Here is a 288358-nt window from a genome sequence, read left to right as displayed (position 1 = left end):
TGTAAACTGTTTGCGCAGTACCTTTTTTAATGCACAAAAAGCTTACTGTGGCATTGTTTACTACTGTGGCACGTAAATACCATACATCGCTAACTGTGTCCTCAATGTCTTGTAGACAATATCGCCTAACAGCCTAACAGCGGTGTTCTGGATTAGTGGGAGTGGCTTGTGGAGCTGTGCAAATGTGTTGCATTGTGGGAGTTGTGGTTTTACATACAAATGAGCCCTAAAGTTACTTTCTGTAATAACTCGGTCAAAAAGGCACCAAATTCGAAAGTTTTAATAGATTTCGACTACATATATGACCCACTTTCAATGAAGATCAATGTTCCCACGGGTGAAATGCTCCTTTAAGGCGATACTCCAGTAGTTCCATTTCAAGTTTGGCCTTTTTAATGGATAGCCTTTTCTCCTCTATATGTAAGATACTCAATGTGTAAATTACTAAAGTATGACAGACACTGAATAAAGGCATTAGGAACATGCAAGGAAAAAAAAATCCAGATTACTGTATACAGCACATGCTGTAAAATAGATCTATGCATAATGCACAAGTGAAACAATGACTGCATTTGGGAAGCATTTAGCCTTCTTGCTAATGACAAGAGTTAATGATTGTTTTGTACAAACGTATGACTAAATAATCATACTAATATGGTATACCTACATTGTGCCAAGTTTCTTGAGTTGTTGTGGGAGGTAGCGAAGTCTGACGGAGTGCCCTCTAGGATACCATCGACGACAGGGCGACCTTTATTAAGTGATGGAGCCAACTCCTCAGATGGGGTGAGAGGAGGTGGAGCTGGACCCCAGCCAGTCAGACGGGCCTCAGCCTTCTTTCTATTAGCTATATAGGAAGAATACTGTAAAAGAAACTTAAGACATTGATCTTACAACCGTTAAAATAAAGTATTAACTTTTTGGAGAATGTTTTTGGGTTTCATTTTGACTTGGGAAAGAGTTATTTTGGCTCCAAAAGGATTACACCTTATAAAACAAGAGGGTAAATATTTCTAGTCAATAAACATTGCACTGTATTCTTAAGAAACTGATGTAGAGAAAAGTAAATGCTTGTCGAGTCATGCCACATGCTCAAAAAGACAATTGTTCAACTTTACAAATTAACAAAATTAAGGAAAGTATATTTAAAATGTAATAAAATAAATAATAATACTAAAAAAACTTACGCATTTACTCTGTCAGTTGTTTTTTTCCAAGCCAATTGTCTTTCCCTCGCATATAAGGCAGTATTTATTTTAAATTTTTTTCTCATTATAATGGGCTTGAACTCCTCATAAGCCAACATTAAAATCTCTAACTCTGCTTTGGAGAAGTACGCGGTACGTGACTTTTCACCCTTAGTTTCCATGGTGAGTCCTGAATTTGGCGTTCCATTGAAAATGCCTTTATATGTTCACCGTGCGCGCACATTAACTCAAGGTTATTAGCAGTAGGTTGATTAAACTAACTCGACACAGGTGTTTTGGAACCAACATAGCCTGAGTAAGTAGGTTTTGGGTTAATCAACCCATGTGTTCAGGGTTAATCAGATGGTAAGTTAACCCAGCTTTCTGGAATACACCCCAGGTCATACGGGGCTAGTAGTACATACAGCTGTATATACAGATACACAACCAGGTATTAGATCAGTACTCTGTATTGGCCAATACCAGGAGCCAAGGTATCGGAATCAGTATTGAGAAGTGAAAAAGGGTATAGGAACATCTTTAGTAGGTTTGGGGATATGTAAAGTGGGAGGAGTTGGATCTTGAGTTGGAGTTGGTGCACCACTGTATCAGTGTACTTGTATCAGAATCCCAGTCTATGTCCCCCTGTCTCTGGTTTTGTGGATACTTATTATGAAATGCTCTTGTTCCTCATTGTTTCTGTGTTCCTTTGCCCATCTTTTTAGTTTCTATAGTAACTGATTAGCTCCTCCCTCCTCGTTACCTCATTATCCTGTCAGTATATAACTCAGTCTCACACCACCATTCACTGCTGAGTATTGTTTAGCATTTATCACTACTATAGCTACCTTACGGAGCCTGATTTAAGTTTGATAGTCTTAGCTTAGTCTTTCCTTTCTGTGTTTCCTCATGTTGTGATCTTTGTTTGTGTACTAGGGCTGTGTATTGCCAAGAATCTGGCGATATGATACATATCATGATACAGGGGTTGCGATACATTACAATACTGTCAGCAAGGCGATATATTGGGATATTTCTTATTTTAGGAATAGGATATATTTTTAGGAAAGCTGTCATTAAGAACACAATTCAATTCAAGTTTATTTGTAAAGCGCTTTTTTACAATACAAATCATTGCAAAGTAACTTTTCAGAAAATTAAGTTTCTACAATATTTAGTAGTTCCTTATCAGTGGTGACTGTTAGTTTATGAACATATGGCAGAAATGTATGGAAAAATCAAGTAAAGACATAATCAAACAGACAATGAACACTGTTAACAGCAATTATATCATATGATGCAATCAAACTTATAGCAAAATTTGGTTGTTTTGTATGCTGTAAGAAAACACCACCATATGCAAACCTTAATAAGTAAATACAAATTATTTAATCAGAACACAGTGGGATCTGCATTTGCAATAATCAGTCCCTGTAACATTCAAGGTTATTGAACCAATTTTTGTGCAGTAACATTATGAGTAAAGGGTGGGGGTGCTGGGAATTAAAGTGCTTGCAGGATCATTTAGTTAAATGTATAATACCTATAAAATGTATTTTATAAAAAGACTATTAGAACCTGCTTTAAATGTTCACAGTTTCAGTTTACATTTGTGACATACAATGTTATATCATTTTGATCTGAACAAAAAATTACATCTGCTTTATATCAAAGAAAACAAAACAATTATAAAACAATACAAATTTCCACTTGGATTTCACAGGTTTTTCATTTTGTATTTAAAATGTACTGCGTGGAATCGCCGAAACCACAACAAGTGCACCACCCAAACTACACAAAATGCCCCCAAAATGAGAGACAGGTGCAGGCGCGATGCGCTGCAACCCTACCGCCCACCTCGACCTGCCCCGCGTGAGCCCCTCTTCAGCATCCTCACCACAATCCTGGGGTGGATGTTACCACAAAAGCCCAAATGACTGCACACTTAAGCGTTGTACACTGAACCAGGAACTGTGGAAGATTTTTATTAGTAAAATTGTAAGTAAACAAGTATATAATCAATGTGAATCTAGCCATTTTTGTTGCTAGTTATTACTCCATTATAATCTTATAGGTTATAGAAAGCTACGTGCTGGAATGTACAAAACTGAGGAGAAACATATGGTCAGACATACATACAGGGCCTTTGTTTAGAATAAATCAAGCAGGGGGCCTCTCCTCTCTAGGGAGGTATTAAAATTGTAATCATAAGGAAAAGTTTGACTATGTGGAACCGCCCCATTTAATGTATATAAGGAGATACCAAATAACATTTGGGAGATCTCCTTGCAAGGACTATCGGCTTTATTTTCTGTAAAATAAAGTATTTTCTTCTGAGAGAAAAATCCCTGACTGAGTGTGATTCTTCAGAGAACGGGCAGACGACACCACAGATTTGGCACCCCAGATGGGACTGGAAAAGAGCAGCAGAGTGGACAGCCGCTTTTGAGCTGACCGATGATCAACACAACCGGGTGGCCACCATAAAATAAGGTAAGCATTTTTGCTCATAAAATTCGTTTGTGTTGGTTGAGGTCAGTTCTGAGTGGTAAGGACATTTAAAATCTGCTCTTCCAAATTTAGAAAAATAATAGGATATCTAAATTTAAAAAAGGGGGTTTTACTCCAGAAGAAATAACTGCATGCACATATTTGGTTTATTAATAGGAAAGCCTTGGAAGGTAACCTTGATTTAAAACAAAGATGGTGTAGGCAGAAAGACATTGTATGCAATGGTCTATGTTTATTGGAGAGCTGGGCCTAGGAAGGACAGTAATAAACGGAGAAGCAGATTAGTTAAGGAATCGCGAGGAAAAGCCCCATGGATACCGCTTCGAGAAAGTATAAAGTGAAAAGTCTCAAAGGTCTGAATGGGTGGGCCCTTAAGGATGCTCTAGGAAGAGCGGTGTTTGTTGTGTGAATGTAACTGTGTCCGGACGAATGAATGTGTGAACGATGATGAATGTATGAACAAATAAATTCCGTATTGGGTGGGTAAGGGTTGTGCACCGTTCCTGGACCGTCACTTCGGTGTGACCTGGCAGAATTGGACTCAACCCAGATCCACTTGAGAGGGATGAATGTATGATGAGCCTTGATAATAAAAGGACAATTAATGACTGATTATCCCTTAGATAAAGGGAAAAAGTATGCAAGAATAAGCACTCTGGCTCAATAAAGAGTGTAGAAAGTGTGAATGAGTTTAAGAAAATAGTATCAATAAAGTTTGAATCAAGATCTATAATAGGTTTTTGCATTTGGATGTTTGTGTGAAAGGGGAGAAAATTCTCTGAGCCCAGTGCAGTGGGAGTGGGAGCAAGGGATGAAGTGTCTACATTAAAGTTGTATTACAGGGGTGGACAAAAAAGGAAAGAGAAGTAAAAAAAAATAAGGATTATGGTTAGAAATTGTTATCTAAAAAGTAATAATAAAATAGAGCAAATAAAATAGACAGTGAAATAATATAAAAAAAGGGAAAAGATACTAGAGGTAAATAAGTTGGAGAGAGGTAAGAGTAAGTTGTTCTATGGTAGTGAGGATGAGAATCAGGCAGAGGAGTTATTTGATAACGGAAAATGGGAACAGGGCAGAGAAAAAGGGACACTTAGACCACTGGCCGCACAGCTCCCAATTTTAATCAAGGGTGAGCAGGGACAGTATGTCCCCTGGGCTTCACAGGATCTTGAGGGGCTTGTCACTTGCCTTTCTGATATAAATGAGGGCGCGGGCAAATTTATTCATATGTTTGAGGAGGAAACAATGGGAAAGCTATTGTCCATTGGTGATGTTAAAGCTCTACTGGCTAAAATTATTGGAAGGACAAAGATGGATGAAATTCTCCTTACAACGACTCTGAACAGAGCAGTGAACTCTCATAATATGGATGGGATTGTTTTTGATGCATTCCGCCCAGCAGTATGGCAGGCATTGCGTGCGGAGTATCCGATCAGACTGAATCCTAAATCACTGAAGGGAGAAGAAATAGGGGACGCAGAGAATCCAACCACATATGTACAGAAACAGTTGAAAAGGTGGAAACAAGAAACTGAGGGGGATCCCGAGGGAGACCCATTAATGGCAACATTGTTTAGGCAAGCTGTGATTGATGCTATGCCGCCAGCAGTAAAAAGCAAGCTGGAGGATGTGGTCGGTTTAACTTCTAAAACACACAAAGAGTTTTGCGACCATGTGTCTCATGCAGTGGAACAACACAGAAAAACTGAACAAAAACTCAAAAGTCAAGAGAAAGAGTTACAACGTAAACTAACTCAATTACAGCTTGAAGAATTCACAAAGAAAAATAAGAAAAATATTCAAGCTTCAGTAACCAATGCAGCAGCCGAACAAATGACTATAATGCCTCCAGTAATGGCTCCACAACTAACTCTTCAGTCAAGCCCACTTACAGCAGTCCCTCCAAATGAACACTTGAACTCTGTGCCCATAATAAATGTTTATACTCAACAGCCAGGACAGATGGGATGAAGAAAAAACCCCATACAGCAAGGTCAAAGAGGCAGAGGCAGAGGCAGAAGCATGCCTCCAAGTCTGTGCTGGGGCTCTGGACAGCCCGGGCACAATAAAGCTGACTGTCCAACTCGTCAATGGCCACAGCAACCTCAGGGTGGAAGGGAGGTGAGCTGGCAACAGCCTAGTCGGGGTCCAGTGCAGGGTCCAGTAAACCCTTGGGGAGGTCCCAATCCAGGCTATTAGGGGTGCCCAGAGAATCCTAAAGGGGAGAGTCAGCTTCCAATTTTATCAACAAAAGCTGATCAAGAGCCTATTATGCAGATTAAAATAGAGGGAAAAGATACTCCGATGATGATTGATACGGGCGCAAATCTAACTTGCATTAATTTGAAATATGCTTAACATCTCCCCATGTCTGGAAAATTTGCAAAGACAATAGGATTCTCGGGAAAAATGCAATTGATTCCCATAACAGCTCCAGTGTGTCTACAAACAAAAGATCAAAGTATAACAATGCCCATTCTGGTATCAAATCAAACTCCTATTAATTTGTTAGGAAGAGATGCATTATGTCAATTAGGACTACAAATTTGGTGTTCTCCAGAAGGAATATATATTGATGCAATAGGAACAGAAACACAAATGATGGTTGCAGAGCCAAAAGCAAATGTTTATTGGATAGAACAGATAGAACAAGATGTGAGACAGACAGTCAATAAATGGGGAAAGTTTATTGAAGCACAGATACCTGAAGCACAGCTATCAAAGTCTGAATTTCATTGCACAATGATGTATGATCAAGAAAGGGATGAAAATATAGAACAGAAATGGCAAAAAGAAACAAAAGGACAGCGGATTGAGATAGTCTCCCAGTACATCATCATAGGTAAACAGGGAGCAGCTTTAAACATACCAGAAGGTCAATTTGTCAAAAAATGGTTCAATGTAAATAACTCTGTCCCGCATATTGCAGTATATGTAGGAAAAGGTTGGGAAGCAAAAGATTTAGGACCAATGATGAAAAGGGCAGAACAAAGCAAATGGGAATCAACAGAAAACCGATTAATTTTTCATTCAGCTGACAAAAATTAAATCAAAATTTTGTGTGCAACCAGTTTGCTGGGAATTCCACAGGAAGTAGTTATCAGCCAAAAGAAAGAGACACAGATGACTACAGCATCTGATTTAATAAACACAACTGAGACTGAATTTTTAAGGAAATGGAGTGTCAGGAACCAACTGAACTATGGTCTCAGCATGACACAGATATTGGATTAATAAAATCAGCAAATCCAGTAAGAGTTCAACTTAAACCAAATGCACGTCTACCTAGAAAAGCACAATATCCTTTACGGGCAGATGCTGAAGCAGGAATAAAAGACACAATTGAAGGCTTAGTGAAGGCAGGAGTATTGATAGAAACTACTAGTTAATGTAACACTCCAATTATGCCTGTAATCAAATCAGACAAAAACAGATGACGATTTGTTCATGATTTACGAACAATAAATGAAATAACGGAAGATATGCCAGCTGAGGTACCAAACCCGCACACTTTACTGACAAATGTCCCTCCTGATGCCAAATACTTTACTGTAATTGATCTTTGCTCTGCCTACTTCAGTGTACCGCTTGCAGAAGAGAGTAGATATCTATTTGCATTTTCATTTGCAAATAAACAATATACATATTCTAGAATTCCTCAGGGATATAAACATTCACCACATATATTCAACAAGATTCTTAAGGCTGATTTAGAAGACCTCGTAATAGACGGTACACTATTACAATACATGGATGATTTAATTATCTGTTCTACCTCACTAGAACAATGTCACAAAGATTAAATGAAGGTGTTGACAAAATTAGCACAAGGAGTACACAAGGTGTCTAAAAACAAATTGCAATATTGCTAGCCTCAAGTGGAATACTTGGGAAGATTAATTGCATTTGGCACACGAGCTATAGCTCCAGCTCAGTTAGAAGGTATAAGTAAAACACTGTTACCTCAGACAGTAGGACAAATTATGACTTTTTTAGGAATGACTGGCTTTAGTGCAGACTGGATAGAAGACTATGCAGTAAAGACAGGGCCTTTGAGAGAAATGATGAAACAAGCAGGATTATAACATTTAAGCAATCCATTAAAATGGAACACAGATGCCTTGCTAGCATTTGAAGCAATAAAAAAAGAATTACAACAGGCCCCTGCCCTGGGAATGGTAGAATATGATAAAATGTTTCATCTATATGTGGCATATAGAGTTGATGGTTATGCATCAGCTGTATTGATGCAAGAGACCTGCAGTGGAAGGAAAAAACAGCCTATAGCATACTACAGCACAAAGTTAGACAATGTAGCCCAGGGATACCCACCATGTTACCAACAGGGTTTAGCTGCAGTGTATTATGCTTATGAAAAAGCATCCACAATAACTATGGGGTACCCAGTGACTATATATACCCATCACAAAGTTGTGGAATTAATAGGACAAGGGAAATTTGTTCTGACACAAGCTCGAATTCTAGCCTACTCCTCATTACTCACATATCCAGATGTTACCATTAAAAGATGCCAGACAGTTAATCCAGCTGAATTAATTCCTTTGGCTTTTGAAGGAGAACCTCATGAGTGTGTGAATGAGTCCTTGGCATTTACTAGATTACGACCAGATCTTGAATCAACACCTATTTCTGAAGCAGAAGTTACTTACTTCGTAGATGGTTCTAGCTTTAGGGATCACGAAGGAAATCATACAGGATATTCAGTAGTGAAGAAAAACAAAAAAGAATATGAATCTGTAATATCACAACATTGTGTACAGCCTTGCTCTGCTCAATTAGCAGAATTAAAAGCTCTCACAACTGCATGTCAGTTAACAAAAGGACAAACTGCTAACATTTTTACAGATTCAGCATATGCTCATGGTGTATGTCATCTATTCGGAGCAGTGTGGAAACAAAGAGGTTTCAAAAAGAGTGATGGGACTCACATCCAACATAGTGAACAAATAGGGCAATTGATTTCTGCTATGATGCTACCAAAACGACTAGCAATAATCAAATGTCAAGCACACAAGAAGGGAAATGACTATGTCATTAAAGGTAACAATGCAGCAGATTTAGAAGCTAAAAAAGCTTCAGGATGTCAGGTAGCAGTATTAGCACCTGTTGTGCTTATCGAACCTCATCATCAATTGGATCACATTATTCGAATTCAACAACAAGCAGGCCCCTATGAACAATCAATGTGGCATCAAAGGGGAGCTAAAAAAGACTCACAGGACATCTGGCATACACATGAAGGACACATTGTTGCACCTACTTCACTGTTGAATATTCTTATTACAGATGCACATGGTTTTGACCATTGTGCATGGGGAGAAGTGGTAAGAAAAATTAAACAGCAAGGATATTGGTATCCTTATTTATATGCAATGGTGGATGAATTTTTGTCCACATGTGAAGTATGTGCTAAATACAATGTAAGAAAAGGCATAGTGACACCAATAGGTCATATTCCAACACCTGAAGGCCCCTTTAAACATCTTGTATGCGATTATGTGGATATGATAAAGCGTGTACAAGGCAAAAGATACATGCTGGTTATCATAGACAGGTTTAGCAGATGGGTGGAGGCAGTACCATCCGCAGATCTAGGAGCAGGAACGGTAATAAAATTTCTAACAAGAGAAGTAATTCCTAGATTTGGGATTCCATCAGAAATAAGTTCAGATAATGGGTCGGCATTCATACAAAAAACTGTGAAACAAGTATTGCAACAATTAAGAATAAAACAGAGACTAGGATGCGTTTATAGACCTCAATCACAAGGGTCAGTGGAGAGGGTTAATGGAGTTATCAAGGCCAAAATAAACAAAATATGTGAAAGTACTAAACTTAATTGGATTGATGCATTACCACTCGCACTAATGAGTTATCGCATGCAAACTAACAGGAACACGCATTTAACACCGCATGAAATGCTTACAGTTCGACCCATGCCTGTGCCATATTGTAGAGGTCCCTATAAAGGACCGCCTCTAGAACAATTACAAATGGAACTTCGTTCTTATATGAAGAAATTAACTGCCATACATAAAGCTATCTATTTACAGGAAAAAAGAAAAGAGCCCAGAGAGGAATCGGAGACTGCCTGTCCAGTTGTTCCAGGGGACCAAGTTTATCTGAGGGTATTCCGGAGAAAATGGAATGAGCCCAGGAGAGAAGGACCCTACACAGTGGTGAGAGCTACTCCAACAGCAGTCCAAGTGGAAGGAAGCACAACCTGGTATCATTTAAACCACTGTACTAGAGTTCCCACAGGAAAGGCAGAAAGAAAGGAAAACAGTCAACCAGACAATGCAGGAGAGAGCAATGTGGAAAAATCAGTGACACATGATGAAGTGCAAAATGACGAGAACTCACCAAAAGATACACAAGGAGCTTCTTTCCTCCTGTCAGACAAACTGGAGAGGACAGAGAATAAGTCTGACAACATGTCTGAAGACCATCCTATGCCTAATGCATCTCATAATGCAGACTCAAACTCAACCAATAGAAAGCAACCTGACTTCCCTTCAATTGACTTTTCAACCTTTGAACAAAAGTGACAATGTTATCAACTCAACAGAACCAATGATAATCAAAAATCGTAGAGACATTGATTATGATGTTCAAGGTGATGAAGACATTGGTCAAAGTGATGCATTATGGGATACAGCCCAAAATAATGAATGGTATAAATGGGCAGCCTTTACAGCTAAAGAAACAGGAAAAGAAAATGGCTTGCTGTGCTCCAAATCTCCGTTAAACAAAGTAATAGCCATACCAAATCCATATGATTACCGAAACTGTGCCCAATTTGGGAGAAACTTTTGTCATTTAACAGATTTTACCAGGCAATATTGTATTGCTGAATGCCTAGGATTTTTAGGAAATCCTAAATTAACAGATTATTTCTTCAGACCACTCTGGGGATCCTGGTGTCAGTATTCAGATATCGGTCAAAATATAAAAATTGAAAAACAAAAAGTAGAGATTCCAAAATGGTATAGCATAGATTATAAACAAGAATATGAGTGTTTCCATAAACCAAAAGGAACCCAAGATGTGGGTAAATTCAAAGGAAGATGTGCTATTATTTGGTATATAGATAAGAAAAATTCTTGGAAATCAGGAGTTCCTGCTAGAGCTCCAGAACTTTTAGCATTCGGAACAACAAAAGGAAGTAAGATAGCACCTGAAAAATGTGAAAATCAAACTATAGCCTTACCGCCAATAGAGATTTATGAAGACCAATCATTAGTAATAGCAGATTTCTTTTCGATCTGCGGAAGTGAAATATTATTGCCTTCTTTACCAGTTGGATGGAAAGGTATATGTGTAAGAGTACGATTACTTCAAGAAGTTAGCATGGCACAATGGGGAACAGAACAGAGCACGAACAAGGAAGACAATAGAACTAAAAGAGGATATGAGGCAGATCCCAATGTATATTTAGACTCAATTGGACAGCCAAGAGGAATTCCTAATAAATTTAAGGCAAGAAATGAAATAAAAGGAGGTTTTGAGTCAATCCTGGTGTGGATCACACCAAACAAAAATACAGAGTGGATTAATCATATTTATTATAATCAACAAAGATTCATTAATTATACTGATGAGGCGTTAACCTTATTAGGCGACCAAGTGCATGCAACAAGTAGAATGACATGGCAAAACAGACAGGCTCTTAACCCTTTAGGCGCCAGAGGTTTTTTCCTAAAACGTTCTATTTTGACATCTTAATTTCAGAAGGCTATATCTTAAAATTTATAAAAGATAGAGACTTTCTGTCAATTATACAAATATTAAGGATGACACAATGTTTATGTAGGGATTTTATTTTCCCATCTAATTTGCATATTATGACGTCATATGGGGGTGGCCATCTTGAATTATAGAATTTTCATGAAAAGTCACATGTTTAAATAATAAAATGCAGTACTTCTTTCCCCCCAAAAATGTCCCTCTCCTTCTGTGTGCTATATTGCACAATACTGAATGCTCAGGTAAATAGTAAGTAGTAAACAAACGGTGTAAATCATTACTAATAAATGGTAGAAACAAACCGAATGCATGTAGCAGTTGGGATTTTCAATTTACTACATGCAGCAGGCACTCTGATTCCATGTATGGGGCACATATATATTATTCATATGACACACAAACACAAGTAGACAAGACCTGTTTAGTTCAAAAGCTATGCCCCGTGTCACATCACCTCTGCTCCTGCAATGAGCAGCGCGGCCAGATCTGCCTCGCGCACGCGCCGAGTGTGCACAGCTCGGACTACTGTCAGTGTCATCGTGACTCCCCACCTTGCCTCCTAACTGTCCTATGAATACTTCGACCTCGTCTAACATACCCAGTGGCATTAGACAAAGTCTCCACTACAATACTGTCGCCGCGATTTGCGGAGAGGCGCGGTCAGAAGACAAATATATGTCTAGCGCGGTAAAAATCTCCCGCCTCGTCCCCGCAACAATAACACGCCTGCTAATTTCGCGATGAACACTCTGACCCCAGCAAACATTGTTCACACCTCTGACATTTGGCAAAGGACCATTTACATTAGGCAAAGGATTCACCGTTTGTGCTCGGTGAAGGGCTATACTTTCACTTTGAGTGTCACCGGCATCTTCTGAATGCAGCTATTCCCCTTCAGAATCAGTGTCCGTGAATAGAAGTCCCAACACCTCATTGCGGCTTTATTGAAGCTTTATTGATGCCATTAGATAATAATAATAATGATAATAATAATAATCTATTGCCAATACTCGCTGACGTTGACAATATTGGTCAGATAAAATGGCTCAGTCTCACACTAGCTCCGCTTTTTTTTCGCACTGATTCAATGCGCTCTAGCTCGAAGATTTTGTATAGGAGCATTACGTTTTTTTGAGTCAGAGATGAAGTATTACATGTCTGCTATCTGGTGCAGGGGAGGTTGCATGAAATTTGACACCCTATTTGACAAAATCGGCCGTTTTATTCAGTGCCGCATCTTGTCGAGTAAACTCGACCGTGGCGCCAAGAGGGTTAATTGGCTCTTGGCAGACAAGGGAGGAGTTTGTGTTATGTTTGGAGATCAATGTTGTACATTTATCCCAAATAACACCGCCCCTGGAGGAGCTTTCAGTGAAGTTATGACAAAAATTAAAAAATTAAGAAATGAAGTTACAGCAAATGCCGGAAGAGACCAACACATTTGGGATTGGATTGATGTGAAATTTGGAGCATGGGGAGCGTGGTTTATTAAACTAGGAATGTTTCTAGGAGTTGCGATATTAATAGGAGGATTATTATTTTGCTGTGTATTACCTTTATTAAGATCATTAATCGTCAATGCTACTGTTAAGCAAATGGAAGTGATAAAAGTCCCGAATAATCAACAAAGGATCACTGAAAGGAGTCTGGAGGAATATTATGAAGGATGGCTAAACAAACTGAGCTTAAATGGGCAAACTTTTGACGATAGTTCTATTGACTCTAACGAGAATGATGAAGATGTCTAAAGGTGAACCAAACCCTGGATATAAGTGCCAGTTTAACTTCGGCCCAGGGAGGCTCTCTACGATACATAAGGTATCTGAGCTGAAGATCAACTTTTATAATCTTGTGATATTCAATTATTGATGTAATGTATGTATTTTATGCCTTTTATACATAACTGTGATAACCACAGGCAAATGTTGAACCATTTGCACGCTCACGCTTATAACATTGTGTACTATTACAGAAGGAAATAGGGAGACTGGATCTTTTACTCCCTCCTCGTCAAAAAAGGAGAGAGATGTTTGGTCCAGTAATCCCTCAGAGTGGAATTTCATAATCTAGTCACTGGTGATAATACAATGTGACTTATTTAGTCACTAGGTAGTGTAACTAATATGACTGGATTATGGAGTAGCACTCTGGATAAGAAAAATGTGAGACTTATTAAGTCTCAAAGGGGAGAATATGTGGGAGATTTTTATTAGTAAAATTGTAAGTAAACAAGTATATAATCAATGTGAATCTAGCCATTTTTGTTGCTAGTTATTACTCCATTATAATCTTATAGGTAATAGAAAGCTACGTGCTGGAATGTGCAAAACTGAGGAGAAACATATGGTCAGACATACATACAGGGCCTTTGTTTAGAATAAATCAAGCAGGGGGCCTCTCCTCTCTAGGGAGGTATTAAAATTGTAATCATAAGGAAAAGTTTGACTATGTGGAACCGCCCCATTTAATGTATATAAGGAGATACCAAATAACATTCGGGAGATCTCCTTGCAAGGACTCTCGGCTTTATTTTCTGTAAAATAAAGTATTTTCTTCTGAGAGAAAAATCCCTGACTGAGTGTGATTCTTCAGAGAACGGGCAGACGACACCACAGAACAGGGACAAGTTTTTCATCCTCCATTACTAGCAGGCGGGAAGGAAGTTGACCAGAAGTTGAATTTGGCCGCGTGCCACCATCTTGTAGTAGAACTTCACTTGCGTTAGCATCCCATTGACTCCCATTCATTTTGGTGTCACTTTGACAACCATATGTCCATTTTTTATTTCTAAAGATACACGACAATGTATAAAGGGCTCCATTACCTTCTATGTTACATTATGGCCCCGTAGAAACAGTTTTTGCAAAAATAGGCTAACGATTGCGTCATAACCACTCGACTCTCAGTCGCACAGTAGAGAAATTACCGTACAGACAGGAGGAGAAGCTCGCAGGCAATCGGGGAGACATCAAGAGAGAAGCCCATAGATATAGAGTCCATAAAAGCAACGGGACAAAATATTTCAGAATACTTACTCCTGCTCACTCACGCCAAAGAACTCCCCGCTCAAGCTCGCCGTCTCTGCAAGATTAACGATGGCAGTTTGCACGCACAGCTACTAGAAGATTTACATCTGTCAGACAGGTTGCTGATGTCATCAAGCTTAGTTTGAGTCTGCGCGTCAGAAACGGAAGTGCTAAAAATCGCTAAAAATGGGCTTCACTTGTCTCAATTGAGTTCCAATGGGGTCGCTGTGTCCATTTCTTTTACTGTCTATGATTACTAGCAGTGAAATGCAAACAATAGCGGTGTGCTCTAATGCTTGTATTTCCTGTTAATCTCATTGTCATTCAGAGATGAAGACTGCCATCTAGCGGATGGGTTGTAAACTTAAAACGAAACAACTGGCATAAATCTTGTATGATTTATTGATTTTTATAGATTTTTTTTATATTGATATTCCGTTTTTGAGAATCGATACAGTATTGCCAAACAAAATATTGCAATGCTCACATGTGTCAATATTTCCTAACACCCCTACTGTGTACTTTGGATTACCTCTCTCATCTTGCCTTCTTTGGATACTGTTTGCCCCTGCCTGGACCTTTGTCTTGTACCCGGATTATCCCTCTAGTCTCGCCCTGTTGGATTACGTTTGCCATTGACTGACCCTCGCTTGTTTACTGGATTGCTCTTGTCCTGTCCTCTACATACCTGTTTGCCTTTGTCTGACCCATGCCTGTTTCTGACCACGTCTTCTAATAAAGCTTGCAAATGGATCCACTTGTCACACGTCTTGTTCAGCCCGTAACAAATTGCATGGTAACTCCTTAGGAGCTGTCCACTTAATATAAAGTGTAACATTCTGGACACCAACCACAATTTATATGTAAAGCCTAACTTACTGGCTGCTGCTGTGTAACATCAGAGTAATTACATGATAAATCTAATATAAAATGCAATACTTTCTTTACCAAAAATGGGTCTTAGTCCTGTCACACATTTGTACTTACTCATACCATTCAGTGGTTTGTTACATATGTGTAGTTACACAAACATTAGAGCAATAGATACTATGGACCAATGTGTACTTACACTGTGGTTACGTACTATGTACACATAGTATGTACACTGTTAGCATTTGATGTATTTTTTACAAAACATTTTACAACAACGCTATTCATGTTTTTATTGTAAATGCAAATGCATGATGGGAAATTTGATGGAAAGTTCCTGTAATATTATTGTAACTACACTGTAGAAGCATTATTTTATAGCATTGTGGGAAAGCATTAAAATTGGTACTTTCCCAGCTAACAGAATTTTGTTATAAGAACATTATCCACATATTGAGTGTTCTGGGAACATAAAAGATGTCCAGTTTTCTTGACATTAGAGGAACGTTTTTAAAAGGTATGATGTTCCTCAGATGTTCAACTTAATTTTGATTTAAAATTCAACATTCTTGGAACATTGATTTGTAACCAAAAACATAAAAATGTCCAGTTTACTTAATGTTAGTAGAATGTTATTTAAAGGTTATTATAATGTTTCTGAAACATTAATTCAATAATTCAAACTCCTGCTGTGAACAAGCACTGAAAGAAAGAGAAATAAGAACACAAACTACAACTTTCTTCAGCCACAGCCTTAGATGAACTGAGGATACAAGACTTTACTATAAATGGATCTCTTTCTCTCCAAAAAAAAAGCTATACAATTTTTAGAAGGAGGGATCAACTGTATTTATTCGTATTACACTCAGCTACATCAATAAAGATTTCTCTCAAACATGTTTGCCATTTGAGTTAACAAACATAACATATCCAAAACCATAACTTGTCAATACAGTTCTATTCTTCAAAGATTACCATTGACACCATACATGAATAACCCATATTAAATGGTAGACCTTCTCAACTCAAATCAATACAAACAATGACCAAAAACAAAAATGAAACAAAACAACACTAGTAGAAATCAAACATTAACCCAAGGTAAAATAAACCACAGAAACCCTTATCATTTGAAAGAACACTGGTTCTTGTGATAAAGTCCAGACACATAACATATGAAGTGTCCCATAGGCACGGGCACATCAGTCTCTTCTTCAATGGTAGCACCTCCACATTATTCCCATAGCATGAGTTGTTGAATAAGGAAAAGGAAGCCCATAAACAAAATCCTTCTACAAAAGAAAATACAAACATTCAGGAAATTCCAACTCTTAAGTTTTGTGAATGACAACCTCAAATAATATACAGAGAAGCATGAAAGTCAAAACTATTCAGAAAAACTATTTAGTAGTTGCAATCAAGCATTACTTACAATTGAGCAGCAAACAGTGATGTCTCGTTCATGAATGAATCGTTCTTTTTGAACGAATCTTTTAGGTGAACGAATCGTTCTCATTCACGTAATCCACTGACTCATATTTCTCGTTCACTGAAGTTCCTCCTTTGACAGCAGCGCGACGCTATAAGCAGCGCATGCGCAGCTCAGTGAAAGAATTACTCAACCTCGAGCCAATAGCCTTCGAGTATGAGATGTGACAGAGTGGGTGATTTGTTGAATGTAGTGAACGAATACGCCCTTCAATGAACGAGTTTCATATGAGTCTGAACTAGATATAGAGATCTTATCGTTCGTGAACGAAATGACTGAACTGGTACCCATGTAGTTTGTGCACGAGTTGAATGATTTAGTACATCTAGTTCATGAATGAAATGACTGAACTGATACACATGTCATTCGTGAACAAGCTGAATGAACGGATACATGTCGTTCGTGAATGAAATGAGCTTATCTTGTTCGTGAACTAAATGAATGAGAGTAAACCGGGTTAGTCTGCCATTTAGCATGTCAATCTCGGAAAATGCAAAGCGCAGTTATAGGTACTGTGCACATACGCTTGTTTCGATATTTAGCAACTCCACGTTTAATCCCCGATTTATGTATGTGAATATATAATATACAAACTGTCTGACCAAACAATTAAAATGCTAATTAGGAAAGAAAACCTTGTGCTTTGTTCATCTAAATGACTTAATTAGACTTTATATATTGAATGCGATTATACACACATTTTATTAAAGTCAGATCAGTTTTTATAATAAGTGAATACGTTCGTTGACTAAAGACATAACACATAATACACCCTTTTTTTGCCACCTGCTGGCATATTTTGTGTAATACGAAGAAATGATCACTGAACGAATCAGTGAACGATTCTGAACGAATCATTTTGGTGAACGAAATGAAAATGAACGAATCTCTAGAAAGAATCATAATTTCCACCACTACAAGCCACACCATGCTGTCCTCTATCTCACTCTACTACTTCATCAGCTTTTATAACACCCAGGGAGCACACTATGACCCCCTGGTGGTGAGGAAGAAAAATACACCCATTTAAACCTTGTACAGTTCATGACACTGTTACAGTTAGTTTTCTTCCTCACCACCAGGGGGTCATAGTGTGTACATTTTCAAGATCTGATTTAACAACTCCACAAACAGTATTACCAGCTTCAGTTATTAGTAACCAGACTTTATTTATGTTAGACGTCTACATAAGGTCATATTGAGATTTAACAGAGGTTTAGATGTCGATGTCTAATTGAAAATGTTTTTATTTTTATTTATTTATTTTTTGTTTGTTTTTAGATCACCATCATTGGGATCAGCATTTGCTTCAGTTGAGCTCTTGACCATTTAATTTTGTTAAGTTGCTCCTTTTGCAGAAATTGTAGTTGTTTTCAGAAAACATTTCTGCATCAAAGTAGAATTAAAGTACGTGTCTGCTTTTACAACAGCCAAATTACTGCATTGAAGTAGCTCAAATAGCTCAACTAATGTATAAAAAAGAGCTGCTGTTGTGCTGCAAATACTAAACTTATATAAGTGTACACATCTTTTTTTTTAACAAGTTTTGAGTCTTTTATAAACTCAAAGACATAAACATTTAGCATATGAAACACATTAGTGGTGACATGCTTCATGCCAGCATACAAAACACATTCATGGCTCCCAGTATGCCTTGCAGCATTTTATTTTATAGTTTTATTGTCACCATTGTTAAGGATTGTATGACAATAATAGAAAATGCAGTATTTTATTGTTATAATGCTACTATAATCACATTAGCACTGTTGCGTTAACACAGTAATTTATTTTATTAAAAAAACAATGCTTAACTTGTATATTATTTAGTGTAAATACATGCCAATTAGTTGCCAGGAATGTCCTGTAAAATTAATTAAAATTAAATTAAATTAAGTTTTTAACAGTACATGTATGGACACTACCTGTAAGTGACCGTTATTGCATACACTTGACTGTATGTACAAACTAATTAACATACAGGGACGACTGTTAAGTACAGCCATGTTTCTTATTTCTTACCATGTACATACACTTCAGGTAAGTACCTTTTGTTACCACTCATTTGCCTATAGGTACATGATCTTTAACATGTAGCAGGGAAGCACACATACTTTAAAACAAAATGCTACTGCAATTCATTAACTATATGTCCATTCATTATATGATATTGAATGCTTATGTTTTAGATAGATACAGTTTATTTTATTTTTACAAATGAAATGGAAAATTTAGATATATCTCCCCAGTTTATTTTATTTTACAAATGAAGCGGATGAACAATTTCAAAGTCTAAACTAATGCTTCTCAATCTTTCTGAATTCAAGGCCCCTTGTCCAGAACAATATTTGAAGCCCCCTATTAAAATTTCTACATAAAATATTTTACAACATGACATAACTACAAAGATGTTATGAAAAAGCCAAATGCTAGCAAATGTCCTTGTTTTTACTTGTTTTAGCTTTTGCTTGTTTTGTTTTGAAAATAATATGAAATCATTCTAAGATCCCCTTGGATGTTCTGGCTCCAGCCCCAGAGCCTGCTCCAATGTGGGTTGCAGCCCCCAAATCCAGCCCAGGGAGGGCCACAGTTCCCGAGTTAGGCCTACGGAGGGCCTCTAAAGATGATATTCTCCCCAATACATTTTTTTGGGAAGGGGGTAGTAGGGGTCCGTCCGTGGAGGCTGGGCCGAGTGCCAAGGCCAGACCCCCTGAGTTCCCAGTTCCACCGTGGCCTCCTGAATTGTGTGCTCTGCCACAGCCTCCTAGTCTGCCTGCCCCACCATGGCCTCCTAGTCTGCCTGCCCTGCCATGGCTCCTTGGGCTCCCTGCTCCGCCATGGCCCCCTGAGCTCCCTGATCCACCCTGGAGGCATCCCGTGTGTCCTCCCACCATATTCCAGGACGCCCACCCCCCAACCCAGTGGATATGTTACACCATGGGACACACCTTTTTGGAGGGGGGAGTTATATCAGACTTTTAAAGTTTATCTGTGCCTCCAGCATGCTCTTTGCAAGACACATCGTGACATCATTAATGTCTTTTCATAAAGCAAATAATTTAAGGAGCTTTTTATTTAAGGCTAATGTATGTGCAAGCCCCTCTAAGTCTTTATCATTTGAAAATGCACTCTGTGTCAATAAACCAGGATAATGAAATATTTGTTTCACATCCTAGAACAGGTAAAGATATATTTATGAAAAATGTCATCACTTGCAATTAATGTAATGTAGTTTATGATATACATTGTCCATGGGGAATGTTGTCTGTTGGTGAAACATCAAGAGAATAAATAACTCATTTATGTGAAACGTTGTGCCATAAGACATGGAGATATAAGTATCTCAGTAGCAAAACATTTTAAAGAATACTCACATTCTAATCGCTATTCTATTATTTAATTTAATTTAATTTTATTTTTCTGGCTTGTTTGGAAGCCAGTCCCCTAATTGGCAAAGTAGCACACCTGTTGCTGAGTGTATAAGCAATGTTGTTTCTGCTGTTCTTGATGTCTGATGAAGACCTCCGTGAAGTTGGCACCCCATAAAAAGAAATAATCACCAAAACTATGCCATTTGTTTGTGCTACGTTTGTGCTGATTTGTGCCGCAGAAATGAACGTTTGTGCTGGTTTGGTGTTTGAGATATTAAACATTCTTTTTTTGACCGTGTGACGTCACTCTCCTCCACCCCATGTCGCCCAAATCGCTCCAAACCAGTGCCATTGTTTGTGCCATTAAAACAAACACTGTATCTATTTTCCTTCCGTAGATACATCCAAAATATTTTCGGAGGCTGTGACGTCCCCCTCCACCCCAGTTTGTCTAAATCGCACAAAACAGGTGTTACGTGTCAGCACTGATTGTTCTTGTGGGCGTTTCCGCTAATTGTCATCAGCAACAGCTGTCACTCATTACTCATCCCTATATATTGGCCTGTCTTGTTTTTGTGAGAGCGTTGTTTCATGTACCTCGTCTGATGTTTGCTTTCTTGTGTGTTTCTGCGTTTGGATGTCCGTGTCTACCCGGAACCCCGTCCACTCTTCGCATATCACCATCAGCATCATCACTTACCTTCGGCTCGCTTCCCCGCAGTTCCTGTGTCACCCTCTCCTGCTGCCAACTCATCTCCGCCATTCGGATCCTTCACTCACCTGCATCTTCCTGGACTTTGTATTCCGATCAAGTATCATCCGTGTTTCATCTATATGTACTGTGTCATTCATTTTATTAAATATTCATTACTCGCACTTGCTTCCTGCCACTCCTTTCACCCAGTCGTTACAGAACGCTCTCACCCAACATGGAAGCAGCGAGCACCACTTCACTTTCTGACTACATCCACCACAGCGTCAACCGCATGGATCTGCAGCAGGCGAGCATTGATAACACCGGACACGCGATCCAAGCGCTGGTGACACAGGTGTCCGAGCTCAACCAGCAGATCCATCAGCTCACCTCTCCCACTGCGCCACCCGCACCGCCTGCACCACCCGCCACCCGGGAGATCTCCCATCACCACTTCCTGCCAGAGCCGCGACATCCGGCGCCAGAGAGTTACTCCGGTGAGCCCTAACTTTTGCAAGACTTTCCTTAACAAATGTTCCATGCACTTTGCATTGCAGCCCCGCACCTTCGTGACGGAAGAGTCCAAGGTTGTGTTTGCTCTCACTCTACTCTCTGGCAGGGCCGCCTAATGGGGGACGGCGGTGTGGGAGAATCGTCATCCGTGTTGCACCTCATTCCACATCCTCTCAGAGGAGATGAAGAGGGTATTCGATCGGGCCACGGCCGGCAGGGTGGCCGCTCACCAACTATCGGACTTCCGTCAAGGGAAATCGGCGGTGGCGGATTACTCCATCCAGTTCCGCACCCTGGCGGCCGCGTGTCAGTGGAACGAGGAGGCGCAGTGGGATCGATTCCTGCATGGGCTGGCCGACCGTGTTCATGAGGAGATCTACCTCCTCGAGTTGCCCCCAACACTCAACGGTACTCAACGGCCCAGATTAATTGCCTTGGTAAACAAACCAGCCCATCACGCCTTCACGTGTCTCCGGAACGGGGTCACTCGAGTCGAGAAAACATGGTCGTTCCCGTCTACGATCACGAACCCATGCAGGTGGGTAGAGCTCGACTATCCCGGAAGGAGAGAGAGAGGCGGAGGTCCCAGGGACTGTGTTTGTATTGCGGTGGCTCGGGTCATTCCCTCCATTCATACCCGGTAAAAGAGTCAGCCCCAGTAGTAAGTTTGAGGCTACTATCGGGTGGGATCTCCGCCGGGAAGTCCTCAATCACATCTGCTACTCTCCTTCCGGTGAGACTGCGGTGGGAGAACCATACTCACAACTGTCACGCCCTTCTGGACTCTGGAGCCGAAGGTAATTTCATTGACCCTGTCCTTGCACATCACCTGAACTTTCCTGTCCTTCCCGTGTCTCGTCCTATCCATGTCACCGCACTCAATGGCCAGGAACTGCCACACGTATCTCACAACACTGAACCTATAACTCTGCTCACCTCTGGAAACCACACCGAAACCATATCCTTTTACCTCATGGACTCCCTTGTTGCTACCATTGTTTTAGGTCACCCCTGGTTGGTCAAACACAATCCATGAGTGGATTGGGGTTCCAACACAGTCACTTTGTGGAGTGAAAGTTGTCATGAGTCTTGTCTGGTTTCTGCGTGTCCTGTTGTGCCTGTTTCTGTCTTTCAGGAGGAGACCATGGTGTTATTAAACGTGCCCGCAGAGTACTTGGACCTGAAGGAGGTGCTCAGTAAGTCCCGTGCTGCTTCTCTTCCTCTGCATCGTCCCTATGACTGTGCTATAGACTTAGTTCCAGGTAAGTCTCCGCCTAAGGGCAAGCTTTACTCTCTTTCTATTCTGGAGAGGGAGGCCATGGAGAAATACATTTCTGATTCCTTGGCATCAAGGTTCATTCGCTCTTCCTCTTCTCCAGCGGGGGCGGAATTCTTTTTTGTGGGTAAAAAGATGGTTCTCTGCGACCTTGTATTGACTACCGAGAGCTGAACAACATCACGATAAAGATTACCTATCCTTTGCCGTTGATGTCTTCAGCTTTCGAGTGGTTACAGCAAGTATCCATATTCACAAAACTGGATTTACGTAATGCCTATCATTTGGTCCGCATCAGGAAGGGGTATGAGTGGAAAACCGCCTTTAACACCCCTAGAGGGCACTTTGAATAGTTGGTGATGCCGTTCGGGTTTTCCAAGCACTCGTTAATGACGTGTTGAGAGACATGGTAGATCAGTTTATATATGTTTACCTGGATGACATACAGATTTTTTCTTCATCTCTCCAGGGAATACGTATGGATCCTGACAAAGTTAAGGCTGTGATAGATTGAACAAGTCCAGATTACCATAAGGCCCTACAGCGGTTTCTGGGGTTCGCCAATTTTTATCGATGTTTCATTCGTAATTTCAGCCAACTAGTCTCACCTCTGACCGCCTTGACCTCCCCCAGTACTCCGTTCAGGTGGTCTAATGCAGCCGAAACTGCATTTACCAACCTCAAGAGTCGCTTCGTTTCAGCTCCAATCCTAGTAGCCCCTGATCCCACACAGCAGTTCATGGTGGAGGTCGACGCATCAGAGGTGGGAGTATGTGCAGTTCTTTCCCAACGTGCTGCCTTTTTCTCACATCGTTTATCTCCTGCTGAATGCAATTATGACATTGGTAACAGAGAATTGTTGGCTGTCAAATTAGCTTTAGAGGAGTGGCGTCACTGGTTGGAAGGGTCAGGGGTACCTTTCATTGTTTGGACCGATCATAAGAATTTAGAGTACATTAGAACTGCCAAAAGACTAAATTCCAGGAAGGCTCGGTGGGCACTTTTTTTCGGCCAGTTTGATTTTTCTATGTCGTACCTCCCGGGTTCCAAAAATGTTAAAACCAATTCTTTGTCACGTCTTTTTGATCCTTCCGAACACCCGGTGACTCCAGAGTGTATTTTACCTGAGAAAATAGTCATCTCAGCACTCGTATGGGAGGTCAAATCGAAGGTCAAGACGGCCTTAGAAGGGGTAACACCTCTGCCCGGAAGAGTTATGGTCCGAGGTTATTCAGTAGGGTCACTGCTCTTATGTTGCTTGTCATCCAGGGATAAGCTGAACCAAGGGTTTAGTTAAGCAACGATTCTGGTGGCCACTTATGGCTCGTGAAGTCCACGATTTTGTTTTGGCTTGCTCAGTTTGCACCAGTGGTAAGTCATCTAACCGACCTCCAGATCGGCTTCTTCAACTGCTGTCTGTCCCTTCGAGACCCTGGTCACATATCGCTCTAGATTTTGTTACCGCCCTCCCGCCCTCTAATGGCATGACGGTCGTTTTGACCGTAGTGGACCAGTTCTCGAAGGCGGCACATTTCATTCCCTTGGGGTACTGTCACGTTTGGTAAAACGTGATCTCAGGGTTTTTCACTATGTGGGTGAAATCTGTGTGTTACGCGTCAGCACTGATTGTTCTTGTGGCCGTCTCCGCTAATTGTCATCAGCAACAGCTTTCACTCATTACTCATCCCTATATATTGGCCTGTCTAGCGTCTTGTGTTTGTGAGAGTGTTGTTTCATGTACCTCGTCTCATATATATATATATATATATATATATATATATATAAACACACTTTTTTATGTGAATAAAACCTTTAATTTTAGATGTTATTTTCTCTTCAGTTTGGTTTCTGGTTGTCAGTTTTATCCAGTGGCTTGTGTTCAGTGTGGTTGTAGTTCTCTCACGGCTCTTACTGTGGTTTCAGTAACAGCCCTTTTTACAAGAATATGAAAATATGTAAATGAGTTAAGGTAGTTCTGCTACAGGTCTGTGCCTATCACATTAGTATGCTCATTCCTAAAATAACCTACTTTTTTGTGTTTAGTTTTTTTCCCTAGTTGTGGATCTATAATCTTTAGTGAACATTTAAATGGCACTGAAGTTTGTGTTAAACTCACATTATTTCTATAATCCCAAGGGCTGGATGCATGGAACATATTGCAAGTATACTATTCTTCTAAGCTGCTATTGTCATAATAATAATAATATATGTTTTAAGGCAAAATTTTCTTGTCAAAAATCAGCATAACTAATCTTTTAACTTTAAGATCATCTCCAAATTAAATTCCCAAAGGCAAGATGGTTATTGTATTTACTGAGTTGTTTTAATTTTAATAATCCTTTTAAGAATATTCAGTGGAAATTGATTTGGACTTAAATAATAAACAGTATCAATAACAAAGTTAATTTATGTTTTAATAAAAATAAAAAAAGTTCTTAAAACATATAAAATGAATAATTCTGATCTTTTTACATTACTGTTAATGTATATATATCTATATTTGACTTGGTAAATCAGACTACAATTAAATTGCAGAAAAAGTGATGTAATAATAAAAAAATGCCAAGGACAGGATTCATATTTTAATTTTATATTACATTGAAAAATGCTTGTGAAACTATTTTCAGTTAGAGATTGCTAGTACATTTCTAAGTGATTGGATTAAATTAATAAATTTAATTGAATTAAATATGATATTTTGAAGTAGAAAACAACTAAATAGCATTTTCACAATTCTACAATTCTTGGTAGATGCTACATGTGGTAAAAAACTTTTCACTTCACTCTTCTGAATACTTTTTACCATTATGTTTAAGTAAATATGTTTCATGCCTCTTAATGTAAGTACAGTCAGAGCTCAGATAGGAGAGCTGAGATCAAACTATAAGATAAACCAGCAATCAGAAACCAGCAGTAAAAGGAAGAAACAGCAAAACACACAAACAGAATGAACGAAAAAATCAACCAAGACAGGAAACATTCTTATCAGCACAGCACAGTAGAAATCTCTTGAATATATCTAGGTAAGACATACTTTTTTTCTCACTTTGATATTAAATATGAACTGACATGAAATACAGGCTAGGATGCTTTGAAGTTGTTGTTTGTTTAGCTGAAATTGTGATATTTGTATATTCTGAAATTGTATCAGCATTTATGCAGCACAGATAATATGTTTCCACCTTATTTATTCACTTACATATTTGCAGCTGAATATCGGAAGGGGATCAAAAATAGACTAGAATATGGAAAACTATCCATTTAAATGGAAGCTGGAAGCTGACCAGCTTGAGATAAGGGTCAGATGGTCCATCTTCACCATCATTAGTGTGTGTGCAGGTCTACCAGCTCTTGTTTGGTCTGTCAGAGATCTAATTCATCACAGAAAGAATGGACACCGGATTTCAGTCTTCATCATCCTCCTCCTCCTCACTGACTTTGCTGAGCTTCTCTTGAGTCCCTACATACTGTTAAAATATCTTCTAGATGAGACCTCTTGTGATGCAGATTGGACAATTTGGGCTTTTATGTCTTTATGGTGGTCATCAAGACACTGTGGTATTCTTTTAAACCAGATGGTGGCGGTAGAGGGAATTCTCTCAGTGAAATATCCAGTGTATACTGCTTCTGTTTTCTCTTCACCATGTTTTAGAATTTTCTACATACTTGTGTTTCTCTGGATCATTATTGGTCATATGTTTTTAAATTTTGATTATTATTTCTTTCTTTCTTTATGTGTGCTGATTGCGTCAGTGGTCATATGGATAATATCTTGTGGAGCTTCATGTTTTGCTGATCGTCATTTTCACACATCCAGGAAACCAGATCATCATATGGCGGTTGTTTTCATATTCAGTCTGCTGGTGTTTTATCTGTCAATAATTATATTCAGATTATTATACATTCCTTCTCTTTGGCATATTCCCTTCTACCTGAGGACTGTGAGATTGATGTCAGATCCCCTCCTGTGTGTGCTGGTCTGCAGGCAGAACCTCAGAATTCAAACATCACAAAACCCTGAAGGGACCAGTTTAGTCTGAGGAGGTCTGAAAAGATTGTGATATAAATACATTTTGACTCTAAAGCTCAGTTTATTAAAATAGTTATTTCCATTTAGGTGTCTTTAAACTGCTATGTACTTTCATAAAAAAAATAAAAAATAAAAAAAAAATCAGGGTCAAAGTTCAAATCTGCGTCTGTGCTTTGGCTGGAGCTGAGCCAGAGACAGACATTTTTTTATAGTATTTCACATTATAACTGAGAGGTTAAAAATGCATTTTGGGTTCATTTGAATGCAGCAGTATATCAATAATAATAATAATAATAATAAATATAGCTGCAAGCAGCAAAAAGGGGGTTCGAGGACATTAAGGCATTTGAGGAGGTCTTGCCAGTTGTGGATGTATAGATGACAGTTAATCACATCCAAAATGAAGAATAGGCTCACATACAGACACACACACTGAAATTAAGTGATTAAACTAGTAATATTAATACTCTATAAGCATATTCACACACATAAACACACATACACAGACATACATGCACACATATTTTGTTGCAGATATAAATAATTTAATTAAGTGATAGGTGACATAAAACTTATGTCAAGTCTTCTGTTTTTTAAGAGTGTCATTTTTAGGTTTTACTGTAATAATAATCAACATTGTAAATCTGATATGTCTGTATGAATAAAATGGTAAACTTTCAAGCACTGAGATTTAAAATGTTATAGCAAAGATGTTATAATGTTTAATCATGAATCCATAAGTAAATCTATGAACAATACTGTTTTAGAGTTTAAAAAGCCAATTAGTGGTCTTACACTGCCATTTAGTGGTTATAAATTTCAATTTCTCAAACAACACTGTGTTTTTAAACTATATAACTATTATAGTGTTATTTTTTGCCCAATCTCTCTTAAATTGTGCATGCTTGTTTAGAAGGAAATTATGCATAATTTTATACAGTTTTGAGAAGTTGTAGGCTTTCTTTTAGAATTTCAACTGTACTCAATTCGTACAGCTGAGTCTTTACTCATTTTCAAGAAACAGCTAAAGACTCATCTTTTTCGCCTGCACTTAACCAACTAGCACTAGCACTTTTCCTTTTCTTGTCTTTTAATTTAAAAAAAAAAAAAAAAAAAAACACCTATGCGTTCTATACTAGACTAACTGAGACTTGTCATGGCGCTTGTATACTGTTGTTGTTCTCTTGTTGACCTGACTGCTTCTATTATTCTCATTTGTAAGTCGCTTTGGATAAAAGCGTCTGCTAAATGATTAAATGTAAATGTAAATGTAAATTTAAAATCCTTTGGGTACACTATATAAAGGACACATCTTAAAATGGCCAGTTTATAGTTATCCAAATACAAATGTTCAACTTTTTTTTTTTTTTCATAATTCTTGACCAAGAGAGTCAAGAGATTAGTACTTCACTGATTTTACTGATTTTGTGTTTAAAAAAGACGACTAGTTCACTAGTTCAAGAAGTTTTTTTAATTTATTTATTTTTATTGTATTTATTAACTCAACATTTAATGAACAGTTTGATTGATAGCATTGGTCCCAGAGGCAAATTTGTTCAGAATGATAAGATATGATAAGACAATATGAAAATCTAGTGTTTTTGTGAATATATGAGCATTTTGAGGCTATTTACCCTTATTTACCTCTATTCTTTTAAAGACTGTGTTTCTGAAGCCTTTTTAACCGTTAAAGCGCCACCTATTGTCCAATCACAATAAAACTGTGCATGCTTGTTAAGAGTCATCTGTCACATGATTTCACAAAGTTTCATAAAGATTTAATTTACGTTTTATAGGCTTTTGGGTATATGTGGCCAAACACATTTTAAAAATGACCCCGTTATAAATAACCAAAGGACAAAATTCAACGTTTTTTGTGATACTTTTACAACGTTTTTGTAATATCACTGCAGTGGTTTGATTGAGATTAAACAAAAAATCTAGGACGAGTTCGCAAAAGAAGGTTTTTAACATATTTGTGAATATTTAATGAACAATTTGATTGACAGCATTATTCCCAGAGGCAAAGTTGTTCAGAATATCATATGATATGAAGATCTAGTGTTTGTGTGAATATATGAACATGTTCTAGAATTTCATGCCATTTTATATAGAAATCTTGTGTTTTTGAGGCCTTTTTAATTGTTATAAAGCCACCTATAATCCGATCACCATGAAACTTTACGTGCTTCTTAAGAGTCATCTGTGATATTATTTCAACAAGTTTTGTAAAGTTTTGAGTTTTTGTTTAGGTTCCATCCATTCATATTCTTTCTTTCTTTATTTATTTATTTTTCACTGCAAATCAGTGTACTGTACAGAAAACTTGGAAAGCAAGCTTTTTGCAGGTTTTTTAACAGGAATAAATCCATTCTCATGCAAATTTCTCACAGATCATAAAATGTATTCTGTCTTCTTTATTAATCAGATTAGCGCCATATGTTTAATCGCTGTATTATATCGGTCATCCGCGGCTGTCTTTGAGCTTCATTGCGTTTAAATAAATGAACACAGCTGCAAATTAGTGTGATTAAACTCTATCTGTCACGTGACGTGCCATAGACGTGCCTTCATCCGTTTTATATTAATTTCAGGTTCAACGATGTAAGTTGTATTTGTAGTAAAATCATGGTAATGACGACACTTGCAATTGTAATAAATGAAATGTGAAGTTAAAACACAGTAAACGTGACATTAGTAACTGTAGTTTTACTATGGTATATTAATAATCAATACAACAATACAATAATCACCAAACCAGCTATGTTTGTATCACTGTAATGTTAGTGTTTTTATGTGCTTTTATATGTGCCGTTTATATCTAAATATTATGCTCACAGATCATTATTAACATTCTGTATATAATTCAATTTTATTTTCTCTCCCCTTTTTTATTATTTTTATTTTTAGCTGAAAAGACGTAAAGGAAGCAGTCAGCCCAGTGGTGTTTCTGGAGAGGTATTCCTTCAGAAATGGAGAAGACAGAAAGCTGCGGAGGCAGACATTTGCAGCAGTAAGTCTGTGATAGTTTGTCCCTTTTATCAAACATTCCTGCTGTTATCATTTGTACAGCATTTGTTGTTTCTTAAACTGTTGCACTGTCCAAATACCCACACTTGTCATCTTTGCACTTGACCACTTGAGTGAGCATGGTGACCAAAAGTGTGTGTCGAACTTTTCATTACATGATGACTGTGTTTCCCAATCCTGGTCCTGGAGAACCCCAACACTGCACGGTTTTGGTGTCTCTCTTATCTGACAAACACACTTTTGAGATCTTGGAGTCTTCTCTGATGAGCTGAATCAGGTGTGTTTGATCAGGGAGACATCTCAAATGTGCAGTGTTGGGGTTCTCCAGGACCAGGATTGGGAGCCACTGCCTTATGGGACACACTTATGTGTTTACAGAGATTTCTAATATCTAAAAATTAATATTTCACATACTGTACATTGGACAGCTTTCCGTATCTGGACAGGGTCAAAGTCTTAAAAATGAACCCTAAACACAGTCGCACATCACAGTCTTAATAATTCAGTTTAACACTTGTATGATATTGTCTCATCTGACACTATCAAAAGAATTCATATGACTATAGCTTGCTATTAATTACTTGCTTTTAATAATGGATGCATTTAACATTTAATTATTAAGCATCTTTACAGAGGCTGCTTTTATGGTCTAAACAAAACCCAGTGTAATGTACAACTTGCACGTAATTAATAATATTTCTTTCCTTTCTATCTTACAGGATTGTTTGCAGAGTCCTCTGGTATGTGTGTGTTGAAGCAATGCTGTGTTATGTGTTACAGCACTTTATGATGATCTCTCACGGGACTGGTCATGTCAGCCGTGATTATTCTTTCTAAGGTTTATATATATATATATATATATATATATATATATATATACATATATATATATATATATATATATTTTATACTATTACAATTACAGCATGTTAGCAAAGCCAGGCCTGACTAAAGAAGTCAGGAACTTTGGAGAAAGATTCTAGAGGAAAAAGACACATTTACTGCAAGATTAGATCAATTCTAGAGTCTCTGAGAACAACACATGCTAATGGATTCTCATGAGCAAGTCCTTTGCCTCTGTAACTTTTTCTTAATTCTTGCATATTTAAATTGTTTATTGCAGTATTTTAATTTGTACAGATGGTCTCATCAGCCAAATGAGGGGTTTTGACCAAGTGATGCTCTTGAAAGGAGTGAAAGAAGAGGATGTGGTAAATTGTCTTCAGAGAAAAAGCTTCTCAAAAGGTCTTAAAACAGCTTGAAGAATGGTAAGTGTACAATACTACAAGGGTCATAGTTGCTCACCCTGCTACAATCACACAGAACATAAGCTGAGCTCTCTGTCCATTAAACAACTTCATCTGGATTGATTGTATTGTTTGTTTTACTTTGACCAGGTCTGGGAACTGTCTGAAAATGGGATGTTAGGACTGAGAGATCCTCTGGCTGAGAAAAGGCTACACCACCTCAGTGCTGGATATCAGCCACAAACTGTTTCCAGACACAAGAGAAGAAGATCACGATGGAGAGATGAAACCAGTTTAGATGTGATGATAAGGAATCATTATTTTCTGAAACAGTATCAAATGTCTTATATGTATCACATGATCTGTGTCACAGTTGACTGGATGGGATTGTGTGACTTTTAAGGATATTTCATCACTCATCTGTGTGAACTGATTAATATATGAGGTTAATGTATTTTTTTATGATAAATAATTATTTTCCTTGAATCTTATTTGTCCAGATGCTACTTTATCAACTTTATAATCTATGCTTCAATAAAATTAAAATGGTGAATATTGTGTTCTGAAGATTCTTGGTAAATACATCATTTTACTAGGTAGGCTCATATGTGTTTGTTTTAGACTTGGAAAAACTAAATATTATTAATTATTGGCATTATTTTTTACGTAAGACAGAAACATTTTTGATCACATTAATAACATCTGGGACATCAGTACACCAGAAAGTTATTTTTTTATATTCTTTTAGTAACAAATATGTTAAATTTCGTAAATCAGTGCCAATTCCATGGTTTAATGACTCAGTGCGCTCTCTTAGGCAGGCTTGCCGGCAAGCCGAGCGCAGATGGAAAAAAGACAAATTGCATGTTTCATACGAAATTATGCGAAACTCTCTTTCCTCATTTCAGAGGGCAGCTAAAGCTGCTAAGAGTAAATATTTCTCCGATTTAATTATGCTTAATAGAAATAACCCGCGTGTGCTGTTTTCCACTATTGACTCTGTTAAATCCACCTGTTAATCTTTTTCCTGAGCCTTCTGTCTCGCTCTGTGAAAGTTTCGCAAACTTTTTCACTAATAAGTTATTGGCCAGAGGTGGGTAGAGTACCCAAAAACTGTACTCAAGTAAAAGTAAAAGTACTTCTAGGAATATTTACTCAAGTAAAAGTAAAAGTACTAGTCTTGAATAGTTACTTGAGTAAGAGTAAAAGAGTATCGGATAAAAAATCTACTCAAGTAGTTAGTTACTAGTTACTTTGGGTCATATATACTGAGCCTATTTTTATTTAGATATATAGATAAAATGTATGTAATGTATGTGTGCATGTATAAACGTATATATTTCATCAGCCTTTACTCCAATTTATGTAATTTATTATAAAACCCTGTCTGTTTATTTTGACCTTGACCCTGGCCCTCTCACCCCTTATAACTCAAAGTGTGTTAGGAATTTGGGCTTCTTATTTGATTCAAATTTAAAATTTGATAAACAGATTTCTGCTGTAGTCAAGTCATGTTTTTACCAACTTCGCCTTCTCAGTAAAGTAAAATCCATTCTTTCAAGAAATAACTTAGAAATGGCCATTCATGCCTTCATTACCTGTAGGCTTGATTACTGCAACTCATTGTACTATGGCAGTACTCAGGCATCTATCTCCCGCCTACAGCTAGTTCAGAACGCAGCCGCTAGATTGCTTGCAGGGAAGCGTAAGTTTGACCATATAACACCTGTTTTAATGTCCCTTCACTGGCTACCAGTCAAGTACAGGATTGAGTTTAAAATTTTATTATTTGTTTACAAAGCTTTGAATAACCTGGCACCGCAATATTTAACTGAACTTTTGGTTCCTTATACACCATCTAGAAACCTGAGATCCAGTGACCATGGCCTCCTAACAGTCCCTAAAGTAAAACTAAAAAAACGTGGCGATCGATCTTTTGCTGCCGCAGACCCGAAGCTATGGAATAGCCTTCCGATGTTTATTAGGCATGCCCCGTCTATCTACATTTTTAAAACTCAGCTAAAGACTCATTTATTCTCCATTGCTTTTAACACTATATAGCTATTTTCAGCTATATTATTACTGCTCGCTTGTTCTTTTTTTGTATTATATATGCATGCTGTATCTGTTTTATTTGTTCTACTGTGTTTCTTTGATTGCTTGTGAAGCACTTTGGTCAACCTTGGTTGTGTTTTAAATGTGCTATATAAATAAATGATTGATTGATTGATTGAAATATGCAATTTTTTTGTGAAATAAAGGGAGTTACGAGATTAATTATTTTGCATTGGAAGATGGTGCCATGGGCTTTATTGTTACAAACACTTGAGGGATAACTGAGAATGTAGCAGGAATGATCAACGTGGATCTTGTACTGCATCAAAACCAAGAGCATCCACATTACTGATGTCCAGCACCTGAGGAGCCAGATACGGGGGTGAGGAGGACATTTTTACACTGATTTTTGCTAATTAGTTTATATATATATATATATATATATATATATATATATATATATATATATATAAATATTCTTAGCACTGCATGAATTTGTCCTTGTGTAATAGTGAAGTATCACATTGTCCTTGATTACTGCTTTACAGTGGGGAATAGATAAAGGCAAGTTGTTGCAGGTTCATCCATTATATTTATTGCCATTTACTACAAAAATCAAAGAAATAATATATTATTTTCATTATTAAATCATTTCTTTATAATTTTTCCATGTTTCATCAGATGGCCTAACAATGTCCTGTCAAAAGGTATAATAGCAATGATGTAAAAATAGAAAACAGAGGACTGTGAAAACTGTCAGATATAAATGTGACTCAGCTCAGTTTGTTGTCCATGATGAGGAGAATACATATATGTAGGTTTTACTGCCCTTCTACCCCCAGGGGCCCAGTAGCACCCCCCGAAAGAGCCCAAAACTGTACATTTCAAATGGTTGTAAATCAGAGTCCAATTAACATATCAAAACGAAAATCAGCAGGATTATTACTTATGCTATGCTGATAAAATAATGTTGAACTCAGTTTTCAGAAATAAATGGAAAGCTGGCATGAAGGCATTTTAAATATTGCTCACTGTAAAATACCACATTTCAGCCTGCCTCTCAAATATATCAGAGGTGTGCACACTGAACATATTTATATATCCAGTTTTCCTTTAAATAAATAATTTATTTTGTTTGGTTAATAAAAAGTTTTAAACTAAATTACCCACAAGCCTCCGTCGTTCTATCTATGGAAAGGCAAGACTAGGGGCTGTTTTTTGTAGTTCATTGAAGTTAAGCTTAGGGTTAGGGTTAGGATCTTGCTAAAGATGTAATTTTTCTCAAGATTGCGACACTTCATTGTTGACTTAATATATTACTAATGTGATGATAGCAGCAAAACATACTTTTTAACATGATGTGCTGTTTAATATGGGTTAAAAGATAGTCCAACCACAGACTGTCCTGAAAATTCACAGCCAATGAAATCAAAGCTGAGCAGCGGCGTCACACTTCCTTATCCATTTATGACAGATGTCTTTCGTTTTCCGGCTGAATGGATAGATTCGGTTAACAATAGATTAAGCTTGCTACTTATTAGATTCTGTTTTATTAACGTCTACACCTTCCTCCGTTGTTCAGCTTGACAAAAATTGTGCAATATTGATGTGCACATACCCAGCAGTCGCAGTTGTATCCAACAGATAGATTCCTCTCATTAAATATAAGACACATTTTTAAGATTTTTTTTTTTTTTTGACCAAAGACAAATATATTTACTAATCGAATTATGTGCTTCTAAAATTTACATTGTATATTACATTGTGTTTTAAAGTTAAAATTGTTCACATTTGTGTTTCTGTGATTTACCATTCTCTACCATTTGAACTCTAGGAATAAAAACTAAAAAGAAAAAATGAATGAATGAATGAATGAATGAACAAATAAATACATAAAGCATAATGAACATGCATAGTTTTGTAAGGATCTTCCAGTATTTATTGATGTCAAACTCATTTAAAGACAGCGTGCCCAAATTACGGCACTGCATCCTCTGTCACCAAGCTCGTTTTTGCCACCATAAAGAATAAAAAGGCAGTTATGTTGTAAACGTTAACTGTTTTCAGCATGCAAATGAAAATGCTTTTATTAAAAAACAAAACCGTAAATACAGTATGTCTTTCAGAGAACACTGGAAAAAGATCAATTTTCTTAAAAATTAAATTGACCAAAATGTTATACAACACAATGTAAATGTTTCAAACTCACAAAATAACACCATGAAGACATTCATGTCAAGTGTGCAATATCATCTATAAAACTCTATTAGCACAGCATCAAATAAACACTGTTTGTCTGAACAATGGAAGACAGAGAAAGTGTTCAGGAAAACAAACACCTGCTACCTTTGACAATAACATAATGAATTCACTTCATGACTGGAACTAGGGGATGACTGTGTATGAATATCTCCTTTACTAAAACTCCTGATGAGAACTGATGCTTTTTTAATGATAAAAGCATTAGGAAGACACCAAGTAAAGTTTACTGTATGAAGCTTGAAAAAGAGAACACAATGCTTTATCAATACGAAAACTACAGTGTTATCTGCAAACAATCCTGTAAGACGGAAAGGAAGGAAATATTATTAAATTACATTCAACTTATACATTACACTGGGTTTTGTTTAGACCATAAAAGCAGCCTCTGTAAAGATGCTGTATAATTAAATGTTAAATACATCCATTATTAAAAGCAAGTAATTAATAGCAAGCTATAGTCATATGAATTCTTTTGATAGTGTCAGAGACAATATCATACAAGTGTTAAACTGAATTATTAAGACTGTGATGTGCGACTGTGTTTAGGGTTCATTTTTAAGACTTTGACCCAGTCCAGATACCCACACTTGCAGTCTTGGCCACTTGAGAGTGTGTGTATGTGACAGTGTGTGCACAAGACTGTCCCCGGTCTTAATAATGCCAAAGCACAGCGTCCTTAACACACACTAAACCTCTCCAATACTGCTCTGGAGCACTATACAACGCTTAGTGTATCCCATCATGCATCATGTTTTGGAATAAATCGTCAGACTTTTTGCCGAGATCTCACAAGAGGTCAGGGAAAGCTGTCCGATGTACAGTATGTGAAATATTGATAATTAGATATTAAAAATCTCTGTAAACACATACAGTAAGTGTGTCCCATAAGGCAGTGGCTCCCTATCCTGGTCCTGGAGAACCCCAACACTGCACATTTGAGATGTCTCCCTGATCAAACACACCTGATTCAGCTCATCAGTGTAGACTCCAAGATCTCAAAAGTGTGTTTGTCAGATAAGAGAGACACCAAAACCGTGCAGTGTTGGGGCTCTCCAGGACCAGGACTGGGAAACACAGTCATCATGTAATGAAAAGTTCGACACACACTTTTGGTTACCATGCTCACTCAAGTGGTCAAGTGCAACGATGGCAAGTGTGGGTATTTGGACAGTGCAACAGTTTAAGAAACAACAAATGCTGTACAAATGATAACAGCAGGAATGTTTGATAAAAGGGACAAACTATCACAGACTTACTGCTGCAAATGTCTGCCTCCACAGCTTTCTGTCTTCTCCATTTCTGAAGGAATACCTCTCCAGAAACACCACTGGGCTGACTGCTTCCTTTATGTCTTTTCAGCTAAAAATAAAAATAATAAAAAAGGGGAGAGAAAATAAAATTGAATTATATACAGAATGTTAATAATGATCTGTGAGCAAAATATTTAGATATAAACTTATATGAATGAACTGCAGGATGGAAAAATACATTTTTTTTATTATTTATGTATTTTTTTTTTATTTACATTAAAAGGTATTAAAAGCATGGTACAGAACATATGATTACTGTGACATCTGTCATATAAAAGCACATAAAAACACTAACATTACAGTGATACAAACATAGCTGGTTTAGTGATTATTGTATTGTTGTGTTGATTATACCATAGTAAAACTACAGTTACTGTGGTAAAAACATGGTAAATGTCCCGTTTACTGTGTTTTATTCATTTAATCTATTACTATTGTAAGTGTCGTCATTACCATGATTTTACTACAAATACAACTTACATCATTGAACCTGAAATTAATATAAAACGTATCGAAGGTCTATGGCACGTCACGTGACCGATAGAGTTTAATCACCCCAGTTTGCAGCTGTGTTCATTTATTTAAACAATGAAACTCAAAGACAGCCGCGGATGACTGATATAATACAGCGATTAAACATATGGCGCTAATCTGATTAATAAAGAAGACAGAATACATTTTATAAAAGGCATTAAAAGAGCGTATTTACGATTACTCACCCAACCCGTGCCACTTTTACACTGGTGGCAAGTATTGTGATGTGTGCTGAATGAGACTTCTTGGATGTGATTTCATAGCGATAAACATCTCATGTCCTCGCGTCGCAATCCTGACGCCAAAAGTTTCCCACTGAAAGCAATGAAGGTCGTAGTGCATCGATATTGCGACGCCTAAAGGCACATTTGGCGTCATAAAAGTGATGCTAGGGGCGCCTGACCATGCTTCGGTTTTTGACGCCTTTGGAGTGAGAATGGGTTGATATGTTACACCATGAGACACGCCTTTTTGGAGGGGGGAGTTACTTCAGACTTTCAAAGTTAATCTGTGCCTCCAGCACGCTCTTTTAAAGACACATCACTGTGTCATCACTTGCAATTAATGTAATGTAGTTTATGATATACATTGTCCATGTGGAATGTTGTCTGTTGGTGAAACATCAAGAGAATAAATAACTCATTTATGTGAAATGTTGTGTCATAAGACATGGAGATATGAGTAACCCAGTAGCAAAACATTTTAAAGAATACTCACATTCTATTCGCTATTCTATTATTTTATTTTATTTTATTTTTCTGTCTTGTTTGGAAGCCAGTCCCCTAATTGGCAAAGTAGCACATGCTGAGTGTATAAGCAATGTTTGTTTCTGCTGTTCTTTATGTCTGATGAAGGCCTGGATAATTATGGAGACCCGCACATGACATGCAGGAAAAAATAGCAAGCTAAATCATGTGCACGATTTAGTAATTCATTTCCTCAATGTACTAAAACGTGCACACGATTACTATTGCGTTCCCTCGATTTACTATTTCGTTCACTCACTCTTGAAGAAATACAAGTTTATTGGTTTAAATACATGCGGATATTATCCTACGGAGCCCTGTACATGAATGCAAGAAAAAATAAATTAATCGTGCACACAATTTACTAATTCGTTCCCTCGATTTGCTAAATCGTGCGCATGATTTAGCAAATCGAGGGAGCACAATGGTAAATCGAGGGAATACAATAGTAATCGTGTGCACGTTTTAGTACATTGAGGGAACGAATTACTAAATCGTGCTCACAATTTATTTATTTTTCCTTGCATTTCATGTGCAGGGCTCTGTAGGATAATAGCCACATGTATTTAAACCAATAAACTTGGATTTCTTCTAGAGTGAATATTGCAGCTAACCCTTGACTAAAAACAATATGACTAATCCTTCTTGAGCAGGTCCTGTGCAGCACTGAACGACTTCCATAACCAGAAAGAGGCACACTGATGGGAGTCTCTCACTCAGGAAGTTTTGATCACCAAGCTACATGCAATTAGTTTTCTTGGTATAAATCAATGTATTTAAGTGGATTCAGTGATGTTAATATATATATATATATATATATATATATATATATATATATATATATATATATATATATATATATATATATATATATATATATATATATATATATATATATATACACTTTTTATTTTATGTGAATAAAACCTGTTATTTTAGATGTAATTTTTTCTTCAGTGCAATGGTTTCTGGTTGTCAGTTTGATCTGGTGGTTTGTGTTCAGTGTGGTTGTATATAGTTGAATATAGTTCTCTCACGGCTCTGACAGTGGTTTCAGTAACAGCCCTTTTTACAAGAATATGAAAATATGTAAATAAGTTAAGTTAGATCTGCTACAGGTCTGTGCCTATCACATTAGTATGATCATTTATTCTACTTTTTGTGTTTTGTTTGTTTCCCTAGTTGTGGATCTATAATCTTAAGTGAAATTTTTTTAGTTTAGTTTAGTTTATTTGAGCTGTTCAGAATCATGGTTGTTACAGAAGTCATAAACTTACACAGTAATGGAAGTTCAAAAGGAGTAGGCTGAAGCAAGGAAGCTCATATGCGCCTACCCCTATGTACAATACTCTCAGTACCCATGGATTTCACATTTGTATTCCCAATTGTAACTCAATAAATAACACTGCATTTAACAATATATATTACATTGATAAGGTTACCATAAAATGTGCAAAATTCAAGTATATCATTTTCATACCCAGGCACACATCACCACGAGCGTGCACCTGTTTATGAGTTACATTTCCAACCATACTATCAGTAATATGGACGTTACAAATTGCAGCATTTGAAATGGTTAGAGCTTGTAGCTACATTCCACATCCAATGTATATTGTCACAAGCGTATAGGGATAACTGTACAAACTGTGTTTGAGTTACAGGATACATCTATTGAACAAGCAGCATGACTACATCTGCATTAATAAGTATCTTCCATAAGGCATTATGTCATGAAGGATAACATTAATACAGAATCCTGTATACTACTAGAAAATTGACACCCACTGTTAGCAAAAAACAATCATAACTGGCACAACTGACATGACCAGTCTCCACATTATTCACTTCTTTCAATTATTATTATTATTATTATTATTATTATAGTAATTTTTGGTTAACCATATTTTCATTATAATTTTTATCAATTCTATAATTCAAGTATTAGATTCAATAGTATCACATTACTAACACTATTGTGTAGAACCATTTTTTCTTATACATATTTTGTCTTGTTATTACCTTGTTATCATTATCATCTCCATAGCAACTGGGTGTACATTTACAGCATTCAGTTTTTGATTATGATGATGATGATGTGTACCCTGTCTTGTGTTGTGCCTTAAAAAGCCAGGGCATGGGCTCGTTGGAAGTGGATCTCGGCCCCATCCAGCAGGCCCGCCCAGCTACCCTAAATAATTGTCTTAGCGGGCGATGTTTATAACCTTTGCTGTGTGATGCATTTAAAAAGACGATGTTTCATGAGCCAGTCTGGAGGAGGGAGCCCTTCACCCGACGGGTCCATGTCTCGTCTTCCCTAATTCTCTTTTGTCTATCGTGTGTCGTGATAGTAATGAAAATGGTAATAAACAGCATTATTTTAACTCAATTTCCTCATTTTAATTATGACAGATCGTGTGGAGACATGGGTGACAGTAGTTGTATCAGCACGATATGATATATTATTCTCATTTTAATAGATAGTGACAGAAATCCTGCTTAGTGATTACATTTGACATATTGCCTTAAGATACTTATCTTAAATTGTTTTTTGAATTGATGAACATTTACAGCACTTTTTAATTCATCCTTTAAATCATTCCATAAGTTCACACCTCTTCGAGTGACACATTGGCTCCTGAGGGTAGTACGAACACACTGCACCTTAAAATTAAGCGTTCCCCGCGAATTATATCCACCTTCTCTGTTGGTGAATAATTGTTGGATGTTGCTAGGAAGTTGGTTAGCTCTAGCTTTAAATACAATTAAAAGCACTTTTAGTTTTATTAAATCTTCAAGTTTTAGAAGGTTAGATTTTATAAACAGTGTGTTGGTATGGTCCCTGAAATCAACGTTGTGCACTATCCTAATAGCTTTTTTTTGTAGTTTAAATACAGTCTCTAGATGGTTACTGTAGGTATTTCCCCAAATCTCTGTGCAGTAACTGAGGTAAGGTAGTATAAGCGAATAGTACAAGATAAGGAGAGCTTGTTGGTCCAATAGATATCTACACTTGCCCATAATTGCAATATTTTTTGCTAATTTAGTACGTATGCTGTTTATTTGTGGTCTCCAGCTAATATTGTGTCTAAGAATCACTCCTAAGAATTTATACTCTTTTACTCTTTCTATTTCAACTTTGTTAATTTTGATTTGAAACTGTACATCCTCCTTACGTTTACCAAATAACATCACTTTTGTTTTGATTATATTTAATGATAATTTGTTTTGATTGAACCATTTTTTAAGTTTTTCTAACTCTACTGTGATCTCATTCACAATTAGCTGAAGATTTTTGCCTGAGTATAAGATTGTGGTGTCGTCGGCAAATAATATTAATTTAAGTTTAGGCGATACATAGCACAGATCATTAATGTACAACAGGAACAATATTGGTCCCAGTACCGAACCCTGGGGGACTCCACAAGTAATGCTCCTACATCTTGACCTTTGCTCACTTACCTGTACAAATTGCTGTCTATCAGTTAAGTAAGACTTCACCCAGTTATATGCAAGACCTCTTATCCCATTTTGTTGTAGTTTCTGTAAAAGTATTTCATGGTCTATAGTATCGAACACTTTTTGGAGATCAATGAATATACCCACCGAGTACACTTTGCTGTCAATTTTGTCACTTATATATTCTATTAGATCAATTAATACATGAGCAGTTGACCTATTTTTTCTAAAACCGTATTGACTATCGTGAAGTAAACTATGGCTGCTAATAAAGCCATTCAGGCGTGCAACAAAAAGTTTTTCCAATATTTTTGATAATTGAGAAAGTATAGAAATAGGTCGATAGTTTGTGAACTGATGACTATCCCCGTTTTTGTAAATTGGAATGACCTTTGCGATTTTCATGAGCTGAGGAACTTCTCCATTTAGAAAAGATGTGTTGCAGATATAGGTTAGAGGTGTTGCTATATTACATATTACTTTCTTAATTATGGCCATATCAAGGTCATTCCAATCTGTAGACTTTTTATTTTTACAATCATTGACTATCTTGATGATTTCATTCTCATTTGTTGCAGTCAAAAACATTGAGTGTGCAATTTTATTTGTGCAGCCAGCATAATTATAATCTGAGGTGGCAATCTTTGATGCAAGTTCTGGGCCGATGTTAACAAAAAAAATCATTAAATGCGTTAACAAGTTTATCCATATTTATTACTTTTTGGTCATTTTTAATCATGTAATCAGGAAACATGGCATATTTATAATCTTTATTAATTACATTATTCAATACTCCCCAAAGACCTTTCATATTATTTTTATCAGATTTCTGTAGTACAGTTTCTTACAAGTTTTTATAATACTTATTAATTTATTTTTGTACTTTTTATATTTTATTTCCGACTCTTTCGTCCTTTTCCGTATTTTTTTACACGCATTTAACAATCCCTTTGTCATCCATGGACTTGTTTTATTCCTCTGCGTATATGTATATGTTTTTACAGGGCAGTGTTGATCATATAAGTTATTAAATGTATTAACAAAATTATAATATGCTTTGTTTACATCATTTTCTCCAAGAACATCATCCCAATTTTGTTTGGACAGGCTTTGGTTAAGAGTATTTATTGACTGTTCAGATCTTAGTCTGATTTTCTTTGTTATTGTTTTACTTATCTTTTTTGTTTTTCTTTTTTCATAGGATATAAAAATTGGTAAGTGATCGCTGATATCATTAACCAGCAATCCACTTGATATATTGGTGTTCTGAATATTTGTGAATATGTTATCGTTTAAGGTAGCGCAGTGTGCAGTAATCCTTGTGGGACGCGTAATTGTTGGATATAAAGAAAGACTGTACATAGTATCTATGAATTTTCCAGTGGGTCTATGCAATTTTGCTTTTAATAAATCTATGTTGAAATCCCCACATATAATTAGATCTTTATGATTCCTATTTATAAATAACCTTTCCATGTGATCAATAAACACTTCCATGTCTGCACCCGGAGCTTTGTAAATACAGGATATAAGCATTTTTTTCATTTTATCAGAAATTATCTCAACCGTGACACATTCAAACACATGATCTATTTCCATAGTCATACAATCAACCTTCTGAGCTTTCAATTCTTTTTGCAAATAAAGTGCAACCCCCCCCACCAGATTTATGGTGTCTATTCTGATTGTACATTTGATAGTCATCAAGTTTAAAATTCCCATATTTGCTTTCATTTATCCATGTCTCTGATAGTGCAACAACATTGAATTTGACATCTAGCTTGTTCAAATATTCTTTAAGATATTCAAAGTTTGCGTATAAGCTGCGGCAGTTTAGATGCATTATTGACATACGATCTGCCTTATTTAATGTTTTAATTTGTTCGTCGCGATAATATTTACAGTTATGAGAGATAGAATTATAAAAATGTATATCAGGATCCACATTATTTAGCATATTCATTGGTTTGTGCTCACCATTTGAAAATATTTCTAACTCTGAGTCCTGAATATCACTTGCATCTTCATTGTCAGATGAGGACGAGTCGTTAATTAGAATGTCTGTCATGGTGAATGAAAGTTTGGTTATCTGTTACCTTATCTGTACTGGTCCAGTTCAGAGCATTCCTTAATCAGCAGAACTTTAGCTTGTTCAGGAGATCCATTCAATTTGATGAACACCCTGCAATTGGATGTCCATGTTGCCTGGATCTTGTTTTCTTTGCGAAATTGCCGTGCTTGTCTGGCGATGTCAGAGTTTTTCTTTGTCAAATGTTTGTTGATGTACACATTTGTCCCTTTCAGGTTTCTTCCTTGCTTGAGTAGTGCGATTTTTTGTTTTCTATATGCGAATCTCAGTATTATGCTTGGTTTGACTTGTTTGTCCCTGCGAGGCCGCGGGTGGCAGGCCTCAATATCCTTACTGTCCAAGACAATCCCTTTGCTGTTCATGAACCGTACCACTTGTTGCTCCACTGACTCCAAGTCTTGGTCAGTTGGTTTACCTCCACCTGACGCTACTGCTCTGGCATAGGAGCGCGGCTTGACATCCAGACCTGATATGATGAGGTCATTAATTCGGGTGTATTGCTCCAAATCCGCCAGTCGGTTTTCCAGGGTAATTATTTTTTGGTTTTTTTCTTCGTTTTGTTTTTTTAATTCTTTCACTTCAAGCATCAGTTCCATTATGGTCGTTTGTTGTATTGAAATTTTTTGCATCTCAGCTGTCAAGGTGTTCAGAGGGATTTTTATGTTTTCCAATTCCTCCTCCATTATTGCGCTATTAGTTTTCCTCGGCATATCTCCGCATCGGGGGTACTGTACCCGGGACGACAGCGTTGTTGTTGTTATTACAGCCACCTATGTAGAAGGTACCGTAGTAGCGCGAAGATCAATAGATAGCAGCAGAGTAGTATGAGTTGTGCGAGTTGGTTGAGTGCCAGTGATGAGTTGGAAAGTTGTAAGTGTCCGTGTTATATCCACATTAAAAATCCCCAGGAAATGAAAATAATAATGTCCAAGCAAACGTAGAAGAGAGGCATGGTAGACGCTACGCAAACAAACAAACAAAACAAAACAAAAAGTGCTAGCGAGACGCGCGCAGCGTGTTCAGGGCTACTTGATAATTACAGACAGGTGTCAACATTTAAATGGCACTGAAGCTTGTTTTAAAGTCACATTATTTCTGTAATACCAAGGGCTGGATTCATGAAACATATTGCAAGTATTCTTCTAATCTGCTATTGTCATAGAAATAATAATAATAATAATAATAATAATAATAATATATTTTAAGGTAATTTGAATTCCTAAAAATAATCTTGTCAAAAATCAACATAACTAATCTTTTAACTTTAAGATCATCTCCAACTTATCTTAAATTCCCAAAGGCAAGATGGTTATTGTATTTATTGAGTTGTTTTAATTTTAATAATCCTTAACTAATGTTAGTTTATCTTTTAATAAAAAAATTTAAAAGTTCCTAAAACATATAAAACGAATATTTCGGATATGGTAGCACTTAATTTTACAGTCCTGTTCCCCATGTACATACTATGTACTTATTATATTAATTACAATAACTATGTAATAACTAGTTACTAACCCTGAACCTACCCCTAAACCTAACCTTTCTTATATAAATACACTGTAAGTACACTATAAGTACATCTAAGTACACGTACTGTAAAATAAAGTGCAACCGATATTTTTAAATTCCTTTTCATGTTAAATATTTGTATTTGACTTGATAAGTCGGACTACAATTAACTTACAGAAAAAGAGATATAATAATTAAAAATGCCAAGGACAGGATTCATATTTTAATCTTATATTACATTGAAAAATGCTGGTGAAACAATTTTCAGTTAGAGATTGCTAGTAAATTTCTAAGTGATTGAATTAAATGAATAAATTAAATTGAATTAAATGTGATATTTTGAAGCAGAAAACTACTAAATAGAATTTTCCTATAAAACACCAAACTATTCTTTGTAGGTGCTACATGTGGTAAAAACTTATTTTCACTTCACTTTTCTGAATACTTTTTATCATTATGTTTATTTATTATTATTCTTTTTTATTATTATTATTCATGCCTCTGAATGTAAGTACAGTCAGAGCTCAGATAGGAGAGCTGAGATCAAACTATCAGATAAACCAGCAAACACAAACGAGCAGTAAAAGGAAGAAACAGCAAGACACACAAACAGAATGAAAGAAGAAATCAACCAAGACGGGAAACGTTCGTATGTAATCAGCACAGCACTGTCGAAATCTCCTTAATATATCTAGGTAAGACATACTTTTTTTTTTTTCTCACTTTGATATTAAATATGAACTGACATGAAATACAGGCTACGATGCTTTGAAGTTGTTGTTTGTTTAGCTGAAAATGTGATATGTATATTCCTATATTCTGAAATTTGATCAGCATTCATGCAGCACAGATAATATGTTTCCACCTTATTTATTCACTTACATATTTGCAGCTGAATATCGGAAGGGGATCAAAAATAGACTAGAATATGGAAAACTATCCATTTAAATGGAAGCTGGAAGCTGACCAGCTTGAGATAAGGGTCAGATGGTCCATCTTCACCATCATTAGTGTGTGTGCAGGTCTACCAGCTCTTGTTTGGTCTGTCAGAGATCTAATTCATCACAGAAAGAATGGACACCGGATTTCATTCTTCATCATCCTCCTCCTCCTCACTGACTTTGCTGAGCTTCTCTTGAGTCCCTACATACTGTTAAAATATCTTCTAGATGAGACCTCTTGTGATGCAGATTGGACAATTTGGGCTTTTATGTCTTTATGGTGGTCATCAAGACACTGTGGTATTCTTTTAAACCAGATGGTGGCGGTAGAGGGAATTCTCTCAGTGAAATATCCAGTGTATACTGCTTCTGTTTTCTCTTCACCATGTTTTAGAATTTTCTACATACTTGTGTTTCTCTGGATCATTATTGGTCATATGTTTTTAAATTTTGATTATTATTTCTTTCTTTCTTTATGTGTGCTGATTGCGTCAGTGGTCATATGGATAATATCTTGTGGAGCTTCATGTTTTGCTGATCGTCATTTTCACACATCCAGGAAACCAGATCGTCATATGGCAGTTGTTTACATATTCAGTCTGCTGATGTTTTATATGTCAATATTGTTATTCAGATTATTATACATTCCTTCTCTTTGGCATATTCCCTTCTACCTGAGGACTGTGAGATTGATTTCAGATCCTCTTCTGTGTGTGCTGGTCTGCAGGCAGAACCTCAGAATTCAAACATCACAAAACCCTGAAGGGACCAGTTTAGTCTGAGGTCTGATAAGATTGTGATATAAAGATATTTTGACCCTAAAGCTTAGTTTTTTTTACAATATGTGTTCCCATTTAGGTGTCTTTAAACTACTATGTACTGTACTTACATAAAAAAAAAAACAGTTTCAGGGTCAAAGTTCAAATCTGCGTCTGTGCTTTGGCTGGCGCTGAGCCAGAGACAGACGTGATTTTACAGTGTTTCACATTATAACCGCGAGAGGTTAAAAATGCATTTTGGGTTAATTTGAACACAGCAGTATAGCAATAATAATAATAATAATAATAAATATTAATAAATAAAAAAAAGGGGGTTCGAGCACATTAAGGCATTTGAGGAGGTCTTGCCAGTTGTGGATGTATGGATGACAGTTAAACACATCCAAAATGAAGAATAGGCATATTCACACACATAAACACACATACACAGACATACATGAACACGCATGTTTTTGCAGATATAAATAATTGAATTAAATGATAGGTGACATAAAACTTATGTCAAGTCTTCTGTTTTTTAAGAGTGTATATGTCATTTTCAGGTTTCACTGTAATAATAATCAACATTGTAAATCTGATATGTCTGTATGAATAAAATGGTAAACTTTCACTCATTGTGATTTAAAATTTTATAACAGTGATTTTATAATGTTTAATCATGAATCCATAAGTAAATCTATGAACAATAACTGTTTTAGAGTTTAAAAAGCCAATTAGTTGTCTATTGCTGTTCTCTCTTAAATTTTGCATGCTAGTTTAGAAGGAAATTATGCATAATTTTATACAGTTTTGAGAAGTTGTAGGCTTTATTTTAGAATTTAAAATCCTTTAGGTACACTATATAAAGGACATATCTTAAAATGGCCCGTTTATAGTTGTCCAAATGCAAATGTTCAACTTTTTTTTCATAATTCTTGATCAAGAGAGTCAAGAGATTAGTACTTCACTGATTTGACTGATTTTTTTTTTATTAACTCAAATATTTAATGAACCGTTTGATTGATAGCTTTGGTCCCAAAGGCAAAGTTGTTCAGAATGATAAGATCTAACAAACAATATGAAAATCTAGTGTTTTTGTAAATATATGAGCATTTTTTTTTTTTTTTCAATTTGAGGCTTTTTTAAATTTTATTTGAGGCTATTTACCCTTATTTACCTCTATTTTTTTAAAGACTGTGTTTCTGAAGCCTTTTTAACCGTTAAAGCGCCACCTATGGTCCAATCACAATAAAACTGTGCCTGCTTGTTAAGAGTCATCTGTCACATGATTTCACAAAGTTTCATAAAGATTTAATTTACGTTTTATAGGCTTTTGGGTATATGTGGCCAAACACATTTTAAAAATGACCCCGTTATAAATAACCAAAGGACAAAATTCAACGTTTTTTGTGATACTTTTACAACGTTTTTGTAATATCACTGCAGTGGTTTGATTGAGATTAAACAAAAAAACTAGGACGAGTTCGCAAAAGAAGGTTTTTAACATATTTGTGAATATTTAATGAACAATTTGATTGACAGCATTGTTCCCAGAGGCAAAGTTGTTCAGAATATCATATGATATGAAGATCTAGTGTTTGTGTGAATATATGAACATGTTCTAGAATTTCATGCCATTTTATATAGAAATCTTGTGTTTTTGAGGCCTTTTTAATTGTTATAAAGCCACCTATAATCCGATCACCATGAAACTTTACGTGCTTCTTAAGAGTCATCTGTGACTCAATGTTTTCAACAAGTTTTGTAAAGTTTTGAGTTTTTGTTTAGGTTCCATCCATTCATATTCTTTCTTTCTTTCTTTATTTTTCCCTGCAAATCAGTGTACTGTACAGAAAACTTGGATTGCAAGCTTTTTGCAGGCTACAGTTTTTTAACAGGAATTAAAATCCATTCTCATGCATGTTTCTCACAGATCTTATGTTATTTACCATATCAGTTTTAGCGTGTGCTTGTTTGTGAAATGTATTTGTAGATCAGACATAGTTCTCAGTGAAAATCTTTTTGATAAGTTGTGTAATGTGTGATCCTCTGTCATTGATTCGTCATGTAGTGTGCTCACAGCAGCAACAAGATTTTACCCCAGAGAGCTGTGCAGTGTGAGAAGAGCAGCGATCTGACGACTTTGAATTACTAAAACCACAGTCAGAGATCAGATACAGTATGAGAGATGAGATCAAACAACCAGATAAGCCAACAAAGATAAGCCAGCTGTAGAAAACAAGAAACAGCAATAAACACTGATAGAACGAGAGAAGAAATCAACCAAGCCTGGAAATGTTCTTATGTAATCAGCAGAGTGGTAGAAATATCCTGATTATATCTAGGTAAGACATGGCTCTCGTTGTTGTTGTTTTTATCACTTAAACTCAAATATGAACTGACATTTAAAAAAGAAAAGAATGAATAAGTATGTTCAGCCTGATGATACTGACTTGCTGTATGTTTAGATGACATTGGGAGATTTGTCTTCATGTTGCTGACTATTATTCAGCACGGACAGAAAATTTTCACTTATTCACTTACACATTTTAAGGTGAATAACGGAACAAGATCAAAGAGAGACTAGAATATGGAAAATCTTCCATTTAGATGGAAGCTGGAAGCTGACCTGGTGGAGGTAAAATATGTGTCACATGACTAAACTTACGTTTTCACAGTCCACACTACAACGCAAAAACTGCGTTTTCAAATTTATCCACTTTGGAGAGCGTTTTCAATAAGCCCAGTTTTCTTTGCTAAAAATGCAGTCTCACTTGGAACCAGATTCTGTCCCGTGTTCATACCTCCTATATTTGTGAACGTCATAGTCTTATCCAGTTGAAATTTATTCATCGAGTTTACTGCACAAAAGTGAGGTTGGCAAAAATCAATCGATCGATCCTTTCTGTGACCATTGCCATCAGGCCCCGGCAGATTTAATACATATGTTTTGGGCAAGTCCATCGTTAAATTATTTTTGGCTATCGATCTTTAATTGTTTTCCTTTAGTGACGAAGAAAAAGATTGAACCTTGCCCATTGGTAGCACTTTTTGGACTTTCTTCAAATGTCACTGATTTGCCTGGAAATACTGCAAAGTCGTTTGCATTTTTAACATTATTAGCTAGGCGGCGCATTCTCCTGCTGTGGAAACAAAAATTCCCTCCATCTTTCGATGACTGGTTGAGAGATGTCATGGGTTTCATTCATTTGGAAAAATATATATAGGTATATTTTAAAGGGCAACACTAGTATGTTTTCTGAAAAATGGAATTTTCTTTATTATTTATTTTTCTGAATGTTACTGTAATTCTAGAATGTGTCAAGTTAAGCATTAAGATTTTATCATTTTTGTGACATAATGCTTGACATTCTTTATATTACAGTATGTATTGTGTTTTTATGTTTTGTTATGTTCTATTTGGTTTAACTACATTTTAATTTATTTTATTTTATTATTTACATTTTTATCATAATGTATTATTATTATTATTATTATTATTATTTACTTTTTTCAAGATGTTTTGTCTCAGTGTGCACGGAACGCCAAAACGGAGAGAAAAAGATGCGTTTTCAAATGAAAATGTATTAGTGTGGACATGGCCAAAGTGTAAGATTACGGTGGTAAAGATAGCCGCATGAGACCTGTCAGTAAACATTCCAACAATGGTCTCTGGACCACTTTTCTGAAAATTAGATACTCTATTGGACAAGCCGTGTTTGCACCGTGGCTAAAAACACTGAAATAAATCGTACTCGGTTACTAACGTAACCTCGGTTCTCTCTAGAAGAGGGAACGAGTACTGCGTCTTAGCTAAGACGCTACGGGAAAAGTCTCTTTTCATGAAATACTGAAGCAAAAAATTATCCTTAATTTTGAATTATTGTAAAGCACATTTGCAGCAGCACACAGCCATAGGCGAGATGGCTCGCTCGCTCATTGGCTGCTCTGTGGCAACTGCACAGCCTATCGAGCGCAGGCTGATGCAACATCAGACCAATAAGGGCGATTCGCGCCCTTCATGCCACTTCCCGCCGAAACGGGTGTGGCCCAACCCTATAAAAGGAGCTCGAAAAGGCTGAGTCACCTGATTTATTTCATCGCCGAAGCGAACCAGAGTGAATCGTACGCACAGCAGAGAACGCAGTACTCGTTTCCCTCTTCTAGAGAGAACCGAGGTTACGTTAGTAACCGAGTGCGTTCTCTTACGAGAGTTCTCTTGTACTGCGTCTTAGCTAAGACGCTACGGGAACCCCATGTAAAGCGCCGTGCGCGCAGGGATCACACACCAATAAACCTGGAAGCAACGCCCAGGATTTACAGTGCACAGTCACCCGAGGGAGTCCAGGACAGGAGGGGGGGGGGCCCTCCGTCCCATATCTAGCAGCATCCGTAGATGCGGCAATATGACATCACACAGTCGAGGCAAGGCCTGACCAATGTGGCAATGCGGGTCTTACGCAATACTGCCCATATAACAGTTGGCAGCGCCTAACGCTCACGATCTCAGAGTTCCAATCAGGGCCCTGATTCGACTATACCGACAGCAGCCTTGCTTGCAAGGCGGGAACCTCCAGGTTATAGAACCTGATAAATGTAGACGGCGAGGCCCAACCTGCCACCATACATATATCCTGCAAGGAGATCCCCATAGACCACGCCCACGATGGGGCGACGCCCCTTGTGGAGTGTGCTCTGACGCCCAGTGGGCACTGAAGGCCCCTGGAAGCGTAAGCTAACGCTATGGCGTCAACTATCCATCTGGATAGAGTCTGTCTCGAAACAGCCATTCCTTTGGAACGTCCACTGAACAAGATAAACAGCTGCTCAGTCTGTCTAAAGACAGCGGAGTGAGACACATAAGCTCTTAAAGCCCTAACAGGGCAAAGAAGACTCAAGTCTCCATCCTCTCCTGACACCGACAGGGCAGACAGGGCAATAACCTGAGTCCGAAACGGCGTGTTGAGGGATTTCGGCACATAACCGTGCCTAGGTTTGAGTATGACCCTTGAGTCATTAGGCCCGAACTCCAAGCACGACTGGCTCACCGAGAGCGCGTGCAGGTCACCCACACGCTTCACTGAAGCGAGAGCCAACAAGAACACTGTCTTGAACGACAGATGCTGGGGCTAATCGTTTGAATAGGCTCGAAAGGGGAACCCTTCATGGCCTCCAAAACCGTCGCGAGGTCCCAAACAGGGACTGACGGAGGTCTGGGAGGATTCAGCCTCCTAGCTCCTCTAAGAAAGTGGATGACAAAATCGTTCCTTCCCATTGACTGACCGAGCGCTGTCTCAGAAAACGCTGCGATAGCCATCACATAAACTTTGAGCGTGGATGGGGCTCTGCCCTTATCCAACAGCTCCTGTAGGAAGGAGAGAACCTCCGTCACCTCACAACTAAGGGGTGAACATCCCCGAGCTGTGCACCAGCTGGAGAACACTGACCACTTCGAGGCATACAGCCGTCGTGCCAACGGAGCTCTAGCCTGAGTGATGGAATTTAGCACTCCCACTGAGAGATCAGCGGGTAACCGTTGAGCGCCCACACATGGAGGGACCACAACTCCGGTTGAGGGTGCCAAATCGAGCCCCCGGCCTGCTAGAGGAGATCCCTCCTCCACGGCACTGACCACGGGGCAGTGTCTGCTAACTGCATCAAATCTGGGAACCATGGTTGGTTCTTCCAAAATGGTGCTACAAGCAGTATTGAACATCCCGTTTCTCTCACCCGTTCTATCACCTGCAGAAGGAGGGAGACGGGGGGAAAAGCATAAAGCGGGCAGCACGGCCATCTCCGTGACAGCGCGCTTTCGTTCTTGGAAAAGCGAGCGTTTCGTGGGACGCGAAGAGGTCCACCTCCGCCCTGCCAAATCTCTCCCACGACAGCAGGACTGTTTGCGGGTGTAGAGACCATTTGCCCGTGGGAAAGTTGTTTCTGGACAGCCTGTCTGGACCCAGATTCTGTAGCCCAGGCACATGAACTGCCCTCAGCGAGCGCAAGTTGCGCTGAGCCCGAACCAGGAGGCGTTCCGCCAACCTGTACAGGTTTCGGGACCCGAGACCGCCCTGGCGATTTATGTAGGACACCACAGACATGTTGTCCGAACGGACTAAGACGTGGTGGCCTTTGATTCGGGGACAAAAGCGCGTCAGCGCGTTCTCTACTGCCAGCATTTCCAGGCAGTTGATATGTTGGAGCTTTTCCCGTTCTGACCACAGGCCAAAGGACGGTCTGCCCTCGAGCAGCGCTCCCCATCCCGAAGTGGAGGCGTCTGTTGACACCATCTTCACTTTCGAGGAAGTCCCCAGGCTTACACCTGATTGGTACCAGTCGTTCGCTGTCCAGGGTTTCAGGGCTGTAACACAGCTCTGATTGACCCTGAGACGCAGCCGACCGGATATCCACGCTCCGCACGGTACTTGCGCTCTCAGCCAGAACTGCAGGAGGCGCATTCGGAGCAGGCCCCACTGAAGAACTGGAGATGCTGAGGCCATGAGACCCAGCATCTTCTGAAATTCTCTGAGCGAGAAGGTCGCGCCGCAGCGGAGAGAGCTCGCTGCGCGCTGAATGCCCAACGCGCGCTGTGGCGACAGCCGCGCCGTCATGGAACGTGAGTCCAGAGCTATACCCAAAAACAGTATCGTCTGACTGGGGTTCAGCAAACTCTTCATCCAGTTGACACTGAGACCGAGTTTCTCGAGTAAAATGGCCCCGTGTTCCACGAGCTCTGATCGTGATTGAGCCCGAATCAGCCAGTCGTCCAAACAGTTCAGCACTCGCATGCCTCTGAGTCTGAGAGGAGCTAGCGCTGCGTCCATGCACTTCGTAAACGTACGAGGAGCCACGGATGAGCCGAACGGCAGGACTGTATACTGGTATGTCTGGCCCTCGAAGGCGAATCTCAAGTATCGCATGTGACGTGACGCTATCTGTATTTGAAAATACGCGTCCTTCAGATCTATTGACATGAACCAGTCTCCTTTGCGAATATGCGCGAGGAGTCTCCTGGTTGTAAGCATTTTGAAACTGCGTTTTGCCAATGCTTTGTTCAGCTGTCTTAGATCCAGTATGGGCCTGAGACCCCCATATTTCTTGGGCACTAGAAAGTATTTGCTGTACAGCCCCCCTTCGCTTTGAGCTTGAGATACAGGCTCCACAGCCCCTCTGCTCAACAGTTTTGATATTTCGGCTCGAAGTAGGTGCGCTACTTCTGTTTTGACCGTAGTTTCGATGCGCGCTAAAAAGCACGGAGGGCGTCGAAAAAAACTGTAGCGAGTAGCCTCCCTTTATAATGTCTAGCACCCGATCCGGAAACCCCTGGAAGCGCTGACCATGCGTCTGCATGAACGGCTAGGGGTTGGATGCGAAGCGCGCTCTTTTGCTGGGCAACGGCAGCGCTTTGATGTGCTCTAACATGGGCGTTAAGCTTGTGACATTTGAGGCTGGGAGCGCGCTGATCACATCGGGCAGATCGCTCGTCCTCGACCCCCCCACGGTGCTTAACTGAGTGAGGGAGGGCTGAGGTTTGGGTTTCTGGGTTTCGTTTTTACAGAAACCACATGACGCGTGTGATATAGTGTTTGTGGGCACTGAGGAGTGGGCACGTTTACTATGCAGTGCGCGCGATCGACTTGAGTCGCTTTTATGGGCGCGAGCCCTGTGTGAAGGGCTGTGCTTATATGTGGAGATGGGCACTGAGCATTGGGCATCGTCACTACATTTATAGCACCATCGGCCGTGGCTGGGACACCAGAAATTACACCTTTTTTCTGGAAATATCTGGGTAGCCGTGATAACGGTTTTTGTGTGCAGGCAAGCGGGCAACCGTACAGGCTTGCGCATTGCAAAAGATGCTGAAACAGTCACAATCCCTGGAACTGAAACAGCGGCGCTTGGGTGAGAGTTCGGCCACGGCGACTCGTATAACCGGCGCTTTCCTAGGATGGCTTCGGGGCTTCCGGCCTCACCGTAATCCTCTGCCGTGGTCCCCGCGGCGCGGGGCGACGGCCGGTAGAGCGAGAACGGGGTCTCGAGCTGCGTTGCTGAAGCTGTTGTGATAACGGCTTTTGTGTGCAGGCAAGCGGGCAACTGTGCAGGCTTGCGCATTACAGAAAACGCTGAGACAGTCACAATTCCTGGAACTGAAACAGCGGCGCGCTTGGGTGAGAGCTCGGCCACAGCAGAGCTCATACACCGGCGCTTCGATGAAGCAGCAGGAGGCGGGGGGTGTGACTGAGAGCTTTGCGAGGCCGGTCTAGCACGACTCGCTGCAGTACCGGAGCGCTTGCCATGTCTGAGAGCGTCAGCCCTAGATGCCTCTCAGCCACCATAGCGGAAGCCATAACTCGTCCCATGGCTTGTGCAGTGGATTTAGTAGCGAAGCACTTCTAAAATCCGCGAGACAGATAGCCTCACGTCCCATCTCGTCCAGTTTACAGAGGAGATCACCCTGGAATATCTGCAGCCATCGTGTGTAGTGCAGACGCAGCCTGCTCAGCAGCAGAAAAGATTCGCGTGAGCAGAGATGACGTCATGCAGCAGGCATTAGATGGCAACACCTCTTTCGTCCGCCGTCCAGCAAAGGACGGGCAAAGGTGCGTCGCTATCGCCTGTTCCACCGGCGGAAGTGACTGGTAGTTCCTGTTTTTAGCATCATCCAGTGCGGAGAATGCTAGTGAGACAGACGAACGAGTTCGCGCTGAATATGGAGCGTTCCAAGCCTTTGCCACCTCTTCGTGAAGCTCAGGAAGAAATGAGGCGGGCTTTGAGAAGTACGCTCATCCGAAAGGAAACTACCATCCAGCCGGGAACGAGAGGGGTAGCGCTGGTGCAAACCACTCGAGGCCGAGACTCGTCGCGGCCAGCATGAGCACTCGCCTCGGCTCCTTCTCGATGTCAGCTCGTTTGCTGGGCTTCTGAGCAGAAGGCGCGAGATCCCCGGAGCTCGCCCAGCCCTCACTGCCCGAAGCTAGCAGAGAGCACGTGTCCTCTTCCCCCGACGCGGCCCTGAGATCGACTTCCTCGGACGACGCGGCGGCAGACAGCAGGTGCTGCCCATCGGGAAGTGATGCAGGGGAGGCCGGTGAAGCAGGACGAACCGGCGAGCTCGGTTGAGCTGAAGACGGTTCCAGAATCTGCTGGAAGCGGCGCTTTTTACAGCGCCTCAGCGCAGCGGAAAATGCAGGCTCAGAGAAAAGGCCAAGCGAGTCCTCAGAGTCACCATTGGCAACAACTCGCAGTGAGGGCATCCGCCGTCAGCGAGCGCGAGTGCGAGCGCTGCATGAACTTCACCCAGGCAGGAGACACAGATGACGTACCGGTCTCCCTCGCCGAGTGGGGCTCTGACGAGCCGCAGTAAGGCATCTTAAAAAAGACGCAAGCTCTTTTACGAGTGCGTGTTGCAGGGCGAACACACACACACGCATAAAGAGCAGTTGGATATAACAGAATTGAAAGGATATGTGCCTCCCAACGCGCAGCAGGAACGGCAGTGGAAGGCGGCGTTGGCCAGCGGCTTCAGGAATAGCTTGTCCCGCTGAGATGCTATCTGACGGCGCTTGCTTCTTCGTGATACAACGATGCGTGAGCTTCGCTGAAGAGATGAAAAATCAGGTGAGTCAGCCTTTTCGAGCTCCTTTTATAGGGTTGGGCCACACCCGTTTCGGCGGGAAGTGGCATGAAGGGCGCAAAGCGCCCTTATTGGTCTGATGTTGCATCAGCCTGCGCTCGATAGGCTGTGCAGTTGCCGCAGAGCAGCCAATGAGCGAGCGAGCCGTCTCGCCTATGGCTGTGTGCTGCTGCAAATGTGCTTTACAATAATTGAAAATTAAGGATAATTTTTTGCTTCAGTATTTCGTGAAAAGAGACTTTTCCCGTAGCCTCTTACCTAAGACGCAGTACGAGAGAACTCTCGTAAGAGAACACAGTATTTCAACACTGTGAAATAAAACACCAAATTCGGACAATAAAGGCTGATTAATATTTAAAATAGATGTCATTTTAGTTAAACAATTAAAAATGTTTTCAACCACGTTTGAGATGGAATTAGATATGATGATCAAAACTAACTATGAGCACTAATCAATTCTAGATCATGTAAAAATACCATGATTAAAATAAGAAACTTAGTTAAATTATAAACAAGAACCACCAGACAACAGATGTAAAGGGAGTCTTTTTATTTAAACATTAAAGTAATATGGCTTGGTCGTGAAATAGATGTAGTGTTTTTAAAATGTTTCACCAGCTTATCGGCTTTCTCTTTCGCAGAGGACCAAAATGACAGGAGTGTGCGCTCACGCAGGTGGAGATAAGGATTTAAAGGTCCCGTTTTTCGTGATCCCATGTTTTAAACTTCAGTTAGTGTAACACGGTGCACACGCTTTGTTCAATTAACGTTCTAACTGCTAATCAGAAAATATAGGAGCGGCTCTCTAGAGATGGGTAATCACTGGAAACTCACAACCAAGTATTATGGTAAGTATAGTACTTTTAATCAATTTTTCCAAAAGTATGGAGAAGGCCTTTTTAAAGAAAATAGTATAGAAAATAAACAATGTAAATTAACAAAATAAACACCAAATTTCAATATAAAATTTAAATTAAACTGGGTTTTGAGTACTCAAATCTTTGTTGGTATACACTCAGTTACTCACACAGTGAATTTACTCTTACTTTCAGGTATGCAACCCACATTCACTGTACAAAAGAAAGAAATACATATTCCTTCAATAATCCTCTTTTGGAAGTAGATCACTGTTCAGTTCAAGTCTGTTCAAAACGTTCTGATATCAGATAAAGTTCAGATTCTCAATCACTTATCTCAACTCCAACGATGTAGCAGTAGTTCACTGTCCACAGTGTATTCAGAAATCCTTTCCTCTTGGACAGAAAAGCAAAAGTTTCAGTTCTTGTAAATCTTCTCAACTTTTGTCCTCTGCTTCCTTCAGATTCAAGCTGGGTGGCTCGCCATCAAAGGATCATCCAAAACAATCCACAGAAAAAAACCTGACCTATTAAAATAAGCCAGTGATTCAATAAAACAATCATTTTATATGGTTTTCAACCCCAAAAGCCAAATACTTTCAAATAAGTATTTCTTACATTACGATAAACTTTCTGTTTACCAGAATTTAACAGTAACATTTGCATACATTGACTAACATTTATCTTTCTCTCCCATACAGGCTCTATTGGATATTTCAGCCACGTGAACTGCAGCTCACGTGTAATTAATCTTGACAATTTAACAAATACAGTCCAAAACAGGGGCGGACTGGGACCAAAAAGTGGCCCTGGACTTTCTGGCCCACAGCAGCCCACCACATCAAAACGCAAACGCCCCTGTTTTGATGTAATTTATTTATTTGATATTTAAGTATACTGTTTGGGGATTTTAACCAATAGGGCAACTGATCCTCCATTGAAAAAAAAAAAAAAAAAAAAAAGATAACCTGCGTGCTGCAGCTGTTCATTTAGCGACTCCTAGTGAGCGATACATGTTCATCACGAGACAAACATTCTCCTAAAACTCACACTTTGCATTCAGTTAACAGATGCATGAATATGCGGTAATATAAGTTCATGATCCGATTCGTGAACAGATTATTCTCTTGAGTAAATCTTTTAAAATAATCATTTATTTTGTTTAACGAAAACATTGTGGAAACCAGTGGTTCACAAACTGGATAGATCTGAGGTGCAGGGCTCGCAAAATCGCTAGCCCGACGTCCAGGGGCTATTGTGTTTTGCAGTCGGGCTCCAAAATGTATCACTGCTCTTCCCGACGGGCTATCGTGAATAGTGATTTAAAATTCGCGTTGTTCACTCGCTTGGAGGGGTGAAATGTATCGTAGTTGATCGTTTTCACTTGTTTCTAAATCTTGCTGATTCAACTTTTTTAAACAATTTGCGCGCGTTCGAAGCTTGCGCGCACTCGTTCAAAGCACGCGCTGTGAGCAGCATTTCAGACAATGCGCGTACAAAGAATTAATTCATCTTTTGGGTATCGTAACTTCTGAATGAACAAATACACACACAATTTTTTCAAAATAATTGTCTCTTCAAGTATTTTCGTAAACACAGTCGGTTATGTTTTAAGTGAACGTATACAGTGGCCTGCTGCTCAGAGAAATTCGCTGTACCAGATGAATCTGTCTCTCTCTAAATTAGACGAAAACGCGCTTGTTGGCTGCGCGATCGACTCACTCATCCATTTGCGTAGAAAAGAGATGTAATATTATGATTTCCGTAAATTAAAAAAAAAAAAAAATTATATATATATATATATTTGTGTACCGGGTGGGCCGGCCCACATTGGCTAGCGGCCCACCGGGAAAAGTCCCGGTGCTCCAGATGGCCAGTCCGCCCCTGGTCCAAAATACACAAAATACATACATACATACATCAATTTCAATAAAGATTTAACAATTAAACTGTTGTCATTTTCTTGTTTTTATAATGAACAACATTGAAACAAAATAACTTACCATATCCAGTATTTCTGTATAAAACTCAAAAATAAAATCCCTCCGAACAAAAATAATGACTGGATGTCAGCACTCTTAGTCTCCCCTCTTGAATAACAATACGGATTGAATATTTTTTTTTTTTACTTTTTTAAAGTATTATTTCCTTAATTAGGAGCTCTAACTCAAAGTTTTTTTGTTTTTTGTTTTTTTTTAACATTAACAAAAAAGGCATTCGTAGTTTCAGATTTACACACAAAGATATTACATCACAATATACATATTCTCATCAGCAGGCAAGTAAAAATGGAAGCCAAGGTGAAAATAAAAAAATAAAATAAAATAATAATAATACAAAAAAAAAAATGAACAAATAAATATATAAAGTAGGGGATTTTGAAAAATGTACATTTGTGTATATAAAATTTCAACAAAAACAACACATTATTAATTACATAAGATACCTTTTTATCCTTTATTAATAGCCCAAATTTAATAAATTCCCAACGACAGTATCAACCTTACAGGTATCCTTTGTTGCATCCATCTCAATGCATCATTCCAAAATTTGTTTACCAAACCTTACCTTACATATTTGACATAAATTTGAATCCCCAACATTAAATCCCATTCTTAAAAATTATTTTGTTGGATATTTATGATTCAGAATTTTAAAGTGCACCTCTTTACATTTAGGATTAACAGGAAATGAAAGAAAATTGGTCCTAATTTCACACACTTCTTTCTTCTCATAATGACGAAAAATTCCTTAATACCGGTCCTGGGAAACATTGATGTACTAAGCAGTCTCTTAAGAATTTGTTTGAACATTTTCTGTCAACAAAGCTTACATTTTCTATAATAAGTTCTTGTAGTTTAGGTATTATCCTTGAATATTTCAGATGGTCACTTACTAATTTAAGCATCTGTAATGGAATATTCTTGATCATTTTTTCATACGTTTTAGAGGAGCAACTAAAATTGTATTTACCACAAAAAGCAACATGGCTCAGTATGTTTCCCACATTGTCCACTACATGTGTTAGTGACCATATGCCCTTCTGCCACCACTCATCAATAAACAAAGCTTTTCTGTTCACAGTTATACATCTGTTGTTCCAGATTGACATATTATGAGGCCTAAAGGTATGCTTGAAAATCAATTTCCAGTATAATAATACTTGTTGATGGAAAGCAGAAAGTGTTACACAGAGTTTGGAAAGTTCAAAGTCACATTGCAGCAGAAAACTTAAGCCACCACATTTATTGAATACGATAGTAGGAATCTCAAACCAGAAAGATGACTTATCATTAATGAAAGACTGCAACCATCTAAGTTTAATGACCCCATTCATAATATCAAAGTCAATCGTTTTAAGACCTCCTTCTTCATAATCTTTAATCATATCACTTTTACGTATATAATGACTTTTCATTTTCCATATAAAATCAAGGTTTAATTTGTTAACTGCCTTTATCCTTTTTGCAGAAACTGATAAAGAGAAACATGGATAGATGAATCTAGAAAGATTCTCTACTTTTGTTAATAAAATTCTTCCAAAAATTGTTATGTCTCTCTGCAGCCAAGTTTTCATTATTAATTTACAATTATCCAAAGATTTATCAAAATGTAAATGTTCTATTATCCATCCTCTTAGATAACCAGATACCTAAATATTTGACTTCATTTTTCACTGGGATATTGTATAATGTTACAATAAAATTATTACCTTCAAAATCAATGCCAGATCAGTATTAAGTAGTGTTATGGGGCGTAAATTATCTAATATCCTTTTATCTTTTCCTGGCTTTGGTATCAAAATTATAAGCCCTTGTTTCATAGTTGGCAATAATTCAATATTATTTATACACTCTTGTAAGGCTTCAAATAAAAGATATTTTAGGTCATCCCAAAAAAAATTATAAAAATCTGTGGTTAACCTCTCAGGACCTGGTGATTTACCAGGTTTACTCTGTTTAATCGCCGCATCAAGCTCTTGTATGGTTATGTCTGAATCGCATAGTTCTTTAAATACACTATCAATAGATGGTATATTATTTTTTATCATCTGAAAAAAAGAATTAGAATTAACAGAGGAAAAAGAAGAGGAATACAAATTGGAGTAAAATTTAAACACCTCTTTTACTATTAAGTTATGATTTAATTGTTCTACTTGGTCCACAATTAAACTACGGATCAAATTTTTCTCTTGTTTTCTTTTCTCCAAATTAATGAAGTATGAGCAATTTTTTTCCCCCTCTTCCAGCCACTTAGCTCTGGATCTCACATATGCCCCTTTTGCCTTTTTAATGTTAGGTTAACAACAGCATTTATTAATATCTTGTATTAACTGGAATTCTTTTTTACGTTTCTTTTTCATCAGATTTTTGCTAAAGGTCGTTAAATATTCTCATAATGTATGTTTTAAATATTCCCATTTAATACCACTTGGCATCTTTTTTACTTTAAATTCAGCAATTATTTTTTTAGTATATGTACAAAAATCACAACCCTGTATCACACGAAATACGTTCTGAGGAAACTATTTTGCAAATCGCAATTACGTTACATGCCAACATATAAGCAGTGCTATAATGTTGGTCCTTAACCTAATATAGCCAATTTATTGCAGTGCTATTACGGTTGTCCTGGACATAATACATCCAAAGCAGGTTTCTTTTCACACGTAGCAGCTAATGCTGTTCTCGCTTATCGCTTATTCATAGTTTATCACTATGAAATCACGTTCAAGAAGTCTCATTCAGCACACATCGCGATACTTGCCATCAGTTTACATGTGCCACAGGTTCGGTGAGTAACTTAGATGTAAATTCGCTCTTTTAATGCCTGTTATAAAATGTATTCTGTCTTCTTTATTAATCAGATTAGCACCGTATTGTTTACTTGCTGTATCAGTCATCCGAGGCTGTCTTTGAGTTTCATTGCGTTTAACTAAATGAACACAGCTGCTAACTAGTGTGATTAAACCCTGTCGGTCACGTGACGTGCCATAGACTTTCAATATATTAATTTCAGGTTCAAAGATGTAAATTTGTAGTAAAATCATGGTAACCACGACACGTACAACAGTAACAAATTAAATTTGAAGTTAAAACCCAGGAACGGGCCATTTACCATGTTTTTACCACAGTAACTGTAGTTTTACTATGGTATATTAACAATCAATACAACAATACAATAATCATCAAACTAACTATGGTTGTACAACTGTAATGGTCGTTTTTTGATGTGCTTTTATATGACAGATATCACAGTAATCACATTTACTGTACCATGCTTTTGATACATTTTTATGTAAATCCAAAAAAGGTAAATAAATCTTTAAAAAATAAATTATCTGTTTATAATTCTATTTTATGCTACCCCCCCCCCCTTCTTATTTTTATTATTATTTTATTTTTTTAGCTGAAAAGATGTAAAGGAAGCAGTCAGCCCAGTGGTGTTTCTGGAGAGGTATTCCTTCAGAAATGGAGAAGACAGAAAGCTGCGGAGGCAGACATTTGCAGCAGTAAGTCTGTGATAGTGTTACCGTTTTATCAAACTGCTGTTATAAATTGCACAGCATTTGTTGTTTCTTAACCTTTTGCACTGTCCAAATACCCACACTTGCCATCTTTGCACCTGACCACTTGATTATTTATTTGACATATTTCCTGTGTTTAGCCCAAGTGTTCGAGTGAGCATGATGACCAAAAGTGTGTGTCGAACTTTTCATGACCTGATGACTGTGTGTCGCAGTGTCTCCAAATGCGCCATCTTGTCCTGAGAAACCGGATCATCCAGCTCGCTGTTGAAATAGTCCTTCAAAGCCGCATCATTGTACCCCATACCCTCGGCCAGGGACCAGAACACCTGTGCCAGGGCTACTACCTCATTGCCTCCTTGGCAGAGGGCGGTCAACCGGAGATACCTTGCTCTCCGCTCCGCCATCCTGGCTAGCCAGGTGTTCTGGTCCCTGGCCGAGGGTATGGGGTACAATGATGCGGCTTTGAAGGACTATTTCAACAGCGAGCTGGATGATCCGGTTTCTCAGGAGGAGATGGCGCATTTGAAGACACTGTAACACTGTGTTTCCCAATCCTGGTCCTGGAGAGCCTTCACTGATGAGCTGATGAGTTGAATCAGGTGTGTTTGATCAAACATATCAAATGTGCAGTGTTGGGGTTCTCCAGGACCAGGATTGGGAGCCACTGCCTTATGGGACACAATTATGTGTTTACAGAGATTTTTAGTTTTTTTTATTATTATTATTCAACTTTGCATTTTAAAATAAATTCTAAATCTCTTTTCATTAGTCCCTATTACAGAAGACAATTAAATTTTTGGTGCTTCTAATTAAGTGAATAAAATATTATTATTATTATTATTATTATTATTATTATTATTAATATTTCACATACATTGGAAAGGTTATATTATAGCTTATATTATTATTATAGGTTATATTATATAATATAGCTTGTTATTAATGACTTGGTTTTATTAATGGATGCATTTAAAATTTAATTATATAGCATCTTTATTTATAGGCTGTATAATTACATACACACAGTAATGTATAAGTTGCATGTAATGTAATAATATTTCTTTTATTTCTCACACACCTTCCTAAAAACTAAAAGAGCTATTACTGAGTCTCAGCGAATCTTGCCATGATCAGCTCTTCCCAGGTACATTTGTTTAGAGTATTTTTGAATCAACATTTACTCATCAAATGCTCTGGTCTGAATCTTACTTTAAATTAACTTAATTATATGTTTAATGAGCAATATTAATTACACACAGAGTAAGTAGAGATTATCTTGTTTTTCAGAAGATAAGGAAGACCAAGGAAATGATTTGCCCAGGATGAGGAATGAAGATGGCCATCTTGAGCTCAAACAAAGACAGAAGTCCTCTGGTATGTGTGTGTTGAAGCAATGCTGTTATGTGTTACAGCACTTTATGATGATCTTTCACAGGACTGGTCATGTCAGCCGTGATTATTCTTTCTAATATTTTTTATTTTATTTTTTTTGATACAGCTATTACAATTATAGCATGTTGGCAAAGTGTGACAGGAACATTTTTTAATTTTAAGTAAAAAAAAAAACACACCACCTGTTTGTCTTAAATAAAAGAAAACAAGTTTTATAAAAGTGGTTTACATTATTTAATTGTTTCATAAATGTTTTGTTATAAATTGTGGATTGATAGTTGATTGGTCTGAAGCAAGGCCTTACACCGCACAGACTAAAACACATTTGTGAGAGAAGTCAGGAACTTTGGAGAAAGATTCTAGAGGAAGAAGACACATTTACTGCATCAATAGATGAATTCTAGAGGCAAACATTTCTGTCACATGCTAAGGGGTGTTTCATGAGCAAGTCCTTTGCCTCTGTAACTTTTTCTTAATTCTTGCATAATTAAATTGTTTATTGCAGTATTTTAATTTGTACAGATGGTCTCATCAGCCAAATGAGGGGTTTTGACCAAGTGATGCTCTTGAAAGGAGTGAAAGAAGAGGATGTGGTAAATTGTCTTCAGAGAAAAAGCTTCTCAAAAGGTCTTAAAACAGCTTGAAGAATGGTAAGTGTACAGTACTACAAGGGTCATAGTTGCTCACCCTGCTACAATCACACAGAACATAAGCTGAGCTCTCTGTCCATTAAACAACTTCATCTGGATTGATTGTATTGTTTGTTTTACTTTGACCAGGTCTGGGAACTGTCTGAAAATGGGATGTTAGGACTGAGAGATCCTCTGGCTGAGAAAAGGCTACACTGGATATCAACCACAAACTGTTTCCAGACACGAGAGAAGAAGATCACGATGGAGAGATGAAACCAGTTTAGATGTGATGATAAGGAATCATTATTTTCTGAAACAGTATCACGTCCTATATGTATCACATGATCTGTGTCACAGTTGACTGGATGGAATCTTTTTAGTTTTAAGGACATTTCATCACTCCTCTGTGTGAACTGATTAATTTATGATATTAATGAATTTTTGATCCATTATTATTTTCCTTGAATTGTGTTTGTCTTGATGCTACTTTATCAACTTCATAGTCTATGCTTCAATAAAATTAATATGGTGAATATTGTGTGTTGAAAATTCTTGGTAAATTCATAATTTTACTAGGTAGGCTCATATGTGTTTATTCTACACTTGAAAAACTACAAATTATTAATTACAGGATTATTTTTTACTTAAGACATAAACATTTTTTTCATCAGATTAATGAAATCTGGAACAAAAATACACCAGAAAGTTATTATTTTATATATTTATCACAAATATTGTTTTTTTTTTAAATATATTTATATATAAAGGGAGTTACTAGATGAATTATTTTGAAAAGCCATTTGCTTTATTGTTACAAACACTTGAGGGATAACTGAGAATGTAGCAGGAATGATCAACGTGGATCTTGTACTGTATTCAAACCAAGAGCATCCACATTACTGATGTCCAGCACCTGAGGAGCCAGATACGGGGGTGAGGAGGACATTTTTACACTGATTTTTGCTAATTAGTTTATATATATAGTATTCTTATATATATATATATATATATATAGTATTCTTAGTACTCCATGAATTCTTCCTTGTGTAATAGTGAAGTATCACAATGTGTATGCATTGTCCTTGATTACTGCTTAACAGTGGGGAATAGATAATGGCAAGTTGTTGCAGGTTCATCCATTCTATTTATTACTGTTAACTTCAAAAATAAAAGAAATAATCTATTATTTTTATTATTAAATCATTTCTTTATAATTTGTCCATGTTTCATCAGATGGCCTCACCATGTCCTGTCAAAAGCTTTACTAGCCATGATGTTAAGATTAGAAAAGTGTGGACTGTGAAAACTGTCAGATATAAATGTGACTCAGCTCAGTTTGTTGTCCATGATGAGGAGAATACATATATGTTGGTTTTACTGCCCTTCTACCCCCAGGGGCCCAGTAGCACCCCCCGGAAGAGCCAAAAACTGTACATTTCAAATGGCTGTAAATCAGAGTCCAATAAACATATCAAAACGAAAATCAGCAGGATTATTACTTATGCTATGCTGATAAAATAATGTCGGGCACAGTTTTCAGAAATGAATGGAAATGTGTCATAAAGGCATTTTAAATATTGCTCACTCTAAAATACCAAATTTCACTCTGTCTTTCAATTATATCATAGAGGTTTACACAATGAAAATATTTAGAAATCCAGTTTTCCATTAAATATCTTATTTATTTCATTTCGTCAATAAACCGATTTAAACTACATTACCCACAAGCCTCCATCGTTCTATCTATGGAAAGGGAAAACTAGGCGCTGTTTTTTGTAGTTCTTTGAAGTTAAGCTTAGGATCTCACTAAAGAGGTATTTTTTCTCAACATAGCAACCCTTACTTGTTGACTTAATCTATTACTAATGTGATAATAGCAGCAAAACATACTTTTGTAACACGATGCGCTGTTTAATATGGGTTAAAAGATAGTCCAACCACAGACTGTCCTGCGGTGACAAGGGAAATTGACAGCCAATGATATCAAAGCTGAGCAGCGGCGCCACGCTTCCTTATCCATTTATGACCGTTATCTTTCGGTTGAAGGGATAGATTGGTTAACAATCAATAACATTTGCTATCTATTAGATTGTGTTTTATTAACGTCCACACCTTCCTCCAACAATAATGCAAATGCTCTAATTATTGTTGTTCAGCTTGACAAAAATTGGGCAATATTGATGAGCACATGGCCAGCATTCGCAGTTCTATCTAACCAATTACTCTCATTAAATATAAGATTTTTTTTTCAAAGACAAGTGCATTTTCTAATCAAATGATGAGCTTCTAACATTTACATTGTATGTTATGTTGTGTTTTAAAGTTATAAAAATTATTAACTTTTGTGTTTCTGTGATTTGCCATTCTCTACCATTTGAACTCTAGCAATAAAAGCAGAAAGAAAAAACTAATTCAAAGACAAAGTGCCCATATAACTGCACTGCATCCTCTGTCAATAAGTTTGTTTTTGCCACTATGAAGAATAAAAATACTTTGCAAATACTTTTATTAAAAAAAAAAAACAGATAGTCTTTCAGAGAACACTGGAGAATTTAATTGACCAAAAAGTGATACAACACGGTTTCAAACTCAGAAAATAAAATCCATGAAGACATGCATGTCAAGTGTGCAACATCATCTATAAAACTCCATCAGCACAGCATCAAATAAACACTGATTGTCCGAACAATGGAAGAAAGAAAACGTGTTCAGGAAAACAAACACCTGCTACATAAAAATGCAGAAACAAAACCGACAATAACATCATTCACTTTATGACTGGAACTAGGGGATGGCTGTGCATGAATACATCCTTTACGAAAACTCCTGATGAGAACTGATGCTTTTTTTTATGATAAAAGCACCAGAAGCAAAGTTTACTGTATGAAGCTTTAAAAAGGGAACACAATGCTTTATCAATATGAAAATACTATTTTCAACTATTGTTTTGATCACTGGTTCTGCATACAGTATATGGGTTGCTGGAAGGTCACAGTGTAATCATTATAAGCTTGGAATTAAAACAAAGTTGCATTTTCTGCAAAAATCGAACCACTGCAAAGTCCATTCTACAAAAACCATTTCTGTGTGTGGTGGGGAGATAAAGAGTTAAAGAGGTGAGTCCTTGTGCATGATGGAGAAGAACAGCATTATCTGCAAACAGTTACTGAAAGACAGAAAGAAATATTATTTAATTACATGCAACTTTTTTTTAGACCATCAAAGCAGCCTCTGTAAAGATGCTGTATAATTAAATGTTAAATGCATCTATTATTAAAAGTTAGTCAATAATAGCAAGCTATATTCATATGAATTATTTTAAAAAATAGTACATGCTTAAAGGACGGTTATCAGTAGTGTAATTGATCTGGTCACAGAAACCTTTCCAATGTATGTAAAATATTAATAATAATAATAATAAAGATATTGAGAATAATTTGGTATTAAAACAAAGTGTTGCACGTTTTCTTGGTGCACAGAAAAGTATATTTATTTTCTACATCATTTGCAACTGCTTTTTTTCACTTAATTAGAAGCACCAAAAATTAAATTGTCCTCTGTAATAGGGACTAATGAAAAGAGATTTAGAATTTATTTTCAAATGCAAAGTTGAATAAAAAAATTAAAAAAAACGAAAACTCTGTAAACACTTAAGTTGTTGTTTATTGATCCAACAATCAGCTATCTCATATACATATGAGTGCTGTTCTTCCTGTGGTCAAAATCACTATTACATATCAATTTTTACAAAGTGTGTCCCACAGGGATGACTGCTTCCTTTACATCTTTTCAGCTAAAAAAATTAAATAATAATAAAAATAAGAAGGGGGGGGGGGGTAGCATAAAATAGAATTATAAACAGATAATTTATTTTTAAAGATTTTTTTTACTTTTTTTGGATTTACATAAAAATGTATCAAAAGCATGGTACAGTAAATGTGATTACTGTGATATCTGTCATATAAAAGCACATCAAAAAACGACCATTACAGTTGTACAACCATAGTTAGTTTGATGATTATTGTATTGTTGTATTGATTATTAATATACCATAGTAAAACTACAGTTACTGTGGTAAAAACATGGTAAATGGCCCGTTCCTGGGTTTTAACTTCAAATGTAATTTGTTACTGTTGTACGTGTCGTGGTTACCATGATTTTACTACAAATGTACATCTTTGAACCTGAAATGAATATATTGAAAGTCTATGGCACGTCACGTGACCGACAGAGTTTAATCACACTAGTTAGCAGCTGTGTTCATTTAGTTAAACGCAATGAAACTCAAAGACAGCCTCGGATGACTGATACAGCGAGTAAACAATACGGCGCTAATCTGATTAATAAAGAAGACAGAATACATTTTATAACAGGCATTAAAAGAGCGAATTTACATCTAAGTTACTCACCGAACCTGTGGCACATGTAAACTGATGGCAAGTATCGCGATGTGTGCTGAATGAGACTTCTTGAACGTGATTTCATAGTGATAAACTATGAATAAGCGATAAGCGAGAATGGGTTGTAAGAAAACGGTTAAGAAAACGCGCCTTGGAGCGTTGTTAAACTCACCGTTTAATGCCGTTTTTCCTGAAGTTGAGCGTTGCTTTGGTCAAACTCACCGCTGAATGCTGTGAATGAATCCCGTTTCTACGAGCTGTGTGTTAACAAAAGCAGTGCTGTCTACATTGGATGCGGCGTCGGGCACGCTACACAACAAACTGATCGCGCGCGCTCTGTTTCTGATGCACTTCAAGCACTCGATGGGCGGGGGAAGATTGAAAAAAATATGTAAAAAAAATAAAAAAATAAAAAATTCACTCGTTCACTGGCACCCCTATGGATGAGTGGCGCCCTTAGCATTTGCCTATAAAAACAGTCGGCATCTAGTCATAGCTGAGGGCGTGGCGAGGGCGGAGTCGGCGTGGGGGAAAACACAGCGAACATCGTGTGTATTTGAATGACAAAAATGCACATATTGAGTGCTCATTCCCAGAGACACGTAGAACAATTGTAGTCTCTTTTAACTTTAATATTCATATACACAAGTCCATATCGATATTTGATTCATTTTACAGCCCTAATATAGATGTATTCATTCAAAAATAGCCAAATTCCGTGATGTTCTGCTTTATACAGCAAGTTCTATTTTTGACTGGATTCCGCGATTCAATCGTTTAGCAAACACAGACGGGGTGAAATTATGAATGAAAGTGTAAAAGTTCTGACACAAAACTAAGTTGTTACGTGTCCACACGCTTTTTTAAGTGGGTTTATGTTCGACACTAGGCTAACGTTACAGTTTTGCTTCAGGTAGAATGATAAGGCTAATTATATATGCATGCCACTTTCTGAAACAACCTTACACAGTTTTGATAGCATTAATAATGAACACGATGTTATTATAGCCTACCTGTGATGAATGCCGACTGCACACATACACATGCTTAGTCTTGGGATTCCACAACTTCCCTTGATCATCCTCACAACTTATTGCTTGTAGCCATTTTGTCATCCTTTCCGGTTCTGTATGTTATTAGGAAGGATGTAGAACTTCAGTTCATAATTTGTTAGTTTATTGGAGGTACAGAAAACGACACAGCAACTCATCGGCGTGATTGTCCCGTGTATTTCAATTGGCGCCAACGCAATGTTTTCCCCCACGGGCTAAATTCACATCACGTGACGGGGCGTTCCCGGGGGCGTTCCCAGACAACCGTCTGTATCTATACCGCCTATGCCGCGGGCCAAGTACACCCGGCTGCAGCCTGCAGATCGAGGCGGGGCTGCACTTGGGGCGGGGTTGCACGTGCAGCCTCGCCCCATACCTACTCTGATTGGTTCAATCGTCTTTCATAGACTTACATGATAGGAAATGTGTGCGTAGTTAGTGTAGGATGGAGAATGCTGTTTAAAAAGGCTAAAAACACTGTACAGTTTTACAAAGCCTTTACTATAATGCAGTTTTTTATTATTAACTTGACTCACTATGTCTGATTTATTGAATCAAGAGATGTTAGCTGCTGCAAGTTTACTCTTCTTGACCAGATTAATTCACAAATGAATAATTTGGACATTCTAAAAGCACGCTTAACGTGAAAGTACGTGGCTTTATTCATTAAAACATGGCTTTATGCATTAAAACAGTGTTTTAAAAAGACCAAACTCAGTAAACAAATTATTAATAAAGCATTCTATTCACAGACAAGCAGATATGAGCACAGAATACGAACACAAAGCGTTTAATTTCCACCCATAACCTGCTTGTCTGTAAATAAAATGTGTTATTAAAAATGTATACTGAGTTTGGTCATTTTAAAACACGTTTTAATGCATTACGCCACGGTACGCGTTTTCCTTTCAGTCTAATGGTTTTCTATGGGAGGAAAATGCTTAACACGTTATTAAACACATTGCATTCTTATTCTGGACTCATCTGCCTGTCAGTGAATAGAATGCTTTATTATTAACTTGTTTACTGAGTTTGGTCTTTTAAAAACCCTGGTTTAATGCATTAAGCACCATTAAACGTAGAATGTCCCGAATCATTCCAGCTGATTGAAAAGAATCGGCTCAAAGGTCACAAAATGGATATCGGAAAAGATACCAATTTAATATAAATAGATGATACTTTATACAGTTTATCTCAATATTTAACAGTGGCTGTGAGACTGCACTAAAATAAGAGCATAATTATCATGAAATTGTGTTCGTTACTATAGCAACAGTTTACATGTAGCCTATGTCCTTTCAGAATCATCACTGGCCGATAGAAAAAAAAAAGTTTATCGATTTCTTAACTTTCAAATAACGAGGAGCAGCATATTTTCCTGAAATAAAGGGGAGAAAAAGTCTATGTTTTGCAATGTAGTAAAGAAAATGTAAAGTTTCATAGAAATTGAATTGGCAGACACAGACTATTGCAGTCATGTATCAACTGCATGACGGATAATTATATGTAACAATAATTGTCTTGTCATGCTATATAAATTAAAACAGTAATGATACACCCCTTTTATTTTCCTTTCTCATACTCTGATGATATGAAATAATCATATTTTCTAAAATAATTTAATTCATAATTCATTCTTCTATCTGAAGACCTGGTCGTCTTACTGTGGATAATCAACCCAATTAATTTACTATATTCGTATGTTAGCAAAACAATCATTTCAGGGACATGGCAAGTTACAGGCTAATGTTTTTTTTTCTGCTTTTGTGTATTATGAAGGCTTTATAAAACTGTACAGTGTTTTTAGCTTTTTAAACAGCATTCTCCATCCTACACCAACTATGCACACATTTCCTATCATGTAAGTCTATGAAAGACGATTGAACCAATCAGAGTAGGTGTGGGGCGGGGCTGCACGTGCAACCCCGCCCCAGGTGCAGCCCCGCCTCGATCTGCAGGCTGCAGCCGGGTGCTTCTCCCGCGGGCCGGCCCTGACTATGATCACATATTACACTGACAGACAGAGAACATTCATTTTAAGAAAAGTAAAAAATGAAACATGGAACATTTATTATTGTATAATTTATATGTAAATTTTAAATTTACATCTTTGAAATTACTAAACTGGTCTCTTCAGGGTTTTGTGATGTTTGAATTCTGAGATTCTGTCTGCAGATCAGCACACACAGGAGAGGATCTGAAATCAATCTCACACTCACCAAGAATGAAGGAATAAGCCAAATAAGAAGAAGCTGTGGTACAAATATAGTAGAGGATAAAAAGATTTTGAGTAAGATCAAGGGCAAACAAAACACCAGCAGAGTGAATATGAAAACAATCAAAATATGATAATCTGGTTTCCTGGATGTGTGAGAGTGACGATCAGCAGAACATGAAGCTCCACAAGATATTATCCATGCGATCACTGATGCAATGAACATAAGTAGACCAATAAAGATACGAGGCAGAGGATCTAACATAATATTACCAATAATGATACAGAGAAACACAAGCATGTAGAAAACTGTAAAACATGGTGAAGAGAAAACAGAAGCAGTATTCAGTTGATATTTCACTGAGAGAATTCCCTCTAGTGCCACCATCTGGTTTAAAAGAATACCACAGTCTCTTGATGACAACAACAAAGCCCAGAAAACCTGAAATGTTTGATCTGAATTAAAATCAATGTCATTTAAGAACCATTTTAACAGTATGTATGGACTCAAGAGAAGTTCAACAAAGTCAGTGAGGAGGAGGAGGATGATGAAGACTGAAATCCGGTGTCCATTCTTTCTGTGATGAATTAGATCTCTGACAGACCAAGCAAGAGCTGGTAGACCTGCACACACACTAATGATGGTGAAGATGGACAATCTGACCCTTATCTCCAGCAGGTCAGTTTCCAGTATCCAGTCAAAGATGTGGTCAAATTTCAGAAACAAATCTGGAAAAAGTATCCTATTCCACATAGTCTCTCTTTGATTTATTTATTTTTAATCCAATATTGAGGTGAAAATATGTAATTGTCTAAAAAATAAAAAAATAAAAAAAAAATTATTTTGTTCAACTCAGAATTAAAGGGTTGGTTCACACAAAAATGTAAATCCTGTAATTAATTACTCACTCTCATGTCGTTTCAAACCCGTAAGACCTTCGGTTAAACTTCTGAAAACAAATTAAGATATTTTTGATGGAATCTGAGAGCTGTCTGACTCTCCATAGACAGCAATGCAACTGAAATGTTCTCAGATCTCCTTGCCACTTTTCTGGACTTGGGAACATTTCAGTTGCATTTCTGTCTATCCCGAAGATGAACGAAGGTCTTACAGGTTTAAAACGACATGCGTGAGTAATTAATAATAGAATTTTCATTTTTGGGTGAACTAACCCTTTAATAGGCTGAAAACATTCATGCATTCTAGCCTGTTTTACATGTCAGTTTCATATTTAATAACAAAGTGAAAAAGCAACAACTGTGTCTTACCTAAATATTTTCTGAAGATTTCTACAGCGCTGTGGTCATGCCATAAGAACGTTTCCCGTCTTGGATGATTTCTTTTCTCGTTCCGTCTGTGTGTCTTGATCTCTCTTTATTTTTTTTCTACTGCTGGTTTCTGGTTGCTGGTTTATCTGGTGGTTTGATCTCTGGCTCTCATATCTGAGCTCTGACTGGTTTCAGTAAGAATCATAAATTATCTTTACTTTAACCATAATGTTTAAAAGTTTATTGCATGTTGCACCTCAATGAATGCACTCGTACTAATTCTCACAGTTTTATTGCAAGTAAAATGGAATTACTGATTTCTGAAACATCAAGCATGTTATACATTAAAGGGTTAGTTCACCCAAAAATTGAAACTTACCCACATGTTGTTCCAAACCCCTAAGACGTTTGTTCATCTTCGGAACACAATTTAACATATTTATGATGAAATCCGAGGACTTTCTGACCCTCCATAGACTGCAACGCAACACATTCTTCAGTTTCTTCAAAAAATTATTTAATAAAGTGATTTTTATTTTCTTTATGCACAAACAGTATTCTCATAGCTTCATAAAATTAAGGATGAACCGCTGATGGCACATGGACTATTTTAATGACGTCCTTACCTCCTTATAGGTCTTGAATGTTTCTTTTGTGTTGCCATCTATGGTAGGGTCAAAAAGCTCTGAAATTTCATCAGTGATATCTAAATTTGTGTCCTGAAGATGAATGAAGGTCTTACAGGGTTGGAACAACATGACCGTGAGCTATTAGTGACAGCATTTTCATTTTTTGGGTGAACTATTCCTTTAAGGTACTAGATTGGATGCTCTTATGCCAAGAAATGTTCAAGAATTTCAGTCCTTGTTTTAGTAAAGTTGGTTTTATTTGCTCCTTGGTTTTCTCCTGTCTCTCAGTGTCTGTTTTTGGTTAAATAAAAGATATGTCAAACAACTAGATCCATGTCTCAACCCTCTACTTGTGTACAACCATTGTGTGACAGAAGAATGGACCACAATAATGCATCTAGCAGCAGTAAAAAGGGAAATTTCTCACTTGAGGAACATACATGTGAGAGATTGGATTTTGCTCATAATGTACTCTTTCCTGATGAGGCCCTTTGCACATTCTGTCATAATGGCCTCAATGTGCAGATGGTTCTCTTATCATGTGAAACCCTTTATAGCAGGTGAGGAGGATTCAGTGGGGGGTTTATTATTATTTTATTTCTTTGAGTTGCGCATTTTGTTCAATCCTGTTTAAAAACATGTTCAAATGGAGTTAATCACCAATTAATTGATCAGTGTTTTGATATGATGTTCAAATTAGTTACATTAATGTGTTTTCTTTCCTTAGAACTGAATTTAAAGTCGTTTTAACCTGCACAAGTGTAGTTTTAACCAAGATAATGCAGTGTGACGTTGTCTGCGTGAAAGTTGGCCTGTGAAAGTTAGCTTGTAAAGCACAACTGCTGTTTTATCTTCTTTGTGCTAATGTTTAGCAGGAGCAGGCAAGGTTGTACCACAAATAATTAACTGCATGTTTTCTACTGGTGCAGGTAAAAATATAAATGCAGTATAAACTAAATGCTGGACATGTTGAATTCATTAAGTAAAGTCTTTTATATAGGACATATTCTACATATATATTGATGTCTTATTTGAAGTGATCTTTAGTTACTATAATTTTGTTTATATTATTTCTTAGTCTTGTGAAATATGAAATTCTCTGTATTGTGAACTCTTGCTTCAGTCCACGGGAGGTCTGAGAAGAGCGAGCAGGAGCAGGCAAGGTTGTACCATGAATAATTAACTGCATGTTTTCTACTGATGCAGAGCACTCAACATAAAAGACAACTCAACCAGCAGACTGACCCCAGTGTTTATTGAACACCACACATCACAAAGCAGAAGGGTAGTCGAGCCGTGAGAGCTGAGCTGGATAGAGCCCCTCTTACATTTAGTAGAATAAAGCTGCAAACAAAATGCAGCGCTGCCTAGATAATAATGCGCACAGAGATCATTAGCATTATTCTGGAGATAAAACAGTAAAAAACTACAAATATATGAGCATCTCCCACAAATGAACACATTACAGTCTACATACTATGTTTTACAAAAACAATACAAAAATCTCCTTGTATCTGTAAACTTATTTGTAATTTTAATATTTGCTTTTGTGCTCTACACTTTTTTGTTACAACCCGAATTCCGGAAAAGTTGGGACGTTTTTTAAATTTTAATAAAATGAAAACTAAAATACTTTCAAATCACATGAGCCAATATTTTATTCACAATAGAATATAGATAACATAGCAAATGTTTAAACTGAGAAAGTTTACAATTTTTTGCACAAAATGAGCTCATTTCAATTTTGATTTCTGCTACAGGTCTCAAAATAGTTGGGACGGGGCATGTTTACCATGGTGTAGCGTCTCCTTTTCTTTTCAAAACAGTTTGAAGACGTCTGGGCATTGAGGCTATGAGTTGCTGGAGTTTTGCTGTTGGAATTTGGTCCCATTCTTGCCTTATATAGATTTCCAGCTGCTGAAGAGTTCGTGGTCGTCTTTGACGTATTTTTCGTTTAATGATGCTCCAAATGTTCTCTATAGGTGAAAGATCTGGACTGCAGGCAGGCCAGGTTAGCACCCGGACTCTTCTACGACGAAGCCATGCTGTTGTTATAGCTGCAGTATGTGGTTTTGCATTGTCCTGCTGAAATAAACAAGGCCTTCCCTGAAATAGACGTTGTTTGGAGGGAAGCATATGTTGCTCTAAAACCTTTATATACCTTTCAGCATTCACAGAGCCTTCCAAAACATGCAAGCTGCCCATACCGTATGCACTTATGCACCCCCATACCATCAGAGATGCTGGCTTTTGAACTGAACACTGATAACATGCTGGAAGGTCTCCCTCCTCTTTAGCCCGGAGGACACGGCGTCCGTGATTTCCAACAAGAATGTCAAATTTGGACTCGTCTGACCATAAAACACTATTCAACTTTGAAATAGTCCATTTTAAATGAGCCTTGGCCCACAGCACACGATGGCGCTTCTGGACCATGTTCACATATGGCTTCCTTTTTGCATGATAGAGCTTTAGTTGGCATCTACTGATGGCATGGCGGATTGTGTTTACCGACAGTGGTTTCTGAAAGTATTCCTGGGCCCATTTAGTAATGTCATTGACACAATCATGCCGATAAGTGATGCAGTGTCGTCTGAGAGCCCGAAGACCACAGGCATCCAATAGGTTTCCGGCCTTGTCCCTTACGCACAGAGATTTCTCCAGTTTCTCTGAATCTTTTGATGATGTTATGCACTGTAGATGATGAGATTTGCAAAGCCTTTGCAATTTGACGTTGAGGAACATTGTTTTTAAAGTTTTCCACAATTTTTTTACGCAGTCTTTCACAGATTGGAGAGCCTCTGCCCATCTTTACTTCTGAGAGACTCTGCTTCTCTAAGACCAAGCTTTTATAGCTAATCATGTTACAGACCTGATATCAATTAACTTAATTAATCACTAGATGTTCTCCCAGCTGAATCTTTTCAAAACTGCTTGCTTTTTTAGCCATTTGTTGCCTCCGTGCCAACTTTTTTGAGACCTGTAGCAGGCATTAAATTTTAAATGAGCTAATTAAGTGGATAAAAGTGTAAAATTTCTCAGTTTAAACATTTGCTACGTTATCTATGTTCTATTGTGAATAAAATATTGGCTCATGTGATTTGAAATTCCTTTAGTTTTCATTTTATTAAAATTTAAAAAACATCCCAACTTTTCCGGAATTCGGGTTGTATGTAAATTTCACAATATATGGAGACACATGAAATATATATATAATTCCATATACAATTCCACACCAGTTAATTCATAGTTTTGATGCCTTCAGTGTGAATCTATAATTTCATAGTCATGGAAATAAAGAAAACTCTTTGAATGAGAAGGTGTGTCCAAACTTTTGGTCTGTACTGTATATATATGAAATGCTATACATAATAAAAATATATATATTTCACCTTTGCATTAGTGGATCTTCACGTCTTTGAAGTATAATAATTTGCACTCCAAGAAATCACATTCACACATATATCAGATGTTCAGATCAAATCTGCAAAACTTCAAGTATATTATCTGAATTCCAATATATTTTGAAGGATCTAAGATTGCCTTAAAAGCAAACTACGTTTTGCATAGAGAGCAACATTACATTTGTGTTGTGTTTTACTTTCTTTCTTTTATTGTCAGTTTATTAATTCATTATTATTTATAATTTAACTATTTTATTATTCCATTTAATCATAAAATCGTCAACTATAATAATTATAACCATATATATATATATATATATATATATATATTCATTCCATTGATTTATTCATCAATTAGTCAATATGTATATATTTCCTACTATTTGTGGTTTAGTCTTAAGATTGTGTGTTTCAAGAGATTTTTGTGTACATAAGTAAAATAATGTCTCCATTTTAAGGTTTTCAGATGTGAATAACGGCTTCAATGGTGTAGGCAGTAATATTTTGGGCATGGAAAACTAGCTCGTAACGCGATTGATTGGGTTAGAGTCCGGCTTTTGCAGAGCTCGTTCTTCACACTTTTCCCATCACGTCACATTAGAATTTATTTTCAATACAAATGAACAAAATGTTCTTAAAGTGGAAGTAAAGTGCCCAACGAGCATTTAATAATGATACAACTATTTATAACTGGCAACTTAGTATTATTGTAAAGAGCTTTGGGTGTACATAGAAAAGTGTTACATAAATAAGTTTAATAACAGGATAAGATGTGGGAATAGAAAAAATATAGATTGAGAAGTATACTGCATGTGTATGTTTACTGTAGACCAAAAAATTGTTTTATATTGCTCCCTAATGGTTATTGAAAGATTACAAGCTTACATATTAATAGACTGAGCATCAGAGTAAAAATATCATGATATCACAACCAGCCCATCTTACCAAACCTCCTCAGATTATAACAAGTCCCTTCACGGTTTTGTGATGTTTGAAATCTGAGATTCTGTCTGCAGACCAGCACACACAGGAGAGGATCGGAAATCAATCTCATACTCGTCAGGAAATAAGGAATAAACCAAAGAGGAGAAAGCTTTGAAGGTCGAGCAAAGAATAAAAAGAAACGTAGTGCCATAAAGGGCAGATAAAGCACCAGGAGTGTGTATATGAAAACAATCATAATATGATGATCTGGTTTCATGAATGTGTGAGAGTGACGATTAGCAGAACATGAAGGTTCATAGGATATTATCCATGTGATCACTGATGCAATCAACACACATACAGCAATATAGAAATAATAACCAGGATGTAAAAATATTTGACCAATAATGATACAGAGAAACACAATTATGTAGAAAATAATAAAACATGGTGAAGAGAAAACAGAAGCCGCATACAGAGGATATTTCACTGAGAGAATTCCCTCTAGAGCCACCAGCTGGTTTAAGAGGAGGCCACAGACTCTTGACGCCCACCATAAAGACCACAAAACCCAAATTGTCCAATCCTTATAGGAGGGGATCTCATCAAAGAGATGTTTAATCAGTATGTAGGGACTCAAGAAAATCTCAACAATGTTAGTGAGGAGGAGGAGAATGATGAAGACTGAAATCCGGTGTCCATTCTTTCTGTGATGAATCAGATCGCTGACAGACCAAACAAGAGCTGGTAGACCTGCACACACACTAATGATGGTGAAGAGGGACAATCTGACCTTTATCTCCAGTCGGTCAGCTTCCAGCTTCCATTTAAATGGATAGTTTTCCATATTCTAGTCTCTCTTTGATTTATTTCCGTTATTCAGCTGAAAATATGTAAGTGAATGAGATAAAAAAAAAGTACTGTATGCTAAGCGACTTTCACAATATACAAAACTTGCATTTTCAACTAAACATAAAACAGTTCAGAATCATCAGGCTGAAAACATTCATGCATTCTAGTCTGCATTACATGTTAGTTCATATTTAAGTTTAAACCAGAAAACAACAACGGTGTCTTACCTGAATATTTTTAGGAGATTTTTGTGCTGTGCTCATGACATAAAATCATTTCCAGTCTTAGTTGATTTCATCTCTTACTCTGTCTGTTTCTTGTTATTTTTTTTTTACATGTTGTCTACTGCTGGTTGCTTGTTTATCTGATAGTTTGATTTCCTCTCTTATATCTGAGATCTGACTGGTTTCAATAAGAAGCATTAATATTATTTACTTAAACCATAATATTTAAAATAATTAAGAAAAGTAAATTAAGTAAAACTAAAATATTACTATCCAAAAAAGTGTTTTACTGTATCCAGAAATGTAGTGCAGGTATGTGCAAATTGTAGTTATTTCATTTTTTTTTTTTATTTTGATGGAAACAAGATTATCGAGGCTGCCTAGAAACAGGATATTCTGCTTTCATTTGGTAGTAAGATGTATATGGTCTTAATCAGACATTTGCTCAGACTCTATGAATAGATAAGAGTTTCAGAGAATTAGTAGAACTGTTGGAGAAAACCACTATAACCCCAAAGCAAGTGATGGTTTTAAGTTTAATTTCTTGGAACAGACAAGCAAATGACGCTGTGGAGGTGCTTCATAAACAAGCTCAATGATTAGTAAACTTAATTTTGTGCCAGGGTACTACAGTATAACCACAGGCTAAGTAGTACCAGTCAGTAGTACCAGTCCTTAAACCAGATAATTCAGTGTGTATTTCTGGAGATCACAAGCTTGCTGTAAATCAGGCATGCAAGGTGGAAAAGCATCATATTCCCAAACTTGAGAAGCTGTTGCAGGAGGTAAAATATTATGCATACCAGTGTAGCAAGTTCGTTGGAGGAAAGGAAGAGGACAAAGGGGTCGGCTGGACTGCTGACGTATTTATTTAACAAATATAAATGAAACTTCACAAACACCAAATGGTGACTTCTATTCTGACAGGTTGGCACAACATTTTCGGTTTACTCTTTCCGGTTTCGGTTTCCGGTTCGGGTCAGCAGTCCATCTCTCTCTCGCTTGCTTCCGTCTCTCCTGGCGTTTTATACTCTCTCCACGCCAATTACTGGAACAAGAAACAGGTGATGATAATTTCTGCCCAAACCACTCACTTACCGCTCGTCTCCTGATTCTCTCTCCCACTGCAGACTTCGCTAAACCACGCCCTCCCTGCCACATACCCCCACCGCCCGACTCAGGCCGGGGAGCTATCCGGCCTGCAGCCCCCCTCCCCCATTTCTGGAGAGGAAGTCGGCTTCCGATATCTGAACACCCGGCCTGTGGACCACCTTGAACTTAAAAGGCTGAAGAGCTAGATACCAACGAGTGGTCCGCTCGAGAGCTTCCGGCTAATGTACAGCGCCGGCTGTTCCTCCCCCTATATCTCCTGGGACAGGACTGCCCCCAGGCCCCTGTCCGACGCGTCTGTCTGCAACAGAAAAGTGAAAGAAAAATCAGGAGAGTGTAACAACGGCCCGCCACACAGAGCAGCCTTGACCTGGGTAAAGGCCTGCTGACACGGCTCCGTCCACTAGACCGTATCTGGCACCTCCTTTTTAGTGAGGTCAGTCAAAGGGCTGGTGAGGTCCAAATAATTAGGAATAAACCGTCTATAATATCCCGCTAGCCCCAAGAACTGCCTTACCTCCTTTTTGGTCTTGGGACGTGGGCAGGTCGCAATAGCGGCTGTCTTATCAATTTGGGGACGCACCTGTCCATGGCCCAAGTGGAAGCCCAGATACCTTACTTCCACACGCCCAATCGCACACTTCTTTGGGTTGGCCGTGAGCCCCGCTCCCCACAGCGACCTCAGGACAGCCCTCAGATGCTGCATATGCCGCTGCCAATCATAACTAAATATAATGATATCATCCAGGTAGGCAGCCGCATATGCAGCATGGGGCCGCAGAATCTTATCCATGAGGCGCTGAAAGGTAGCAGGTGCCCCGAACAAGCCAAACGGAAGGGTAACAAATTGGTGTAATCCAAACGGCGTTGTGAAAGCTGTCTTTTCTCTGGATAATGGAGACAAGGGGATCTGCAAATAGCCCTTTGTTAAGTCCAATGTCGAATAAAAATGTGCCGTTCCTAGCCGATCAAGCAACTCGTCAACCCGCGGCATTGGATACGCGTCGAATTTCGACAGAGCATTCACCTTGCGATAATCCACACAGAACCGGACTGAGCCGTCCGTTTTCGGAACTAAAACTATCGGGCTCGCCCAGGTACTGTTGGATTCTTCTATTACCCCCATGTCAAGCATAGCGCCTAATTCAGCCTGAACTACTTTTTTCTTGTGCTCAGGTAAGCGATATGGCCATTTGCGAACTACCACGCCCGGCTTGGTCTCGATATGGTGCTGAATCAGGTTAGTACGGCCCGGTAGGGGCGAGAAAACATCGGCAAACTCTGCCTGTAATTTCGTTAAATCAGTGAGTTGGGACGGCGAGAAGTGATCTCCACCTGGAGCCAAGGCGAGGGATTGTGGTTTGATATTCGCCTCTGCTCCGTGATCATCCCCCCCCAATCACCGTTGCCAACATCACTGATTCTGCCTCATTCTATTTTCTAAGGAGGTTGAGGCTGTAGATCTGACGGGTCCCGTTCCTATCGCTCCGTATTACCTCATAATCGAGATCTCCAACTTGTTGTGCGACCTCAAACGGTCCCTGCCACTTAGCCATTAATTTAGAGCTCGACGTTGGGAGTAATACAAGTACTTTCTCTCCTGGTGCAAATTTGCGTAACCTAGTTCCCGTTATACAGCTGGCTCTGGCGGTCCTGGGCTTGTAACAAATTCTCCATTGATAGCCGCCCCAATGTGTGGAGTTTTGTTCTCAAGTCCAGCACATACTGAATTTCGTTTTTGCCCTGAGACAGTCCCTCCTCCCAAGTTTCTCTCAGTACGTCAAGCACCCCCCGGGGCTGGCGTCCATAGCTCGAAGGGGGAAAACCCCGTGGAGGCTTGCGGGACCTCTCGCACAGCGAATAACAAGGGCTCTAGCCACCTATCCCAATTTTTGGTGTCTTCCTGAACGAACTTACGGATCATGTATTTAAGAGTGTGATTAAATCGTTCGACCAGGCCGTCGGTTTGTGGGTGACAGACGCTAGTTCGAATCGATTTAATGCCCAACAATCCGTACAGTTTGTGTAGCGTACGTGACATAAACACCGTGCCCTGATCGGTGAGGATTTCTTTTGGAACCCCCACCCGGGAGATAAGACGAAACAGGGCATCCGCAACACTTTTAGCGGAAATGTTGCGGAGGGCCACCGCTTCAGGAAATTGTGTTGCATAATCAACTATGACCAATGCAAAGCGATGTCCTCATGCCGATCGCTCTAATGGCCCGATGAGGTCCATACCAATTCTCTCAAAGGGGACCTGCATTAAGGGGAGAGGGCGCAAAGGTGCTTTAGGGGCGGCCGGTGGGTTCACCAACTGACATTCCGGACAAGACGCGCACCACCTGCGCACGTTGTCATGAATGCCCGGCCAAAAGAAACGGGTCATGAGGCGATTTAGTGTTGCTGCCTGTGCCAAATGGCCCGCCATAGGGTAAGAATGAGCCGCATGGAAAAGCATTTCTCCTGCTGGTGTTGCTCGCGGTGCAGGACCGCGAGGGAAGTGATGATGTCCGCAAGCGGCGTGGAGGACGGGCTTTGCATGGTGGCGGCGGCGGTCCTGCTTCCTTCCCGGGTTTCGGCACCAGTGTAGCAAGTTCGTTGGAGGAAAGGAAGAGGACAAAGGGGTCGGCTGGACTGCTGACGTATTTATTTAACAAATATAAATGAAACTTCACAAACACCAAATGGTGACATCTATTCTGACAAAACCGGTTTCGGTTTCCGGTTCGGGTCAGCAGTCCGTCTCTCTCTCGCTTGCTTTCGTCTCTCCTGCCGTTTTATACTCTCTCCACGCCAATTACTGGAACAAGAAACAGGTGATGATAATTTCTGCCCAAACCACTCACTTACCGCTTGTCTCCTGATTCTCTCTCCCGCTGCAGACTTCGCTAAACCACCGCCCCCCCCCCCCCTCCCTGCCACAACCAGCAAGTGATTTTTATTAGGAGTCTAAAAAAGATTTAACACTGAACACACCCAGTATTATTCACAGGTGGCTTCAAGTCGTGCCATTCAGCAGATCAGTGAGGGGATGCTACAGTGCATCACTTGTGTGGCAATATACGTATCCGTAGGTATGAAGGAAGGTGAGGTAAGGCTTAAAAGGTTTTGGTCCAGCAAGTGGATTTCACAGGTCTTTGTCCACTATTGAACAGAGTGGAAGCTCAGCTTCCTGACATGTATGTGACTGTGTTTGTTTAACTACTACTTTAGGTTCCTAACAATCTTGTCAACCTTGCTGGCCCCCATACATAACCAACTGAAAAAGCATTGGAATAGTGAACAAAACAGATATTTAAGACTTCCAATAACTAATTTAGTATCCTTCATTGTTTGTTCATTGTTATAAGGAAAAAGACATTTTCAAGTATTAATATTACACTGAACACAATTATAAACACAACACTTTTGGATTTGTCTGGTCAGTATCTGGGACCCGTTTCACTTAGGAGGTTCAACCAACTCTGAGTTTAAACTTGAACTCTGAGTTGACTTACCATGAGAAGGGGAAACTATGCGTTTTCGGGTTACAGAACAGCTGAAATGAGTTGGTTTAATGAACTCTAAATTGACTGACTCTGAGTTTAGCACGTGCTCCACAACTATAAAAAGCCATTATCAATGTAGCGTGATATTACGATTCACCATGGCAACAGCTCCGGACAAAAAGCCGTCTGCATACTTCAGACTTGATATTTGATATAAATGTAATTCTTATTAGTGTTATAATATCACAGGTGAAAACTGGCAGAACGTTAGATAATAGTTAATCATTTTATGGTATCTCATGGGCAAAAAAAAATATATATAAAATAATAATATTAATAATAATATTTTAAGTGCATTTTTCTTATTTTACAAATGATTTGCCAATAGAGTAAGAAAAATATGGCAGTGGCTATTTACACTAAGTGGAATTAACATACTTTCTTAGCGATATATGCTATTTACAATAGGCTAAGGCCAAGTAGCTCTAGATGCTATTTACAGAAAAAAAATGTACAGTGAAAATTGTGATATATTCTATTTACCATGTAAAAGTAGCAGTTCTTTGCAACAGGCTAAGTGTAAATAATAATTAGATGCTAGTTATACTTTATACTTGCAGATACATTTGCACCTCAGTATTTTTATACATTAACAGGATGCAATAATAAAAGATTGTAAATGATTATATTTATTACAATTATAAATAGTTGTATCATTATTAAACACTCATTAGGCACTTTACTTCCACTTTTAGAACATTTTGTTCATTTTTTACTAAAAATAAATTCTAATGTGACATGTGATGGGAAAAGTGAGAAGAATGAGGTCGGCGAAAGCCGGACTCTAACTCAATCAATCGCATTACAAGCTAGTTTTCCGTGCCCAAAACATTACTGAATACACCATTGAAGCCGTTATTCACGTGTGTCGTATTTAACCTTATGTGTCGATGGAGGGCGGAGCTACAGTATATTTGCAATTAGTAAAGGACACTCAGAATAATCTGGTTTTCCATTTGCATTAAAGGAGCATTTCACCCGTGGGAACATTGATCTTCATTGAAAGTGGGTCATATATGTAGTCGAAATCAATTAAAACTTTCGAATTTGGTGCCTTTTTGACCGAGTTATTACAGAAAGTAACTTTAGGGCTCATTTGTATGGAAAACCACAACTCCCAGAATGCAACACATTTGCACAGCTCCACAAGCCACTCCCACTAATCCAGAACACCGCTGTTAGGCTGTTAGGCGATATTGTCTACAAGACATTGAGGACACAGTTAGCGATGTATGGTATTTACGTGCAACAGTAGTAAACAATGCCACAGTAAGCTTTTTGTGCATTAAAAAAGGTACTGCGCAAACAGTTTACAGTGGACGTTACGTAACTTATTAACCGGGAATCATTTCATGATAATAATGCTTAAAGAAATTGTGTACATTTCACGAAATGAATAATAAATAAAATTGAAACACTTACTTTACAGTTAGACGTCCATTTGTCCCTGCAGGCTTCGGCTGGCGTTTCCAGTTTACCTTCGGAATTCTGAAATATGTCTCCAGGACGCCTCTGTCCATATGCGGGGCGAAACTAGGATGGTTCACAACGCAAACATCCGTGTCCTTGTCTGCCTCAGACATTTCTTTGAGGAGAAATTGGCATCTTTCAGCCGCCGCCTCCTGTTCCTCCATCAGCCTCAGCTGCTCTGCGCTATATTGTGGCTCGTATAGATAGCCACGAACATCTGTTTCGAGCAACAGACTTTGAAAATCCTCTTCTTCCATATCATGAGTTGTTCCTCCAGCCATTCTCGTAAATCTGACTCCATAAGCGCTTGTTAGCTTAGCTACATAGCTTCCAAACAAGATGGCGGATTTTCATTTTCGTTTCTGTAAGTTTAGTCCCACCTACTGATCTGTAATAGGCCTGTAGGGTGAGTGGGTCCCACCCCCTGGAATAATAATAAGCTAGTGTCTGTAGTCTCTACACTTTTCAATGAATTTTGACTTCCTGCTTATTATGACGCAAAATGACGATTTTTACGTCATAATAAGCAGGAAGTAAAACACTTAAATCCTTATTTCTCCCATCTCAGGGAAAAACAAAGGAAAAATCCATGATCATTATAATATATGACTGGGTTTCTAACAATACAAAGCTAAATGCAAATGGGTGAAGTGATCCTTTAAGATTATTTTTATTACCACACTGGCATATAATTTTACTGAAGTAAAATGCACTTAACTTAGACCCCCAAGGGTATATATATATTTGTATTTGGGAGGTGGGGGGCACTTAGTAAGAAGAGCATTTTTCCAGCATCCATCAAATGAAGTGTTTAAAAAAGGGGAGGAGACTGAAAGAAACTCTGGATTTATCGAAGAAAACCTGCTCCTGACCAGGTTAGGTTCATAGAGTAAGTTACTACAGTAACTGACTCGGAGAATAAGTTACCTCTCTTTCAGAAACGGGCTTGACTTACCCTGATTTCTCAGGTTTGACAAACCTCCCATTCTGAAACAGAAAATCAGAGTTTCCCTCATTTCAGGGTTAACATACTCAGAGTTTTCACTTAACCTCCTTTGTGAAACGGCCCCTGGTGTGACCATCATTTTCCTCATGCAGGGCAACACATCTCCTTTGAATAGAGTTAATCAGGTCGTTGATTGTGGCCTGTAGAATGTTGGTACACTCCTCTTTAGTGGCTGTGCAAAGTTGCTGGATATTGTCAGGAACTGGAACATGCTGTCACATTGTCACGACCAAGGCCTCTGTGGCTCTCTCCAAAGGGCACCGGAAGGCACCTTCACCTGAGTACTGATGCTGTTCTGGACAACATTTACCCATATGCCCCATACCTTGGACTAATCACCACCAGGTGTTCCTCATTCCACTCCTTATATAAGCTGAGGCCAAACTCTCATTCAATGCAAAGTCTTGTTTAGCATTTCTGAGTATTTATTCTGGACTGCTGACCTGTGTATTATTTTGGACTGCTCTTACTCTATCGATTCTCTGCCGCCTGCCCTAATGACCCTTTGCTTTGTCTCTGACATGCCTGCTGCCTGCCCTGATTCAAGCCTGGTAACCGACCTTGATTGTGTTTGTCTCTGATAACCTTGATGCTATTGTCTGACCTCTGCCTGGTAATTCTATGTTTCTAAATAAACATTGCACATGGATCCGAATGCCCCTGACTCCTCATTACACATATACAAACCCAATTCCAAAAAAGTTGGGACACTGTACAAATTGTGAATAAAAACAGAATGCAATGATGTGTAAGTTTCACATTCAAAGATGTGGAAGTTCTTCAGAATACAACATAGATGACATATCAACTGTTTAAACTGAGAAGAATTTATAATTTTAAGGGGAAAATAAGTTGATTTTTAATTTCATGGCATCCACACGTTTGGACAAGGCCATGCTTACCATTGTGTGGCATTCCTTCTTTTTATAACAGTCTGCAAACGTCTGGGGACTGAGGAGACAAGCTGCTCAAGTTTAGGAATAGGAATGTTGTCCCATTCAATACAGGCTTCTAGTTACTCAACTGCCTTAGGTCTTCTTTGTCGCATCTTCCTCTTTATGATGCTCCAAAGGTTTTCTATGGGTCAAAGATCTGGACTGCAGGCTGGCCAATTCAGTACCTGGATCCTTCTTCTATGCAGCCATGATGTTGTATTTGATGCAGTGTGTGGTCCGGCATTGTCTTGTCGGAAAATGCATGGTCTTGCCTGAAAGAGACAACTTCTTCATGGGAGCATGTGTTGTCCAAGAACTTGGATATACTTTTCAGCATTGGTGGTGCCTTTCCAGATGTGTAAGCTGCACATGCCACACACACTCATGCAACCCCATACAATCAGAGATGCAGGCTTCTGAACTGAGCGCTGATAACAACTTGCGTCCCAGTTTTCCAAAAAGAACTTCAAATTTTGATTCGTCTGACCACAGAACAGTTTTCCACTTTGCCACAGTCCATTTTAAATGAGCCTTGGCCCAGAGAAAACACCTGCGCTTCTAGATCATGTTTAGATATGGCTTCTTTTTTGACCTATAGAGTTTTAGCCGGCAATGGCGAATGGCATGGTAGATTATGTTCACCGACAATGTTTTCTGGAAGTATTCCTGAGCCCATGTTGTGATTTCCGTTAATGTAACATTCCTGTATGTGATGCAGTGCCATCTAAGGGCTCGAATATCACAGGCATCCACTATGGTTTTCCAGGCTTGACCCTTACGCACAAACATTGTTCCAGATTCTCTGAATCTTTGGATGATATTATGCAGTTTAGATGATGATAACTTCAAACTCTTTGCAATTTTTCTCTGAGAAACTCCTTTCTGATATTGCTCCACTTTTTTTCAATTGGTGATCCTCTGCCCATCTTGACTTCCGACACTGCCACTCTGACAGGCTCTTTTTATACAAAACTATGTTGACAATTGACCTAATACGTTGCAAATTGGTCCTCCAGCTATTCCTTATGTACAGTTAACTTTTCCAGCCTCTTATTGCTACCTGTTCCAACTTTTTGGAATGTGTAGCACTTATGAAATCCAAAATGAGCCAATATTTTGCATGACATTTCAAAATGTGTCACTTTCAACATTTAATATGTTATCTATATTCTAATGTGAATTAAAGTTTTTGAGATTTGTAAATTATTCAATTCCTTTTTTACCCACAATTTGTACAGTGTCCCAACTTTTTTGAAATTTGGTTTGTAAGCTGTTCCAGAGCATCCCAAACATGATAAATGGGTGACGTCAGGTGAGTATGCTGGCCATGCAATAACTGGGATGGTTTAAGCTTCCTGGAATTGTGTACAGATCCTTGCAACATGTGGCCATGCATCCTGCAACATGAGGTGATGGTCGTGGATGAATGGCACAACAATGGAGCTCAGGATCTCATCACATTATCTCTATACATTCAAAATTCCATCAATAAAATGCACCTGTGTACGTTGTCCATTATATACGCCTGCCCATACCATAACCCCACCACCACCATGGGCCACTTGATCCAAAACATTGACATCAGCAAACCGTTCACACACATGACTCCATACATGCTGTCTACCATCTGCCCTGTACAGTGAAAACCGTGATTCATCCATGAAGAGAACACCTCTCCAAAGTGCCAGACGCCATCGAATGTGAGCATTTGCCCACTGAAGTCTGTTAAAATGACAAGCTGCATTCAGGTCGAGACCCCGATGAGGACAACGAGCATGCAAATGAGCTTCCCTAAGATGTTTCTGACAGTTTTAGCAGAAATTAATTGGTCTTGTAAACCGATTGTTGCAGCAGCTCTCCAGGTGGGCTGGTATCAGACGATTTTGGAGGTGAAGATGGTGGATGTGGAGGTCCTGGGCTTGTGTGGTTACAAGTGGTCTGTTGTTGTGAAGCCGGTCGGATATACTGCCAAATTCTCTGAAATGCCTTTGTAGATTACTTATGGTAGAGGAATTGACATTCAATTCATGGGCAACAGCTCTGGTGGACATTCCTGCAGTCAGAATGCCAGTTTCACCTTCCCTCAAAACTTGCAACATCTGTGGCATTGTGCTGTGTGATAAAACTGCACATTTTAGAGTGGCCTTTTATTGTAGCTAGCCTAAGCCACACATGTGCAATAATCATGCTGTATAATCAGCATCTTGATATGCCACACCTGTGAGGTGGATGGATTATCTCCGCAAAGTGCTCACCAACACAGATTTAGACAGATTTGTGAACAATATTTGAGAGAAATAGACCTTTTGTGTACATAGAAAAAGTCTTAGATCTTTGAGTTCAGCTCATGAAAAATGGGGGGAAAAATAAAGTGTTGCATTTATAATTTGTTCAGTGTATATTCCTGTTTAATCTTCTGTACACTGTATCTTAACTGTACACTCCTGATGAAATGTCCTGCCCAACTCAACCCTTAGCCATCTCCAAAAAATGGCTAAAAACACATTTCATCATCTGCACTTGACCCTTTAACTCTAGCACTCTTTATTCTATTTCTAGTTTATCTGCTTTATTTTCTTTTTATTTAATATAAAAATAGTCCCTCTAACATGTGCACTCTCTATTCTGTTTGTTTTCGTTTTATTAAAAAAATGACAATCTAACACTAACTAGCTATAGCGCACTGTATTGATAGTGATTCTAACTTGCTTCTGTGTTATCTATGTATCTATATATATTACTTGCTACACTGTTAATTAGTTTGTAATTTTAACTGTTCAATTTCCAAATTTCTTTCATTTAATTTACAATTTTTCCCTAGTTTTTCCTACGTGGAACCACACATTGGACTATTAAAGGGGCAAGGCGCTCACAACCCATCTCTTGAACAGATTTTGGCTTGCTGTTTATTTACTGTATATTACATGCTTGGAAAACAAACATAGCAAAAGAGAACAGTATACACATCTCTTTACGGTTTGGGAGCTGTTTTATAAAACATGAAGGATAGCAAAGAAATCCCCAATCAATTTCATTGCCAGAAATCTCACCCCAGCAGAATGTAATTATTCACAGCTCAACAACAAGGGACTTGCTATTATTTTCGGAATTCATCTGCCTATTTTCTAGGTACAGAGTTTAAAGACAAAAATGGCAAAAGGCACCCCAACTTCTGCTCCTTTCCATTCTTCATCCAAGGCTTGGCTTATTTAGCCATACATATATTCAAAACTACGATGAAAAAAAAACAGGATATGGAAGTGTTGCATCCAAGGTCCTGTAGAGCTGTTGGGATGTAAACTGAATTCCACTCTTGCATCCATACTTGTAACAATATATATGGACCCAATGTGATTTTCTTTTTCATTGCCAAATTGACTCTCTTGTAAAAGGTCATACTTGGAGATGGCAAAACTATGTGTAGGCATGTGAGTCAAATTCTCTTCTAGGCGGTGGAAAGCTCAGAGTCAAGAGACAACTTGTGTAGAGATGTTTCACTGGACACGCCAGTGAGTAATATAACAGATACCTATAGGCGGATCTTTTGTGACGTCATTGTTTATTTTTGTCGCGTTGCATCATGGGAATTGTGTGGCAGGAAACACCGCTAGATACCTGTAATTTGATTGTTTTGCACGTTTGGGGGATGATTTATAGAAGAGGATGGTTCACTCTTGCTGTGTGGTCGATTGTACGGCTCGTTGGGGGCCTGATAAAAAGTTTTTTCGAATTCCCTCCGAAAAGGATAGCGAAAAACGAAATAAATGGTTGATTGCAATTAGGCGATTGAACCTGGACGCTCCTAAGAAAGCCTGGATTCCTGCAGCTTCTGATCGAGTTTGTGAGGCACATTTTGTTCATGGTAAGTCTTAGTGACTATGTATTTATAGAAGATTGAATAAAAAATAATAAAACTGAGTCAAATCAACCGAGTCATATGTTTTTGCGTTCTGATTCAGGTGTCCCAAACCGCGATCCACATAACCCAGACTATGTTCCTCACATCAAAATGGGCTATTCTGGATCGCAAAACTTAAAATCAAAAGAAAAGGCTATTCAGCGATATGAACGGAGGATCAAGAGACAACGCCTTCCATCCGCAATGCCTTCCACTTCTACTTCCACTACGTTTCCGGACCTTGGTGGTCATGATGATGTTAGCATGGACTGTGAAGTGACCGTCAGTGTTGACCCCGATCCCACTTCTGCTGACAGCGAAATGACCACAGAAACAAGCGCCAGTTGCTCTGACCAGGCAGCGAAAATACAGCAGCTCGAGGCAGAGACCAAGAGACTGGCAGAAGATCTTCTGGCACAGCAACGAGCAGCTGTGTACTACAATGAGAAGAGCACGAAACTCCAAGAAGCTCTAATTAAAGAAGAATTCACTGTAAACAATCTGAGCAAAAAACAACTCAAGTATTACACAGGTATGTGCTTTTAAGTTCAACATGACTGAACACTGCAATATATGATGTAAAAATAATATCATTTTTATTTAAAGTTTATTTGCCCTTGATTTGAGCAGATAAAATCAATGCAAATGAATGAAATTGAGATTTATAATGCAATGATATATATTATTAAAATTGTACATGTTTTCATCACTTTTTGCAGCACATGCACTTGGACTGGTTAATAAATATGTCTATCAGCATCCAATCTACACCCGATGTAGGTGACAATCCAAGTTACTACCACTTTTTGTTGAAGGCCTCAGAAGTCTGAAACTATTTGATTGGATAGTTAAAGTGGTGTCTGCTCGTCAACTGCCCTACTTCTGTGAGAAATTAAGCATCACAGACAAGGTCCTTCTTCTTTTAATGAAGCTGAGGCTGGGACTGCAGACCAAGGACCTGGCATACAGGTGAAATTCATTGCCTGTAACTGTGGTGTTTGATTGTCATCACAAAAATAAACCATTTAGAAGTTATCTACTTTTTGTAACATTGCAAAAATAATTAATCATGATTTCTATTCATTAATGTTTTCTTATCTTTCTTCAGGTTCAAGATAAGTACTGACCAAGTAACAAAAATGGTGAAAATCGGAAGCTCTGTAATGGCTGATGCCCTGAAGTTCCTGATAGTGTGGCCAGAAAAAGGGGCGATAATAAGAAACCTGCCTAGAGCTTTTAAGAAAACTAGAAGATACAAAAAGACTTGTGTCATAATTGACTGCAGTGAGATTTTCATACAGCGGACATCTAATTTACTAGCTCGAAATGTTACATACTCCACATACAAAAATCACAACACGTTGAAGCTGTTGGTGGAATTTACTCCAACAGGAGTAGTTTGCTTTCTGTCCAAGTGCTGGGGTGGCCGGGTATCAGACAAGTAGCTGACAATCAACAGTGGATTCCTGGAACAGCTGGAGCATGGGGACCAGGTAAATTGCTTCTTTGTATAACATGTAAATCTATCCCCCTCCAAACCCTCCCTCTCAAATAAATAAAATAGTTGAAGCATATTTTTATTTTTTTTATGATTGTGTTGAAGGTTATGGCATATCGAGGATTCCTCATTCGAGAAAAACTTCTCTGCAGAGGAGCAAGGCTTGTCATCCCTGCATTCACAAAGGGCAAAAATCAGCTTAGCCACAAGGAAGCCATCGACTCAAGGAAAACTGCAAATGTCAAAATTCACGTAAGTTGAAACTGTTACTCTACATTCGTTACAAACATTTGACTTGAGGGGGATAAAGAAAGAATAACTAAAATGTATTTAAGATGTCTTCTATTAACTTTTGTAATATTCAGTCTAGATTCATAAACCTATTATCTGAAGAATACAAAATAGGCTTCAAACTTACACAAACATACGCTTGCTATTATAACCAGCAATTATTTTAATACAATTTTAAGGCAGAAATCCATTAATAATTTAAGAACATTCAGTCTTGCTTCGGAAAATAGACATTCTTAAATAAAATAAAAAGTGCATTGCTTTTGCCAAAGTGCTCTGTTGAAAATAGCCAACACAAATAAAATGCAAAGTACTTCAAATGTACACATCAGCTGATTAAAATATATATTCTACTATATTCCTTTCTTTTAACAGGTAGAACGGGCCATTGGTCGGATGAAAAAAATCTGGATTCTGAACACAACATGGGAACTCGGACTGGTCAAGAGTGCAGACAACATAGTAACAATAATTGCTGCACTTGTTAATCTGCTACCTCCACTAGTGAAATAAAGGTTTTCCTCCAGTATCCTTGCATATCACTGTTTTGTTAACATTACTTCGCAGACTCTTGTGTTACAAAGAACATGGGTAGAAAGTAGGAATAGAAGAAGCTATGTAATCTGCAAGCAGCTGACATCCAAAAATGGGGGTTAAATGGAATTCTCTGAATAGAAATGCCAGCTTTTGTGAAAATGACAAAATACTTGGTGGTAGTACTCGTGGTCGTGTTTGAGTTCTAGGGCCCCTGTATGGACATATCAATGATTCCCCACTTGCTGACCTCTGTGCTGTCATGACAAACTCTGTCAGGAGTGGTGGCTAGAATTGGTTCTTCTGGGCTGATGTACAAGCCACATTCATGTACTATGACATGTCTTCTCTGTGCTAGTCCTTTTTGGTTTGGCTTTTTTACTGCTCATTTTCTTGCAAATATTTCCAAAATTTGAAGCAGTGAGTCTTGAGTACTTCAGAGGAAACCATTTGGGACAATCAGCCTGTTGTTTTGTTTCATTCTGAAGTTTATTTGCCTGATCATATGTCACAGAGAGTGAATCTATGTAAACTTTATGCTGAGCTGAGATCTCTTGTGGAGTCTCTCCCCACCTTTGGAGCCTAGTGCCACTAAATGGGAAAGGTGGTGGACCAGGAGACTCCTTGGCAAGTAGATGGTTGAGCAGTGGTTCCTGATGTGGTGTTACAGACACCTGGTAGGGTTTCACCAGCATTCTCCACGTGTGCTGGAATGTCCATATCTGTAAAACAGAATAATGAATATTTATGAAAAGAGGAAAGGCAGGACGTGCTAGGCACAACGTATACCAAAAATAAAATCTTAAGTCACATCTGGATTTAACAGATACCAATGTGCTTCGACATGAGTCTTCATGAGGGCAGTATGACACAGGTGTGATCAGTCACAATCAGCTATGCATGCAATATAGTTTACAATGCAATGCAGCTGGAACATGGAAGACTGTCTCCCATATGTATTATGCTATTCTGTAGCAGTGCAACCCTATTTTGTATATAGCCAATATCTTATTCCATGTTCTTGCTGCATTCTTATCCTCCTGAATATATCGTATGTATATATTTATATATATACATTTTTCCACACCACAATCATTCAAACTCATATCACCAGCAAACTTACACTCATTTACATCCTTCTCTTCGCTCCCTGAGGCAGAAGTCTCAAAACTCATCCTTCCGAATCATCCTACTACTTGCCCGCTTGATCCTATTCCATCTCATCTCCTTCAAGCCATTTCTCCTGCAGTTGTACCTGCACTCACTCACATCATCAACACTTCCCTCCACACTGGTGTTTTTCCCTCATCATTTAGACAGGCACGTATGACTCCACTACTTAAGACACCCAACCTCAACCTATCTCTTTTAGAGAACTACAGACCAGTTTCCCTTCTTCCTTTCATTGCAAAAACACTTGAACGAGCTGTGTTCAAACACGTCTCTAGATATCTCACACACAACAATCTCCTTGACAGCAACCAATCTGGCTTCAGAAGTGGACATTCAACTGAGACGGCCTTGCTCTCAGTTGTTGAAGCTCTAAGACTGGCAAGAGCAGAATCCAAATCTTCAGTACTTATCCTGCTTGATCTGTCCGCTGCTTTTGACACGGTTAACCACCAGATCCTCCTATCAACCCTACTGGCAAATGGCATCTCAGGAACCACACTTCAATGGTTTGAGTCTTACCTATCAGATAGGTCCTTCAAAGTATCTTGGAGATGTGAGGTGTCCAAGTCTCAACATCTAACTACTGGGGTGCCTCAGGGCTCAGTTCTTGGACCACTTCTCTTCTCTGTCTACATGGCATCATTAGGTTCTGTCATTCAGAAACATGGCTTTTCATACCACTGCTATGCTGATGACACTCAACTCTACCTCCCATTCCATCCTGATGATCCGACGGTAGCTATTCGCATCTCAGCTTGTCTAACAGACATTTCTTCCTGGATGATGGACCATCACCTTCAACTCAACCTTGCCAAGACAGAACTGCTTGTGATTCCAGCAAACCCATCGTTCCATCACAATTTTACCATCAAGTTAGGCACATCAACCATAACTCCTTCAAAAACAGCTAGAAGCCTTGGAGTTATGATTGATGATCAGCTGACTTTCTCAGACCACATTGCTAAAACTGTCCGATCCTGCAGATTTGCTTTATTCAACATCAAGAAGATCAAACCCTTTCTTTTGGAACATGCTGCACAACTCACTGTTCAAGCTCTTGTTCTGTCCAGGCTGGACTATTGCAATGCCCTTTTGGCAGGTCTTCCAGCCAATTCTATCAAACCTTTACAATTAATACAGAACGCGGCAGCAAGATTAATTTTTAATGAGCCAAAAAGAATACACGTCACACCTCTGTTTATCAATTTGCACTGGCTTCCAATAGCTGCTCGCATAAAATTCAAGGCATTGATGTTTGCCTACAAAACTACCACTGGCTCTGCACCCATTTACCTAAATGTGTTACTTCAGACTTATGTGCCCTCTAGAAGCTTGCGTTCTGCAAGTGAACGTCGCTTGATTGTGCCATCCCAAAGAAGCACAAAGTCACTTTTACAGACTTTTAAATTAAATGTTCCCTCCTGGTGGAATGACCTCCCCAACTCAATCCGAGCAGCTGAGTCCTTAGCCATCTTCAAGAATTGTCTTAAAACACATCTCTTCCATCTTTATTTGACCCTCTAACTTTAACACTCACTATTCTAATTCTATTCTTAAAAAAAATCTTACTATCCTTATAATCTTTTTGTATTTTATTTTCTTTTCATTTATTATGCAATTGTATGTGTGTGTGTGTGTGTGTGTGTATGTGTAAAGACCTCTAACTAGCTTGCTCTATTCTTTTTTTATTCTATCTGTTTTCTTTTTATTTATTATATTATTTAAAATCCCATGCTACGTGTACTATGTTAACCTAATTGAGACTTGCTATAGCACTTATATATCTTTGCTTTTTTTGTTGTTTTTGATTGCTTCCACTGTCTTCATCTGTAAGTCGCTTTGGATAAAAGCGTTTGCTAAATGAATACATGTAAATGTAAATGTATATATATAAATATTAGTGCTGTTTTGCATTGTTAATTCTACTGCATGCATTGCTGTCATTTGACTGATCACAAAATGACCTGTATTTAAATGCCATGTTTTACACATGCGTGTCATACTGCCCTGCTGAAGATGCAAGTCAAAATGCATATGCCTCTATTAAATCCAGATATGCCTCAGATTCTCATTTTTCTCATTATTGAAACTAATTGGTAAATGTCAAGCGCCAATTTTTACCTTCATCTTCAGTGTCATTTGTCTCGCTGTTTGCCGTATCAGTCTCTTCTGGGTCCAATCTTGGCAAGGACTTAAATAAGCAAGCAGTTGGCCAAATTTCTTTCAACTCGCTGATAAAACCCCTATATGTCTTGTTTTAAACAACTCGAGTTCCCCCTGCTTTGCCTCACAGTGCTTTGGTCCACTGCCTGCTCCCCTTTTACCTCACCACCACCGACACACACACACACACAGTCCGGTGCGAGAAAACAACGTGTTTCAGTTGCTGTGGAACTCCATAAGTCTAGCTTACTTTATTCACATTAAACATCGGATGACGTAATTATTTTAATATACGTTGTAGATGATGCTGAGTCATTAATACGTCGTGTCCAAAAAATATTATTGTGTACCAATTTACTTTGGTCACCGATGTAGTCTGCGCTGTTAGCGATTAAGTCGTTTTATACAGGCGTTTACCTAGCTTGTTTAATAACGTCTTACACACACCCATAGTGTACGCATATACAAGTCTTGTACGTTAGATTAGATTTTCCCACGTTCACTATGATTTGGTCGGTTTCAGTGGCGGCTCGTCCGGTGAGGCAGGTCAGGCACAGTTTCCCCCAAATTTTGAGGTGAAAATGAGGAAGATTTAATGTTAATAAAATTCACTATTCATTTCAGTTCATGTCTCAGAATGTATATATTTTTGTTTGTAATTTCACAGTTGTAATACCATTACATGAAAACTCCGCTTTTCTATCGCGAATGTGCCGAATATGCTGATGTAATTACAACCGCCAAGTGAAAGAGAAGGGGAGGGGGAGGCCAGGGGAACGAATCAGCATCGAGTGTCACTTTCAGCGCTGAGAAGTGCTGAGAAAAGCAACATCATAGAGGAAGCTAGCCTCCCTTCTGGAATATCAACCGACCATCATAGAGACATAAATTAGATGCTATTAGTTTGATCCTGTTTCTATATAGTATATGGTTTGAACGTCTCCCGGAGCGGCTGGGCTGATAATTTACAAAGTATTTATAATGAGTAGCGATATTGAATATATTTTCTTAAAAAGCCATTTTAAAGTGGTTAAGCAAATAATAATAATAATAACAATTGGCAGGAATCCCCAGACCAATACAGTTAGTTTGCCTCCTCTATTAAAAAATTCACGAGCCGCCACTGGTCGGTTTATTTCATTTAATATAGTTAATCTAATATAACATCATACTAAGAGTGCAGTTGTTCTCCAGATATTAGCATAACAAATGTGATTTAGATTTTTATAAAAATTGAATAAACAAGAAGTTAATATTAAGTGCATTTTAGGCACCATATTGCCTGTTTTAGCACTATTTCACCAACGAAAGAAGTTGAAAACTAAGCTACAGCAGTAACAGCACTAATTTTGAGAAACACACTGAGGAGGTGTTTCCTAACTGAGTGAATCCACATTTTGAACAAATCAGTCATTGACGTACACGTTTTTCCCCGTCTTTCATGTCTATACCGATCCAAAGACTATAGAAGCCCAAGAGGCGAAACTCAATAGAACGCTCCATAGCAACAGTTGCACCCATGACATGATGGCACGGCCGCCATTATGGACTGAAAACTGAAGGAAAACGCCAAGAATTAATGGGAGTCAATGGCACTGAAAAACTTAACATTACAAAAACTTAACATAACTTATTTTTTTTCTGGCCGTCATATCTAAATATGAAAACTATTTAAAATACATTAATGAGGATGACCGACGTTTAATGACTTTAAATGACAGAAAATATACGTCTATGTGTTGGTTATGCATGGCCTAATTACAGACATGGGGACTTGTGACTTGGTGACTTGGACTCGAGTCGACTCGAGTCGCTATTTTTAGGACTTGTGACTTGACTTGACAAAAAATAAAATACTTGAGACTTGACTCGGACTTGGAAGTTAAAGACTCGGGACTTGACTTGACTTGAGACAGGATGACTTGAATGACTTGAGTGTTAATCACATCATGTTTTCAGTTTGAATATAAAATATATAAATTATTTTTAAAAACAAATTTGATTACTCAGCTGGAGCGCAGGCTGAGAATCGCGTTGTCATGACTGGATCAGGACACTATCATCAGTCATGCCCTCTCTACCTTACGCACACCACGTCCACTTAGATCAGATATCACATCACATCAACATCTCAGCTTGAGGGGTACCGAGGGTCATCGCTTTTGTCGTCAATAATTCGCGCCTAAAAACGCGTGGAAATCGCGGCGCGCCACTTTCTCCTTGTTTCCAAAGCGCTCGGGCAGTTGCGCCCCTGAGGCGTCTGCCGTTGCTAAGCAACCATGACGCGCTCTCTCCATGAAGAGCAAAGGATAAATGGATTTGCAGCACTAAAAATCGCTTGCAGTAGCTCTGCTACTAAATTTATTTAAAAATGGCAATCCATATACAGCTATGATCAACTGTTCCTTCGTCTTGGCTGAGCTTTCAACGTTGTTACGGGAAAGGATGAAGCTGCTTGATTGGTTCTTGTCACATGACCAGCGGTGCCCTTGCGGCTCTCTGAAAAGTTGAGATGTTTTTAACTCGATGCGATGCGGACGCGATTGGAAAAAAACGAGCGTGTCGCACCGCGTGTGCATCGCGACCGCGTTGCTTCCATTATGAGCGCGCATGCCGGTGGCGCATAAATGGTGGGATAGGCCACATCGTGCTCGGCTTGCAGACAAGACTCTCGAATCTTATATTTTGCAAGTGCAATACCTTGTAACGGAGGTAATGACTTACGGATATACTCTGAGAGAGAGCTGTGTGTGTGTGTGTGTGTGTGTGTGTGTGTGAGAGAGAGAGAGAGAGAGAGAGAAACACACTCGTGCTTTACCTGATGAAGGAAACCCAAACTGAGTCTGACTCCAATCACAACCCCAACATTCAGAAACTAATTGAGAAAAATCTGAAGTATAATTAAGATGAAAAATGAAAAAATGAATTTGAGCTCCAAACCAAACTCCAGTGTTATTCGGCCCTAAACAGAACCACAAAACTGGCAAATTACTTATCACTAAAGCCATTAAAAGAAAGACAAATCCTTTCAAAATATCGACTCAGTGATCATGATTTGGAAATAGAGATTGGTAGACATAAAAGATCCTGGCTACCGAGAGAAGAGAGTGCAAACACTGTGAGCTGAATCAAACAGAGGATGAGAAACACTTCCTTCTTGTCTGTCCCAAATACAGCACTACAAGAGAAACATTCTTCCCACAGTTTGAAGCTTTGAATCGTTCATTCTTGTCTCTAAATGACTCTGAGAAACTACTCTATATACTTGGAGAGAATGAGACGGCAGTCACAATAGCTGCTAAATATTTATACACCATACACACCATACGAAAGGGATAATTTATTGTATTCAACTGTTTTATTTTATATTCTTAATTGTATATAATTACTATTATTAATATTAGAAATATTATCTGCTGCTGCTATTTTGATTGAATTGTATTTTATTGTAATCATATTTTATATTTTATTCTGTATCTAAATGCTTTGGCAATACTGTAACTCAAATGTCATGCCAATAAAGCAACTTAAACTTGAACTTGAGAGAGAGAGAGAGAGAGAGAGAGAGAGGAGAAATGTAAGAGAGTTTAATGTTGTATGTAAACTGTCTTTGAGGGGAAGTCGTGGCCTAATGGTTAGAGAGTCAGACTTGCAATCGAAGGGTTGTGAGTTCGAGTCTTGGGCCGGCAGGAATTGTGGCTGGGGGGAGTGCATGTACAGTGCTCTCTCCCTCAATACCACGACTTAGGTGCCCTTGAGCAAGGCATCGAAACCCCCAACTGCTCCCCGGGCGACGCAGCATAAATGGCTGCCCACTGCTCCGGGTGTGTGCTCACAGTGTGTGTGTGTGTTCACTGCTCTGTGTGTGTGCACTTTGGATGGGTTAAATGCAGAGCACAAATTCTGAGTATGGGTCACCATACTTGGCTGAATGTCATGTCAGTCGTGTTACAGAGAGAGAGGTGTTCAGAGAGGAGTCTGTTGGATGTTTAGCTGTTATTTGTTTTATGGACTCAATGTAGAAAATGTAAAACATTTCAAACACTGTTGGCAGAAGTGAAAAATAAATAATTTTATGAAGTTACAATTTTGTTTGATTCCATGTTTACTGAACATGAGTATTTACAATGCAAATCCAAATTATTTTAATTTACTGACAGTTACTTATATCTTGTCTTTTAACTTTATTAAGATCAGATTCTGCAGGTAAAATTACAATAATAGGGTGACTTGACTTGGACTTGACTTGACTTACTACAGGACTTGACTTGACTTGACTTGCCCAAGAAAAAAATACTTGGGACTTACTTGAGACTTGAAGGTTAAGACTTGAGACTTACTTGAGACTTGCACATGTGTGACTTGGTCCCATCTCTGCCTAATTACCCTTAGGGAAATAGTATTTTGGGACAAAATATTACTATAGAAGTATTATAAGACTACTATAGAAATACTATAGCGGCTCTAGGATATTAGAGAGGTATTACAGAACATAACATACTTCTGTGATGTTCTGTAATACCTCTATAATATTTTAAAGATGCTATAGTATTTCTATAGTAGTCTTATCGTACCTCTGTAGTATGTGCGAAATTACTATAGGCCTAGTATTCCTAAAAGATTACTATAATATTTTGATTCGTATATAATATAAGATTCCTATAGCACTTTTTTGTAAGGGTTTGTCCCCCACCGAATCGGCTTCATTAGCCTTCCACTTACGGTTTGCAAAGATACAATTATAAAATTATTGCAAACCTTCAATCTATCAATATTTATGTTCTATTATGCATTTTCCTTGTTATATGAATGACAGAAATTCATGAATATATATATATATAGGTGTCATGATCATTAGATGGAGTGCCCATGAGCTTCAGTAGAGGGCACTCCACTCAGGACCATTCCACCCATCAACCACCAGATGTCACTTGGACACTAGCTTCTCTCATACTGTTGCACCACACCCGAACTACATTATCCATGAGTCACTGCATCACAATCACCCTGCCACACCTGCACCTCATTCATCAGCCAATTTCCTTGCCACACCTGCACCTCATTTACACACACACACATAAAAGCAGCACACTCACTCTCACTCACTGCGAAGTCTTGTTTAGCCAGTCTGACATTTCTGAGCGTTTTTCTGTGTTTGTTATTCCTGTGTTTTGACCTTTGGACTGTGTATTCCGACTCTGATTCTCCGCTGCCTGTCCCGATCTCTGCTTGTTTCTGGTTACAATTCTGGTTATCCCTGACACACCTGACGCCGTACCTGATCTCTGCCTGTATTACCATTCTGTTGAATAAATGCAGCATATGGATCCGAACACCTCTGACTCCTTGTTACTGAAGGCTTCGCCATACCGGTAACCCCTTGTCACTGAGGTATCGGTTCCTGTTTCAATGTCAGCATATCACCAATCCAGCCTAACCACAGATCCAGTTGACCTGCTGTTAGATCTTAAGCAAGGAGATCGATCTATTGAGGACTATGTTCAACAGTTCTGTGAATTGGTTTATCGAGTTCCTCTAGACGATGAAGTCTTGTTTAAGGATTTATTCCGTTTTGGACTCAATGAACCAGTAAAATCATGGTTACCTAGAGGGGAGTTTAATTGCAGCTTAAGCGACATAATGGACTTTGCACTCTTGTTATGTGGTTCTCCTTTCACTGTGGGAGAGGCAGAGGACTTTAAAGCCCCAAAACCGCTGCACAAGATGGCCGCCAGCCCAGCACCGCTGCACAAGATGGCAGCCTCAGTTGAATTTCCAGAGTCAAGTCAGGTCCCCGTCGACTTTCCAGAGTCAGGTCAAGTCTCCACTGACCGTCCAGAACAGGGTCAGGTCACCATTAACACCCAAGAGTCAAGTGAAACAACAGTTAAACTTTATGAGTCAAGTCAGGTCCCTGTTGATTTCCCAGAGTCAGGGTTAGTCACCGTCGACCTTCCAGAGTCAGGGTTAGTTCCTGTTGGCCTTCCAGAGTCGAGTCAGTTGACCGTTGAATTTTCAGAGTCGAGTCCGGTTCCATTTGACCCTCCAGAGTCGAGTCAGATTCCAGTGAACTCTCCAGAGTCGAGTCAGGTTCCAGTGAACTCTCCAGAGTCAGGGCTAGTCACCGTTGACCTTCCTGAATCAGGGCTAGTCACCGTTGACCTTCCTGAATCAGGGCTAATCACCGTTGACCTTCCTGAATCAGGGCTAGTCACCGTTGACCTTCCTGATTCAGGGCTAGTCACCGTTGACCTTCCGGAATCAGGGCTAATCACCGTTGACCTTCTGGAATCAGGGCTAGTCACCATGGACTTTCCGGAATCAGGGCTAGTCACCATGGAGTTTCCGGAGCCAGGGCTAGTTACCATGGGCTTTCCAGAGCCAAGGCTAGTCACTGGTGATCTTCAAGGACCGAGTCGAGTCACTGGTGATCTTCAAGGACCGAGTCGAGTCACTGGTGATCTTCAAGGACCGAGTCGAGTCACAGTTGTTGAATAAACGCTGCATATAAATCCGAACGCCTCCAACTCCTTGTTACAATAGGCAGACACCCAGTAATAAGATTTATTCAAATTTTGATTTCGACTTTAGTGAACATCACCATCACCATATATATGATTTGGAAAAATAAATAAATACAATTATAAATGAGCATTTCTAAAGACAGTTCACCTTTAACAAGAATATCACAAAAATATTAACAACTTGTTTTTCAACATCTTCAGTGAAAGTGCACACAGTGAACGTTTCAATGGCAAGAACAAAAACAATCTGTGAATGTCCTATTACAGACGGAAAGGTACAAAAAAAAGATGTGCGATCTAGCAAGTGCACACATGAACTATAAACAGTACTAAAATGGAAGTGGTGCCATAAGATCTCAGTAATTATTCAGACACCACCATCTATTGTGTGTGCATTTGTGTATGAGAAGTTTGTTTGTATTTTTTTCTTTTTGTGAGAGAAGAGGCATTGACATAGAATGGAAGCATTAGTCAAAAAGGTGTATAATCTAGCAAATGCACACATGAACAAAAAAGAACTCCAACCATCTTTCGGAAACTAGTGTACGTACTACTAGCCAGCTACTTGCTAGCCAGCTACTCGCCAGTTCAAGTTTTATATAGATTTCTAAAAACGAACAGCAAAACCTCTACACTCAAATTGGTGCTAACGATTTCAGCAGCTTTCAGTCCATATTGGCGGCCGCACCTCCTCAGCACCATCTACAGACTGTTACCCATAACACAACAAGAGTTTCGCCTCTTGGGCTTCTATACACAGGTTTCTTGTATACAAATAATACCGGATGCGCGCGCATCTGTTATGCCGAGTTCAGTAAAAGAACATTATAATTAACATAGATTTCGCATTGTTTGTAATTTTTTGTTGTCTCAATAATAAATTGCAATTTCAGAGTTGGATCTGTTTGTTTGTGTTTCATATTAATATAACATTATGTAAAACGTCCAACTGTTTACGAATCAAAATCCGGACATACTGTGGCACGTTGAACATCTGACACCCAGCACTGGCTCGGTTAGTACAATTGACAATGCAACAACTCCTTGGCATTTTGACTAGCGACAACACCACCACCTAAACCATTTACTCTGGTACGAAGAGCGCGGGTCTTTTGCCTCTTGGTTGCGTGCGCAAGCAGTGATGACGTCGCCGAGAAATCCATGTATACTCTTTGACCGATCTCACTATATAGTTGCGTGAGGGTGTATGCCTTCATTTTGCTAGGCATGGCAAATGTTTTTAAATATGCATGTTTTAATTATAACTGTGAAGCAACAACATTGCTATTAAATGTGCTATATAAATAAATAATGATGAGATTTTCGCCCCTGCTGGGGTGAAAGTTGATATCATCTGCAGGTGCTGTCAGGGAGTTGTTTCCAAAAACTTGATTCCATCTGAAACATTGAAAAGCAGAATAGGCTGTTTATTTCTGGATTCATATAATATTAGACGCAATTTTAAAACAATTATTATTATTGTTTTTTTTTTACCTAATTCATATTGACAAGAATGTCCATATCTAGTTAATCTTATCAGAATAACAAAATATTACATTCTGTAGTGGTGCTTTGATACCTGCAAGCCTCACTAGTACATGCAGCATTTGTAAGTCCTATCCTGACAGCTGCTTCTACTTTAAACATTAAAGCTGCTACATTACTGCATGTTTCTCCAAGACTGGATTTGAAAGAAGGCAAGGAAAGGCAAGGCAAGTTTATTTATATAGCACATTTCGTACACAATGGTAATTCAAAGTGCTTTACATAAAAGAAAGTAAAATAATAATGAAGAAAAATAATAACAAGAATAAAACAAGCAATTTTAAAACTTTTAAAATTATTAAAAAATGTACTTATTTAAAATGAATTTAAAACAGCTAGAAAATTATTTTACATAAAATAAAATAAAAAAACAGTGAAAATATAGTGCAATCAGTTCGGACATTGCACAGTGCTCATTCAATAAATGCACAGCTAAACAGATGAGTTTTGAGTCTAGATTTAAATGTGACTAGTGTTTTAGCACATCTGATCTCTTCTGGAAGCTGATTCCAACTGCGGGCGGCATAGTAACTAAAGGAGGACTCCCCTTGTTTTGTGTGAACGCTTGGTGTTTCTAACTGACTCGATCCTAATGATCTGAGTGGTCTGTTAGGCTTACTGTATATTCAGTGAGCATATCTGAAATATATTTCGGTCCTAGGTCATTTAGTGACTTATATACGAGTAAAAGTACCTTAACCACATCAACTCTGGGGACCCACCGGTGGGTCCAATATTGCATATGCCTAATTCTCAAAAAATCAAAATAACAGCTCAAGTGGTTAAAATCAATCCTATATGTAACTGGAAGCCAGTGTAAGGACCTGAGGACTGGTGTGATATGCTCAGATTTTCTGGTTCTAGTCAGAATCCTGGCAGCAGCGTTCTGGATGAGCTGCAGCTGTCTAATGGTCTTTTTGGGAAGGCCGGTGAGGAGCCCATTACAATAGTCCACCCTGCTGGTGATAAAGGCTTGAATAAGTTTCTACCAAGTCTTGGCTGGAAACAAAATATCTAATTCTTGCAATGTTTTTTTAAATGATAGTATGCTGATTTAGTTACTGCTTTGACATGACTACTGAAACTAAGGTCTGTCTCCAGAATCACACCAAGATTCCTGACTTGATTTTTAGTTGTTTGACCCCTTGAGTCAAGGTATGCATTCACCTTGAACACTTCATCTTTGTTTCCAAATGCAATGACAATGACAGTTTTTTCCTTGTTTAACTGAAGAAAGTTCTGGCACATCCAACTATTAATTTCATCAATGCATTGGCAGAGGGAGTCAATTGGGCTGTAGTCATTTGGAGATAACGCTAGGTAAATCTGGGTATCATCAGCATAGCTGTGATAGGCAATTTGGTTCTTTCTCATTATTTTACTTAGTGGAAGCATATACAGGCTAAACAAGAGTGGTGCAAGAATTGACCCTTGTGGGACTCCACATGTCATGGACGTCCACTTAGACTTATGCTCTCCTATACTCACATAATAGCCTCTACCTTCTAAGTATGACCTGAACCATTTGTGTACCATCCCAGAAAGCCCGACCCAGTTTTAGAGTCTCTCTAGTAGTATGTTATGATCGACAGCGTCAAACGCAGCACTGAGATCTAGCAATACCAGTACCGATATTTTGCCAGAGTCACAATTTAAGCGAATATCATTTATTATCTTAATGAGTGCTGTCTCTGTGCTGTGATGCGTTCAAAAACCAGATTGAAAATTGTCCAGGTATCCATTTGAGTTTAAGTATTTTTTCAGCTGATTAAAACGATCTTTTCTATAATTTTGCCTATAAAAGGAAGATTAGATATTGGTCTAAAATTGATCAAATTGGTGTTATCAAGATTGCTACTTTTCAGGAGGGGCTTAACAACTGCGGTTTTTAAGGAGTTTGGAAATGTCCCAGAAAGAAGTGAGGCGTTCACCACTTCTAAAAGATTTGCTTCTAAGCAGTTAAGCACATTTTTGAAAAAAGATGTGGGAAGTGTGTCAAGATAGCAGGTTGACGATTTTAGGTGCTGCACTATGTCTTCCAGAATTTTGCTATCAATTGCTTCAAAAATAGACATAATATCTTTTTGATACTGTGGCCTAATCTGTCTGACCTCTACATTACCTGTGAGGATGTGCTAATCGCCTTCCTGATATTGATGATCTTCTCATAAAAGAAGGATGCAAACTCATTGCATTTGCTGTCTGAGAGCATTTCACTGGGAATCTGACTTGGGGGGTTTTTCAGTCTATCAACAGTGGCAAAAAGATTATGAGTGTTATTTAAGTTACTGTTTATAAGGTTTGAGAAGAAATTCTGTCTAGCTGTGGCTAGTTTAACATTAAAAGCATGAAGGCTGTCTTTATAGATGCTATAGTGAATTTCAAGTTTTGTCTTCCGCCACATCCGCTCTGCTTTTCTGCATTGTCTTTTCATAGTCTGAACTGCTGTTGATCTTCTCCAAACTGATTTCTGTCTGTTTGTTTTCTTACTGATTATTATTGTAGCAATATCATCAATAACATTCTTAACTTTTGAGTTGAATGAATCAAGGAGAGTATCAACAGAGTCTGCAGAAATTCTTGGTGTTAAAGATATAGCCTCCATAAATAGTACACTTGTGTTCTCGTTAATGCATCTCCTTCTGACAGAGACCGATCTAGATTCAGTTGTAGCAGACATCAAAATATCAAAAAAAATACAGAAGTGATCAGATAGTGCTATGTCCTTAATACCAATGGATGAAATGTTTAGACCCCTAGTGATGATTAAGTCTAGAGTGTGTCCACCTTCGTGTGTGGGTCCATGCACATGCTAAGTCAAGTCAAAAGTATTTAAAACTGTTATCATTTCTTTTGTAGTTTTGTTTTCTGCATTATCTATGTGAATATTAAAATCCCCTGCAATAGCAAAACAGTCAAACTCTGAGGAAATCATTGATAACATTTCTGTGACCTCTTCAACAAAGGCTGAAGAGTATTTTGGAGGCCTGTAAATAATAATAAACAGAATGCGTGGAGCACCTTTCAGCACAATCCCTAGATATTCAAAAGACAAGTACTGACCAAATGACACTTCCTTGCATTGATAACATCTTTAAATAGAGCAGCTACACCCCCACCTCTCCTAACAGTCCTGCAGACACTCATGTAAGTGAAGTTAGGAGGGGCTGGTTCATTAAGGACTGTTGCATTGCAGCTGTTGCATTGCATGCAAGCCATGTTTCGTTTAGAAACATAAAATCCAGATTGTTTGTGGTTATAAAGTCATTGATTAGAAATTATTTATTTTTTAGTGAGCGAAAGTTTAAAGATGCTAACTTGATGGCTGTGCTTTGTGTCTTTACATAAATTTTAGTTTGATGCATAATAGGCCGCAGATTAGATGACTTGGCCCTTCGGCTTGAGATGGCCTTAGACTTTCTATCATGTGATAAAACTGAAATAGAGAAACTACAAGCACACTGGGTTCCCGCTTGTTCAGTAGGCATTTGTGAATGTTGCTATTATTAAGTTGTCAATGAAAATCACTCCTTTTATATTACAAGATCTATGTAGCCATGTGCTCAGCCCAAGCAACCATGAAAACATATTTGTTCCACGTGCTGGGAGTGGTTCACTGATGAACGACTGAACTTTGAGTCTTCGAAGTGTTTCAAACAGTTCACTGAAGTCCTTCTTAAGGAGTTCTGACTGCTCTTTCCGAATATCATTCTTCCCCACATGGATGATGATTCGATTTGCAGTCTTGTGCTTCTTCAGAATGTTCTGAAGTTCCTTGTTCACATCAGAGACTGTTGCTTGAGGAAGGCAGCATGTTGTTGTAGTCCTGCTACGGATGTTTCTCATAACAGAGTCCCCCCACTATCAGAGTCCTTGGCTCGGCTGCGCTCTGAGCTGAAAGCCGCTGTCTGCTCGTCCTTGAGCGCCTGTTAGTAGCGATGTAAGCTGCTGACTGAACAGATCCATGTTTAAATACATTTGGGGATTCCTCACCCACATTCATCAATGCTTCAAATCTGTTCTCAAGATGTATAGGGGGTGGTTGAATGCCAGTATTTACAAGCCTTGTCATAGTCGAATCTGGGGTAGAGGAAGCTACGGCAGCAATACTAGAAACTCGTGACAATCTGATATTTCGTGTTCCTTTGGGTCTCGCTCCCTGTTTGTGCCATCGATTAGTGTGGCGATCAGTTTCGGCTTGTTCCTCTACACTTGGTATAAACTGTTGAGATTCATAAGATTCATGGGACTCACCGGCTGTATGCTGAGAAGGTCCATGACGACGATCTGCTAAGTGTTCCGTCTGTTTTGGAAGTCCAGCAAGTAACTTTGTTTCAAGAATCACAATCCTTTGTAGAAGTTTGGAGCAGTTCATGCAACAAGTAGATCCAACAGGAGGCATTTTCTCTCTCTTCTGTTTGAATGTAGACAGTTGTTTTCCCGTCTCTGGAATGTAAGCTGCTGGCAGTGGGAGGCAAAGTTTTCTTTTTGTAGTATTATTCCAGTCCCAAAGAGTTTTTAGTTTTAGCGTTTGTGCCAAAAAATCTGTTTTTTGAGCACTCTGCTGATCTGCTGATGTAGAAATCTTAGAAAAATCTGAGAAAAGTACAGAAATAAGAAGCAAAGCGCAGAGCAGTAAGCTAGAACGTCCGAACGGTAGCAAAGCCGGAAGGAGAAATGTGTAAGCGGTGATATACAAATTTTCACCATTAGTACAGACGCCATTGAAAGTCTCACACTGAACACAATTGAATTGGTACAACAGTCACTACATTTTCAATAAATAAATAAATAAGTAAATAAGAACACTGATCAATGAAGACTTACCCAGCTTTGCAGTCGCAGTGAGCAGTGATTATTTCGCCGGTCTCTTTGGCGATCACCCACGGGAGATGCGAATCACGCTGTGACTCTGCTTGGCCAGGTCTAACCTCTGCTTTTAGCACGATCACTGCTTTCTGTTTGGCAGAAAAGATCGGCCCAACTTTTCGAGAAACAAAATAATCATAGGCCTCCAGACTTTTGAAAGCCTTTAATCTTTCATGAGTGAAGGGTCCATGGGGTTTCTATTAAATAAGAATAAATGTCTCCCCAGCAAATTGGTGGCCAAGACACGGGCGAGTCGGGCCAACGTTTTTTGTCATCCCAGATCTCATATGGGCTTTGAATAACTTCGATTTTGTCACCAATACAAATTTTGAGCTTCTCTCCAAACCTCCTCCGGTCTTCAGATGTTGAAGTGCTTATATATTGTCGATTTCGCCCGCTAACTCTCTTGAAAGTGCTCGTCGCGTCTTTACAGCCCGCCATACTGTTTGTTTTGTTGCCACACAACCACTCGCGCATGCGTACAAAGATGTCAACAGTGATCCTCCTATAGGGGAGAGGTTTTGGTCTCTCAGTCTCGACCAGGGAAGAAGACTGCTGAAAGGGACACCCTAACTACAGCCCTAGGTGGGGTAGGTCCAAAATGACTGTTAAAAAGCCCAGACACTTGGAAGATTTTGTGGGTCACACTTTATTTTAAGGTTTAATTCCTGCTATTAACAAACTATTAAGTATAGCTTTTGGACCAAACTAATAATTTCTGATTATTAACAGTTAACCTGTTAGCCAGCACCCCCCGTTATGGGACTCACAGCTGAAAACGCTCTACCAAACTTATAATTGTAACAGTTTCCTACTTCAGTGTGTTACAAACATAATTTTGGTGTCTTTGGGCTTTACTTTTTATGAACCAGATTTGATAATGCTCAAAAATATTAAAAGTTATAGACTCTGAAGTGCCTTGATTTTTTTTTTTTTTTTACCACACTTAAATATTTTTTTATTTGATATGAAAATACATGAAATTATACCTGGAGCAATCAAGAAAAGTAATGGGTTGAAAGTCACATGTCTCATGAGTTTCTACTTCAAATCTGAATAAGATATATTGAAAAATGAGACTCCTGTAAATATTTTTATGAGACTATGTCTACACCCCCCATATATATATATATATATATATATATATATATATATATATATATATATAAATAAAATTACCAATAGTATTGAAGGCTTCTACAAACTATTTAGTCAGTAAACATACCACTGCATAGTTATTTTTTCCATTATAAAACACGAGACAGAAACTTAGACATCATATACGTGATTTATTTGAGCACTAGAAAAATAAAATAAGAATATTTGAGTAAGAAAGAGTAAGAAAAAGATTTAACTTTGTTTGCCAGTTACAGAAAATCCTGGGATTGCTAGAAATGCAGCATTTACTATGAATTACGATGCAAATAAGTGCTGATGGCCACTTATACAGATGGTAATAACACAAATGTGCCAAAGTGAATAATCCACTCTCTCTATTCATATAGATGCGTTCGCTTTGATAGCCGTGATCATGCAGTAATAGCGCTCTGATTTGGGCTGATTTGCACTTAAACAGATGGTAATCATGCAGATACATTCACATTCAATATAAAACACACTCTCACACATATAAAAACTGTTGAAAAATAAAAGAAACAAAAAAAAGGTGATCGCTATAAGTTCCGCCTCCATCAACTGACAGGTGCGTCAAAGCGTGTCACAGCCCTCATGAGGGAGCCCTCATTTTTCATTCATTCTTTTTTCCGGTGGATCGTCTCATTCTGTTTGTGACACTGTACGCTGCAAAACCATGCCGCTTTTTTACTACCAAGATGCAGTTTCCGACCGTGAGTTATTCCATAACGGACGCAAACAGTTCTGTCGCTGAAGAACTGAAACGTAAACAAAGGAATTATGATCCATATTACAACCTTATTGCTTCGTTGGACTAAACGTGCTCCATGAGATATCGTTCAGTGGACCCTTACCTTTCTAACTAAACCGGGATTTACAGCTGTGGATGTGTTTATGACTCGTTATTACGATGGATCTGGTATGTACAGCGTTTCCATTGCTCATGTTTTATGTGTACTGCTTACACAAATGTAGCAAATACAGTCTTCATAAGCTTTCGATTGAAAAACAGCGATCTTTCGTCGATGCTTGAGGCTTAGATCTTTATAATGATACATATTTTGTCAAGATTAATTCGTCCCGTTTCATTTAAATTATTTGTAAACACTGACACGTGCAAGTTTAGGGGCTTTCAGGATGAGGGCGTCGGGGTGCAGGCTAAGAGGTTTTAATAAGGTAGCTGTTAAGTTTAGGTATTGGGTAGGATTAAGGGAGTAGAAAATGGTTATGCAGAATATGTGCTTTATACGTACTGTACTAATAAACAGACTAAGCAACTAGTCAATAGTGAGAATTGTTAGGGGAAATAATACAAATAAATAAAAAGACACAACAAGATAATGTTTCCAGCACACAGCACATAAAGTGTTGCATTATTATACAATTTTCTTATTCGCCAGTGATAATTATAGGGTGGAACTTCATACTCATTGTATTCAGACTGTTTATATTTACATTTTACATTTAATAATTTAGCAGACACTTTTATCCAAAGCGACTTACAAATTAGAACAATATAAGCAATCAGATCAACAAGAGAACAACAACAGTATAAAAGTGCCATGACAAATCTCAGTTAGTCTAGTACAGAATGCATAGCATTGTTTTATTATTTTTTTTAAGAAAGACAAGAAAAGTGCTAGTATTAGTTGGTTAAGTGCTGGCGAAAAAGATGAGTCTTTAGATTGGGAGGTCATTCCACCAGCTCGGCCAGGTCCAGGAAAGATCTGTGAGAGTGATTTTGAACTTCTTTGGGATGGCACCACAAGGCGTCGTTCACTTGCAGAGCACAAATTTCTGGAGGGCATATAAGATTGAACTAGTGAGTTTAGGTAGGTTGGTGCCATGCAGTGGTCGTATTGTAGGTAAGAATTAGAACCTTGAATTTGTTGCGAGTGGCTACTGGTAGCCTGTGTAACCTGATGAGGAGAGGAGTAACGTGAGCTTTTTTTGTCTCATTGAAGACAACCCTCGCTACTGCATTCTGGATCAGAAGCAGAGGTTTGATAGTACATTCAGGAAGGCCCGCCAGTAGAGCATTACAATAGTCCAGTCTGGAGAGAACAAGAGCTTGGACAAGAAGCTGGGTGGGTTGCTCTGATAGGAAGGGTCTATTCTTCCTAATGTTGTATAAGGTAAATCTGCAGGACCGGGTCATTATTGCAATAACCGGGTCATTGTAGCAATACATAGAGTAGTTTACATACTGTACTTAATGTCTGTTTTGCCTGTCTCTGTCAAGGAATCTAAACCTGAGCTGTCTGTATTTCTAGATGCTTTTGTAGAATCTGAATTTGAACACTATTCAAATTCCTGATTCAGTCATTGAGTCTGTTTTTGAGCTATCCATCTGTCCAGTTTCTGTTAATAGGTCTGAGAATGAAATGTCTGTCTATCCAGCTTCAGTCACTGAAATGTCTACCAACCCAGCTTCAGTTAATACAACTAGTTTTGCGCTGTCAGTCTATCCCATCTCAACCCAATAATCTGTTTGTGAACTACCTGCCGGACCAGTTTTTCTTCAATGAGTCTGATTGTGAATGGTCTGTCTGTCTAGTAACAGTCAGTGGACCGGATTATGATTTTTTTTTTTTATCCTGCTTCAATCACTGAACTGTCTGCCAATCCAGTGTCAGTCAATGCATCCAATTGTGAACTGTCAGTTGGTTTAAATTCTTCAGTTAAATCTTTTTTCCGAAACGTCTGTCCATTCTCAAATGATGATCCTGAGGGTGAATCCAGTTTCAGTCAAAGACCATGATTCTGAACTGTCGTCCTGCCCATTCCAGGCAATACATCAGATTTTGAACTGTCTTTTAGTCCAGTTTCAGTCAATGAGCTTGATTATGAATTGTCCACCTGCTCAGTTGTCAACAGGGAAACTGTTAATGAAGTTCTTATTTATGATTTCTCTGTTTTTATTTAAAATTTTTGTCTCAGTTATTCCTAGGCTTCTATCCAGGATCGGGGTGGGTAATTGGGAGAACCAGGAGAATTCCCGTTTGGCAGCTTCACTTTTGGATTGGTCAAGGTTTTTTTTTTTTTTTTTTTCTTTACATTTGTCACGTTCTCTTAAATAACACTACACACGTTCCGCATTCTGACACTGCAGCGTGCAGCCTCTGCATGGGTTGTACCATGTGATGGAGTTCATCCGTCCCCTCCCATAGAGTTGGTTGGGTCCATAGCCCGTCTTTTCCAAAACATTTTCTCAGGTAGTCTGGTGACAATGCTGGTGCCTACCGATAGCTGGGCCGGCCCTACTGTAACAGTACGCCTCAGGGAGGATGGATGGGAGGAAGAGCAGCAGATAAGCCAGTCCCCGGCTGAACATGAGGAGGCCATGATGACTACAGGGACAGGTAGAGATGATACCAGAGTAAACAATATGAATTAAACTTATTTAACCCTCAGGTTGTTTTCAAAACCCTATAACACCTTTTGTGTTCCCGGTCAAAAATGACCGGTCTACAAAAATTGCTTATAAGTCACTTGTTATGCTATATAATTACCCAATATTGCATTCTATCTTTTTGCCAACTTGTTTTCTTTCAATTAGGACTGGGTTTTATATTTATATTTGCATCTGATTAATTATAAGCCTCATAGCATTAGCAACGCTGCAACGTAATTATTTGGCTAATACCATTGTAGCGTTGTCAACCTATTCACAATCAAAATATACAATTTAATTAAAATATTAGCCTTTTTGTTTCACCCAATACATGGCGATTCATAGACTTTGCAAATATTATGCAATTTTATATTGATAACAAAACTCAAGCTTGATCTGTGTATGCAGTAAAATGACCTCTTAATTATTTTTTGCAGCCTTTGAACAGCAGAGCCAATCCCCCACTGAAAATGAGGAGGCCATGATGACTACAGGGACAGGTAGAGAGGATACCAGAGTAAACAATATGAATTAAAGTTATTTAACCCTCAGGCCTCACACATGCGCGAGACAAACTTGTCCATAGTTGCCTGGTGCATGCGCAAAAGTTTTCAGTTCGACAGCATCCAGATGCGGATGCGAGTATAGATGATGAAGCCTATTATTTTGATTATTTTGCTCGTCCTCAAGCACAGGATCTAGACACATTTCTCAATTACCATCCCCAGCAGCCCACAAAACACCACCTAGTAGCTAAAGTTTTTCACAGCAAGCATAGCATCAACCGCAAGTGGTTGACATATAGTGAAAAAACACAATCACTATATTGTTCTGTGTGTTTGGCATTTGCACCTGCTGTAAGTGATAGTCCTTTCATAAAGGGAGGTATGAAAACATGGAAACATGTTCATCAGCGGATAGAAGAGCAGGGACCATCTAAAGGGTTCTCTGCATACCTGTCTGAACAGTCTCCACAAATTCATATCTGGTGTTATGCACATGTTTTAAATCTGGTACTGGAAGACTCAACAGGCAGTGTCATAGAGAGTGCATCTCTCTTCTCACTACTAAATGATGTGACAGTTTTCCTCAGGGCGTCTTCTAAACGTATGCAGACTTGGGAAGAGACAAGTGAGGATGAACGTCACAGGAGACAGAGCCCAATAGGGGAAACCAGGTGGTGGGCTAAGGATCAGGCTCTCACTAAGGTCTTCGGGTCTTTGGTTATCCCCAGGATGCATTGTTTGTTGACCTGCTGTTGACCCTAGCCTCTGTTGAGGAAGATGGAAGTATGAAGTGAACAGTGAGGGTCAAAGCAAAGGGATTAATTGAAAATCATCTGAAATATGAAATTATCCTCATTGCTTAAACTTTCCTTCGCATTTTCCAACATACCCCCCCCCCCCCCCCCCCCCCCTCCAAGTACCTACAGATGCACAGAAAAACTATTTTGTCAGCTCATTGTCTGGTTGAGGGGACAAATGATAACCTCAAAAAATATGTCAGGGACTTTGAGGGAGTGAAAGTGGCAGCTGATAAGTTTGTGAGATGGTCCAATGAAAAGTTGGAAGAGATGGACAACTATGAACTACTTGTGCAGACGGCACTTTCAGAGAAGCGTGTCCGAAAAAAAAAGAATGCAAGGAGAGCGATAAATGGGCTCCCTAACTCAGCACTCCAGGAAATCAGCAAATGTCTGCTTAGGTTTGATGACAGAGCTACTGTTAGTGTATTACAATCTGAGCTTTCTAGTCTGTCATACCAGTGGGACAGACTGAAAAAGTCCTCTCTTGAAGGTTATACTGTCAGGACATGTAATGATGTGACACAGGAAGCTCAGGAGAATAGTGGCAGACTGCCATATATGGAAGAACCAGAGATGGAACTTGAAATCAGGACCTGTTCCTCCTGCAAAAACTGAGCCATTTGTACTTTTTCACACTTTTATACTTTAATACTCTATTTAAATCATATATTATATTATTTAACATGCATATTTGATTATTTCTGTATTTTCACTGTTTAATCAGTTTTCTGTGGATCGATGAACTAGCATGTGCTAATTGTGTTGCACTTGACATCCATTTAACAGAAAAGACAGGAGCGAAAACACACTATAAAAGACTTGTGTTATGTTTTATCAGGTATGTTGTTTTGTCACTTGTTTAATTTTGTATGAAAAATTTATACCATTTTCTCTGCCCTTTCTGCGCTATCTGTGCATGGGAGAGAAAAGACAGTGGCGAAAACACACTGTTAAAGACTTGTGTTATGTTTATCAGTAAATGCTGCTCTTCTGTTCTGCCCTGGTGGGCTCCTGCTCAGTCTGCTCCACCGTGGAGGTCTTCTGCCCTGCACTGGTGGGATCCTGCTCCATTGTGATGGTCTCCTGTCCTGCTCTGGTGGTTTTCTGCTCCACCGCGGGGATCCGCGGACCCATATGCCCAGCAGTGGTGGTCTTCTGCTTGGCTCTGGTGGTCTTCTGCTCCGCTGCGGTGGTCTTCTTTTCACTCTCCTGGTGTTAGCTGCGATTCGGAGCCAGTTTATCGTCATAGTTTTGTCTTATTCATAGTTCCTAGTTTAGTTTAGTCTTTCCCTGCCTGTTTTCCCATGTGTAGATATCTGCCTTTGTGTTTAGATTGCCCTGTTGTCTTGCTGTTTGCCCCTGCCTGGACTATTATCGTTTGCCTGGATTATCTCTCTCTGTCTAGCCCTCTTGATGTTGTTTGCTGGTTGGAGACCTTCGCCTGCCCTTGGATTATTATTGTGTTTTCCCTGTACCATAACTGTTTGCCATTGTTTGACTCTGCCTGAATTTTGACCCTTGTTTATAAATAAAAGCTTGTTGACTCTGTTACACCATGATTATGAATTTAAGATTCATGTAAATATAATTTACACAGTGAACAATACAATTTAAAATGAATCTGGATTAAATCTGGATTATTATTATTATTATTAATAATAATGATGATAATAAAATGTGGTATTTCATATGCAGATTTTAAATATTAATCATGCTTTTTATTAGATTGGTAAGCATACACTTGCATAAAATAAAGTCTGTAATGTCTAACATTTTATTTTATTTTATTTGGGTTTTTGTTTTACTGCAGATGAAGTTTGTTAAAAAAAGAACCACACAGTGTTTTAATAACAAGACTACAGGATGTGAAAAAGTGTATTAAGCATTGCTCTCTGTTCTGCTGACAGTGCATTGATTTTTATTTCATTTTATTTAGTTTTTTACAGCTTAATCATAATTCTGTATGCTTATAATAGGACATTTACATAGTCTGAGCTTTATAGTCAAGCTATCATGACCTCCTCAGACTAAACTAGTCTCTTCAGGGTTTTGTGATGTTTTAATTCTGAGATTCTGCCTGCAGACCAGCACACACAGGAGAGGATCTGACATCAATCTCACACTCACCAAGAAGATAGGATTAAGCCAAACAGGAAGAGACTCGCTTAATACTGGTTTGATTATGAAAATGAAATTGAGTAAAATAAAAGGCAGATATGTTATAAACATATTAAATATGAAAACAACCATGATTTGATGATCTGGTTTCATGGATGTGTGAGAGTGACGATCAGCAGAACATGAAGCTCCACAAGATATTATCCATGTGATCGCTGACACAATCAACACAATAACAATATGAAATAAATAATATGCATGGAAAAAATATGGCATATAATGGTACCGAGAAACAAAATTATATGGCAAATTTTGAAAAGAGGTGAAGAGAAAACAGAAGCTGTATACAGTGGATATTTCACTGAGAGAATTCCCTCTAGCGCCACCAGCTGGTTTAAGAGGAGACCACAGAGTCTTGACGCCCACCATAAAGACCAAAAAACCCAACATGTCCAATCCATATACCAGGAGAACTCATCTAGGAGATGTTTTAACAGTATGTAGGGACTCATGAGAAGCTCAAAAAAGTCAGTGAGGAGGATGATGAAGAATTAAATCTTATGTCCATTCCTTCTGTGATGAATTAGATCTCTGACAGACCAAGCAAGAGCTGGTAGACCTTCACACACACACTAATGAAGATGAAGATGGACAATCTGACCCTTTTCTCCAGCCAGCCAACTTCCAGCTCCCAGTGAAATGTATTTTCCATATCCTATTATTTATTTGATCACTTTGTGATATCCTGTTGAAAATATGTAAGTGAATAAATAACATACAAATTTGTATCTGTGCTAAATAAATGCTGAGCAACTTTCAGAAGGTACAAAGCTCATAAAGTCAAAGCTAAACAAACAACGACTCAGAATCATCAGGCTAAAAAAAACATTAATTAATTCTAGTTTGTATTACATGCCAGTTCATATTTAATATCAAAGTGATAGAAAATAAATAAATAAATAAACAGCACCTGTGACTTACCTAGATATATTCAAGAGATTTCTACAGCAGTTTTTATGAAAAGAGCTTTTCCAATCTTGGTTGATTGCTTCTCTTGTTCACTCTTCCTTTTTTTCTACCTCTGGTTTATGGTTGTTGGTTTATCTGGTTGTTTGAAAGCACCAAACAGACAATAAATATTAAATACTGCTCATCCAGTCATAAAATATCCATCTGAACAGTTCAAGTGAACTGAATACTTAATCAATAAACACTTTTTTTTTGTTGTTGCAAATGAATGCAACTCATAATCGTTTTTTTTTTTCTATTATTCACATAGAGAACACAAAATTGCCCAAACAAATAATACATCCAACCTGAAAAAGACATGAAAAGCACCAAACTACTCACCCGGTCACAGATTGTCACAAAATGATACACATAAAAATAAATCAAGCAAATATACAAAATGAAAGAAACAGAGCAGACGCCATTAGCATGTGGTTTGCACAACCACTCGTGGGTTGCTCTGCTGCTGTACATCGCTTTACCCTTCTTGACAGAATAATATAGAATAAAATTATCTTAAACATTTCTACACAAATACAACTGACTTGATAAATATAAAACAATGACTCCTAATTTTACCTACCATTTTTTTCAGCAGCTCAAATGAACCGAGGAGATGGTCGATGTCACACATTATACACTCTCCGCATCTGTAGGTGTCTCCCCTTATTCCAAGATGCATTATACACAATAAAAATAAACATAATATTACTTTATAACTAGAACATACATTGTATAAGCAAAATAAGCATTTTGATACCATTCACACTTTTTTCACTTTTACATTAAGCTCTGACTGAAGTTTCAGTAAGAGGCATGGATAAGTTTGACTTAAACCATAATGTTTAAAAGTATTAACAACACTAAATAAACTAATTTACTGTATGAAAATGTTTTACTGTACCCATTAATGTAGTGTAGATTTGTGCAAATTGTTGTTTTATTGTAAGTAAAAGGGCTTACAGATGAAACGTCAATCGTGTTACTTGTTAAAGGAAAACTGTCATTCTTTCCATCTCCACAAGGACTTTTACCATGGCAGATCAACATTATTTTTGCACGGACAACTACAGTTGTATAATGCTACTTAGTATAATAAATGATAATACATTTGTTATTTGCTTTGTTTTAGTTTATAAGGTGTAACATTAAAATGTATTAAAGTGCACATAAACACACACAAAACTCAAGTACATACGGAGGGAAGGATCCTAGCAGACCAATCACAGCGATTGCAGTTCGCTTAGAACTGACACGCTGTTACAACCCGAATTCCGGAAAAGTTGGGACGTTTTTTAAATTTTAATAAAATGAAAACTAAAAGACTTTCAAATCGCATGAGCCAATATTTTATTCACAATAGAACATAGATAACATAGCAAATGTTTAAACTGAGAAAGTTTACAATTTTATGCACAAAATGAGCTCATTTCAATTTTGATTTCTGCTACAGGTCTCAAAATAGTTGGGACGGGGCATGTTTACCATGGTGTAGCATCTCCTTTTCTTTTCAAAACAGTTTGAAGACGTCTGGGCATTGAGGCTATGAGTTGCTGGAGTTTTGCTGTTGGAATTTGGTCCCATTCTTGCCTTATATAGATTTCCAGCTGCTGAAGAGTTCGTGGTCGTCTTTGACGTATTTTTCGTTTAATGATGCGCCAAATGTTCTCTATAGGTGAAAGATCTGGACTGCAGGCAGGCCAGGTTAGCACCCAGACTCTTCTACGACGAAGCCATGCTGTTGTTATAGCTGCAGTATGTGGTTTTGCATTGTCCTGCTGAAATAAACAAGGCCTTCCCTGAAATAGACGTTGTTTGGAGGGAAGCATATGTTGCTCTAAAACCTTTATATACCTTTCAGCATTCACAGAGCCTTCCAAAACATGCAAGCTGCCCATACCGTATGCACTTATGCACCCCCATACCATCAGCGATGCTGGCTTTTGAACTGAACGCTGATAACATGTTGGAAGGTCTCCCTCCTCTTTAGCCCGGAGGACACGGCGTCCGTGATTTCCAACAAGAATGTCAAATTTGGACTCGTCTGACCATAAAACACTATTCCACTTTGAAATAGTCCATTTTAAATGAGCCTTGGCCCACAGGACACGACGGCGCTTCTGGACCATGTTCACATATGGCTTCCTTTTTGCATGATAGAGCTTTAGTTGGCATCTGCTGATGGCACGGCGGATTGTGTTTACCGACAGTGGTTTCTGAAAGTATTCCTGGGCCCATTTAGTAATGTCATTGACACAATCATGCCAATGAGTGATGCAGTGTCGTCTGAGAGCCCGAAGACCACGGGCATCCAATAAAGGTCTCCGGCCTTGTCCCTTACGCACAGAGATTTCTCCAGTTTCTCTGAATCTTTTGATGATGTTATGCACTGTAGATGATGAGATTTGCAAAGCCTTTGCAATTTGACGTTGAGGAACATTGTTTTTAAAGTTTTCCACAATTTTTTAACGCAGTCTTTCACAGATTGGAGAGCCTCTGCCCATTTTTACTTCTGAGAGACTCTGCTTCTCTAAGACAAAGATTTTATAGCTAATCATGTTACAGACCTGATATCAATTAACTTAATTAATCACTAGATGTTCTCCCAGCTGAATCTTTGCAAAACTGCTTGCTTTTTTAGCCATTTGTTGCCCCCGTGGCAACTTTTTTGAGACCTGTAGCAGGCATTAAATTTTAAATGAGCTAATTAAGTGGATAAAAGTGTAAAATTTCTCAGTTTAAACATTTGCTACGTTATCTATGTTCTATTGTGAATAAAATATTGGCTCATGTGATTTGAAATTCCTTTAGTTTTCATTTAATTAAAATTTAAAAAACGTCCCAACTTTTCCGGAATTCGGGTTGTAGATCTTTGGAGAGATGCACGTCAGGCTACGTCATAGGCTACGGTTTAGGATGTGCGTCTATGCATAGACTACGGCGTAGGTTTGACGCAGAAGTATAAATCAGCCTTTACTAGCTAATTAAACTTTTGCTAGCTATTGAATGTAGTAGAACACTACACAAACAGACATGCAATGACCAGGACATTAATGATCTAAACATTTCCACAGAGTTCTACATACCCAGAAACCATAGTATTTATAGCTTTTGAACTCTGAATATTGATTAAGAATATTAGGAGTTAAGGAGGAAATCCACTGAGAAAGTCATGTCTATTGAAAGGACAAACATAAAACACAACAGAACTATAGAAAGGCCTTCACTTGCATAGAAAACAAACATGCAACTAGTCATTTACCCGATGCAGTCCCATACACAAGTGGCTAAAGCTGATTGATATTGTCTCAGTTTCGAGTGAGATTTGTGTACAGTATAAGTGAAAATTGTGAATGTAAATCTTTAGGAGAAAAAGTAAACATTTTAGTTAGGAAATGTAGAGCAGTAAAACTAAAAGTTGTCTGAAATATAAAAACTCAAGTAAAGTAAAGATACTGTCGGAAACATGTGTGTGGTCCTCCTGAACGGAAATCTCTTAAACCACCAAGCATGGGGTGGGACTCTGGATTTTAGCCAAAATTGGAGGGGACACATGTGAAGCAGGCCCAGCGGAGTTACAGAGGTGTCAGTGGCCATAAGGCAAAGCAGCCTCTGAAAAACCCTCAGGGTCGTGTCGTCCCCTGTTTGAGGGAAGCCTTTAATCACTGAATTGTCAGGGATCGATCCGGCAAGATCCATGCCCCCATTAGCATGAAGTCTAGAACCGTTCCCAGAAAGAATGACAACAACTGGCTCTTCCGTGGGATGATGGTCAGAAACCAATCCTCGGGGCAAATATGCGCAATGAACTTTTGGACCACCATCATCTTGAAGGACCTGCACATAAGCGAGCTGTTCGGATGTCTGAGATCTAGAATGGATCTGAGCCCACCGTCTCTCTTTGGGATGAAGAAATAGCAGCTGAAAAAAGCCTGACTCACTGTTCACAGGTGCCACTATTTCCACAGTGCCTTTTTGCAAGCACTGCTTTCACCTCCTGCCAGAGAACAATAGCTTTGTTTTCTGGGATAGAAGTTTGAAAAATGCCTCTGATTCCCGGAATGGCTGCCCAGACCATATGATGGGAGGCGAAGAGGTTTTATTTTCTGAAACGAGAGCTCACCTTGAGAAAGCGGGGAGACTATGCTTGTATAAGTGAATGAGAGAGGATGAGGAATTTTAGTCTTTAAAGTATGTGGGTCCGCTATCACAGCGGCAAAATTTTCAGGTACGTGCTGGACCAGCAGCGGTGCCAGGGTATTTAGGGAGGAAGTGACGCATTGCCTGCAATGTCTTCTGAGCCTCCAAAAACTACTCAGTAAACCCGTGTACAGCGGAGCCTAACAGTCCTTTCTGTGAGACTGGCAAGTCAAGGAAATCCATTTTCTTGGCATCCTAGATCTCTCTCAGCATTAGTCAGAGGTGGTGCTCCTGCTCCACCAGGCTGGCCATGGTCTTGCATTGTGTGCACCTGTTGGTGATGGTCCTGCAGGGCTTAGACGCACTGCATTGCCCTTTAAGCCGAGGGCAGATGGTGGGCACATATGTGCAGTATCGTTTCCTCCAGGGGAGAAAGTTTGGTGTACCCCTTTTTGTCAGCGCCATCAATGGTGGTGAGAGCTGCTGCAGTAGAGGGCTCGCCACATCTTGGTGAGCTCATCATGGACAGCTGGCAAGAACTGGGCTGGGTGCTGGTGGGAGGATTGCTGGCATTCATCCAGTAAGAAATAAGCGGGCTCGTCCGGAGCCGACCATTCAAAGCACAGATCCTCCACAGCCGTTGCGAGGACACGGATTACACTACACGGAGAAACCTTGGCACCTGAGGGGGAGGGGCTGCTTCGGCTCCTCGCTGGAATCACCCCATTCCTCTATTTCTGATGCCACCAAGAACACAGAGAGATTGGTGGTGACATCGTCGATGATGATGTCCTCATCGGATGCGTCGGATGTGACCAATCCACTCGCAACTGAAGAGGGTTGCTGGTCCTCATTTACAAAGCACACTGGCGTAAGAAGATGCGGGGAGGGACGGGGCATGCAAGCGCAGAGCCAACGTGACTTATATAGCAGTCGGCCCCATCCCTTTTGGTGGACTGAAGGACCATTGGTTTGTGCAGCTACACAAACATAAACAAATCAGTCGACAGCAGACTGGAAGCAGAATGGAGTTTTCCCCATACATAACTAAAGTGAATGTTCAACAGGAAACTAGTGATGTGGTGTTCAGCATGAGGTTTCGAAGCTTGTATCCAAAAAAAAAAAAACATATCACAGTTAAGCACTGTACCAGAGGTTGATTCATTTTGCCATAAATACGTGATCTGTGACATCCCAAAGACTTGTTTTCGCACACAACCACATGACTGCTATGTATTCTGATTCAAATAACGCAAACCCATTGCACAGGTTTCAAGTGTCATTTACTTCTTTGATAAGAATAAACCATAATAGGAATATATATTTACATATGTAGTTTTGCACATTTAATTTGTATTAATGCATACTTCACAAGAACTTCAACTGACCATTCACAATAATATTCATTAATTTATTATTTTTATTATTTTATCCACAGACTAATTTATTCATACTTTGAGTAAGGAAAATTACATTTTTATTTTATTATCATTATTTATTATTATTATTTATTTTTTCTTTATAAGGTTTTTGTAGTACAATTGTTTTTTTTTTTATAATATTTGTATTTATTTTTATGAAACTGTCTAAAAATTGCTGGGATGCAAAGGCACCCTTTTGACCACAAGATGTCAATATCTGTGCAACGTGTTGAGAAGCTTAGAGTAATTAACCATTTTATAATGCAGTTGGTGCTTCACAAAGCTTCATTTCAACATCAGAAAAAAACACATTCACCACATGCTCCTCTCCCTCGCTCAGCAAATGCCCACACATGTGCACACACACACGCATACACACACACAGACACAGACACAGAGAGAGATAGAGAGCGAGAGAGAGAGAGCGTGTGAGAGAGAATTATAATTCTGAAAAAATACTTTATTACAATTTTTCACATAAAACACTATTTCATCAAGTCAACATTTACAATTTTACATTTACCTTTGTACCACAAGAAAAGCAAAACAAAAACAAATTCCTTTTTTACATTAGTAAAAAAAATAAAAATAAATAAATAACAGAGCACAAAGCTTCATCAACCATGAGTATATGAAAATCAATGAGTATTTTGGATTTTACTGTAGTTATACCGACCTACAGGCAGAAACTAAAATCAGCTAAACCTGTATTAAGGACTGTAAAAATGGACTAATGAAGCAGAGCAGGATTTACAATCTTGTTTTGACCTCACTGACTCGAGTGTTTTTGAAGCTGCTGCCACCGATCTGGATGAACTCACAGTGACTGTAACATCTTATATCAGTTTCTGTGAGGATATGTGTATTCCTACCAGGACTCATCTAACTTACAACAATGACAAACCGTGGTTCACTGCAAAACTCAGACAGCTCCGTCTGGCCAAAGAAGATGCTTACAGGAAGGGGGACAATGTCTTGCATAAACAGGCTAAATACACATTGGAAAAGGAGATCAGAGTGGCAAAGAGGAATTATTCTGGAAAAATAAGGACTCAGATCACTTTCAACGACTCAGCATCAGTATGGAAAAGTCTGAAAGAGATAACCAACTACAAGACACCCCCCCCCCCCCCAGCACTGTCGAGAATCAACGACTTGCAGACGATCTGAACGAGTTTTACTGCAGGTTTGAAAGAAGAACACCCGTCGCCTGCCCTGAACGCCTCCCCACACAACCATTCACACCATTCCAACTCCTGCAATCCATCCTGTACACCTCTCCAAACAACCGTTCACACCATTAACAACTCCTGCAACCCACCCCGAACACCTCTCCAAACAAGCGCTCTCACCATTCACACCTCCTGCATCCCCCCTCTCCCCCACACCTGCAATACAGATCAGTGAGGATGAAGTGTGCCAGGTCTTCCGGAAGCAGAAAAGGAAAAAAAGCACCTGTCCCAGATTGTGTTACACCAGCCTGTCTGAAATCCTGTGCTGACCAGCTGGCCCCCATCTTCACACAGATCTTCAACAGATCGCTGGAGCTGTGCGAAGTCCCTTCATGCTTCAAACGCTCCACCATAATCCCCATCCCAAAGAAACCCAAAATTACAGGACTAAATGACTACAGGCCTGTGGCTTTAACATCCGTAGTCATGAAGTCATTTGAAAAACTGGTGCTGGCCCACCTGAAGGACATCGCTGGACCCTTGCTAGATCCTCTTCAGTTTGCCTACAGAGCAAACAGGTCTGTGGACGATGCGGTAAACATCGGACTGAATTATGTTCTGCAACACCTAGACAGACCGGGGACCTATGTGAGGATCCTGTTTGTGGACTTCAGCTCGGCCTTTAACACGATCATCCCAAACCTCCTCCTGCCCAAACTAACTCAGCTCTCCGTGCCCACCTCCATCTGTCAGTGGATCAACAGCTTCCTGACAGACAGGCAGAAGCTAGTGAGGCTGAGAAAATACACATCCAGCACCCGTACCATCAGCACTGGAGCTCCTCAGGGCTGTGTTCTCTCCCCACTGCTCTTCTCCATGTACACTAATGATTGCACATCTAAAGACTCCTCTGTCAAGCTCCTGAAGTTTGCAGATGACACCACACACTCATCGGCCTCATTCAGGACGGTGACGAGTCTCCTTACAGACAGGAGGTTAAAGAGCTGGCTGTCTGGTGCACTCGCAACAACCTGGAGTTTAACACACTCAAAAGAGTGGAGATGATCAACGGGCTTCAGGAGAAACCCCCCTGCACTCCCCCCACTCACCATCATGAACAGCACTGTGACTGCAGTGGAGTCATTCAGGTTCCCTGGCACCACTATCTCTCAGGACCCGAAGTGGGACATTCACATGGACTCCATTGTGAAAAAGGCCCAGCAGAGGTTGTACTTCCTTCGCCAGCTGAGGAAGTTTAACCTGCCACAGGAGCTGCTAAAACAGTTCTACTCCACCATCATTGAATCCATCCTCTGCACTTCATTAACTGTCTGGTTCAGCTCAGCTTCTAAATTGGACCTCAGAAGACTACAGAGGGTAGCCCGGACTGCTGAGCGAATCATCGGTTCTGTCACTGTCACTCTGTTGTACTGCGGAGCTTCTATCACGAAAACAAATTCCTTGCATGTGTAAACATACCTGGCAATAAAGCTCATTCTGATTCTGATTCATTCTGATTCTGATTCTTAAAACAGAGTATTAGTATCTTGATCTACTGTACACTCAGTTCTATCTTGTTTTTTTTCTACTCATATAGATTGCTAATTTTGCATGACCTATAATAAAGTTTAAACACTGCAAAATAAACCTCTTTATTCTAAAATATTTAAAACCAGCAATAAATTTGTCTATAGAAAAAGATTCATTAAAACTATGAAATAAATTATGTAACAAACTAATCAACCTTCTAAAGCAATCCACATAACCATGAAAAACAGTTTATCTTTTTAACAAAAAGCGCATTCTGCAGTAACATCAGAATTTAAAACAGAATAAAAACATTAACTGCTATTGCACCATGTAAAAAAGTCCACTGTATGTCACCAACTCTTTACTTAAAGGTGGTTTATACAATGATCTCCATTTTGGTTTATCATCGTCACTGAGTTTTAAAACATCACACCATGGTTTTTCAACCCTTTTATCAAGCGATAAAGATCATGAGAGAGAGAGAGAGAGAGAGAGAGAGAAAGAGAGAGAGAGAGAGAGGCTAATATAGCACACTGAATCCCAAGACAGCTACTGTGTCAGTCATTCAGGTAAGACTTCTTAAATCCAAAACAAATCTAATTGAATTGCTTGCATTCAACTGACCAATATATATTTATTGTTTTACACAATGACCAGAATATTGTTCTTATTAACAGTTAGCAACGAGTGCACTTTAGCATGTTTTAAAAAAAATGTGCACTTATTCAGGAAATAATATACTGACGTGTGTACTGAATGTAACTTTTTCACTCAATTAACTGCATGTTAAGTTTAAATGCAATATTTTGTATTTATTTATATTTTTAATACTATTTTTTATTTAATTAAAAATAAATAAATACATTTAAATAAATTTAAATATACTTAGGTAAATAGGTAAATTTAAATATACTTTAATGCCACTTATATAAAAGCTTATAATGTAATGCATTTAAATATATTTGAAATTGGTAATTTGTGATGAAGTTAGTGTTTAGTATATTTTATGTGTTTTAACTATAAATGTAAAATTGAATAACACACTACAGTTAAAATTATAATCAATTACTTTACATGCACTTTACTATGTTAATAGCACATCAAAATTAGTTTACTTTTTATAGAAAGACAACATTTTATTAAACAATGTTATATAATTCCATAAAGCTTAAGATGACATTACAAAATGCACATTTTCAAAAGTATATTGAAGTGTGTTAAAGAAACAGAGTCATAGAGACAAAATTGACAGAGTAAATTGTCACTAAATGCACTTAAGTGGCATTTTACATCATATTGTTATCTGAAAGCACCGTTTTTAAAATATATCCTCTCAAGGCATGAAATACATGAACGTGCAGATTTAATAGAGTTAAAGACACTTCTTTTTCACAAGGAGATGCACAAAAGATTTTTTTTTTTTGGATGACTGAATAGACCCAAATGTTGTGGAAAGATATTAAATAATTTTTCTGTAATACATTATTAAAGTGTTATAATCTTCTGAGCCCCTTTCTAGTACAGTATGTGTAGTATTAACAAAGACGTGTCTATAATGTAGTGTTATGAGTGTGAGTGTTTTAATATAAACCAACAAACATTTTAAGGTGAATCCTACCTCCTAAATCATTCATCAAGTAAGTGTTTTCTGGGGCCCAGATATTCAACAGCAACATGACTGTTACATCAGAGTCTCTAGTCTCTAGAAGCTACTGCTAGTGGATTCATTGAACAGCTCATGAAAAACACCATTTTCATTTATAACCATGAAAAGAGTCTACAAAGTTTTCCTTCAGTTCCATCTAGCACTGCATACTGTAGAAAGCAATGGTGTTTGCTTAATGTGATGGATCACAGTATAGTTTATTATGATTTAAATAGACATATTGTATGGACATGTTTTAAATAAACTCACTCTCAATTATTTGTCTATCAGGATTTCAAAGAGACCACAGAGAAGAAGAAGAAGAAAAAAAAACACCTACAGTGACATTTAAGCTGCTGGAATCTACTAACTGCTGTATTCCAAAGAACTGTTTAGACAAAATGGATTTTTATCCATATCATTATTCTTCAGATTCAGACATCAGACTGTGTATCTTCATCATCATTAGTTTTTGCATGGGTCTGCCAGCTCTGGTTTGGGCTTCAAGTCTTCTTCACCTTCATAGAAAGATCAGAGGCCGAATCTCAGCCTTCATCCTCCTCCTCCTCCTTAGTGACCTGATTCAACTGCTTCTCAGTCCATATATAGTGACACAACTACTGACAAAAATATACTGGATCTCTGAGCTTTTCCAGTTTTGGTCAGGCTTACATTGGTGTGGTTTTCAGCTGCATCAGCTGGTGGCTCTAGAGAGGGTTTTTACACTGAACTATCCAGCTTCTTCTGAGCATTTTTGTTTACTGCACTGGTACATCATAATATTCATTCTTGTGATTGTCTTTTCCATACCGAGTGCATTCTTTTTTCTCAAGCTACCATTGGCAAGTACACCCATTTTGTTATACAGTCTTGGCACAAGTTTGGTGCCTTTGTGTTTATTGGCTGTAACAAATACAATCATCTGTAAAGCCTCTTTCACTCCAGTCAGCAACCGGATGTCAAACACATATTCACTGTCCAGTGTTGCCTTTGTTACCTTTATTATGCTGTACTTACCTTTCATGTTGGTCATCTGTGCAAGTTTATTCACTGTGGGTCAAGTACACCCATCTTGGTTTGTGATGTCTCTCTGTTTGATGAGTTTGAGAGTGATGCCAGATCCTCTCCTGTGTGTTTTGGTCTGCAGAGGAAATATCAGAGATGTTTAAACACCACAAACACACACAGAACCCAACGCTGATGAGACATCAGTCTGAACTTGAGTTTCATCAGTCCTTGGGTCTGAACTTGCTCTTTCAATCAATGTACTTTATTTTTGAGCTAATGATCTGTACTGTATAATGATGAGTGAAAATGATATATGATTTAAAAATGATTGATTAAGACTATTATTATCAGGGTTATTCCCCCAGATATTGATTTCTGAAATGTTCTTGAAGAAACTGAGGCTATGTTTAGTAACAGAGTATTTTACTGTGAGTAAAGGCATCCTGATAAAAATGTTTCTTGCTTGTTGGGTTACTAGACTACTTTCCAAGAAACAAACATAATCCAATTAATATTTAGGGGCTCAGAACTTAAAGTGTGTAGGTACAGTACCTATTGTATATGTTATGTAACCCTGTGAAACAATGTTTTATTTTATTTATCCATTGTTTATCTGGTATGATGTGTATTATATAGTAGAATATTCATTTATTAAATGTTTATAAAAAGTTGTTTTTCTTCTTTTTTTTAACGCCAACAAATCATAAGGATATCAAGTAAAGATCATGTTCCATTATAATATTTTGAAAATTTTCTACCATAAATATATCAAAATTTAAAGTAAAATGCATTGCTAAGAACTTAATTTGGACAACTTTAAAGGTGATTTTCTCAGTATTTATATATATATATATATATATATATATATATATATATATATATATATATATTTTTTTTTTTTTTTTTTTTTTTTTTTTTTTTTTGCAGCCTCAGATTCAAGATTTTCAAATCATATCACAACCAAATATTGCCCTATCCAAACATATAATACATCAATGGAAAACGTATTTATTCAGATCATGTATAAATCTTCATGTATAAAAGTTTTAAAACATTTACCCTTATGACTGGTTCTGTGGTCCAGGGTCACATATAATAGCATACATATGCCGAGCCTGGTAATCACAGGAGAGTACCCAGACATGTTATTGTACAGTTAAATGCCAACAACTAATCACTATCGTAAGGCTAAGATTAGATATCTAGAGATCTCGTAAGCAATATCAAATTAGTAATTTTGATAAAACAGTGGATAACTTACCTTCATAGTCATGAACACATATTTAAATACAAAATATTTTTTAAAGCCTTTATTATTTCTCAACACTACACCTCTGCAGTAAAATTCACTTTAAAGATTAACTTTTGATTCATGTAGATGACATGAAAAAGTCAGCCAAAAATGTCTCTCCTGGCTTGAAACAAAGACTTTAAAGATGAAAATGACACAAAATTTCCGTTATAACCAGTAGATTGAAGCAGAAGATAACTCATTTGCTCAGCTGCCATTTCAACTCACTGGTTTTCTTTCTTTTCTTTTTTTTCTCTTGCTTTTGGATTTATTATAAAATGACTATAATAACATATTTTAGTACTTTTACTGTACTGAAGTATAAAGTACAGAACGTGCAGGAAGTCACAAAGTCTAATGTTATTTAAAATAAATAAATAATTAAGCCCAGACACCAACAGCCTAAATGGGTTAATTATTTAAATACTTGACTAGTTAACTACATATTAAGAGTTGAATACCTCAAAACATTGCAACAGTGGTATTAGTTTTTGGACAGTGATTTTGCAAACTGAAAATTTGTTTTCCCTTTTTTTGTCATATTTTTTGCTCTATTTTTGTAAATGTCTTTGTAAACATTTTTTATCCTTGTTGATCCTGGAACAACATTCCAATCAACCAATCAGAATTGAGATAACTTTTCAGAAAACATCTATTTTAGGCTAACAAAATAAGTGTTCTAAAACCTGATGATTACATTTATTGAAATGAGTCTACCCCCAAGATTACTGTTATAAACATGATTCACGTCCAAAAGGTAATGGGGGAGGTGTTGCTTCAATTTATAACAATGTTTTCAGTATTTCTCAGAAGGCGGGCTTCAAGTATAATTAGTTTGAAGTAATGGTGCTTCATATAACATTATCCAGGGAAACAAGTGTTAATGATAAATCCCTTGTGATGTTTGTACTGGCTACTTTATACAGGCCACCAGGGCACCATACCGAATTTATTAAATAATATGCTGATTTTATATCCGAGTTAGTGCTGGCTGCAGATAAGGTTTATTGTTGGTGATTTTAATATCCATGTTGATAATGAAAAATATGCATTGGGATCAGCATTCATAGACATTCTGAACTCTATTGGGGTTAGACAACATGTCTCAGGATCTACTCATTGTGGAAATCATATAATCATTAATACTGTCAAATGGAATTGATGTTGATGGAGTTGAAATTATGGAGCCAAGCGATGATATCTCAGATAAGTATTTAGTTTCATGCAAACATCATATAGCTAAAACTGTAAATTCTACTTCTTGTCAAAAGTATGGCAGAACCATCATTTCTACCACAAAAGACTGCTTTGTAAGTTATCTTCCTGATGTATCCCAATTCCTTAGCATATCCAAAACCTCAGAAGAACTTGATAAAGCAACATAAACTATGGACTCCCTCTTTACAAGCATTTTAGATACAGTTGGTCCTTTACGCTTAAGGAAGATTAAGGAAAACAGACACCGTGGTATAATGAGTACACTCGCACCCTAAAGAGAGCAGCCCTGGAAATGGATACCTTTAGGGTATCCAGAAGAGATGGTGGATCAGCGGAAAAGAGCTAGAAAAGACCTCGGATACAGCAGAGACCAGGAAAACTAGAAAAGCCCAAGATACAGGTCCCCTTTAAAGACCTTGTCTCAGACGACCACCGGGACTAAACCACATGAACCAGTTGAGTCCTCTGCACAGTGAGAGTTTACTGCAGCCTGGATTTGAACTGCTGGCTTAATCTGGCCAGAGGAGAACTATTCCTCAAAAAAAAAAAAAAAAAAAAAACCTGTGAGGCCTTAGGAATTACAAAATATTTATATATATAGCGCAGAGGCGCAAAGGCGCTGAATCGCTCGGGAGAGGCAAGCTCAAATTTTACAAACCTCAGGCGAGAGGAGCATCACCTGAGGCAGCATATACAAGAAGACTTCTCTAACTGCTACCTCCACTTCCCGCTGGATGCGACAGCACCACTAAGCAGCCAGGAGACCCCTCAGGGTGACAAACCATCAACTATAAAATGTAGATACAACTATACAATAAGGGAATGTATAAAAGACATAATACAATTAAAAATAAAGTTAAATAAAGCAGCGCAAGGCACATGGCAGATAGAGTGCAAATCAATGAAGTAAACAACTGTGCAGATAAAAGATTTTTAGTGCAAAAAAGATTATTTAGTCTGATTACAGTGACAAAGGGCTCAAGAGCAGTTATTTTATTTAACTGACTGATGCGGTAGTGGAATGACGTCAGTTCCATGCTGAATGAGGTAGTGAGGAGACCAATGCTGCACAAAGTGACTGGTGCATGTCATTGTATATTAGTGGGGTGGGGGGGGGGGGGGGGTGGAAGGACCTGGGGATGTGGGATCTGGTGGGGGGGTTCATAGTTCAGTGGTGCCTGAGGCAGAAGAGGGGAGGGGGGGCAAGTTCGGGAGGGAGTGCAGCTTCCTGACAGCCTGGTGGATGAAGCTGTCCTTCAGTCTGCTGGTCCTGGCCTGGAGACTCCTCAGTCTCCTCCCTGATGGCAGCAGGCTGAAGAAGCTGTGTGACGGGTGGGTGGGATCACCTGCAATGCAGAGGGCAATGCGAGTGAGACGGGTTCCGTAAATGTGCTGGAGGGAGGGGAGAGAGACACCAATGATCTTCTAAGCTGCTCTGACTATGCGTTGCAGAGTCTTTCGGCAGGACGCGTTGCAGGCGCCATACCACACAGTGATGCAGCTGGACAGGATGCTCTCGATGGTGCCTCTGTAGTAGGTGTACATGATGGGGGGTGGGGCTCTGGCTCTCCTCAGTTTGTGGAGGAAGTAGAGACGTTGTTGTGTTTTCTTGGCCAGTGCTGCAGTGTTTTCAGTCCAGGAGAGGTCCTCTGTGGTGTGCACACCCAGGAACTTGGTGCTGCTCACTCTCTCCACAGTCACACCATTGATGGTCAGAGGAACGTGCTGAGTGTGCACTCTCCTGAAATCAACAACAACTTCCTTCATCTTCTCCATGTTCAGAGAAAGATTGTTGTCCCTGCACCACCTGGGCAGGTGGCTCACCTCGCTCCTATAATTTGTCTCATCTTTGTTGCTAATGAGACCCACCACAGTAGTGTCAACTGCAAACTTAATGAAGAGGTTGGAGTGGTGTGACAGTGTGCAGTCATGGGTCAGTAGAGTGAAGAGGAGGGGTCTCAGCACACATCCTTGGGGGGCTCCAGTGTTCAGTGTGATGGTGCTGGATGTGTTGCTGCCGACCCGTACTGCCTGAGGTCTTCCAGTCAGAAAGTCCAACAGCCAGTTGCACAGTGAAGTGTTGATCTCCAGCTGGACCAGTTTGTAAATGAGCTGTTGAGGGATGATTGTGTTGAATGCTGAACTGAAGTCTATGAACAGCATTCTGATATATGAGTCCTTTATTTCCAGATGTGTGAGTGCTGAGTTGACGGCGGTGGAGATGGCCGTTCATAGCACTTCATGAAGATGGGAGTAAGTGCAACAGGATGGTAGTCATTGAAGCAGGATGGGGATAGCTTCTTCGGAACTGGAATGATGGTGCTAGTTTTGAAACATGTGGGAACAACAGCCTGACTCAGTGAGATGTTGAAAATGTCTGTGAAGACATCAGAGAGTTCTGCTGCACAGTCTCTCAGTACACGCCCCGGGATGTTGTCAGGACCCGGAGCTTTGCGTGCACTGATCCTGCTGAAGGATCTCCTCACGCTGTCTGGGGTCAGCGTCATCCCCTGGTCGCTGGGAGAAGGTTGAGCCTTCTGTCCAGTGGTGCTGTTTTGTTGCTGAAAGCGAGCGAAAAAGGTGTACAGCTCATTCAGCAGAGAGATGTCACAGGTCCATGGTGGGGGCTTGTAGTCTGTAATGGTCTGTATCCCCTGCCACAGGTTCCTAGTGTCTCTGCTGTTGCTGAATTGATGGGCTATCCTCCTGGAGTGCTGTCTCTTAGCCTTAGCTGTCTCTTATGCCGCGGGACAGGTTGGCCCTGGCTGTTCTCAGGCCCACCTCATCTCCAGCTCTGAAGGCAGCGTTCTGCATCTTCAGGAGTCTGTAGACCTCCCCTGTCATCCACGGCTTCTGATTGGCCCGGACAGTGATGGTCTTTGTGACTGTTACATCATCAATACACATACTTAGCCTCAATGAGAAGAAACACCACCTAGTCTTTGTTGAACTTTACTTATATTCTTTTACTTTAGTTTCTTTTCTTTTCTGTTTGAGTGTTTCGTGTTCTGAGTTAAGTTTTGTAATGCTGTGTCTCTGAGTCTGACCTCGAGTACCCGTCTGAAACTTCAACCAGTCCACAACTCCGCATCGTCAGCAAACGCTCAACCACGGGCTTCCCAAGACGTCACTTCAGATCCCACATCCCAAGGTCCTTCCACCCCCCCCTCCCACTAATATACGATGACATGCATCACTCACTTTGTGCAGCATTGGTCTTCTCAATACCTCATTCACATGCCATTCTGGTCTCACTTTAGATTGAGGACCAATTCTCAGTATTAACTACTTATGAATTTCAACTTTTTCCTCAAACAACTCCTAATTACAAGTACATCCGAAAATGCTTCTCCGCTTCATTCACTTTAGGTGAATGTAGCCTTGGCCAGGAGGGGTTGATATCATCAGGCGGTACTCATCGTTCATTGGGTGTTTCGACCCTTATCCGCAACAGCCTACCGATGGTGGGTCGGCAGTGGTGGCCAAGTCACTGCCCATCTTCCACTCCTGGCTTCCAGCTCAACTCCTCTCTCCTGCTTCATAACCAGCAAGAGGCTCTTTCTGCTGCCTCCCCCATCCTGCGAGCTGCTGCATTCCTCTCCTCCCCTGTTATTCCAATGGCTGTGAGCATTCTCCACTCTGACTGAGCAGGGAATACTCCACAGCCGACCTCGACCAGGAACAGCCAAGCCTGCCATCCTTTCCCCCTACCGTCGTGCAGCAGGTCTTGTTATTTTGCGCTCTTTCTTTCAAAGGCCTGTTCACACCCCTCTTCCCATGGGACTGTAAATTCTATGATGATTATCTTTTTTTCCATCTTCAGACCACAGTACCACATCCTGTCTCACATTGTCTGGACAAATTGGGGGAATTGCAGTCCTCAAGTTGACATTTATATCCCATGATTGGGCCTTTTGTAGGAGGCTTATTTATTATTTATAGTTACTAATGTAAAAAAAAATAATAATGATCTGCTTTATTCCATGACCGGTGATGTACAGTTTGTGATCGTAAAATGCATCATACTATTTGCTCTACATTCTGGGTAAAACTGCACCAATTCTATAGACCGGCTGTAAACATGCAAATGGACCATAACGGGGGACAAATAAAAACTTCAAAATTTCACCCATTCAAAAATTAGTGCCTGGTATTGGCCATTCCACCCAAAAGGTGGGTTTGGATATATAGAAACTATCAAAAGTCCTTAACTCAGACTAATTGTGGCTCAAAATCCTTCTTTTGAGACGGACACTCTCCAAGAATCCTTTATACTATCCTCTTGAGTTATATTTCTCAGTGTTTTTTTTTTAATGTTCGCATGACTGTATTAATTTGCTGTTGTCTATCCTATCTTCAGAAGACTCCTAAAGAACTCAAGAACCTCCGTGTCTACCTCCCCAGGACTCAATTTCAGCAACAAAGCCAATGCAAGTTTCTGTTTACAACTGTTTAGTTTTGAGCCCCTTTTAACCTCTTAGCCAGCACCCCGACGCCCTCGTCCTGAACGCCCCTCAACTTGCACGTGTCAATGTTTATGAAGAGATTAAATGAAAAGGGACAAATTTAATCTTGACAAACTATGTATCATTATAAAGATCTAAGCCTCAAGCATCGACGACAGATCGCTGTTTTTCAATGGAAAGCTTATAAAGACTGTATTTACTACATTTGTGTAAGCAGTACACATAAAAACATGAACATTAGAATTGCAGTACATACCAGATCCATCGTCGTCATGTATCTGCATGATTACCATCTGTTTGAATGCAAATCAGCCCAAATCAGTTCGCTATTACTGTATGATCACGGCTATCAAAGTGAACGCGTCTATATGAATAGAGAGAATGGATTATTTACTTCATGGCACATTTGTGTTATTACCATCTGTATAAGTGGCCATCACCACATCAGCACTTATTGGCATCGTAATTCACTTTAAATGCTGCATAGCAATCTCAGGATTTTCTGTAGTTGGCAAACAAAGTTAAATCGTTTTTTTTTTATTATTCTTATTTTTCTTACTAAAATTATTCTTATTGTATTTTGTCTAGTGCTCAAATAAATCACTTATATGATGTCTAAGTTTCTGTCTAGTGTTTTATAATTGAAAACAGCTATGCAGTGGTTTGTTTACTGACTAAATAGTTTGTAGAAGCCTTCAATACTATTGGGAAATATATTTTTGTATATTTGGGGGGTGGGGGAGTAGACATAGTCTCATAAAAAATATTTGCAGGGGTCTCATTTTTCATGATATCTTATTCAGATTTGAAATAGAAACTCATGATACATGTGGCCTTCAACCCAATACTTTTCTAGTTTGCTCCAGGGCTCATTTCATGTATTTTTATATCAAAAAAAAAAAATATTTAAGTGTGGTAAGAAAAATTCAAGGCACTTCAGTGTCTATAACTTGTAATATTTTTGAGCATTATCAAATCTGTTTGATAAAAAGTAAAGCCCAATGGGTCTTCTTTCCAAAGACACCAAAATTATGTTTGTAACACACTGAAGTAGGAAACTGTTACAATTAGGTAGAGCACTTTCAGCTGTGAGTCCCATAATGGGGGGTTCTGACTAACAGGTTAAGGTGATTTTGGTTTCTTTGATGATTCTCAATAGTCTCAGTTTAATTGATGTGAAATACTGCCATTCTTTTGCTCTTCTCTCTCTTACTTTCCTTCATTCTGAGTTTTGCTTAATGTAGTTGTATGTTAGCTATAGTTTAATGTATTAAATCCCTTATATTTACAATTTATTGTCTCTGTGTGCTGCTCAAAATTCAGCCTCACTAAATGTTGATCCTTGCTACTTGCTAAACTACTGCTAGTACTGCATAAAATAGGAAGGCTATTCTTCCTTGGCCAGGAAAATAATCTTTCCTAGAATTGACTGCTGGGTGGACAGACAGATCAAATAATTATAATTTTAATTCTGTTACAGTTAATTTTAAGATCAAATCTAAATATTAATTATCAATTATAACAAGTTATTATAACAATAATTAATCATACATACAGTATTTCCCCTTTGAGCTAATTTGCTACACACATTATACACACTATAAAGATCTGTCTTAAACCACCATTGTATCACTGTCTTGCGTTAGCAACTTTAAAGAATATGTTCCTGTTCCTAGTTTCATGTTCCCAGTTGTAGTCTGAGTCTAGCCATGTTGTATTGCCTGATTGCCTATTTCTTGAATTCTGTTTGCTACTTACCTGGATGATTGCATGTTTTTGTATTACCCGTTTGCCTCGCCCTCTGCATTATATTTGCTGTCGTTTGACCCAAGCCTGTATATGGATTGCTATTTCATATTGCCTTGTCTATATCTGTTTGCTTGTGTCTGACTCAAGCCTGCTTTGACCGCGTTTTAAAATATAAATTGACTGAATGACTGAATTAATGAATGAAAGTAAAAACAAAACAAAACATAATAATAATAATAATAATAATAATAATAATAATAATAATAATAATTCATTTGTAAATTGATCTTCATTTGTTTTTAAATGATTAATATTGATATTGGTGCTGTTCTTATTAGTTAATATTCATTCATTCATTTAGATCACTTCTTCCTGGTTTTCAGTTATCCTCATCAACTGTCTGCCCTTCGTTAATAATAATAATAATTCCTTACATTTATATAGCGCTTTTCTACGAACTTAAAGCGCTTTACATTGTCAGGGGGTATCTACTCTATCTTAGTTGGGTTATCTGCCCTAGTTAATTTTGAGCCTGTTCTGTTGTCCCATGTCCTTGATTAATGTTATTTTGAATGGTCAAAGTGTTTTTATGTTTATTAAAAACACCTTTATTCCTACTTCTCCTTCGTGCTCTTTTCTAAAACCATGACTGAGTGACAAAAACAAGGACTGATAACAGAATGACAATGACAAACTGTGTGCACTGTGGCAGAGATACGTGGAGGAATTTCTCGCTCTTTCCAATGAGGTGAGCTGGCACAACTTTTTTTGCTTGGTGCTTGTTTCCAGCTGGGGCTTGACATGGATATAATTTGCTGTGATCTTCCCAAGTGTGTATTTTCCCTAATCGAGTGGATTAATCTCAACCTCTATTCACACTTCTGACTTTGAGATGGAAGAAGTCAAAAATTAAGTTTCCTCATCCAGCCCATTCTGATAAATATATATGCCTCCCCAGCTCACTTCATGCCAGGAATCCCCACATACCTCGCCAGCGGCTCCAACCACCTGCCCAAACCGAGGCATCCCCATATTCTCCTGTGCTCCACAATAGTCCTCAGCCCAGAAATGCAGACTGTTAATGTGGCAACCCCAAAGGGCCTTAATGTGGTAACCCCGAAGGACGTTAATGTGGCAACAACAAAAGACGTTAATGTGGCAGGCCCACCAGCTGCCACGGGTTCAGCATTATTGGACATGGCTCTTCCCACAGAGTTCACATCTCTAATCCTCACCCCAGCATCCACTCTGGAGAGCTCTCCTACGTATCCTGAGTTTCCTTCATCTCCGCTGGTCCCATCCAGTTCTCCATCGTCTCCTTCGACTCCGCTGGTCCCGTCCCGCCATATTTTATTCTCTAGAGCACCCTGTCCCCCCGCCTTCCGGATATCGTCACGCGTTAGTTTCTGCTAGTTCCTGTCTGTCCTCATTAGGTTAATTTCATGTTCTCATAAATTTGCATTAATTTAGATCACGTATTCCTGGTTTTTAGTTTTCCTCATCACCTGTTTGCCCCTCGTTATCTGACCTATTTGTGTTTGAGCCTGTTCCGTTCTCTCCTGTCCTTGATTAATGTTATTTTGAATGGTCAAAGATTGTTTGTTCATTTAAAAACACATTTACTCTTACTCCTTCATCCACTTTTGAAAACCGTGATCACCTGACAGTCTGCCAAGAAAAAATTTATTCCCTTTCGCATTAGTGGATATTTTTTTAGACTAAACACAACAGCATCTCTCTTTAGTGAAACTATCATAATCAAGTCTGCAGGATAGCACATTATCTGCTTCACACTCAGCTTACTATTACAAATGTAAAACGCTGTTGTCTTTTGCATGTTAGGCTTGCAATTATATTAAGGGTATACTGTAGAAACTGTTTGTTCCCTTTCAAGGGATCTTCAAACTGTGTCCTCTAGGGGGCGCTATGTGGAATACCTCATCGTGACCCAAGTCTGAAGCATACATTGAAAAAACACCAATGGCGACAGCCTTTGACGTCACTATTGGCACGACTAGAAATAAGAACCAGGAGAACAAGTCATTCTCTTCTTCATCTTCATAGACTGTTTTGTTTGACCCGTGCATCTGAGAAATGACCACAGAGCGATCTTTCTCTGTTTATCATGGCATCCACTAGCAAAACATTTAGACAGTGTGTACATCCGCTCCACTCTCATCTGTCTCTCTTTTTGAGGAAAGAGGGACAGCCATCTGCTTCCCGTAGTTCAAGACCCACCGCTGCTGAGACATGGAGGAGAATGAGCTCTTGGGGATCGCAGGTGGATCTCGCTTAGGAGTTTAGAGAGGAACTTTCCCTTTTGTGCTCTTCAGTGGCAGATGAGAGTGAACTTTAGGAGGAAGATGTGCTGTCATTAACACTAATACTGAAGTTAATGCTCTGCTGGGTTCTGGCCAGGAAGAGCAGGAGATGTTTGAGGGTGGCAAAGAGGCTGAGCCTTCTCAATCCTCCTGCCCTGTGTATGTGGAACTGTTAGAGGTTATGGATCATGCCACTACAAAGTTGGACTTGCCATGACATTGTTCCAGCAAAGTGACGCCACGAGGTCACCTCGACGTGCGTTATTTGTCTGACTGTAGCCCTCCAGCCCAGGTGAGCCTTCCATTCTTGCCTGATTTACATGCAAAAGTCGAAAAAGAATGGGAGAGGCCGTTTTCTTCTCGCATCCATCGGTTTTAGCATACATGTTATGTCAACATCGAGGTGATGCAAACTTTTCGGTACCTCCATTGAGACGGTAGTCAAGAAGTTCAGGGAGGCGAGGGTGCGCTCAGCTGCATTCAAATACTTCATTCCATGAAGGTCCAGGTCCAAGCCTGAACAACTTAGGGGTCCTGGCCCGTTTCCATCTGAGGATGAAAGACGGTCACAGAAGGCTAGTGTCAAGAATCGTGCTCCTCCCCCGCCTACGGGCAGGGGTATGAGGAATCGTGGGTCACGATGAGGTAAGCAGGACCTGGGGGATGTGATCCAGATGAGGCAGCATACTCGTCCGAATCGGAGCAATACCTAGGTATCTACTCATTCCCTTTGGTGGTTTTTAACTTCTGCTTTTATCCTCCCCTTCCTAATTCTGTAACCACCAGCTCTCCACCTGATCGAGGTTAGGTGGAAACTTCTTGTATAACTTGAGCGGGGCTCCAGTGCAGGAGGGTGGGTGAGTATATATCCATTTCTGTATATACTTATGTGTATTAAATTGCTGCCACCGGGAAGTGGTAGTTACGGAAGTCTTCTTGTATATACTGCCTTAAGTGACGCTTCCCTCGCCAGAGGTATGCAAAATTTAAGTTTGCCTCTCCCGTGTGTTTCAGTGCCTATGCGATGCTTAGGAACCTTTAGGTGCACACGCTAAGCTATGTGTACTTTCTACAATCCACCTAAGTGGTAAGTGTGCACGCAAGAGTCTGCACACTTTTTGAAATTCTGTATGTTAAGAGTTACGTGCTCAACTACGTTCCCTTCTTGAGAGGGTTAGACCTTGGTTCTTTAGGCTCCATTCAGCCAGTGTGTATTTGTTTATACACTTCAAACATTACTTCCCTCAACGTGAGGAGCTATCTGGGTGATTCTCATGATATTTTAGCAGTGCTCCTCTTTTCCAAGAAGGGTCGCCTATGAGTGAGCTACTCTGAATTCAAAGTTCTCTTCTCATATGAGACTGAGTTCTCTGTTTTTCCCCAGAGTGCTCCAGCATTATTTCCTCAGATCGAGTTGATGACTCTCAAGCATATTGTTTTGAGATGCACCATTGTAACTATGAGCTGCTTGATCAGAGTGCCACGAGAGCCCCTTCTTAGAACAGTATTTAAAAATCCATGTCATGGTAAGTCTGCACATGATGTCTTTGCACACTTCTGAAATACAGACTGTGGTAAGTTTGCACGCTGGTGCTTTGTGTTCTTTCTAAAATCCTATATGGTGAGGGCTTCGCGCGCTTGCTTCGTGCCCTTTCTTGAGTTGGTGAAGGCACATTCATCTTGGGCACCATTCCACTTATGTTTTCTCGGATACCTATCTAAGCAGGGTGTTGCTACTGGGGATCTGTTGAGACAGCTCTTTCAGCAAGCTTATGCAAGAGCAAGCGGAAGCCCCTGTGTGACAGGCAAGACCTAGTATAAATACTGCGTTCTTAACGGTATCCCTTTAAATGAATCCTTCCTGATTCCAATCCTTCAGCTGTTCCCCAGGCCAAGTCCCTAACAAATAAGTAGGTATGTAGCTTTGGCCTTTGGCCTTAAGTGATAATGTCATGGACAGCCGTCTAAACATCCCAGGGGCAACTCCAATGGAAATGGTAGAGTTGGCACTTAGTGTTTGCCATGATTCTGGCCTGCAATCCCCTCAGCATGGCAGCCTGGGTATACTGTTCCCCATAGCGCCCCTTAGAGGACGCAGTTCTCTTCAAGTTCTTTTGCAAGGGAATGTCTCAAGTTACGAATGTAGCCATGGTTCCCTGAGCAGGGAACGAGACACTGCATCCTCTTGCTCCCTGCCATGCTTCGGATGCAAGCTTCAGACAAAGAAGTGAATGACATGTTCTCCTGGTGCTTATTTAAAGTCACGCCGGTAGTGACGTCAAAGGCTGTCGCCGGCCAACTCGTTGGTGTTTGTTCAATGTATGCTTCACACACGGGTCACGACGATGTGTTCTCCATAGCGCCCCCCTAGAGGACTTAGTGTCTCATTCCCTACTCAGGGAACCATGCTTACATGTACAACCTGAGACGTTTTATTTAAGGACTAATATTTGCCACCTGGAATCAATCGATTTTGAAAAAAAAATTATAAATACATAAAATACCTTTACTCAGATAATCAGCAAAATACGGTAACATACAGAGAATATCAATGTAAAAAAGTGATAAAGATAAAATATAAAACATTTGTTTTGTTGAATTTTTTTATGTAAATTTTAGATTTTTATATCACTGTAAAAAATTGTGCCGTTAAATAACAGTAATTTACTGGCAGCAGGGGTGCCAGTAAAGTACTGTTAATTTACAGCTTTCAACCATTCATTTACCACTCTTATTTTTTACAGTATTTTACCGTAAATTCTACCATGGAAATTAACTCTACTCCTACTGCTTCAAACAGTTCGAGTTTAAAAGCTAGCATTCCTACGATGTTAGTACTATGAACTTATTTCATTTGAGTCAACTGAGAAGAAATATTTCTTAATATTAAAATGAAAAAACACTTAATGTGTAGTAGTAAACTAAATGCATGACTTTTACTCAAATCACTGCAGCTCATTGTCAGCTGTAGCACAGATGTATGTGCTGAAGTACTTAAACACAGAGATCACCACTGCATCAGCAACTCCACATATACTGTCTTTATATAAAGCAGCAGAAGATCAGAATTTGTGGCTCATCATTGACTGAAGCACAGGCTCTACTCTCCAGCACAATGGTGAACCACAAAACTACATTAACAGATCTCTCTTGTGCAAACACACAATAATACAGTCGAGTTCAGTATTTACTCTCATTATCGGTGTATGACTTTGCATACATTTTTTTCTATGGATGTTCACAAATATTTGAATTAAATTAACTTTTTTTTCATTTGGTAAATCTGACATTTACATTTTACAGTTTATTACTGTTTTTCCTTTACTTAACTGCAACAAACTGTAGAAAAACATTTTTTTTTGCTGGCAACCATTAATTTACGGCAACAAACTGTGGAAAAACAGTTATTTACTGGCAGCAGGGGTGCCAGTAAATAACTGTTTTTCTACATTTTGTTTCCAGTAAATTAATTACAGTTTATTACTGTTAAATTATGTTTCATGCTGTTTTTTCTTCATCTTTCATTTTTAACCCTTTAAAACCCACAACAAAATCCTCAGTTTTAATTGAACACTTATAATGTGTGCACACTACAGAGTGTTTGAGTAACACTGAATCAGTGAAGTTAATGAGATAATTCTGTGATTAATTGATGATTGAGCATTAGTGATGAACACCTGCCATTAACAAACAGAATCACTGAAGGAAAGAGAAACACAAGAACTACAACTGACTTCAGCCACAGCCTTAGATTAAATCAATTGAAATAAAATAATCCATCAAATCTCTCAAGATCTGATTAAACAACTCCTAAAACAGCTTCACCAGATCCACATTACTAACCAGACTGACTTTATTTCTGTCAGATGTCTACAGAAGATTTTAAGTGAGTGTTAGATAGGTTTAGGTGTTTTTTTCACTACCATGATGGAGATTAGTGTTTACTATTATTTGGGCTCTTGAACGTGACTTTTCAACAACTAAGTTTTTTTTTTTTTTACATGCTGTAGCAATGCATCTTTGGAACTTGTTATAGCAAAAAAAAAAGGTAGACAGAAGAAAAAAATCTGGTATTGTTGTTTATAGATCGACAAGAACAAACACTCTATTATTTCTAATCCAATCCCTTGTCCCATCTCTTATTGATGGTACAGCAAAATAAGAAACCTTTCTGAGCCTTAAGTTATGAAAGACTGTTTGGAAAATTTCACTCATAAAAAAAAAAAACCTTGCTGAAATTTAGACAGAAACATCAAGAATCAGCGTATGAATCACGACAATGGTGACAATCGACAAAATAAATAAGTTCTGAACATCACACAACATGCTACTAAAACTTAAGACAAAAGCAAAATTATAAGCACATAAGAATTCAAGAAAATAATTGAACAATTCAGGGGCATAATTTATTCATGCTGCAATACATGCTGGGAGTCATGGATGAGTTTTATCCTGTGCTGGTACCCAGCATGCATTGCATCATGAACCTTTAGATTGTCACCATTGTTGAGATTCATATCCTGATTGTTGATGTCTCTCTTTGAGTGTTGCGGACACTGCTGTCCAAAATATTTAAAACTCAAACTGTCATTAAATCCATATGTTCTGGTTATCACATTACTGTTCTATCTTATAAAATTGAAGAAACAAACAAATTGTGTAATTCACTCACGTATTTCAACACCAAATTAATATTTGATTACTATAGCAACACCTTAAGTCAGTCAGTCTAGTAGATCATGCCTGACAGAAACAGCCATAATCACTTGACCGTTAAAATTAATATTGCTGTAACAGATGTATCATAAAGATAGAAATATAGCAATGAAACAAAATTTAAAGTACAAAAGTCAAGGATCAGGAGCACAACTAAAGCAAACACTGATCTCCACAATGGTGACGTCAAACGAAACAGTAACATTATCATCTAAATCTCTGTAATTCTCAATAAGATATTTTGATCTCTGATCTGACAGAAATAAAGTAAGTCTGGTTAGTAATGAGTGAAGTTGGTAAAGCTGTTTGTTGATTGTTTAAATCTTCAGTTGATTTAATCTAAGGCTGTGGCTGAAGTCAGTTGTAGTTCATGTGTTTGTCTTGTTTCTTTTTTCTTCAGTGATTCTACTTGTTAAAAGAAGCTGTTGATCAGTGTCTGAATTCACTCATTAGTTTTCATTCTCTCCATCAGGTGGACTATATTAGTAAACTCATGTAGGAATAGTGAATGAGGGTGTAGGGTGTGATTTGAAACACAGCCTCTGAGTGTCGACTTTGAATGTTGTTAATTTACGATATATAGCAGCAGGCTACCTTCTCGAAAATGATGAATATTACCCAGAATGCACTGTTTTAATGAAAAACAGTATGTTACTGTCAACATTTGGCCGTTTTTTTTACAGTGATGTTTAACAATGAATTACATAATGCAATTAGACTGGCTATTATAATATCAAATAAAAGAGCCTTATAAAAGACAAAAGAGTCAGCTCCATTCATTATCAAGTCTACATCAAGTTCACTTCATATTTGGGCTCGATTCTATACAGTAACAAGTTTAATATATATCTAAAATTAAATAAACACAAATTTATTGTTAAAATATCACTATAATACAATCAGACTGTCTTATCAGACCTCCTCAGACTAAACTGATCCCTTCACGTTTTTGTGATGTTTGAATTCTGATATTCTGCCTGCAGACCAGCACACACAGGAGAGGATCTAAAATCAATCTCACACTCTTCAGGAAGACAGGAAAAACAAAATGTATAAAAAAACAAAAATGAAATATACATAGAAAGGTGCAATAAAATAAAGGGCAGAAAAAACATCAGCAGAGTTAATATATAAATTACTACAATGTGACGATCTGTTTCTCTGAGAGTTTGACGATCAGCAGAACATGAAGCACTACAATATATTATCCATATGATCACTGTCACAATCAACACACATGCAGAAATAAATACATAATAAAATGGATGTGAAAACATATGACCAAGACTAATACAGAGAAGCACAAGTATATAGAAAATTATAAAACTAGGTAAAGAGAAAATAGCAGCCGTATGCAGTGGACATTTCACTGAGAGAATTCCCTCTAGCACCACCATCTGGTTTAAGAGGAGACCACAGTGTCTTGACGACCACCATCAATTCCAAAAAACCCAACACGTCCAATCCATACAGGAGGGAATATCATTTAAAATATTTAAATGTAGGGGCTTAAGAAAATCTCAGCAAAGTCAGTGAGGAGGAGGAGGATGATGAAGGCTAAAATCCGGTGTCCATTCTTTCTGTGATGAATCAGATCACTGACAGACCAAGCAAGAGCTGGTAGACCTGCACACGCACTAATGATGGTGAAGATGGACCATCTGACCTTTTCCTTCAGCCATTCATCATCCAGTTCCCAATGAAAATTTTCCATATTCTAGTCTCTCTTTAAAGTAATTATGATTTCCATCTGAAAATATTTAATTAAATAACGTGGAAATTAGTATTTATCCAGAATAAGTACTGAGCAACTTTCAGAAGATACAAAGCTCATAATTTTACATAAACATACAACAAACAAATGACTCATGCATTACATGTATTCTTTGTCAGTTCATATTTCATGACTTCAAGTGAAAACATCAATTGTGTATGTCTTACCTAAATATATTGAGGAGATTTCTACAGCTTTGTGCTCATGACATGAGAGCGTTGCACCTTTAAGGGCAGTTGAGTCCCCACACAGACACTGACATCAGAGCTATAATTGAAAAACAAGCAAACAGATAAATGACTGAATATGTATGTTTGAGTAAACAAAAACACAAAAATATCCATATTTTATTTAGTAGATTGTAATGTAATATATATATATACAGTACAGACCAAAAGTTTGGACACACCTTCTCATTCAAAGAGTTTTCTTTATTTTCATGACTATGAAAATTGTAGAGTCACACTGAAGGCATCAAGGGCTATTTGACCAAGAAGGAGAGTGATGGGGTGCTGCGCCAGATGACCTGGCCTCCACAGTCACCGGACCTGAACCCAATCGAGATGGTTTAGGGGTGAGCTGGACCCCAGACAGAAGGCAAAAGGGCCAACAAGTGCTAAGCATCTCTCGGGGAACTCCTTCAAGACTGTTGGAAGACCATTTCATGTGACTACCTCTTGAAGCTCATCAAGAGAAGGCCAAGAGTGTGCAAAGCAGTAATCAAAGCAAAAGGTGGCTACTTTGAAGAACCTAGAATATGACATATTTTCAGTTGTTTCACACTTTTTTGTTATGTATATAATTCCATATATAATTCCACATGTGTTAATTCATAGTTTCAGCCTTCAGTGTGAATCTACAATTTTCATAGTCATGAAAATAAAGAAAACTCTTTGAATGAGAAGGTGTGTCCAAACTTTTGATCTGTACTATATATTAGTGTTGGGCGATATGGTCATTTTTCAAATCGTCATATCATCAGCCTGTGAGATCGACGATACTCGATATTATTGCGCATGTGTGGAGCAAGAGAGAGACTATGTGTTCTTGTCATAGCATAACTATTTAGTGTTTTAAACCACGCAGGTGCGCGAGAGAGAACTTATGGAATCACCAATAATCAAAAAAATATACTTTCAAACATACTGATAAACTAACGTTAAATATAAAAAATGTATTTAAAACAGCTAGTTCATATATAATCGAATAATAACATTTTCTGCAGTTAGTCAACAGTGAAAATCAATCAAAGTCCAACAGTTTAACACTAATATTGGACATAATCGAAAACGTTCAATATAAAATTATTCAAAACAGGTAAGTTCATATATTTGGAGTAAAGATGAAAAGATTGCTCATGACGCGTCTGAATCACCGACACAGAAACAATAATGTATTTTAACACACCTGTGGCATTAAACTCAGTTAGTTAGGGCTCTTTAAAATATTGCACATATATAAACCTTTCAGATTACTTGTTAAAGGTCAATGAAATACCTTATATCTGCAGATGATGTACAGTACGTATGTTTGTGGATGGAGACTTTGTAACAGCCAAAACTATGTATTTTGCATGCATCACATTATAGGGCAGAGTGCATGAAAATAATAACAAGGCGGCAGAGCTAATTTAACGTCCATGGTTCTCTCGTAGTCCTTCTACGTCATCACCACATGGTGAGTGTTATAAGTTAAGTGATCAGTCTTTTAAGAGAAGGACTATGAGAGAACCACTATGAATGATAACTTCACTCTGTCGCCTTATTATTTTGTCTTTACTTTATTTGTAACGCCAAGAAAGAGTTAATCTCTCTTGTATGAGAAGAATGTGTTGCCGTGTAGCAGCCATTAAATGTGTGGGACACCAACTCCACATTTTCCATCTCTTTCATTTCATGGATTTAACGAGTTATCCGAGTTAAAGCGTTACAACTTCACCAAATACAGGCTATAATCCTCTATTGCGCGCTCGCGCATGCAGTGTATGTGTGTGTGTGTGTGTCTGAAATGCGGTGCTGAAGTGAAATAGCTGGGCAGTTTGTTAGCCGAATTATAATAGGCCGCCTAATAAAAATAAAAATAATAATAGTTATTATAATTATAATCTAATACATTAATAGGAGATTAAGGCTAAATATCATCTTGATTATCGACAGAGGAATCTGCTTATGTCGAAATCTCTGACTATATCACGATCACGATTCTATCGGCACAACCCTATTATATATATATATATAAACTAAACTCTTAAAACTGAAGCTTGGTCAATCGCTTTACACATCACAGTTTTTCTATTCTTAAGTAGCCCATGTTTTGTAAATCCGGATCTAGGTTTTATTCTATCAGTATTAGCAACACAGTATTGTTCACACTGTTATTGCATGGGTTTAACAACAAAAACAAAACAAGTTAAGGTAAGGTAAGTTATTTCAGAAAAGAGCATACTCATGTTATAGGCACAGACCAGTAGCAGAATTAACTTTACCCAGCATTTACGTAATTTCAGATTCATCAGATTCTTGATCGCAGTCAGAGCTGTGAGATGAGAACTACAAACACACTGAGCACAAACCTCCAGATAAAACTGACAAGCAGTGGAAAACTTACAACCGGAAACCAGCGGAAGAGCGACTTGTGTGCACGCTCAAACAAGATGTCCAAAACTGAAGAAACATTACCTCCAAAAATCTCAGCTTGTAACTATTTTATTATATATTTTTTTATTATTTGGTGAAATGGTGTTTAAACCATATGGTGAGAAAAAAAAGAGAAAAGAAAAGAATACTTTAGAATGAATCTCAAGACAGCTTTCATTGTAATTCAGGTAAGAGCTCAAGAATCCAATTAAATTCTAGTTTGATTGTTTGCTTTCAAATAACTAACAGAGATGTTTCATATAATCAATAGCCTACACTGCATAAAATGTAGGCCTACTGTTTTAATCTGAAGGAAATTCTGTATTGAGTTTATTTATTTATTTATTATTATTATTATTATTATTATTATTATTATTATTATTATTTTCCTACAGTGTAATATTGTTCTCTTTAGTGACTATTTGGTAAGTATTTATTTGATATTTAATCACAACCACAATTAATATTATTGAATTGCTTATCAGTTTTGACTAATAGTTGTCACTGTTATCAAATTATTATAGTGTGGTCAGTGTGAGGAGAGAATGATACAAAATATTTGGCGTTATTATGCAAAAGTGTTGCACAGTTGCAGCCTCAGAATCATTTTGGCTCCATGTTAGCAATTTCATTGATTTGTTATTTGAGAACGATTTGGTCTATTAAAAAGCTTTCGATTACTTTTTGCCAGCATGGTCTCAATGTGATCTGAGCCAATTTTGGTGTAAATCAGTCCAGTGGTAAAGGATGAATCCCGGGAATTGCTCCTGTAGGGGCGCAATTTCTCTCAGACAAGTTTGAAAAAGTATGTTTTCAAATACATTCTAAATGGCGGACTACAAGTTTGACTTGGCAATGTTTTGGCATGATCCAATTGATCTACGAAGACCAGATTTATTTATATAGTCAAAATAAATCAAAAGCAATTAGCATTTTTTTTAATGTCATTATACATCTTGATCAGAAGGTGGCAATGTCCTTTGGAGTACATTCAGAGTATGGTTCCAATTTTGTAAGGATGCACTAATGTGTAAAATCCAGCATTTGACCTCAAAATTCTAAATCCCAACACCAAAAATGGTCAGGATGGGAAATCATTTGATTTGGCTTGCTGCACTGAATCAGAGGAGAATTTTAAATGGTGCTGTGCCAGAATACTGCATGTTGCCTCAGGTGATGCTTATGAAAACAAAACAAGTTTGGTCAGAATATACAAAAACATTGCAGAGATATAGCCTAGCATTTCATTTTGCATGCTCTTCACTGAATTTATTACATGTTATTTGAGAATGGTCGCGTATAGAAAGGGATGATGTGCTTCCAGTTCTCACAGAATAAACCCTGACATGGTGATCAGCCTGAAGGGGTTTATTCTGTGAGAACGACCGGCTGGATGTACATTATCCCATTTATTACATGGCTACTTGCCACATAAGTAAATAATTAGACACAAAATATTGATTTGAGTTGAAATATTTGAACGCAAAGCTTTCGTGAAGACAGCAGTTGCGAACAAGCAGCAGATTCAAACTAAACAGGAATTTTAGGGTTAAGGTGCAGACAAACCACATATTACACAACATTTTACCACAAAATAATTAAGGCAATACAATAATTAAGATCAAAATGTTTTAAAACCTTACCACTTTGTTAGTTCTCTTATAATCCATTACATCGTACAAAACAATCAAAGCAAAATGGCAGAGTCCACGATATCAGGATGACATAATTAAATAACTCTATGCTGGATTTTAAGGCAAAGTTTTGAAAAAAAAAAAAAAAGCCACACAGTTGTCTTCCAGAGCTGTCTAGTACTGCATACAGAAAACAATGATGTTAGCATAATGTCACTAGTGTTTGTGTGGGTCTGCCAGGTCTGGTTTGGGCTTTTTTCGTCTTCTGCAGCTTCATGGAAAAATCAGAGGCCAAGTCTCCTCCTTCATCATCCTCATCTTCCTCAGTGACATGATTCAACTACTTCTCAATCTATATAGTGACACAAGTACTGACAAAATTATACTGAACCCTTCAGCTTTTCCAGTTTTGGTCAGGCTTACATTGGTGTGGTTTCATCTGCATCAGCTGGTGGCTGTAGAGGGGGTTTTGATACTGAAATATTTCCCGCTCGTATTTTTTCACTCCCATTACATCATAATTTCAATTCTTGTGCTTATCTTTTCCATTGTGAGTGCAATAACTGCACTCAATCCTATCTTTCCTCCTTCCTTGTTCGGTATTGCCACTGTTTTGGCATCTCTGATCTTATTGGCTGTAACATTTTTAATCTCATGTAAAGCCTCTTCCACTTCTGTCAGCAAAAACACGTTCAGTGTTCACTGTTGCTTTATTACCTTTGTAATGCTGTACTTGCCATTCATGTTGATCATGTATGTGGATTTCTTCATGGGTGGAGTCCATATGTCTTGGTTTGTGATGTCTGTATGTTTGATGAGTTTGAGAGTAATTTCAGATCCTCTTCTGTGTGGATTGGTCTGCAGAGGGAATCTCAGAGATGTTCAGACACCACAAACACATGCAGAACCCAGCACTGATGAGACGTCAGTCTGAACTTGAAGGATGCCATGAGTTTCATCAGTCCTGGGGGTCGTTTTTGCCTTTTTCATCTTCCTGTATTCAATCAATACAGCACCACAACGGATGCAGTACAGAACAAAATCTAAGCAAGTCTTGTTTATTATTCTGTAACTTTTAAATTTGGAAACATCTTAAATGGTAACTTCATTAGAATGGTACGAAACTTTGTGACTTTTATGACGCTTGCTATATGAACACAAACACACACACACACACACACACACACACACACACATACACACACACACACACACACACACACAAATCCATCTAGATTGAAACGTGTTAAGTGATCATAAAAATAAATAACATAAAAATTCACACTTGTGGTCCTTATAGTCAAAATGAGTGAAATATGAAATGAATGTAATTTTTTTTTTATTTTTTCATCTGTTTACATGTACAATCTGAAAATCAGCCACAATACAGAAAAAAGCACAACAATGAAGGGGTGACTCTCTGAACCATTGAGAGTGCAAAACGATTAACATATCACAATGTGAACATATATTATTAACATTACTTTGGAGATAAACAGTACATCTTCTGGGCTTCACTAGCGCAGATACACATTATAATTCAAGACACAAAAAAGATTCAAAGCTGGTCAAGTGACCATGTTTACTCCATTAACCGATCCAGCAAAGTAGACCCAGACAAACCCAGCAAGCAAGCACAGCCCTGTACTGTATAGTCATACTTCTTGTCTCTGATGTTGAGTGTATTATGTGTCTCTATTAATCCAGCAAGTTTGAAATACAGCACACATTGCATGAATATTGGTTTGTATTGTGTCATGTCTCTTGCCGTTTTGGGGGGATTTTATGGTGCATATTTGTGAATGTCATACATGATCAGATCAACATGTTTGCATATGAAGAGCAGCAAGTCTTGCATATCTGAAAATATGCACAAGGGTATAGTGATGTTTATAGGCCAAAACAAAATCAGGATACATGTAGGAAATGAGAAACATAGTGCAAGATGCATAATGCATGTGTGTGTTCTGCAGACAGTATATAAATGGTATAACTGTCTAAATGCTATCATAAGAGCATGTGATTATATTAAACATTTACAGTATATCTTGAATGTAGTAAAAATATCATTATATCACAACCAGCCCATCTTATCAGACCTACTCAGACTAAACTAGTCTCTTCAGGGTTTTGTGATGTTTGAATTCTGAGATTCTGTCTGCAGACCAGCACACACAGGAGAGGATCTGACATCAATCTCACACTCACCAAGAAGATAGGAATAAAACAGTACCAAGCAGTAAGGAGCTTTGGTAAAGTTGGAGTAAAGTAAAGGTAGAAATTAAATGCAATAAAGGGCAGATAAAACAACAGCAGAGATAAAATGAAAATGACTAAAATATGATGATCTGGTTTCCTGGATGTGTGAGAGTGACGATCAGCAGAACATGAAGCTCCACAAGATATTATCCATGTGATCAATGATGCAATCAAGACAAGAGGAACAATAAGTATATAGATAAAATGCAAAAAAATATGGCCAATAATGAGACAGAGAAACTCTAGTATGCAGAAAATTCTAAAATAGGCTGAAGAGAAAACAGAAGCTGTATACACTGGATATTTCACTGAGAGAATTCCCTCTAGCGCCACCAGCTGGTTTAAGAGAAAACCACAGACTCTTGATGACAACCATAAAGCCCAAAAAATCCTACATACCCAATCTTCATACCAGGAAAACTCACCTAAGAAAAGGTTTAACAGTATGTAGGGACTCAAGAAAAGCTCAATAAAGTCAGTGAGGAGGAGGAGGATGATGAAGACTGAAATCCGGTGTCCCTTCTTCCTGTGATGAATCAGATCACTGACAGACCAAGCAAGAGCTGGTAGACCTGCACACGCACTGATGATGGTGAAGATGGACCATCTGACCTTCATCTCCGGCAGGTCAGCTTCCAGCTTCCATCTAAATAGATGATTTTCCATATTGTAGTCTCTCTTTGATATTTTCCCGTTATTCAGCTGAAAATGTATAAGTGAATAAGTAAGTGAAAACTTTCTGTTTGTGCTGAATAAATGTTCGGCAACTTGAAGTTAAATCTCATAACGTCACCTAAATGGACAGCAAATCAGTATCATCAGGCTGGAAGAACTTATACATTCTGTTCTTTTTACATGTCAATTCATATTTAATGTGTTTAAGAGAAAAAAAATAAAATTAAAAAACAACAACAACAACAACAACAAGAGCCATGTCTTACCTAGATATATTCAGGAGATTTCTACAGTGCTGTGCTGATTTCAAAAGAACATTTCCAGGCTTGGTTGATTTCTTCTCTCGTTCTATCAGTGTTTATAGCTCTTTCTTGTTTTCTACAGCTGGCTTATCTTTGTTGGGTTATCTGGTTGTTTGATCTCATCTCTCATACTGTATCTGATCTCTGACTGTGGTTTTAGTAATTCAAAGTCATCGAATCGCTGCTTTTCTCACACTGCACAGCTCTCTGGGGTAAAATCTTGTTGCTGCTGTGAGCACACTACATGACAAACACTACACTGCCTCTAGTGTTTATTTATTTTGGAAACTGCAGTGTTATGTACTTATTGGTAATGTAGTTCGCGTCTCGCTAAAAAGTGCCCCCAGGTACGTTTATGCCAGTTGAAGCCAGGTAGCAAACTTATTGTGATTTACTCGGAGATGGAAAACTATTGTTATCCTGTAGCCCAGGAGTTGGCAACCTACAGTATGGCACATTTGCCAACAGTAGCATGCAGAGGGATAATCACTGAAATGCGAGCAATAGGGAAAACTGCATACTGATGTTTATTTTGAGGTCATATTCACACAGCCTGTTAGGAGCTGTACTATTAAAGTGTGTGAATTAACTTGCTCTAGTCTACAGATGTGTGTGCGAACACTGTACACACTAGGCACTTCAGATCAAAGCCTCAGTGGTCTAACAGTGCTCATCAATGTCAAACTGACTGAGATGGCCAATCAAATCCAATAGGCAGGGGTTAACTGTTCATAGAAGTACAGCGTGAAGCATTAAGTAGGTAAGATGAAGCTGCAAATCATTTAATATTAGTCCAAATTAAACTATACATTTTACAATAGAAATGTTAAATGACCAACAGCTATATCAAGTGATGCAAACTACTCATTTTTTTCTCAAATATGGCTATTTTGAGAGAGAGAGAGAGAGAGAGAGAGAGATGTAAATTGTCTTCGTCTGTGTATCTCTCTACAAACTATGAATTTGAGTTTAGTTACTTAAAACACAGCAATTTTACCCCCTTGTTGTTGAGAAATACAATGTAGCAATTCAGTAACGAGTAGTGAAAGTCACGTGGCAGCGCTGACAACAAGTTTTTGAGCTTCTGAATGTTACTTTTTGCAAAGTGCGATCTCAGATCTCTGTGTGCGAGTCGTGTGTGTACACATCAATTAAAGCAGTGCAATAATATAGAACGGTGATTAAACTGAACATTTTAATGCATTGGATTTGTCACACACACACAAATACAGTGGTGTTCAGTACGGTCACACTGTATATCTGTTTGTAACAATATAAACTTCGTATTCATCCAGGAAGAAGGAGGCGGGAACCGGCGGACAATCAAATGAAACTTTAATAATCAAACTAAAGACAAAACAGCGCATTAGCCCCTCACGGACGACTGACGCGCACAAATAAAAATCAAAACACAAAATAAAGTCCAGGCCTGGTCCTCTCTTGTCCGTCACTGTCGTCGCTCCGGTTTCATATCCCTCCATCTCCTCCGTGGGACTCGAGACCGGTGAGTGTCGCAGGTGTCACTCATTTCCCAATCACTCCACCGGCCTCGCTCCGGTTCCCACGTCCCTCGGCCCCGCCTCACTCGTCACATACCCCCATCACCCCTCGCAGGCCGGGGGGTACTCCCGAGACTGCGCTCTACCCCCCCCCCCCCCCTCCTTCTGGGGGGGACCGCTCACGGGGACCTGCGGGAACCTCGGGGTAGGACAGACGAAGCGAGAGAAAAGGAGATGGAAGGAGGAGCGACGAGACGAGAGAAAGGAGAGAAAAAAAAAAAAAAAAGACGCATTGCTGCCCGGCCCTCCACCAGCTGGGTGATCTCCTCTGCGGTGCCTGGCGGTGGCAGTGGACGGCTCTCGGCGGACGGCACGACACTCCTCCGCCACCCGGTGGACGGCCACGGCTCCTCCGGTTTTGGGCAGCCGGCAGGAGTCCCCCGTTCCCTGCTCCTCCCCGTTCCGGCGGATGGCAGCAGGCTCCGGCTCCCTGGTGAACGGTGCCGACTCCTCCTCTCCCTCACGGACGGCAGCCGCCCCTCCACATCACGGGCGGCCGGCAGCGAGCTCGCCCATCCCCGGCAACTCACTCCAGCCCCCCGCCTCGAGCGTCCATGGCGGCACACTTTCTCGCCAGCTCGATGGCACCGTGGATTCACCACAGCGGCGAGGGATCTTCAGCAGTGCGTCCCTCCTCAGTTTTGGCACCACTGTAACAATATAAACTTCGTATTATTCAGGAAGAAGGAGGCAGGAACCGGCGGACAATCAAATGAAACTTTAATAATCAAACTAAAGACAAAACAGCGCATCAGCCCCTCACGGACGACTGACGCGCACAAATAAAAATCAAAACACAAAATAAAGTCCAGGCCTGGTCCTCTCTCTTCTGTCACTGTCGTCGCTCCGGTTTTATATCCCTCCATCTCCTCCGTGGGACTCGAGACCGGTGAGTGTCGCAGGTGTCGGTCATTTCCCAATCACTCCACCGGCCTCGCACCGGTTCCCACGTCTCTCGGCCCCGCCCCACTCATCGCACTGTTATTCAAGGAACTTTGAGAAGTTTAAAAACTATTTAGGAAAAAAAGTTCTCAGAAATTATTTGCATGAAAATCAAATAGGCCTGTTGTTTTTTTTATTTTATCATTTAAAAATGTGTATGTACTATATATGTAAATGCAGAATGCATTGGGGAGGGGGGAGGGGGGGTCATACAGTGGTTAACCAGGAAAATTAAAAATGGCATGCCATGCCAAAAAGGTTGCCAACCCCTGCTGTAGTCCTTAATATATAAAACAACCTAATAAATGCATTAAGCAACTTGACATTGGAGATTTAGGACAAGTTGGAGCTTATCTTAATGTTAAGTGGTTATGAGGACTTTTTAAAACATTATTTTTAGGAATTCCAATTATCTTAAGTAAAAAAAAAAGATAAAAAAACTTCTTAACATTTTGTTGTTGTTGTTGTTGTTTCAATACAAAATAATTTAAATCTTAAAGTAGAAAGTAAGATAATAAATAAAGCATTTTATACATAGCAGTGTTTCATGAATCCGGCCCCTGCCGGTGTGAGTTTAACACAAGCTTCAGTGCTACTCATAGAAGAGATTGTTTATTTGTTCTTAAAAAAAAAAACCCACTATACTAGGATTAAATATACTGCTGTTGTTTTAAACAATGCATCATTATATGGTGAAGTTAGCAGATAATTGATTGAATAAGTAAATTTCTGTTAATGACACAGGAGCTGGTAAAGAAAAAGCATTTGAGTGTAAAGTATGATAAAAGAATAAACATAATCTGGGAGGCCATATAAATCACAAAGAACTAAAATGTCCATTGAAGATTATACAGTCGTGGCCAAAAGTTTTGAGAATAACATAAATATTATTTTTCAAAAAGTTTGCTGCTAAACTGCTTTTAGATCTTTGTTTCAGTTGTTTCTGTGATGTACTGAAATATAATTACAAGCACTTCATACGTTTCAAAGGTTTTTATCGACAATTACATGACATTTATGCAAAGAGTCAGTATTTGCAGTGTTGGCCCTTCTTTTTCAGGACCTCTGCAATTCGACTGGGCATGCTCTCAATCAACTTCTGGGCCAAATCCTGACTGATAGCAACCCATTCTTTCATAATCACTTCTTGGAGTTTGTCAGAATTAGTGGGTTTTTGTTTGTCTACCCGCCTCTTGAGGATTGACCACAAGTTCTCAATGGGATTAAGATCTGGGGAGTTTCCAGGCCATGGACCCAAAATTTCAACATTCTGGTCCCCGAGCCACTTAGTTATCACTTTTGCCTTATGGCACGGTGCTCCATCGTGCTGAAAAATGCATTGTTCTTCACCAAACTGTTGTTGGATTGTTGGAAGAAGTTGCTGTTAGAGGGTGTTTTGGTACCATTCTTTATTCATGGCTGTGTTTTTGGGCAGAATTGTGAGTGAGCCCACTCCCTTGGATGAGAAGCAACCCCACACATGAATGGTGTCAGGATGCTTTACTGTTGGCATGACACAGGACTGATGGTAGCGCTCACCTTTTCTTCTCCGGACAAGCCTTTTTCCAGATGCCCCAAACAATCGGAAAGGGGCTTCATTGGAGAATATGACTTTGCCCCAGTCCTCAGCAGTCCATTCACTATACTTTCTGCAGAAGATCAATCTGTCCCTGATGTTTTTTGGAGAGAAGTGGCTTCTTTGCTGCCCTTCTTGACACCAGGCCATCTTCCAAAAGTCTTCGCCTAACTGTGCGTGCAGATGCGCTCACACCTGCCTGCTGCCATTCCTGAGCAAGCTCTGCACTGGTGGCACTCCGATCCCACAGCTGAATCCTCTTTAGGAGACCATCCTGTTTTTTTGGGATTAAGTTAATTTTCATGGCAAAGAAGGACTATGCAATTCATCTGATCACTCTTCATAACATTCTGGAGTATATGCAAATTGCTATTATAAAAACTTAAGCAGCAACTTTTCCAATTTCCAATATTTATGTAATTCTCATAACTTTTGGCCACGACTGTACATCAACAACTTGGGAAAAAAACAAAACAAGGCAAAGTTATTTTAGAAAAGAGCTTACTAATAAGTAATATAATGTAGACCTGTAGCAGAATTAACTTTAACCCATTTACATATTTCCTGTTTCCTGTAAAAATGCCTGTTTACTGAAACCACAGTCAGAGCTGTGAGATAAGAACTGCAACCACACTGAGCACAAACCACTGGATAAAACTGACAACCAGAAAAAAATAACAACATCTAAACAGGTTTTATTCATGTCGAAAAATAATATTTAACATCACTGAATCCAGCTAAATACCTTGATGTAAACACACACACAATATATATATATATATATATATATATATATATATATATATATATATATATATATATATATATAGTCAAGTATATATTATCATTATTCATTAATTAATTCATTTTATGTGTTAAATCAGACAAAAATAGAATAATCAGTTTGCACACTGGTATATTTTTCTATGCACTTTTTTAGTCTAGTGTAAATTATGTTGATAGTTTCTGCCTATAGTGTATATACACTTATTACATAATCCATATGTATAATATTTTCATAGTACACCTATCTGTATATCATGCTGCTTGTATTTAAAAATCAATTAATTATGGCCATAGTACTGCCTTATCTGTATATTTATTGTTTATTTATTGACACTTTATATCATGTACTTACTGCTTATTGCACTTCTAGTTAGATTCTAACTGCATTTCGTTGCCTTGTACCTTACATGTGCACTGACAATAAAGTTAAATCTAATCTAATCTAACCTAATCTAATCTAATAACATATTTTAAGGTAACAATTGCAAGTTATCAGAGTGGAGGAGCAATCCATTCTCACTCCTAAGCAAGGTGTCAAAAACTGAAGCCTTTTTATTACAGTTTTTCCAACACATGGCAGTTTGTATAAATTTCATTTTTGTGGTTAACTCATATGTTTTCATAAAATTTTACACCTTACTGATGGTTATGTTTAGGAGTGAATTTCAAGCATGCTTTTTTCAAAAAAATCTACAGTACATGGTTATAAGATTCACATAGTACAAACTTTTAGAAAATCAGCACCTCTTAAAATATGAATGTTTTCTGGTGAGATCATTTTTTTCTTCCCTAGATCACTCAAACAAATGATCTCTTTTCCCCTTAAAACTATGAGTAAGATCTCTAACCCTCTGTGCTCTTTGACAGGAGGTTACGAGTAGCACTTGGCAGTTAAGATTGGGTATAGAAGCTCATTTGTTGTCCTCCCCAATTGTCATATTGTCATTTTGCACACACAAGGAACACAGGAACGAGACAGAAACGGCATAACAGAGCACATGGTGAGCAAACATACACACGAAACCTGGCCCAGAGTCTGACATTACTGGGCGCTCTGGAGTCCTCTAGGAGCAAGGTTACCAGATGAGAGGACTCCAGAGCGCGCCATGGTGGATCTGTCAGCTCCGGACACAAGGCAGAGTAGGGAACAGGAGGACATAACTGAGTAGGGAATACAGGACAATATGGTGGTACAAGCAGTTCAGGGGGTCAAGACAGAATAACCTCAGAGACCACTAGCCTCTACAGCTGGAGCCCTACTACCCTACTAAAAAAAATATTACTTGGGGATGCTTACGGGTTTCGAGGCCCTCTGTGGGCCATGACATGAGACCCAGAGCCCTCCCCGGGCTTACTTGAGGCTTGAAAGCCCTTCCTGGGCTGAACTGGGGATCTGGAGCCCTCTGTGGAGTGAACTTTGGGGCCTTGGCTGACACTGGAGCGAACTCTGGGGCCGAGGCCAACATCTTTCTTCTCAGCCCTAGTTTCTTCTTCTGTATTGGGGGAAAAGTTGTGGCCTGGGCCACATTGGAGCAAACTCTGGGGCCTGGGTCGTCACTGGAGTGAGCTTTGGGGCTGAAGTCGACACCCTTCTCCTCTTTTTCTAGTCTCCTCTTCTGGATCGGGGGGAAAAGGCATGTGGAGCCATCACTGGAGCGAGTTCTGGGGCTGGAGCCAACACTTGAGTGAGTTCTGGGGCTGGAGCTGACACCCTTCTTCTCTTCCCTAGTCTGCTCTTCTGGATCAGGGGGAAAGGCATGTGGAGCCATCACTGGAACAAGTTCTGGGGCTGGAGCCGACACCCTTCTTCTCTTCTTAGTCTGCTCTTCTGGATCGGGGGAAAGGCTTGTAGTCAGCGGGTGAGAGTTCTGAACGTCTGGCGAACTTGCCTCGTCATGGCCGGCAAGTTTAACATCTAGACAGCCAGCGACCTAAACCACAGCATGGCCTGCACACTTCAATGTGGCAGGTTAACTTGACTTCTGAGCATCCAGGGGGCTTGTTTTCGGTGCAGCCAGTGGGCTGGAGTGAGACGCAGCTGGCGGGCATGTAAACGGTGCAGCCAGCATGCTTCACAGAAGGGCGATTTTCTTACTGCTGAGACAAACAAAAAGGAAAACAAAAGACTGTTCAAAAATGAAAACCAAACACAGGAAAAAGGGCAACACTTACTGTCTTGGTCAGCCATTCTGTCACGTTCTACACATGAGAAACACAGGAACTAAGAAGAAAGGAGACACAGTAAACAAATCAAATTGTTTTATTTACAATGGCACACAAGGGATCACAGGCAGACTCGACACATCAGGATGACGTTTAATGGCTGACAAAGAACTAGACACAGAACTCACTATAAATACACGGGACTTGATGAGGGGAAGACGAGGGACACCTGGAACTATTTGATAGTATGAAGAGTTGCTTCAATAGGGTAACTCTATATAATATCTATGACATAATTTGGCTGTTGGATGGACTATTGCAGACTTAGCTGAGGCTAGTTCCCTCTGCTCTTAAATGCTTTGTGCTGTCCTGTAGCTGTGGCTCAGGCTGGTCTAACACTAGAGTTCCCTTATTGGAAATGGTTGAGCATGGAAGCTTTGGGGCCCTGTTTCTAATTCAAGTTTAATTCAATTCAAGTTTATTTGTATAGCGCTTCTTACAACACAAATCGTTACAAAGCAACTTTACAGAAAATTATGTTTCTACAATATTTAGTAGTAGCTAGTAGTTTGTGCACGTTTGACAGGATTTTAGAAAAAATTAAAAAAATAATAATAATACAAGACGTAGTCAGCTAGACGATGAACTATCAATATTATTAATTAATAGTTATTATATGATGCAGTCACACATGTAGCAATAATTGTTAGTTCTGTTTGTTGATTCAAGGTTAGGATAATCTGGGGTCCTCTGAGGGTCAGCATCATATCTTCTCAGGTGTTCTGGATCCAGACTGGAGCTTGTGTAAATCCTAGTTACCACGGGATGTAAATCCCGTGGCAAAACATAGAAACAAAATAGAGACATCATTAGCATAGCTGCTGATCCAACAAAGTAAAATAAGTTTAACCCAAGCTAAAGAATAAAAATGCACATTTGATCAGATGCAACTACACTCACAATTTAAGAGATACATTATTCGTATGCTTGGCGAAAGAGATGTGTTTTTAATCTAGATTTAAACAGAGAGATTGTGTCTGAACCCCGAACATTATCAGGAAGGCTATTCCAGAGTTTGGGAGCCAAATGTGAGAAAGCTCTACCTCCTTTAGTGGACTTTGCTATCCTAGGAACTACCAAAAGTCCAGCGTTTTGTGACCTTAGGGTGCGTGATGGGTTGTAGCGTGGTAGAAGACTAGTTAGGTACGCAGGAGCTAAACCATTTAGGGCCCTATAGGTAAGCAATGATAATTTGTAACTGATACTAGTGCCTTTAACCGTGGGACTTCTAGGGAGCAAGACTGTCATGTCACAGTATGTGTCCTGGGCTAGTTCCTATCAAGGCAGGCACTGGTCAGTTTGGTGCACTTGTTATTATCATCCTGATTCTGCATTAAAGTTCCTTATTAAAGAGGATGTCTCAGGTTATGTATGTACACAAATATGCTCCATATGATATTATATGACTTGCATCAGCCAATAAGATGTGATTTAATATGATCATTAGACATCAGCTTGCAGGATGTGTCCCCTTAGCATCGTAAATTGATGCAGCATTTCATGCCTTACTTACAGAACCAGAGTTACACATGCAATCTAAGACGTTTTGACAGTGTAAAAGTTGAGTAGACTACACTGCCCACATGATTGCACTGTAAACTGTTAAAGTGGAGGGTGGGGAGAATAAGAGAGTGAAAGAAAGAAAGACTGTAACACAAGACAGCTACTGTGTCAGTGTTATTCAGGTAAGACTTCATGAATACATTACACATTGCATTATTATTGCATTTCTTTTCACAGAGTAAAGAATATTGTTCTGTTTAGTAATGAATCTAACACTTTAAGTCACAGTTAATATCTTAGTCTTTCTTTTTGCTTATTTTATACATTTTTTTAACTATTGAAACTATGGAAAGATGTAAACACAGTAACACTTGTATAATGCTCCAAAAATGTTTCCCTATATATAAGTGCCAATAAAGTGTGCAAACTCAATGTAATGTTTTTGGACATTTCAAATACATTTGAAATGCAATTAAATTAAGGTTTACTATGTTTTACATTTTTAATTAATGTAATTATTTGAGTAGAATTTTAAAATGTTGAATTGTTTTTTTCTTTTTCATTGTTTCATTAAAATATGGTTAAAGTGTACCGATGCTTATACTAACAATATTTAATAAATAATAATAATAATAATAATAAATAATAATAAAACTTGTGATTATAAATGTAATACATTTAAAGCATATTAACTTTAAATGTACACACTAAAACACACTAAATATTATAATCAAGTACTGTATATGCTTTATTGTGTAAGTAAACACACATAAAACATGTCAAAATATTAAAATATAACACAAAGTGCATTTTAAAAAAGTGTACTTAAGTCTATTAAGAAACATCTGCAAGTGACGCTTTTAAAAATATATATATATTCTTTTAAGATTCGAAGTACACTACACTTGCACATTCCTTTCAATTAAGGGTAATTATTATATTTATATATATATATATATATATATATATATATATAAATATATATCAGTCTGAACTTGAGTATATATATATATATATATATATATATATATATATATATATATATATATATATATATACATATATACATATGTATATTGGACTGATGTAACATTGTTAATTCATATAAGATAATAAAATTTAATATAATATAATAATACAGTACAGTCATTACTTAAAAAAAAATACAGACACCCCACATGCAGGTCTTCAGCAATTAGATTCACTGGACAGTTTATTAAACACCAGTTTAATTTATGGCTGTGTAGAGAAGAGAGTCTCTGGAGAGTCAGAGAGTTCACAGATAAAGTGTTGACGTTATTTGTCTTTCAGCAACTCAAACTGACCAAAGAGGACAAAAACAACTACAGTAATTGTGACATATTTCTACAAAGATCTGTATACAGATGAAATGGATTTTCATCAACATGATCTTTCTTCAGATTCAGTCACCAGACTGTGTATCTTCCTCATCTTTAGTGTTTGTGTGGGTCTACCAGCTCTAGTTTGGGCTTTTCGTCATATGCACCACCACAGAGGTCGAATCTCAGTCTTAATCGCCATCCTCCTCTTCGGTGACCTGATAGAACTGATCCCGAATCTATATGCACTGCTGGAATTACTCCTAAAATTATACTGGAGCACTTACATTAAAAACTTTTGGCCAGGTTAACATTTGTGTGGTTTTCAGCTGCATCAGTTGGTGGCTATAGAGAGGGTTTTGACACTGAAATATCCACAGTTTTCTGCTCATATTTTCTCACTCCCCTGTTTTGTCATAATCTTCATTCTTGTGCTTGCTTTTTCAATAGCGAATTTTTATATTTTGTTCATGGATACATTTGGAAATACATACATTTCTTTATTAAGTCTTGGCACCTGTTTGGCTCCTCTGAGCTTATTAGCTGTAACTTTCACAATCACCTGTAAAGACTCTTCCACCCCAGACAGCAAAAACACTGGTTCAGTGTTCACTGGTGCCATGTTTACCTTTTTAATGCTGTACTTTCCATTCATATTGTTCATCTGTGTGAACTCCACTATGGGTGGCGTCCATATGTCTTGGTATGTGATGTCTCTCTGTTTGATGAGTTTGAGAGTGATTTCAGATTCTTTCCTGTGTGTTTTGGTCTGCAGAGGAAATCTCAGAGATGTTCAGACAGAGTTTCTTCAGTCTTCAGATCTGAAATTTGCTCTTTCAATCACTGTACTTTATTTTAGAGCAACATTCAGAACAGCATTTTTTTTCTTTTGTGTTCCTATCACAATGGATCCAGTTTCAAATAAAATATAAATTTTTCATGTTCATCATATATGAAAGATTTATTCAGCAATTGCAAAATATTGTATAAGGATGTTCACACAGATCATTAACATCTGTTTGAAGATAAAACAAATACCAATATATGAGCACCTCACACAAATAACACATTTCAGTCCTTGTGTTTTTTGCATGTTGACTATGCACTGAAATTATCATACTCACACATATACTGTAGAGACCTGGAAAACTCTGGAGTCAGAAACCATTTGTTTTATTTTTATGGACCAATATTTGCCACCTGTAAATGATCAGTGTAAAAATGAGACCAGCAGACAAAACAGCATTATGTTAATATATATATATATATATATATAAATTTTTTTGTTTGTTTTTTGAAAATGCTCTCCTATCTCTAAACCTTACTTACATGAATATGAGATTTATTGTAATATGATAATAAAATACACTGGCAACCTTAGAAGTACAGTCTTCTTCTCTTGTTCTGTCTGCGTGTCTTTCTTTCTTTCTTACTTTCTTTCTTTCTTTTTTTCACTGCTGGTTTCTGGAAATGACTGTTTAGACAACGTCCTGAGTTTCTGTGGCTGTCCGAAGCACGTGAATATGAGCCACATGATTGGTCGTCTGTTGCTAAGTCTCTACCAGTAATATTCTAACACCGCTCAGTTTCACACAGTACAATACAGGAATGAGAAAACATGAGCAGAACACAGTGGATGTTTCACTGTCAAAACCCCCTCTAGCTCCAGCTGATGCATTTCAAAACCACAAAAACTTAATACTGACCAAAACTGGTATTGCATGTAATGGTACCAATGTATATATCCTGTGAGTAGTTATGTAACTGTATGTAGATTTACAAAAGGAAAAATCTAAATACGCACATCCAAAAAAGTCTTGACCAGGTGCAAGATCAAAGGATGTATAAAAGAATAGAAAAAGGATCTGGTGTTCAAGATGTTACGATCAGTGTAGCTGTTTTTGTTGAGCATGTTCCTGTTAATGGCACAAGAGCTGGTTAAAATCCACAACACATTTGAGTGTTAGATATTAAAAACAAGAAGCAAAAACATATATATATATATTTATTAAAATGATAAAATAAAGCAAATAAAGGTTCATTGAAAATTGTACATCAACTTAGGGTTAAGTTAATATAGATGTGTATTTAGGTGTAGACCTATAGCAGAACTATCTTAACTCATTTACATATTTTCCACTTCTTGTAAAAAGGGTTTTTACTGAAACCACAGTCAGAGCTGTGAGATGAGAACTAAAACCACACTGAACACAAACCACTGGATAAAATTGACAACCAGAAACCACTGCACTGAAGAAAAAATAACATCTAGGTTTTATTCACGCCAAAAATATTATTTAACATCACTGAATACACCTAAATACATTGATAAATACCTAGAAAACATTATTATTTTTTAATGTAAATCAGGTAGAAATAGGTAACTGAAGCATGAGCCTTGCATCACTTTTCTAATATGGCAATTCATAACTGTTTCATGTATTTGTGAATTTGGGCTGAATTTGTTTTCATATCATACTTCTTGGAGATAAATTAGTGGTACCCAACGTTAATTAATTATTTTAATTATTAAGACTGGTTGCATCACAGCTGCCAGGATGATCTTACTGACTGTCATGTTTTTTGTGTCTTTCTCTTATGTCTTTTTCTTTTTTAACCTTCATGTATATGGTCATACGATTCACATTGTACAAGTATTCATGCTTTCTGGTGAGATTATATAAATTATAAATGCAGTCCATTTTACCATTTACCATTATTTTTCTAATGTAATTTTCTCATTAATTATCCTGTCGATTATCCTGGCAGCTTTGATACAGCCAGCCTTAATAAGGGAAAATACATGTTTTTGCTATGTTTGGTACCACTAATCTATCTCAAAGTAGACATAATTGTGGTTCTACAGCACAACCACTTTTCAAGTATTCTTAGAATATTATGCAAGAATGGCTGAACTAAAGAACATTACCAAATCACATGTAAATAAGCTTCCATACAGTACATTTCCAGCATAGATTACTTCCAGCTATCCCCTCTCTTTTTTTCCCCTTAAAGCAATGAATTTACAAATTGAAACAAATAGTAATTTTTGTTTACACCATTTGCACAAGCACATTTTGCCACATGTGTGCTAAAGAGTAAATGGGTCTATGTTTGTCTACCGATTGGAAAACAGCTAAATGCATGTAGCTTGGTGATCAAAACTGTGGGTTTAAATATTCCAGAGTTTTAAATACCTGTGACGTTTTGGCCATTACTTTGCCAATTAGGGGGCTGGCTTCAAAAAAATAAATACATAAATAATAATAATAATAATAATTTTTCAAATATTTGTTAAAATGTTGTGCTAATGGGTTACTCATGTATCAATGTCTTATGGCACTATGATTCACATAAATTAGTTCTTAATTCTCTTGATATTTCACCAAAAAGACAACATTTCACAAGGGCAGCGTATAGCATAAAAATTACATGAATGTCAAGTTTTTGTCACATTTTTTATATAAATATATCTTTACCTGTTCTGGGATGTGAAAAATATTTCAATCTCCTGGTTTATTGACATCGAATCCAATTTCAATATTGGCAGTTACCCGCAGAAATTACAAATGATAAAGACTTACAACCCATTCTTACAGTGGCCCAGTAGTGCACAACACAACGACATTAAAAAAGCAAACATAAGCTCACAACACAACGACATTAAGCCACAACACAAATACATTAAGCCACAACATAAAAACATTAAGCCACAACACAACTAAATTCTCACAACACAACGGAAGTGCTCCCGACCACTAGGGGGCAGTGTTGAAAGTTAAACACCGATGTTTCATCGAGACGTATGTGTAACTTAATATGTGTAATCGATTTTTAAATGAAAAATGTGTTTTTATTAAATGTTTTGATATCCTGATAATCTTAATGTATCGATTCATGAATTGAGCAAAAAATAAATTGATAATATTTTCAATTTGGACCGTTTAGCTCTGCTCTTGTACACAATGTTTTTCCTCAGGGGGCTTATTTAAATCCGGTGCTGTGCGGGGAAATCATTTCTCTTTCCGTAGAGCTTTCAAATTGACAAGAGGAGAAGATTTTTCATCTTACAAGAACTTCCCCTGATGACTGTAAATGAATTTCATCGTGCGGAGAAAGGGTGAGTATTGTTCTATCGTCTTCTAGCAAATCTAGCTAATAAGGCTGGATAACGCTGCTGCACTGACTTGATCAGCTCAAAAATAGCAGGGCTAAGGTAGAGTTTAGCTTTAAACTCCGTCCACCTCATCTTTTTATAACTCATAAGAGATAGTAGAAATAACAGCAGGACTCCCGGTAATCCACATTGATTTGCATCGGTGGTTCTGATAGGTGTTTGCTGTGATAGGAACTTCTTCACTTGATATAAAGCATTTTAAATACTGTTGCCATTTTTAGATTGCCATGTATCGTAATAAATCCTAAAGGACCGTTCACACCAAACTATAAAGAAAATGATACCACACCACAGCTATAATGATAAAGACATAGAGAAACAATATCATTGGAATCACTTTAAGAACTATTTTTTTTTTCCAGCTGATGAACGATTAAAAACATTGACAGCCAATCAGAATCCTCCTATAACGAGCTCGAGAATCTAAAGCAGCGGACGAACGTGTGCGCGCTTAGAATAAACAGATTATATCGTTCGCTGCTGTGGACTCTATCGTTATCTTAATGGTTATCATTCCTTGTGTGAACGGGGCTTTAGTCTGACCGTTATTGTTATATTTTCAAATTGTATTATCTGTAACCTGAAGCTTGAATTAATTGTTCACATTTATATAGCAGTTTCCAGGGATCCCCAACACAAGCATGATAAAGCTATTCAGTAAAACGCAAACAATATCAGAAATGGTTAAGAGAGATAGGGACATCCTTTGAAATATTACTGATCTCTTTACAGTCTATTGGCATGTTTGTAAAATTATATAAAATATTAATTATTTGTCATAATTTATTTAAAATATAGAGTAATTTACAATGTAATAATTTAAAATGCAACTGAAAGTAATTCAAAATGTATCTGAAATCAATTAAATATGTAAACCAATGTTATTATCTTCACAGATTGTTTTAACAGACTCCCATCCATACTGTTGCAGCACTGTAGCAGACAGCACACTATTCAGAAGTGAGAATCAGTGCAGTTCCTCCTGTACAGAGCTGCACTGAAGGGAGCAGAGCTGGCACAAACCTACAACAATGGGAAGTAAGAGAATTATCTAATTCTTTAATCTATGACATAATTAATAAACTTTGATTAATAATATTAACGCGCCCCATTGGTATGGCCAGAGAGTCAAGCCAGGTCCTGTCAGTGGGATGGTGGTCCTGTTTGCAAGAGAGGAAACTCGCTGAGTGGTTAAGGTAGGAGGAAAGTGTCTAATATTGATATTGATCATCTTTTCATATCTTGCTTCTATTCATAATGTTTAACATGCCTATTTTATTAGCCCTAACAGAAAAAAGACAAAAACACAATCATAATGATTATGGCTCTGTTCATTATGCATGCAACTTGTAATGATGGTGGAAAATTTTTATTTTTCTTTATGGTCAATTTACACTATACCTTTGTTTTTCATCTCAGGAGAATTTTTACAGTGATGTCACCAGTGATCTGCCTGACCTAGCAGTCCTCCAAGTGGCAGAAGTGTTATAAAAATACAGTAACACACCATTACACTGTCATAGTTATTAGTATTTGTATTTTACATAACTATTAAAACTGTATCAAAGTTTAAAAAATTTAAGTGTGGATATTTACATGTTTACACTACAATGGTGAGCAAGAAAACATATTAAAGTTACATAATATTTAATTTACATTTTATATTGTAGTCTGTACAAATAAAACCAAATGAATCCATCCCAAGTTTTTTGTGTAAGGCCAGATCTCTCTGTGGAAGATCGACTGAAAGGTGGACCATGAAGAGGAGGAACTCATCGAAGGGCTGCAGAGACTGACACTGTCAAAATAAATGTTAAATAATTATGATACATGCATGTAACGTGTGCATCAAAAAGTGAAAATAAATATAACATTTTCTTTCTCTGTCACAAACAATACAATATCAATATTTACCATTGCATTGCTTGTTATTCCAACTTCTCTCCTCGCTGTAGCTGTCCTTGCTCTGGTCACACGAACCATGTGGAATGCAGGTTCAATAACTCTGTACAAACAATGTAAAAAGTTTGTTTGCCTACACTGAACCTGAAGGGTACTTAAAAATGTATAATGTATTGACATACAAGTGGAAAAACGGTAGGTCTGTAAAAAGATTTTAGCTGGGGTTTTAGCTTATTCTCCCTCGTGTCATTCTAAACTGTTCTGAATTTATTCTGTGGGGTCTATCTAGATAGCTGACTGACGGTAACATTTACAACATTTCTGTATGCCAATGAACAAAGCAAGCCATATGGGTTTACAGCGACATAATGTTGAGTATATGATGACAGCTTTATTTTTTTATTTTTGGGTTAATCATCTACTAACAGGTATTGCCTTGATCCACGGAAGAGGTTTTTAAACAAACAGGCAACCACAGCGACAAAAAAATAAATAAAGACAATTAAAAAATTCACAATAGGCCTACATTGTGCTCGTTAATATAGTAATAAAGGTTTAGATCTTACCTAGTGTAGATTCGCATGCTGTTGTCATTCTTGAAGAGGGGCCTGCAGACTGAAGTATCAGAAGTGACGTTGAAATCCTTACATCTAACATTACTAATTTGAATCCACTTATTTCGAGTTTCTACATCCAGTGGAGAAGTGTGAAAAACCTTTGAGGAGCCTCACAAAACGGGTCACAGCAATAGCTGTGTAAACCACTCTCACAGATGTTTATGGAACTCTTCATTAAATAATTATATTGCTGTTGTATACTTAATTTGTTGTATTATAGCAAAATGTATAAATATTATTTAATATTCATCGTTTATGGATAAAAGTTTTCAGCTGGTAATGCACTCACACTACGGCAGAATAAAGACAGGAACCTTTTATTCACCCTGAGATTGCACAGGACATATGTAGTCTATTGCCCGTTTCTGCAGACCAACTGTCCCCTAGTGGTCGGGAACATTTACGTTGTGTTGTGGCTTAATGTATTTGTGTTGTGAGAAATTCGTTGTGTTGTGGCTTAATGTATTTGTGTTGTGGCTTAATGTCGTTGTGTTGTGGCTTAATGTATTTGTGTTGTGAGAAATTCGTTGTGTTGTGGCTTAATGTATTTGTGTTGTGATAAATTCGTTGTGTTGTGGCTTAATGTATTTGTGTTGTGAGAAATTCGTTGTGTTGTGGCTTAATGTCGTTGTGTTGTGGCTTAATGTATTTGTGTTGTGGCTTAATGTCGTTGTGTTGTGGCTTAATGTCGTTGTGTTGTGAGCTTATGTTTGCTTTTTTAATGTCGTTGTGTTGTGCACTACTGGGCCACCGTACATTCTCACTCCAAAGGCGTCAAAAACCGAAGCATGGTCAAGCACCTCTAGCGTCACTTTTATGATGCCAAATGTGCCTCTCGGCGTCGGAATAGGGACTTTAAGCAACAGCCTCTGGTGGAACGGCAACGCCATTCTGGCATTGTATTGCCCATGCGCAAATTTAACTGCTACTTTGTGACGTTCTACTTTAACGGTCTACTACGGGAGAACAGCTGATTTGCCGGAGTCGCTACAACGTGAGAGATTAGGTAAATAAATGTTATGTTTTATGACATATGACACTGTAATTTGCATAAGTTTATGATTGTACCACTAGTGTTTTATATAATATGTGTTAAAATGTTTTAAACTTAAGCTAATTTTAACGTTTTTTTTCCGTTTGTATAAAGATATGTCTGTTGTTAGCAACAACACCTCAGGCAGCATTGAGATCAGAGATGATGTGAAGCGGACAATGTAAGTATTGCATTTATCCTTCTCAAAATCCATGTTAAATGTATTACTATGCTATTAAAAAAATTTTAATTGGGTAAAGTAGATTAACAGATTAGAAATATATTAATGGATTAGTTATTTTTAGAGCAACATGATATGCTTCTCTGTAGAGAAATCCTGCTCACAGAACCATACAGGTATAAAAAGGGCAGTGTTGACAAGGGCAAGGCCTGGTCAAGTATAGCAGACACACTGAATTGTTCTCAAGAACCCAAATTCAGAGTTATGCAGAGGTCAGTGAGGGAGAGATTCAACTTGATTCAGACTAAATACAAGGCCAGAAACAATAAAGACTAGAAGAGCAGTGGAACATCTGCAGAAATAACAGAACTTGATGAACTAATTGAAGAAATAACAGAGAAAGAAAGAGCTGAGGAAAACAAAGGGAGTGATGAGAGTATGAGGAAGTTAGAGACGGACAGGGCCAAAGCAGAAGAGGCAAGGAAGAAGGCCATGGAGAGGGTTAACCAGACCAACAGGAGGCTTTGTGAAGAGGGAGAGGACTGGACAAACAACAAACGTAGGAGAAGGAGTGGGAATGACACCATTGAGTTTTTGAGGGAGAGAAGCCAGACTGAGAGGGTTCTAAGAGAAAGGGAATTGGAATTGAAAAAAATACAGATTGAAGAGCAAGCAAAAGCAGCACAACAAACACAAAAGCAGATGAGTGACATGACGCAACTAATGCAACAACAGCAACAGCAAATGCAGGCAATGCAGACTATGCTACTTCAGCCACAGCAAGGGCAAGCATTACTTAGCCTCATTGAAAATATGTCAAATAAATGATTATTCTTTTGCAATTTAAAAACATTTATTTGTGATTTCATTCATAAAACATTTCAATGTATAAATCCTTCTATTAATAATAAAATATAAAATCTGTTAACATAAAATAGCATATTTTTAATAACATGTTGTTAGTAGCATATACTTTATTACTTTACTTTATGTATATTGTGTATTTGTGTAAACTATGTATACTATATTTTTGTTAACAATCAAATAAAAAATGTGTTATTATAAAATGTCTCATTCTTTTTAAATACAATTCTGGTTTTATATTGTGTGTTTGTATACTATGTTATATTCATTTATCTTTATTTTTAAATGTATTTATATATATATATATAGGCCTACATAGCACAGTGTAGTTTTGCATGTATGTTACCTCATGAAAAATAGTCACGAATGTGTGGAGGATCCAAGTTAAAAAACTGCGATGTCTGTTTACCATACAGACAAGTTAGTGCATTTCTTAACAAAGCAGGTACAACATACAATTTTCCAACACTACTCAAACCAATTTTTAAATTCTTTTTGAAGTCCATGAACTTGAAGTAGTTTGCTATGTCCCCAAACAACCACTCCACAGACACTCTGACTTCTCTCATTCGTTTGTTGTATTCCATCATTTGAGGGGTGAGATGAACATGTCGAAATGGGGCTTGCAGATGCACACGCAGTGGGTATGTAAAATGGATAACGTGCTTGTAAGCACTTCGTCTTGGCGCAGTAATATCTTCACTCGTGAAAAATCCTCTCACCGGCCCCCGCTCCCTCTAGTGAAGATATTACTGCGCCGAAGATGAAGTGCTTAAATTTAAGTGCTTACAAGCACTTGCCATGGTATTCCGCCACACAATATAGTTATCCATTTTACAGGCTTAGAAAAGCGCAACATTTTGTTTTGTGTTACCGTCCTACCGGTCAAGTTACACTACGCGAGTAACTGTATTTAAATAGGGAAAACGTGGAGGTGTTTGGTAGCTTCCCTGCTTGGCCCATATTGAATGAATAGGCTCAGCTAAGTGGTTTCAAAGTGTCACCGCGCCAAAGCGATTGAGTGCACGCACTGAGATGAGAGAGGTATGTATCAACTCGTCTTAGGTAAGGGGAAAACATAGTTTAATATGAAAACACGGTGGAGTATCCTTTTAAGGAGCATACACAGTGACTCGACTTCTCCCACAACACATCTCTGATCACAAACGACCTCATTGGGAATCCCGAGAACATCTACCAGAATTGGTAGGTCACATTTTCTGACGAAATTCATATAAGCATTCGTCTTCCTCCATGTACTAATCAAGGTTAAAAGGCAAGTATTGCTTACATGGTAAATCTAGGTTTTTAGACTTATTTACATCATACAATATTAAAAACTCCTCTTCTGACAAAAGATTGTCATTTAATGCCAAAAGCAATAATTTTCTTGCTTTTTTTAAATGACATTTTTTTGTATCTCAATAAATGAATTAATGCCGCGTTGCGCTGTCCTGTTTACCGTTGCTTAGTGATTTTTACGTTCTTGGTTATGGCGGTGTGACAGCAAACTTCTGGTCGCTGTAGCCGTTCCATTCGCAGCTGTTGCTTAAATTCCCTAATATTGACGCACTACGACCTTCATTGCTTTCAGTGAGAAACATTTGGCATCAGTGTTTCGACGCGAGGGCATGAGATGACATAGGTGAGATGTTTATCGCTATGGAATCACGTTCAAGAAGTCTCATTCAGCACACATCGCGATACTTGCTATCAGTTCCACAGTTTGGGTGAGTAGTCGTAAATACGCTCTTTTAATGCCTTTTATAAAATGTACTCTGTCTTCTTTATTAATCAGATTAGCGCCATATGTTTAATCGTTGTATTATATCGGTCATCCGTGGCTGTCTTTGAGTTTCATTGTGTTTAACTAAATGACAACAGCTGCTAACTTGGGTGATTAAACTCTATCTGTCACGTGACGTGCCATAGACCTGGGATCCGTTTTATATTAATTTCAGGTTCAATGATGTAAGTTGTATTTGTTGTAAAATCATGGTAATCACGACACTTACAATAGTAATAAATGAAATGTGAAGTTAAAACACAGTAAACGAGACATTTACCATGTTTTTACCACTGTAACTGTAGTTTTACTATGGTATATTAATAATCAATACAACAATACAATAATCATCAAACCATCTATGTTTGTATCACTGTAATGTTAGTGTTTTTATGTGCTTTTATATGACAGATATTACAAGAATCATATACAGTACCATGCTTTTAATACCTTTTCATGTAAATCCAAAAACAAAAATATATATATATATATTTTTCCATCTTGCAGTTCATTCATATCAGTTTATATCTAAATATTTTGCTCACAGATCATTATTAAATACTTCTAGGATACAGACGTTGGCAGCAATCAGGAGGTGATCCAGAAGACTCGTGGGATTCTGTTTGAAGGTGCATCATTGAAAACAGTCCAGCAGAAGTTGGAGTTTTAAAGGATAAAGTTCTTCAGGACCTATAGCAGTTTACAGTCTGCAAAATGTTTCTGGGACTGATATATGGACTGAACTTGAGCAACCCTCCTGAACTCAGGTACACATTTGGAGTACTGAAGAAGTTATTTCTGGAGCCAGTTCCTGTTCCTGGAATAAGGTTTGATTGGTTACCCATGAATGGCAATAAGAAAATGAGTAGTTTGATATTTCTGCTATTTTGTGTAATTTTTGTAATTCTGTAATGTGGTTTAAACTGTATTTACTGTAACTGTAATTATTTATTGCTTGTTTAACAAATGCACTTTGATCATTTGTGACATCTTGTCTTTTGACTCATTACAAGACAAATCACACAAAAAATGCTTTGTTGAAGTGAGTAACTTTAAATTGAAAATATTTAGTTAAAGTAACTAGAACTAATTGTGTGGATAAAACTCATAATTCAAATGAGTAATTTGAAACAAACCTCCTTATGTTGATAGAGTGAAACAAAATTGGCTGGATTGTAATAAACCATAACATTTTCAGTTAACTTAACCGGTTTAAGTTGAAGCAAAGTTAATAAATTGATTTGGTTGGACATTACTATTTCACATAGATTCTACCTCATTCAGTTGTGTTGTCACAACACAAGGAGTTTGCATAGATTCAAAAAATTCCATTAATGTTATCAAAACACAATTTGGTTGTGTGGAACCACTGTCCATATTTGACTTAAGTAAGTTTAAAGAGTAATTTTTTTGAGTGTAAGACAAATTAATTAATTATTTTCATTTACGTATTAAACTGTTTATTTGTGCTATATAAATAAACTTGTATAAACTGTTGGTAAGCCTACAAGAAAAGTTATTTAGGAAATCAATTATCTTAATTATTGCATTTAAGACTGCTATACTACATAGAGCTCTAATAAAAAAGTAATATAGCCAGACTGGAGATAGTATCCAAGAAGCTGTTGATCAAATGAGCACATGACCGAATGACGTCACTTTAGGGCACACGGCATGTATCCATGGCAACGCTCAGCCACTAATGACAGCTAAAGGTCATCAGGTGATTTCCTCAGACACAGCCTTGAGTTTTCGCTTTTGTTTGGTCAAAAAAGGTATTTATTATTTTATATTATTAGACATTATAGCTACCGTAACTACTGTTTATCTCCTAATGCTTACATTTGATGAAGTTTTCCTTTTTAAACCTTTGCTAAAGTTGTCCCGCGCGGCTGCTTACGTTAGGCTATGTGAACACTTTCGAAGCTAACGTTAGCTTGTAAAGCTGAAATGATTAAACGTATATAATATTGGCAGATATTAAACTTAAATATTTACTTTCCATATGGTAAAAATACACACTGAGACGCCTATATGCGGCAAAAAGGCATATGTCCGCTAAATTTCGGATGGTCTAAATCCAAACTGTCAACAGTCTTTACAAATCTTTTGTCAATCGATAAACAATAACGTAGTCCTAGACATATAAAGTCATAACACTACTGAATGTGTTCATTTTGTTGTTTTAGGTTAGAAGACAATGGGAAGAAATGCCATCGACTAACCACAGCTGACAACCAGAGACACGCGGACACACCATCCACCAAAATACACACAAACACAAACACACACACACACACAAACACACACGAAAATAGCCCTGCAACTTTACGATTGTTCAATTAAAATAAACGTAAACGTATTTTGCTTCATACAGCGTGTCTGTTGTCTTTGATTAGCTTAAAAGTACAATAAAATGACATTTAGAGGATTTATAAAAAAAGTGTCCTAAACGTCCTGAATGGCCGCTGCACGTCCTGTGAACATTCCCTTGAATGTCCAGGGGACGTTCGCAGAGGCCATTTAGGGGGCGTCCTGGGGACCTTTTTTTGTCAGCTGGTCAGTCACTTAAAAACGACACAGCCAAGCATTTACAATAAGGCTGCAGTTAAAACAGTTCTGGGTCAACATGAAGTGTGTGTATATATACATATATATGTATATATATATATATATATATATATATATATATATATATATATATATTTATATATATATATATATATATATATATATATATATATATATCCATTTGGTTGAAAATTGAAATTGCATGTATATATCATTCCATTTAAATCATCACATGATGTAGGAAAATGAAAATTTAGTATGTAAAGCATAAGGCATGTATGTTTACTTTAAAGTCTAATAGCGATCATATCATTAAAGCATATCCTTGAATTTCAACTTTTTTATTACTTTTTAACTTCGTCAAACTATCACAACTAGTCCATCTTAGCAGACCTCCTCAGACTAAACTAGTCACTTCAGGGTTTTGTGATGTTTGAATCTGATATTCTGCCTGAAGACCAGAACACACAGGAAAGGATCTGAAATCAATCTCACACTCATCAAGAAGATAGGAATATGCCAAAGAGGAAGAGGCTTAGGTAAAAATGGAGTAAAGTAAAGGGAGAAATAAAATACAATAAAGGGTAGATTAAACACAAGCAGTTAACCATTTAACTGCCCCACCAAGAAAAAGGCATTTGAAAAAAAATGTTTGCATTTCTTGTCTGCTTATGTTGCTAGTTACGACACTCAATGTATTTTTTTTTCAACACATCCCATAATTTGAACAAGCTGTGTTCAAACAAGTCTCTACATTTCTCACACACAACAATCTCCTTGACAGCATCCAATCTGGCTTCAGAAGTGGACATTCAACTGAAACGGCCTTGCTGCTTGATCTGTCCGCTGCTTTTGACACGGTTAAACACCAGATCCTCCTATCAACCCTACTGACGAATGGCATCTCAGGAACCACACTTCAATGGTTTGAGTCTTACCTATCAGATAGGTCCTTCAAAGTATCTTGGAGAGGTGAGGTGTCCAAGTCTCAACATCTATCTACTGGGGTGCCTCAGGGCTCAGTTCTTGGACCACTTCTCTTCTCTGTCTACATGGCATCATTAGGTTCTGTCATTCAGAAACATGGCTTTTCATACCACTGCTATGCTGATGACACTCAACTCTACCTCCCATTCCATCCTGATGATACGACGGTAGCTATTCGCATCTCAGCTTGTCTAACAGACATTTCTTCCTGGATGATGGACCATCACCTTCAACTCAACCTTGCCAAGACAGAACTGCTTGTGATTCCAGCAAACCCATCGTTCCATCACAATTTCACCATCAAGTTAGGCACATCAACCATAACTCCTTCAAAAACAGCTAGAAGCCTTGGAGTTATGATTGATGATCAGCTGACTTTCTCAGACCACATTGCTAAAACTGTCCGATCCTGCAGATTTGCTTTATTCAACATCAAGAAGAGCAAACCCTTTCTTTCGGAACATGCTGCACGACTCCTTGTTCAAGCTCTTGTTCTGTCCAGGCTGGACTATTGCAATGCCCTCTTGGCAGGTCTTCCAGCCAATTCTATCAAACCTTTACAATTAATTCAGAACACGGCAGCAAGATTGATTTTTAATGAGCCAGAAAGAAAACACGTCACACCTCTGTTTATCAATTTGCACTGGCTTCCAATAGCTGCTCGCATAAAATTCAAGGCATTGATGTTTGCCTACAAAACTACCACTGGCTCTGCACCCATTTACCTAAATTTGTTACTTCAGACTCATGTGCCCTCTAGAAGCTTGCGTTCTGCAAGTGAACATCGCTTGATTGTGCCATCCCAAAGAAGCACAAAGTCACTTTTACGGACTTTTAAGTTAAATGTTCCCTTCTGGTGGAATGAACTCCCCAACTCAATCCGAGCAGCTGAGTCTTCAAGAATCAGCTTAAAACACATCTATTCCATCTTTATTTGACCCTCTAACTTTAACACTCACTATTCTAATTCTATTCTTAAATCGAACTACCTTTCTAATCTTTTTATATTCTATTTTCTTTTCATTCATTATGCAATTGTATATGTATGTGTGTGTGTGTGTATGTGCAAACACCTCTAACTAGCTTGCTCTATTCTTTTTTATTTTTATTTTTTATTCTATCTGTTTTCTTTTTATTTATTATATTATTTTAAATCCCATGCTATGTGTACTGTGTTAACCTAACTGAGACTTGTTATGGCACTTATATATCATTGCTCTTTTTGTTATTTTTGATTGCTTCCATTGTCTTCATCTGTAAGCCGCTTTAGATAAAAGCATCTGCTAAATGAATAAATGTAAATGTAAATGTAATAAATGTATAATTTTGTTTTAATATAGGCCTCTACCAAATGGTTGAGATGTCACTTAATGGGAAAAATACCAGAATTCATACACATACTATAAAGATCAGAAAATATTAACTATAATACTTATTTATAAAAAAAACAAATAAAAATAAAATAGTTTTGTATATTGGATCTTCTTTATTGAAGTATGCCAACCCATTCTCACTCCAAAGGCGTCAAAAACCGAAGCATGGTCAAGCGCCCCTAGCGTCACTTTTATGACACCAAATGTGCCTCTCGGCATCGACATACTTCATTGCTTTCAGTGGGAAACTTGTGGCGTCAGAAATTCGACGCGAGGACATGAGATATTTATCACTATGAAATCACGTTCAAGAAGTCTCATTCAGCACACATCACGATACTTGCTATATATAAAATGTATTCTGTCTTCTTTATTAATCAGATTAGCGCCATATGTTTAATCGCTGTATTATATCGGTCATCCGCGGCTGTATTTGAGTTTCATTGTGTTTAACTAAATGAAAACAGCTGCTAACTTGGGTGATTAATCTCTATCTGTCACTTTACGTGCCATAGACCTTCGATCCGTTTTATATTAATTTCAGGTTCAATGATGTAAGTTGTATTTGTAGTAAAATCATGGTAATCACGACACTTACAATAGTAATAAATGAAATGTGAAGATAAAACACAGTAAACGGGACATTTACCATGTTTTTACCACAGTAACTGTAGTTTTACTATGGTATATTAATAATCAATACAACAATACAATAATCACCAAACCAACTATGTTTGTATCAATGTTAGTGTTTTTATGTGCTTTTATATGACAGATATCACAGTAATCATATGTTCTGTACCATGCTTTTAATACATTTTAATGTAAATCCCACAAAATAAAACAAATAAAAAATAAATAAATAATAAAAAATGTACTTTTTCATCTTGCAGTTCATTCATATCAGTTTATATCTAAATATTTTGCTCACAGATCATTATTAACATTCTGTATATAATTCAATTTCATTTTCTCTCCCTTTTTTATTAATTTTATTTTTAGCTGAAAAGACGTAAAGGAAGCAGTCAGCCCAGTGGTGTTTCTGGAGAGGGATTCCTTCAGAAATGGAGAAGACAGAAAGCTGCGGAGGCAGACATTTGCAGCAGTAAGTCTGTTATAGTTTGTCTCTTTTATCAAACATTCCTGCTGTTATCATTTGTACAGTGTTTGATGTTTCTTAAATTAAACTGTTGCACTGTCCAAATACCCACACTTGCCATCTTTGCACTTGACCACTTGATTTTTTTTTTTGACGTCTTTCCTGTATTTGCCCTATAGTGTTCTAGTGAGCATGATGACCATAAGTGTGTGTCGAACTTTTCATGACCTGATGGCAGTGTTTCCCAATCCTGGTCCTGGAGAACCCGCACTGCACGGTTTTGGTGTCTTTCTCATCTAACACACACACTTTTGAGGTCTTGGAGTACTACACTGATGAGCTGATGAGCTGAATCAGGTGTGTTTGATCAAACATCTCAAATGTGCAGTGTTGGGGTTCTCCAGGACCAGGATTGGGAACCACTGCCTTATGGGACACACTTATGTGTTTACAGAGATTTTTAATATCTAATTATCAATATTTTACATACTGTACATTGGACAGCTTTCCGTGACCTCTTGTGAGATCTCGGCAAAAAGTCTAACGATTTATTCCAAAACATGATGCATGATGGGATACACTAAGCGTTGTATAGTGCTCCAGAGCAGTATTGGAGAGGTTTAGTGTGTGTTAAGGATGCTGCGCTTTGGCATTATTAAGACCGGGGACAGTCTTTTGCACACACTGTCACGTACACACACTCTCAAGTGGCCAAGACTGCAAGTGTGGGTATCTGGACTGGGTCAAAATCTTAAAAATGATCCCTAAACATAGTCGCACATCACAGTCTTAATAATTCAGTTTAACACTTGTATGATATTGAACAAGCCCCAGGACTGTCTCATCTGACACTATCAAAATAATTCATATGACTATAGCTCGCTATTAATTACTTGCTTCTAATAATGGATGCATTTAACATTTAATTATACAGCATCTTTACAGAGGCTGCTTTTATGGTCTAAACAAAACCCAATGTGATGTATAAGTTGAATGTAATTTAATAATATTTCCTTCCTTTCTGTCTTACAGGATTGTTTGCAGACAACACTGTAGTTCTCCATCATTCACAAGGACTCACCTCGTTAACTCTTTATCCCCCACACACACAGAAATGGTCCCTGGATCAGTGATTTGACTTTGCAGTGGTTTGATTTTTGTAGAAGATGTAACTTTGGTTTAATTATAAGCTCATAATGAATACATTACAGAACCAGTGATGAAAACAATAGTTAAAAATAGTATTTTTCGTATTGATAAAGCATTGTGTTCTCTTTTTCAAGCTTCATACAGTAAACTTTACTTGGTGTCTTCCTAATGCTTTTATCATTAAAAAAAGCATCAGTTCTCATCAGGAGTTTCAGTAAAGGAGATATTCATACACAGTCATCCCCTAGTTCCAGTCATGAAGTGAATTCATGATGTAATTGTCAAAGGTAGCAGGTGTTTGTTTTCCTGAACACTTTCTCTGTCTTCCATTGTTCGGACAAACAGTGTTTATTTGATGCTGTGCTAATAGAGTTTTATAGATGATATTGCACACTTGACATGAATGTCTTCATGATGTTTTTTATGAGTTTGAAACATTTACATTGTGTTGTATAACATTTTGGTCAATTTAATTTTTAAGAAAATTGATCTTTTTCCAGTGTTCTCTGAAAGAAATACTGTTTTTACAGTTTTGTTTTTTAATAAAAGCATTTTCATTTGCATACTGAAATAGTTAACGTTTACAACATAACTGCCTTTTTATTCTTTATGGTGGCAAAAACGAGCTTGGTGACAGAGGATGCAGTGCCGTAATTTGGGCACGCTGTCTTTAAATGAGTTTGACATCAATAAATACTGGAAGATCCTTACAAAACTATGCATGTTCATTATGCTTTATGTATTTATTTGTTCATTCATTCATTCATTTATTTTTTTCAGTTTTTATTCCTAGAGTTCAAATGGTAGAGAATGGTAAATCAGAGAAACACAAATGTGAACAATTTTAACTTTAAAACACAATGTAATATACAATGTAAATTTTAGAAGCACATCATTTGATTAGTAAATATATTTGTCTTTGGTCAAAAAAAAACAACTTAAAATGTGTCTTATATTTAATGAGAGGAATCTATCTGTTGGATACAACTGCGACTGCTGAGCATGTGCACATCAATATTGCACAATTTTTGTCAAGCTGAACAACGGAGGAAGGTGTAGACATTAATAAAACAGAATCTAATAAGTAGCAATGTAATCTATTGTTAACCGAATCTATCCATTCAGCCAAAAGACGAAAGACATCTGTCATAAATGGATAAGGAAGTGTGACGCCGCTGCTCAGCTTTGATTTCATTGGCTGTGAATTTTCAGGACAGTCTGTGGTTGGACTATCTTTTAACCCATTTTAAACAGCGCATCATGTTAAAAAGTATGTTTTGCTGCTATCAACATATTAGTAATATTTTAAGTCAACAATGAAGTGTTGCTATCTTGAGAAAAATTACATCTTTAGCGAGAACCTAACCCTAACCCTAAGCATAACTTCAATGAACTACAAAAAACAGCCCCTAGTTTTGCCTTTCCATAGATAGAACGGCGGAGGCTTGTGGGTAATGTAGTTTAAATCGTTTTATTAACGAAACAAAATAAATTATTAATTTAAAGGAAAACTGGATATATAAATATGTTCATTGTGCAAACCTCTATGATATATTTGAGAGGCAGGCTGAAATGTGGTATTTTACAGTGAGCAATATTTAAAATGCCTTTATGCCAGCTTTCCATTTATTTCTGAAAATTAAACATAACATTATTTTATCAGGATAGCATAAGCAATAATCCTGCCCATTTTCTCTTTGATATGTTTATTGGACTCTGATTTACAGCCATTTGAAATGTACAGTTTTGGGCTCTTCCGGGGGATGCTACTGGGCCCCTGGGGGTAGAAGGGCAGTAAAACCTACATATATGTATTCTCCTCATCATGGACAACAAACTGAGCTGAGTCACATTTATATCTGACAGTTTTCACAGTCCTCTGTTTTCTATTTTTACATCATTGCTATTATACCTTTTGACAGGACATTGTTAGGCCATCTGATGAAACATGGAAAAATTATAAAGAAATGATTTAATAATGAAAATAATAGATTATTTCTTAGATTTTTGAAGTAAATGGCAAAAAATATAATGCATGGACCTGCAACAACTTGCCGTTAACTATGTCCCACTGTAAAGCAGTAATCAAGGACAATTTATACACATTGTGATACTTCACTATTACACAAGGAAGAATTAATGCAGTGCTAAGAATATATATATATATATATATATATATATATATATATATATATATATATATATATATATATATATATATATAAACTAATTAGCAAAAACCAGTGTTTGTAACAATAAAGCCCATGGCACCTTCTTCTAATGCAAAATAATTAATCTCTTAACTCCCTTTATTTCACAAAAAATTTGCATATTTGTTACTAAAATATAAAAAATTACTTTCTGGTGTACTGATGTCCCAGATGTTATTAATCCGCTCATAAATGTTTATGTCTTAAGTAAACAATAATCCCAATAATTAATATGTAGTTTTTCCAAGTCTAAAATAAAATCATATGAGCCTACCTAGTAAAATTACGTGTTTACCAAGAATCTTCAGAACACAATATTCACCATATTCATTTTATTGAAGCATAGACTATAAAGTTGATAAAGTAGCATCAAGACATATATATATAAAATAAAGACAATAATTATCATCAAAAATACAATAACCTCATATATTAATCAGTTCACACAGATGAGTGATGAAATGTCCTTAAAAGTCACACAGTCCCATCCAGTCAACTTTGATACATGTAAGACATTTGATACTGTTTCAGAAAATAATGATTCCTTATCATAACATCTAAACTGGTTTCATCGTGATCTTCTTCTCTCGTGTCTGGAAACAGTTTGTGGTTGATATCCAGCACTGATGTGGTGTAGCTTGTTCTCAGCCAGAGGATCTCTCAGTCCTAACATCCCAGACCTGGTCAAAGTGAAACAAACAATCCAGATGAAGTTGTTTAATGGACAGAGAGCTCAGCTTATGTTCTGTGTGATTGTAGCAGGGTGAGCAACTATGACCCTTGTAGTATTGTACACTTACCATTCTTCAAGCTGTTTTAAGACCTTTTGAGAAGCTTTTTCTCTGAAGACAATTTACCACATCCTCTTCTTTCACTCCTTTCAAGAGCATCACTTGGTCAAAACCCCTCATTTGGCTGATGAGATCATCTGTACAAATTAAAATACTGCAATAAAAATGTCATTCTGCAAGAATTAAGGCAAATGACTTGCTCATGAGACTCCATTAGCATGTCTAGTTCTCAGAGACTGGAGTTTTTGCCTCTAAAATGCATCTATTGTTGCAGTAAATGCGTCTTTTTTTCCTCTAGAATCTTTCTCCAAAGTTCCTGACTTCTCTCACAAATGTGTTTTAGTCTGTGTAGTGTAAGGCCTTGCTTCAAACCAATCAACTATCAATCCACAATTTATAACACAACATTTACAAAACAATGAAATATTGGTGTTTATATCAACTAAACCAATTTCATGATACTTGTCTGCTTTTAAAACAGGTGGTGTGTTTTTAAAAACATAAGATTAAAAATGTCCAGTCACACTTTGCTAATTGGAATAGTATTAAAAAATCTGAGAGATCATCATAAAGTGCTGTATAACACAGCATTGCTTCAACACACACAAACCAGAGGGTTCGTTTGAGCACAAGATGGCCTTCTTCATTCCTCATCCTGAGCAAATAATTTCCTTGGTCTTCCTTCTCTTCTGTGAAACAAGATAATCTCTACTTACTCTGTGTGTAATTAATATTGCTCATTAAACATATAATTAAGTTAATTTAAAGTAAGATTCAGACCAGAGCATTTGATGAGTAAATGTTGATTCAAAAATACTCTAAACAAATGTACCTGGGAAGAGCTGATCATGGCAAGATTCGCTGAGACTCAGTAATAGCTCTTTTAGTTTTTCTGAAGGTTTGTGAGGGTTGGCTCACCAAAAACTTCTGAAAAAAGAACAGTGTTATCTGCAAACAATCCTGTAAGACAGAAAGGAAGGAAATATTATTAAATTACATGCAACTTATACATTACATTGGTTTTTGATTAGGCCATAAAAGCAGCCTCTGTAAAGATGCTGTATAATGAAATGTTAAATGCATCCATTATTGAAAGCAAGTAATTAATAGCGAGCTATAGTCATATGAATTCTTTTGATAGTGTCAGATGAAACAGTCCTGGGGCTTGTACAGTATCATACAAGTGTTAAACTGAATTATTAAGACTGTGACGTGCGACTGTGTTTAGGGATCATTTTTAAGACTTTGACCCAGTCCAGATACCCACACTTGCAGTCTTGGCCACTTGAGAGTGTGTGTACGTGACCCTGTGTGCACAAGACTGTCCCCGGTCTTAATAATGCCAAAGCGCAGCGTCCTTAACACACACTTGTGCAGTATGTGAAATATTGATAATAATAATATTATATTAAAAATCTCTGTAAACACATAAGTGTGTCCCATAAGGCAGTGGCTCCCAATCCTGGTCCTGGAGAACCCCAGCACTGCACGGTTTTGGTGTCTTTCTCATCTAACACACACACTTTTGAGGTCCTGGAGAGTCTTCACTGATGAGCTGATGAGTTGAATCAGCTCATGGAGAACCTCAACACTGCACATTTGAGATGTTTGATCAAACACACCTGATTCAACTCATCAGCTCATCAGTGAAGACTCTCCAGGACCTCAAAAGTGTGTGTGTTAGATGAGAAAGACACCAAAACCGTGCAGTGCTGGGGTTCTCCAGGACCAGGATTGGGAGCCACTGCCTTATGGGACACACTTATGTGTTTACAGAGATTTTTAATATAATATTATTATTATCAATATTTCACATACTGCACAAGTGTGTGTTAAGGACGCTGCACAAGTGTGTGTTAAGTCCAACTTTAAATGGACTTGAGAACAGGCCATGTGTCCAGAGCGGAGCGTTTTTTATTCACTATATGTCCAGCTGTTGAGAAGACGCGCTCCGACCACACTGATGTCCCAGGGACACTCAGGTACAGCTGCGCAATTCTCCACCACAGAAGCCTGTCACTGTCAGCTTGCTATATCATAACTCAGAATCAGAGGTGGAAAGTAACGAATTACATTTACTCGCGTTACTGTAATTGAGTAGCTTTTTTGTGTACTAATACTTTTTAAAGTAATTTTTTAAATATGTAATTTTACTTTTACTTAAGTATATTTTGTTTAAAGTATTGTACTTCGCTACATTTTAAAACACATTAATTACTGAGTAAAATCTAATAAATAAATAAATAAATAAATAAATAAATCGCTCCCTGGAAACTACGTCAGTAAATAATGGGCAGGAGGGCAAACTGGCGCTAAAATCACAAGAAAGATGCAGACGGACAAAACAGGGATTTAGTGGTGCAGACACCGCTGAAAACGAAACCCCGTCATATTCTGAAGTTGAACTCGAAGGAAATGAAGTGAACCCCTGGCCATATGTATGCTCTATTATGCAGTGTAAGCTGTACTTGCTTAGGAAGACCAAACTAGCAGCTTATAAAATCTCGACAAGACATCAACCCTTCGCAAGAATGTAGAGGTAAGCTAAATAATTGCATCGTTGCATTGGTGGTTAAAATGAAGCTTTGACATTTTAGCAAGAGGTTTTGCACAAATTAGCCAAAAAGACAGTGGTGAGGAGTGTGCTATATATATCATCTATTATACGATAATATCACATTTTTTGTTTTAATGATGTGCGCGCTTATAGTGCGTTCTTTCACTGTGTGATTCAGTCTCCTAAAATGCATTTAGAATCATAGGCGCCGATACCGTGGAGCACCCACGGAAAATTCCGAGCACCCACGGAAAATGAGCACCCACGTGTGCCAGTGCCAGACTGCCAGTAGGCTACATTTATTTAAAATTAAACATTGCAGTTGGCGCTATGAAGCGTCTGCCATACTGTGATTGGTTATGTTGTTGTCAGTGACAGTGACATAACCAGTCGCATGCATGTTCCATATCCTATCCACCAATCACAGCGTTTCTGAAAACGTCCCATCCCCCACTATACAGTGCCGTGCGAGTATGTAATCATTTACTGCTTTCCGTAATCACTAATCATTAATCAGACTAAAATGGACAGATTTGTTATAAAAAAACCAAACCTATTAATATTGATATATCGACATTATTTTACTGGATCTAGTGGCTTTGGCTTTTTGTGAATAAACGTCCAGTATTTTTTCTCTTTCAAAGTTTTGTCTGTCATGTTCTTCCACCTCATTTCATACCCAGCAGTACGTTAATATGTAAATGTTATGGTACATTCCCTAGACTCCTTAAAGTTCGTAACAGGGTTTAAATGGGAACATTTTTCTGCTCAAGTATAGGCCTATATACGGTTTAAAAGAGGAAAAACTAATGGACACAAAAGTAGCCTACTTTTGGACAGAATACAAGTTCTTTGTTAAATACATAAAATAAAAAAATATTTTTTTAGCCTATATGAATAATGGATTCGAAACCTCAAAGAAAAGCCATGCCACTATCAAAAGAAACCTCGAAACATAAATGAGGTAGACATTCCCAGAAACTCATTATTTTAGTCGCAACAATCGGTTAATGGAAACGCTGTCCTTTCGCAATAGTCTTTTAATCAATATTTACAAAACATTAATTTCCCAAGAAGCTGAACGCATTAGCGGTTACGTGTCAGTTAAACTTTTCATCTCCAATCCTGTTTGTATTTTTGAGAAGTGACGCTGTTGTGTTTGTTTGTATCGGCCGCTGTCCATTAGCCTAAGGTTCTGAAATGCAATATTTTTTTAATAGCCTAGTCTATTTTTTATTTTTTAAATGGCTTGCGCCCTTGAGCACCCACGGAGAAAAACATAAATCGGCGCCTATGTTTAGAATGATCACAAAATTGAAGATATAGGGGCAGAAAATTCCCATATTTATATAATTTCATACATTAAATCAAAATCACACAAAGAATGCCGTCTTTTCCTCCAAAAATCATCATGAATATATACATACATACATATATATATAACAGTTCAGTAAACAAGTTAATTAAGAGACTTGCGTTTTAGAGACCATATTGCCTTTTTTAGCTCTATTTCTACAACAGAAAATAATTCCAAACACAGCCACCAAAGCACAGTTTTGCGTCTCTGAGCAACGTGACAGTGTTTCGTTCCTGAATGAATCAACCGTTTAAATGATTCGGTTCAATCGCAATGACTCACTTATTAACAGTGACTTGCTGACACATACTGGCCATTTTAATATCACATTTAAAGTATCTTTTGATTTTTTTAAATAATTAATTTCTTATCATTTCAAATGAGTATTCAACATTTTATCTCTTGTATATCAAAACATTATTCATGCATTTGTAACTGCAGGTTAAATGCATTCTTGTCCTGCACTAGTGTAATACATCTAAATGCCACTTCCAATGAATCTTCTGCATTTCCTCTGCATTAAAAGATGAGTTTGTTGATACTGATTTGCCTGGTAACAGCCCAAATGTTTTATTATTCTAAATAACTGATTCCTTTAATTAAAAACAACTAGTTTGAGATTAATAGACCTATCCCAAGGGTGTCAAACTCAGTTCCTGGAGGGCCGTAGCCCTGCAGAGTTTAGTTCTAACCCTGCTCCAGCACACATATCATGTAGTTTTCAAATAAACCTAAATGATTAGATTAGCTGGATCAGGTGTGTTTAATTAGGGTTATATCTAAACTGTGCAGGACTGTGGCCCTCCAGGAACTGAGTTTGATACCCTTGGCCTGTCCCATTTTTGACTCCCTCCCACTGTTAAAATGTAACTAAGTAATTTTTACTCTGAGTAAATTTTAAATGAGCTACTTTTTACTTTTACTTGAGTTGATTTTTAGACTGGTACTTTTACTTGTACTTAAGTAAAATTTCATTAATGTAATGGTACTTTTACTTGAGTAGAATATTTTTGTACTCTTTCCACCTCTGCTCAGAATCTCCTGTAACTAGAAGCGCGAATGAGGCGAATTCGCGCCTACCGCGCCGCAAGACCTCCAGACGCTCTATTCGCGTTTGGTTTGAACGCAGCATAAGAGGTCGCTTTCGACGTCACTGGGTCTTATAGGCGCGTAAAATTGCTGGTATTTTTTTGTCTAGCTTTCGCAACGCATACTGCACTTTCGGAATTCTTTATTTTCTTTTTCTGCTTGTTTGTGAGTTTTGTTACATCTATATTTTTAATTGTTTAATTATTTTAAAATGAAAAGTGTACATATTTGGTTAAAATCGATTCCCTATTTTCATTTTCGAAACTTTTTTTGGTTGGTCCGATCGATTGTGCAATCGATTTTCGAACTAAAAGTGACAGCCCTAGTAATTAATGACATGTTTATTTTTGGGTGACCTAGCCAGTTAAACACACCTGAACCAGCTAATCAAGGTTCTTGGGAATTTTAAAACAAAGTATTACTAGAAGTTCCAGGCAGGTGAGTTAGAGCTAAACTCCACAGAACACTGGCTTTCCTAGAGCAGGTCTGGACACCCCTGCCTTGCATCAAAATTAATTGTTTTTGGGAGGCAAATTCATTCATAATCTGTCAGTTTATAGTAATAACCACATATTTTGTATTTATTGTATTAATAAACCTAATCTTAATCTATCTGTCTTTTTTTGTCAATTTCCAGTGGCCAGTGAGAGAATAATGTTTTAATACAAGGATTTGTTGAGTGCAGTTGTTCTTACCTGTGTAGTGGGCACCAAGAGGGTTTCAGTATTTGTCCAAGCACTCTTCTTCAGTATGCAAACATCTTCAGAAGTTCTGTAGTGCGGATCCCGTTTGGCAAAGACTGTTGATTCTATTGGGCCTATGGTAATTCTTTATCTCTCAAATTCTGCACAAATCTGTAAACACATGAAGTGCAATGTGTTACAAAAAAAAATGGTTTAAAAGCAAAAACCAATTCAATTATCCAAATATTAAGTGATTTATTTGTGTGAGTGATGAATAAAGTCATGTTTACCATTGCAAAAAGGAGGACCTGATTACATATCTGGAGCATTTGTATAATGTGAATAGCTCAGAGTAGTGTCCGGTTTAAAGTCATTGTATGACCACACCGCCATGTTCATAAACAAAGCTTCAAATACTTTCACTGTGCTGAGCTAGGGCTCTCCAAACTCGGTCACATTACATGGTTAGACATTAATTTATTATTTAGCTTTTTGCAATTAAATAAAATATACATATTCTAACAAATAAAGGGAATTACTTCCGCTTTTGAAAGTCATTATGTATTACTAGTATACAATTAATTTATTCAAATAAATATATTTTGCACATAAAATGAGAAAAGAGAGAAACTTCTATTCGCGATTTGATTAGCTATAGGAGGAAGTAGCTGAATGACAAATCATTCTGCCTCTTAACATCTCTTATTGTAAGCCATATGTATAATAAAAGTAAAGGTAAGTGATAGGACATTTTATTTTTGGATAAACATTTTATTAATAAATACAATCTCTCTTAAAATACCTTATTGGGTTATGATATTTAAAACAGTTTGGTTTGATCTAGCGCAGAACTAAAACTAAATGTGAAATATTTCCCACAATTATAAAATAAATGTATGATTAGCTAGCTCCAGACTGGAGAGCTGCTTTATAACAGGAAACCAAGTTATAATTCTAGCGACACTGACTCTGTATTTTCATGTTTAATATTGAAAAGCTATCTATTGCATAAGGACTGTTATATAAATAAATGTGACTGGACATTTATTTACTGGAGTGGCTGGAGAACCTCAGAGTTCGTGCAAACATCCACATCGCTGTAATCAAATATGTTCTTAAGAGCTGCTTTTACATCGCGGTCAGTTTTTGTTGTGTTTATGCAGTTATTGAGAGCAAGGCGTGCAGTATATATTTACATATTCATCCAAGGTTCGGATCGGCTCGGTTTGCTCAAACTGAAGTGCTATCTTCTTCTTTTGAATTGAATCAGGAGAGTGTATTACAATCTTGCGCTACAGCGACACACTGGTCAAACTGCATTATTGGAGGCTTTCACATTAGGCATACGAGATCAAACAACTAACGTTACTCAAAAACATTTGCCGACAAATTTTTTTAACGTCGACGTTGTCGATAATATATATATATATATATATATACTCAAGTCAATACCTTACAGGGAGTCGTGTGCTTTCACATCTCCCAACCGCTCAAAATCATCTATTAATGGTGCAGTAAACCGATTACACAATACTAGACTGCAAAACAAAAGCACCCCAAAACAGAAACTCTAAGAGAAATTAAAGACTTTGACTTAACACAAGAAAAACTTTCGATTTTCTTACCTGACTGGTACCTCTTGCTCTCCTTCGCACCGTCATCAAATGCGTTGGAAATCGTCACTTCCGGGTTTTTTTTGAATTACAAAATTAAACACTTTACGTTAGTTTAACGATTGATAATTAAGTAAAATTGAAAATGAAACATTTTAAGTTGATTAAGCACAATACAATTGTGTTGTGGCGGAAAACTAAATATACTTGTGTTGTTTTAACAAAACATATATGTTTAAAACGAACAGTGCCACAAATCCATTTTTTTGAGTGTACCTGTGTTATTTTTCACTTTCTTTTCTTCATGTTTTCCTTGGCATTCACTCTATAACATTCTAGGAGAGCTCCTGGAATGCAAACATATTTTCTTCATTCTTGCATAAACCTTATTGTAGCTATGTTCAATTACATTATTGAAAATCATGATTTTGATGTTTAAAAGCTGAAAACAGACTCCTGATTTAATGACATTTTTCATTACAGAAGTTACTCCTATTTTATTTTTCCAGAAATGAAAATTATTAATTTAACATTAACTTTATTTTACAATGTATACAAATCTATATTTTTGATTTTGTTTGATTTTGTCAACTATATTTGTCTGAGTTGCAAGGTGTCAAGTCCAGTGTTGGGAAGGTTACTTTGGAGACTTTCAGACTCCTTCACTTGAATTAAGACTAAAATTTAATTGTAAAGTACAACCACCCCAAAATAGGACTTTAGCAGCTCTTTTTACTTTGCAATCTTTTTTAGATTAAATACAGATTTAAGGACCTGAAAATCATTTGTGAAGAAAAAGATGCGATATGCCAGACCCAAGAATGCAGAAGAGCTGAACTGGCCATTATCAGAGCAACCTTGGCTCTCATTACACCTGAGCAGTGTCACAGACTAATCGACTCCATGCCGCGCCGCATTGCTGCAGTATTTCAGGCAAAAGGAGCCCCAACTAAGAATTGAGTACTGTACATGCTCATGCTTTTCATCTTGGCCAAGATTTCTAAAAGTTCTTACTTGGTATTGGCCTGAAGGAATATTCTAATGTTATTTGCTTGACTGTGTAAAGAGTGTTCTTTAGACTGTCACTGAGTGCTCAGTTTGCTTCTGTATGCTTGAGTTTTTGATGAGTTGAGAGATAACAGGAAATCTATTTGTGTATGTGTGCAAGACAAGTGTGAGACAGAATTTTTTTTTTTTGTTTTTTTTTGTTTTTGTTTCTTAAACATCCTGGCTACTTAGAAAATGATTTGCACTAAATTCTTAGAAACACACACTTGGATTGGATGTCACACATTCTGAAAGTACATACATGTCTTGATATAACATGATATTTTAAGTTAAATTGTATTTGTTTGCATATCTGGTTTAAAAATACAAACAGAAAATATTGAGACAATGTATAATTTAAGATTTCATTACAATTAAAAAATGTATTTGGTTCAAAGACACCTTTTCCTTTGGACAATGGATCATTAATTACATTTTTAAGTTGATATAATTTAAAGTAATTATATTAAATGCAACAAGTTGACACAATTTTTATTAATATTAGTTTATTAATTTATTTTGATCCTATGAAAGATGTTTTCCTCTTTTATTTATTATTATTATTATTTTTTTTTTTGTAAATGGCAACAGATGCTGACATGGGGAACATAGTGTTAAAGTGTTAAAGTTTCCCTTGCTGCTGGTCACATCTGACTGTTCAGTACCTTTTGGTGGTACTCTGTTTTGCGTGAATTGGCTTTCATGAAGTACGCATAACCACATCATGTTTGTGTTTCAGGCATGAATTAATGAGTTGAAAGTAATGTGATGTGAATTGATGATTAAAAATATTTGGGGTTTACTGAATGATCTTAGTTGTGTATACTTCTGACTTCATCTGACAGCACATATCCAGAAAGTGCTATTAGACCAAAGCAAGCTTAATGGAAAACTACTGCTGGAATGAAGAGTGAAATAACAAGAAGTCGTGTGTTTGACTTCGACTGGATTTACAGTTGTGGAGGAGCTGAAAACGAAGATGCGAAGTTTGGCCATTTCTGCTTCCTGTAGTGACGCTCACACAGTGCTTGTGTACTTTATCACAGATGAAGCAGATTAGACGCAACATTTGTCATGTTACCTACAAAGATGGTTGAGTTTTCATGTAGCAACAGAAACACTTTTCATTTGATACTTTATACAGCTTAATATAGTGTCTGTGTGTACATGTATAAAATTCAACATAAGCCCACCATATTCTATTTATATACCGAAAACTGTGTCATTATCAGAGCTTGTGCAGCCACTCTGGAGAAACTGTGTCAGCCGGATGCTCTTGAATCGCTCTTGTGTTACAGCATCCGTCATAACAATGGGCATCAGCGTTTGGATTCAGAAAGCAAAAGGAGGGACTAAGTAGTTTCTACATGTTGAGACTAATGCATGACAATACCATTTAATAAAAATTCATAATGTTAATTTTAATTACTTGTGAATAATTTTATTACAAACCTAACATTGTAAAGAACAGAGAAAAACTAAAGAAAAGAAAACAATTGACATAAAAACAAAATGGACTGCATGTTTAATAGTTCATAATGTAACCTGTGAGTACTGCTGTTTTAAAGCATTAAGCTAGTACTTTTATTACCTAAATAGACTTAAATAAAGTATCTTTAATGTTCAATGTTGTATAGTAACTATTTATAAAATGATTAAGGATATCTAAAATATCTTACAGCAGTTGTTGTAATTCAACTCAACCTAGAATTCCCTGATCTTCAAAGGCATATTGTGATTTTTCTCACCTCTACACACAAACACAAATGCATTTAGATTGGTTCACCAAGAAGTGTTTGGTGGACTGAAGCCAAACTTTCAGCAGTGAATCTGGTTAAAGTTTGGATCCACTGGTTGCACTAGATTTTTTTAATTACTGCAAAACCTAGATTACAATATTCACCTCCATATCATGACAATGACACTTGCACATGTATTTGGTTTCGTCATTCTGAGTAGGATTTCTGGTTGAACATTTTTGAATACTTTTCATTCAGTCATTACTGTTACTAAATATTATGAAATTTCAATGAGTCACTGCTAGGATGTGTTGATTTCATGGAATATGAACCATACATTGTCTAACATGGTTTTAGGTTCTCAGGTCAGTTTATGTACTTTTATAATTCATGCAATTTATTAATCTACTTTTAATTTATTCAATATTGTTTGTATTTCACTAAGTCATTAATATTTAATGATTTGTAAATTACATTAAAAATTATTACACTCTTGTGAAAATATTTGCCCTTGTTTTGTAAAAGGTGTCATTATGTTTGGGCCCAGATCCCATTGCTTTTACCCTGTTTTGACCAGCAGGAATCACCAGCATGTGGTGTTTTTGAATGCTTTTAAACGTCTCTAAATTACGCATGTAACCATGGTTCCTCGACGCTATGGGGAACATGTTTAGCTTGAGCAACTCTAAATATCATGTGTAATCTGTCTCATGGAAGAGCGTGACATCACGGGCCGGGAGACGTAAGCGACCAGGAAGCTATAAAAGCACATGCCGCACAGATGGCATCAGCTTTGAGTACCAGCAAGTGCCGGCAGGGGTGCCGGGGATATGTCATCGAGACGCAGCGTCTTGTTCCCTTGAGAAACCATGGTTACATGCGTAACCTAGAGACGTTCCCCTTCAAGAACTTGAGCTGCATCGAAAACGCTATGGGGAACGAGGTGCCCACGCTGCCAGACTACCAAATCCCTGCCTAGTGTGTATCAGAAGAGCACAGCTTAGGATGAAAGAACAGAAGTGTCAGGAGTAACTGGCATATCTAGGCCATAAAACCTTGTGAATGTGGAGGGAACGGACCACCCCGCAGCGTTGCAGATATCCAGCATGGACGTACCTGCTAAGAAAGCCTTGGAGGCCGCCATACCCTGTGCGGAGTGAGCCTTGGCTCCGAACAGCGGGGGAAGACCAGAGGATTCATAGGTGGCGTTGATAGCCTTGACTATCCAACGGCTAAGAATCTGCTTAGATGCATGAAAGCCCTTTTTGGGGGGACCTTAGCACACTAGCAATTGGTCCGCTTTTCTCCACAGGGCAGCTCTGTGGATGTATGTGTCCTGCGCTCGACTTGGATACATACAATTAGCTTTTTTCTGGTCAGACTCCTGGAAGGGAGGAGAACACAAGGACTGCAGTACTATCAGCCGGCGCAAAGTGATTTTACACCGAGAGGGACTTGGTAGTCCGCAATGGCTGCCACGTAAACCTTTAAGGAAGATTTAAGGACAACCCTGCAGAGAACATGGCTTGTAAAAAACTCCAGGACTGTTCCGACTGGGCAGTTAGTTGGGTCAAGCTGGCGGTTTCTGCACCATCAAGTGAAGAGTTTCCACCTCAGGGTGTACAGTTTCCTCGTTGAGGGAGCTCTGAACTGGAGGATGGTCTCAACAACCTCGGTTGAAAAGCCAGATGCTATGTTCTGTGCCCCCTAGGGGCCACATCATAGTCTCCATAACTCTGGGTGAGGGTGAACTATCTTGCCCTGCGCATGAGAGAGTAGCTCTGTCCTGATCGGAATCTCCCATGGAGAGCCATCAAGGAGATTAGATCTGAGAGCCATACTCGGCCCTGCCAGAATGGGGCTACTAATAGAAGATGGACCCTGTGCCGGCGTACTCTTGCCAGAACTCCTGGGAGCAGAGCGATTGGGGAAAAACGTACAGACAAAGCCTCGGCACGTCTGTACCATAGCTGGATGAACTAGAGAGAACCAAAGGGGAAATCCGGATGACTCGGCCTGAAGAACGGCCCTCAGATCCACCCTAGGCTGGGAAACCCTGGCTCAGAGTGTTGGTTCAGCCTCCGGTCCTCCGGTGCGGCAACGCTCTGATTCTGCGCCTCCCTATACGATGAGGCGATACACTGAGAGGGTTGCTCCCACCCAGCAGCCCCTCCAGTATATATAACTTCTCAAAGTGAGATGAATGTCATTATATTCCTCAGAATTTAATGCAATCAAACAATCAGATGATTAAACACGTTCTGGCTTGTGATATATCTGACTTCTCATAGTCAGGTAAGCACTCAAGCTAATAGTGACAAACAACAATAAATAAGACTGACAAGACAGAATAACATGCACACACAGAGCGCTTGCTGAAAGACGCAAAGCTGATGCCAGCAGCGTGGCATGTGCTTTTATAACTTCCTGGTCGCTTATGTCACCCCGCCCGTGATGTCATGCTCTTCCATGAGACAGATTACACATGATATTCAAAGTCGCTCACGCTAAACGTGTTCCCCATAGCGTTTTCGACGCAGGTCGAGTTCCTGAAGAGAAACCATGAATAACTGGGTTAAACTGATTCAAAGCTTAAAAATAAAGCTTTGTTTCTCCCACCACTGCCCATCAACAGGCTCTAATGGTGGGCATAATTGCAGCTAAAAAGATAATGCACAAAGCAGGAATCAGATTTCACTGTTCACGTGGCGAGACTGACAAAATGATGGTTTAAACTCAGTGCTACCTTCTATCATTGTTGATGCAATCTGTGAACTGTATCTGATAAAAATGGCAGCACCCACAGATAACATCACATGAAAGATGCTGCTAAAAATAATATACCTGTGCTGTAACTCATATCATCTGTATTATCTGTTTAGCTAATAAAAGCTATATGTTTAATATAAGGAAGATTGTCACTGTACTGTTTTATAATTTATTGTTTTTCAGTAAGAATAATAATTGATCAGTAGTCTATACCCGCTAGCAAATGACTTGAATGATTGAATGACAAAATGATTGATGACTTTGATCTTTGACCTATTAATTACAAGTATGTCCATATTTGCACTTTGACCTAATTATTATGTCTATATGCGAAACCCGGATGTCATCCGTTGAGCTCCAGGGGGTTAAATGTGTTGATTTCAGTGACCAAGTGATGAATGAGCTCACTGAAGAATGTGTTTGAAGATTTTATGGATTGTTCCCACATCTGGACTCATCTGCGGACGTGTCTGTGTGGTACGTGATCACAGTATTGGGTTGCAGTCTATAACGCTCGTGCGCTCTCTCTGTATGGGAGCTGTGAGAAAAAAGTGTTGATGAAGAATAAAAAGAATAAACTATTTTAACAGATTCGTGAGATCGTATCACAATGTTCATGTGTGTGCGTGTGTATGTGTTTGCATTTAATATGATGGCGGTATAAAAACATTCTCAACTTATTAATAAACTGAGAATAAATCAATAAAAAAATATAAATTCCGTCTTGAAATGAGAGGTTCACTAAAATTTGTAACGTTTAAACTTTAAAGGTCCCATTTTTTGTGCTTTTTTGAAGCATTGATTGTGTTTACAGTGTGCAATATATCATGTGTTCATGTTTCGCATGTAAAAAAAACAATATTTTTCACACAATTCACCTGTATACCGCTGTCTTCACTGTCATAAAAACAGGCTGATGTCTTCCTTCTTCTATGAAGTCCCTCCTTCAGAAATACATAACGAGTTCTGATTGTACCAGCGGTTCCTGTGTTGTGATTCGACACCAGCCTAGCACACGCTGCCCTCCTGGAAACGTGTTTGGGCTAGTTTTGAGAAGCAAGTGGGCAGGATTTGTTTTGAAAACCTGACAATACTGAACTGAACGCACCATCTCTGCTACATCTTTGAAGAAATGATGTTTTATTAACAAGATTCGGGAGGAGCGCGTCAGATACTTAGCCTAATCAACACAGGAGGATCATAATCAAGTAATCAATCCCATAGTATAAATATCGCTGACTTACCTCTATCCATTGACGGTTTATCAGCATGCTGGTTCGCTGCGTCTGTCATCTTATCACAGACCCAATTTTTCTACCAACTAAGAGAGCTATACCGGGGATTTTTCAGATCTGCTGCTTTTGCCGGACCCGCGATCATTCTTACCCAGTCAAACACGGCCGTTGAGCTCCATTAAGCGTCATCGCGACAGCTGCTCTTCTCGCCAAGCCACACGTTGTGGCCAATAGACCGTGCAAGCTCCGAGCTCACTTTGCTCGACACAGCGATCGTGCCGCCCAAGACCAAGCTCTCCTCAAGTGCTGGATTGCAGCAGCAACAGCAACCAGCCTGGGCCGCACCACAGTTCTTAACGCAGCAAGCCTCTCTCACTTCCCGCCGCGGCTCAGCCTTTCACCGCGGCACAGTTTGAGGCCACTTCCTCTAGCGGCGCAGACTGCGTGTCGTAAACCAATACATTTTCAGGCGAAGATGCTAAAAGCAGGTTAATGACATTCCATCGGATGATGATGCCACTTTTAACCACGAAGCCAAGGCATTATTTCCAGAGTATTCATCCACACTGAAATGTCCAAGACATTACATTTGCCTTACCGTGCACGTTTAAACCTCACTGAGATAATACAGACATAAGTTGATAGGTTAAAATAAAATATTTGCTTATAAAATTTTACATTTTAATTTAAGTTTCATGCAAGTATTCTGGCAGGACCAATTTATTTAGGGACCTATTTCACCATACACTGACGTGATCACTCAAAATTCATCTAAAACGCAACTGCCTTCGGGTTTTGACGCAGGACAGCAAGTGCGAGTAAAATTTCAGTTGCCTTTTCAGGACCGTAATACGAAAAACAGGCAAGTAAATATCTTTAGAAACCACTTGGAAGCGGATAGCACATAACTGCTATTAACCCATTAGCTTGCAAGCATCGCCAATGGCCCCAGTTTATCATCGTTTCACTTTCACAGCACGTTAAACATCACTCTCTTGCTTGATCTGAACAAACCGTGCATCAATTGAAAGTCAAAAGACTCTAGCTTCAATATTTGACCAATGTTTCGATAAAACATTGTAGCAGTGACAGTTATTTAGTAATTTATGTCAGGAAAATGATTCCGATTCCTGAACAGAAATCTTCGAAGTATCAGCTTTGTGGAAAAATGTTGATCATGTATCTAGTCAGAAAGAATCATGAGCAGAAACATTTTTATTTTGGGTATGTAATTTCTGTCTCCATGCCAAAAATGGGGGGTGACTAGTAAGGGGTTAACGTTACTGCTATAATCATGTCTTTTGGTACAATGTTTTACAAGACTAAACATGCTTCAACGTTTCCAAAACGCATCTCCCCACTGCTCTCCCAGGAGCCTTTTCTGTATCTCCTCACTGCCGCAGCAGTGTCTGCAGGAAATTCAATTTATTTTTTGCACGCTTAATTTCGAATACAATGACTGCACCAAGATTTACTTACTCGTTATCGGAAGCAGCTCATTGGATTTGCTAAACAATTATTCAAGTTAGCCTCACAGCGTCTACCCTTGTAGACAACCAAACTGTTCTTATTACTGAACTCCCTGTCAGGCGCTGCAAGAGTGCTCCCGGTTGATCCAACCTTTGCCTTCGCTGTTCAACTACCAGCAAAGCTTACTCGTATGACATTGCGAGTATTAAACTCCTGTCAGATGCTGCAAGAGCTTTCCCGCTTAAGAAATCTTGGCCTTTCCATGCGACCGCCAGTGAAGCTTACCTGATTAATGCCTGATTAACCCGATTAAAAAAAAAAAAATTCTCCTTTAAGTCAGAGAATACCTATTGAACACCAATGAGTGCATCACAGCTAAAACAATTTCCCTCTGATGGCGAGACGTACCCATCCAATACCTTCAAATTAGGCTTTCGCCAAACACCAACGGGTGCTTTGCAGATAAAACCATCTAAATTTTCCCTCTGATGGTTTGAGAGACTATCCATCCGGTGTCGCGAGTTTAAAAAAAAAAAACCTCCCACCGGATGCCGGCTAGATAACCTTACCTTTTCTATCCTATGGTTGGCGAGGATTCTCTCTTCGATGCCAGGAGCTCAAGCTCCCATTGGATGCTGACGGCTACCTTTCTTGCCGTTCTGTCTTACGTACGGAGAGGTTTACCCATTCAATGCATGGAGTCGTGGCTCCCATTGGATGTAGGTGAGAGCCTCCCGGCTAGACAGCCTTTCCTTTTCCATCTTTTGGCCAGCGAGGCTTACCCGTTCAATGCCAGGAGCTAAGCTCCTATCGGACGTAGGTGAGAGCCTCCCGGCTAGACAACTTTTCCGTCCTTCAGCCAGAGAGGCGTACTCATTCGATGCCGGGAGCTAAGCTCCTATCGGACGTCGGTCAGAGCCTCCTGGCTAGACAACCTTACCTTTTCCATCCTTCGGCCAGCAAGGCTTACCCGTTTTGGTCCCATTGGACGCTGGCGAGAGCCTCCTGGCCAGACAACCATTACCATTCCACGTGGTTTAGGTCGCAAAACCGATCTACCCAATATGCAAGCCGTCCGATGCCGCAAGTATCAAACACACAAACAAACCCTCCTTCCATCCCACGGTCGTCGAGGCTTACCCGTCCCATGCCGTGAGTAGCGAACTCCCATAAGACGTTGACGAGACCCTCACATCCACACAAACTTACCTTTTCCATTCTATGGCCTGCGAGGCTTACCCATTCGATTCCGGGAACAGGAAGTCCCCGTTGGATACTGGCGAGAGCCTCCTGGCCACTTAATGTTACATCTTCCATCTCACATCCGGAGAGGCTTACCCGTTCGATGCGCGTGCTCCCTTTGGACGCCGGCAAGAGCCTCCCAGTTAGACAACCTTACCTTTTCCATTTCTATGGTCAGCGAGGCTTACCTGTTCGATGTGTGTGCTCCCTTCGGATGCTGGTGAGAGCCTCCTGGCCAGACAACCTTTACCTTTCCATTGTACAGTCGGCGAGACTTAACCCGTTCAATGCGTGTGCTCCCTTCGAAAGTCGGTAAGAGTCTCCCGGCCGCGCAACTTACCTTTCCATTTGACGGTAGGCGAGGCTTAACCGTCCAATGCTACGAGTCTCGACCTCTCGCCAAATCCTCCAAAAAAAAAAAAAACCCTCTCGGCTATCCTCACATCTTTTAACCCCGCCTGGCGAGGCTTACCCATTTGATGTTCTGAGTATGATACCCCATCGGATGACAACCACGCTGCTTCTCCTCATCAGCCGGTAGGGCTCACCGTTCCAATGCCACAAGCTCCCATTGAGCATCGGCTCGAGCCCTACTGATTGGGCACTCACAACCACGTAGTTCAGTACCTGCAGCCGGTAGTGCCAACCCTTCCAACACCTAAGTCGCTCCCACCAGAGTATGTAGGCCCTTCCGGCCTGCCAATGAGACGACTTCTCAGAAAATCTAAATAAGCGTTATTTAAACTGGCGGCTGTCCTCTTGTTCATTTGCTTTTTGGGGTGTACTCTAGGTTCGGGCCATTCCCGAGCTCGGAGCCCTTCCCCGGACAGCACGGCAAATATGCATACCATACCTCAGCTAATTATATGTAAGCGTGAACTCGTGAAATAATGTTTTATTAACAAGATTCGGGAGGAGCGAGTCAGATACTTAGCCTAATCAACACAGGTGGACCATAATCAAGTAATCAATCCCATAGTATAAATATCGCTGACTTACCTCTATCCATTGACGGTTTATCAGCATCCCTCCTCCATCCCATATCCTCACTTTGAGTTCACTTTATAAATAGACGGGTACTCTAGGTTCGGGCCATTCCCGAGCTCGGAGCCCTTCCCCAGACAGCACGCCAAATATGCATATCATACCTCAGCTAATTATATGTAAGCGTGAACGCCTGAATAATCTTTGTGCGAATCCGACATTAAACTGATTGAGATTGATTAAGCTGCAAATAGTTTTACATGTGGATTATAATTTTCGGGAACCGAGTTAAACATAAATTGTAACCATTGATCTCTAAAGCACCTTTCACACTGCACGTCGGACCCGGCAAATTGTTGGAACATTGCCGGGTCGCCTTCTGTGTGAAAGCAAACACGTCCCGGGATTGAATCCGGGTCGGGGACCTAGTAACATTGCCGGGTTCAGTCCCAGAACGAGCGCTGTGTGAACAAAAGCCAGATCTAATGCCGTGTCATAGTGATGACTCACGTTATCGAGTGACTCTTTTACCTGCTGTTTTGAAGGAAGATCAACCTTCGCGACAAAAACAATATGTGCAAACTGTAATGAAGCAGACATCAGTCAATTCCTCACTTTCCGCTCTGAAACTGAGATCGTTCGCTTGCTTCAGTGAAAGTATAATGTGCCTAATGTTTTCGACTCGTACATTACACGTCACACCCTGATGTCACGTGTCATTACAGGATCTTTTTACGGGTTGTGTGTGAACGCACGCACATATTCCGGGTAATCACTGGCAGTGTGAAAGTGCAAAATCTAGTGACCCGGGAAAAATTGCCGGAACACTTTACCAGTGTATTTGCCGGAATCACAGTGTGAAAGGGGCTTAAGTTAGAGCTGTAATCGAGCCTTAAAAGTTAGGCCCGACAGGACCCGAGCCCGACAAGTACATTTTGATTGACAGCTTTTTAAAAGCCCGAACCCATTTACAGCCCGACATTATTCAAATCTGCGCACGCACACAGCTCTTTTGCCTTTTGTCAAGAATGAGTCATTTATACATATTTTAACATAATTTATTCATAAATAACATAGACTAGGCCACTTGGAAGTTGGAACAAAGAAATAAAATAAGTCCTCTGTAACATCTCAGCACTCTAAATAGGCATAGGCTCATTTAGCCTATAAATAGAACAACGCAACAATAAAAACTTTTTTTAACAAATTATATTTTTTAACAAATGTCTTTATTAACAAATTATATTAAGGTAAATTTTAAATTAAGATGCATTGCTGCGCTCACTGATGGTGCGTCATTATTCACTTATTATTCTCATTATAAACATGTTCAAAAATTTTCCACACCTCAGACTTTGCTTTAGTTGGTGGTGCAACCAAAACGTAATTGCCAGAGCCAAGCCTCCGTTACACCTACTCAGCATCCATTTTCGCATCTTTCTCCATTTTCGTATCTTTCTCGCGCTAACCGAAACACATCACAAGACCGGAGCGCAAGCCCGAGTCTGACCCAAGCCCGCGTAAGATGATATAAATTAAGCCAGAATAATTACTGCAGGAAAGTCATTACTGCAGGAACTAGAGGGATGTAGTCCAAACGGGCCGTTCGTTGTAGGTGAATTCTGTTAAATAAAATATCTCGCTTGGCATTGAACTTTGAGCTTTAGAATTTTACAGATATTATTTATACTCTAACAACAACATTACACACTAATGTAACCCGGACTTATCTGTTATTCCGGGTATACAATTCTTTTGTATATAATTATTATAAATAGTTAGTGATTTTATTAAAAGTTCATAACTGTATAATTGTTAATTTAAACTTAAGTAAATTGTAAATAAATAGTGAAGATTGGAAAATAAAAAGAAAGTTGGATATGACGTAGTTGACCAATGAGATGCCGTTAAGGCGATCTCTCTCTGATGAGTCAGCAGAATCAGGAAGGTACAGAGAGGATCGCAACTTTGAGCTAGAGTGGAGTTCCGGCAAGATGGCGGACTGAGTAGTCAAGCTGTTTCGTGCTCTCACAAAAATTCCCAAGTTAGTTTAGCTTGATAAGTTTTTTTTCCACCTCTACCTGCTAGTACACATACCCAAAGTTGTGGTGCCGATATGGAAGATCATTGTTACGAAATGGAAATAGCTGTAGGTTTGAGCAAAAGGGAGAGAGGAGCTGATTCTGATCCACCCACACCAAATAAACCCCAAAAAGGGAAAAAGTCTGAAAAAAAACAACAGAGAGTGAGGAAAACGAGGTGCCCAATTCGGCTATTCTGGATGCGATTAAATCCCTTGGATCTAAGGTAGATTTACAGCATGAAGAATTAAGCACGCAAATGAAGCAGCACTGTGCAATGATTGCAAGCGTTGCTAAGTCCGTCCAAATAAATGCACAGGAGTTACAATAATGCAAAGACAAAATTAAAATGATGGAGAAACAAATTGAAAATTTATCCGAAGTCAATAATGATCTGAAAATTTGTGTGCTGGAAGAGGAAAGATATAAGAGAAGATGGTGTCTTCACATGAAAGGTCTCAAGGAGAACTCAAACAAGCGCATAAGAGAGGATGTGATTCAACTTCAGGGCAAGATAATGCCTGAGTTTGCTTCTACTATGGAGGAGGCTGTGGATGTCATGCATCAGGTGGGAAGAAAGGAGACCATTCGTTCAAGTGCGGTGATCATTCTTTTTACCCACAGATTGGCGCGGGACGAAGTATGGAAGAGAACCAAGTCGTCATCGGTGTGCAAAGAAGCTGGCATCCGTTTTGCCGAAGACCTGACGAAAGAAGATAGACTATTGAGACGTCAATTATGGCCAAAAATCGAACAAGCCAGGAAGGAAGGCAAGGCGGCTGGGTTTAGAGGTCCATTTGGATATATCGAGGGTAAACGTATCTCTCAAAAAGGGTATTGACTGCTTCTCTTTGATATGAGGTGAGGTGGGGTGATAAAGGAATGGGACTCTGTTTTTTCTATCCCACAAACTCTAAACGTAGTCTACATCTTTATTTGGATTTACATTTTTAGTTTTTGTATTCAATTTTAAGTTTTATCTGTTTAATTGTTCATGTTCGTGTTAAAATCTGATATTGTGGAGTGCAATATCTCATTTTCTTCTTTAAATTGTAGGGGTTTAAAGGAGAAAGGCAATTTTCTTATTTTGCAAAAGTCAAAAATCACATTGTTTTTTTCTACAAGAAACACATTCAGAGTTGGCAGATGTTACCTTTTGGAAAAAGCAGTGGGGGGATGTTATGTTATTTAGTCATGGTTCAAATCGGTCTGCAGGGGTCGCTATATGCATGAATAAATGCCCAGGCAAGATTATTACACACAAGGCTGATGTTAATGGCCATTGGCTTCCAGTGGTCCTACACTTAGACGAAATATTTTTCATTTTAGTTAATGTGTATGGGTATAATGTTCAAACCCAGAATAAAGGTCTGTTGGAGACAATAACAAATGTCATAAGTGACCTAAAAACTAGTTACCCTACAGATTATATTTTAATCGGTGGCGATTTTAACATGACACCAGATGAATACATGGATAGACAACAGTCTAAATTTGATATTTCTCATGCTAACAGTATTATTAAAAATGTCTGCTTATCCAATGGATTAATTGATATTTGGAGAAACTTAAACCCCACTGCCAGACCCACTGCCAGATCGGATCTGATTCTCTTTCAAGTAATGCGACTAAGTGTAATATTTCAGGTGCCCCCTTTACAGATCATTGTGTGATCAACTTAATCTTAAAATAAAGAAATAAATATTGTTATACTAGAGGCTATTGGAAATTGAATGCAGACTTGTTGAATCATACAGATTTTTCAACCCTGTATCACACGAAATACGTTCTAAGGAAACTATTTTGCAAATCGCAATTACGTTACATGCCAACATATAAGCAGTGCTATTACGTTGGTCCTTAACCTAATATAAGCAGTGCTATTACGTTGGTCCTTAACCTAATATAAGCAGTGCTATTACGTTGGTCCTTGACCTAATATAGCCAATTTATTGCAGTGCTATTACGTTTGTCCTGAACATAATACATCCAAAGCAGGTTTCTTTTCACACGTAGCAGCTAATGCTGTTCATTTTTTTTTTTTTTTAATTTACTCCCTTTTTTCTCATCGGGCTACAAAATATTATCTATGCCAGGGGGAGTCAAACGGCGCCACCCAGATAATTTTATCTGGCCCTCCAACTGGTTTTTGATGTTTAAAACCCCTCGCAATCTGATATCAAAGTCCCCGCAAAGGTTTAGCGCTTTCAGCGGTGAGTTTAACAACACTCAACTCCAGGTAAAACAGCATTCAGCGGTGAGTTTGACCAAAGCAACGCTCAACTTCAGGAAAAACGGCATTAAAAGGTGAGTTTAACAACGCTCCAAGGCGCGTTTTCTTAACCGTTTTCTTACAACCCATTCTCGCTTATCGCTTATTCATAGTTTATCACTATGAAATCACGTTCAAGAAGTCTCATTCAGCACACATCGCGATACTTGCCATCAGTTTACATGTGCCACAGGTTCGGTGAGTAACTTAGATGTAAATTCGCTCTTTTAATGCCTGTTATAAAATGTATTCTGTCTTCTTTATTAATCAGATTAGCACCGTATTGTTTACTTGCTGTATCAGTCATCCGAGGCTGTCTTTCAGTTTCATTGCGTTTAACTAAATGAACACAGCTGCTAACTAGTGTGATTAAACTCTGTCGGTCACGTGACGTGCCATAGACTTTCAATATATTAATTTCAGGTTCAAAGATGTAAATTTGTAGTAAAATCATGGTAACCACAACACGAACAACAGTAACAAATTAAATTTGAAGTTAAAACCCAGGAACGGGCCATTTACCATGTTTTTACCACAGTAACTGTAGTTTCACTATGGTATATTAATAATCAATACAACAATACAATAATCATCAAACTAACTATGGTTGTACAACTGTAATGGTCGTTTTTTGATGTGCTTTTATATGACAAATATCACAGTAATCACATTTACTGTACCATGCTTTTGATACATTTTTATGTAAATCCAAAAAAAGTAAATAAATCTTTAAAAAATAAATTATCTGTTTATAATTCTATTTTATGCTACCACCCCCCTCCTTCTTATTTTTATTATTATTTTATTTTTTTAGCTGAAAAGATGTAAAGGAAGCAGTCATCCCTGTGGTGTTTCTGGAGAGGTATTCCTTCAGAAATGGAGAAGACAGAAAGCTGCGGAGGCAGACATTTGCAGCAGTAAGTCTGTGATAGTGTTACCGTTTTATCAAACGGCTGTCATAAATTGCACAGCATTTGTTGTTTCTTAACCTTTTGCACTGTCCAAATACCCACACTTGCCATCTTTGCACTTGACCACTTGATTATTTATTTGACATATTTCCTGTGTTTAGCCCAAGTGTTCGAGTGAGCATGGTGACCAAAAGTGTGTGTCGAACTTTTCATGACCTGATGACTGTGTTTCCCAATCCTGGTCCTGGAGAGCCCCAACACTGCACGGTTTTGGTGTCTCTCTTATCTGACAAACACACTTTTGAGGTCTTGGAGTCTTCACTGATGAGCTGATGAGTTGAATCAGATGTGTTTGATCAGGGAGACATCTCAAATGTGCAGTGTTGGGGTTCTCCAGGACCAGGATTGGGAACCACTGCCTTATGGGACACACTTTGTAAAAATTGATATGTAATAGTGATTTTGACCACAGGAAGAACAGCACTCATATGTATATGAGATAGCTGATTGTTGGATCAATAAACAACAACTTAAGTGTTTACAGAGTTTTCGTTTTTTTTAATTTTTTTATTCAACTTTGCATTTGAAAATAAATTCTAAATCTCTTTTCATTAGTCCCTATTACAGAGGACAATTTAATTTTTGGTGCTTCTAATTAAGTGAAAAAAAAAGCAGTTGCAAATGATGTAGAAAATAAATGTACTTTTCTGTGCACCAAGAAAACGTGCAACACTTTGTTTTACTACCAAATTATTCTCAATATCTTTATTATTATTATTATTATTAATGTTTTACATACATTGGAAAGGTTTCTGTGACCAGATCAATTACACTACTGATAACCGTCCTTTAAGCATGTACTATTTTTTAAAAATAATTCATATAAATATACAACCCGAATTCCGGAAAAGTTGGGACATTTTTTAAATTTTAATAAAATGAAAACTAAAGGAATTTCAAATCACAAGAGCCAATATTTTATTCACAATATAACATAGATAACGTAGCAAATGTTTAAACTGAGAAATTTTACACTTTTATCCACTTAATTAGCTCATTTAAAATTTAATGCCTGCTACTGGTCTCAAAGAAGTTGGCACAAGGGCAACAAATGGCTAAAAAAGCAAGCAGTTTTGAAAAGATTCAGCTGGGAGAACATCTAGTGATTAATTAAGTTAATTGATATCAGGTCTGTAACATGATTAGCTATAAAAGCTTTGTCTTAGAGAAGCAGAGTCTCTCAGAAGTAAAGATGGGCAGAGGCTCTCCAATCTGTGAAAGACTGCGTAAAAAAATTGTGGAAAACTTTAAAAACAATGTTTCTCAACGTCAAATTGCAAAGGCTTTGCAAATCTCATCATCTACAGTGCATAACATCATCAAAAGATTCAGAGAAACTGGAGAAATCTCTGTGCGTAAGGGACAAGGCCGGAGACCTTTATTGGATGCCCGTGGTCTTCGGGCTCTCAGACGACACTGCATCACTCATTGGCATGATTGTGTCAATGACATTACTAAATGGGCCCAGGAATACTTTCAGAAACCACTGTCGGTAAACACAATCCGCCGTGCCATCAGCAGATGCCAACTAAAGCTCTATCATGCAAAAAGGAAGCCATATGTGAACATGGTCCAGAAGCGCCGTCGTGTGCTGTGGGCCAAGGTTCATTTAAAATTGACTATTTCAAAGTGGAATAGTGTTTTATGGTCAGACGAGTCAAAATTTGACATTCTTGTTGGAAATCACGGACGCCGTGTCCTCCGGGCTAAAGAGGAGGGAGACCTTCCAGCATGTTATCAGTGTTCAGTTCAAAAGCCAGCATCTCTGATGGTATGGGGGTGCATAAGTGCATACGGTATGGGCAGCTTGCATGTTTTGGAAGGCTCTGTGAATGCTGAAAGGTATATAAAGGTTTTAGAGCAACATATGCTTCCCTCCAAACAACGTCTATTTCGGGGAAGGCCTTGTTTATTTCAGCAGGACAATGCAAAACCACATACTGCAGCTATAACAACAGCATGGCTTCGTCGTAGAAGAGTCCGGGTGCTAACCTGGCCTGCCTGCAGTCCAGATCTTTCACCTATAGAGAACATTTGGCGCATCATTAAACGAAAAATACGTCAAAGACGACCACGAACTCTTCAGCAGCTGGAAATCTATATAAGGCAAGAATGGGACCAAATTCCAACAGCAACTCATAGCCTCAATGCCCAGACGTCTTCAAACTGTTTTGAAAAGAAAAGGAGATGCTACACCATGGTAAACATGCCCCGTCCCAACTATTTTGAGACCTGTAGCAGACATCAAAATTGAAATGAGCTCATTTTGTGCATAAAATTGTTCTCAGTTTAACTTTCTCAGTTTAAACATTTGCTATGTTATCTATGTTCTATTGTGAATAAAATATTGGCTCATGTGATTTGAAAGTCTTTTAGTTTTCATTTTATTAAAATTTAAAAAACGTCCCAACTTTTCCGGAATTCGGGTTGTAGCTTGCTATTATTGACTAGCTTTTAATAATAGATGCATTTAACATTTAATTATACAGCATCATTACAGAGGCTGCTTTGATGGTCTAAAAAAAGTTGCATGTAATTAAATAATATTTCCTTTCTGTCTTTCAGTAACTGTTTGCAGATAATGCTGTTCTTCTCCATCATGCACAAGGACTCACCTCTTTAACTCTTTATCTCCCCATCAGTGATTAGACTTTGCAGAGGTTAGATTTTTGCAGAAAATGCAACTTTGTTTTAATTCTAAGCTTATAATGATTACACTGTGACCTTCCAGCAACCCATATACTGTATGCAGAACCAGTGATCAAAACAATAGTTGAAAATAGTATTTTCATATTGATAAAGCATTGTGTTCCCTTTTTAAAGCTTCATACAGTAAACTTTGCTTCTGGTGCTTTTATCATAAAAAAAAAAAAGCATCAGTTCTCATCAGCAGTTTTCGTAAAGGATGTATTCATGCACAGCCATCCCCTAGTTCCAGTCATAAAGTGAATGATGTTATTGTCGGTTTTGTTTCTGCATTTTTATGTAGCAGGTGTTTGTTTTCCTGAACACGTTTTCTTTCTTCCATTGTTCGGACAATCAGTGTTTATTTGATGCTGTGCTGATGGAGTTTTATAGATGATGTTGCACACTTGACATGCATGTCTTCATGGATTTTATTTTCTGAGTTTGAAACCGTGTTGTATCACTTTTTGGTCAATTAAATTCTCCAGTGTTCTCTGAAAGACTATCTGTTTTTTTTTTATAAAAGTATTTGCAAAGTATTTTTATTCTTCATAGTGGCAAAAACAAACTTATTGACAGAGGATGCAGTGCAGTTATATGGGCACTTTGTCTTTGAATTAGTTTTTTCTTTCTGTTTTTATTGCTAGAGTTCAAATGGTAGAGAATGGCAAATCACAGAAACACAAAAGTTAATAATTTTTATAACTTTAAAACACAACATAACATACAATGTAAATGTTAGAAGCTCATCATTTGATTAGAAAATGCACTTGTCTTTGAAAAAAAAAATCTTATATTTAATGAGAGTAATTGGTTAGATAGAACTGCGAATGCTGGCCATGTGCTCATCAATATTGCCCAATTTTTGTCAAGCTGAACAACAATAATTAGAGAATTTGCATTATTGTTGGAGGAAGGTTTGGACGTTAATAAAACACAATCTAATAGATAGCAAATGTTATTGATTGTTAACCAATCTATCCCTTCAACCGAAAGATAACGGTCATAAATGGATAAGGAAGCGTGGCGCCGCTGCTCAGCTTTGATATCATTGGCTGTCAATATCCCTTGTCACCGCAGGACAGTCTGTGGTTGGACTATCTTTTAACCCATATTAAACAGCGCATCGTGTTACAAAAGTATGTTTTGCTGCTATTATCACATTAGTAATAGATTAAGTCAACAAGTAAGGGTTGCTATGTTGAGAAAAAATGACCTCTTTAGCGAGAACCTAACCCTAACCCTAAGCTTAACTTCAAAGAACTACAAAAAACAGCGCCTAGTTTTCCCTTTCCATAGATAGAACGACGGAGGCTTGTGGGTAATGTAGTTTAAATCGGTTTATTGACGAAATGAAATAAATAAGATATTTAGTGGAAAACTGGATTTCTAAATATTTTCATTGTGTAAACCTCTATGATATAATTGAAAGACAGAGTGAAATTTGGTATTTTAGAGTGAGCAATATTTAAAATGCCTTTATGACACAATTCCATTCATTTCTGAAAACTGTTCCCGACATTATTTTATCAGCATAGCATAAGTAATAATCCTGCTGATTTTCGTTTTGATATGTTTATTGGACTCTGATTTACAGCCATTTGAAATGTACAGTTTTGGGCTCTTCCGGGGGGTGCTACGGGGCCCCTGGGGGTAGAAGGGCAGTAAAACCAACATATAGATATTCTCCTCATCATGGACAACAAACTAAGCTGAGTCACATTTATATCTGACAGTTTTCACAGTCCACACTTTTCTAATCTTAACATCATGGCTAGTAAAGCTTTTGACAGGACATGGTGAGGCCATCTGATGAAACATGGACAAATTATAAAGAAATGATTTAATAATAAAAATAATAGATTATTTATTTTATTTTTGAAGTTAACAGTAATAAATAGAATGGATGAACCTGCAACAACTTGCCATTATCTATTCCCCACTGTTAAGCAGTAATCAAGGACAATGCATACACATTGTGATACTTCACTATTACACAAGGAAGAATTCATGGAGTACTAAGAATACTATATATATATATATATATATATATATATATATATATATATATATATATATATATATATATATATATATATATATATATATATAAGAATACTTTATATATAAACTAATTAGCAACAATCAGTGTAAAAATGTCCTCCTCACCCCTGTATCTTACTCCTCAGGTGCTGGACATCAGTAATGTGGATGCTCTTGGTTTGAATACAGTACAAGATCCACGTTGATCATTCCTGCTACATTCTCAGTTATCCCTCAAGTGTTTGTAACAATAAAGCAAATGGCTTTTCAAAATAATTCATCTAGTAACTCCCTTTATATATAAATATATTTTAAAAAAGCCATATTTGTGATAAATATATAAAATAATAACTTTCTGGTGTATTTTTGAAAAAAAAAAAAATTATGTCTTAAGTAAAAAATAATCCTGTAATTAATAATTTGTAGTTTTTCAAGTGTAGAATAAACACATATGAGCCTACCTAGTAAAATTATGAATTTACCAAGAATTTTCAACACACAATATTCACCATATTAATTTTATTGAAGCATAGACTATGAAGTTGATAAAGTAGCATCAAGACAAACACAATTCAAGGAAAATAATAATGGATCAAAAATTCATTAATATCATAAATTAATCAGTTCACACAGAGGAGTGATGAAATGTCCTTAAAACTAAAAGGATTCCATCCAGTCAACTGTGACACAGATCATGTGATACATATAAGACGTGATACTGTTTCAGAAAACAATGATCCCTTATCATCACATCTAAACTGGTTTCATCTCCCCGTCATGATCTTCTTCTCTCGTGTCTGGAAACAGTTTGTGGTTGATATCCAGTGTAGCCTTTTCTCAGCCAGAGGATCTCTCAGTCCTAACATCCCATTTTCAGACAGTTCCCAGACCTGGTCAAAGTAAAACAAACAATACAAACAATCCAGATGAAGTTGTTTAATGGACAGAGAGCTCAGCTTATGTTCTGTGTGATTGTAGCAGGGTGAGCAACTATGACCCTTGTAGTACTGTACACTTACCATTCTTCAAGCTGTTTTAAGACCTTTTGAGAAGCTTTTTCTCTGAAGACAATTTACCACATCCTCTTCTTTCACTCCTTTCAAGAGCATCACTTGGTCAAAACCCCTCATTTGGCTGATGAGATCATCTGTACAAATTAAAATACTGCAATAAACAATTTAAATATGCAAGAATTAAGAAAAAGTTAGAGGCAAAGGACTTGCTCATGAAACACCCCTTAGCATGTGACAGAAATGTTTGCCTCTAGAATTCATCTATTGTTGCAGTAAATGTGTCTTCTTCCTCTAGAATCTTTCTCCAAAGTTCCTGACTTCTCTCACAAATGTGTTTTAGTCTGTGCGGTGTAAGGCCTTGCTTCAGACCAATCAACTATCAATCCACAATTTATAACAAAACATTTATGAAACAATTAAATAATGTAAACCACTTTTATAAAACTTGTTTTCTTTTATTTAAGACAAACAGGTGGTGTGTTTTTTTTAACCTAAAATTAAAAAATGTTCCTGTCACACTTTGCCAACATGCTATAATTGTAATAGCTGTATCAAAAAAAAATAAAATAAAAAATATTAGAAAGAATAATCACGGCTGACATGACCAGTCCTGTGAAAGATCATCATAAAGTGCTGTAACACATAACAGCATTGCTTCAACACACACATACCAGAGGACTTCTGTCTTTGTTTGAGCTCAAGATGGCCATCTTCATTCCTCATCCTGGGCAAATCATTTCCTTGGTCTTCCTTATCTTCTGAAAAACAAGATAATCTCTACTTACTCTGTGTGTAATTAATATTGCTCATTAAACATATAATTAAGTTAATTTAAAGTAAGATTCAGACCAGAGCATTTGATGAGTAAATGTTGATTCAAAAATACTCTAAACAAATGTACCTGGGAAGAGCTGATCATGGCAAGATTCGCTGAGACTCAGTAATGGCTCTTTTAGTTTTTAGGAAGATTTGTGAGGGTTGGCTCACCAAAAACTTCTGAAAAAGAAGAACAGCATTATCTGCAAACAATCCTGTAAGACAGAAATAAAGGAAATTTTATTACATTACATGTAACTTATACATTACTGTGTGTATGTAATTATACAGCCTATAAATAAAGATGCTGTATAATTAAATGTTAAATGCATCCATTAATAAAAGCAAGTCAATAATAACAAGCTATATTATATAATATAACCTATAATAATAATATAAGCTATAATATAACCTTTCCAATGTATGTGAAATATTAATGATAATAATAATAATAATAATAATTAGATATTGAAAATATTTTTTCACTTAATTAGAAGCACCAAAAATTAAATTGTCCTCTGTAATAGGGACTAATGAAAAGAGATTTAGAATTTATTTTAAAATGCTAAGTTGAATAATAATAATAAAAAAAAAAACTAAAAATCTCTGTAAACACATAAGTGTGTCCCATAAGGCAGTGTCCTGGTCCTGGAGAATCCCAACACTGCACATTTGATATGTCTCCCTGATCAAACACACCTGATTCAACTCATCAGCTCATCAGAGAAAACTCCAAGACCTCAAAAGTGTGTTTGTCAGGTAAGAGAGACACCAAAACCATGCAGTGTTGGGGCTCTCCAGGACCAGGATTGGGAAACACAGTGTTACAGTGTCTTCAAATGCGCCATCTCCTCCTGAGAAACCGGATCATCCAGTCCGCTGTTGAAATAGTCGTGTAAAGCCGCATCATTGTACCCCATACCCTCGGCCAGGGACCAGAACACCTGTGCCAGGGCACCCACTTCATTGCCTCCTTGGAAGAGGGCGGTCAACCGGAGATACCTTGCAGCTTTCTGTCTTCTCCATTTCTGAAGGAATACCTCTACAGAAACACCACAGGAATGACTGCTTCCTTTACATCTTTTCAGCTAAAAAATATATATATATATATAATAAAAATAAGAAAGGAGGGGGGGTAGAATAAAATAGATTTATAAACAGAATTTTAATAATGTTTTGTGAGCAAAATATTTAAAATATAAACTGATATGAATCGACTGCAAGAGGCGAAAAATGTGTCCTTTTATTTTTTTTTATTTTTACGGTCGAGGCCGGAATCCTCCAGGGCGGAGCAGAAGACCACCACAGCCGTGTGGTCAGGGCAGAAGCCCCCCAAGGCGGAGCAGAAGACCACCGCATACGTGCGGCCAGACCAACGGGAGGTGTTCATACTGGATTCCAGAGGATCGGTGCTGACTTTACTCTGCTCATGAAGATTATTGGTGACTTGCATTTGTTCATGAAGATCCCCGGTGACTTGACTCAGTCCTTGAAGATCCCCGGTGACTTGACTCAGTCCTTGAAGATCCCCGGTGACTTGACTCAGTCCTTGAAGATCACCGGTGACTTGACTCAGTCCTTGAAGATCACCGGTGACTTGACTCAGTCCTTGAAGATCACCGGTGACTTGACTCAGTCCTTGAAGATCACCGGTGACTTGACTCAGTCCTTGAAGATCACCGTTGACTTGACTCAGTCCTTGAAGATCACCGTTGACTTGACTCAGTCCTTGAAGATCACCGTTGACTTGACTCAGTCCTTGAAGATCACCGGTGACTTGACTCAGTCCTTGAAGATCACCGGTGACTTGACTCAGTCCTTGAAGATCACCGGTGACTTGACTCAGTCCTTGAATATCACCGGTGACTTGACTCAGTCCTTGAAGATCACCGGTGACTTGACTCTTTCCTTGAAGATCACCGGTGACTTGACTCTTTCCTTGAAGATCACCGGTGACTTGACTCTTTCCTTGAAGATCACCGGTGACTTGACTCTGTCCTTGAAGATCACCGGTGACTTGACTCTGTCCTTGAAGATCACCGGTGACTTGACTCTGTCCTTGAAGGTCACCAGTGACTTGACTTGACTCTGAAAGGTCAACAGTGACTAGCCTTGTCTCTGGAAAGTCCATGGTGACTAGTCCTGACTCTGGAAGGTCAAAGGTGACTAACCCTGACTCTGGAGGGTCCGCGGGCACCTGACTAGACTCTGGAGGGTCAACCGGAACCTGACTCAACTCTGAAAATTCAACGGTCTCCTGACTCGACTCTGGAAGGTCAACAGGAACTAGCCCTGACTCTGGAGGGTCAGCGGTGACTAACCCTGACTCTGGAAGGTCGACGGTGACTAACCCTGACTCTGGAAGGTCAACGGTGACTAACCCTGACTCTGGAAGGTCGACGGTGACTAACCCTGACTCTGGAAGGTCCATGAGCACCTGACTCGACTTTGGAGGGTCCACGAGCATCTGACTCGACACTGGAGGGTCAACCGGAACCTGACTCGACTCTGGAAAGTTAATGGGCACCTGACTCGACTCTGGAAGGTCAACAGGAATCTGACTTAAATCTGGGGAATCAACTGGAACGTGACTCAACTCTGGAAGGTCAACAGGAACTAGCCCTGACTCTGGAAGGTCGATGGTGACAAACCCTGACTCTGGAGGGTCCATGAGCACCTGACTCGACTTTAGAGGATCCACGAGCACCTGACTCGACTCTGGAGGGTCAACCGGAACCTGACTCAACTCTGGAAAGTCAATGGACACCTGACTCGACTCTGGAAGGTCAACAGGAATCTGACTTGATTCTGGGGAATCAACTGGAACGTGACTTGACTCTGGATGGTCAACAGGAGCCTGACTTGACTCTGGACAGTCAACTGGAATTTGACTCGGCTCTGGAAGGTTGACAGGAACTAGCCCTGACTCTGGAAGGTCGACAGTGACTAACCCTGACTCTGGAGGGTCCATGAACACCTGACTTGACTCTGGAGGGTCAACCGGAACCTGACTCAACTCTGGAAAGTCAACGGGCACCTGACTTGGCTCTGGAAGGTCAACTGGAATCTGACTCACCTCTGGAGGGTCAACAGGAATATGACTCGACTCTGGAAGGTCAATCGGAACCTGACTCAACTCTGGAGGGTCAACGGGAACCTGACTCAACTCAGGAAAGCCCACTGTAACTGCCATCCTCTGCAGTGGCTCCGGGCTGACGGCAATGTTGCGCAGTGGCGCTGGGTTGGTGGCCATCTTATACTGTGGTGCTGGCTCAGCAGACGTGACGTGAACAGTTCTGGGAATCTCTAGGATCTTTGACAGCATGGAGAAATAATCCAAAAACGTCTCTGCAGCCATCTTGGGTGTTGGCGCTTAACTGGCGGCCATATTGCACGGTGGCGCTGGACTGGTGACCACCTTGTGCTGTGGCGTTGTGCTGGCGTCCATCTTGCCTCGTGGCGCTGGTTTGGCGGCCATCTTGTGCTGTGGCGCTGGGCTGGCAGCCATCTTGTTTCGTGACGCTGAGCTGGTGGCCATCTTGTGCTGTGGTGTGAGGCTGGCTTCCATCTTGCCTCGTGGTGCTGGGTTGGCGGCCATGTTGCCTCGTGGCGATGAGCTGGCGGCCATCTTGTGCTGTGGTGTGGGGCTGGCTTCCATCTTGCCTCGTGGTGCGGGGTTGGTGGCCATGCTGCGTAGCGGCACTGGGTTGGCGTCCATCTTATACAGCGGCGCTGGCTCAGCCAGTTTGCGCCTCCTCTCCCCTCTCTGTTCACAATGGGGAAACGACGGCTCCCATCCGAACACCGGGGCAATGGGAGGCCACAGTGGAGATCGCTGCCAGACCTCCTCTCGACTACTCCCTCCTGAGCGACCTCCCCTGGTTCCACGGAACACTACCATGCGGGTACCCTCAAACCCATTCCTCACCCGCTTGGTGACTGGGAAGGAACTATGGTTAGACATACTGCTGGATCCTCTAGGATGGAGTCCTTCTGTGACGATTCGCGACCAGAGAAACACAGGAGAGGGAGAGATCCAATTGCAGGTAAATTTATTAAACAAATGAGGGTAATCCAAATCAACAGTCCAAGGAGACAAACAAAACAAAACAAAAGAGGGAACCGGAAGGAAAGGAACGGGAACTCAGAGGACGAGAAGGCAAGGGTAAGTCTCGGGAGACGAGAACACTGGTAACACGAAGGGTAAGGACTCCATACAAACAACATGGAAAGACAGGTATTTATAAGAAGACTAATGACAATAGATTGCCTGCACCTGGTGCAATTAACTGGAATGCAATTACTGTGAAGACCTGACCAGACTAGAGGAATTATAGTGCCTATGGTGAAGTGCCTAAGGGGAATTGAGCTCACTAGTGGACACCCAGGGAAACAGAGACTGACAGCGTGACACATGGTTTTCAAAAGGCAAGTTGTTGTCTAATATAACACCCAGATTTTTGACTCTAGAGGAAGTAACAGAATCTGTCTAGTTGCAAATCTGTTATCTTAGATAATTTAGAAGTTTCATCTGGTCTCGTTGAGATATATAGCTGAGTATCATCAGCATAACATTGGAAACCAATCCCGTATTTTCTGATAATATTACCAAGGGGCAACATGTATATTGAAAATAGCAGAGGACCTATGACAGATCCTTGAAGCACTCCATATTTTACTGGTGATAAAAGAGATAAATCCATTTTTTTTTAAAGCGATCGGACAGGTTGGATCTAAACGATCTTAGAGCCTGGCCTTGAATACCTGTATAGTTTTGTAATCGATCTATGAGTATGTCATGATCTATGGTGTCTAACGCAGCACTATGATCAAGTAAAACTAGCAATGAGATGCAGCCTTGATCTGACACAAGAAGCAAGTAATTTGTAATTTTAACAAGTGCAGTTTCTGTGCTATGGTGGAGCCTGAAACCTGACTGAAATTCTTCATACAGATTTTTTTTTGTGTTTGTTTGTTTGTTTGTTTTGTTTTTTGCAGGAAGTAGCACAATTGAGCAGACACAACTTTTTCTTAAATTTTAGACATAAATGGAAGATTTGAAATGGGTCTACAATTTACCTGTTCACTAGGATCTAGTTGTGGTTTCTTAATAAGAGGCTTAATAACCACCAGCTTGAATGGTTTTGGGATGTAACCTAAAGAAAACTGTGAAGAGTGGGGCGGGGCCTCTCTCCCCTCTCTCGTCTCTGTCGCTCCTCCTTCCATCTCCTTTTCTCTTGCCTCGTCTGTCCTACCCCCAGGGGGTAGAGCGCAATCTCGAGGGTACCCCCCGGCCTGCGAGGGGCGATGGGGGTATGTGATGAGTGGGGTGGGGCCGAGAGACATGGGAACAGGAGCGAGGCCGGTGGAGTGATTGGAAATAAGCGACACCTGCTCGACCCACCAGGGATATAAAACCGGAGCGACGACAGTGATAGACCAGAGAGGACCAGGCCTGGGTTTTAGTTGTCTGTGAGGGGCTGACGCGCTGTTTTGTGTTTATTTTGTCATTATTAAATCTTATTTGATTGTCGGCCGGTTCCCGCCTCCTTCTTCCCGATGATTATGAAGGTTTAATTTGTTACAATAATGATGAGTTAATAATATTGAGGACATTTACTTTTATCAGACGCTTTTATCCAAAGCAACTGCCTACCTTTTTACCTAATATGTGTTCCCTGGGAATCTAACCCACAACCTTTTACAGTGCAAATAAAATGCTCTAACACTGAATTGGTTCTTCTGCTACAGGTAACAACTGTAATTTAAATAAACTGAAATGTGTTTTTAGTAATTTAGTGGGTACAGGATCGAATAAACATGTTGTTGGTTTACATGCAGTGATAAGTTTATTTGGCTCTTCCTGTCCTATGGTTGTAAAGCACTGCAGTGTATCTTCTTATATACCTGCTTATCAGGTTTGATAAGCAGGAGACTCAAGCAAAAATCTCCATTTGATCTTAAAGTAACCACATTTCTGTCTAGGAGAAATAATTGAGATGTTAAAGAGATCTCACTTTAGATTTTTTTTCTTTACTATGGGCAGAGACAATGTTACCCTGGGAGGATAGACTACATCTTACAAAAAATTGCCATAGTGACAAGATTTACACAAATTTGGCCCTAAACTTAGTCACTATTTATTGCCCACCCCATTGCACCTACAACATACATTAACTCAAAAAGTAACTTGTTAAAATTGCTTTGTTAAAATGTGTCATAAAAGCTATGTTTTGAGTTTTGTGGTTATCATTGTTTAGAAGAGTGTTGCCTGTGTTCACGCTTTGGGTGATTATTTGACAGTCATGATGTCTGTCACGTCACCCAAAGAGCAAAAACTTGCTAATGCCAGTACTTAGAAAAGTCCCAGTTACTGTTATTGATTATTTTATATGGTGTATATTAATACAAAATGTCATTTTGTAGATGTGCTAGTGTTGGTTAGTATGACACAGGAACTTAAAGGGTCATGAAACCCCCCCATTTCAGCACAGGTTAGTTCTCACCACGGTTTTAAAAAATGCTAAAAAAGTGGGCGTGGTGTGCAGCGGACCGGGGGAGGGGGAAGAGGGGAGACAGACAGCACACAAAGCTTTGCGTTCAGAAAGTTTCATTTCGCTCCCATCGAGCTAAAAGCACAAATAAATGCACAGCCATTTGAACTCTGCATCGAAAACATATTACACTTACATTCAGTCATTTAGCAGACGCTTTTATTCAAAGCGACTCACAAATGAGCCATATATATTATTCTGTGGCGTTTATATAATCCTTCTGACAGGTCTGACAGAGCTATAAAAACGGTTACACTCACCAAGTGAATGAATCGCGTTTGTGCCGAACTCTTATTACAAAGAAAAAACAAACACTCTTCTGCAATCCATGAATGTTTCTCTGTAAATGTGTGCGATGTAATTTCACAGTCTGATTAGTCTTTCATAGCAAATCAACACATGCTGTTGTGAATAATTAAGCGAACCATCTTCTCATAGGATAAACACGCAATCTCATGAATAATTAAATAGACTCCGAAGCGTCATCAATATACTATGGTCCATTGCCACGTCAAAAATCGTGACGTCAACACAATGTAGATTCTAAATCCGGAAGATGAAAATAGAGCAAAAAAGCTTAAAATTAACCAATTTTCTCCAACAGTTAAAATTAGCGGATGCTAACATTGTCTTCTATGATGTGCAACACAAACACCTCTGCTAAAATCTAAGAAAAAGTAGTCTGGGGTTTCATGACCCTTTAAATTTAAGTTGGTTTAACAGTGCACTATATGTTTTATTAAGTAATGTTTTACTTAATATCGTTTTCTTAACACTTTTAAACATAATTGTTTGAGTTAAGATTATTGATGATTCTCACTGAAACAACAGTCTGACCTCAGATATGAGAACTGAGATCAAATGACAAGATAAGCCAACAAAGAAATGCCAGATGTAGAAAAAAGAAAGAAAGAGGAAGACAAACAGACAGAGCGAGAGAAGAAATTAGTCCATATTAGAAACACTCTTATGCCATGAGCACAGCACTGTAGAAATCTCCTGAATATATCTAGGTAAGACTAAGTTGTTTATATATATAGTAGTCATCATTTGAAGTGGATCGAAACCTTACATCAAAGTTGCCCTAAAACCAAAACAATACCCACTCTTGTCTTAGAACAACTTTGATAATTTTTTTTTTTGATCCACTTCAAATATTGACTACTGTAAAAAAAAAAAAAAAAATATATATATATATATATATATATATATATATATATATATAAATAATGTATGTATGTATATGTATGTATATATATGAGCTTTGTATCGTCTGAAAGTTTCCTCATTTATTTAGTTACAGATTTTCAGCTGGATATCACAAAGAGATTAAAGAAAGATTAGAATATGGAAAATCATATATTTCAATGGGAGCTGGAAGCTGGCTGGCTGGAGAAAAGGGTCAGATTGTCCATCTTTATCTTCATTAGTGTGTGTGCAGGTCTACCAGCTCTTGCTTGGTCTGTCAGCGATCTAATTCATTACAGAAGGAATGGATACCAGATTTCATTCTTCATCATCCTCCTCCTCCTCACTGACTTTATTGAGCTTCTCTTGAGTCCTTACATACTGGCAAAACATCTCCTAGATGAGTTCTCATGGTATATGGATTGGACATGTTGGGTTTTTTGGTCTTTATGGTGGGCGTCAAGACTCTGTGGTTTTCTCTTAAACCAGCTGGTGGCGCTAGAGGGAATTCTCTCAGTGAAATATCCAGTGAATACAGCTTCTGTTTTCTCTTCTCCTCGTTTCATACTTTACTACATATTTGTGTTACCCTGTATCATTATCGGACATATTTTTTTCTATGAATATTATTTGTTTTTTATTGTTGTTGTGTTTATTGCGTCAGCGATCACATGGATAATATCTTGTGGAGCTTTGTTTTCTGCTGATCGTCACTCTCACACATCCAGGAAACCAGATCATCATATTTTGGTTGTTTTCGTATTCAATATGTTAATAATATATCTGCCCTTTATTTTACTCAATTTCATTTTCATAATCAAACCAGTATTAAGCGAGTCTCTTCCAGTTTGGCTTAATCCTATCTTCTTGATGAGTGTGAGATTGATGTCAGATCCTCTCCTGTGTGTGCTGGTCTGCAGACAGAATCTCAGAATTCAAACATCACAAAACCCTGAAGAGACTAGTTTAGTCTGAGCAAGGTCTGGTAAGACATGTTGGTTGTGATGTCATAATATTTGACTATAAAGCTTTAAATGTTTTAATATACATGAATTATGCTTGTGACACAATATTTTTCAGCATATAGTGAACTTCATCTGCAGTACTGTATGGTAGACTTTGCGGGCTCTCTTTAATTTTTCTGCATAATAACCAGACTAATAGTCTGCATTTAATAATACATGCAAATATAAAATGTACATACTATATAAAATGTTTTATTTCTTGCATTTAATCTTCATTACTTTTGTCATGCTTCAGGTGTAGTCTTTGTTTTATGCAATCATATTAAAGTGAATTTCACAATTATATATTTTTTTTAAATTTATTTATTAATTTATATATTTTTGTCACACACAAGACACATTACAATAATGAACATTTTCAAACAGTCAAAAACACAAGGACTGAATTACTGAACAGATTTAGAGTCAATCTGAAATACAATAAAATACAATACAGTTTCATGTTAGTACATTACTTTCATGTTTTAACAAATAATAGACTTTCTATTATTTGTCGCAGTCGGTTCCTCTTTTAGTCTTAATGACCACAGCACCTCATGCTGCAGCACCGGAAACAACATTTTCCTTCTGTTTCAAAGTGTGCGATCATCTTGACATTTCATCTTGACATTTCTTGAAGATCTACAGTTTCCTGTCACACTGAGATTGTCATATGAAAAATACCTCAAACTATACTCACAACTTTGAGGAAATGTTCTCGTACCTGTTAAAGTTATACTGTAGGTCTTCATTTGTTATAGTTCATAATCGTATACATTTAATTTGCTATCTAATCTTTTTGGGTAGTTACATTACATTATTTTTATTTTGGGGATTTACATTATTTCACCAATGATGCTAATACAATATGCATGATTCTTATAGACAATATACTGTATACCACTAACTTTGTGAATAGTTATTTGCAGCTTCAGATAAGGATCAGGTGACAGGAGAACAAGGAGACAAACTATAAAACTAAAGGAAGGATTACATCATACGTTTCAGTTAATTTCTGTCAACAAATGTTTAAACTGAACTACACTCACATCACATGAGCCTCAACTCATTTCTGTGAACACATTATCATAAAATTCTGCATTGTATGAGCTGTTGATGTTTCGGTCATTAAAAGGCAGATAAAAGTGTCTGAATGAACAGGTGAAAACTTCAGTGTCTTTTCATCAGCATCTCCTAATTAACATTTCTCTACAATGTCAACAGTTCTGACAAAGAGATCTCTTTTCAGTGTTTTCACAGTTAAATCATTAGTTCTCTGTCACATGTAATCAATGCATTACATTCCTTTTTTCCACACATTACTATTTGTGTCCCTGTATTTCACAACAACAAAGCTGTACTGAAGTACTCTTATCATGTTTCTTTGGAAATTAGACATACTGTAATAAATTCTATACACCACCGAGGGGAACTCATGAGCTTTGCTTATTGTAGGCTAACACTTATGCTGCCACCAGCTTTCACTAACTCAGTACTGTACTGGAGGAGCACTCAATGCACAAATCAACTTATAAATGTTGTGGTAAAAAAAAAAAAAAAAAAAAAGATCAGACCAGATAAACCAACAACCAGGAAAAAAAGGAAGTCCATTTGTTCATTTGTGAGGCATTATCGGTGTGGGCCAACATGCAAGTTGCATTACAGTGGGCTTTGTGTCTCGTCTAAACCACTGCCTGTTTTGCTGGCTGCTCCACTTTACTTTCCTCAGCTTCACTATATGTCATCAGAACTTTGTCACTGCAATTACTACCTTGTTTCTGTGAATTAAGGGAGACTGGAGATTGTAGCCTATGATCCTGTTGCTGGATTAGATCAGCAGCCCTGCGCAATAAACTAGTTTCAGCTCGTGTGTCATCACACGTTTTCTGCTTATTCTCTTGGTTTACATTTGCAGCATCTAACACCTGCTGGATTTGTTTTCAAGCAAAGCTTATATATATATATATATATATATATATATATATATATATATAAATATAAGCTTTGCTTGAAAACAAATCCAGCTTGTGTAAGACGTTAGCTGTTAGTGTTAAAGTATTCAGACCCCTTTGCATTTTTCACTCTGTTATATTGCAGCGATTTGCTAAAATCATTCAAGTACATTTTTTTCCTCATTAAGGTACTCACAGCACCCCATATTGACAGAAGAACACAGAATTGTTGAGATTTTGGTTTGGAAAATAAAGCACAATCTGTTGCAACATGTTCACCAGCTAGCACAGTATCACAACAACAGGCATGAGTAATCAATCGAAGAGGCAGAGCGCTCCCTCCAGTGGAATGCCAGGCAATGGGCTAGGTGCACAAGATGGCGCTGGTGAGCTTCAGCGACGCGAGTGTGTGCATACTTATTTCCGGTCTTGCTACGCTCGCATTGACTGTAAGGGAAACTTACATACGAAACTTGGCTAGATGTATATAATTAATGATTTTCAAATTTAACAGCGGATAGTGTTATATCAAAAACATGGGGATACATCCTCCCTACATTTTTGCGTACCTCTGTGTGGAAATTCATCAAGATACTACGCGGAGATTGCTTTATTCATCTGTTGATTATGCGGATCAGCGTCAGGTCAGGTCCACAGGGATTTCTTCTTTCAAACACAAACCACTCAAATATGCAATACTTTTCATTTTCGAAGAGCTGGGTTTGTTCTGACTGTTATGTAAGATCAATGTTTCTGACTGTCAAATAAGACGCACTGAGATTTCTGATAAAGCATGTTTTATTAACTTTATTTGATAACATAATTTATAACTAACTGTACAATTAAACGTAATATAATTATGGTAGGGTTGCCTTAAATAAAATATCGCTGTTTGCATTCATGTTTGTTTTTATCTATGTTTATTTGTTTTGTGAAAGATCTGCAGCATAAATCATTATCTGTCTATGAGCAGCTATGTTTATTGTTATTCTTTTCCATTAATTATCAGATTAAACAGATATTAAAATTAGTCACGTATTTTTTACTGTGTAAAATAATAAAATATGTTTTGAAAATAACGATGAAACAGACTGATGTATGTGTACAATTGAGAAATGGATACTTCTGAAGATAAATCGCAGCCCACGTCTCACGAGGAAAATATTTAATATAAATAAAAATAATAATAATGCAAACATTTTCGAGAAATAAGTAATTTGTACATTCACATATTTGGGAAGATAAAAATATATTATGTAGCTGTGTATACACACCATGAGTTCAACTTTCATCTCGTGAACAGTAGTGAACATTAGTGTATTTAATTCATTCACCAGACCCAAACATACACAAGTTTCAAATCCACTGGCTCAGTTAACATTTATAGTATAGTAATAATAGCAGTGTATACCTTATTTGCATTTTAAGTGATATTATAAATCCTGTAAACATATAGAAGGTAATATTTAGAATTCTCCGGTTCTCTGGACTGACGTTTAGCACAACCGGAAATATCTACGCACACACTCGCAAGACCGGAAATCCAAGATGGCGGAGATATGCAACTAGCCCATTTATAGTCAGGTCTCTTCTTTGGTCCAACCACCAGCAGCCTCCCATGATGTCTAGGCCCAATCCTAAAGAAGGAAGAAGAGAAAACGGCAACAACAACAGAATTTTATATTCATTTCCTTCTACCGATGTAAGAAAAATACACATCGACAAAGTAACACAAAAGCTTTGTGTTAGTTTCTTCTTTTTCCTCTTTCCCAGGCTTATTTCTTTAATATGTCAACTTAATGTTACCTCCTTTAATTCCTAGTAAAAAACAATTACATCAGAGACGTAACATCCACATTCATTTACATTTCATTAGGCTAAAAGAAAATTAATGTATACATTTTGTTAATTTCCAGTCTTGTTTTTTGTTTAATACCAGATCACAGAGACACCCGTAAAGTGAAAAGAGTGCTACATATAAATTGTAGGCACCACTCGGATCATTTTCTTTGCTTTAGCCATATTCATATTTATTTATTTATTTATTTATTTATTTATTTATTTATTTATTTATTTATTTATTTATTTTATCAGGAGGATACTGTGCAATTTGTGAAATGGCTGGGTCCAAGAACATTGGCCATCCCATCTCATAGCACTGGCTATGCTGTTTGTCAGGTAAAACAAGTCCAGCCGTTAAGTAATCACATTTTGATAGTGGAGCTTTCTGAAGATAGCAAGCTTCCTGTGGGTTTGCTGGTGCTTTTCCTGGTTATGACCCCCTCAAGTCTGGATGTAAATAACTTCATGTAACCATTGCGCAACAAGTCTCAGAAGGAAACTGCCATTCAAGTTGGAACTCTTCTTGCCCAGATGAATGCTGTGGACATAGCTACAGTACCACAGACATCAAAGTCCTCACAGACATGTGTAGACCCTCAACTTTGGAAGTTCACCTATCCGTGAGGCATGGAAAGCATGCCTGGTTAAAAAGCTTCAGAAAGAGCCAGTGTTTTCTCTCTGGATGAATGGGATGTTGGACTAGCCAAGAATGTTGAACATCACATAAGACTGAGTGACTATAAGCCATTTCGAGAGCAGTCAAGGCGTATTGTGCCTGCTAACATTGACCATGTTCGGCATCATCTACAAGAGATTTTAGCATCTGGGATAATTAAAGAATCCCTTTTAACTTTTTTCCATCATCATCATCATCAGAAAAATAAATGTCAGTGTGCATTGATTATCGCGCATTAATATGCTGGAACCATTCCAGATCAATACACTATGCCACGTTTTGTTGATGCACTTGATTGTTTGACAGGAAGCAAATGGTTTTCCTTTTTCGATTTGAGAAGCGAATATCAATCAAATTGCGAAGTCAGAGAAAGCTAAAGAAAATACCACATTCATTTGTCCACTTGGCTTCTATCAGTTTGAGCGAATGTCCCTGCGACATTCCAGCAACTCATGGAGGCCACAGGGGCAGACATAAACTTGTTGCAATGTCTGATGTACTTGGATGACCTCATTGTGTTTGGAAAGACACTTAAGGAACATGAGGAGCGCCTTCTGAACGTGTTGGATAGACTGGAGGAAAGTGGTCTTAAAATATCACTTGAGAAGTGCCAGTTTTGTCAAGCACAGGTAAAATATGTATGCCACATTGTGTTGGCTGAAGGGATCTTGACTGACCTTGAGAAGGTCAGGGTGGTATTGAATAGGTAGAAACCTACCAGCCTTTGAAACCCAGGTTTCTGCGTTTATTATCGCCGTTGTATTGCTAATTATTCCTCCATCGTCAGACCGGTAACAGAGTTGACCAAAGGTTACCCTCCAGCTCAAAAGAAAGTGAAAGCTAGTCCTTTCAAAAAGCATTGCTATTTCAGGGAGTCCGATTCTTTTGTTAGCTGTTGAGATCAAGCTTGTGATGAGTCTTTTAGATAGGTTGAGTTTGGATGGCTTGGGAGCAATGCATAACCAAGAATACCCAGAAGGGCTCTGTTTCATAGCGTTTGCCAGTCGAAAATGTAGTCGTTCTGAGTGCAATTATCCCATACATCAGCTTGAGTTCTTTGCCTTGAAATGGGCCATGGTAGATAAGTTTCATGATTATCTCTATAGTGCCAAGTTTACGGTTAGGACAGATAATAATGTTCTCAGTTTGCTCTCAGGAAAAAACTGTAATTAAACAACAGTTATTCATAAAAATGTTGAAGATTACAAAGGGGGTTACATCTGAATCTTATCACAAACATACAGATTTGATTGGTTTCTTTCACTCATTGACTGCTTTAAAATATATTACACCAGTTTCTCTGGAGCTTAGGACACAGAATGGGACACATGCTTTTTGATAACTGTCTTATTTCCTATTTTAACCTATTTTTTTCTTTTTTTAGATTAACTTTTTTTTTTTTTCAAAGCATTGTTATATGCTAGCATTTCCTTTCATAGCTATGCAAAGATTTGATTTTAAAAAGAGTGTCACAACTAATAAACTATATCTTATGATTTTAAATTTGTATTTAACCTCAGAATGATCTCAAATTAAAAAGAGCTGCTAAAGTCTGATTTTGTGGTGGCTGTGCTTTAAAAATAAATTATTATAATTTTAATTCAAGTGATGAAGGATGTAATGAATAAACCTTTGTATTCATCCGGAAGAAGGAGGCGGGAACCGGCGGACAATCAAAAACATTTTAATAACAAAATAAACACAAAACAGCGCACCAGCCCCTCACGGACGACTGGTGCGCATAAAATAAAAACCAAAACACAACTAAAATCCCAGGCCTGGTCCTCTCTCGTCCTTCACTGTCGTCGCTCCAGTTTTATATCCTTCCATCTCCTCCATGGGCCTCGAGACCGGTGGGTCGAACAGGTGTAGTTCATCTCCAATCACTCCCCCGGCCTCGCTCCCATGTCCCTCGGCCCCGCCCCACTCGTCACATACCCCCATCGCCCCTCGCAGGCCGGGGGGTACTCCCGAGACTGCGCTCTACTCCCCCCCCCCCCCCTCCGAGGGGGCCGCTCACGGGGACCTGCGGGAACCTGGGGGTAGGACAGACGAGGCGAGAGAAAAGGAGATGGAAGGAGGAGCGACAGAGACGAGAGAGGGGAGAGAGGAAAAAAAAATTCCGGTTCCCAGACGCACCGCTGCTCGGCCCTCCACCAGCTGGGCGATCTCCTCCGCGGTGCCTGGCGGTGGCACTGGACGGCCCTCGGCGGACGGCACGACACTCCTCCGCCGCCCGGTGGACGGCGACGGCTCCTCCGGTTTTGGGCAGCCGGCAGGAGTCCCCCGTTCCCTGCTCCTCCCCGTTCCGGCGGATGGCAGCAGGCTCCGGCCACCTGGCGAACGGCGCCGACTCCTCCGCTCCCTCACGGACGGCAGCCATCTCTCCACATCGTGGGCGGCCGGTAGCGAGCTCGCCCGTCCCCGGCAACTCGCTCCAGCCCACCGCCTCGAGCGTCCATGGCGGCACACTCCTCGCCAGCTCGATGGCACCGCGGATTCACCACAGCGGCGAGGGATCTTCAGCAGCGCGTCCCTCCTTCTCCCAGGCTTCGGCACCACTGTAACGATAATAAACCTTTGTATTCATCCGGAAGAAGGAGGCGGGAGCCGGCGGACAATCAAAAACATTTTAATAACAAAATAAACACAAAACAGCGCACCAGCCCCTCACGGACGACTGGTGCGCATAAAATAAAAACCAAAACACAACTAAAATCCCAGGCCTGGTCCTCTCTCGTCCTTCACTGTCGTCGCTCCAGTTTTATATCCTTCCATCTCCTCCATGGGCCTCGAGACCGGTGGGTCGAACAGGTGTAGTTCATCTCCAATCACTCCCCCGGCCTCGCTCCCATGTCCCTCGGCCCCGCCCCACTCGTCACATACCCCCATCGCCCCTCGCAGGCCGGGGGGTACTCCCGAGACTGCGCTCTACTCCCCCCCCCTCCCTCCGAGGGGGCCGCTCACGGGGACCTGCGGGAACCTGGGGGTAGGACAGACGAGGCGAGAGAAAAGGAGATGGAAGGAGGAGCGACAGAGACGAGAGAGGGGAGAGAGGAAAAAAAAAAAAAAAAAAAAATTCCGGTTCCCAGACGCACCGCTGCTCGGCCCTCCACCAGCTGGGCGATCTCCTCCGCGGTGCCTGGCGGTGGCACTGGACGGCCCTCGGCGGACGGCACGACACTCCTCCGCCGCCCGGTGGACGGCGACGGCTCCTCCGGTTTTGGGCAGCCGGCAGGAGTCCCCCGTTCCCTGCTCCTCCCCGTTCCGGCGGATGGCAGCAGGCTCCGGCCACCTGGCGAACGGCGCCGACTCCTCCGCTCCCTCACGGACGGCAGCCATCACTCCACATCGTGGGCGGCCGGTAGCGAGCTCGCCCGTCCCCGGCAACTCGCTCCAGCCCACCGCCTCGAGCGTCCATGGCGGCACACTCCTCGCCAGCTCGATGGCACCGCGGATTCACCACAGCGGCGAGGGATCTTCAGCAGCGCGTCCCTCCTTCTCCCGGGCTTCGGCACCACTGTAACGATAATAAACCTTTGTATTCATCCGGAAGAAGGAGGCGGGAACCGGCGGACAATCAAAAACATTTTAATAACAAAATAAACACAAAACAGCGCACCAGCCCCTCACGGACGACTGGTGCGCATAAAATAAAAACCAAAACACAACTAAAATCCCAGGCCTGGTCCTCTCTCGTCCTTCACTGTCGTCGCTCCAGTTTTATATCCTTCCATCTCCTACGTGGGACTCGAGACCGGTGGGTCGAACAGGTGTAGTTCATCTCCAATCACTCCCCCGGCCTCGCTCCCATGTCCCTCGGCCCCGCCCCACTCGTCACAAAGGAATTAGTAAGTCTGACACTATTTAGTGTTGAGTCCTACACTGTTAAAAATCGCTGTAAAAAACTGCCACATTTTGACAGTAACATGCTGTTTTCATTCATTCTGGGCAGTGCTGTAATGTAACAAAGTAAAAAAAAAGTATTTTTTGGGAGTATCTGTACTTTACTTGAGTTTTTATATTTCAGGCGACCTTTACTTTTACTCCACTACATTTCCTAATTAAAATGTATACATTTACTCCGATACATTTCCCCTAAGTATATTCGTTACTTACTACAAATTATTCAGAATAAAATAGACTACAGGAAATCAGGTTTGGTGAATCAGTGGTCTGGCATTCACTAGTCAAGTCGGGTGTACAATACAGCATCATCTGCGATAATATGGTAAGTGTTGTTGTAATAATGTACTACCAAATATCACCAACCACACAGAGTGCATGCGCATTGATTTATTAGTCTATTAACACTCACAATTCCAGGCATTCTGAATTGTAGACAGCAAAAATCCTTCTGTATGCTTTTTATATTTGGATAATTTCATGTAGGCCTAGTTAACTTCATCTATACCAGAAAGAGTACCATTTTTCTGCAGATGCATTAACTAGATTACTAGTTCATTAAAGAAATAAATGACTTACATTTAAGACATAATATTGCTTGTTTTTGCTCAATTTTGCCAACAAAAATAGTTCCAAACAGATCACCACTGTTTTGCATTTCTGATCAGTGGATGATGTTTACTTATTGAATGAATCAGTTTTTTGAATGAATCGTTTGCATAAATGATTCAGTGATTCACTCATTAACACAGTCATGTTTAAAATGAATCAGCCGTTTCTGAATCTCAATGACACACTCATTAACATTCACTTGCTGTCACCTATTGGCAGTTTTAATTTCACAATTTAACCATTTTTTTATGAACACTTATATACACTATATGCTGGGTTGTGACCGCTGGGTAGGACATTGGGTTGTTTTAACCCCCGTTTGGGTTGAAAATTTGTCTAGATCATAACCCAGGGGCACTGGGTTGGGAACTCGGACGTGAAGGAGAGCACGCTCGTCACATTGAGATCGGACGTCACCAGTGGAGAACTGTATTTTCTCAGCGTAAAAGAAACGAGAAGCGTGTGAAAGACATTATGGTAAGTAAAGATTCAAAATGTAAAGTGATCATTCATTGTTTATGTCCGGGAGTGTTTTGAGGTTTCAAGAAAGGCATGCGGAAAAATATGAGGTTTTCGCCTCAGAAACGGAGGTCTTATTTAACGTTACTGAAAAGAAGAGGTACTTTTATTGTAACGTCCGTGATTGTCTTATGTCATATTTACAAAAGATTTTACAATATCTGCACTTTTTGAGGTGTTAATAGACAGTTATGGTTACGGTTACACTCATGGTAATTTGTTATCTTATTTTTCGTGGTTAAACTGAATGTACGTTAGTTTCCTAAAAGAAATGGCGTTTTGTATTAAAGTCTAGCATAATTATTTAAACGTGTCCGCGCTGGAGTTAACTAACGTCACACAGAAGCCTGCTGAGAAGCGTGTGAGGTGGTGGTTTTCTCAGCTTCTTCAGACTAAAAGAATGTTTGTTTTTGTAGATGTTGAAAGCCAGAGACAAGACAACTTTATTATTTAGAGCCGGATGTGAGTTATTTTTGTTTCTTTTGTTTCCTGCCTGTTTACTTAACATTTTGATCCAACAACAGTATGACTACATTTTATAATTAATTTAAACCATTGATGTGACTTTTTTCTTTGCAGAACTCTAACTTTTGAGTTAAGGACACAGAAGCCTGCTTGTGTGAGGAGGAGACAAATTTCTCAGCTTCTTTGGAAGAGAGGAAAAGACAGTTTAAGTCAAGTGAACTTCATAATTTCATGTTTTCATTTTTTTTTTCATTTTTGTTTTTTTTACTAAGAGTAAAATAATGTTTTTTTTTTGTTTTTGTAGATGTTGAAAGCCAGAGACATAGGAGAGCATCATTCTTTTGAGATGTAAATTATTTTTTAGAAAATAAAGGTTTATGTTGTGTCCTGTCTGTTTACTTCACATTTTGAGGCAGCAACATTGAGATTGCATATGCTCATATTTCATGAAAACCATTGATGTCTGTGTTTGTCATTGCAGAACTCAAATCAACTTTGGAGCTGCCTGATTTGGATTCATTATTTTTGGTCTTCCCTCTTAAAGGAATAGTTCACACAAAATAGAATTTACTTGCCCTTATGCCATTCCAAACCTATAAGACTTTTGTCTGTCTTTACAACACAAATGAATATGAATGTTTAATTTTCTCATAATTTTTTGTTAATCCATTGAGAGTCTAGATCAGGGATCAGCAACCTTTTCGGCATGACGTGCCATTTTTTATTTTCATGGTTAACCACTGTGCCAACACAGCCCCCCCCCCCCCCCCCCCCCCCCCACACACACACACCCCGATATAATTCTGTATTTAAACGGTACATACACAATTTTTTATTATACGATAAAAAAAACTTTTTTTAACGTTTAATCAACGTTAATGCACTGCTTTAATTGATGAACGTGCACACACAGACACACACACACACACACACAACACACACCACTCGCACACAGAGATCTGAGATCGTGCTGTGCAAAAAGTAGCATTCAGAGTGTTGTCACGCTACTTTTATTAATCGATACTGAATCGCTACATTATATTTCTCAACAACAAAGGGGCAAAATCGCTTCATTGTCTGCAGAGAGACAATTTACCCCCCCCCCCCACTTTCTTTCTCTCAAAATGGCCATATTTCAGAAAATTTTTCATCACTGGATATAGCTTTAGGTCATTTAACATTTCTATGGTAAAACGTATTATTAAAAGTTGACTAATGTTAATTGATTTGCAGCTTCATCTTACCTCACTCTCTTTAACGTTAAACTGACGCTTCGTGCTCTGCTTCTGTGAACAGTAAACCCCGCCTACTTTGATCTGATTGGCCATCTCAGTCATTTTGACATTGATGAGTGCTGTTAGACCGAGGCTTTGATCTGAAGCACCTAGTATGTGCAGTGTTTGCACGTGCATCCATGCAAGTTAATTCTCACACTTTAATAGTATTTGTTTCTCCTAACAGGCTGTGTGACTATGAGAAGTTATTACATCAAACTGTACGTCATTATACAGTTTTCCTTATTGCTTGCGTGCCAGCGAATATCCCTCTGCGTGCCACTGTTGGCACGCGTGCCGTAGGTTGCCAACCCCTGGTCTAGATAATCTGTATTTTCAAGTCTCATAAATACAGAGTTATTGTAGAAGTAATCCATTATATTAATATTTATATATGAATAAATCTTAAATTACAAGTATGTTCAAAAGAAAATGTTGGTCTCCCAGAATCGGAATGGAGGACAAAAATAAAGAGAATCTCAAATCTATTTATTTGTGTTCCAAAAATTAACAGACTTTGTATGGGTCTGGAGCAACTTGGGGGAGAGTAAATTTTAAACAACCACACTCATAACTAATGGCTCAGCAGTGCTTGTTCTTTTGCTCTAGTATTGATATTCAGTAAGAGAAGCTTTAAATCCAAGATGGTGGCGCAGTTGGATGCAGTGGCCGCTCCGGGTCCCAAAAACTGTGCGTTTATGTCTCACCTTATTACAGAATCATCAGATAAACACTCTGTAACACATCTATGATCTGGAATTCAGCAGTGTGTACAAACAAAAGCTTTCGCCGGAGACTACTGAGAAGCTAAGAGGCCTCCGCCTGCTTCTGAAGCTGAAACCGAGACTGCTGGTCTGTTTAAGAGTCTTAGAAAGGGATGTATCTTCCATGTATTTGCACTGCATTGTGGCTTAGTAGCTCAGTGTGATGCTAACGTGGTTTTAAATCCGGCTGAGTTTGCGTGACTCTAGGACGATGCTCCTCTTTTTACTGCCCGTAACTTTTTTTATCTGTTTTTTTTTATAATGAGGTTTTTATGACATGACCTTTTATTCATCGTTGGATCTGCATCACCTGAACCCTAAAGTTCTGCGGCCGCTGCCATTCAGCCTATGTAATCACTGCATTGCTCTTGGTATCGCTCACCAGCCTTGCTACATACATCGGGGTTCTAAAAAACACTGCACTGGGCTCACTACTTCAGTTCCCTCAGTTGACAGATGTACAGTACCATCCTCATGGTCTGGTCCTCTTCTCTTCGACTCTATGCAAAGACACACAGAGAGGGTGGAAATACTAACTTTGTAAATGACCGTTCTCTGAAATATGTCCCACTCGGGCCTCTATCGCCAGTTACAACTTCCTTGGCCCTCGTAAATGCTGGGTCATTGTCAAATAAAATATTCATTATGAAAAACTTTTTCAAATCTCACGCCTTGCTTGGATTTTCTGTTTGTGACTGGAACCTGGCTGAAACCTGATGACCTTTCATCTCTGGGTGAACTATCTCCTTCTGACTGTTTTTTTACAGCTATCCCAGGCCAAATGGACCTGGTGGTGGTCTAGCTACAATTTCCAAGAAGTCATTTAAATGTCGACTACTGTCTGTAGATGCCTTTTCTAGTTTTGAGGCACAACTCTTGCATATCTATCTCAATGGTCCTCTAATCTGCTTCCTGATTTACAAACCACCCAAAGTTAGCACAACATTTATTCATTAGCTCTCTAACTTCCTGTCAAAACAAGTGTCACACTGTGATAGACTGTTGGTTCTGGGGGATTTTAGTATCCATGTCTGCTGCCTCTCTAAACCTATGGTTAAAAATTCTATTAATCTCATTGACTTGCTCAGTTTCGTACAGTGTGTTTCCTACTCATAACCAAGGCCACACACTAGATCTTTTTTTGACTTGTGGTTGGTCTTGTGTTTTTCATGCCACTACTGCACTAAAATTCTCTACAATCTTTTCTAATTGTGAGGTGTCTTTGTCACCTGATATGAACACTGATCAACTGGTTCTCGTTTTTAACTCTGATTGTTCTACTGCATTGAATACTGTTGCTCTGCTGAAGCCTAGAAAGCAGCAAGCTAGATCTAATTCTCAACCTTGCTTAAATGCTTCTACCCGTGTGCTCAGACAAGAGTGCAGGACGCAGGTGGGAAAAGGATGGGCTTCAGGTTTCTTATCATATTTTAAAATATTGTCTCCTAGTCATTTCACCAGTGACTCAATCTAGATTAATTGCATTCATTTCTAAAATGAAATTTACATATTGTCAATCCGATGTACTGCCTGGCCATTTTCTTAGAGAGGTATTTGACACTATTAGCCCTGCACTGTTAACTATTATAAACAGTTCCTTGACTAGTGGGGATTTTCCCAGAGTCTTTTAAACATGCTCATGTACAGCCCCTGTTATCCACAATCCATCTGTTCTTAGTAACTACTGGCCAATTTCTAAACTCCTGTTTATTTCTAAGGTTTTAGAGAGCAGTGGTTTCACAGTTTATTTCTTGGATGCTTTTAACATTCTGGATAAGTTACAATCTGGTTTTAGAGCACTTCACAGTACAGAGTCAGCCTTGCTTTATCCCTTAAACTCTGGGGTGTTTTTTTGGTATCTAAACATTATGGCTAAAGGAAAGATTATTCATGACTCTTACTGAAACCACAGTCAGAGCTCAGATATGAGAGCAGAGATCAAACCACCAGATAAACCAGCAACCAGAAACCAGCGGAAGAAAGCGCAAGAGACACAGACAAAACGAGAGAAGAAATCAAACAAGCGGGAAACCTTCTTATGTCATGAGCACAGCGCTGTTGAAACCTCCTGAATATATCTAGGTAAGACACAGTTATTGTTGTTTTTTATTTTTTATTTTTTTTACTTTGTCATTAAATATGAACTGAAATTAAATACAGAGCCTATACAGCCTGTTCTGAGAAAGTTTCACCACATTTATTCACTACAAATACTAACTATTTCTCTATTTATTAGACACATATTTTCATCTGAATATCACATTAAAAACAATCACCAAGATACTATGTTCCGGGGTTTTGCTCATTTTATGGAATTTGACTCAATATTTGACTGCATACTGAAAACTGACCTGCCAGGGACAAGGGTCAGATGGTCCATCTTCACCATCATTAGTGCGTGTGCAGGTCTACCAGCTCTTGTTTGGTCTGTCAGAGATCTAATTCATCACAGAAAGAATGGACACCGGATTTCAGTCTTCATCATCCTCCTCCTCCTCACTGACTTTGCTGAGCTTCTCTTGAGTCTCTACATACTGATTACATTTTTCTTAAATGACATCGTCTTTACTTTGGATTGGACATTTCAGGTTTTCTGGGCTTTACTGTGGGCATTAAGAGACTGTGGTATTCTTTTAAACCAGCTGGTGGCGCTAGAGGGAATTCTCTCAGTTAAATACCCACTGTATTCAGCTTCTGTTTTCTCTTCACCATGTTTCACAATTTTCTATACTTTTGTGATTTTCTGTATCTTTATTGGTAATATTATTTTAGATACTCTGCCTCGTATCTTTATTGGTCTACTTATGTTCATTGCATCAGTGATCGCATGGATAATATCTTGTGGAGCTTCATGTTCTGCTGATCGTCACTCTCACACATCCAGGAAACCAGATCATCATATTTTGATTGTTTTCGTATTCACTATGCTGTTGTTTTGTCTGCCCTTTATTTTATTCAAAATATTTTTATTCTGTAGTATATTAGTACCACAGCTTCATCTTCTTTGGCTTATTCCTTCATTCTTGGTGAGTGTCAGATTGATTTCAGATCCTCTACTGTGTGTGCTGGTCTGCAGGCAGATCAGAATTCAAACATCACAAAACCCTGAAGTGACCAGTTTAGTCATTTTAGAGATGGAAATCTAAAATTTAAATATAAAAATGTAACAATATAAATGTTCCACATTTAATGTTTTAAATTCCTTACAATGTATGTTCTCTCTCTGTCAGTGTATTATGTGATCATAGTAAATTGAATCTCAGAAGAAATTATTGTGATTTAATCTACTTTGGTGACTCAAACATATGCATATAGTAATCGTATACACATTTATTTTATTTTATTTATTTGTATTTTTTTATTTTAGTTTTCTACGTAGTTTCAAAATCAATTGTGGCAAATATTGGATCCAGCCCCGTATGACAGATCCTGTCAGAAAACACAGTTTCATCTGATAACAGAACAGCTAGTCAGCAAAGTTGTCTAATAACCAAAGCCCGTTCACAGCAAGTCTTATCTGGTACCAAAAAACTATATTAACAATCTACTGTCAGCCAAGAAGTTGACTGAGTAAACCTAGAGAAGATCAGAAGCAGGAGACGAAGAAATATGTATATATACATATATATATATATATATATATATATATATATATATACATTTAACTTTGAAATCGAGACAGTCTTATGTCTCACTCATGAACACAAATACCCCTTGAAAAACACAATCTAAAGACTAAACAACTATTGTATAGTAAATAGATGGTTATAATGATTTTTGATTATTATAAATGATTATATGACTTAATGGAAAATAAAATCATTAAATGATACATGATAATATATGTATAAATTAACAATGAAGGAAATAAAGTAAAACACAACACAAATGTGTGATTGCTCTCCTGAAGCAAAACACAGTTTTGCCTTTGAGAAACCTTAGATCTTTAAAAACTGACTGTAAATCAGATAATGTTTTTAAAGTTTTGCAGACTTGATCTGAAGATCCGTTATACATGTGCATCGCAATAAAAGTGGAAAAGTTTATTTGATTCAGTAATTCAACTCAAATTGTGAAACTCGTGAATTAAATATATTCAATGCACACAGACTGAAGTAGTTTAGGTCTTTAGTTATTTTAATTGTGGCGATTTTTGGTTCACATTTCACAAAAACCCACCAATTCACTATCTCAACAAATCAGAATTCTTCAAAAGACCAATAACAAAAAAAAAAAAAAATGTAGCTGTACTGGTCTATTGAAATGAGTCACGCTTCATGCTGATGTCTTTTTGCTGTTTACCGTATTTGTCTCTCTGTCTCTGTTTTTTCAGCAGACATCGTGAAAACTACAAGAAATAAAGCATATAATGTTAAAAATATGCATGTAGTGGAGTCCTTTTCAAGTCTCTCATGTAAATGTCAGCTGATACACAAATGAACACATGCGACAAATCCGAATCCAATTACATCACTATTTACACATACCATTGTTTACATAAACTGATATAAAACATTATAATAAACAAAATACAACAGATTAATGATGAATTAACGTGTGCAACCTCTTAGACCATGCAGATAAAAGGTACTCTTTTTCAGGCTCTGCATATCATTAGCGTTTCTCTGCATCCATGTTACTTCAACACTTAATGCAGCTGTCCCGCATTCCACTCAACCTGGTCATATGACCTGTTACGCTTCAATAGTAACTTTTTCTTAAAGAACACACAACTTTAAACATTTTAAGGGAGCATATGTAATAATATAACAAATGACAAGAAAACAGATAGAATAAAAAAACAATAGAACAAGCTAGTGTTAGAGTTCTTTACACATACACACACACACACACACACACACACATACGACCGCATAATAAATGAAAAGAAAATAGAATACAAAAAGATTAGAAAGGTAGTTAGATTTTTTTTAAAGAATATAATTAGAATAGTGAGTGTTAAAGTTAGAGGGTCAAATAAAGATGGAAGAGATGTGTTTTAAGCCGATTCTTGAAGATGACTAAGGACTCAGCTGCTTGGATTGAGTTGGGGAGGTCATTCCACCAGGAGGGAACATTTAATTTAAAAGTCCGTAAAAGTGACTTTGTGCTTCTTTGGGATGGCACAATCAAGCTACGTTCACTTGCAGAATGCAAGCTTCTAGAGGGCACATAAGTCTGAAGTAATAAATTTAGGTAAATGGGTGCAGAGTCAGTGGTAGTTTTGTAGGCAAACATCAATGCCTTGAATTTTAATGCGAGCAGCTATTCGAAACCAGTGCAAGTTGATAAACAGAGGTGTGACGTGTATTCTTTTTGGCTCATTAAAAATTAATCTTGCTGCCGCATTCTGAATTAATTGTAAAGGTTTGATAGAATTGAAAGGGCTTGATCTTCTTGATGTTGAATAAAGCAAATCTGCAGGATCGGACAGTCTTAGCAATGTGGTCTGAGAAAGTCAGCTGATCATCAATCATAACTCCAAGGCTTCTAGCTGTTTTTGAAGGAGTTATGGTTGATGTGCCTAACTTGATGGTGAAATTGTGATGAAACGATGGGTTTGCTGTAATCACAAGCACTTCTGTCTTGGCAAGGTTGAGTTGAAGGTGATGGTCCATCATCCAGGAAGAAATGTCTGTTAGAAAAGCTGAGATGTGAATAGTTATCGTCGGATCATCAGGATGGATGATGCAAGTGGTATGAAAAGCCATGTTTCTGAATGACAGAACCTAATGATGCCAATGATGAAATTGAATTCAGCTTAACGCACTTTACTGTTTATCACAACAAAGGTATGCGATAGAGTATGCGATAGAGTATGCGATAGACGTATGCGATAATGCATGCGATAGAGTACGAGACCAAACACAGCACGTCTCAACACAGTAAACAAACAAGTGTTTCCTAGCAACGACAACTGCTCTAAACACTAATGACACAAGAAAAATACACTTACGCTCTGCTTTTAACTCCCGCTGATTTAACTGCTTCTCACAAAGGGTATTTCTTTGCACTCTCTTGGCTGGCGCTTGAACGCACTTTACTGTTTATCACAACAAAGGTCTACGCAAGCGCACAACACTGACAACATATGCGATAGAGTACGAGACCAAACGCAGCACGTCTCAACACAGAGACGTATATATATATATATATATATATATATATATATATGCACACACACACACACACACACACACACACACACACACACACACACACATATATATTTACATTTGCATTTTTAGGTCTCTTGTTTCTCATTTTCCTCTTGACAATACCCCATAGATTCTCTTTGAGGTTCAGAACTTTTGGTGCTTTTGACAGTGTGGGCAGGTGCCAAATCCTGCAGGAAAATGAAATCAGCATCTTTAACAACACCAGCAGATGACATTGCACCCCAAATCTTCACCGACTGTGGAAACTTAACACTTGACTTCAAGCAACTTGGGCTATGAGCTTCTCCACCCTTCCTCCAGACTCTAGGACCTCGGTTTCAAAATGAAATACAAAACTTGCTCTAATCTGAGAAGATGACTTTTGACCACTGGGCAACTCTCCAGTTAATCTTCTCCTTAGCCCAAGTAAGATGCCTCTGACAATGTTTCCCACACACTGAATTATTTGTGGCTGGCCGCCACAATATCAAAACTGACCGCCGCAAATAGATTTTGCAAAAGGCATTGACTTCATTGAATAATCATGAGCACTTGTAATGTGAGTTTTGTTTCATGTTTTGGGTTTTGTTTCTTGTTCATTGTTTTCATGTCTTTTATTTTGTAGTTTTTTTCATGCTGTTAGTGTCATGCTTCCCTTGCCCTCTTGCCTTCATGCTATTGGTTACTCTTGTTTAATTTCTCATGTTCTGATTGCTTGTCTTAGTCATGTGACTTGTTTCCCATTGGTTTGTTCTTGTCATGTGACCTGTATAGTTCGTTATAAGTAGTCATGATTTTGCCATTATGGCTTTTCGTGTATTAACGTATGTACCTGCTGTTGGTCACGTCTGTTCAAGTCACGTCTGTTCAAGTCAAGTCTGCTCATACCTCGTTAAGTCAAGTCAAGTCTTTGTTTATTGTTTGGATTTTGGATTGCACCTTATAAATAAACTGCACTTGGGTTCATCTACGCTCTCCTCATTGGACTACTCATTACAGAATACACGACCCGAGACAATGAACCCAGGATTTGTTCGTCTCCTCCACCTTCGTCAAGGTAATCAGGCTATTGAGGATTATGTTCAGGACTTTTGTGGACTCTATAACCAAGTGGATTTTAATGATGTGGCCCTCAAGGACATCTTTCAGATGGGACTTAATGAGTCCATTTGCTCTCAGCTTCCTGGGGGGAAAAATCACTGGTCGCTTGCCAAATATATAGACTATGCCTTCCTGCTGAGTGAATCAACATTCACTGTGGGAACTGTGGATGATGTTATCCACAGTCCTGCAGCACCTGCCAAGCCACAGCCTGCTCACGTCATGTCTGTTACAACAAAGCCTGTTTACATCATGCCCGCTACTCCAGGACCTGCTCCCAACATGCCAGGGTTTGCTCCCGTCATGCCTGCTACACCAAGTCCTCTTCACATCTTCACGTTTTCCAAGCCAGAGCCTGCTCACATCATGCCGGTTACTCAACATGGCCACCATTGAAGAACTCAGTTGTAAGATGGCTGACACACAAGAGTCTCTTCACAAAGTGGCGGAACCTCTGGAGTCTCGTCACGTCTCAGCTGAACATCCAGAGTCTCATTACGTCTTAGCTGAACTCCCAGAGTCTCGTCACGTCTCAGCTGAACTTCCAGAGTCTCGTCACATCTCAGCTTATCATCCAGAGCCTCGTCACGACATGGCTGCCATTCCAGAGTCTCTTCATGACATGGCCGCCATTCCAGAGTCTCGTCATGACATGGCCGCCATTCCAGAGCTTCTTCACGACATGGCTCCAATTTCTGAGTCTGAATACGTCATGCCTGTCATGCCATCTGCACGCCAGAGTCCCTGGCCAAGATGGCCGCCACGCTAGATTCGCCTGCCAAGATGGCCACCACGCCAGAGTCCCCGGCCAAGCCTAAGTCTTGCCATGTGATGGCTGTCACAGAGACTTTTCCCATGACCTCAGTGCTTTCAGTAATGGCAGTCACCATTTTGAGCGTGTGGGCTGCACACTGCGCTCCTGAGATGTATTCTGTCCACGAGTCTGCTCCTGAGGCCGCTCATGACCGTGAATTCACTCCACTGGCCCCAGAGGCAGCTGCGTCCACTGCAGAACCTCCTGCTGCAAAACCGAAGTGGTGGCAACCACCTTTGAACTCTCTGCCTGTCCTGCCACTTCCAAGGAGGCCCTCCACAAACTCTTTGCCTGTCCTGCCGCTGCCAAGGAGGCCATCCACAAACTCTCTGACTGTCCTGTCACAGCCACGGAGGCCACTCATGAACTCACTGCCTGTCCTCTCAAAGCCATGGAGGCCGCTCATTAACCCTCTGGAGTCAAAAAACGCATATACGCGTTCTGAGGCATTTTCTCCTGATAACCCCGAAAAGAACTTAAATTACACTTTAAGTTTTGATCTTACAGATAAGAGCAATACATCGATTGAATCTTTAAAAGGTCTACTTTTTTGTATACAGACATAACAACAACAAAACTTTGTGCATTTATAAAACAAAAAAAAAACAAGGTGTGCTGTCTGCAGCCTTTGTCTGTGGTGATCTTCATTTAGACACAGGTCATTAAAATGAACTGTAACTCAGTGAATACTCAACGAAGAGACATGAGAGATAGATCTATAGAAAGCCTAACATGTCTACTTTTAAACTAAATAAGTGCAGCCGAAAACAAATATTCTGTGATAAAGCAATCCATATGAAAACAACGAGATGTCAATTTTTCACGTCTCCCTTCATTATCTTCTAATGCGACCACGCCCCCGCACTGAACGCGCTATTCAGATTCTAATGTTTCACTGAAGCTGCGGCTTGAATACGCCCACACAACAGAAGACAACACAGCGAGAATTTGATTGTTCCTAATAAACTGTTTAACTGCACTTGTAAGTGGATATTAAATTATGTTGTGGGCTAATTAAATATATTCTAAATACACGACAAACATAAAATTTTATACATTTATTTTGTCCTTACATTCTTTCTTGTAACTCTTCCCTCTCAGTGACACAGCTAACTGAAAGGCTCATTATGCAGCTCATTATGTGGGCCTTTGTCTTTTCAGGTGTAAATCACAATGATATTCATGATAGTTGACGCCTAGTTGACGCGTTGACTTTTACCAACAAAAAGTGTCTTAGAAAATTTAAATCAATATACTGTATTGTTTTCTGTGAGTGAGTAAACAAGATGATTTTCACATAATGTAGAAAGAAAAATTCTAGGGTACAAGCTCCAGTTCTCAAAAGTCTCAAAATGTTATGTGTGTGTTTTATGGCCTTATTCAAGTGATTTAACATTTTTAGTTGTTCACTAACCACGCATAATATATATATATATATATTTTTTTTTTCTCAAAAACACAATCAAAACTTCTCCAGGCCCCAAAAATACCCTTAGACTCCAGAGGGTTAACTCACTGTCTGTCCTGTCGTGGCCACGGAATGCCACTCAAGAATTCACTGTCTGTCCTATCATGACCAAGTGTACTGTCCATGATTCTGCTCCACCATGGCTTTCTGCTCTGTGGGCACCGCCTGACCACCCCGCTCTGCAGGCACGGTCTGGCCAACACGCTGGGCCTGCACCGCCATGACTCCCCGCTGGGCCTGCCCCACAATGGCTCCATACTGCTCTGGATCTGCTCCACGGCCCAGGTCCCCCTCTGCTCCATTGTCTGTCACTGCTACATGGCCAAGGTTCCCCTCTGCTCTATTGTCTGTCACTGTTCCACAGCCCAGGTCCTGCTCTGCTCCATTGTCTGTCACTGCTCCATGGCCCAGGTCACCCTCAGCTCCATTGTCTGTCACTGCTTCACGGCCCAGGTCCCCCTCTGCTCCAATGTCTGTCATTCCCTCTGATGATGTGTCCCAGGTCCCACCACTGCTCCTTGCTGCAGGCCCACCATTGCTCCACGCTCCAGGTCCTGTTTCTTTTCACAGGCCTGGCCCTCCACCTTTTTCTTCCACACTTTTTCCTTCCACTCAACTTTCTTTTAACATGCTTGGATACAGCACTCTGTGCACAGCCAGCTTCTTTGGCAATTAATGTCTGTTGCCTAACCTTCTTGAAAAAGGGTGTCAATGATTGTCTTGTGGACAACTGTCAGATCAGCAGTCTTCCTCATGATTGTGTAGCCTAGTGAACCACACTGAGAGACCATTTTGAAAGCCCAGGAAACCTTTGTAGGTGTTTTGAGTTGATCAGCTATTGACATGTCACCATATTCTAATTTGTTGAGATTGTGAATTGGTGTTTTTTTTTTATGTGGGCCAAAATCATCACAATTAAAAGAATCAAAGACTTAAACAACTTCAGTTTGTGTGCATTTAATTCATTTAATACATGAGTTTCACAATTTGAGTTGAATTACTGACATTAATTGATTTTTGAATGACATTCTAATTTATTGAGATATACCTGGGAATGTGATTTATTGGAGTTAAAATTCTCATTCTAAAAGACACGAATATCTACTAATGCAAAGGTGATTTTTTTTGTAGAGCACAAAAGCAAATAAGATGGTTACAGATACAGATATAATTAAATGTTTTCATTCTTGTTAAAACTTGTTTGTGGAATTTAATGTGTTCATTTGTGGGAGATTCTCATATATTTGTAGCTTTGGCACTGTTTTAACTCCAAACTAATGCTAATGATCTCCTTGCATGTCATTTGCAGGGCAGTGCTGCATTTTGTAAGCAGACTTATTCTACTATATGTGTTGAGATCACATGACCAACTTAATGTTACACTTTTTATAATGTGAAGTCTTGTACAATATTTTTAATTGCTGAATAAATCAATCATGATTGATTAATGTGACACATTTTCAAATTTCCTGTTACTGCATCCACTGTGGCACAGTGTAATTATTTTTATTTCACACCAACAACCCGAAAACAGCAGTAAAAAAATACATTAAAAAAGATAGAAAGAGGAAGAAATACAGACAGAGTGAGATAATCAACCAAGACTGGAAACATGAGCACAGCACTTTTGAAATCTCCTGACTACATCTAAGAGAGATACACTTGTTGTTGTTGTTTCACTTGATCATTAAATATGAACTGACATATAATACAGACCATAATGCATGAATGTTTTCAGCCAGAAGAAGTCGCTGTTATTAAGAGGGTGTGTGGAGGGCATAAGCGCTGGCTTCGGGATCTGAATCCTCCCTGTGAAGGTGATCCACATGTCAAATAAAGTCACCTTTATTTATATAGCACTTTAGACAAAAATGATTGTGCCAAACCAACTGACCAACATTAATTAGGAAAACAGTGTGTCAATAATGCAAAATGACAAAGGCAGTTCATCATTGAATTCAGTGATGTCATCATCTCAGTTCAGTTTAAATAGTATCTGTTCAATAATTTGCAATCAATTCAACGATATCGCTGTAAATGAAGTGTCCCCAACTAAGCAAGCCAGAGACGACAGCAGCAAGGAACCAAAACCTTGGGGGAAAACCAGGCTCAAAATGGGGGCCCAGTCCTCCTCTGACCAGACAAAACTAACAGTTCAATTCCAGGCTGCAGCAAAGTCAGATTGTGCAGAAGATTCATCTGTTTCCTGTGGTCTTGTCCCAGTGGTCGTCTGAGACAAGGTCTTTACAGGGGATCTGTATCTGGGGCTCTAGTTGTCCTAGTCTTCGCTCTCTTTCTAGGTGCTGATCCACCATCTGGTCTGGATACGTACTGGATCCGGGTGACTGCAGTGACCCTCTGATCTGGATACAGAATAATATTAGCATAGATTATATTCTTCTAACGGATTTGGAGATTAGATTAAAGATATTGGTTTTTAATCTTGATTTAAACTGCAAGAGTGTGTCTGTCTCCAAATCAATGTTAGGCAGGTTATTCCAAAGTTTAGGTGCTAAATAGGAAAATGATCTGCCGCCTGCAGTTGACTTTGATATTCTAGGTATTATCAAATTGCCTGAGTTTTGAGAAAGTAGCGGACGTAGAGGATTATACTGTAAAAGGAGCTCATTCAAATACTGAGGTGCTAAACCATTCAGGGCTTTATAAGTAATAAGCAATATTTTAAAATCTATACAATGTTTGATAGGGAGCCAGTGCAGTGTTGACAGGACTGGGCTAATATGGTCATACTTCTTGGTTCTAGTAAGAACTCTAGCTGCTGCATTTTGGACTTACTGGAGTTTGTTTATTCAGCGTGCAGAACAACCACCCAATAATGCATTATAATAATCTAACCTTGAAGTCCTAAATGCATGGATTGACATTTCTGCATTTGACATTGAAAGCATAGGCCATAATTTAGATATATTTTTCAGATGGAAAAATGCAGTTTTACAAATTCTAGAAAGTTTTACTAGAATTCTAGAAATTCTAGAAATTCCCCCCCAACTAACAGAACTAGACTGAAATTCCTAAGGGGACCTTTTAACCTCTGGTCCCCACAGAACATCTTTATGTCAGAGAATGGCACAAGAACTGTCTTTTAATGAACTCAAATGGACTTATAAATGTATAACAGTCAATCGCTTAACCCACACATTTGACTATCATGTTTATAATCACTTATTGTGTAGGTCTTTTAATAACTAATGGATAGATTAAGGATTCATATTCATGTTTAGTATGTATGTGTTTCAATCTACTTGCTTGAAATGTTTCTGACCATCAGTTATTTGTCAAATGTATCATATTCTTGTTATAGGAATCATGTCCAAAATTATACCCTGCAAGAGCAGGAAAATTCAGACCACATGCTTAATAAGATAACATATGATTTATGATACCCTGAGCAAAGACAATATCTAATTGGTCAAGACAACATTTGAGGTGTGGCCAAAAGGCCAATTTAAATACTCAGGACACCATCAAATTTAGCTTTTAGCTTTGCTTCTTAGCTTTTGCTATCAGTCATGCCAGCTTTTAGCCTGCTTTTTAGTCATGCTTTTAGTCATCACTGTTAGCATTTTTTTGAGTGTGTTTCCAGCGTGCGTCGGCCTGCACGCCTGCTGCTACTTATCCACGATGAGAAGAAAAACCACCTAGTCTCGTCAAACTTTACTTCTATTCTTTTACTTTAGTTTATTTTATTTTGCGTTTGAGATTTTCGTGTTCTGAGTTAAGTTTTGTAACGCTGTGCCTCCGAGTCTGACCTCAAGTGCCCGTTCAACTGCAACCAGCCCACAACTCCGCATCTTCTGTGACGTGACATTCAGCCAAGTATGGTGACCCATACTCAGAATTTGTGCTCTGCTTTTAACCCATCCGAAGTGCACACACACAGAGCAGTGAACACACACACACACACTGTGAACACACACCCGGAGCAGTGGGCAGCCATTTATGCTGCGGCGCCCGGGGAGCAGTTGGGGGTCCGATGCCTTGCTCAAGGGCACCTAAGTCATGGTATTGAGGGTGGAGAGAGAGCTGTACAGGCACTCCCCCCACCCACAATTCCTGCCGGCCCGGCACTCGAACTCACAACCTTTCGATTTGGGAGTCCGACTCTCTAACCATTAGGCCACGACTTCCCCAAGTCAGATGATGCCCAACCACGGGCCTCCCAAGACGTCACTTCAACGACTACTGAACTTCCAGCCAATCAGCAACCTCGGGAAACCCCCTTTCTCTGATCTGTACTGGTGTATCTAATATAATTTTAACCTCATTGAGGAACTCAATGCGAGGGTTAATTAAGTAATTGATGGCGGTTCGCGTCTATGCAATTTCACGTATTGCTGTAAACTTGGGATTCCACATTTCCATACTCATTCTTCCCTAACTTTCTATCTTCCTGCAACTTGTGTGAATGTGTGAGTGCGTGTGCTTATGTGTTAGATAAGTTTATATGTCTTAGATTTAACTAATAAAACCTCATTCATATTGAAAAGAGAAGTATTTTGTGTTTTCTGCTTACAAGTTAATGTCTTAAACTGCTGATCTTATTACTGTGCCAATTAATAGTGTTTTCACTATAGTTTGGATGTGCATATTTGATGTTAAACGGCTCGTTCAGTGAATCGCTGGCCGTTTCAATGATGAGCCGTGAAACAGTGATTCTGTTCAAATTCCCTTTAAAATCTTAAATGATTCCCTTTGAGCTAAATTGACCTGTTTCCCTTACAGATCAGTTTGATACCTCTTTATTCACTGCTACAAATTGATGGCGGTCATATAAGTATGATTTAAACTATGCTAATGCACTTCCATTAATGCCAACAAAGTTTTCTATTCAATGCAAAATAATGTAGTGCTCAATAGTGTCGAATGCAGCACTAAGGTCCAATAGCACTAATAGAGAGATACAACCACGATCAGATGATAAGAGCAGGTAATTTGTAACTCCAAGGAGAGCAGTCTCAGTACAGTACTATGATACGGTCTAAATCCTGACTGGAAATCCTCACAGATACCATTTTTCTCTAAGAAGGAATATAATTGTGAAGATACTACCTTCTCTAGTATATTGGACAGAAAAGGTAGATTTGAGATCGGTCTATAATTAACTAGTTCTTTGGGGTCAAGTTGTGGTTTTTTGATGAGAGGCTTAATAATAGCCAGTTTGAGGGTTTTGGGTACATATCCAAGTGACAATGAGGAATTGATAATAGTCAGAAGAAGATCTATGACTTCTGGAAGCATGTTGTTAGTTTAGATTATTTAACAAGTTTATACAATTCTTCCTCTCTTGTAGTAGAGAATGAGTGGAACTGTTCCTCGGGGGGTCTATAGTGCACTGTGTGATGTGATACTGTAGCTAACGGCTGCATGGTTACAATTTTATCTGTAATAGTATTGATTTTAGAAGTAAAGTAGTTCACAAAGTCATTCCTGCTGTGATGTTGGGAAATGTCAACACTTGTTGATGCTTTATTTTTCGTTAATTTAGCCACTGTATTGAATAAATACCTGGGGTTATGTTTGTTTTCTTCTAAAAGAGAGGAAAACGTAATCAGATCTAGCAGTTTTTAATGCTTTTCTGTGGGATAGGTTACTTTTCCGCCAAGCAATACGAAATACCTCTAATTTTGTTTTCCTCCAGCTGCACTCCGTTTTCCGGGCTGCTCTCTTTAGGTTGCGAGTGTGCTCATTGTGCCATGGTGTCAGACTGTTTTCCTTAACCATCCTTGAGCGTAAAGGAGCAACTGTATTTGAAATGCTAGAAAAGAGAGAGTCCATAGTTTCTGTTACATCATCAAGTTGTTCTGAGGTTTTGGATATGCTAAGGAATTGAGATACAAGGAAGGAAGATTACTTGCAAAGCAGTCTTTTGTGGTAGAAGTGATGGTTCTACCATACTTGTAACAAGAAGTATTTCATAAAAGTTATTATTTATTATTATTATTATTATTATTATTAAGTAGAATTTACAGTTTTAGCTATATGAAGTTTGCACAAAACTAAATAATTATCTGCGATATCATCACTTGGCTGCATAATTTCAACACCATAAACATCAATTCCATGTGTAAGTATTAAATCTAGAGTATGATGTCGACAATGAGTAGGTCCTGAGACAGAAAAGGAGAACCTCTGCCCATCGAGGCCTTTATGAGAGAAAGTGCACAGGGGCTCATCAGGATAGAGTACAATCTGAGCAAATTCATTCTCTCGCATATAATGTTCCTCAAGTGAATGATTCCCCTGTGTGAGGGGGGAGATTTGTCCTGCTGCTAGATGCATTATTTTGGCCCATTATTCAGTCACACGATGGTTGATGGTTAACAAATTTAGATATCTTTGATGAAATTTGAGAGCTTTTTGACCCTCCCATTGATGGCAACACAACTGAATCATTCAAGACCCATATAGTAAGGACATCTTTAAATTATCCATGTGCCATCACTGGTTCATCCTTAATTTTATGGAGCTACAAGAATACTTTTTGTGCACAGAGATAAGAAAAATTATGTTATTCAACAAATTGTTGAAAATGTTGCATTGTAGTCTATGGAGGGTCAGAAAGCTCCCAGATTTTATCAAACATATCTTAATTTGTGTTCCAAGATGAGCAAAGGTCTTTCTTTTTATTTTCAAGTGAACTAACCCTTGTGAAAAAGAAGTGCACTTAAGTATGCTTTTATAAAGTGTACTTATTGTGGAAATAATATACTTTAAAATAACACACATAAGTGCAAATTAAGCTTTCAGTTGATAAATAATTTCTGACGATTTCTAAAATGTGGTAGAGAAAAGGGCAACGAAGAAGTCTTTTTTAAACAAAGGTCAGAACTCCTGTTATAATGTAGATTTCTGAGGGTGCACTCTTGTCATATATTAATCTATTACTTGGTAAATATATATTTGGGAGTCTTTGGGAGACCTTTCCAACGATATATAGTTTGTCAAGATTAGATTAGATTTCATTGTAATATAGTGAAATTCTGTATATGGGACGGGGTGACAGTTAAAGGGCTAAAATACACTTTAAGGTCATTTAACAATACACTTAAGTGTGAATTAAATGTAATGTTTTTGAACACATAAATGCATATTATTAATTCCAAATATATTACAATTTAAAATTGCATTAATTGCAATTAGTTTATCTTTTGAGTGATATTTTTGAACCACTTAAGTGGGACTTTAGTGTATTTTATATGTGATTTGAAATATGGTAAATATGTACTTCTGAATAAGCAATTAATGTGAACTAAAATATACTTCAATATCATATATCTCTGGCAATTAAGTTAACAAAAAAATGGAAAAAAAATACTTTTTGCTGATGCACAAGAAAAACCCAGCACAATACAGTTACAACTCTTCAACTCACTTATTAGAAAGAGTCTGGAGAGCAATGCTTATTTCACCATCACAGAAAACATCATTCTGTAAGATGTATAAACCTCTTTCCTCATTGGGGACCTAAAATTTTGGGGGTCCAAATTTACTGGTATTACTATACATGTGGAGTCATTTGGTCGCCATAACAAATAGGATTACAAACACACAAACAGACACACACTTAATAAAAAATAAAAATAAAAAAAATACAAAATAAAGATAATGATAATTCCACGTACAACAACCATTTACTAGCACCAAAATTAAACATTATTGAAAGTTTTCTTCTAAAATCTTTCTCCAGCATTAGTGAATGCAAATTTGACTAAATTAATTAATTAATTAATTAATTCCGCTTCCGGCTTTGCTACCATTCGGACGTTCTAGCTTACTGCTCTGCGCTTTGCTTCTTATTTCTGTACTTTTCTCAGATTTTTCTAAGATTTCTACATCAGCAGATCAGCACAGTCCTCAAAAAACAGATTTTTTGGCACAAACGCTAAAACTAAAAACTCTTTGGGACTGAAATAATACTACAAAAAGAAGACTTTGCCTCCACTGATAGCAGCTTACAACCCAGAGAGGGGAAAACAACTGCCTACATTCAAACAGAAGATAGAATGCCTCATGTTGGATCTACTTGTTGCATGAACTGCTGCAAACTTCTACAAAGGATTGTGATTCTTGAAACAAAGTTACTTGCTGGACTTCCAAAACAGACGGAACACTTAGCAGACCGTCGTCATGGACCTTCTCAGCATACAGCCGGTGAGTCCCATGAATCTTAAGAATCGCAACAGTTTATACCAAGTGTAGAGGAACAAGCCGAAACTGATCACCACACTAATCGATGGCACAAACAGGGAGCAAGACCCAAAGGAACACGAAATATCAGATTGTCACGAGTTTCTTGTATTGCTGCCGTAGCTTCCTCTACCCCAGATTCGACTATGACAAGGCTTGTGAATACTGGCATTCAACCACCCCCTATACATCTTGAGAATAGATTTGAAGCATTAATGAATGTGGGTGAGGAATCCCCAAATGTATTTAAACATGGATCTGATCAGCCAGCAGCTAACATCGCTACTAACAGGCGCTCAAGGACGAGCAGACAGCGGTTTTCAGCTCAGAGCACAGCCGAGCCAAGCACTCTGATAGTGGGTGACTCTGTTATCAGAAACATCCGTAGCAGGACTACAACAACATGCTGCCTTCCTCAAGCAATGGTCTCTGATGTGAACAAGGAACTTCAGAACATTCTGATGAAGCACAAGACTGCAAATCGAATCATCATCCATGTGGGGAAGAATGATATTCGGAAAGAGCAGTCAGAACTCCTTAAGAAGGACTTCAGTGAACTCTTTGAAACACTTCGAAGACTCAAAGTTCAGTCATTCATCAGTGGACCACTCCCAGCAAGGGGAACAAATATGTTTTCACGGTTGCTTGGGCTGAACACATGGCTACAAAGATCTTGTAATATAAAAGGAGTGAATTTCATTGACAACTTCAATCTTTTCTGGGGCCATAGACAATTGTTTAAACCGGATGGCCTCAACCCAAACAAACTTGGTGGTAGAGTGTTTAAGGACAATATCTACTTTCCCCCCCATCATCCTTCAGCAGAGTGTGTCGATCCATTCAGCACACACACACCGGGTCTTAGTCATCATGTTGTTGACATATCCCACAAGGACACTGATAACACCACGCAGCCAAAACAAGCACTGCTCATGGACACTATCCCGACTGAGCCCTGCCCACAGACCTCCTCACAGACTGACTGTGATGTATCAAAACAGCTACAAGATTCAGCACCCAGGGATTACTTTCTGGAAAACAGCCAGGGAAGCCAGGACAAGATATCACAGCCACCGGAAACACCAGAGACGCAGCCCATCTCACCAGACACATTATCACTTTCTCCAGCATCTCCACTTCTGTGCTTCTCACAGAAAATAGAGGAATTGGTGTATGCTGGGACTAAACTCTCTCACTCATTTGCTGCAAGCCCACAGATATCACAAAAAAAAATGGCTGGCAGGCCCCAAAACCACCATAGCGTGTGGTCCCTGCTCCTGCGAGAGCTCTTCGACCACTGCCACAACGCCAGGGCCCAAACCCTCTATCTGCTGAAGGTGAACCAAAAACAATGGATAGCAGCTCTCAGTGATATGTGTTGGGTCCCCGCTATAATAACAGCAACATTCACAAATGCCTACTGAACAAGCGGGAACCCAGTGTGCCTGTAGCTTTCTCTATTTCAGTTTTATCACGTGATAGAAAGTCTAAGGCCATCTCAAGCCGAAGGGCAAACTCATCTAATCTGCGGCCTATTATGCATCAAACTAAAATTGATGTAAAGGCACAAAGCACAGCCATCAAGTTAGCATCGTTAAACATTCGCTCACTAAAAAATAAATCATTTCTAATCAATGACTTTATTATAACCCCAAACAATCTGGATTTTATGTTTCTAAACGAAACATGGCTTGAAGACAGCTGCAATGCAACAGTCCTTAATGAAGCAGCCCCTCCTAACTTCACTTACATGAGTGTCTGCAGGACTGTTAAGAGAGGTGGGGGTGTAGCTGCTCTATTTAAAGATGTCTATCAATGCAAGCAAGTGTCATTTGGTCAGTACTTGTCTTTTGAATATTTAGGGATTGTGCTGAAAGGTGCTCCACGCATTCTGTTTATTATTATTTACAGGCCTCCAAAATACTCTCGAGCCTTTGTTGAAGAGGTCACAGAAATGTTATCAATGATTTCCTCAGAGTTTGACTGTTTTGCTATTGCAGGGGATTTTAATATTCACATAGATAATGCAGAAAACAAAACTACAAAATAAATGATAACGGTTCTAAACACTTTTGACTTGACTCAGCATGTGCATGGACCCACACACAAAGGTGGACACACTCTAGACTTAATCATCAGTAGGGGTCTAAACATTTCATCCATTGTTATTAAGGACACTTCTGTATTTTCTTTGATATTTTGAGGTCTGCTACAACTGAATCTAGATCGGTCTCTGTCAGAAGGAGATGCATTAACGAGAACACAAGTGTACTATTTATGGAGGCTATATCTTTAACACCAAGCATTTCTGCAGACTCTGTTGATACTCTCCTTGATTCATTCAACTCAAAAGTTAAGAATGTTATTGATGATATTGCTCCAATAATAATGAAATCAGAAATCAGTTTGGAGAAGATCAACAGCAGTTCAGACTATGAAAAGACAATGCAGAAAAGCAGAGCGGATGTGGCGGAAGACAAAACTTGAAATTCACTATAGCATCTACAAAGAAGGCCTTCATGCTTTTAATGTGAAACTAGCCACAGCTAGACAGAATTTCTTCTCAAACCTTATAAACATTAACTTAAATAACACTCGTACTCTTTTTGCCACTGTTGAGAGACTGACAAACCCCCCAAGTCAAATTCCCAGTGAAATGCTATCAGACAGCAAATGCAATGAGTTTGCATCCTTCTTTTCTGAGAAGATCATCAATATCAGGAAGGCGATTAGCACATCCTCAAGTAATGCAGAGGTCAGACAGATTAGGCCACAATATCAAAAAGATACAATGTCGATTTTTGAAGCAATTGATAGCAAAATTCTGGAAGACATAGTGCAGCACCTAAAATCGTCAACCTGCTATCTTGACACACTTCCCACATCTTTTTTCAAAAATGTGCTTAACTGCTTAGAAGCAGATCTTTTAGAAGTGGTGAACGCCTCACTTCTTTCTGGGACATTTCCAAACTCCTTAAAAAATGCAGTTGTTAAGCCCCTCCTGAAAAAGAGCAATCTTGATAACACTATTTTGAGCAGTAGATTAGACCAATATCTAATCTTCCTTTTATAGGTAAAATTATAGAAAAGGTCGTTTTTAATCAGCTGAACAAATACTTAAACTCAAATGGATACCTGGACAATTTTCAATCTGGTTTTTTACCGCATCACAGCACAGAGACAGCACTCATTAAGATAATAAATGATATTCGCTTAAATTGTGACTCTGGCAAAATATCGGTGCTGGTATTGCTAGATCTCAGTGCAGCGTTTGACACTGTCGATCATAATATACTACTATAGAGACTGGAAAACTGGGTCGGGCTTTCTGGGATGGTACTCAAATGGTTCAGGTCATACTTAGAAGGGAGAGGTTATTATGTGAGTCTAGGAGAGCATAAGTCTAAGTGGACGTGTATGACATGCGGAGTCCCACAAGGGTCAATTCTTGCACCGCTCTTGTTTAGCCTGTATATGCTTCAACTAAGTCAAATAATGAGAAAGAACCAAATTGCCTATCACAGCTATGCTGATGATACCCAGATTTACCTAGCCTTATCTCCAAATGACTACAGCCCAATTGACTCCCTCTGCAAATGCATTGATGAAATTAATAGTTGGATGTGCCAGAATGTTCTTCAGTTAAACAAGGAAAAAACTGAAGTCATTGCATTTGAAAACAAAGATGAAGTGTTCAAGGTGAATGCATACCTTAACTCTAGGGGTCAAACAACTAAAAATCAAGTCAGGAATCTTGGTGTGATTCTGGAGACAGACCTTAGTTTCAATAGTCATGTCAAAGCAGTAACTAAATCAGCATACTATCATTTAAAAAACATTGCAAGAATTAGATGTTTTGTTTCCAGCCAAGACTTGGAGAAACTTGTTCATGCCTTCATCACCAGCAGGGTGGACTATTGTAATGGGCTCCTCACCGGCCTTCCCAAAAAGACCATTAGACAGCTGCAGCTCATCCAGAATGCTGCTGCCAGGATTCTGACTAGAACCAGAAAATCTGAGCATATCACACCAGTCCTCAGTTCCTTACACTGGCTTCCAGTTACATTTAGGATTGATTTTAAAGTACTTTTACTCGTATATAAGTCACTAAATGACCTAGGACCGAAATATATTTCAGATATGCTCACTGAATATAAGCCTAACAGATCACTCAGATCATTAGGATCGAGTCAGTTAGAAATACCAAGGGTTCACACAAAACAAGGGGAGTCCTCCTTTAGTTACTATGCCGCCCGCAGTTGGAAACAGCTTCCAGAAGAGATCAGATGTGCTAAAACACTAGTCACATTTAAATCTAGACTTAAAACTCATCTGTTTAGCTGTGCATTTATTGAATGAGCACTCTGCGATGTCCGAACTGATTGCAATATATATTTTCACTGTTTTTTTTTTATTTTATTTTATGTAAAATCATTTTCTAACTGTTTTAAATTCATTTTAAATAAGTACAGTTTTAATAATTTTAAAAGTTTTAATACTGCTTGTTTTATTCTTGTTATTATTTTTCTTCATTATTATTATACTTTCTTTTATGTGGACAAGGGAATATTGTTGCGCTCAGATGAAGGCTGGTTGTAAGTCCAGGTGCGTGAAAGCCAGTAAAATGTAGAAGAGACTGTTGATGGTTCGCACTCTGAAAAACTAGACAAAGTCTTTAACAAAAAGAATCAATCATTTAATTAGAGCAAGAGCAGACGTTTCAGCCATCCAGCTATTATCAATGCTCAATGCTCATAATGTTATTATCAACCATCAACAGTCTCTTCTACTTTCTTTTATGTAAAGCACTTTGAATTACCATTGTGTACGAAATGTGCTATATAAATAAACTTGCCTTGCCTTGCCTAATTGATTAATTAAAAAAAAAGAACTCCAAACAAACAACCCATTCTCACTCCAAAGGCGTCAAAAACCGAAGCATGGTCAAGCGCCCCTAGCGTCACTTTTATGACGCCAAATGTACCTCTCGGCGTCGAATATCGAAGCACTACGACCTTCATTGCTTTCAGTGGGAAACTTTTGGCGTCAGTCATCATTAACATTCTGTTCTTCAATTTTATTTTCTCTCCCCTTTTTTATTATTTTTATTTTTAGCTGAAAAGACGTAAAGGAAGCAGTCAGCCCAGTGGTGTTTCTGGAGAGGTATTCCTTCAGAAATGGAGAAGACAGAAAGCTGCGGAGGCAGACATTTGCAGCAGTAAGTCTGTGATAGTTTGTCCCTTTTATCAAACATTCCTGCTGTTATCATTTGTACAGCATTTGTTGTTTCTTAAACTGTTGCACTGTCCAAATACCCACACTTGCCATCTTTGCACTTGACCACTTGAATGAGCATGATGACCATAAGTGTTTGTCGAACTTTTCATGACCTGATGACTGTGTTTCCCAGTCCTGGTCCTGGAGAGCCCCAACACTGCACGGTTTTGGTGTCTCTCTTATCTGACAAACACACTTTTGAGGTCTTGGAGTCTTTTCTGATGCAACCTGGTCTCACAGAATTCCGTGAAATGTCCACGGGCCCTTAACTCAAAATCCGTGAAATCATCACGGAATTGCCCCAAATTCCGTGACGTGGCCACGGATATATCTCCAACGCAAGTCAATGACACTGACCTTCCGTGGTCCACACACGGATACCCGTTTCAATGACGGAGTACAGAACTCGCTCAACGGACGTGCTTTCTCATTTGGAAACGCAACATTTGAAGTATTTGTTTCTTTTCCAATGCCATAATGACGTTAACCAGACAGTTATTGTAGTTATTGCATTGTCCTGCCATCATAAAAATTCACTTTGATTCTGTTAGCCTAACTAAAATCTGTGATACGAGCACGGAGTCTGTGCTGAGATCACGGATAACTCTAACGCAAGTCAATGACACTCATCTTCCGTGGCCCACACACGGATGCAGTCTCACGGCAGTTCGTGATTTGGGCACGTAATTTAATCTATTTATTCGTGGCATGGACACGTTTATTTCGTTATTTTCGTGATTGCAGCACGTTTTTTTTAAACTAATGCATTTCAATTGGAGGCATCTTTCGTGCATCAGCACGATACTTTCTGATTAATTAATTTTTTTCCCCCCACAGGACAACAGAAGAAACTTACTGAAACTTTTTTTTTAAAAAATCGGAGCTTAACTTACTGTAACAAAACTGAGCAACATACTGTATTGCTGGTGACAAAAACACACATTAAAACTTTTTTTGCTGTAAAATGCACAATGGTTCTTTTTTTACTTTTTTTTATTGATTTTTATTTTTTTCATAGGCCTAGATTTTTTTTTAATTACAGATATCAATATCAAGTCCTTGACACATAACTGTAACACATTTTCACATTTAGAAACAATATAGTTTAAATAAAAAGAAAAAATAAATAAATAAATAAATAAATAAATGATCTAGCAGAGATCTTTTTTTTTTTTTTTTTTTTACTTTAGACTCTAAAGTTTAAAGTTTTTATTAAGGTTATTGTAAAGGCTGCTTAAAAATGCTGTTGCTGATGAGCCGCTGATCGCTGTCAGATTCTGCGATATGAATGTCCGCGTTGGATTGTGGCTAATGGGCTTAGAATGAGCCCCGCTCGGCCCGTGTTCTGGCTTACTGTAATATTTCACCGGTAATAAGACCGAAATAATATAATTAAAATAAAGAAATGAATGAATACAATGATAACATCTAAATAAATGTTGATAGATGTAGCCTTATAGTTTTAAAAATATCAATAAACAGCAAATCAACACAGCTTCGAAATAATAACCGAAAGAGACCTAAATAATAATAATACATAATTAATATACTACAGCGCCGCCACTCCCACCACGCGCATCACGCGCTTTGCGTCAACCCATTCACTCCCAAAGCGTCAACAACTGAAGGCTGGTCAAGCGCCTCTAGCGTCACTGACATGAGATGTTTATCGCTATGAAATCACGTTCAAGAAGTCTCATTCAGCACACATCGCGATACTTGCCATCAGTTTACAAGAGCCGCAGGTGGGGTGAGTAGTAGTAAATATGCTCTTTTAATGCCTGTTATAAAATGTATTCTGTCTTCTTTATTAATCAGATGAGCGCCTTATGTTTACTCTCTGTATTATATCGGTCATCCGAGGCTGTCTTTGAGTTTCATTGTGTTTAACTAAATGAACACAGCTGCTAACTGGGGTGATTAAACTCTATCTGTCGTGTGACGTGCCATAGACCTGGGATCCGTTTTATATTCATTTCAGGTTCAAAGATGGAAGTTGTATTTGTAGTAAAATCATGGTAACCATGACACCTACAATAGTAGCTCAAACCCAGTAAACAAGACATTTACCATGTTTTTTACCACAGTAACTGTAGTTTTACTATGGTTTCGTGATAGCACAATAATCACCAAAATAACTATAGTTGTACCACTGTAATGATAGTGTTTAAATGTGCTTTTATATGACATATTTCACAGTAATCACATTTACTGTACCATGCTTGTAATACCTTTCTAATGTAAATAAAAAAAAACACATTTTTCCCATCTTGCAGTTCATTCATATTAGTTTATATCTTAAATATTTTGCTCACAGATCACTATTAACATTCTGTATATAATTCTGTTTTATTTTCTCTCCCCTTGTATTTATTTTTTAGCTGAAAAGACGTAAAGGAAGCAGTCAGCCCAGTCGTGTTTGTGGAGAGGTATTCCTTCAGAAATGGAGAAGACAGAAAGCTGCAGAGGCAGGTTGGTCTGTGACTGTGATAGTTTGTCCCTTTTATCAAACATTCCTGCTGTTATCATTTGCACAGCATTTGTTGTTTCTTAAACTGTTGTACGGTCCAAATACCCACACTTGCCATCTTTGCACATTTCCTTTATTTGGCCCAAGTGAGCATGAAGACCACAAGTGTGTGTCGATCTTAACATGACAAAGTTCGTTTCAACTTTGCATTTTAAAATAAACTTCTAAATGTTTTTCCAATAGTCCCTATTAAAGATGACAATTTAATTTGTGGTGCTTCTAATTAAGTGATAAAAAGAAGTTACAAATGATGTACAAAATAAATATACTTTTCTGTGCACCAAGAAAACGTGCAACACTTTGTTTTACTACTAAATTATTCTCAATATCTAATTATTATTATTAATATTTCACATACATTGGAAAGGTTTGCGTGACCTCCTGTGAGATCTCTGCAAAAAGTCTCACGATTAATTCCAAAACATGATGTATGATGGGATACACTAAGCGTTGTAAAGCGCTCCGGTGCAGTATTGGAGAGGTTTAGTTTGTGTTAAGGATGCTGCGCTTTGGCATTATTAAGACTGGGGACAGTATTGTGCATGCACTGTCACGTACACACACTCTCAAGGGACCTCAAGTGTGGGTATTTGGAAAGGGGAAAAGTCTTTAAAATGATCCCTAAATACAGTCGCACATCAAAGTCTTAATAATTCAGTAATTCAATTTAACACTTGTATGATATTGTACAAGCCCCTGGACAATCTCATCTGACACTGTCACAATATTGGAAAATCACACAGTCAGAAAGTTTATATTGTTCATTGGCTTCTCATTAAATTACTTCAAATAAGCCCCATCAGTTCATGTTCCCACTATACTTGATCTCCACGAGTAGAAATGCTAGTTTAATGTGTCACGTGATATATATTAAATCTTTGATTAATTTGTCAGAACCAGATCAATTACACTACTGATAACAGCCCTATTAGCATGTATTAATTTTTAAACCAACTCATATGAATATAGCTTGCTATTAATGACTTATACAGCAATTAATTATACAGCATCTTTGCAGAGGATGCTTTCATGGTCTAAAAAATAATGTATAAGTAATGAATAAGTTGCATGTAATGAAATAATATTTCTGTCTTACAGGATTGTTTGCAGATAATGCTGTTCTTCTTTTTCAGATGTTTTTGGTGAGCCAACCCTCACACACCTTCCTAAAAACTAAAAGAGCTATAACTGAGTCTCAGCAAATCTTGCCATGATCAGCTCTTCCCAGGTACCTTTTTTTTTAAAATATTTTTGAATTAACATTTACTCATCAAATGCTCTGGTCTGAATCTTACTTTAAATTAACTTAATTATATGTTTAATGAGCAATATTAATTACACACAGAGTAAGTAGAGATTATCTTGTTTCACAGAAGAGAAGGAAGACCAAGGAAATGACTTGCTCAGGATGAGGAATGAAGACGGCCATCTTGTGCTCAAACAAACAGAAGTCCACTGGTATGTGTGTGTTGAAGCAATGCTGTGTTATGTGTTAAAGGACTTTATGATGATCTCTCACAGGTCTGGTCATGTCAGCCGTGATTATTCTTTCCAATGTTTTTATTGTTATGTTATTTTATTTGATACAGCTATTATAATTATAGCATGTTAGCAAAGTGTGACTGAAACATTTTTAATCTTAAGTTTTTAAAAAACACTACCTGTTTTTCTTAAAAGCATACAAGTGCCATAAAAGTGGTTTAATTGATATAAACACCAATTGACATTATCTCATTGTTTTGTAAATGTTGTGTTATAAATTGTGGATTGATATTTGATTGGTTTGAAGCCAGGCCTTACACTGCACAGACTAAAACACATTTGTGAGAGAAGTCAGGAACTTTGGAGAAAGATTCTAGAGGAAGAAAACACATTTACTGCAACATTAGATCAATTCTAGAGTCTCTGAGAACTACACATGCTAATGGAGTCTCATGAGCAAGACCTTTGCCTCTGTAATTTTTTCTTAATTCTTGCAGAATGAAATATTTATTGCAGTATTTTAATTTGTACAGATGATCTCATCAGCCAAATGAGGGGTTTTGATCAAGTGATGCTCTTGAAAGGAGTGAAAGAAGAGGATGTGGTAAATTGTCTTCAGAGAAAAAGCTTCTCAAAAGATCTTAAAACAGCTTGAAGAATGGTAAGTGTACAGTACTACAAGGGTCATAGTTGCTCACCCTGCTACAATCACACAGAACATAAGCTGAGCTCTCTGTCCATTAAACAACTTCATCTGGATTGTTTGTTTCACTTTGACCAGGTCTGGGATCTCAGGACTGAGAGATCCTCTGGTCTGAGAACAAGCTACACCACATCAGTGCTGGATATCAACCACAAACTGTTTCCAGACACGAGAGAAGAAGATCAGGACGGGGAGATGAAACCAGTTTAGATGTGATGATAAGGAATCATTATTTTCTGGAACAGTATCACATGTCTTACATGTATCACAGTTGACTGGATGGGACTGTGTGACTTTTAAGGACATTTCATCACTCATCTGTGTGAACTGATTAATATATGAGGTTAATGTATTTTTGATGATAAATAATTATTTTCCTTGAATCTTATTTGTCTTGATGCTACTTTTATCATCTTTATATTCTATGCTTCAATAAAATGAAAATGGTGAATATTGTGTTCTGAAGATTCTTGGTAAATACATCATTTTACTAGGTAGGCTCATATGTGTTTATTTTAGACTTGGAAAAACTACTTATTATTAATTATCGGGATTATTTTTTACTTAAGACATAAAAATATTTGATCAGATTAATGACATCTGGGACATCAATACACCAGAAAGTTATTATTGTTTATATTTAGTAACAAATGCCAATTGTTTTGTGAAAGAAAGGGAGTTACGAGATTAATTATTTTGCATTACAAGATGTTGCCATGGGCTTTATTGTTACAAACACTTGAGGGATAACTGAGAATGTAGCAGGAATGATCAATGTTTATCTTGAACTGCATTAAAACCAAGAGCATGCACATTACTGATGTCCAGTACCTGAGGAGCAAGATAAGGGGGTGAGGAGGACATTTTTACACAGATTTTTTCTAATTAGTTTTTCCATGTTTCATCAGATGGCCTCACCATGTCCTGTCAAAAGCTTTACTAGCCATGATGTTAAGATTAGAAAAGTGTGGACTGTGAAAACTGTCAGATATAAATGTGACTCAGCTCAGTTTGTTGTCCATGATGAGGAGAATACATATATGTAGGATTTACTGCCCTTCTACCCCCAGGGGCCCAGTAGCACCTCCTGGAAGAGCCCAAAACTGTACATTTCAAATGGCTGTAAATCAGAGTCAAATTAACATATCAAAGAGAAAATCAGCAGGATTACTACTTATGCTATGCTGATAAAATAATTTTGGGCACAGTTTTCAGAAATAAATGGAAAGGTGGCATAAAGGCATTTTAAATATTGCTCACTCTAAAATACTAAATTTCATCATGCCTCTCAAATATATCATAGATGTTTACACAGTGAACATATTTATATGTCCAGTTTACCATTAAATATATTATTTATTTCATTTCGTTAATAAAACGTTTTAAACTACATTACCCATAAGCCTCCGTCGTTCTATCTATGGAAAGGCAAAACTAGGCGCTGTTTTTTGTAGTTCATTGAAGTTATTCTTAGGGATAGGGTTAGGATCTCACTAAAAAGGTGATTTTTCTCAACATAGAAACACTTCATTGTTGACTTAATATATTTACTAATGTGATAATAGCAGCAAAACATACTTTTGTAACATGATGCGCTGTTTAATATGGGTTAAAAGATAGTCCAACCACAGACAGTCCTGCGGTGACAAGGAACATTCACAGCCAATGGCATCAAAGCTGAGCAGCGTCATCACACTTCCTTAACCATTTATGGTCATTCATGAGCGCTGTCTTCCGTTTTTCGGCTAAAGGGATAGATTGGTTAACAATAAATTAAATTTGCCACCTATTAGATAGTGTTTTATTAACGTCTACACCTTCTTCCAACAATAATGCAAATACAGAAATTATTGTTATTCAGCTTGACAAAAATTAGGCAATATTGATGTGCACATGTGTATTTACAACTACACATGTGATGAGAACTGCACAGTCACAGTTGTATCTTATCTAACCAATAGATTCATTTCATTCAATTTAAAAGATACATTTTTTTCCTGACCAAAGACAAGTGCATTTACTAATAAAAAGTAAAGAGTGAAATTATTAAGTTATTAAATTGTTCACATTTGTTTCTGTGATTTGCCTTGCTTTACCAATTGATCTCTAGGAATAAAAACTGAAATAAAGCATAATGAACATACATAATTTTGTAAGAATTTTCCAGTATTTATTACAGTATTATTATTATGTCAAACTCATTTAAAGACAAAGAGCGCATATTACTGCACTGTCACCAAGCTTGTTTTTGAAGAATAAAATTATGAAGAATAAAAAGGCAGTTATGTTGTAAACGTTAACAATTTTCAGTATGCAAATACTTTTATTAAAAAACAAAACAGTATAAATACGGTATATGTCTTTCAGAGAACACCGGAAAAAGATACATTCTCTTTAAAAATTCTATTGACCAAAAAGTGATACAACACAATGTAAATGTTTCAAACTCACAAAATAACATCATGAAGTCATGCATGTCAAGTGTGCAATATCATCTATAAAACTCTATCAGCACATCATCAAATAAACACTGATTGTCCGAACAATGGAAGAAAGATAAAGTGTTCAGGAAAACAAACACCTGCTACATAAAAATGCAGAAATATAACTTTAACAATAACATCATTCACTTCATGACTGGAACTAGGGGATGGCTGTGTATGAATATGTCCTTTACTAAAACTCCCGATGAGAACTGATGCTTTTTTTATGATAAAAGCACCAGAAGTAAAGTTTACTGTATGACGCTTGAAAAAGAGAACACAATGCTTTATCAATATGATAAATACTATTTTTAACTATTGTTATCATCACTGGTTCTGTATACAGTACAGTATATGGGTTGCTGGAAGGTCACAATGTATTCATTATAAGCTTAATTAAAACAAAGTTACATCTTCTGCAAAAATCAAACCACTGCAAAGTCTTAAGTCACTGATCCAGGAACCATTTCTGTGTGTGGGGGGGGGGGGATAAAGAGTTGAAGAGGTGAGTCCTTGTGCATGATGGAGAACTACAGTGTTATCTGCAAACAACCCTGGAAGACAGAAAGGAAGGAAATATTATTTCTTTACATGCAACTTTACTGTGTTTTTTTAGACCATGAAAGCATCCTCTGCAAAGATGCTGTATAATTAATTGTTAAATGCATCCATTTTATAAAAGCAAGTCATTAATAGCAATTTCTAATCATGGAGATCACGTATAGTGGGAACATGAACTGATGGGGCTTATTTGAAGTAATTTAATGAGAAGCTAATGAACAATATAAACTTTCTGACTGTGTGATTTTCCAATATTGTGACAGTGTCAGATGAGATTGTCCAGGGGCTTGTACAATATCATACAAGTGTTAAATTGAATTAGTGAATTATTAAGACTTTGATGTGCGACTGTATTTAGGGATCATTTTAAAGACTTTTCCCCTTTCCAAATACCCACACTTGAGGTCCCTTGAGAGTGTGTGTACGTGACAGTGCATGCACAATACTGTCCCCGGTCTTAATAATGCCAAAGCGCAGCATCCTTAACACAAACTAAACCTCTCCAATACTGCACCGGAGCGCTTTACAACGCTTAGTGTATCCCATCATGCATCATGTTTTGGAATTAATCGTGAGACTTTTTGCAGAGATCTCACAGGAGGTCACGCAAACCTTTCCAATGTATGTGAAATATTAATAATAATAATTAGATATTGAGAATAATTTAGTAGTAAAACAAAGTGTTGCACGTTTTCTTGGTGCACAGAAAAGTATATTTATTTTGTACATCATTTGTAACTTCTTTTTATCACTTAATTAGAAGCACCACAAATTAAATTGTCATCTTTAATAGGGACTATTGGAAAAACATTTAGAAGTTTATTTTAAAATGCAAAGTTGAAACGAACTTTGTCATGTTAAGATCGACACACACTTGTGGTCTTCATGCTCACTTGGGCCAAATAAAGGAAATGTGCAAAGATGGCAAGTGTGGGTATTTGGACCGTACAACAGTTTAAGAAACAACAAATGCTGTGCAAATGATAACAGCAGGAATGTTTGATAAAAGGAACAAACTATCACAGTCACAGACCAACCTGCCTCTGCAGCTTTCTGTCTTCTCCATTTCTGAAGGAATACCTCTCCACAAACACGACTGGGCTGACTGCTTCCTTTACGTCTTTTCAGCTAAAAAATAAATACAAGGGGAGAGAAAATAAAAAAGAATTATATACAGAATGTTAATAGTGATCTGTGAGCAAAATATTTAAGATATAAACTAATATGAATGAACTGCAAGATGGGAAAAATGTGTTTTTTTTTTATTTACATTAGAAAGGTATTACAAGCATGGTACAGTAAATGTGATTACTGTGAAATTTCATATAAAAGCACATTTAAACACTATCATTACAGTGGTACAACTATAATTATTTTGGTGATTATTGTGCTATCACGAAACCATAGTAAAACTACAGTTACTGTGGTAAAAAACATGGTAAATGTCTTGTTTACTGGGTTTGAGCTACTATTGTAGGTGTCATGGTTACCATGATTTTACTACAAATACAACTTCCATCTTTGAACCTGAAATGAATATAAAACGGATCCCAGGTCTATGGCACGTCACACGACAGATAGAGTTTAATCACCCCAGTTAGCAGCTGTGTTCATTTAGTTAAACACAATGAAACTCAAAGACAGCCTCGGATGACCGATATAATACAGAGAGTAAACATAAGGCGCTCATCTGATTAATAAAGAAGACAGAATACATTTTATAACAGGCATTAAAAGAGCATATTTACTACTACTCACCCCACCTGCGGCTCTTGTAAACTGATGGCAAGTATCGCGATGTGTGCTGAATGAGACTTCTTGAACGTGATTTCATAGCGATAAACATCTCATGTCAGTGACGCTAGAGGCGCTTGACCAGCCTTCAGTTTTTGACGCTTTGGGAGTGAATGGGTTGACGCAAAGCGCGTGATGCGCGTGGTGGGAGTGGCGGCGCTGTAGTATATTAATTATGTATTATTATTATTTAGGTCTCTTTCGGCTATTATTTCGAAGCTGTGTTGATTTGCTGTTTATTGATATTTTTAAAACTATAAGGCTACATCTATCAACATTTATTTAGATGTTATCATTGTATTCATTCATTTCTATATTTTAATTATATTATTTCGGTCTTATTACCGGTGAAATATTACAGTAAGCCAGAACACGGGCCGAGCGGGGCTCATTCTAAGCCCATTAGCCACAATCCAACGCGGACATTCATATCGCAGAATCTGACAGCGATCAGCGGCTCATCAGCAACAGCATTTTTAAGCAGCCTTTACAATAACCTTAATAAAAACTTTAAACTTTAGAGTCTAAAGTAAAAAAAAAAAAAAAAAAAAAGATCTCTGCTAGTTTATTTATTCTTTTTATTTAAACTATATTGTTTCTAAATGTGAAAATGTGTTACAGTTATGTGTCAAGGACGTGATATTGAATTCTGTAATTTAAAAAAACCTAGGCCTATGAAAAAAATAAAAATCAATAAAAAAAAGTAAAAAAGAACCATTGCGCATTTTACAGCCAAAAAAGTTTTAATGTGTGTTTTTGTCACCAGCAATACAGTATGTTGCTCAGTTTTGTTACAGTAAGTTAAGCTCCGATTTAAAAAAAAAAAAAGTTTCAGTGAGTTTCTTCTGTTGTCCTGTGGGGGGGAAAAAATTAATTAATCAGAAAGTATCGTGCTGATGCACGAAAGATGCCTCCAATTGAAATGCATTAGTTTAAAAAAACGTGCTGCAATCACGAAAATAACGAAATAAACGTGTCCATGCCACGAATAAATAGATTAAATTACGTGCCCAAATCACGAACTGCCGTGAGACTGCATCCGTGTGTGGACCACGGAAGATGAGTGTCATTGACTTGCGTTAGAGTTATCCGTGATCTCAGCACAGACTCCGTGCTCGTATCACAGATTTTAGTTAGGCTAACAGAATCAAAGTGAATTTTTATGATGGCAGGACAATGCAATAACTACAATAACTGTCTGGTTAACGTCATTATGGCATTGGAAAAGAAACAAATACTTCAAATGTTGCGTTTCCAAATGAGAAAGCACGTCCGTTGAGCGAGTTCTGTACTCCGTCATTGAAACGGGTATCCGTGTGTGGACCACGGAAGGTCAGTGTCATTGACTTGCGTTGGAGATATATCCGTGGCCGCGTCACGGAATTTGGGGCAATTCCGTGATGATTTCACGGATTTTGAGTTAAGGGCCCGTGGACATTTCACGGAATTCTGTGAGACCAGGTTGTCTGATGAGCTGATGAGCTGAATCAGGTGTGTTTGAAAGGGAGACATCTCAAATGTGCAGTGTTGGGGTTCTCCAGGACCAGGATTGGGAGCCACTGCCTTATGGGACACACTTATGTGTTTACAGATATTTTTAATATCTAATTATCAATATTTCACATACTGTACATTGGACAGCTTTCCGTGACCTCTTGTGAGATCTCGGCAAAAAGTCTGACGATTTATACCAAAACATGATGCATGATGGGATACACTAAGCGTTGTATAGTGCTCCGGAGCAGTATTGGAGAGGTTTAGTGTGTGTTAAGGACGCTGTGCTTTGGCATTATTAAGACCGGGGACAGTCTTTTGCACACACTGTCACATACACACACTCTCAAGTGGCCAAGACTGCAAGTGTGGGTATCTGGAATGGGTCAAAATCTTAAAAATGAACCCTAAACACAGTCGCACATCACAATCTTAATAATCCAGTTTAACACTTGTATGATATTGTCTCATCTGACACTATCAAAAGAATTCATATGACTATAGCTTGCTATTAATTACTTGTTTTTAATAATGGATGCATTTAACATTTAATTATACAGCATCTTTACAGAGGCTGCTTTTATGGTCTAAACAAAACCCAGTGTAATGTATAAGTTGAATGTAATGTAATTGTAACCCTTTATAATTAAACAAATTAATTATAAAAAGGATATAAATAAAGAGTTGTTAAAACTAACCAGAAATTATTAAAGAGTGCAAGAAAAAATGATAAAATCAAAAAGAAACGCATTTCAGTGTGATGATTGACATCTTAATGATTGTCCAATTGCGTGAGATTTATTGTTGATGTCCCGCCCCACCACGTTAGTTCTGTATGGGGGAAGCCATTTTACATTCTCTGCGTTACTGCGAGACGAGCAGCAGCATAACTTTTTGTAAAAGTTCAGATCGACAGAGAGGATTGAAAAATAGACATTTATAAGATATATTTTCTTTGGATTTAGTGGGGTTTTTTTTGTCCTGCTGGAACTGCGTTCATTTCGGCGCGACGATCTAAGATGGACGAGCCTTCCCAGTGAGATGAACATTGAATGATTTCAGATTTGAGTTCAAATCAACACCTGTGGATTCGGGTAGGAAAGTTCTGATTGCCTGATAGTGTCTGCTCAAGAGTATTTTATTTTTCTGCACAACAGATTTTTCTTTGAAACTATAGAATCATTTTACGATTCTAAGGAACTTTGGATTCTCCGAACTGAATTTTTTGAATCAAATCTTTTGGATTGAATCTTTCGAAACGAATTTTTGAATCTGAGCCTCTGAACGAACTTGAACTGAACTTTTCAAACAACCTTTTGAATTGATTCATTGAACTGCTGTCTACTGAACTGTTTGTTTGTATTTTGTTCAATTCGTTTGAGTTTATTGTTGAATGTGATTCAGTGAGTTGTCATCATTTACAATTGTGACCATTTGTAAATGTTTATAGGGTTGTATTTGATATTGATTTTGAAGGTGTAGTATTTTAGGATATTCTTATAGCCTAGAGGGTACATCCAACTAATTGAACAAACAGAGTCAAGTGAAATTGTTCATTGATTGTGAATTTAATCCATATAACTGTGGTTTGATATTGATCAAAAGACTGTCGCAAATTGTTTATTTAATTTATTTCAATTTATATCAACCATTACATCCAATCATTCATTTAAATACAAAGATTTACTTTATTATTTAACCAGTGTTGTCGTTATTACACCTCCATAGTCGAACCTACTGGCCTATAGTGAATATTAGTAACAAGTTCAATATTAATTGACACGTGTGCTACATAACGTGTAGCTTCCTGTTTGTTGTTGGCGGCTGTACTGCGTTTGAGCTCCGTCACTATATTCTTTTCATTGACTATTTCTAACTTAAAAATCAATTTTATACATCATTGTTTCCGTTTATATAACGTGTGAATATATCCTCTATTGTATTCTACAACAAAAACAATCAGAGCGCCTCGCTATTACTAGTTTTATTTTGATCTCCCTGGTCCGCTATTACCTTTTAGCCCGTTAGCATCAGCAAGCGTAGTTGCTGCTAACTGCGCTTACATTGCTAATACTCTATTCACACACATTACCACTGCTGTACTCACTGTTACTTGCTTTAATGGCGGATGAATGTAAAGTGAATGAAGGTAAAGTGCACACTCATTGTTTGCCTGGTGCTCGTGTTCTCGATGTTTCTGCGCAGATACCGGCGATCCTGAAGGCCGAGGAGAGCCCCAGAGCGGTCGTGCTTCACGCCGGGGTTAACGACACCACGCTGCGGCAGACGGAGATGCTGAAGAGGGACTTCAGGAGCCTGATCGAGGCGGTTCGCAGCACGACGCCCGCGGCGACGATCGTCGTGTCAGGACCACTGCCCACGTATCGATGAGGACACGAAAGGTTCAGTAGACTTTTTGCTTTAAATGAATGGTTGTTGTCATGGTGTAAAAAACAGAAACTGCTATTTGTTAATAACTGGAATCTTTTCTGGGAGCGTCCGAGGCTGTTTCGCGCTGATGGATTATACCCCAGCAGAGTCGGAGCGGAGCTGCTCTCTGACAACATCTCCAGGACACTTCGCTCCATGTGACTAGTAAGACAATTCTCAAATAACTATTATGATGACTTTTGTTCCACCCGCTTAAATGATAAAAGTACTTGCGCTGTAAAAACTATTAAGATTGTGTCTGTTCCCCGAATAGTGAGGTCAAAATATAATGTAGGATCTAGAAAAAATCTTATCGTAATTAAACCAGAAAAATGTAAAGTAAATGAACAAAAACAATTTTTAAAGTTTGGGTTCATAAATATTAGATCACTCACACCCAAAGCATTTATTGTAAATGAAATGATCACAGATAATAGTTTTGATGTACTCTGCTTGACTGAAACCAGGGCCGTATACAGAATTCCTAAAAGAATTTGCAGATTTTCTCTCAGACCTTCTAGTTACAGTTGATAAGGCGCTAATCATGGGAGATTTTAATATTCACGTTGATAATGCAAATGATACATTAGGACTTGCGTTTACTGACCTAATAAACTCCTTTGGAGTCAAGCAAAATGTCACCGGGCCCACTCATCGTTTTAATCATACACTAATTTAATTATATTTCATGGAATCGATCTTACTGCTATAGATATTGTACCCCAAAGTGATGATATTACAGACCATTTTCTTGTATCGTGCATGCTGCGTATAACTGATATTAACTATATGTCTCAGCGATACCGTCTGGGCAGAACTATTGTTCCAGCCACCAAAGAAAGATTCGCAAATAACCTGCCTGATCTATCTCAACTGCTATTTGTACCCATAAATACACATGAATTAGACGAAATTACTGACAACATGGGCACTATTTTCTAATACATTAGAAGCTGTTGCCCCCATCAAATTGAAAAAGTTTAGAGAAAAACGTACCGTGCCATGGTATAACAGTAATACTCACTCTCTCAAGAAAGTAACACGTAGTCTTGAACGCAAATGGAGAAAAACTAACTTGGAAGTTTTTAGAATTGCATGGAAAAACAGTATGTCCAGCTATAGACAGGCTCTAAAAACTGCTAGGGCAGAGCATATCCACAAACTCATAGAAAATAACCAAAACAATCCAAGGTTTTTATTTAGCACAGTGGCTAAGTTAACAAATTACCAGACGCCACCTGATTCAAATATTCCACCAACGTTAAATAGTAATGACTTTATGAATTTCTTCACTGATAAAATAGATAACATTAGAAATACAATAGCGAATGTAGATTCTACAGCGTCTAACACTTCAGTTTCATCCATCCCACCCAAAGATAAACTGCAGTGCTTTACAACTATAGGACAGGAAGAGCTAAATAAACTTATCACTGTATCTAATGCAACAACATGTTTATTAGATCCTGTACCCACTAAATTACTAAAAGAGCTGTTACCTGTAGCCGAAGAACCGCTTCTCAATATCATTAACTCGTCGTTATCTTTAGGTCACGTCCCAAAACCATTCAAGCTGGCGGTTATCAAGCCTCTTATTAAGAAACCAAAACTAGATCCTAGTGTACTGGCAAATTATAGGCCTATTTCAAATCTCCCATTTATGTCTAAAATTTTTGAAAAAGTTATGTCTGCTCAATTGAGCACCTTCCTGCATAAAAATGATCTGTATGAAGAATTTCAGTCGGGTTTTAGGCCCCACCATAGCACAGAAACTGCACTTGTTAAAATTACAAATGACCTGCACCTTGCGTCAGATCAAGGCTGCATCTCATTTCTAGTCTTACTTGATCTTAGTGCTGCGTTCGACACCATAGATCATGACATACTCATAGATCGATTACAAAACTATACAGGTATTCAAGGGCAGGCTCTAAGATGGTTTAGATCCTACCTGTCCGATCGCTACCATTTTGTTTACTTAAATGGGGTGTCATCTCATTTATCATCAGTAAAATATGGAGTGCCACAAGGATCCGTCCTAGGTCCCCTTCTATTTTTAAAATACATGTTGCCCCTTGGTAATATTATTAGAAAATACGGAATTAGCTTCCACTGTTATGCTGATGATACTCAGCTATATATCTCAACGAGACCAGATGAAACGTCCCAATTATCTAAGCTAACAGAGTGTGTTAAAAATGTAAAAGATTGGATGACAAATAATTTTCTCCAATTAAATTAGGATAAGACAGATATTAATTATTGGACCAAAAAACACTACACAGAATCTTGTAGATTACAATCTGCAACTAGACGGATGTACTGTTACTTCCTCTACAGTCAGAAATCTGGGTGTTATATTAGACAGCAATTTGTCTTTTGAAAATCATATTTCCAATGTTACAAAAACTGCATTCTTCCATCTTAGAAGCATTGCCAAGCTACGAAACATGTTATCTGTTTCTGATGCAGAAAAGCTAGTTCATGCATTCATGACCTCTAGACTGGACTATTGTAATGCACTTCTAGGTGGTTGTCCTGCATCTTCAATAAACAAGCTACAGGTAGTCCAAAATGCAGCAGCTAGAGTCCTTACGAGGTCAAGAAAATATGATCATATTACCCCAATTTTACAGTCTCTGCACTGGCTACCTATTAAGTCAGTTACAAGTCAGTTACCGAATCAGTTACAAATTATCATTACTTACCTATAAGGCCCTAAATGGTCTAGCTCCTGCGTACCCAACTAGCCTTCTACCACGTTACAACCCATTACGCACCCTAAGGTCACAAAACGCTAGACTTTTGGTAGTTCCTAGGATAGCAAAGTCCACTAAAGGAGGTAGAGCTTTCTCACATTTGGCTCCCAAACTCTGGAATAGCCTTCCTGATAATGTTCGGGGTTCAGACACACTCTCTCTGTTTGAATCTAGATTAAAAACACATCTCTTTCGCCAAGCATATGAAAAATTTATCTTTTAAATTGTGAGTGTAGTTGCATCTGATCAAATGTGCATTTTTATTCTTTAGCTTGTGTTAAACTAATTTTACTTTGTTGGAACATCAGCTATGCTAATGATGTCTCTATTTTGTTTCTATGTTTTGCCACGGGATTTACATCCCGTGGTAACTAGGATTTACACAAGCTCCAGTCTGGATCCAGAACACCTGAGAAGAGATGATGCTGACCCTCAGAGGACCCCAGATGATCCTAACCTTGAATAAACAACAGAACTAAATAATTATTGCTACATGTGTGACTGCATCATATGATAACTATTAATTAATAATATTGATAGTTCATCGTCTAGCTGACTACGTCTTGTATTATTATTATTATTTTTTATTTTTTCTAAAATCCTGTCAAACGTGCACAAACTACTAGCTACTACTAAATATTGTAGAAACATAATTTTCTGTAAAGTTGCTTTGTAACGATTTGTATTGTAAAAAGCGCTATACAAATAAACTTGAATTGAATTGAACATAAATAGTGGCGAGCCAGCCAGGAGGTGTAATTAATAGCTTTACTCCTACTTAACATCCAAAAAGCAAAAATAGACGAAAGAGACATTCAAATCAGTTGATTAGTGTGGCAAGTAAATTGACCTTGAGAACATGGAAATAGTACAGAAGGAAAGTATAAAAATTTCAAATGCTCTTCTATTAAGTGGACCAATTAACACTCTTGAGGATGAAGAGGTCCTTGATCTTCTAAAACGTCATGGTTCCATCACAAGGGTCCTTCCATTAACGATCCTGAGTCCAAGTACCATGACCACTCCATTGTAGAGTACAACTCTGGATCAGCTATTGAATCAATAAGTCCCTTGCTACCCCTTAGCTACACAGATAAAGGCGACCCAAGCTTAACTTACCAGATAAGAGCCCTGAGCAGTGTCTACTCTTGTGAGGAGAGTTTTGGTGCCACAACCTCTTACTTATCCACCCTGAGAACCATTGCTAAGCAAAGTGGAAAATCCTTCAATGCCCTGCTACAAGAAGAACTCTCTCAGATCTCAAGCTCCTTAATTCTAGATGAGGTGGATGCAGATGAGTCTGCGCTTGATGAGTTAAATTCCACTAAAGAGCAGAATGCCTCCAAGAGGAATGTCCAGAGTCCTCGTTCCATTCTCAATGATCCAACACTTGATCAAGATGACTTGCCAAGGTCTGAAAAACGGTTGTCAGGTACCATGAGTCACATTCAACTCAATCCTGCTGAGGTGCAGAAAGTTGTTGTGGAGCTTATAGTTAAGAGTGAAGTCGCTGCAGCCATTCCATCCACTGCTGTAGTTAGGCTCTGTCCATTCTCAGGGAGAGTTCCACAGCCCAATAATGAAACTGATTATGACACTTGGCGTTGTAATGTTGAATTACTCTTTAATGACCCTTCTGTGTCTGACTTACAAAGAGTAAGGCGAATTATGGAGAGTCTCTTACCTCCTGCCACTGATATTGTCAAGTCTTTAGGGCCCCGTGCTTCTCCCAGAGCTTACCTTAATGTGCTTGATGCGGCTTATGTTGCAATCGATGATGGTGATGAGTTGTTCTCAAAATTCATGAACACACTTCAAAATGAGGGAGAGAAAGCATCTAGCTATCTCCAAAGGCTTCAAGTTGCTCTGAGCAAGGCAGTCCGAGGAGGTGGGATTAAATCATCTGAGGCCAACCATCATCTTCTGCGGCAGTTTTCTAGAGGCTGTTGGGATGACATCCTTATAGCTGAGCTTTGTCTCGAAACTCGTAGAGACGACCCTATTGAGTTCCAAGACTTCCTACGTTCCCTTAGAACCAGAGAAGACAAGAGTGCACAGAAATGGGTGCGCATGAAAAGCCACATCAGTGCTTCTAAGCAGAAACCACAAACATTACCTAGATCTGCTCATGCTTATAACCAAGATACTGACGTTGCAAGCATATCCCTTCACGAGTCAAAGTTGTTGTTTGAGACTGCTGAGTTGGAGAAGCAAATAGCTGAGTTAAAGGAACAGTTAACTTCATTGACTCTTCCAAAGCCCAGAAAGACTGTCAAACCCAAGGATAAGACATCACCCTCTTTCACCACTCCTGAGTTTGCTAAACAAGCGTTCAAGTCAACTGGTGATCCTGTCACGAAATCCAGACCACGCCCTGGTTACTGTTTCAGATGTGGTGAAGATGGCCACATCTCTGTTACGTGTGAAAATTCTCCGAACCCCAGGCTAGTTGAAAAGAAAAGGAACGAACTGCGGTTGAAGAAACAAGAGTGGGATCAAGAGAACAGTCATGTCGGTGCAGCTTCTTTAAACGCCTAACAGTTCCAGTTGCGGGACAAACTGGAACTAGTGAACCTAAAAGTAGTCCCCCCAGAATAAACTCAGGCCCACACCACAAATCTACTCCACACCACAAATTCCGTATTCATCGTCTGGTCGGATCCAAGTGTACAGCGCAAGTCAACATTTCAGGTACTGAATGTCACTGTTTACTTGACACAGGGTCGCAGCTGACCACAGTTCCTCGGTCCTTCTACCAAGCTTGTTTGATTGATCATCCCAATAAGCCCCTGAATCTTCTGCTTGAGGTCACTGGAGCAAATGGTCAGCCAGTTCCATACAAAGGATATGTAGAAATTCCAATAACTTTTCCAGAAGACATGGTCGGATCTGAGGTTGAAATTTCCACACTGGCACTAGTCTTTCCTGACTTCAAATCTGAAAAACAATCTCAAGTCTTAATCGGAATGAATACGCTTGATCCTCTGAATACTGAATATTCTGACTTGAATATCCTTGAAAACCATTCTCCACGATACGGGTAATGTGCTGTGCTTAAAACTCTGGAATTACGGCATAAACAGAATGCCAAGGGATGCCTTGGACTGGTGAGACTACAGAGCAAGGAGCCCGTCGTCATTCCAGCACAGCAGACAGTTGCTCTCTGTGGAAAAGCAATTGTGGAGTGCTTAACCACTAACGAATGTGTTATTCTGGAGCCCCCATCAAACTCTTCCCTTCCTGGAGGTGTTCTTTTCCGAAGAGGTGTAGTTCAAGTGCCATTGTTTCCAACGCAAAAGCTGAATGTCCAGCTACGGAATGAGTCTCATCGGGATGTAGTCCTGCAGCCAAATGCTGTGGTTGCTGAAATTCATGCCATCGAGAGTATCATCCCTCAAGAACGTGAGGTGAAATCTGTACCTGCTGGTCAGAGCTGTTCCGAAGCAGTGATTACTTTTGACTTTGGCGACTCACCGTTGCCCAAAGAGTGGAGGGATAGGATCAGTAAGAAGCTCAGTGATATGTCTGATGTCTTTGCGCAACATGACCTTGATTTTGGACGAACATCCAAAGTAAAGCATCACATCAAGCTGTTTGACGAAACTCCCTGTAAGCAAAGGGCACGCCCTATCCATCCTCATGACCTGGCTGCTGTCAGACGCCATTTGCAAGAGTTAAAAGAGTCAGGAGTCATCCGGGATTTCTTAGTCTCCTTTTGCATCCCCAATCGTAGTCGTACATAAGAAGAATGGCGACGTAAGACTATGTGTGGATTACAGGAAGCTTAATTCACAAACTGTAAAGGATTCCTACACTTTGACTAACCTTGAGGAGTCTTTTTCAGCCTTGACAGGTTCTCAATGGTTCTCTGTCCGGGACTTAAAGTCTGGTTACTACCAGATAGAAATGGAGGAGTCTGACAAGTACAAAACCGGTTTCTCTTGTCCCTTACATTCCAACGATTAATGGAAAAGTGTATGGAGGATCTACATCTCACAGAGGTCTTGGTGTTCCTTGATGACTTAATAGTGTTTTCCCAGACCCCTGAGGAGCATGAATAATGGCTTCTAAAGGTACTGAGAAGACTAAGAGAGTATGGGTTGAAGTTATCCCCAGAACCAAAACCAAAGAACCTAAAGGAGCTAAGATCATTCTTGGGATTTTCGGGATACTATCGACAGTTCATCCGCGATTATTCCAAGATAGTGTAACCCCTAAATGCATTAACTGCTGGTTATGCCCCACTGAATTGTAAGACCATGAACAGTGAGTTGAAAGGAAGCTATTTTAACCCAAAAGAGTCATTTGGGAGCCGATGGACAACTGCTTGTGATGAAGCATTCAGCACAATTATCTCAAAACTTACTAGTGCACCTGTGCTTGGTTTTGCAGACCCGACCTTACCTTACATCCTCCACACAGATGCGAGCACCATAGGTCTTGGCGCTGCATTATATCAGGAGCAAGATGGAGAAAAAAAAGCCATTGCTTTTGCCAGTAGAGGTCTTTCCAGAAGTGAGTCTCGATATCCCGCCCATAAGTTGGAGTTTCTTACTTTAAAGTGGGCAGTGACCGAGAAATTCTCTGACTACTTGTATGGCAATCACTTCTCTGTCATAACTGACAGTAATCCTCTTACTTACATTCTAACTTCCGCAAAGCTTGATGCCATAAGTTATCGTTGGCTGTCAGCGTTAGCCACTTTCTCCTTTGATCTGACCTACAGATCAGGGAAGCAAAACCAAGGTGTGGATGGGTTATCAAGACGTCCCCATGGCGAGTTGATCAATGACATGGTATCATAAAAGGAACTTGAACGGATACAGCAATTCGGCACCAAGCATCTGGGTGGAGATGAAGGTTTTGTCATGGACTGTGCTGTTGTACAAGCTGTGTGGGACAAGCATCTGGTTCAGAAAGGATGTGGAACTCCTCATGCTCTAGTGGAGTCCCTGGCAATGGAGCAGGATGCGATTCCTGGTTGCTTTACTCAAGACCTGACTGAAGATGAGTCTGCAGTACCCGGTTTAACTGACATAGACCTGAAACGTGAACAAAGGGAAGATGTGATTCTGAACCAAGTCATCAGTCACCTGGAAGAAGGTCAAATGCCGTGCCGGGCAGTGAGGTATGAATGTCCAGACATTTCCTTGTTGCTGAGGGAGTGGAACCGCTTGGAACTAAAAGATGGAATTCTGTACAGACGACGGCAGTGGGATGATCAAACAACTTACCAATTGGTGTTACCTGTTAAGTTCTGTGCTATGGTGCTGGAGAGCCTGCATGATCAGATGGGCCACATGCCCAGTGTTGCAGGTGCACGCCGATGAGGTCATCAACCCGATACTATATTACCTCCGGGTCAATTCTATGGATGTTACACACATTATTCACAGCTGGTCATGATTAAGACTTTCCCAATGCGCTGAGCAGCACAGCATCGATTGTAGCTTTCGAAAGGGAACTGTGGCTTTCTTTTCTCAAAATTATTTTTTTTTCTCAGAATAGCATTTCTTACTTTTTTATCAGAATAGAGAGATATAAACTTACAGTTACGAGTTACTACGGCAGTATTGCAATATATAGACTTGCCATTATGAATTTGTTATGACTCTTCATCTGGAAAGCATCTACTCTGTACAAGCATCTGATAGATGTCCTTAAGATGTCAGTTTTACATACACTCTAAATGATAAACATCTTAAAGACATCTTCTAAACATCGATTTGACATCTGATAGGAAACGTCCTATAGATGTATTGTAGATGAGCAAATAAAGTCTCTGGGATGTGGATGTGCAATCAGGGAAGTATATGTCTTGCAATGTAAGGGGAAAACATTTTTTAATTGCGAGTTTATATCATGCAATTCTGAAAAAAAGTCTGAATTTCGAGATAAGAAGCCACAGTTAAATTTTGTATTATTATTTTGTATTCAATGCCGAGGCAGATATGGGCTTCTAAATGGATGTGAAGTCCTCTCTTTTAGCGTCTCACATGACTCAACATTCATAAAATGTGTAGCTCAAATTAAAAGTTTAATTTAACATACTTGTTTCAAGAACATATGGAAAGTGCACATTCTACACAATTCATATATATATATATATTTTTAATCGTTTAAGATTCAATGTACTCTACAAGTGCACATTCAATACAATTAGTATTATATCTGTATATATTTTTAACTTTTAAGATCCAAAGTACAATTTGCATTTAAATTCTATGCATTTAATTTATTTTCGAAAACTGTCTCATGTTACGAATGTAACCATAGTTCCCTGAGTAGGGAACGAGACACTGTGTCCTCTAGGGGTCGCTTTGGGGAACACCTCGCCGTGACCCGTGTCTGAAGCATACATTGAAAAAACACCAACTTGTTGGCCGGCGACAGCCTCCGACGTCACTACTGGCCCGACTATAAACAAGCACCGGGAGAGCACGTCATTCACTTCTTCGTCTGAAGCTTTCGTCTGAAGCATGGCAGGGAGCTAGAGGACTCAGTGTCTCGTTCCGTACTCAGGGAACTATGGTTACATTCGTAACCTGAGACAGATCCCTTTCGAGGGAACATCGAACTGCGTCCTCTAGGTGTCGCTTTGGGGAACAGTATACCCTAGCTGCCATGCTGAGGGGAGTGCAGGCGAGAATCATGGCAAGCAATAAGTACCAACTCTACTATTTCCACGGGAGTTGCCCCTGGGACGTTTAGACAGCTATCTGTGACAGTGCGCCTTATGGGCAAAAGGCCTAAGCTACATACCCAACTTAATTGTTTGGGCCTCGGCCCAGGGTAGAGCTGAAGGCTTGGAATCAGGAAAGATTCCTTTAAAGGGATACGACTAAGAACCTAGCATTTCTACCAAGTCTTGCCTGTCACACAGGGGCTACCGCTAGCTTACGTATAAGCTTGCTTAAAGAGCTGTCTCAACAGTTCTCTAGTAGCAACACCCTGTTTAGATAAGTATCCGAGGATACATAGTTGGAGTGGTGCCCAAGATGAGCGGGGCTTTTACCAACTCAAGAAAGGGTACAAAGCAACCGCGCGAAACCCTCAGCATATAGGATTTTAGAAAGAACGCAGAATACTAGCGTGCAAAATTACCACAGTGTGGATTTCAGAAAGTGTGCAAAGACTTCACATGCACACTTACCATAGCATGGATTTTCAAATAGTGTTCTAAGGAGGGGCTCTCGTGGCACTCTGATAGAGCATCTCATAGATTGAATGTTGCATCTCAAAACAGTATGATTGAGAGTCACCAACTCGATCTATGGAAACATTACCTGAGTGCTCTGGGGAAAAAAAAAAAAAAAACTCAGGCTCATATGAGAGGAAAACTCCAAGCTCAGAGTAGCGCGATCATAGGCGACCCCTTTTTGGAAAAAGGGGGGCTCTGCTAAATTACCATGAGAATCACCCAAATAGCCAAATATACACTGGCTGAATGGAGGCCAAGGAACCAAGGTCTAATCATCTCAAGAAAGGGAACGAAGCGGAGCGAGTAACCCTTATCGTACAAGATTTCAGAAAGTTTGCAGAGTCTTGTGTGCTAACTTACCACTTACGTAGATTTTAGAAAGTGCGCAAAGTGTTCACTTGCACACTGACCACCATATGGTTTTGAGAAAGTACACAAAGCTTAGCGTGTTTACTTAAAGGTTCCTAAGCATCGCAGAGGTGCTGAATCGCACGGGAGAGGCAAGCTCAATTTTACAAACCTCGGGCGAGGAGAGCATCACCTGAGGCAGCATATACAAGAAGACTTCTGTAACTGCCACCTCCATTTCCCGCTAGATGCGACAGCACCACTAAGCGGCCAGGAGACCCCTCAGGGTGACCTGACCGGATATCCATGAAATTCCCTGCAGTGCTATGCCAGGCCTGATGATCAAGGAAGCGCCATCAAGGATGGCTGGTGCTTGCGAGTGTTTAGTAAACACTGTAATTGAGCACTGCAAAGGAAACTCACAGAGTTTATTAGTAGACACGTAACCACCAGCGATTTAATACACATAAGTATATAAAGAGAGGGTTACATTTACTCAACCACTCTCCTGCGCTGGAGTCCCGCTCAAGGGGCACCTCCTTTTAGTCTGGACCATCAGTAGGGTGGTTGCTATAAACATAGAACCATAAAAAAACACTATAGGTCCAGCATAGGATACTGTTATGCAAGAGGTTTCTACCTAACCACGATCAGGTGGAGAGCTGGTGGTTACAGGGGAATTAGGAAGGGGAGGATAAAAGCAGAAGTTAAAAATCCCCAAAGGGAATGAGTAGATACCTCGGTATCACTCTGATTCAGACGAGAACGCTGCACCATCTAGATCACACCCCTTAGGTTCTGCTTACCTCCCCGTGACCCACGATTCCTCTAACCCCTGCCCGCAGGTGGGGGAGGAGCGTGAGTTGCAACACTAGCCTTCTGTGCCCATCTTTGATCCTCAAATCGAGACAGGCCAGGACCCCCATGTTGTTCGGGCTTAGACCTGGACCTTCGTGGAACAAAGGATCTGAAAACAGCAGAGCGTGCCTTTGTCTCCCTGAACTTCTCAAATCGCCGTCTCAACGGAAATACCAAAAAGTTCAGAAGGCGAAACCTGAGCATCGAGAAGAAAGCCTTTTTTGCTTTCCTCCCCATGTCTGCCAGGTTCATCCACAGATGTCTCTCCGCTGCCACCATGGCCGCCATGGCGGCCTGCTTGGTAGCATGGAGAGAGATCCATGGTGCGGCGCAGCTCAGTTACCTGATCAGGAGAAAGGCCCCTGTCTCTATCCAGGTCTCTTAGCAGATCAGTCTGATATGCTTGAAGCACCAGCATCGTGTGTAATAAAGCCACAGCCTGAACTGCTACTGTGTATGCCTTGCCATTTATGCAAGATAATTTTCTGAAGGGGCTTAGATGGCAAGGAGGGAGATTAAGAGATGATGTTTCCCCTGCAGAAAGAATTTTTTTTAGCTCTTTCTACAGGGGGCATCCCCTCATAGCCGCTTTCACGTAACACCTCGATGTCGGCAGATTATTTTCATGCTGAAACCGATGGATGCAAGAAAAAAATGGCATCTTTCATTTCTTTTTGATCTCTGTATGGAGATCATGCAGAAATGGAAGGCTCACCTGAGCTGGAGGGCTATGATCAACTAGATAACCTCCAACAGCTATACATACGCAGGGCAGGAGAATTGAGAAGGCTCAGCCTCAGCTTATTCACCATCCTCAAATATCTCCTGATTTTCCTGGGTAAAAACCCAGCAGAGCACTAACCTCAGTATCAGAAAGTGTTAAAGATATAACATCATCCTCCTGAGGCTCTCTCACGTCCGCCGCCATAACGAGCGCGAAAGGGAAAATCCCTCTTAAAACCATTCAGACAGATCCACCTGTATTCTCACGAGCTTATTCTCCTTCGTGCCTCAGCAGCGACAGGTCCTGAACCGCGGGAAGCAGATGGCTGCCTTTTTTTTTTCAGAAGAGAGACGAACGAGAGCGGAGCTTTTTCTATTGAAAAAAACGCTCACAATGCATGCAGATTGCCTCCTCAAAGACATCGCGTGCATGTTCTACACCTAAACAAATGACGGAAAGATTGCGTGTGTCATCGGGTGTCAAATAACGCCGACACGGATGCACACATTGTCTAAACGCTTGCTAGTTGTCGTCATGAAAACAGAGAAAGATTGCTCTTACCGGTTCTTTCAAATGCATGCGTCAAACAAAACAGTCAGTGAAGACGAAGAAGATAATGACGTGTTCTCCCAGTGCTTGTTTATAGTCGCACCGGTAGTGACGTCGGAGGCTGTCAACGGCCAACAAGTTGGTGTTTTTTCAATGTATGCTTCAGACAAGGATCACGACTAGATGTTCCCCAAAGCGATCCCTGGAGGACGCAGTTCCAAGTTCCCTCGAAAGGGAACGACATTTAAGATTCAAAGTACACTACAAGTGCACATTCTATACAATTAAGTACACTTCATTTTTCAGTGGTCTCACATAAAGCTGTAGTGTGTCATTTCTGTCCTTGTGACACCAAATGAAACTGCAAAAAAAGGGGGTCTCATTTGGTAATAACTGCTAACTGGTTTCTTAAACCCTCCGCCCATCTGCCATTATATTAATATATATATATATATATATATATATATATATATATATATATATATATATATATATATATATACCGAATTAAAAGTGTGAATACTGCTGATTCACTGTTACAGACAGTAAAATACTCAGCTTCCTACTTTGACTGAATAGAATTTATCTCTTCTGGAATTTCATATGTCTGCTCTCTCTTTCTCCCCAGCACCAATATCTATCCTGATCGGACTCAGAAACACTTTCAATAGTGAGAATCTCTGTGCTTATGTTTTTCTCGCCTGCGATAAATATGCTGCTGTATTTAGACCAGTGGAATCTCCAGTCACTGTAATGAGACTCTATGGCACACTTCAGAGCGATCGTCTCTCCCATGAACACAAACCTGTCTGGATCTGCTGTGACTGTAGCTCTGGGTAAATCTATGGACAAAGAACCGTCTGTGAGTGTATGACAGAAAAGTAAACATTTGTTCTCGAACACTAATGTTAGTTAAAAGGCATTTGAAGAGTTTAGATGAACCTGATACGATCAGTGTAACAGCATCACTGATCTCTGATCTGCACGAATCTTGTTTCTTTTCTCCTCTACAGGTGTATTTACCAGCATCAGAATCATCAGATAAGAATTTGTACACTCTCTCAGTGCTGATGGGGATGACAGAATCATCTTTATACCCACTGTACGTCCACTCAATGCCTTCTAAGTCACATCTGAGAGTGACAGTCTCTCCGCTGAAGACGCGATCACTTGACATTACAGTCACTTCAGCATTTGGTCTGGCTAAAAATTCAAAGATTAATAGTTTATTTTTATTTTATTTTATTTTATTTTTTTACCTTTGTGATGTGCTTAAACTCAAACTCAAACACAGTTTGGTGTTCCCGGTCAGAAATGTCCAGCAACATTTCTTCTAATGCTATATTATCAGCCTTTTTAGTCAACTGGTTTTCTTTAAATGAGCTCAGGTTTTGTGTTTCTTTTTGGAGTTGATTGATAGTAGGCCTCAATCATCTGAGCTCATGCACCTAATTTTTGAGTGAAAAAAAAAGATTTTTTTTTGCATTTTCAGGAAAATAAAATCCTGAATAATGAAATGACTGCAACACAACATGACGGTTACATAAACATTGTATGAAACAAAAATATTCTAACTAATCTGAATAATCCCATCCCTTGAGATGGGAAATTACTGTATATAAACATTTAACTCAACAAGACAACACAATCAAACACAAGAAAATTAGAGATACTAATGATAGCATGTATTTAAATATGTCTGCAATCTGTGCAATGATATTTGGAGAACACTGTTAAAATAATTATAGTACTACCAAAACCATGCAATGTGTGTTACATGAACACTGTGATTTCAATACATTCATTCATTAAACATAAATTACATGAATTCAATAAACTCATCAAATTAACTTTTTAAAAGTTATGCAAAATACAACTTAGTTTGAAAGTTTTTCAATCAAAGTAGAATGACACTTTTAAAGTGAATTTTTGCTTTAGATAAAAGCATCTGTTAAATAAATAATTAAAGTAAATGTAAATAAAATGCTGTCCAGAGTCCAAACATCCTTAATGGGTATCAAATTTGCACCCAAGAAGCTGTTTTTTTATGGTTATAGTGCATAGTAATATTCTGTAATAATGTATGCCAATTAAGTGTACAAGGATATAAAAAAAAAAAAAACTAAAAGAAGAGAAACCCATATGATGCATTTCCATTCACTTGGGAATTTAACTATTTGTCCATAGTTATTATGCTTGGAGCTTTATGTACACTTTTATTTATTTATTTTTCAATTATTATGTATTTTTTAAGCATTTGTCACTCCACAGGTCCATTTAAAATGGAATTCAAACCATAAACTATCCATATGTTTTTTTAATTTGATTTATTTTATTGGCCCGCTAAGAAATGAAGCCATAAAAAGGTGAACAGAATCAGAATATTCACTCCAAACATTCAGCTTCAGCCTCATTCAGAGTTAACAACCAATAATTGAACAGACACATAAAAATGCAAAGTGCATATTAACAGTGCCATGTTTGACACAAAACAAAATTTAAATTAAAATTAATAATCCATAATCCTGCCAGAAAGCAGGGACAGAATAAAGCAGGGGCACTTGAGCAGTGTGTGTAGCCCTCTTATAAGACAAAATACACATACTAAATAAAATACAAAATAATTATGAAAAGCAGGTGTTTTTACACTATTACTGACAAAATAAATGTCACAGTGTCTGGGTTGTGTTCCCTGGGTGTCCACTAGGTGTCCTCCGTTCCCACAGTGTCTGTCATATTATCACTTCCTGTTTCCTTATTTGGTCACCTTCCTCCTTGTTTTAGTTAATTGATTGTTCCCCACCTGTCTCCAGTTCTCCGGCATCGACCACAGGGGCATGGTGGTCATCTGCTCCGCCCTGTTGGACTCTGGCGTCGACCACTAGGACGTGGTGGTCATCTGCTCCGCCCTGTTGGACTCCGGCGTCGACCACGAGGACGTGGTGGTCATCTGCTCCGCCTTGGGGAACTCTGGCGTCGACCACGAGGACGTTGTCCTCTGCTCCGCCCTGGGGGGCTTCCGCTCTGACCACACGGACGTGGTGGTCTTCTGCTCCGCCCTGGGGGGCTCTCGCCCTCCGCCTGTCCACCTCCCTCCTGGTTTCTGTTTTGTCTATCGTGGAGCGTCTGGAAGCCGCTCTGTAGAGGGGGGGTTCT

At 38.5% G+C, this 288358-nt stretch overlaps 4 long non-coding RNA genes across 6 annotated transcripts; 3 read left to right on the top strand and 1 right to left on the bottom strand.

The window, feature by feature from the left end:
* The first annotated feature begins 63761 nt into the window (after positions 1–63761).
* On the top strand, positions 63762–264105 carry LOC132098399 (uncharacterized). Its single transcript, XR_009422907.1, has 3 exons — positions 63762–63836; positions 263190–263274; positions 263832–264105. It is a non-coding gene; the product is annotated as an uncharacterized LOC132098399 (long non-coding RNA).
* On the top strand, positions 175519–183402 carry LOC132098370 (uncharacterized). Its single transcript, XR_009422891.1, has 4 exons — positions 175519–175602; positions 181592–181694; positions 182721–182994; positions 183034–183402. It is a non-coding gene; the product is annotated as an uncharacterized LOC132098370 (long non-coding RNA).
* On the top strand, positions 208050–209305 carry LOC132098377 (uncharacterized). Of its 2 annotated transcripts, none has more exons than XR_009422898.1 (3): positions 208050–208174; positions 208799–208893; positions 209049–209305. It is a non-coding gene; the product is annotated as an uncharacterized LOC132098377 (long non-coding RNA). The 2 variants fall into 2 exon arrangements; XR_009422896.1 differs by having other exon boundaries at positions 208791–208893.
* On the bottom strand, positions 214643–268182 carry LOC132098388 (uncharacterized). Of its 2 annotated transcripts, none has more exons than XR_009422903.1 (3): positions 268083–268182; positions 215360–215719; positions 214643–214822 (listed from the first exon to the last, which is right to left on the bottom strand). It is a non-coding gene; the product is annotated as an uncharacterized LOC132098388 (long non-coding RNA). The 2 variants fall into 2 exon arrangements; XR_009422906.1 differs by lacking the exon at positions 268083–268182 and adding an exon at positions 251439–251507 and having other exon boundaries at positions 215360–215684.
* Positions 268183–288358: the final 20176 nt, after the last annotated feature.

This window comes from Carassius carassius, chromosome 2 (genome assembly GCF_963082965.1).
Source record: "Carassius carassius chromosome 2, fCarCar2.1, whole genome shotgun sequence".
NCBI classification, from domain to species: domain Eukaryota; kingdom Metazoa; phylum Chordata; class Actinopteri; order Cypriniformes; family Cyprinidae; genus Carassius; species Carassius carassius.
This window is presented reverse-complemented; position numbering and strand designations above follow the sequence as displayed.